At 41.1% G+C, this 204,495-nt stretch overlaps 2 protein-coding genes across 15 annotated transcripts; one reads left to right on the top strand and one right to left on the bottom strand.

The window, feature by feature from the left end:
- The first annotated feature begins 25,166 nt into the window (after positions 1 to 25,166).
- On the top strand, positions 25,167 to 186,057 carry PPP1R9A (protein phosphatase 1 regulatory subunit 9A). 12 transcript variants are annotated; one of them, XM_083822456.1, is made up of 20 exons: positions 25,167 to 25,290; positions 36,624 to 38,302; positions 118,443 to 118,575; positions 119,066 to 119,186; positions 124,537 to 124,641; positions 139,556 to 139,691; positions 147,705 to 147,860; positions 153,220 to 153,273; positions 155,638 to 155,867; positions 157,191 to 157,287; positions 157,400 to 157,571; positions 164,472 to 164,629; positions 165,196 to 165,496; positions 169,636 to 169,723; positions 169,820 to 169,897; positions 173,005 to 173,203; positions 175,803 to 175,922; positions 177,847 to 177,870; positions 179,028 to 179,210; positions 180,203 to 186,057. In XM_083822456.1, the coding sequence occupies exons 2-20, from the start codon at positions 36,848 to 36,850 to the stop codon at positions 180,413 to 180,415; spliced, it is 4,023 nt and encodes a 1,340-aa protein (XP_083678582.1). In that variant the 5' UTR covers positions 25,167 to 25,290; positions 36,624 to 36,847; the 3' UTR covers positions 180,416 to 186,057. The 12 variants fall into 12 exon arrangements, 10 of the variants coding, with proteins under 10 accessions (XP_083678582.1, XP_083678577.1, XP_083678583.1 ...); XM_083822451.1 differs by lacking the exon at positions 25,167 to 25,290 and adding an exon at positions 33,786 to 35,507; XM_083822453.1 differs by lacking the exon at positions 25,167 to 25,290 and adding an exon at positions 35,552 to 35,730.
- LOC310893454 (serum paraoxonase/arylesterase 2) lies at positions 185,848 to 202,697 on the bottom strand. 3 transcript variants are annotated; one of them, XM_083822481.1, is made up of 11 exons: positions 202,281 to 202,697; positions 200,938 to 201,029; positions 199,521 to 199,591; positions 194,943 to 194,998; positions 193,595 to 193,760; positions 192,416 to 192,542; positions 191,420 to 191,620; positions 190,678 to 190,759; positions 190,019 to 190,147; positions 189,048 to 189,216; positions 185,848 to 186,290 (listed from the first exon to the last, which is right to left on the bottom strand). In XM_083822481.1, exons 1-10 carry the CDS (start codon positions 202,656 to 202,658, stop codon positions 189,058 to 189,060), a joined length of 1,461 nt encoding a protein of 486 aa, XP_083678607.1. In that variant the 5' UTR covers positions 202,659 to 202,697; the 3' UTR covers positions 185,848 to 186,290; positions 189,048 to 189,057. The 3 variants fall into 3 exon arrangements, with proteins under 3 accessions (XP_083678607.1, XP_083678609.1, XP_083678608.1); XM_083822482.1 differs by lacking the exon at positions 185,848 to 186,290 and adding an exon at positions 188,086 to 188,401; XM_083822483.1 differs by lacking the exon at positions 200,938 to 201,029 and having other exon boundaries at positions 202,281 to 202,454.
- Between the last annotated feature and the right edge of the window lie 1,798 nt (positions 202,698 to 204,495).

Here is a 204,495-nt window from a genome sequence, read left to right as displayed (position 1 = left end):
AAACGCATCGGCAGCGAAGGCCTACACCTTTCAAAGTTTATCTATTCTACGTGTAAATGCAGTGTGTTTTTTTCTTAAAACAGTGCTGCACCATCATCCCGGAGGAGACGGTCAGGGATCCAAGCCCCGGGCTGCAGCGTGCATTGGGGCTTGCTGCCCCTCTTCCATCGCTGTCCCGCAGCACCGTGACCCCAGTTAAAGGCTGTGCTCCATCTTCTGTTAAAGCCTGTGCTCCATCTTCCATCCCAGGCCTGGCTGTGCTGCGCTGCCTCGTTTTACACAGGCTGCATATGCTCTCTGGGCTACTGATTCCTGACTGCCATCTGATGTCTGTGTTGCAGCCCGAAAGCGATGACAGGATAGCTGTCAGAAAGGGAGCAAAATGCTCCAGTGCAGGAAGAATACTGTCAAATACAGTTCTCTGCAATAGTGATGCTGTATTTTGGGGGTAATTGTATGCATATGTGATACATAACCCCTAGAAGAGACATCACTATGCAAATAGGGCATTTTCTTCTGCAGAGTTACACTCTAGAGCTTCCAGTATTGTATATACAAGACAGTCCCTGTACTAGAACTACATACTGAACTACATCTAGAGCCATGCCTGGTTTTATGTATTATTTAGTTAGTTTGATTAACTCATTACTTAAACTTGCAATGTCTTAGGGCAATTAGAAATGAGAGGGTAGATTTTTTGACATATTGAATGCTTTGTAAACATTTTGCTGTATACGCTAGCACAGGAGCTCTTTTAAATAAGGACAAGATAGCAAGTCTTCTATTATCCATGGAAATGACCTTCCTTCCTTTGTTGTGCATAGAGAATATTGATTTCTCATGGAACTCCCTCAGTATTTCTAGCCTTGAAAGTCAAATGTATTCGCAGAAATAATAATATGCTTTTGAGGTTTGGTAGGGAGGAGTAAAATCTGGCTTACTTGAAATGTATTGAACCTATTGAGCTCTTTAGAAGCAGGGGAATAGAAGATGAGTGTAGAAGACTTCACCCTATCTGGCTCATGAAGGGGAACCGTATGTAGTGAGTGGCTGTTCAATGTAGAAGTTCTGCCTGACATTAAGATGCAAAATGCTTTGGTGTTTTTAGTCAGCCAGCTCATTGTCCCAGATGAAGGATTTTTATTTTTTTTTTCCATTGAGATTTTCTTTCAGAATATATTCACATTTTTCATGTGACTACACAGACATTTATGAGCAGAATTATACTCTTTCATTTACCTCTGTCTAGAAGTACTCTTCTGTTTCATGGCACTTTATACTTTTGAGGAGGCCTCCTTCCAATCCCCTGCTATGTATGATTTTTGGATTCATTTCCTTATGAAAGTGTACAAAGCCATACAGGTGCAGCTGTGCCACAACCATCTGAGATAGCTAGCTCATCCTGTGATGGTAATGTTTAAACTAATGAGAGAGAAAGCTGATAGCTTTCCAACAACAATCTTGATGCTAGTAAAAGGCCTGATTCTTGTAAACACCTGTACTGTCATCACCTTATTAATTACCATTTTCCTTCCAAGTTGTATCATATTGAGATGTTATTCTTATAGATGCTATAAAACTGTCAACATCATAGGTTTTCAATGCAGTAGCAGCAGTGTAGTGTTCATTGTTCCGCCAGTCTGCACGGAAAGAAGGCTACACTCACCTAAAATTGTGGGATACACTGCCCACGAAGAAACATTTATGTGCCATTGATCTGTGAAGAAGCGTGGGCCTGCCTTGTCCCATTGCTTCCTTCGCTGCAGCCCTTGGGTGTGGGTGCATATCTGGGTCTTCTTTTTTAGTCATATCTTGAGGCAGACATTTTGAAGTGTACAGCACTCACCTAGCCCTGCAAGACTTCCCTTGACAGCCCTGAGAAACTCTGGATAATGCTGTGCACTTTTTAAGAATTCTGTCCTTACTCACATTCACAACATGGACAAGACAACATGTTTACATCAGCCACCAACGACTTGATCTTGGTGAAAAATACTCCTTCTGGAAGTATTTCTTTCTCCTTCTACCATAACCTAAAAGACAGGCTGTTATAGAATGAATGGAAAGGGCTGCACTGATGTCCTCCATATATAGTGCATTTCCTTTGGTGAGTAGAAGAGCTGGCTTCTAACACATACTAAAGTACTTTTTAGCTTTTTTTTTTTAATTCCAGAGTATAAATACTTATTTTTTTAATGGATGCAGTAGTCCCAATTACTGTATCCGCATGTGTTCTGCGGGTTTGGTTTGAAGGTTTATTTTCTTCTTCAGACGCAGCAGGCAGTCAACTTCATGCAGGCAGAATACAGCCTAATCCTTTTGCCTCTTTCTCTTTCAGAGCATGGGTGCTTGCAGCTTGATCTTTATAGATACTAAAATCTTGCAAGTGCTTAATGCTTCTGAAGATCAGCCCACCTAAGGGGAAAAAACTGTGTGTGTTTTTTTTGTGGTTTCTTTTTTTTTAAGGCACTGTTGTGGGGAAAAAAATGTATATATAACTTTTATTAAAGATAACAACTAATATACTTGTTATTATGTAAAACAAGAAAGAATAACTAAAATTCTTGTTCCTGTTTGCCATTCCTTGGGAGTTTATAACAACACCTTTCATTACATTCCAAGGATTCTCTTTTCTTTCATCCTTCTGTCTTTATAGTGTTGACTGGAAGCTGTTTGGCACATTGCTATGGCAATTTGTGATTGCAGTAAACAGTTTTTGTGCAGTGTTTAACTGCATTTTATATGCAGCAATGCTACCAGAAACTATATGCAACAACAACAACAACAAAAAATCTTAAAAAATTAGGCTTTTAAGTTAGGCTTAAAAAATTAGACTTTAACGTTATTTGAAATGCAACCCACGGGTGCTTATTAAAACAAAGTACATTATTCAAAATTATCTTCCAGAGTTGAACAGAAGTAGATTTTTATGAACTCTGTTTTTAGCTGATTTAGCCCATGCATTCTATATTTTTTCCTGGAATTTCAAATGTGTAAGAGGAGCACAAAAGACTGAATTCTGTAATGTACTAGTTTTCACTAGAATTTGGCATCTATCTTGGAAAATACCATGTGTTCAAAGAAAGAGGGTTGCATATGTCCAAATATGGAAGTGATAAACAGTAATAATAATAATAAAAAGAAGTTGGAAGAAATTAGACACTCTAAGTTAAAACAGCCCGCAGGCAACTTTTGAGTTCGCTGCACCAGCACGTGTATAGCCAGTAGCCCCGTGTGTCAGTGACTTTGACTTTATTACAGAGATTATAGTTTCATGTGTCCGAATAGTTCTTGTGACTTTTCAGACAAACACTCGGCTGCACCTGCAATATTGGTTCCTGTCAACATTGGAGACCCGTCACTTTGTTTATAGCCACTTTGTTTATATGCCCCACGTTTTTCCACCTCTCCCTCTGCCACAGGGCAGCAGCAAGTGTGGGACAGTGTTGAGATGTTCTTTTCACTTGCGAGAGACTTCCGTTTCAAACGTCACTGTGACTGAGTGCTCGCTGAGGGCATACTTTAGGGATGCTAAGGAATAGTAAGGAATACCTTAGTTTAAAAGAAAAAGCTGTGAACTCTGATTTCTGTCATGTAATTTTTCCTCTGGTCAAAGGTTTTAGGAAGCATATTGGTTCAAAGAATTAATATTCTAGAAGAATTAATATTCTAGAATTAATATTCATATATATATGATATATATCAATAATCTATAATTAATGTTATATATCATAATCATTAATTAATTGATATATATCAATGTTGATATATATCAATAATCTATAATTAATATTCAAAGAATTAATATTCTAGAAAACATAAAAACAGCTAGACAGACTAAGTTTATTTTTTCTCTCCTTGCTCTGTGTTGGGAAAGGCTATGTTTTCTAGAATGTCACAGAAAATAAATACAGTGCATACATTGATGTAACATGGAGGAAAAAATAGTCCAGAACCATTATCTGAAATTCTTTAAATGTCTGTAGTACTCAGATTATGTGGCTACTTAGCCCAGCATTAAGTGTCCCTATAATAATATTTTCCTGTTTTTTCCATGAGCTCTGCTATTCCTAAATCTTTGGTTCTTAAATTTGGCTCAATTTCTTTTAAATTCTGAACAGATCGTTTAGTGTGATGACTAAATTAGTTAAAAATTCTGAAGTGATTCTTCATTGTTCATCAAGTTTTAAGTTATCTACAAAGATTTCTTGTTTCAGCCTTTCTTGCATTTCACATCAAGGCAAACCTCCCCCACCTGAGAAGGTAAGAGTGGGTGTCTCTTCAAAAGCATATGTGAAACACAATTATCAGAGTAAATGGCTGAAAAATGAGAACTTCTAAGTTCTGTTGACATGTGGCTGCCTAAAGCTATGCACCTTTTATGGATAATTTAACTAACAAGGGTCCTCTGTACTTCAGAGGTCCTGCTTGTGGGAATAAGAGATTATTTATACTTTGAATTAACTTTTTTTTTTTTTTTTTTCAGCAGAGCATAGGCCCTGGAGTGTATCTGCATGATGATACGCTCCCCGGATGCATAGAGCTAGCTCAGAAGAAACTATTAGAGAAACAATGACCTAGGTGAGCACAGTGGCAAATGCAAGTGAGTAGATTTTCATGTCCAGCTCTGGCAATAATTTTTTTCTGATTTATGAACATTGCACATACTTTTGAGGGGCTTCATGTGCACTGTTATACATAAGTGAGACGGTGTATGCATGTGACCTTAAATCCTTCATTCTCTTTGATGCAATAAATCAATGCTTCTTTGGAGAAGCAGTTTTTATGTCAAGATAGAGTCTATGAACAAATTGGGAGGTGGAGTAGGATCTCATGCAGGTGCCAAACCTTGGATCTTAGCGTATGGCTTGGATCTGGCTGGGGTATGCAGCATACAGATCCAGCTTTATTATGAACTCTCAGCCCAAAGAGGTGGAAACATGGGCCAACACTGAATGAGGTATAGGTCCTCACATAAGGAGAGTCAACACTCAGAGCTTAGGGCAACAACTTTGAAGAAAGAAATTTAATCATATATCCTAGATGATGAATAGAGGAGTGTGTTGGTTTTGTACCTGGAGTCGGTTCTTGCCAAGAGTGTGGGAGTTGCAGAAACGCCTCAAAGGAACAGAGCAAAAAGCTTGTGACAGATGTGAGTGTTGTGTGCACATTTAAGAAAATGGTTTGATGAAAAATGGAATGTTTGCAGCCTGAAGGCATGAAATTTGAAAGCTATGATTGGAAGAAGGGCCAAGGTTTTTACAGAACAAAGAACAAGTTTTCTTTCTGTTCCAGAACAAGCTTTGCTTGGAGGAACTATGAAATACTTGTATATTTTCTTTTAAATAACTATCGTATGCTCTCCAGTGTTTTTGCGTGAGATGTTACCTTACGTGGATGGAACCAGATCAAACTTGGCAGTTTAAGGGAAACAGTTAAGAAAGACTAAACAAACAAAGAGCGTGTCACAGAGTACAGTAATCAGGTTTGTAGCACTGACAGTGTGGAGGCTGGAAGAGAGGAATGCAGCTGTTGTTCCAGTGCTGTTGAACGCAATTATGTCTAAATTGAGATCCAAAGGCGTGCCTTATCTAAACGTATCTCAACTAGCTTTGAGTAGTGTGGAGTTCATTTCCAGGATCTTAGACTAGTTTTGCGTCTGGTATAGATGTGTTTTCGTGAGATATATATGGACTGACAGCAGCAAACATTAAAATTTGGTTTGCAGAGAATAAGTACCAAGGGAGCCACGTGTGTGTACTTTTCAGGAGAAATGCCACATAAAAACACGATTGTGCTCAGGTGACTCTGTTGTTTAACTCCTACGTCTTCAAATATCGAATGCTTGTATCTTTTGGCAAGTAAGACATACTTTGTTCAGGAGAAGCTTATCCTGTTTTGCTGTGTTGCGGTGTTGTCTGACTAGCAAAGTAAATATCTTTCAGTTGCCAAACATATCAGCTTGTGAAGCGTCATAGTTGATGAGGGGAAAAATGTAACGAGTCATTGGAGTATAGGGTTTCAGGCAGAGAAGTGGAGGACCAGGCAGGTGAAGGCATGTGATCGAAGAAAATAGAAATGAATCTGCAAAGGGGTGGCCTATACAGGTCTTGTCCTTTGCAATCATCAACTTCAATAGGAATTGAGAATTGAGCACTCTGCAAAATTAGATCATTTCAAAATCGGGGGCCCAAATAGTTAATACATTAGGGCTTTTTTCAGGGTTATTCATGGTTCAGGATTTTTACTTGGGCAGGTTTGCTTTCTCTGAGTGAGGTTTTCATAGCTGATCATGGCGAATCATGTGAACACTAAATTAGCTAACATAGACAAAAGGGTGCAGTTATTGCAGTAGACTGCAACTTGTGCTTTTATCTAGCGAATGAGGGCAAGTCCACTGTGAACTGTCCATGCCTGCAGATCTAGGTCTCTTACTGGGGAGGGGTAGAAAAAAGAGGTAATATGTAAGAAGTCCTGTGATCCTCATATTTGGAAGGATTTTGTGCAAATTTTTTGAAAATTTGGCAAAACTTTTCTTAATAGCCAGATTTCTGGATCCAGTCCTATGCATACATGTGGATGACATGTTCTCATTCAGATCTGAAGGACTCAAAATGTATCTTTTCAGCTTCTGCAGAAAGAGAAGAAAGGTGTTTTCTGACTCTTCCAGGTTTGCTCTTGTAATTGTCACATGGAAATGTGCTACAACTTCCTAGCAGCTCACTGTGTTTTGCCTTCATGCACATGCAAAAGTTGTGGATCATTTAAGCATTTTCATATTGTTTTCTAATAGACTCTTGCTGCCTTTTGATTCAAAGTAATTTGCAGGAGATTGTTCGTAAGCATAGCATTATTACAGAACTGTAAGTCAAATTGTGGTCTGTCATTTCCTTAGTTTGTGCACTGCTAGCAAATGTGGATTTTAAATGAGATTGAATTTCATTGTTTGGAAATGTAGCTCTGCACCATAAAATCTTCCATTTGCACATACGAAACAGTTTCTATACCAAACACAGACCATAGACATAAAGCTCCTTGATTTAATCTTATTTTGTTTGGTTGACATTCTGAATATTTAGCATGAGCATGTTTTCACTGTAGAGTAAGGCCTCCATTTCCCACAGCAACTCTGAATTGCTTTGGAGATTTAAATCTTTGTTTGACACATACGTATCTTCTTTTCCCTCTCTAATCTGTTTAGAATGTCTACCTTTAAATCTCTCTGTTTCTTCTTCTTAAATATTTAAAACCAAACCTTAATGTATACATCAAATTTTAAATCAGAAAAGTTTAAAATAATATTCCAAATTGTATGCATGGATTTTCGTCCACGTTTCTTGTTTAACTGTGCATGACAGTGTATGTAATATATTTCTTTGAATGTACTTTACATTGTTTAACATGTTCCTGCAGAAATGGCTTTGTTCTTTTGTGTACAGATTTGCAAAAACTGCGGAACAGTATTTAGACCTTTCTGCTTTTCTGTGTGCTGTCTCTCATGTCATTTCTTGACACTACTCTGGAGTGTTTCTGAGTTTAAATCTTGCTTCTGTGTTACTGGCTAAGTAAGTACCCAGCGTAGGGCAGGCAACGCAACCAGAGTCTGCATCATAAGCACCTCAGCGGGAGTCAGAGCTGGACCATGATGGGCAGCCTCAACGTGCCTTATGGGGTGCTACAGACATGAACATACCTGGTAGTGCTTAAGCCTTCACATTTAATAGATCACAGAACTTGATTCGGGGTTTCTCTCTTTCACTGTACTGCAGAGGCCAGCTCAGATGACTTTTGAACCGACAATAGTATACACGCCTCTTGTTTGTGAAACTCCAAAGGCAGAGGAAAGAAGCAGGGGCTGCTTTTATTCTGCTATGAAATGTTTCACAGACCACACTCTTACACTTCAGCCTGCCTTTCCTGTGGGTGACTATTCCCTCCAGACTGCTTTTAGGAGCTTGTTTTTCTCCTTTGCCCTTTGTCATCCTCTCCCCTCCTTCCTCTCTTAGAGGTAACCGAGCCGTCTCGCCACATCGACATTTCACAGCCAAGACTGGAGTCTCTTAGGCTTGTCACCGTGCTGCCGTCATGAGAAGGAGAGAGACCTTTTAACAGCACTGTGCTAGCTCTGACCTTTCAGTGAGTGCCTGCAGCAAGCAGGCAACTGTGAAAAGATTCTGGCAAGCAGTGCAAGAGGCAGGGTCTGTTCTGCGGATCTGCGTGGTTCCTTGCAGGGGGTGTGCTGCAGATAAATGGGATGCTCTTTAGCCTAGGAGAGCTGTGTCAAGGAACTTACAGGTGCCATTCCTACAAGTGAAGGATGTGATGCACAAAGAGAGCCTGGGTCTGCAATTTGAACTCGCAAGGAGCACTTAATGTTCTTGTTTAAAGGGCAGTAGCTCACTGCAAACAGCTTTTCTCTACCTTACAGTAGTCTAGTCACAGTAGGAGTTCACCCTGGTTTACTGGAAGGGGCCTACTTGATTATTCATCCCCCCCAAAATAGAGAATGTCTTTAGGTTTTTGTTCAGTGACTATTGATGTATATCAAATGGTAGTGTGACATCTGCTGTGTGACAGGAAGTACTGTACCCTGGGCTGTTCATTTCCTCACGCCAAGAAAAGCTATGTTTTTTCTTAGAAGTGATACACGACTGTAGAGGGAACTGAGTATCACATATATCTGTTCTTCTGGTTAGATCGTACCATTGCACAGACAAAAGGGGAGGACTCCTGAGGTGAGATGCAGAAGGATTCTGACTCCCTAGCACAGGTGTGCAGACGGATTACGGGTGTGAGAACACCACCCAGAAGCTGTACGTGCTAGGGGAAGGCAATTCAGGCAAAAAGGAGAAAAAAAAAAAAAAAAAGGTGAGGAAAACTGAGCAGGTTACAAAGTTCAGCTTTTAAAATCTACACAAGAACAGCATTTTCATAAATATATTTGCTTTGTAACTAAGCACAGGGCAACCTTCTTTGGGCAGGGGCACTGTTTTAAGGTAATGTAGTTTTGGGTACCAAGGGAGTTAAATGCCCTGAATGATGTCAGGAGGCGTTAGTATACAAGTTTTGAAGGTCAGCCTGATTCATTTGTATTTTTTCCTTTCTCTGATACATTCCCTTTAATATACATGGTTGCTCTGGTTATTTAGGCCTTTATTGCTTGTGATTTTTGGTAATTGTGAGGTTACCAGGCAGGTAAAGAGATACAAAGGAGAGAGAAGACGTAGAGCTTGGTGAAGGGTAGAAAGCTGAGGATTTAACTAGAGTTGTTTGGGGTGGGGGATCACAGAAAGTGTTTGGGTCTGAGGAGCAAATGAGGAATGTGTTTGCACTTCAATTCTAAGTGGCCTAAAGGAGTGAGCTTAGTGAAGGAAAGTCTCAGATACTTTCTATTTGCCATCATAAAAAACAGCTATATGTTTATTTACAGTACCAAGGGTGACAGTTCTGTTTGTGTTAGAAGTTTTTAACCAGCTGACAAATAATAACTTTGCAAATAAAATAATGAGCTATACACAACCTGCAGAATATTCTGGAACTCAGGGAAAACGATGACAGGAAAAGTTTTCCAAGTTAGTAAATGGAATCCTAAAAATAAGACTGTAAAGAGAGTGGGTACTCTGAAGCAGATCAGTCATTTCTGCAAAGCCCTGGAGTTTGTTACCCAGTCTGGTCACCACATTTGTTAACAGCCATGCATGAGTCCACAGCACATGAAGGTGGAGCAGAGAGCTGCTCAGTGATGTGACTTGGGCAGAGTTTCTCTGCACTGTAAGGCTCCAGACGGAGAGCAGAACTGAAGTATTTTAAACGCCAGTACAGTTACAAAGAAGTGACTCGGTAAGCTGAACAAAGCGCAGGGGCACTTGCAACAGAGCAGGAGAAAACTGCTGCCCTCCGTGTTTTTTAAAGTTTTGGGACCCTTGCCAGCCTTCTGAGTCACGGGAGTTTGGGGACAGTCTCATACAAAGATCGTTTTTCATTATTTGGTAAGACACAATTAGCTTCATTTAAAACTATAAGCTCAGTTATCATACAAGAAGATCAAGTTTTATTTTATTCTGAATACACAATGTTATAGAGGCTAGACCACTTCACATTGTCTATCAGAAGAACAAATTTGAGTGTTTTCTCCATAAAAGTATAGTTACATATAATTCCATGTATATATTCCAAGCCTATAACAGCCCCCAAGTTTGAAAACTATTGCCACCAGGCAAGTTAGCGATTTAAGTCATTTAATCATTAATTAGATGTTTGCTTAGCTTTTGGGGGGAAGAGAGGGAGGATAGTTTGTATTTTTGGAAGGAAGGGAGAGGCAGGGAGTTATTCTGCCTTTAGAAGAATAAATGTCCGATATTCTATGAACTGAAGACATACATGTTCTCAGCAAAGTGTCAGAACATAGACAAAATCTCTGCACGAAAGAGCTGACTGTGTAGGAGGACCTTTATGTAGTAGATCAGCTGCATTAAGCTAGAAATTACAGTATTTAATTCTCCGTGAAGTTCTAATGTGAGCCTGTCACACAGGCTGTGTAGAAAGCTGCGTGATGAAGTTCTTGTTTGGCTCAGGAATATTCAAAAACTGCTTTTCTTGTGTGAAAATGTTCCTAGAAGGACATATGTAGAATAATCATATGCATGGTAGCGATGTGTTTTGGGAAGGAAACCGGAAGTTTGCTGCATGGGAAGCGGTACCAATGCCAGAATGGAGTCGGATTGGAAGTGCCAATGCAATTGGATATAGGATGGAAAGAACAATCAGAAATATCAGAAAGAATAGGATAAACAGAACTGGAAATACTTGCTTGCCAGGATGGAAGAAGCTAGTGAGGTGATTCATGGTTTGTAATAGGGATTGCTTTTATGGAAAAGGTTTACAGCAACTGTGGGAGTACTGAGTAAAAAGCAACAGAGGAGGTAGCAGTAGCTTAGGAACTTTAGAAGAAAGACGATCAGAGCTCAAACAAAGGTTTCAGCCACAGGGAACGAGAGAAGGGACTTATTTTCTGAGGACATATTATTGTAAAGGAGGAATCAACAGGACTTGGCAAAATATTGAGAATGGTGGGAGAGAAGAATGACTACAAAATGATAGATGCGTTGTTCTGACAAACAGGAGGATGCTGGAACTGGAAAAGCACAGAAAGGTGCTTTTTAATGGGGACAACTGCTGTGAGATTATAAACATAGTTGGGTGGTAAGTATAGTTGAACAGAGTACAATATTCCCATTGAAATTGCCAGACTGAAGATCCTGATATTTAAGTAGGTGTGAAATAGCAAATTATGGCTCTTAATTGGCATTTCAGTACCTTTCTCTTTTGTTTCTACCTTGGAGCTAGAAACAAAGAACTTTTAATAATCATGTAACAAGTGTTTGGCCTATATAGGCCAAGTGCACAGTTCTTCTGCAAGCAGAAAGTTTAACAAATTTGCATAAGTGTGACAAGAAAGGCCCTATCTTGCAGTAAGAGCTCACTTACATGATCAAATTACTATTTAGTTAATGAATGCCTGACTTTCAGCGTTGATAGTGTGACTGCTACAGTATGGTTGAGCTTTGTCTTACATCTTTAAATACTGGCATGGGAACGTTCACAGACTAAAGTGGATTCTCTCTCTAAAAGATCCCACACAGGGTTTTATAATTACTAAAGAAACAAAAATGTGGAAAGTACATTCAGTTTTACTTCAGTTGCCTACCCTGAGTTCAACTAGCTACTTTTCATTTTCATATCACCACCTCCTTTCTAATGTCAGTAACTTGAACTCGTCTTAAGACAGTTTAGCCAACTCTTTGGCTTTATGAGTTAATATCAAGAAGAAGAAGAACATAAGTTATATTCCAAAATGAGATTTTTTAGAATAATCTTGAGCAGTGCGCTGCCATCAAAGTTTTAAAATTACACTAAATCTTGAACTGATATTTATGTTTGAAGGCCTGCTTGTTTCCCTGTGTTTATTTAAAAAGGAATTGTAATCTTTTGTATCTACCTACACTTTAGGATCACTAAGTCTATTTAGTGAGTAAAATCATGCTTAGGTATGAGATAAAGCTGCTAAAGCTGAACCTAAATCCTGCCTGCCACAGTTCCTCTCCTTCTCCACCCATTCAAACAACAATGAAGAGGTCTAACCTTTGTCGATGACGCATTTACATTCTCACAAACTTACAAAGCATAGGAAGCTCCAAAAGTAATTCTGCCTTCTTTGGCTAACTGTGGAGATGATGGCTATATTTATCCATAAAGGGGTTTTTGCAATGTTCCTACTGAAATACAAATGCAATTTAAATTTATTTCCAACCCCTGACCAAGATTTTGCACTTCATTAAGAGAGCAAGTGACTCTTTCTTGGCAATCATTACAGATGCTTCTTTTTTCTGAAAGAATAGTATACACTTGTTCTCTCCCTGCATGACTGAATTTCACAACAAAGAAACAAAAAGTTCTCTCTCTAAATCTCTTACTCAGTATTAGCTGCAAATTGTGTAGGACACTGCACAGCCTTGGCTGGTATGTTGAGGAAAAAAAAAATACATTTTTCTCACTATTATTGCGTAGCTTAAGTTATATTGAAAAGCAGGATGTTAATTGCTTGGCTGTATGACTGTTGGAGTCGATTATTTCATATATCACAACAGTCATCCATTATTACTTCTAACAGGCTGTTTCCTTACCCAAACATAAATGCTAATATACTGAATGCCATTTACAGGAGCACTTACTTACCAGAACGACTGGAGTTATTCTAACAGTCCTTTCTGAGTCCTCAGCAGAATTTTAGGTTATTGTGCTACTCCAGTGTGTCCTAAGTTAATAAGCATTTGAATATCTTTTAGGAAAGCCTAAGCCAGATCTTCAGTACGTTTAACTGAAACTTGAACAGCTCAGTTGAGTGGCTTTTTGTGTTTCACAGCAGCTTTGCAGTCTGTGGTGAGAAAAATGCTTGTTTGTTAACACAGGTTCAGTGCACAATGAGAAGTGGATGAAGATAGGAATCTCCTATCAGCTTCTGTGAGGACAGACAGTTAAGTGGTAAAGTATGATCTTATAGCTAAATCCCATGAATGATGGGTTGCTATAAGACATTTAATATTCCTCCCTGCCATTCTTTGGGGAAAAAGAAAAATCCTATGTTACTTTGTCCAGGCTATAGAAACATAAATTTTCAAAGCTAGGTGTTTACTGGTAAGTATATAAATCCATGTCTCCACTAGAGGTTGACTGAGGTTGACTTTTTGCCTAATATCAGCCAGCTAAACGTTAGGTGTCTATGCTCCTTTTCTAGTAAGTGAAAAGAACAGGGCAGTACATGCGAGGCTGAGATAGGTCTCTTGAGATAAGCGAGATGAATGCTTTGCTAATGATGCTTACCTGTCTTTCCATGAGGTCTCTCGCAGTTACATGGCTAAACCTAAGTGAAATGATTATCTTCCATGATGAAAAGCTTCTTGAGCAAGTATCTAAAAATAAAAGTGATAGATAATGTACTTTCTCAAACTTACATCCACTGATCAGTTTTACTACTGTTTGCTGTTACCATAGTATCTAGGCACTCTAGGAATGCATAAAGTGCTTGAGGCTGTTTAAACATAGAACAAAAAGCCAGTCCTAACTCCAAGGGTTTACACCCTAAATATAAAACAAGATGACCAAAAACCACAAAAACACAGGAGAATTAATAAGAACAGTGAGAATGCCTCAGTTAGTAGTAGTCGCAACCCATCAACGACCCAATAATCATCATCAAATTTTGCAGGCATCATAGAAGAAGAGATTTATGGCGTGAACTGAAGGTTAGATAGGACTGTAACTTTGAGAAAGTTTCAAAGGAGTGCCTCCGAGGGGAGAGAGGCATAGAGACATGTGCTTGGAAAGAAAGTATGTGGCCACTGTGAACTGACGGGAATTTCAGACCCTGGTTTAGTGCAAGGTCATCTACAGTAGGTTGCTTAGGTCATGACCAGTTGGGCTTTGAGTACCTGGAAGGATGGAGATTTCAGCCCCTGTGGCCAGCCGGTGTTTGACTACCCTCACAGTCAAAAAGTGTTTTCTTACATTTAAGTGGAATTTCTTGTATTTCAGTTTGTGCCTATGCCTCTTGTCCTGTCACTGGGCACCACTGAAAAAAACCTGCTCCCACCTTCTTCGTATCCTCCCATCACATATTTATACACAGTGATAAGCTCCCACTGAGCCTTCTCTTCTTTGGACTGTACAGTCCCTGCTCTCTCAACCTCTCATCATGACAGATAATCCAACCTGCTGATCTTCATCATGGCACTTTGCTGGAATTGCTCTAGTTTGTCCATGCTAGACTTGTACTGTGGAGCCCAACACTGGGCCCAGCACTCCAGGTGTTTCTCACCAGCGCTGAGCAGAGGGGAAGGATCACATCCCTTGACTTGCTAGCCGTGCTCTTCTTAATGCAGCCTGGGAACATGTTGGCCTTTCTTGCCAACAACTTACATAGTTTGGTCTGATGGAAACTAGAGAACTGTACCAACAGAGTGAATTTAGGGTTTTATTTCAATTTGCTCAGTCACCAACTGTGCCAGGCATACCCACCATACAGGTGTTATTTTCATCACTAATGTGGCGCACATGACTTCTGTGCCATATCTTTAAACAAAAACTTCATTAGTCTCAGTTACAGCTCCTGCTGAAGCTGAGGAGCAGAATTGATTATCGTGATTCTGGAAAGAAGCCTAATTAACTTGCCAGTTGTTGGATCCTGCGCTGGCAAGGGCACTTGTTGGTTCTAGGCTGCCTCTTGTCCCATCTGCTGCACTCTGGATGAGGGACAGTAAGGGTGGCACCTTCTCTGAGAGCGCTGCAAGTTGCACAGCTGGGAGAGGCTGGAGAGCAGGGTGGGATGGGCGGAGGAGGGAGTAAGGGTGGCAGTAGGCCCTCCATGGCAGGAGGGAGATTGGAAGACTCCAGAGTAAGCACTAGGCTGGCTTGCCTCCAAGGTGAGGAAGGGGAGACTTTAAAGGAGCACAGGAATGGACTGGCTGGAGGTTAAAAAGCCTTTCCATATGCTCCCTTCAAAAAGCGGATGATGCAGTATTTACATGTAAGGCACTAGCTGATTTGGGGTCATTCATATTGAGCTGTAGAAGTATTTTGAGTATACCCAGGTTGTGTATGTACTGACGACAAGAAAAGCATGGAAATTTTACCTGAAGTCTGATGCTACTATTGATTAAAACACATGTTTTTCAGTGCAAGTAATTTGCCTGATTAAAAAAAAAAAAAAATTCTTTCACTAAGCTACTGCAGCTTCCTGACCTCATGAAATGGCACTGAGTGGGAGCTACACACTACACACGCAATTCCAAAAGATGGCAACCTTAGGCTTCCAAACTAGGCCCTCTGCTGAGCAGCTCCACAGCTCTTAACTGTACACAGCGGTGAATGTTAGAAACTTCTGGGTTCTCCCAGACGGGTCTTATTTTTATCCATCTCTCCTATTTTCCATATTTTTTTCTACATGTAAAACAGAGTTTATGTGACTCAGTTAGAAAATGGGCAACTTCCCAAATGTATTTGTGTGCCTGAGGGAAGGAGAGGATAGAAAACCTTAGATCTGCTATCTCTGGGCTTCAGTCTGTGACTTCTGTTATTTACAGCAGTGAGGCTCTGCTGTCAATCTGTGCTAAAACGATGTAAATACAAAGGGATGCTGAGGTCTGCTTCTGTGGTGCAGTGATCAAGCAGAGACAGCTCAGTAAAACCAGGAGAAAGGAACTAATTAATTTGATGAAAAACTGTAATATATTTGTTCTTATCTTACTGAATTATTAAGGCTTTATACACACACTCCAGTGGGCTTGTCCCTATCAGTGTTCTTCAAATGGCCATTGGTGCCATTTTGAAACCCTGAATATCTATGGATAGACACACTCTTTCACCTGCACATAGCCTCTTTATATTACATTCATTCTCATGTTTTCAAACATTTGTCTTTTTTCATGCTTATTACTTGTATTCTGATTTGATCTGTGTCCAATTCCTACTTTGTTGTTGTTTTCATTCATGTATTTTATTTTTGAGTAGGTACAGACAGAGACTTCACAGACCATTTCATCAAAAAAATACAGTTATTCTAAAGTGTTTTGTCAAATCATAGATTTGACTGAAATTACATTTACAAAAATAGAAAATTCTGACGCTAAAGTCTAAATTCTATGTTTTTATAACAAATGCTGCTTTTGTATTATAGGATCATTACTCAGTAGAAAATAAAGCATATTGCTTATTTTCCAAAATTCTTGTTTGGAGGCTACAAGCTTTGAAATTCCATCTCGGTTTGGCTTCAAGCCAGATTTTGAAATCTCAGCTTTTGTGAAGCAGAAATGTCTTTCTCCAGGCAGCTCTAGCAGCAGGGTCAAAATCAGAGCCCAACTCAGCTTTATGCCAAAGCTTTTCACTTCTGTTCTCGTTCATCTGCTTCTTCCCCTTCCCAGTTCAGGGATAAAAAATTATATCTAATTTTGGTTGTGTCAGTTCCAAATGATTTTTCCTTTTTTATTGTGCTGCAGCACTGTGGGGGGATAAGTACTGGCCTAGGCTGTTACTGTCTCTCCTTCATGTAGGCAGCAGAACTAGGAGAGAATTTTGAGGGTGGTTCTGCTGCTTTTTGCTTTTGTGTAGAAAGCTTGTGATTTTAGTGTAGCCTGTAGGGATATTTTCCTCCCACAATATTGGTGGGTCAGTCTTTTTAAACCAGTGCTATATTCTAGTCATTTGGTATCATTCCATATTACTCTTTTCTCCTTCATTAGGTTTGCTGTCTGCATAGGGAAGATTTCAGGTTTCTATCCTATCTCTGTCCAGTCAATCCTGTGCCACAGCCCTCATTACTGTAGGGTCTGAGCATCTCGATCTTCAACACATTTATCCTTGCCACCCCTGTGGAACAGAAAGCTTATTTTCCTTCTACTTCTAACAAATGGAAAGCTTAGCTCTGTAGGGGCTGAAGGCTAGATGAAAGAAAGTGTAGAAATGGAAAAAGGGCTACTGTGCATAACTTTCTGGGGTTTGGCACCCTAATTGCCTCTGTTAAGCAGTTGGGGTGACATATGTTGCACATGGGGAAGGGTGATCTGAAAGAGTCGGCGTGCTCGGCAGGAAGCCCCAGTGAGCCAATTAAAGCGATGGGGATGTCTCTGAAATCCTGCCTCCTTCTGCAGCTTTGGCATTTAGCTTTGTGTGGCAAGAGGCGCCTCCTTCCACTGGCACGCCGCCCCTCCTGCTGGTGCACGCAGTGCTCCTTCTCTCAGCTCTGGTCCTCGCTTTTCATCCTTCTGTGTCTTTTTTTAATAAAGGCGAAAAAACCTCTGGTGGTTTCCCTCTTCCTCGCACCGCTCGTACGCGGATCGGTACCTCGAGCACTACACGGAGCGGTTTGTTAGGGCTTGCTGCTCGCGTGGGCAGGCTGAGGTTGCGTCTCCCAGGCCCTGGGGAAGTGCCCAACGGGGAGGCCGGGGCTGGGAGGGAGCGGTGCTGAGGCTGGGTGAGCAGGCCGCGAGGAATGCGGGAGGCCCCGGGGCCGGCGGGAGGATGACTCCTGGCCTGGCTTTCCCAGCAGGGAGGGGTAACTTTTGGACTCCGCTCCCAGCTCTCAGACTTGTTTGTGCATTTTAAGCTCAGCTCCAAGCCCAGTCCAAGCCTAGGGCTGCAACCAGTAGCCTTGTCGTTCAGGTGGCGGCTGTAGCTGCTCGGGGGTAAACACGCTCTCCTCCTCCATGTGTTGTGCTCCCCTCCCAGTGCTCAGCCTACCTTCCAGTCTGGTGTGTAAGCACGTTTTCGAGGCAGGATACAAACCCCTTGCTAAAAAACCTTCAACCTGGTCGCCTCCTGCATTTCCAGTGAGCGTACTAACCAGCAGGATGCTGGGTGAAGATGAGCGCCTGCCACAATTTCTTTCTCTCTGCCTGTGTTTCCAAAGAAAACGTTCACCTCTCCATTTTGTGAAGTGCTCGGGGCTCCTGCTGTAGGTTTTGTTATGTTCGCAGTGCAGGTCTTGTGTTCTTTGGGAGCCTGGGGGTTCGGGGTCTTCAGTTAGAATAGGCAAGTGACACAGCTACCAAGATGCTTCATTTTCTCCTCACACAGAAGCAGATTTTTTCAAAAACTTTTAGGTTTAAATGAGAGGTGCCCCTTGGAGTAAGCACTTGCAGCTGACTGGTGTATGGTTTTGGAATTGCTATACAGTTATGGATGTGTTCAAGGTCTGTGTTGATTGTACCCTTAACTGGCTTGCTTTAACTTCTGTCTGAGCAGGGCTCCACGCTAGTGCCAATTCTATTTCCAAATCCGTTAAAGAAAAAAAAAAGATATAAAATAGTTACTAATCATAATTTTTGTAATACTTTACCTGATAGTCAGGTCTCTGTAACATTGCTCATCATTATAACCACTTCTTTCAATCATCGAGCTTGTTTTAAATCTGCATAACTTCTTTCTACAGAAGATAATTAGATTTAATTTTAAGCATAGGATTTTTTTATTAAGTACTGTCATTATTGAACCTACTGCTTTTCATTCATCAAGGATCAGAATTTAATAGAGCTCTCCTACTTTTTTTTCCTCTGCATTTTTAAATGTAGCCCCTTACCTCTGTCTTCTCTTGAGGATGCTGGGCCACTTCCAACAATTATATATTAATTCTTACTCTGTTAAATTAATTTATAGCACAGGTTCAGTGAAACAAAATCAGGAGAGACTGTAGATGTACCTCTGATGACAGAATTTTACCCATAAAATTAGATATACAGTCTCCCATAAAACATTGTCTATTATTGGACTAATTTCAGCCTAATAGTGTACTTTTTGTTTTACACTGATTACACTGATCCCTGTTCAGAGAAAATGCATTTCCTTATTCCAATATCTATTTTTTCCTTTAAAATCTCAAGAACTAAAAATCAACATGGCAAAATACTCATTTCTTCTTTTTTATTTGGCAAAAATGAAATGAATTGATGATTTGCCATCCAAGGCCTGGACAAAATTTCAAAATGACTTAAGGTTTCCTCCTGCAGAAACTTAATTCTCTCCGTTATTATCGGCATTTCTGCTGTGCACATAGCCCCTCTCAAACTTCACTGGGGATAGTTTCCATGGGAACCAGAGAATGAGAACTGATGAGTCTCGAAACAGTCAAATAATAATCTTGCTTTTTACCAGTGGACAAAGATTTACTTCTCCAGTGTTTAATGGAAGGCACTAGAGCTTATTACGTTTTGAAGGAGAGGAAGGAAAAAAAAAAGGCCTCTGGAAGGGAGCCAAGTGTTCATTGTATACCTGTAGGGTTCATACTAGCTGTAGTGAAAGGGAAAACCAGTATATTCTCCTGTGCTTTTTGATTTCCTGAGCGATAGAAAAGGAAACTCTCTGTTGAATGCAAACATTTGTAGGCCAGGGAAGATGAGGAAGGAGCTGTGGTCACTAGGAGGTGAGCTGACAAGAAGGCTGGGAGGTGTACAGGGCTCCTTCATGAATGCAACACAGCAGAGGCTGCTGAATGGTCCTGCAGAAATCCTGGGAACAGCTTTCCAGGTGCTGGCATTGACTTTTCTCCAGAAGTGAACTGTCCAGGCTTTTGCACAACATCGAGTGCACGTTACCATGACTGAGTATTGGCTGCAGCGAGGGTTGTTCCTTGTGACTGTGATTCCACGGGAGCCGACCCCCTCAAGAGATGGTAGGAAGTGACTAAAGTTACACTGCTTTCCAGTGGGATGCTCTGCTAAGGTGGCCATTACTTGGTTGCCATTGTCCTGAAATACTGAGAAAACCTGTGAAGGATCACAGAGACAAGGACACCAAGTTTTGCTCTTGTGGAGATATAGTACAGAAAGGAAAGAGAAATGTCTGCCCTGTTTAAGATTCGCGATACCTGTCACAGAAGATGACCTCCAAAAGGAAAAGTAAGCAGGTCCCACAAAAAATCCTGTAGCAAAGTTCCAGTTTTCTGTAAATGCTGATACATAGACCAGAACTGTATTCCTTACATAGACCTTTTGGATCAGTACTATGGATTTTTAAACACAATTCAAAACTTGAATTAAAGAAGGGTAAATAGCAAGATATGTTTAAATAATTACATTTTCTTTTAAACTCATTTTTAAATTCTTTACCATCCTCTGATTTTCCGCCATTTTACAGCTTAAGTACTTAACATACACTTTTGTGCAATGATTTGATCTCTACTTCATAAACATAAGGAGAGATAAAAAGAAAAGTGTATACATAGAACATCATTACAGTGTTTCAAAAAAAAAATTTCCCAATTAGTTGAAATGATAGATCCTAAGGGAGAACAGATATTGTTATTTCTGCATTGTATAATATATCAGACATGGACGTGATTAATGATTTAATCCAGTGACTAAATTAAGAAATCCCATTTCTGTCTGTTACCAGTAATTAGTATGTTTTAAACACTGTAGGCAATTACTATATTTAAAAACCAGGACTCAAATTGTAAGTATTTTTTCTTAGCTTGTGGATGGAGCTAAAATAAAATGAGACGCTTGCATTAAAAAAGTGTAAGATGATTTTTCAGTATTTAAGTAGTGTTTTAATGGGCTGTTGAGAGAAAAAAAAAAAGTTGTATTACTAGGAATATCAAGAAATACCAAATGCAGGAGCTGGATGGGGTGGCAGATGAAGTGCAGCTAGGGAATATGGGGTTCTGGTGAAGTGTTACGCTGTGTTGGGGTCATTTTGTTTGGGCACCCTTAGCTATGCCCAGAGACCCTTCAAAAAAGAGGTGTACAGTTTAAAAGTGCAAAGTAGTGCTAATTTTGTTCCTGAATTCTGGTATTGGGTTTTCTGCTCTATGTTTTAACACATCTTCATGTTAAATTACTGCCCAGGACAGGCCTCGTGATCAAAGGTAAACGCAAGTGAAGGGTATTTCCATGTTTTTAATGCCTAGCAGAGTGTATTCACGTATTACTGCTTGACTGAAACAAGTGTTTACCCAGTTCTTAAATCTGCTTCGAGCCCTGTACTAGCCCCAATGTCCAGGAGTGAAGGACATCGCTGAAATTCAGTGTGGCTTGACCAGCTGACCTAACTGAAGCGATGCTGGTGAAGAGTCTGCTCCTTCTCTTTCCTACAGTCTGTAAAACAGGCTTGTGGGTTTTTGTCGTGGATGTGGAGTATGATAATGAGCCACCAGACACTAATATTGGTAGGCTGCTTAACACTCTGTTCCCTAATGTTCTCTGAGCTAGATCCTTAATTGCTGACTGCAGACACTTAGGCAAGATGATTATTAGAGGAGAAACCACAGACTGTTACCGCTGATGAATCATAAATCTCAAGCACTTCGTATTTTTTTGGGAGGTATCGGAGCTGCTGCTTACCTTGAAGGTCCGGGTGGTGCAGTGAGAGAGAATGTAATGATCATCATATAAAAACAGCAGAAATGGTGGTGGTTCCTAAACATCTGATAGGAGATAGAGGAACAAAGGACAGGGCTGATACACTTGACATTTCATCACAGTGTGCCCAAATCAAACAGCGTCGTTTCCTGGGAGATCGAACAATGCTGCGTGCTTATTAATCATGAGAGAAGCTCTCTGCTGTTCTCACAAGTCCTACGAAACCTGTCTAACTCAAGTGGGCGAGGATCAGCCCACCCATGACAAACTGCTGCGGCTTTATCCTACAGACTGTGTATTATCAAAAATGTTATGTCTGCTCTGAACAAAGTGTCCAAGTGTGATAAATGTGGGCAACGCTCCAAGAAAGTGGGCTTGCCTTCATAGGAAAACTGTACTTAAAATCCAACTTTAAGTTGGCTAATTCATTTTAATTAGACTAATCTGCAGACCTGTATGAGACACTCATTTCTTGTAAGTTGCTATCATGCTCACTGAAATAAATATTTTGTGTAGATTAGTGTGCTGCTAAGTTGGTTGAAAATCACATCTGAAATTTACGGTGACTTTCTCTAGTAGCTATGGTTATATCCTGTGGTGTTCTTTGCACCGGACCCTTAGTTCCTGCAGTTTATTGTACAAATGTAGGTGGTTTAGGAAACCTTTCACTGAAGTACCAGGCCATCTTTTTCCCCTTGAGAGCTTTTATTTCTACTAGATTAGAGATGTACTTGGGTAGTCCTGGCTGATTAATGCATGGCTGTATCCATCTTAAATGGCACGTGATATGCCCCACTGCTGGAATTCATCGTATTTTGACACAGTACAAGTCAGAGTTAATGATACAGCTCTTTTCACTGCTGAAAATCTTGGTAAGTGAATACTAATACAAAATTTACTCTTTTGTAAAGTGTTCTATCTCAGTGGAAGGCAAAACTATCACATATGCATTTTTTTCTTATCTATCCAAGGAAATGATGTGTTCTCAGTAAGTAAAATAGGATCTAAGAGTCTTTGAAGAAATACAAGCAACAACTAATTTATAATCATTAAAAATCTGTTTTCTGTGTGCTTGCTGTCTGATATCACACTCGTTTGTCAGTCATCTTTGTTTTACTGTATTTTACTATTTGAACTTCCTTATGAGATGAAAATCTTGCAGGAGCTTTTAAAATGTAAACTAGGTTAGAAAAGGGACTGTACAGAATCTTGCAAGAGTTGTTTAAAAGGAGCTTGTTACCGTGACATTCATGTTAAATGTCAATATGCTGGGGCAAGTTTTTATCTGCAAGACTTACAGTATTCATTTTAAATTAAAAAAGAAAAGAAAAGAAAAAAAAGTCTGATTCCCAGTGAAGGGTAGAGGCATTAAAGTAGAATTATTTTAATTGCCTGGCCAGACAGGTCTGTCAGGGAAGTCTTGCATATTTATGTAGTCTTGTATAAACAAATAATATTTTTATTGTTTATTTAAATGATACAATGTATGCTTTATGTTGTCTCTTCCAGTTTTGCATGCCAAATATATTTTACTCCACGGAAACCTTTGAGACAGCTATTAGAGAATTTAGCAAGAAGTCACTTAATTACCACTAGGTAGTCTTTCACACAAGAGGTCTCTATTTCTGAAAGTCCTTAAATCCATGAAATGTAAACCTTAAAAGTGTAAGTAAGGTAGGTAAGAGGGGAAAAGAGTAGTCTTAGTGTTGACTTCAACTTTTAAAATGGTGGGAAGCAGCTAAAGAATTACAACCCATCTATCATTATTCCAGCTGCTGCTTAAACTATTTCATTTCTTTTTCTGATCTTCTGTAGATCTTATAATGTGTATGACATATCCCAGGATTATTCTAACTGCATAAGCATCCAAAGATACTGTCTGTATCTAAAAAAATATCAGGTCTTCTGCTTATTGTAACACTTCCTGAAGTATCTTCTTTTTAAGGGAAGAAATAAGTCTTAGACCAGAAGATCCTAGAGCAACAGGCAAGGAATTTGTTCAGGAAGAGGAAAATCAGCACCCAAGAAACAAATGTGATTCGTTATGCTGGAAGCATAACCTTCCTCGGGACTGATCCGTTCCTGATTTCACTGAAATTAAAGGCTGTCTTATGTTCGGTTTTTGTAGCAGAGGAGTTAGGCTCACAGAACAGAACTCAGCAGATGCCCTGGTGCAGAATGACTCAAGTGACGCTGACTTAGGCTAGAAGATGATCTAGTCTAATAAGTGGGTTTACATTTTTGTCCTCGGTAACACGGCTGTGACTTACACAGCAGTCTGCTGGGGATTTATACTGTGCTCTTTTCAAGGGGCAAAATGTTCCCACCAGTACTCCCACTCAAGCTCTAGGAAGACTGAGTCTGTGACTGTGTTTTGGGAGACTTGTACCACGCTGACAGGCTTCCTTGACCTCTCAAAACAAAAGCCCCAGAGAAAAATGCTCTGTTGGCTTCCCCTCCTCATCTGCTTTTCCCTCAGTGGCCCTGTGTACCTAACCCTTGTCTGTGTGCATGGGTAAAGAGAAGAGAACAATACCGCAAGCTTAGTTGCCCCTTGTTCAGGCAGGCAAAGCTACAGGCTCTTTGCTGAAGGGCCACGGAGATGACCTTCTCCTTGTTTTCTCTGTATAAACATGGCATCCCGATGTGGGAGGTGCAGAAGCTTTTCTCATGCTGCTCTTTGCTTTGTAGCCCTGTAGAGGAAGACCACTGTGTGTGGGAGGATAGGATGATGCCACAGGGGGGGCTTAGTAGTTAGTTTTCTCCTGTGTGTTTACTATGAGCTGTGATTAGCTCAACTAAGAAGTAGCAGGGAAAAGGGAGAGTTCCTACACCTACCTACTGTGGAGCAGGTTATGCTTTGTTTGTTCATGGGGATTTGGCCACCATTCTCTACCTACGTGGGCACAGTCCTGTGGCAGAACTCCTGGTTTTGGTCTGTATCCATTTCCATTCAGTAAGTTTGAGAAGAGTTAACATTTCACTTAGGGTTCTGGTGGGGATTTCATTGAATTTGTTTGTACAGGCTTGGTTAAACAAAGAAATAAGCACTTGAAAATTAGCACCAGCTCTGTAATTTCCTACTGCTTGCCATTGGCTAAATATACAAAATCAGCTTGCAAACTGTACATAGAAGTAATTGTGACATAGCCCGATATTTCAGACTTCTGTTTTTTAAGAAAATACTGGCTTCCATTAACTTGTTACTTGGTACAGTTTATTTTCCATAGGCTTGAAATAAGAGAATCAATTACACCTAAGTAAGGTGTGTTAAATAAATAAATAAATACAATCCCAATTCCCTTCTCCAAAAGCAGCAAAGAGCAGCCAGTAGTGCATGAGATGTGAACAGTTTCCAAGTTAAGGTGAATCTCTACTTACAGAACATTTTAAGTCAGTGTAGTCTGCGCCAATTACTCTTCAAAAACAATGTCTGTTTTGTGATGAGTTATGGTCTGCTCTCAGAAGATGAAAAGTTAAGCTCTTAATCACACCCAAGATTACCATACTAATTTTAAAAATCTAATTCTCCTTTGTAGCATCTATTTTTCTTCTCCAATTTTGAGTCTTCCATGAAGAACACAGACTGTTCTGTATGTGTCCTCTTTAAAATTTCATGTGCTACAGATGAATCAGTTAGTGAAGAATTCATGACTCATTCCTACAACAAAATTTCATGAACTTCCCCACCTATGTGGCCTGATGATCATACCCCTACTGATTTATCTCCTTGAGAACTTTCTTATTTCTTTAGCAAAAAGTTCTTCATTTTCTTTTTGGTATTGAATGCATGAGGACCTTGTTATTGACTTATTGCTGAAATGGAAGTCATGATCAAACTCAAGATTTCTAGGATTACTTTCTCTGACTACGAGGATAACTGGTATGTATTATGGATCATCATATATTCTGTGGCAAAAGGTATTACAGGTAGTTCTAATCTGAGACAGAGTGTGCATCTCTAACTATTAATAGCAGATACTTGGATATTTTATTTCAAGTTTATGCTTTGCTTTTTTTTTTCTTTTATTTCAAGTTTATACTCATTAAAAATGAAATGGAGAAGGCAATGAGTTAAAGAAAGCTGCCTGCTCAGTGATTTTCATTGAGCACTGGATCAAATTGCTTATATCTACCAAGACAGGGGACGAAAGGGAAAGAGTGGAGGTGGGCAGGAAGTCAGTCTCCTCAAAGTGTAAACTAGCAGAAATCATTCCTTCTTGCAATAAGATGAGTTGAAAGAGCAAAGGTTTTAGTGTAAATTCAGAAAAAAAAAATAAAGGTCCAGGCTTGAGATTCTGAATCCCTAAAATTCCTGCTAACATTGGTTGTCGGGTCATAGACCTCAAGGACAGAAAGGATAAGTGCCATGTATAAATGGAGAAAACAGTAAAAGCTTGTTTACACCCAAACTAAAATGTTTTTCTGAAGCATATCTGTATGAATAGACCCCACAAAAATTAAGGGGGAAAAAAAGTATGATGACTTGTACTTGGTACAAGTAACTTGTACAGCCTGTCTTTTGATCATTACAATGTTTTCTCTTTTGTGGTTCAGGGTAACATAAGATGCATACTGTCCATTGGGGGATGTTTTACTTACCCTTTTACTTACCTGAACCCCAGTTTTACTCAGCATATTAAAAGGAAGGCCCAAGTAGTAACGTACACATTTGTATTTCCTTAAAATATCTCCTCCTTTGCCCCCTCACTATTCAAAATTCCTTCCATTTTGTTCTGTCACCAAGAGGTAGTTCTGCTGGCTATTTAGTGAGTTTGCTATTTCAGCCGTTCTGTTTGTAAGCTGCAGAAAATCTGTTTAAAATAAAACCAAAAAGCATTTAAGAGCAGTAGGAAATGTTTCAGGCAGCAATCTGAAGGCCTGCCTAAAAACAAGTAGCTGACCCTTATGTGTGTATTGCCCATATTTTTACCTTTACAGTAGAGATTTAGAGTTCTAAAATTAGTTTTCAGACAACCCAGTGCTCTCTGCAGTCTGGGAGGTTTGCAGACATTTCCTTTTTGTGTGATGAGGATGGTTTGATATAGTCAGAAATACATTCTGTCTTCTCTTTACCCATCCACAATGTTACTGCATGTCCCATAATTTTTAAACATAATGAATTCAATGAAGCCCTAGAATAATTTGATGACTTAATCTTTCTCCTCTTAAAAAGTAGAATTTAATGTCTTAATACAATGTGAATTTTACAGTAGTTAAGACAGTAGAATTTAATGTCTTCTCTTTGCAATAGAAAAGAATTTTCTTTTTTACTATTTTTTTTCCTGGTAGGTTGTCTCAGTTGTGCTTTTAAACTTAAAGCAGTTAATACACCAGGCCAACCTGGTGTGCCCTATGTTCTGACACTTACCTAATTTTTATAATTAGGATTCCTGAGAATATTACTGTTAACTAATAATCCATCAATGATAATGCTATCATCTGCTATCCAGAGACAAGGGAGAGCAATGAAAACCTGAAAAAAAAAATTCCTAACTCCCTTACTTGGTGCATGCTCCCTCCAGCAGTCCACAAATTCTTAGTCGGGCATCTAGCGGGACTTGGCAGCTTTACAGTTGTGGGAAGTGAAAAATGGTCATAGTTAAACTTATGCCTAGCATCCTCGTATTTTTTTTTTTTTTTTTTACAAAGATAGTAATGTGGTACCCGTTTGCAGGCACGCATCTATGTATAGCTTTAGATGGCCTCTCCAAAGCACTTACAAACTGCTTAGAACATTGTGCATGGGCGAATTGTAGTGCTGGTGAATTTAGGTTTGATCTCAACTCCCACTCTCTCAGCTGCTTCTGAAGACTTGGTGCACTGTGTTCTTTTTCCTTCGCTGAATGGCACTGTGCATTACTAGTAGTAGCACCATGAGTTACTACTACCTCATACTATATTAAATATCTACTTACATTTTTCCTGGCGGTGGAATAACAAAGGAATTTCTTTACCTGATCAGATCAGTCTCTTCACTACCTCTACCTGCTCTTGTAGGGCAGTTGTGCAAAGCTGACTGAGCAGTCTCTCAGACCAGAGGAGTGCTCTTCTCCTCTTCCATTCCAGTAACTTCCCTGTTGTTTGTAGGGTTTTGCCCTTACTCAGTCCTCTGTGCAATCTGGGAGGAGCACTGCAATGAAAGCTAATCATTCCCGCATTGCCTGAGCCTCCTCTTTCCTTTTACGTTCTACAAACTTCTTTCCTTGTTCCGACTACGAGGCAGGCTGGAGCTCTTCAAGTACTAAACAAAACTGTTTACCTACAGCAGGGATTTTTTAAGACTGATTAGGTGGTGCTTCTACCGTATGACCCGCCCCAGCTGGAGATAGATTTCATGCCTGGTAGGAAAGGCAGACACTAGAGAGAATATCCGTGTTCTAGACATAACTGCTGTACAGATGTAAATAAATGTTGTTATTCCTTATCTGAAAGCTCCATTACAACCTAAATAGATGGATAATAAAAAAGGCCAAGTTCTTTTGCTCCTCATGCACTCCTTAACAACTTCTCAAATTCGACACGTTGTTGGCAGTTTTGTACCCATCTGTATTTCCCTTCTGCCTCCACCTCCTCACCATCTATTCCTAAACACTGTGTTTTCTCTTTCACATGGCACAGTATGAAACTAATAGAGACTGCTGGGTAGCAGGTCTGAACTGGCTTCAACCCGTAATCTCATTTTCCTTCCTTCACCCTTCAGTCCAGCCCTCTCTCCTCCCTTCTTCTCAGCCATCTTCTTAGACGACAAGATATTGCCTGGAGATGCTGGTCATTTGTAAGAGATGTATTATATATAGCAATGCCAGCACAATACAGAGGAAAAACAACTTATGTGACCCCATTATAAAGAATTTCACTGTAACTGTTCAAATTACGCAAAACTGTTGCTAAAACAGTTTTAAAATTGCATTCTGTTTCTTCTTGGTTCTGCATCCACTCCCACTCACTCGCTAAAGGCTTCTTGGTGTTGGTGTATTTGCTACTGTTAGCAAATGCACACTCAGGCAGCCTCTTTGAAGTATCTGCTTCTGCTGCCCAGGCAATAGCACATATAAATGCCTTGGTCGAAGCCCTGCTACTCGGTTATTTACTAAGTGATCTTGTTATTGTGCTAACGCACCCATGACTCCATGCCTGAATGAATGAAAATGGTCACCTTTGACAGGGGGCACTTTAGAATAAACAGTGGCCCTCTCAGACTCCAGTGCCATTCACCCGAGCTCTCCAGTCTCTCTGTCATTTCACAGTAAAGTTACAGACGACCAGATCAGACATAATTTGTTTTGTGAAAATGGATGGGCGGGTTGTGCGTAAATATATCTTTCTGTAGTAGCAAGAGTCCTTTTAGCCTCTGTTTTAGACAGACACTTCTCCTTCGGCAGAGCTAGGGGTCCATTGCCTACACCCATTTTGCAGGCTTATCCTAATGCTTGCTGATCCAAATCATGGCTTCTCAAATTCTTCTAGAGATGGGTAATTTCTCTCTGAGAGGTTGTGCACCTGCTTTGTGATTACTAGAAATCTATATTGCACCAATTTAACTATAACTAACCCAGCTTTCCAGAATGCAGCCCTTTTCTTGAAGAAAAAGTAGAACTATTCCAGGTAATAAAAGTTTTCATTTTCCTTCTATCTTGTGTTCCTGCTAGCTTCCACCTACTCAGCATTTCAGCTGATTTTTTCTTAAAGAAGAAAAATCATTTTATCACTGGTCTCACTTTTGTGTTCTCACTGACTCAACGGGGAAATGATAAGAGGTTCCCCATGTCTAGTGATGCACCTTTCCACTTATAATCACACAACTAATGGAACATAACCCTTAAGAGCAAGGAAGAAACCATACTTTTTTTCCACTCCAGGTTGTTTCGCATCAATACATTGAAACACATCTGCCACAAGCCAGGCGTTGCCCCTTTCATCCGATAGGGAGAGCCAAAGAGCTGCTCTTCACTCACCTCGAAAGTCATTATCTAAGATTTATATATATATATATATATATATTAGACACCTGAGAGTTTAATATTAGACCTGCTATTCGGCATGTAGAACTGTGATCTTTCTTTTATCTGTTTTCCTGGTGGCTTTGCTTGTTCAAAGCCGGCTACGTTATAGGAGCTGTTCCTGTGTATTTTTGTCTTGGGCAAAGGCCTAGGTCCTTGAAAAGCTTTTCTCTTCAGACTAATGCAATTGCTTGTTCTGTTTTATAAAATATCGATGTCATCCTATTCCTCTGTAATTCTATTCTGATTAATGTGAGTGTTCCTACCCTTTATTAAAGATGTCATTGTAAATTTGTAGACTTTGATTTGTTAATTCTTGTGTTTTGTGTTTCAACATGATGGCAGTGTTCTCAATTTTCTTTTTAATGGTGTGATGAACTGGTCACCCTTTATGATTTCTCTTTCCCTTTACACAAGTGCTTTATTATTAGCTCACAGCTATTCTTTGTAGGCACTTCTAACTGGTAACTTGAATATCTTTATAGTTTCTTTACAGCAATTGCAGCATAGTAATAGGGCTTCTATGCTTTGGCAAAGAGCACAGCTTTTCCAAAATAACTGACTATTTTTAAGCTGACTTACTTTTGTATAGCCGTATAGAACATAGTAATTAAGTATTGAATGCTCTTGTGCACTAAATTAAACTGATTACCAAATCTAGCTTTGAGGGAGTATTTTCACTGAGGGTGCATTAGTTAGACAGTACCTGTAAGGCAGGGGGAAATGCAATCCAAGTATGCGGCAGGTAACTGAGGTATGGGAAAACTATGTTTTGTTGTACAGTCCAGAAGTAGTAGATTACTGTTCTTAGCTAAACAGCTGTGTTTTTTATTATTATTATTATTTTATTTGTATTTGTTTTAATTACTATTTTTTAAAAGGAAAAAGGTGAGACAGATGCATCTGGAATGCAGCCAGATCAATGTTACCTGGACGGCTTGGGACGGGTTATTTACAATGTGAGCCCCAAACCAGGCATATTCATCAGCTTCAGGGTGGAGCAATCCAGACAAATATTTTTCCTGCTTGCCAATGGATTTCACACTGCGAGGCAGCGCTGTTGTGCTGCATTTTATGAACTCCAGCCTCTGTTTCTCTCTCTGAGAAGTCATCTGTTGCCGTTTCCAGAATGAGAGAAGGCTCCAAAGTACAACTAAATTTGAATGGTCAGTCACTTGGAAAAAATGAAAGCTAAAATTGCCGTCTTTTCTTCCTCATGGCACAAAACATTATCTGATTAGGCAAGGTAATGATTACTGAACTCAGTAATCAGATTTACTTGTGTGTTATATTGTATCAAGTACACTTGTAAGCTCTGAGCATCCGGTATACTTCTCCCTGTCCTCCCAATTTTCCTCTGGCTCACTACGTGCTCTTTCTTTAATAATAATAGGGGATATTTACCACACAAGAAATACTCTGAGATAATGCTTTTGCACAGACTGACAAACCCCATTATTTTCTTTATTCTAGATTCTGTCAAGAAAATTTTTCAAGAGAAAAAGGATTTTATTATAATAAGAAAGTGTGTACCTTAAGAAACAATATTAATCATGAAATTATTATGAGGCTCCCAACAATCTATTATTTCTGCTTCTGATTAATCGACTGTGACACTTATGGAAAACATAACTACCTTATTTAGAATCACAGATACATAGAATCACCAAATGGTTTGGGTTGGAAGGGACCTTAAAGAACACCCAGTTCCAAACCCATGCCATGGGCAGGGACACCTCCCACCAGACCAGGTTGCCCAAAGCCCCATCCAGCCTGGCCTTGAGCACTTCTATGTTGTAAACCAAGAATATGTGAGATGCAAATTTTAGCCATCCTGGTTTGGAACACTTAAAGCACTAACTTTTCCAGCTCTGACTCTTTCTTGCTGATGTTGGTGTGGAGACAGAGTTCTCTATGCCATGTACCTACACATAACACTTGTCTGAAGAATCAAGGTATGTGACAGGTACCATTCACCATACCAAAATAAGTATTTTACTCATTCTGTCAAATAGCTGTTTTCTGGAAAGTTTTCTAATATTTTCTCTACCCAAAGAACCTAACATGAAGTTTTGCCAGGGTTTGGTTTTTAGTAAGCTCCTAACAGACCGAACATGTAGTCTTTGCCGTGAGATCGTGCATTTTCTGCAACTAGCTGGCATCGATCTAGCTAGGCTGGTAACTGATAATTTTCCGTGTTTTGCTAAAAAGTTGCTAAAAATTCAGAGTTCAGTGTTGAGAGCTGGCGTTAGAGCTGCATACCTCAAAACACAGCCCTTTTGACCATTCTTAAGATTTCTAGCTTTTAATATTGACAAAACCACTATTTCAACAATAAGTAGTTGCACTCAGAGTGTAATTCACATCTTTCCCTTCTGAAAATTCCATTTTGTTTTCTAGCCATAACTGTACATTTCTTAAATGGTTTAAATGTGGAATGTTTGAGAATGGACGTGATGGTCTCCTCACTGCAATTGAGAAAAGGCTATTACTAGTCTGAGTTTAGGCCCTCATAATGCTAATATTTGCCTTTCTGGTAAACTGCTAGAATATGCAGTTTTGTTATCATTACCTCTGGTTTTCTTCAGCTCATTCAGAACAAAGTTCTTTTTATTCTTTTTTTGACTCTATTCTTGAGCTTGACATGTTCTGTGTAAAAACAGCACAATCTTCTTGCCAAATTAGTGGTATTAATGAGCTCCCATTTTTAACTATTAATGCCTTCCTATAGAGAAGAATTACACTTAGTGCAGTAACACATTGTAAATGTTTGAAACTAAAGCTTATCGACTCCTTATTACAGCTGTTTGTTGTTTAATTTAGTCTGGTGCTACTCTGGTACAGGGGAACCCTAACTTGAACTTACCTTATCTTCCAAAATGTATATATATTTTGTTCTTTTTCTTTAAAGTAGATTATGTAATAAAAATTCATGTCTGAGTGTTAAAAATAGAACTCAATTCTGCTTATGCTGTGATATGTATAAGGAAGTAAATCCTCCCGTGCAATGGCCTGGTGGGATAGCAGATAGGGGCTTTCTTAGCCAAAGATCAGAGGAGGGAAATAGTTTCCATTTACTCCTGTGAATACAGATATTATCTTTCAGGACTTGAAAGACATTGACAGGAGATGGATGATGGAATGACTTTCTTTTTTTTGCCTGAGCCACATAGAAAAACTTGCATTGCCACTCTGCTGCATGAATAAATTGTTATCTCAAAACCTGAGTAGCTTAGAAGCACCAAAGTGACTCAAAACAACCCATCGATGACATCCAAATAGTCATGTTTGTAAGTAAATATAATTCACACATCTAGAATAAACTGAAGATCAATTATTTTCAGTCTTGGAGGACTGTGTAAAAACTGGTTTAAAAAGATACCGAGTACAATTTGAAGTGATGCTGTCAGGTTAAACAGCTGGGGTCTCTCTTCCTGTCCTATGTGCAAATTCATGATCGTTTGAATGGAGTTGTTACTCTGGCGCAAGTAAAATGACTCTAGCCATTTTCTAGCATATGCAAATACTGAACCGAACAGATTTTAAATTTGCACTGGTTGGGAAGCAGAGGAATTCTGTAACTTCAGTGAAGTTAGTCTGAATTTATACTAACATAAAAGGAGGACCTTGGTCTCTTATCTTCCCCAAAGTATGCTCTGCAGCATTTTAGTGTTCCTCAGGAATTAACAGAAATGTCAGTCATGCTTTAGCAGAGTCTAAAAATACCTTCTACTTAAACGGATTGTCACAGAAATACTGAAAATGTAAAAGGACACACAACTGTGATTTTTATAGTTAGGTGCAAGGCCACGCTCACATGTGAAGAGTCTCTCTTGAAAAGTGATGTTCTAATCAAAACAAAATACAGTTTATTATCCTTGAGACTACGTTAATGCTCTTTAACATAGACACTACGTAAATAAAAGATGGGATTGAAAAACATTTTGTAAGTGATTCGTGTGTGTGAATAGCTTAGATGTCCGTGGCCAGAGTCGGAGCCCCTAAATAAGGTCCAAACTGCCTCTGACTGAGCAGCCAAAATTGCCAGTAGTTTCTACAAGTCTTGGTTGTTGTGATCATGAGGTGGCATTGGTGGAACATGAAATTACTTAAAATAATTTTGCATTAGATTCTGTGTGAAAGCTGGGTAGTGTCTGCTTGAAGTGCTACGCTGTCTACTTACAACACATATAAGAAGAATCAGAATGTAATATATCATCTCTCTCATCATGGAAAGCTTGGGATCTATTGTGTGCTCCTGCTGTGAGCATCAGCAAGTTTCCCTGCCCTCCACCAGAACATAACCTAGAGAGAGTTTACACTATTCTGCCATGAAATAATATGAATGTTTTCTTGGGTACATTGCTAAAAATATTTATTAGGAGGGGAGAAGTGTCCATTTTGTTTGCAAAATTTCTATTATAAAAATCGTTTAAACAATATTTTTGGCTCTGGATACGGTCATGGATATCTTTACATAATTAGGTGCTAATTAGTCTCTTTAAGATTGCTTCAATTATTTCATCTCATTTAGTGTTTGCTTGTGTCACTTTTTTTGCTTGTGAATGTGAATTATAAAACTCTTCAGATACACATCTAGTACATGCTAAGATCTTCAAGCACTCTGCATATTTAGTATAAAATCAGAAAGGAAACAAAATGTTCAAATTTCTGCTGTGTCCCTATTCCTCTTCAAGGAGACTTGAAGTTCTCTGTTCGTCTCTTCAACAGTCAAGCGGCTCTCTTAGTGTTCTTACAGGCTTTCCGCTACAAAATCATACCAACAGAAGGGCCCTGCCGAGATCCTCAGATCTGCGGTACTCGCCGATGGTTTGGCATTTAACAGGGGGTGTCCTGGTTAGCTGAAATAGTTTTCGTCCTGGTGCGGGCAACCTCCCACCGGCCTCCTCACCCCAAGAAGCTGTGAAACCAGCGTTCCCTCATCCTTCTGCCTTGGGATGGGATCTCAGGCGGGCGGCTTTCTGTAACGGCATGTGGAGCTCACAGGCCGCTACCCTCAGGGACTGCCTCCCTCTCCAGGCCTCCTCTCCTCCCTGCCGTGGCGTGGCGATGCTCAGCGGCCCCCAGGGCAGCGGACACCCCCTGGCCTCTGGCCGTGCCCCTCTCCTCGCATCCCAAGTGGAAGCCATGCACCACCCCACGATTAAAAGGTTTGTTGCTTTCCTGTCAATTTAAACGTGCTGGATATCGAGGCCAACATTTTGAGCTGCGCACCCTTGGTGCAAATAAGATTAACCAGAGATCGACACCTGTGAACACTTAAGGGTATAGCCGCCATGTTCAGTCTCGTTAAACTAATGAATTAAGTCTGCAAGGCTATATACCTGATGTCTTCATTTTCAGCCACTGGCACCTTCATTCCGTATGCCTAATAATTATTTTTCACGATTTGCAACGCACATCTCCAGGCCATTTTTTTTTTTTCTGGACGTTTATGCAACTAGTTTTCCAGGCCGTTTTCCTGCAATTAGTTTAATGAACTTTGCTTGGGAGTCGCTATGCGATTACCGGCCGTTCCCTGCTCGGGCTGCCAATTTTACCCGTTGCCTACAGGTTCCGTGGCGGCGGCGCGGGGCCAGCAGGCTGTGGTGCCGCCAGCCCAGAGCGGCGAGCTGTGAGACGCCCGGTCCCCCCCTGTCCCCCTTGTCCCCCCCTGTCCCCCTTGTCCCCCCCCCGTCCCCTCCAGCAGCCCCCGGACGGATCCAGCGGCGGCGGCGGGGCTGCTCAGCGCCGCGCCCGGCTTTGCAGCGGGCGCATTTCTCCTCCGTGTCGGCAGGGTTCAGTGGCTCGTTTCGCACAGCCGGCGAGGGAAGGCGGCTGGCTCTCGAGCCGCACCTCCCGCCTCGCAGGCTTCCCCTCCCCGCCGCGCAGGGACCCCTCGGCCTGCACACCGAGGCTCCGAGCCTCGCCGGCGGCGGCTGAGGCGGAGGGGGGGGGGGGGGGAGGCGAGGGCGGCCGTGCCCGGCCCCGCCGCTCGGCGGTACCCGCCCGGGGCCGGCCCGCAGCGGGAGGGCTGCCGGCCGCCTGCCCGCCTCTCCGCGCCCGGCGGAGCGAACCACTGCGGCTGGCCCGGGAGGTGAGGCACCTGTCAGCGGCCGTGCCGAGCCGAGCCGAGCCGTGCCAGGCGGAGGGGGGCGGGCGGGCGGCTGCGGCGGGGCGCGGCGGCTTCTCCTCCCCCGCTCCGCGGCGGTGCCCCGGCCGCCTGCAATGGCGTTGAGGCGCCGCGGCCGTTGCCGGCTGCTGTCAGCCGCCGTTCTCCGCAGAGCCGCCGGAGGAGGAGGAGCGGGGGCAGCGGCCGGGTAAGGCGGCGGGGGAGCCCCTGGCACCGGGCTTTTGTTCCCCGGGGCCCCCGCCGCAAGGTGCTGCCGCCGCGGGAGGGGAGGGGGTGTGGGTGTCGGGGGGGCTCCGGTGCCGTGCCCTCGGCTGAAGTTGGCTTCCCGCAGCCATCGGCGCGGGGGTGGGCGGCGGGGAAATGGACGGCGAGGAGACGGAGCCCGGCAGGCACCGGGGGGGGGGCTCCGGGAGGCTCCGGGGAGCGGCCCCTGCGAGCCCCCCGGCAGCGGGAGCGGCCCCGACCCCAGCCCCCTTCCTGCGGCTCCTCCTCGGGCCCGTCGAGGGGCAGCTTCGTGCGGCCGGACCTCCGTCCGTCTGCGGGCACTGCGGGCGGGGATGCGAAGTTCGGGTGCAGCTCCCCGGGCCGTTTTTTGGGGAGCAGCCTCTCGGAGCGCCTCGCCTTCGATGGCATTTCTACCATTTCCCTGAGAGAGCTGGGGCCGGCTCGCGGCGCCGCGGGGAAGCAGAGCCGTCGCGTTTGCGCGAATTACTTCGTACCGGTTGATGGCACGTATTGCCATGGTTATTCGTAAGTAACTCAGGCGTTTGGGATTTTTAATTTTTTGGAGGAATTCGGTAACGGAAGTAGCGTTTCCATATTGCCTTAGCTTGTGTGCCCGTGGCTCCGTACTTCTTTGTGAGCCCTCCGCTGCCGAGCGATGCCCCAGCCTGCAAATTTCTCAGCAATCAGCGTGCAGAAGTTTGGGCTGACGAGTCTCCACGTGTTGGTGTAGTGTGAGATTTGTGTTTTTTCCACTTCTTTTGTAAATCTGTCGGATAACTGCAAAGGGAAATCACGGCTTAGATTTAGGGAAGTGCAAGTACGTGACAATTCAGAGAACCCTGCTTTCTATTGCAGGTTGAGTCTGCTGGTGCTCTCCAAAGTCCTCGCTCGTGCTGCCCTGTCGCAACTGGCTGCGTGTGCTTAGATACCTGCCTCCAGAGCTTCTCTCGAGGATGGCCCCGCTGCAGGGCACTGCCTCCTAAGAAAAACCCTTCCCAAGCAGGATCTCGGTTGTAGCAGATGACTGAGAGCGGCACCGCAGAAACTATGTAAGCTGGTTTTGCAGCCCTGAAGTAAACATGATGAAAACGGAGTCTTCAGGAGAGAGATCAACCCTCCGGAGTGCCTCTCCTCACAGGAATGCTTACAGGACTGAGTTCCAGGCACTGAAAAGCACCTTTGACAAACCGAAATCAGATGGAGACCAAAAAACGAAAGAGGAAGGAGAGGCCTCTCAGAGCAGGGGAAGGAAATATGGCTCAAATGTCAATAGGATTAAGAACTTGTTTATGCAGATGGGCATGGAGCCCACTGAGAGTGCTGGAGTTGCCCCCAAAACCAGGGGGAAGGGTGGCCCTCCATCGCCTCAGAGACGAATCAGGCCCAAAGAATTTGTAGAAAAAACAGACGGTTCAATTGTAAAATTAGAATCTTCTGTTTCGGAAAGGATTAGTAGGTTTGATACTATCCATGATGGTCCTTCTTATTCCAAGTTTACCGAAACTCGGAAGATGTTTGAGCGAAACGCTCACGAAATGGGCCACTCCAATCGCTATTCCCCAAAGAAAGAGAAAGCGGCGTCCAACGAGCTTGCGGATGAGTGGTGCAGCTCTAAGTCTCACAGGGGCAGCACCGATTCCCTGGACAGCCTGAGCCCCAGGACAGAGACCGTCTCCCCAACTGTGAGTCAGCTCAGCGCCGTTTTTGAGAACGCTGACGCACACAACGTAATCGTTTTAGAAAAGGCAGAGAACAACGAAGAGTACTCCGTAACTGGTCACTACCCCCTAAACCTCTCCTCCACTGTCGCGAATATCTCCTCCCCTGTTGCAAACCTGGAGGGCTTCAGTCCTCTGAAAGATGCCAGCACGTGGTCTCCGCCAGCCAAACAGGCTGCAGGCCCCATGTCTGTTGAGCACTCTCAGCAGAATAGCACGCCGTCAGCACCGAGACAGAAGGTGTCTACAGGCACTCCGTCAGGTTCAAAAACAACTGAAGAAGTAAAAAAGAATACAGAAGCAAGTGCTGACCTTGTTGAGAGCTCCGTGGTAAGTCAACAGGAGTCGGTACTTGACAGCGAAAGATGTGTGGACAGTTCTGCGAGGAGTAAGTCAAAAACAGAGGCAGAAATTCCATTGCGACCAAAGGAACAGTCAGAACGCGCAGAGGGTATCGCTGATAGACCCGAAGCTGCAGAAGCACCGAGAAATTTAGTTTCAGATTTAGCAACAGATGCTGTTTCAGATGCCACCGAGACCCATTATGATGATGCAAGTGAAAAAGAAGTGCATGAAGATGTGAATAATTTTCAGAGTTCCCATGTGTACATGCACTCTGACTACAATGTGTATAGGGTACGATCGAGGTATAATTCGGACTGGGGAGAGACAGGTACTGAACAGGATGATCAGGATGACAGTGACGAAAATAACTGTTACGAACCTGATATGGAATACTCTGAAATTAATGGATTGCCAGATGAAGATGAAATCCCAGCCAACAGAAAAATACAGTTTAGCCGTGCTCCGATTAAGGTAAACTTTCCTACATTCTTTTCCTGCGGTTTGGTTGATTTTCAGACACAGCTTTATGTGAAGTACGCTTTGACAGTTGAATTTGGCTCTGAAAAGATTGCAGAGGATCTCTTGGTATATGGTTTTATTACAGTCAGCCAGCGAGCATAATCTTAAATGAAGTAAGGAAGCTGAGCTCTGATGAGCTTGTGTCATTTCCTAGGCTACTTGATGGCTGACTGAGCTCACAGAAATTGAGAATGACAGCGAGGCTTACGGACTCTGAGAATTTTAACGTGCACGTTTTGACTTACACGACTGAACTATAATCACACGGCGAAGCACAGAAGGGGGTATTTGGTGGCCTTTGTGCTGGTTGTTGTGTTTTTCTCATCTGAAATTGTGCCTTCTTTAGATCAGATGGCTTTTCTTCAGCTCTCCTCAGATGTTCTTTAAAGTCACTGTGTTTAAACACTGCGTCATGAAATGTAGTGTACTGTTGTAGAGTGGCTCTCCCTCACTGGCAGAGGGCTGTTACTGTCCTTTCTGAATTGCTCTCGTCTTTTCTAGTAGCATCTTCACTCTTTTAAACTTTACTAAACCCTTATTTATGTATATTTAGTATATGTCAGTGCAAGTGAGAGGCTACAGAAAGGTAAAAGTCACTTGGTTAAAATACCTGGCTGGGTTTGTGGCAAAGTTCTTTTTTCTTTCTTTTTAAGTACCTTGAAATTACGGCTAAGAATGTAGACTGTCATGGGTATTTTCAGCTAGGAGGGAATACCTAGCTGTGCTTTGTTATACCAGCATTTGACTACTGAGTCTCAGGGATCTCTTATAGAAGCATTTTATTTCCAAGCGGTGCAAATGGTCTCAAGTGCACAATGCAAAAACAGAGTCATTTTTCCAGAAATGGCTTTTGAAAGAGCCAGATATGGTGGAGTACTTGAAATGTACACATTGTTAAATTTAAAATCTTTGATTCAAACGTAATTTATTGTTATTGTGTGGCTTTATTAATGAAAATTGTTAAATCAGCTAACAAGTATTACTGCTGAACATGAAGGAATGTGATTTGCAAAGTCTGCTTTTACACCATCTGTGGTTTGTGTTAGGGTAAAGTATATATGTTTGCATTTGGAAATCTTAATCTGAATGAATTAACCAGGTTTCCACATTTGTTTATTGGGGGGGGGAGGGGGTGGAAGAAGGTGAATGGCCTTGTGTTCTTGGAGCTTGTAAAATACCATTTTTTACACTGAAACAAAATATTCAGAGCCAAGATAATGGATTTTTTTTGTTGTTGTTGTTAGTATTTTATTCAGGCTTGTGTCATTCACCAAAAATTCAAACAGTGTTTGTGCTCCCTCTGGATTATTCGAGTAATTAAACTAGTCTGTTTTCTTTAAATTTTTTGGAGATGAAGTAGAGAAAACTTGTATTACAAAGGATTATGGAAGTTCCCCCCTCCTTCCCCTTCCCCCTCAGGCTGTCCGAACAGACAAGATGACGTTTCTGCTTCTGAAAAGTTTATCAATCATGCACAGAAAATTGCTTTATAATATTTATCACAGTTCCATAATATAAGAATTCAGAAAGCAACTACACTGATATTATTCTTGAGCTGTTAAGAAATTTTGCTTTTCCTGTTCTGAAAGAGCTAACAGTGGTGTTGCTGCTTTGGTATATTACTGTGGCCTGTCTGAATTATGCTGTCATGCTCAAGTGTTACAAGAATATTCTCTTTTTATTTAGATAAAACACTTTTCTTCTTGAGATCTTCATGTGATGTTTATTTCATGTTATGTGTTATCAAGTGATAATAACAGTCCATCCGGAAAAAGCTCTAAAAGTCATTTGTTGAAGTAATGAAAGAGCCCATTTGTCATGGCTTTTGGAATAGAGCGTTCTTAACGAGCTTACCCAAAGTAAAAGAATCATTTCTTTAATTATTTTAGCATCTTCATTGTAGATAGCAGGAAAACAGAATAAAAGCTGCATTTAGAGAGAAGAGTGTGGAAGAGGTTGGGAGGTCCCCATGCGAGTGCTTTTTGTCCCGGGCGCCGCAGACACGTGCAATCCGCTGGGCACGTGGGGAAAGCAGAAGTGAGACCTCGAGGAAGGCTCGCGCTAAGAGGAAGAAGTGCAGCAGAAGCTGTGGAAAGTGACAAGCTGCTTGCCTAGCCTTCCCCCTCTCCTCCTGCGCTCCGCGACTCCCTTGGCCGCAGCATCACTGCGGGCAGGGACCTGGGGAAGGGCAGCTGGGGAAAACCCTGGGGGTCTTCGGGAGCTTGTGATCCTCTGGGATCCCGCATCGCCTCTTTGACAGCCTTGCTGATTCAGCACACTGCTAGGAGGTCAACACCCACCTTTGATAAGCAGTTTCTGTCCAGCAAATACGTGTCAGTGGTCAGTGCGCTGAGCAAGGGAGACTTGTGTTCTGTCCCCTCTCGCACTTCTGGCATACAAATTTAGCAAACCACTCTCTTCAGCTGCCCAGTGCATGGAAATGATGCTCGCTAGCCAAAGAGACGGTAACTGTGTAAGAATTTTTCCGTTCTTGACAACCTAATGTGTTACTGTGCATAATGTCTTTTGTTAATACTTTTCTTAGAAGTTGTCTTATGCATAGTATAACTGAGAGAGAAGAAAACACAAAGCAACTTAGGAGTATTTTCTAAACTGTTGAAAACCAATTTGCCTTTGTTAAAATAAAGCAATTTGTGCTCAACTACTCTGCTACACAGCGGTATTATAAGTCCAATCCAAACTTGAGATGTTTAGTGCGAATTTCACGGTATTGTTCCTCCTCTCTCCTTCTGCAGGTGAGCTCTGAAATAATTAACAAAATTGGCATTTGAATTTGTATCCTGTGAAATGAGTGGGTAGTGAGTGCCACTCAAGGGTCTCAACAGCATAAACGTCTTTAAATCGGTGATGGTTGAACTATTTTTTTCGAGGGAATTTTCAGGTAGATGTTTAAGAAAGAAATGGGAAGAGCGCTAGGATGGAAGAGCAAGGAGATTCTGTTACCGCTTAGGGGAAGCCTTTTGTCCTTTTAGTGGAGATGCTTTGGACTACGAGAGGTATTGAAATATAGTCAAGAGGACGAACAACTAGCATTTTATTTATCACATTGATCAAGACTGAATTCTGCTTATTGCCTGAGCAGGAAACTTATTTAGAAACTTGCTGTGAAGAGAAGCGCTCAAGCCAGTAACCGTTGACAATTCTGCGCTGTTGGAGCCTGTAATTTCCCTGTCATGGATCCTGTGCTCCATGGGCCGTTTACTCTGCTCTAGGACTGTGCGTTACGGTTGCTGATCTTGTCTGTGTCGGGGTAGGTGGCTGCCCAAGGGTCATGGCAGGCTTGGGGAATTTCTTGGTATTTGGAGTGTCGCATCACTGACGTGAGCGGTTGTGCACCTCCGGGGAGCTTAAGTCAGCTCCACACCAGTCCATTAAAAAAGTCTACAAGGACCCAAGGATTGGTGTTCTTAGTGGGAGTCGGCATGAGTGTGTGCGTTGCTAACATGGTACGTGTGTGTTGATAGTCTGTTGAGTGCTTATGCGGTGATACACTGACCCATCCTCCTGTTTGTTTTTGGTGTCTGCTCAGTGGTATGACTGAAACTCCAAGTGGAAGAGGTGAAAATGATACCTAAGTGTGATGAGAAAAAATACAATCAAATGTGTTTTTTTTTTTTCAGGATGCTTTTCTTTGAAGACAAAAACAGAAATTCTGTGGTTTATTAGTCTTTTGTTGGGTTTTGCAGAGTTGCCTGGGGTTTGGCTCTAAAGAATCACAGAATCATTGAGGTTGGACTTGATGATCGTGGAGATCTCTTCCAGCTATTAACCGAGCACTGCCAAGTCCACCACTAAACCATGTCCCTTAGCACCATATCCACATGTCTTTTAAATACCTCCGGGGATGGTGACTCTACCACTTCCCTGGGCAGCCTGCTCCAATGCCTCACAACCCTTTCAGTAAAGAAATTTTCCCTAATATCCAACCTAAAACTCCCCTGGTGCAACTTGAGGCCATTTTCTCTAGTCCTGTGGCTTCTTGCTTGGGAGAAGAGACTGACTCCCACCTCATTACAGCCTCCTTTCAGGTAGTTGTAGAGAGCAATAAGGTCTCCCTCTTCTCCAGACTAAACAACCCCAGTTCCCTCAGCCACTCCTCACAGGACTTGTGCTCCAGGCCCTTCACCAGCTTCGTAGCCCGTCTCTGGACACAAAATTTGCTGCTTCCCAGACTTTGCAGGCTAATTGAGCAGGTTTGGCCAGCAGTGCACAATTCATTACCTTATCTCTTTCCACACTTTAGCACATGGGAATGTAATAATTGTCCAAATCATAGACCTTTATGAGCCATCCTTCCTCTGTCCTGGATGGGATTAAGGTGTAAGATAAATGCTCACCTTTCTTCCCCCAAGTCTGGTATCTTGGTAGCTGATGGCTACATCTTCAGTTAGTGCCCTCTTTCTGGCACGAGATACGTGTTGAACCATTTAAAGCTGTTTGGAGAAATTGGTCTCTGCTGTTGACCCCCCTTGTGCAAGTTTCTGCTGCTCTGACTTTGTCCTGCCCGGCCGAAGGGCTTGGGGAGGGCAACTTGTGGTGGGACAAGGGGCCTCCCAAGGTGGGAGGGAGGCCAAGAGGAATGGAAGGGATACAGCAGATGTCTCCTCCATGCTAGGGCTAGTTTTATACAAAAGGGTTGTAATCACTTGGGTCTGTGCTTCATAGCTTCTTTCTCTCTTCTGTGGTGCAAGGTGAGTATGGCATTTCAGTTTTCCAGATTGTGTTTTGTTCACATTTTCTTCAGGAATCTGAATTCGTGCTTCTCTCTTTTTTTCAAGTGAGCCTTTGAAGAGGTTTTCCAAGAAGTGCCATGGCCGTAATTTAGTGTAAAGTATAAATGACAGTTGTATTTACTGGAGTTGTCTTGAAATTTCTTAGGAACTATACGCTGTTTTTTTTCTTATTTAAAAATCAGTTGAAGGAGTAAATTTTTCCTATAGCTATTCCCCATTTCTCTCATTAAAACATATTCAGGTTTGTGAATTGTGGTGAAGAATGAGTCTGAAACAGTTTGACACTATAATTACTTTGGAAATCATTACTCTCCAAAATATTATTATTCTTTGTCTAATAAACATCACAATAAGGTATGCTGAAAACATTTTCAAGTTTCAGTGTTGAAAAAGGAAATACTTCTTGGCTGATTCAACATTTAGTATGGTATTTACCCATGGTTGTTACGATGCTGATGAATTGTTTTGGATCAGGAAGTCATACGTCAGAGTTAACCTGTCCACAAGCATTTTACGGTCCCAGGCTCCGGTCTTTCTCATGCTTCTATGCATATTTCAATTAAGTGAATATGGAGGTGAATTTGGATGATCTCCACATCTCCTTCCAGCCTTAGTGAGCCTATGATTCTCTAAATGAAGTAGTCCTGGCATGAGTTAGGGCACTTCTGGGAGGTGGATGTCAAAGACAGCACTTGCAGAAGGATCTGCAGGCTATGTTATATTTAAAATGAGTACAGAATCTGAGAAATTCATCTATTTTTGAGTGGGTTGCTTAAGAATCTTTACAGATAAATAAAGATGTGTAGCTTCCTTCTGAAATCACTGAAAGGGTATTGCTCTTTCCTTAAATTTGCTTCTCCACTCTAGCTCCTGTGTCCATGCTTCGGTTACAGCATTAGGAGAGGAAGGTGGTTTTGGCTGAAGCATGAGACTAGGAATTAAATAGCCTTAGGCTCTGGCGCTGATTTCTCCTGTAATAATGAATAAGTCACTGAACCTTTATGCTGGTATTTGAGCTCTGTAAAATGGACAGCAAGATGTTTAGCAACTCTATTAATCCCCATTTGTAAAGTAGTTTTAGATAATGAGCTATTGTTTGGGTAGCTTGAGCTATGTATATTCTGCCACATAACATGAATTTATGCATTTTTTCAGGCATAGGGAACTCTACAGAGTAGTAATACAATAGGTTGTATTGTATTGTAATCAGAGGTTGTGATGTTAACTTTCATTATTTTTAAAAGTTAACAATTTAAAACTTCTTTGTGCTGGTGGTACAATATAAAGAGCATTTCTGGGACCTGGCTTTATATTTCAATTACACTTGTTATGAAAAATCTTGGCAGAACCTTTATTATTTTTTGTCAGGGAAAGGAACAATAAATATTTTCCTGTAAATACTAAGCATTCAAAGACTGGATGCTCTCAGGTGAAGAACAACAAGGAAGGGATAAGGCATTCCAGCACAAGTTGCTGTTTTAGGTATTAAAAGGTAAGTCTCTCCTACATGGTTATCTCATATGTGAAGTGCATTATTGAGGTGGGGTTGTATGCTTTCACATGGTAACTTCAGGTGCAGACAAGTCTTCTTATATTAAATATTCAGGAAATTATATTGGAATACAGTAAATAGAATAAAGCTATTATTCTAGCACAATATATTGTGGAGAGTTTAATTTCACTACTAGGTCTAGGGACCGGTTATTCCTGGATGCATTGTTCACACACAGTTGCTGAACTAAACACAAATAAGGTTCCTTAGAACTTGGGTTTGTAATCATTGGGACATTCGAGAAGAGCCGTTTGTAGAAACCGAGTTTGCGCTGAGTGGTTGGTTGAATGAATCAGAGGTTTACGTGGTTTAAATTTAAAGGGGTTTCCAATTAAAGGTTTTGTATTTCAGAAATGCAGACTGAGAAGCCATAGGGAAATAGATTGAAATTAGGTGAAACAAAGAGATAAGGGAACTAACGGTGGGGTTCTTGGAACCTCCTTGATTCAGAATTAGAAAAACTGTATTTGGATTTGCATCCCAGGAAAAGGCAGAGTACACGAGCAGAAGAATCATGGACCGTACTAAAAGAAAAGTCAGCCAAGGAGAATATCAGAAGCTAGCCAAGAATTTGCAAGGAGTGGCAAAAGTGGTTGTTCGAAAAAATGAAAGAGAGTTCAGAAGTTTTAAAGGGTGAATAAGATCTTGCCAGAAATCAAGCTGAGTTTGACCTTGTAAAGGAATATAATCCAAGTAGTGGAAAGCTTTTTATCCATTAAATACAAAACAAGACAGGAAGCGGGGCATCATGCAGTAAGCAGGAGGTTATGATTAGAGCTATCATCCCCAGTTTATATTAACGTTTTGCCTTCATTTTTGATGCAGTTGGTCACGTTGAACGTAGGGTCACGATTAAGAGTGAAATAAGTGTGTACGGGGGGAAACTCTGACAGTGGAAATTCTTCGAGTGAAACGAAGATGAAATCTCAAAGTTCCCAGTGCTCAGGTTTGATGGGGGCTGGAAGGAGGAAGTTGTGTTTCAGAAAGTCTTGTAGCAAACATTTCAAAACACACAGAACTAACAGCACTATCAAAATAGAGATGGTAATTTAACTGCAAAAGAGCAAATGCAGCAGCTGTTTTTCAGAACATAGAGTAGTAGAGGTGGATCTGGCAGCTTGAAAATTATTAATCTTTTTTTTTTCTATAGCAAAGCAATAGAAGAAACTTTAAAAAGAATAATTGAAGTCAGGGAGGCAAATGGAAAAATGGAATACATGTGGATGGATTTATGAGAGGTAGCATATGTCAGACTAAATTAGTATCTGCCTTTGATGAGATGGAAGACCTTGTTAAAAATTTCAGTAGTTCTCTTTTCGAAGTGGGAGCATGCTAATGACACTTGCTCATGGCAGCAAGTGGGGAAGCCTACCATTGCATAGAAGGATTGCAGTAAAATACGGGTGACTGGGAAGGCTTGAGTTGTGGAGGTGGATTTATGGGCTAAGAAGTTTCACAGCAAACTCCCTCATTTGTAGGGAGAGAGCTCAGGAGAAAGCCACCCTGCGACTCGTTCGCGCAGAATGACAGCGGCAACCCGCAGCGTAATGCAGCTGTGAGGAAGGGAAATGGCATTCTAGATACGTGAAGCAACATATTTTGGTAGCGGTAGGGAACTTCTGAAAGTCTTTTTATAACTCACTAAGGAGACTTCATCAGGACTGTGCTGAATTTTGCTTCAGACGAGCGAGTTTGCAGCAGAGCTGCAGCAACTCGCTGCTCTTAATCTTTCTTTTTCTTGGTGAGTTCCATCATAAAACAGGGGGCTTAATAAATTTATCTTGCTCACTGAGGGATGGCAAAGTCTTGAAAAAGAGCATAATTGCATCTCTGGTATATTCATAAAGAAAAAGCACCTGAGGGCTAAGTGGCAGCGTTCCCCTTTTAAGGTGGGATTGAGCATTTTCCAAGTAGGATTAAAGCATTGTAATGGCAGGCAATGACACAGACAATTTCCTTCTCTTTTCCTATTCTCCTAATGGGCTATTGTATTGTCTAACAGTGTCTATTAATTCTGTTGGGGGATGGAATTGCCTTCAGTGCTGTTGAATTTGCAGGCCACGAATAATCTGTTAAAAAAGTACCTGCCACTCCTGCAGTTAAACGGTACAAAACGATACCTGTTGTTCTCCGGTGTCCTTCTCATAGGGAAAGTATCCTAGTGAGAGCAGAAGCTAATTTTGCTCACCAGAACTGATTCAGGGGACCTGTCAGCCCGCCCGGGTATTTCCATATGATAAAGTCAGGGTAAGGGGTGAATGTGGAATTTAGCTCTTACGAGAGGTTTGCCTTGTGTTATCACACATGCAGCAGTGCTTTTTAGTCTGTGCACATCTGTAACTTTTTTATGTTCCTCTCTGCAGTTTCCATCTACCTCATTATTCAGTGCATGATCTCAAGGGCATAAGATGCCGGTTCTCGTTGAGAGGATATCTTTTAATATTCTGACTGTGCTGCATGTAGGCCTAGTGCCTTTTAGTTGATAACATTCCTGTATTATGCATTTAGTATTCACATTATTTGTTTAAAGGCAGTGAGCTATAGAGGCTCTTAAAAGTCATACTATCAAATTCCGTCTAAGTCATCTAGATCGTGGCCTCCATGGTAAAAGAACCTCTCAAGGTTTTATCCAGCTTGTAATCACCTTCACATCTTTATAAGTCTGCAGTCATTTTTAAGATTGACATATTCAGATATTGACATATTTCGATTCTCTAGGTATGTGGATTCTGACATATTCAAGTATTCTACTGATAGCTCTGCCTGCCTAGAAGCCAGAGATACCTGTTTGTTAATGTCAGTGTGGGTAATTGTCCAGTAGACTTTATTGTGCATGGACTTCTTAAACAAAATACTTAGAATATTTTAATACTGTATAAGGGCAAACCAGGGAAAAGTCTTGATTCTGGAGATTTTGGGCACTCTAGGGAAAAAAAACAGTAGTTATAAGCTGGTATTTTAGAAATGTGGCAAAGTGTACTAATGAAACCAAGAATGTTTCAGTATGGTGTTGAAGACCATGAGGCTACCAGACCACACAGCTTTTTATTCATCTTTGCCCACCTTTTTCCTTTGGAGTAGTTGCTCAGTTTTATCCCCTCTATTAACCCGGAAAGCTACCTAAAAACTGCCTTCTTGATATTTTGCACATTGCTTTCGTGTCAATATTTAAGATGTGGGGAGGGGGAAATCCCCTTAAACTGAGTTGTAATTTTTTTTTTCTTCTCTCCTTATGGCCAGTAAAGTAGTTTCCAACATTAGTAGCTGTAGGTCCAAAATGACTACCAGAAGTTACTGTCTGTAAGTACCAGTGCGTGACACAGTCATTACCAGTAAGTCTTGACCATTAAAATGGAGAAGACACACATGACCAACGTGATAATCTTGTACTATGAAATGACTGGCTTGGTAGATGAGGGGAGAGCATTGGAGCTTGTCTGCTTTCAATTCAGGAAGGCTTATGACAGAACATCCTTGTGGAGAAGCTGATGAACTGTGGGCTGGGTGAGCAAACAGGAGGTAGGTTGAAAATTGTCAGCATGGAGAAGTTGGCTGATGGGAACCTCATGAAGGGCCAAGATCATCTGCACCTGGGGAGGGAGGAACAACCCCAGTCACCAGGACATGCTGGGGGCTGCCTGGCTGGAGAGCAGCTTTGCAGAAGAGGACCAGGGGGTCCTGGTGGACACCAACCAGTGTGACCTAGTGCCAGCAGGTTGAGGGAGGTGATCCTTCTCCTCAGCTGAGCCTCGGTGAGGCCTCATTGGGTGTGCTGGGCTTCTTAGTGCAAGAGAGACATGGACACACTGCAGAGTCCAATGCAGGGCCGCTCGGATGGTGAATGGGCTGGAGCATCTCACCTTTGAGGAATGGCTAAGAGAGCCAGGACTGTTGAGCCTGGAGAAGAGAAAGCTCAGGGGGATCATCACTCCAGTGTGTAATACCTGAAGTGAGGTGCAAAGAGGATGGAGCCAGGCTCTTTTCATGGTGCCCAGTGACAGAGGCAGTGGGCACAACCTGAAACACAGGAGGTTCCCCTGAGCATCAGGAAGCACGTGTGTGCTGTGTGGGTGACCGAGCACTGGCACAGGTTGCCCAGAGAGGCTGTGGGGTCTGCTCCTTGGAGATCTTCAGAAGCTGCCTGGACGTGGGCTTGGGCAGCCTGCTCTGGGTGGCCAACCCTTGGCCTGTTGCCCAGGGGGTCAGACCAGGTGGCCTCCACAGGTCTCTTCCATCCTCAGCTACCCTGTGGTTAAGGCTTCATTTACATCAGAAAAGTAAGTATGTTCCTGATAGTGACCTCTGGCAAAGGAAGCAGCTGAATTGCATCCAAGATTAATTCTTTAAAGTTTGTCATTTGTAAAATACGGTAAATGACTCCTCATCTATCACATTATGACTTGTCTTGGTGGTGGGACTTGATAGGTCAGGCTGATGGTTGGACTGATGATCTTGAAGGTCTTTTCCAGTCTAGATGATTCTCCGTTTCAGTAAGAATCCATGGTTTTGGAAATCCAAAGGTGATGCAGCAGTTCCTGTATGACTTTCACTGCTTGTAATAGTTACTTTTGTTTAAACATTCATGAATATTTTAACAGGACCTCATTGAATACAGCTTTAATTGTTATCTGTAATTATGTTACCTGTAATTATGGTGGAGTGGGGTCAGATAAATTTCGGGGATGAAGAGGTTTCTTATGTTTTTTCCTTCCTGTAAATGTCATAAACATTTAGGTAGGGAAGTCCTGGCTTGTTTTTTGAGTTGTCTTCAAACTTTATCCCTTCTTTTTCACTGTTGATAATTTGTATTTTAATTGCTAATTAGTCTCACTATTAAATATTGTAGAATTATATGGCAGATGGTGCTTCATTCTAGAACATGGCCACAATATTGAATTTTTCTGGACTTCAAACAATTATGAAGTATCTAGAAGATGCAGCATTTTGCCACTTTACAAAAAAAAGCAAAGGGAAGAACTGCAGCTCTGTTGATTTGACAGCATACAGGATGTCACCTTAGTTGGTGACACAAGTTGGATGACATCCTTGTGCATATATACATGTATTACCCCTAACAGACAGTGGGTTTAGGTTAAGGATTATTCGTAGCCTTTTAGTATTTCCTGTTAACAAGAACTTAGACACAGCAATGTTTCCTGTTTGTCAACCAAAGTAACTGTCTAAAAAAAGGGTTCGAAGATGGGTTTATTTTGTAAATACTTTGGTGTATAGGATGAACAGAATGACCTAAGTTTATAAGTAATATTTAACAATACAAAAAGATTTGGGAAATGTTTAAAAAAGTACTGTTAGTTCAATATTTATGACTTAGAAGAGACATTCGAAAGAACCTGAAGAAAAATAAAACTGTTGATGGGTAATGTTCATTTGCAGCAGAGGCAAAGCCTGCTGACATTTTACACGTGCCAGTAGCCTAAATACGTGTTCCTCTCACTGCCTGTCCCTCAGCTGTGTTAGCTCTGTTGAGAATTAGAGCAAGAATGCTCAGGTGTGGTCATGTACTCAAAAGCTGTGGTTAAATTGGTAAATAATTCTGCTCTGTGCTGTACAGCTTCACTACAATTGCAAAATTACTTAGTAAAATGTATTGAGTTGCTAACGTTTTCGAGTTTACCTACGAAATCCTTCCAATAATGATGGAAAAGGCATTTTGCTAATTTCATCAAGTTCAAGATCTCCCAGTAAGTTGGTATCACTGGACATGACTGATGGCAATTTAGAAAAAAATGTGAGAGATTAGTGGGATTTTTTTTCGAGTTGCATTTTGAATAAAGGGATTAAAACAGAAAGACAGGACTATAGAGTAAATTGTTCTTTATACTTCCGGCTTAAAAGTTGATCTTTTAAAGCAGGTCTCTTGTGCTCATAGATGATTTTTGTTATTTATTTTATTTGCATAGTCCAAAGGAACTTGTGTCTCTCTAAGCTCTGGAGAATGCTTGTTATTAATCCATGCCGTTTACCAGCGCATCAGTAGTCCCGTGGTACAGCACTATCTGAAAAACGAAATTGAACCTTTCTTTACCGCTTTGCCTCAATTGACTTCCTGATGTTATCTGAGCATTGCAGCCTGCTTTTTTTTTTTAAAAAAAAAAAAAGAAAATTTGGTCGCTGGTTGTCTTCTCTTTCTTTCTTTCTTTCTTTTTTCCCCCCCTTCCCTATATTGATTCTGGGTATTTGCCAGGCTGTGGTTATTATTGTTGATGGCCTAAGACATCGTTTCAGTTTTTATTCTCTGTTACCTTGTTTTCCAGGGCTACATACTTGACATTTTGCATTACATTCTTTTTTAACTATCAGTTCATGAATTTTTGTCATTGTTTTACATAGAGCAAAGTCACTGGAAAGACTGAAGAATTTTCCGTGGTGCCTTTTATGTTTTCTCTTACTGAGTTTATTTTGGTAAAGCATTGTCTGTGGATTTCTGTGTGTGATTTCTTTATCTTCTGTTAGTGATATGTGTGTTGTTGTTTTTCCATGGAAGCGGTTGTTAATCAGAAAAGATTCCTGTGTCTGTTTCCATTTTGTTCAGGTTTAAAGTGAAAAAAATATTCTTTTGAATTTTGTAGACTGTATGTCTGTTCTGCCTGTAACAGGTCAGCAGTACCGCATTTTGCATCTGTCTCTGCTCAGCTGCTCAAGGCAGTTCTGGTGTGCTCTCAGGAATGCACTTGAACCGATTAATTAATATTTGCTGATTTATTAACTGGAAGTTACTTTCTTTTGTGGGAGAATGTTCATTAAAATACTGCAGCTTGTATAACTGCTGTGATTTTGTCTCACGCTGTATTTTTTGGAATGACAATACAAATGATCTAGATGAGCATGAAAACATTTATATGTCAGATTTAACTTGCTAAGCTTTGTAAATGCAAAGCAGCTTCATTCATTCTCAGTTTGCTCATGTCCTCATTCACTTTATCTCCTAACTTCACATCGGCATCACACTTTGTTTTACTCAATCATAACACTTTATGTAAATCCTTTCTATGTCTTTATTTTGTTATCATTTTATACCAAGATCCTAATTCATCCTCTTTGTAAGAGATATGGCTCTAAAATATATTTTATATTACCTTAAAGTATATTATCAGGTTTATCTGCATAAAAGTGTTTCAGTGAGTGAGAAACTAATTAGAAAGCAATGGACATAAGAAATACATGGAATTTCCACTTTATTGTTGACTGGGACCCAAGAAGAAGGAGACAAAGGGATGAGGTGAATGGCTTTGTGGCTGGTGCCACGCTCAGGGTTTTGCCCTCTACAACTCTGGGCATGCTGACACCAGGTGAGGCACACCTGAGCAGATGGGGCAAGAGTGTTCTGGACGGTAAGCTGGCTGGCCTCGTTAGCAGAGCTTTAAACGAGATTCAGTGAGGGAAGGCGATGTGCTTCTGAGTGACAGAGAAGAGCCAGGGAACACCAACACTTTAGGAGGCCACAGGGAATTACGTGTGAATTGTCCCAAACAGCCACTAACAGGTTGAGAGCTTGGGGGTAAAAATTAAGGACCCTATCAATCAAGGCACAAGTCTATGGGCCCTGATGACATGCATCCCAGGGTCCCCAGGGAACTGGCTGATGGAGTTGCCAAGCCTCTCTCTATCATATTTGAAAAATCCTGGCAGTCAGGCAAAGTCCCTGGTGACTGGAAAAAGGGAAACATCACTCCCATTTTTAAAAAGGTTAGACAGGAAGACCCAGGGAGCTACAGACTCATGAGCCTCACCTTTGTGCCTGGGAAGATCATGGGATAGATCCTCCTGGAAGCAATGTCAAGGCACATTCAGGACAAGGAGGTGATCCAAGACAGTCAGCGTGGCTCCACCATGAGCAAATTGTGCCTGACCATTCTGGTGGCCTTCTGTGATGGAGTGACTGCATCAGTTGACAATAGAAGACTGACTGATGTCATCTGACTGGACTTCTGTAAGGCCTTTGACACAGTCCCACATGGCATCCTGATCTCTGAATTGGGGAGAGATGGATTTAAAGGGTGGACTCTTTGGTGGATGAGGAATTGCCTGGATGGCCACAGACAGAGGGTTGTGGTCAATGGCTTAATGTCCGTGTGGAGGTTGGTGATGAGTGGTATCCCGTAGGGCTCATATCTAGAGAGGCTCTGTAAATGCTGTTTGTTCTGTGACTGCTCTTCTTCCTCCCACAGATCTTCCTGTCTGATCTCACTCTTCTTTGCTTTTGATAGCTTGCTTCTTTATTGTGTGAGACAACAGTTTAGGTGTGACATAGGTTCCACTGCAGTTTTCCTTAAACCTGGCTTAGCTGTGGCTGACACCCGAGAAGAGAGGAATCATCATCTTCTCTGGTCATTGATGTAGGGATTATTTGCTTCACCTGGTCAGCTTTTATCGGAAGATCTGCTTTTGAAAATACATACCTGTTCACCCAGAAAAGTAAAAATTAAAAGAACACACTTATTTGTGTATGCAGATATTTGACTAGTAAAATGTTGTAGCAATAATTCATCAAAAGGTTTTGAAAGAGAAATTTTTGTCTTAAAAACTGTGTAAATTATTCTTTTATGATAAACATAATGCTCCCAGGGGTGTGGGATTTGCTTTATCTGCAAAAATTTTCACAGTGCAAGGTTAATCTACTAGGAGAGAGTAGTAAAAATGTCTTAAGTATAGGCATGGTGTGATCTGTTATAAGGTATTTTTTGTTCTCTATTTAACAAGGCTGTTACTATAATCATGAAATACTAGATCCGATTCTTTGTCTTTCATTAGCACTGGAATTCCAAGATACAGCTCCTCTTGTTGACTTTCTGAATATGAGCTGTCTTTTAAAGACTGGCTTGGATTACTTAGAAACTGAAGGTCAAAATTTTATCTTTTGCAGCAGAGAAGGATGACTGCCCCCTGATCCCTGTTAGACCTCCTTTTTTATTAAGTGGAAAAAATACAACTGTAGAATAAACTATGTTTAAAATACCTTTCTTTGAATCAGCTGCTTGTGCTAATATCCATATTTGTGCACTTGCTGCAGAACTCAGAGCGTTACCATCAGAAATAAGATATTTTAGGGACTCCCTGATACTGAACAGCACTTTGTCCTGCTTCTGTCATGAATTTGATCAGTAAATTAGCTTATTTATACTGACAGCAGATTTTCAGTAGTTACAGCACTGGCTCTGATTCAGATCACTGAGATCGCATGCAAGAATTTCTGACAGCACATGATGAAGTACCAACCATGGGGACAGCGGGAAGGGGAGGAAATCCTGAATTTATGGTGGCGTTCACTGCTGTGGTGTATCTGAACTAGTGCACCAGCAAACCGTACCATGTGAGATGGGCAGATGACAGTGCTGGAAGCTGACATTACAACACAACTGAGTCATGTGCCAGGTCTTCTGCACCATTTGGTTAGCGTGCAGGGAACAGAAAATAAGGTATGAGCATGCGTTCGTAACAGGGCAACTGTACAGACATGATGATGCCAGTGAAGAAGTGTACAGATACTAGTTTTTCTCTTCTTATGGTAGTGGTGAATAGAGCATGCATCAGGATAACAGCTGCACTACACGCCGTGCTTCCTTTTCTCACAGGTGTGTGACAGCAAGTAAACGCAAAGAAGCAAATGGGAGTGAGCAAAAGTTCGGACCAGAAAAAATTTGGGAGTGGTGTAATAAAGTGAAACATGATGTCAGTGTTAAAAAGCTTGCTAAATTGAGATGATTTATGGGATTTTTTCTTAAAGATGTAAGCGTAATTGCAACCATAAAAGCTCGGAGAGAACCTGTGCATGAATTGCCAGTGCACTTCCCACCTGTGCTAAGAGCATAGCAATGATATAGTCGGGTGCTTTTTAGCTAAGATCATAAGAAGATACACATCATGGATATGGGATTTTTTTTCAGTTTTATTCCAGCAGTGTAGAAGTTTAATGTGGACTTGTCTATAGAACCACTTCAGTGACTTAGCAATACTTCGGTTTTACAGTCCTGCCTTACTGATGCACTGGATCTGCGTTACGAAGGCATTTCAATTTCACATCATAGTTAAGGAAAAATGTATGGGTTTGTCTACAGTCTGCTGTAAGAGAAAGATTTGACAGCTCCTTTGCTGGAAAAGAGTGAACCAAAAAAAGAAAGCCACAGCAAAATACCTCTGATGAAAAAACAAAATCTGAGCATTGTGGGGTGGGCTGGCCTTTACTCTTTGCTCTGATTGTATTCCCAAAGCAGCAAACCCTGGGAATTGCAGTCTGTTTTGCAAGGAGTCTTAAAACACTGTGCTGAGTATGTAGCCTGCTGTCTAATTATACCAAGTACCGGCAAGGTGGTCCCTTCATCTAGTTACAGGAGCAGTGTCAAAAAGAGTCTGCTTCAGGTATATGTCATGGTAACAAAAGGATGAGCTAATGCTTTGCTGGAAGCAGTTTCAGTATCTAGCAGTATTCAAAAAATGTAAAGCTACTTTGAAAAGAAAGCAAATGACTTAAAGTTTCTAGCTTTCAGTACTTTTTATGTATAACTAAAAAAATCCTGTTTTTGGGTGACAGCTTCTAACAAATGCCATCAGCTTCATGAAAGAGAGCGTAGTGCCTCCAGTTGAAAGCAGTTCTTGATGAGATTAATTACTAGTCAGCAAGTCTCCTGTGTGCGATCACATCACAACTCTAAGCTGATCAAGAAGATGCCCGGAAAACCTTTGTTACTGCTTAATGGGGTTTCTTGTTTAGTGATCTTGGAGCGCATATACGTTGTCTCATGAAGGCTGGGAGCTTTTCCAGGTGTGTTGCAAATCTATAATCAATATTTATAAAAACTTTGGCTTGTGCACGCCGTTAATAAAATCAATTGGAAAAAAGATAACTGTCTTTGGAGCAAGTGCCTAGGAAGGGGAGGCACTCAGACCTTACTCTGTCATTTTGCAGGAGGGCTTCTACCTAAACACCATGCTGTAGGTTAAATAGTGTGCTCTTCCATTCTTTCTGTTGAACGTGGGACCAAAGCCACCATCTCTACAGAAAGAATTTGCGGATCCTGGCACTGGAAGGAACATGAAAGATTGTATAGCTTAATATTTAGTCTATTCCCTCTTCAACACCGAGGGCATCTTTTTTTGATCTAAGACTCTCTGAATGACTCCTTAAAATTAAATATATAAGGAGCTAATAGATTAAAAAACGGTTCTTTAACTTAAAGGTAATTGAATATAACTGCCACGTAGTGGTTGAGTGTCACAGCCGCTTGGCCTTTTTTGTAACAGTGTACCACTGCCATCTCTTTCTCTCCTGGGCAGGCTTTCAAAAAGAGAGTCAGGTCTTTCCCTTTCTTTTGATTAAATGTGACGGTCACCTGCCTTCCGGAGAGAATTGCAGGCTTTGATTCCTGAGTAAAGGGAGGCATCTGCTTGCAGCTCTTATTAGGGGTGTAAGCTGGAAGACGCAAAAGAGCGTAGAGAGGATGCAGTACCTGGTACATCGACTCTGGGGCAGGGCCATGGTGATGTTTATGCTTACTTAGTGGAGCAGCATCCCTAAAACAACTTAATTTCCCTTTGGATTTTGTGGGATTTTAAGGGCTGAACTCCAGATTTTTAATTCAGTCAGCACAAAGATGTTGTATTTTGCTTTGACCAGCTAATAAGACCATAAATACTTTACTGTGTATAGTCCCCAGTTAGTGATAACAAACAGTGTTTGTTTCTCAAACCACCACCTCTTCTAGATCCTTTTCCATGCTGTTTTCTTCAAACGCAGTATCAATTGAATCCTGACTCCTTTTTAGGTTGTTTCTCCCATTGTTTTATTTAAAAGTGGTGCCTGGGAGATGAGGAAAAATAATATTAAACTTTACTACTCTAATGCAATTTGAATGTAGGGTGTAATCCCAAGGGAAAAAAAAAAAAGAGAAATAAAACGTCAGTGAATAAAGAAACTCAGATGACTGGGATAGATTTTCTTATTCATGTCTTAAAGCTGCCCAGTTTCTGACATACAGTCAGAGCCTTATTGAGGTATTCACTTTGTGACCAGAATATCTCCTTGTCTGCATAATGAATATAAATCAGCCCCATAGATAATGCAGTAGGGCAAGAAATGGAGGAAGATGAGGTAATTCTCAGTTATGCGGCTGAGATTAGTGGAAGAGATAGGAGTAGAACTGAGAGCTTTGAATTTTAATGCTAAATAAACATGTTAAAATTCAGTTAACTGCTTTTTGGGAATCTTACGATATCAATGAATTGTCAGAAAGAAAATGTGATTTGCAATTACAATGTACAATCACTTATCTGCAGGTAAATCAGGTACAGATGAATTCTGTGGCCAGAGCCAGGGATTGCAGCTGCATCTGTTGAAGTGCTTGCCTCATTGCTGAACCTCTGCTCTGTCCTTCACTGTTTTGATTCAAGAGAACTTCTCTGCAGTCTTCAACACCTCCAAAACATACCTTTCTAATTTTAATAGCTCCCCAGTAAATGTGCAGGCAGGCTTCAGAAATTAAAAAAAGTGGCTAATGTGTACTTTGGACAAAATTGCAGCTCACGTGTAACTCTGGCTGTCAGGAGCGGGTTTATTAGCAATGGTATCTTTGGCAGAACTGAAACTGAAATTACTACGCAGGAGGTAAAAGAAAGCAGATTTAACGTGCACTTTGAGTTCCTAGTGTTTTTATGATAGTGCTGACTTTCTTCACAGCAGCAGTCCAATGTGACTTGATACTTGTTTGAAAATATTAGCTGTCATGGATGTAATTATATGCTTGGCCAATAGAAGTAGGAAACAAATTACAATTCTCAGAATCCGTACTCCTTTGCTTTGTACTACAGTATCAAGCTATGTACAGGAAACAAAAGAGATTTAAGAATTGGGGGAGCATCGTGGGGACTATGTGTATGTATTACTGCAGGCAGCAGTATAAATTTGGTGTACATGAATTAAAATTATGCTAGGCAGGTTGGTACCAAAAGCAGTCTTGTAGCAGTTCAGGGCTCAGTAAGAGACTAATTTACCTTGCCATGTAGTCATATACTTTCTTTTACTTTAAAAGTTACATAAAATAAGCCGAATAAATTCTCCATAGCCTGCCTGTCCAAATGCTGATGGATGGATATAAAATTTACTAATAATTTTATATTCAACAAGCAATTGTGAACACCAGATGATTTTTTCTGCTGAGGAATCAAAGATGCACTTTGTTGTAGTGACACCTTTCTTGCAAATAAATACCAATTTTTTAGAATCATTTATAAGTAAGCTATGTTCTTAGAAGAATCCAGTACAACAGAGAGAAGTAATTACCTTGTAGAATTTATTTGGTGGTTTGGCACATTTTATTTATGGCAATTGAAGGGCATAATTTAGAAGACTTACAATTCAAAGGCAGAATTCCTCTCATGGCTGCATTTAGTATGTAGGATCCTGTTTGGGGCACTAAGTTAAGTGTGTGTTCTTCTCCTTAGACCAGAGACCAAAGCTGGGGCTTGTGTGCAGATTTCCGGTAAGCTTTTTTGAAGAATGCAACATTTAAAGGATCAGGGATTTTTCTCCTGCAGTTGCAGGGGATGACCGATTCATCTCTGTGCCATTCTGTAGAGGCAGCTGTACATTGTTTTACTTCTTTTACAGATGGTGGCTTTTTTTTTTTTCCTGTGGTGTTTTAAGGCATGTTTACACAGCAAGTGCAGTGACTCTTCCTGTGCTAAGCTATGACTGAAAGTGCTGGGAAGCTTGATGCAGAGATGTTGAACTAAGCAAACAAACAAAATCGTTCCATCCCATTGAGAAGCTCTCTGGACCTCCAGTCTGTTAAGAAGTATCATCAAGATCATAAGACCTGCCTTTTTTGCTTTTGTACTGCTCTGTGCCCCAGACTTTGATTTTTTGTTTGTTTGTTTTTGTTTTACTAAATTGTGGGCAGATGTAGAATTGCAGTAAGAGTCCTGCTGTTAGTGAGGCCAAAATTAATGCCTTCCCCCAGTGTGGTGAATTCTCCTTAGCCAAGCTAAAAGGTTTTCTTTTCTCTGTGTGGATAAGTTAAGAAAATGTATTCCTTATTGTGTTCTTTAAGTAGTTTTCAGAGTCATTATATAACCTGGAGGACTTTGTGTTTGAATCTGCTCAAGATATTTTTGCACAAGATATTTATGCCAGGTTATCTTGGTGCTGTATCAAACTTCCTTCTGGTACTGAAAATTAGAAAATTAGCACACGAGATGCATATAACAGCATACAAGAATTTCATGCAATTTAGGGATATTTGCATTGAGTGCAAAGCTTAGCAAAGCTATTTCAGCCTATATTCCTGCAGAAGCACCCTGAATTTTTGCAGTAGGTGATGCTGTTTCTAGGTTGAGAAGCAGCTTAGAGGATTGAGCTCTGAAAAGTATTTCAGATATGAGCTGGTCTTTTCTTTCCCATGTCTTTTCAAAAGCTTTCAGAAATGCTATTCGGAGCACTGAAAAAAAAAAAAGTAACATACTTTCCCACAGTATAGAGTAACAACAGCGAATCCATCACATCTAGTGTGCCATGGTGATGTATTTAAAGCAAATAAAATGAGCTGCCCAAGTAGGCCCTGGCACAATGACAGACTTTGTCCCTCACGTGCCCGCCATTTTGTGCCTTTGGGCCCTGGCTGCGCGTCAGAGTGTTTGCCCCACCATGGCTTTTCCAGAAAGCCCCTCTTCCACCTCTGTGGAAGAAAATGGTCCTTTCATCCCTGTGCTGCCAGTGGAAAGGGTACATACAGGAGGATGGTAGTGCACCGGGAGGAAATTTTCTGACCTCCAGGTGGAGGTGCTTCTCTGGGGTCTCTTCCATAACCCATCTCTGCACAAAGCTTGCTCAGAAAGCACCACGCCGCCACTGGGCATGTTGGGAGGGTGTGTGGGTTTGGGATGAGGGCATCTACATGTATGGCCAATTTATTTTCTTTTTTCTTTTTAGGCACGTTTTTCCTATTTTGGCTGATTATTGCTCTTCACAATTTAATTTCCTCTTTTGCATACACAATCTTTTATTCCAGCTGTGTATGTATGCGTGTCTTCAGTTGAAAACCTTGTCTGCAAACAGATACTGTTTGGTTCAGTTTTTGCCTTGCATTTAAATTGCAGTATGGATATATATTGCAAATTGGTATACGCTGTGCAATTTGTGCATGACGGGAAGCAAACACCTAGAAGGTAGTATCTACAGCCAGCTATTTTTATTTCATTACTCAGTAGTGTTTTAATTTGCTCCAAATGACAGAGGATTTTGGTTTTGTTTTGTTTTGTTTCAGTGTCTGTAAAGCTTGTTCCTTCTAGTTTGTACATTCAATTTAAACATTTGCTGAATCATGGTATCCAAATCCAAAATTGCAATCTTCAAGTACTGTATTTAGTGATACTTAAGCATGCATGTAAGAATTAAACATTTAAATAAGCAAAATGTTTTGCTTTGTTGTTATCTCACTGTATTTCTAAGAATTGCATTGCCTAGAGCTCTAAACCTGGGGAAAAACAAAGAAACATACAAACAAAACAAAACAATCAACCAAACAAAACCAATATCAGGCTTCAGAAGCCCACGTTTGTTGATTTCACTTTCTTTCAGGGGCATTTGTTGCAGAACTTAGCTGTAGACCTCCCAAGGCCTAACGCTCATTCTTCAGCTGTCTTCTCTGTTGTAATACTTTTCAGATTCCCTGTTGCTGCTTGGGTCTGTGTTGCTGGTTTACCCTACCTGATAGCACTGCAGCAAAAACTTCCGAGACGGCTTGGGGTGCACGAGCGCTGAAGCTCGTGCGTCAGTGATTTCATGCTTGTGCTCGTTGTACCGTCCCCGCTGGCTGCATGTCAGATTTTCAGGCACCGTTCATGACCTTGCAGTTTAAACATTAGAAACACTGTTCTAAGTAATCCTATTCTACTTCATGTAAAATAAGTAAATCTCAGGTTTATCTTAGTAGCCACAGTTCAATGACTTCCATTTCCGCATGGTACCTTCCGAATTTTTTGAATTACTTATCACCCTGATGACTTCCCCATGGTTAGTCCAGTTACCTTGGAAACCAGTTTACCCACACATCTAATCTCTGAACTGATGAAATAGTATGTACTGAGTGCAAATCAATTTGAAGCAAGCTTTCTCCTGTCTTAACTGAAGAATGTTAATCTCTTTGTTCCAGATGTATCAGAATTTCAGAGTTTTTTATTAAGTTCAAGTAACACATTGTGCTTATTTTTCATTTTAGCCCTTGAAAACACAGCAGCAAGGGCTAATGTTATTGTATATTTTGAAAAGATATAAATATCTCCGGACTGCAGGCAAAAACAAGCAAACAAAAAAAAAATAATGGAGAGGCACAAAGCTGTACGCTGACGTCGGAGGTTAAATTATGCAGCTGCATAGTGGTAGTTCAGAAACATCTGGTTGCACAGGCGTGGAACAGCTGTTGCGCAGTGTCACCAAGAGGAACTTAAGCACACACATAGTGGTACTGCCCTGGAGCTGGTGGGTAGGATGGGCCATGCATCTCCTCTGTTACCCAATCTAGTGATTTGTGCAGTCCCAGCTTCCTTGGGGTAGACTCTCCTGAGAGTTGTATTTTTCTGGTCTTCAGTGAAACACTAATAAAAAGAACAATAATATATTACTTTTTTTTCCCTTTAGCTTTTCCTTCTTCTTTAATTTTCACTGATCAGTTGCCAATTTTGTGTTCATTTCCATACAATTACAATTTCAATTTTTTACTTACGTAACAAATAAACACTAAAAGTTGACTCCATTTTTTTTTCTGGCACATCACAGAAACACCGATTTTTCTCCCTATCTCCTGGTAGTTTATTCTAATGATATCAGGCTTCATTAAACTATTTTTTTCCGATCTTAACTATAAACATGGAAGTTGAATAATAGTTAGTCTGAAAATCAGAATGGTATTTTATTCTCAATATAAAGCTACTTATCTGTTATTTTTAGTTGCTTTTCTTCAAAATTAAAGTGTTGATAAGAGAAAGCTTTCTGTCTCCCACGAGACTTCACAGTGATATTGTACTTTCTAGGCAGAGCGATCCATGTTTTTGCCTTCTGGTGTATTTGAGATGATGCTTTATGACAGTGTATGTAGCAAAATCGTATATTGTGCATCACAGATGGTTTTTAAATAGTAATTAAGTAATTTTAAGCATATGCTGAATTGTGGTAAAAATTATTTACAGTGGCACAGTAAATAGCTGGTTTACTGTTTTCTCATTCACGTGTTTTTCAGTATGGTCATTTGCTTCTCCCTCTTTCTGACATATTCAGGTCATTGAAACATTTCCTGAGGGTGAACAGAATTCTTATATATGATTGTTAGATATATTTATTCTGGTATTCAGGTAACAAAGTTTCATCCCGAAATCTGGAGTAAGAAGAGTTTCTGGAATTTTCAATAGTATTTTTCTCTGAAAGCTTTATTAAGTTTAAAAACTGCTTAATTGGAAGGAAAAACATTTGAGAGCAGGATTTATGTACTTAGCTAGAAAGTAATGCAGTTTTTCTTGCTTGATTAGTACACTTACAATTACCTACTAAGATTCGAATAATTAGAGACCAAAGATTTGGCAATAGGATTTAAGAGGGATTTTTTACTGGTTGTTAAAGTTCATAAGAAATCTCTTGAAACATTAAGATGTTGTTAGAAAGTGTGCATAGAATCTATTTTCTTACTATTTTCTTCTTATTTTTCCCCTTGCCTCTGGGAAAAAATAAGTGTGTGAATCACATGTGATCTACTTTGTTACTTAGGAAAAAAAATGTATTCCTGAAATGAGAAAAAACATGCTTTAGACTGAAATGAATTCTCAGTTGATGTAAATTTACATAAAAAAGATGTAACTATGTCATTTTTACCTACTGAAGTCCTGATTACAGACATGATATTTTCCAGTGTTTTAAAAACATATAAAATAAGTAAGGCCATGTGGAGTAGTCAGCACGGATTTACAAAGGGGAAGCTATGCTTGACCAACCTGGTAACCGTCCGTGATGGATGAAGTGACTGGCTTGGGAGGTGGGGGGAGAGCAGTGGATTTTGCCTACCTTGACTTCAGTCAGGCTTTCTACACTGTCTTCTGTAACATTTTCACACACAATCCGAATTATGGGCTGGATGAACAGGCAGCGAGGTGGACTGAAAACTGGCTGAAGAACTGGGCTCAGAGGGTGGTGATCAGTGGCATGAAGTCTACCTGGAGGCCAGTAACCAGCAGTGTACCCCAGGGTCGGTACTGGGCCCAGTCCTGTTCAACATCTTCCTCAGTGATCTTGAAGATGGGGCAGCACGTACCTCAGCGAGTCTGCAGATGGCACAAGGCTGGGAGGAGTGTGGATACACCAGAGGGTTGTGCTGCCATCCAGAGAGGCCTGGACAGGCTGGAGAAATGGGCTGGTAGGAACCTCGTGCAGTTCAACCAGGAGAAGTGCAGGGTCCTGCACGTGGGGAAGAACAACCCCAGGCACCAGGACGTGCTGGGGGTGCCAGGCTGTAAAGCAAGTTGGTGCAAAAGGACCTGGGGCCCTGGTAGAGTTGAATATGAATCAGTAGCTGCTGTTTATCTGAACATAAATAAACACTTCTTCAGTATGAGATTGTGTGTGAGCTCTGCCCAGAGAAGTTGTGGAGTCTCCCATGTTGGAGATGTTCGGAAGCTGTCTGGACGTGGTCCTGAGCAAGTGGCTGTAGATGGCTCTGCTTGGGTGGGGGGGTTGGACCAGGTCACCTCCAGAGGTCCCTTCCAACCTCAACCACTCTGTGAAGCTGTGAAACTTGTTTTGAGCGTTCGTGTAAGTTCAATTTAAATAGAAAAAAGAGCAGTTTCATTCCTGCAGGTGCTGTAGAGTTGTAACGCAGGTAGCAAATTGGGTGTGTAGGTCATGTCACTGTTGAAAGCAGAGCAGTCAAGCTAGTGAGAAGTTGCTGGATAGACTTTCTCAAGAGTTGAAGAATATTTTCAGTACTGATGATGACAAAAAAGCAACTGTGGAGATAGTTGTTCCTGTAAAATTTGCAGATATAAACAATACAGAAAAAGAAGAACCAGTAGACTTTGAAGATTGGTGTAATAGATGTGAAGTTAAAATCAGTCAGAAGTGCTGTTATGCGCTTTTGGGTTGATGACTGATACCTCCTGGAAATTCAGGAGAAAGAAGGAAATACCTGTATTCTCTGTCAATGATAGGATTAATATGGTAAGTCTATTGAGGCTATGTGTCTATCTAGCAAGTTTATATTTAAAGGCAGTGTGTGTGAGCATGTGCAAGACAACCAGGGGATAAGGCCCAGCTGGTATGGGTTCATGAAAGGCAAGTCCTGCCTGACCAACCTCATCTCCTTCTATGACCAGGTGACCTGCCTGGTGGATGAGGGAAAGGCTGTTCGTGTAGTTTACCTAGACTTCAGCAAAGCCTTTAACATGGTCTCCCAATAGTATTCTCCCAGAGAAGCTGGCAGCCCATGGCTTAGACAGGTATACTCTTTGCTGGGTTAAAATATGGCTGGAGGGCTGGGCCCAGAGAGTGGTGGTGAACGGAGTGAAATCCAGCTGGTGACCGGTCACCAGTGGTGTTCCCCAGGGTTCAGTGTTGGGGCCCATCCTCTTTAATGTCTTTATTGATGACTTGGATGAGGGAATTGAGTGCACCCTCAGTAAGTTTGCAGACAACACCAAGTTAGGGGGGAACTGTCAATCTGCTGGAGAGTAGGAAGGCCCTGAAGATGGACCTGGACAGGTTGGGTTGATGGGCAGAGGACAATGGGATGAGGTTCAACATGGCTAAGTGCCGCGTCCTGCACTTTGACCACAACAACCCCAAGGCTGGGGACAGAGTGGCTGGAAAGCTGTGCAAAGGAAAAGGATCTGGGGATGCAGGTTGATGCTCGCCTGAACATCAGCTGGCAGTGTTCTTGGGTGGCCAAGAAGGCAAGCGGCATCCTGGCTTGTATCAGAAATAGTGTAGCCAGCAGGACCAGGGAGGTGATCGTCCCCCTGTACTCTGCTCTGGTGAGGCCGCACCTCGAGCAGTGTGTTCAGTTTTGGGCCCCCCCACTACAAGAAGGACATCGAGGCCCTAGAGCATGTCCAGAGAAGGACTACGAAGCTGGTGAAGGGCCTGGAACACAAGTCCTGTGAGGAGCGGCTGAGGGAACTGGGGTTGTTTAGTCTGGAGAAGAGGAGGCCCAGGGGAGACCTCACTGATCTCTACAACTGCCTGAAAGGAAAGTGTGGGGAGCTGGGGGTCGGCCTCTTCTCACAGGTAGCTAGTGATAGGACTAGAGGGAATGGCCTCAAGTTGCACCAGGGGAGGTTTAGATTAGAAATGAGGAGACATTTCTTTGTAGAAAGAGCAGTCAGGCACTGGGATGGGTTGCCCAGGGAGGTGGTGGAGTCACCATCCCTGGGGGTGTTCAAGGAAAGGTTGGACGTGGTGCTTAGGGACATGGCTTAGTGGTTGATATTGGTAGTAGGGGGATGGTTGGACCAGATGATCTTGGAGGGCTTTTCCTACCTTAATGATTCCATGATTCTAAGTGTGTTTTTAGAGATATATGCTGAGGTATTTCTAGTACAGGTAATGAGGGACTGGGAAAAACTAGGCTGAGCAATTGTTTAGAGTTCCAGTGTTTTGCATTAAAGAAACTTGAATATGCACTGAAATGGTCAGGTGGACAGAGCTGACAGTAATGGCATCCAAGAGAGCCATTATGAGAGTGGATTCAGGATGGAAAATAGAGGCCAGTTATTAATACTTGACCAATGGGCCTTGAGTCTTCATATGAGGATAGAAGGCATACAGGTAGTTTTAAGATGGACTCCAGTACGTTTGTGAAAGAGATTATCAAGTACCCTGCAGTAGCAGGGTTTGGTCCAAGAATTAGAAGGGGCCTTCAGGATTATGCCCATATTATAACATCGTAAGTGAAATACCATAGCTTCTTTCTATGTGCTGGATCAAGACAGTGACAGAAGAAATTAATGCTTGCAGATGCATGCTTTTTCACTTCATTTTGGCAGATCTATCACACAAGAGCTATGGATTTTTCTAACGTGTTAGAGCTGACAAACTTGTCAGCTATAAAATGCCACTGATATCGAGCATAGTTCTGTTTGCATAGCTAAACTCATTCTCTATGAAAAACTACAGCAGAGCTATCCTGCTTTCTGTCAGGGGAGTTAATTAAACCAAACTGAGAAACCTGGTACCAGAGACTTCTGATGTGCTTGCACCAGTGGATGCTATCTAAAAGTAGAGGGATAAATCCTGCAGAGGACAGCTAGGCACCTTGCCTTCCTTTGCTGTGTTGTTCACCATGTGCGTTTCTAGGCAAATGCATCGTGAGCCAGCTTTCCATCATGAACAGCTGATTCGCTGTCTTTTCAGGTCACAGGCAGCCTGAATAAGGAGAAAAAGAAATCCTGTTTTACTTATTCATTGGTATTTCATTTTTTTCACATCATCGTGGGTAGAGATGAGTAAGGTACCTCTGAAGTTCATCTAGACAAAATATCTCCATTTTTTATTGAGGTGGTCCCACACAGTCTAGTTTTTTATTCTGACCTCAGGTACAGAGAAATGCATGTTGTTAAACAGTGAGTGCTACCTCACTAGAAGTAGATGCAGTAGAGAAGTCGGTAAAAGCTGATCTGAGGTAGTAACCTTAAGGTTTATAGACAATGACAGTGCAGTCAGCCTAGTCAGTGTAATTAATATCATCCCTCAGGGAGATGTCTGAAACAGCCGAATTGGATTCTAAATGGCCCTGTTTCTTCTTTACCTTGACCGTGAATTTAGCCATAGTTAACTTAGCTAGCTAGCTCAGCTACAGGCATTTACGTTTTGATATCTACAGTTGGTAAAGGAAACTCTGGTGGGCTTCAGAGGTTAACCACTCTGTCTCTGCCTCTAACTCTGGCTATGCTTAAATCAAAGTGCCTTCCTATGTTTTGTTTTAATTATCTCCATGTAAGGGGGTTGCACCTGATTCTGCCTCTTGCAGCTGGTGATAGGTGAATTTGGTTTCCTCATTTTAGGACTCCCTGCACAGAAAAGTTTAATCTTAAAAGTTTTAAGAAGTTCCACTGCCACTTTAGTTTTATTTAATTGTCAGTATTTAATAGCTGATCACCTGGAGTCCTGTGTCCAGTTCTGGGCTCCCCAGTACAAGAGGGACATGGAGCTCCGGGAGCAAGTCCAGCGGAGGGCTACGAAGATGATGAGGGAGGGGGCTGGAGCTTCTGTCATATGAGGAGAGGCTGAGAGAGCTGGGCTTGTTTAGCTTGGAGAAGAGAAGACTGAGAGGGGATCTTATCAATGTGTACAAATACCTAAAGAGAGGGTGTCAAGAGGATGGGGCTGGACTCTTTTCAGTGGTGCCCAGCAACAGGACAAGAGGAAAAGGGCACAAACTGAAGCACAGCAAATTCTGGCTGAATATGAGAGGGCACTTCTTTACTGTGAGGGTGACAGCGCACTGGACAGAGCACTTCCCTAAGTTAAAAGAATGTTAGTGTGCTTCAAAACCACGCTAAAGCAGAGTTGGAGAGTGTTTTATTAGTATGCTCTGTTACATTACCACATACTTGTGTATATTTTTCTCCTCTTTCAAAGCACTGTATGTCTGTATGAGTCATGTACTGAATTATAGGTGGCTCTGAGGGCAGACACAGATTTCCACTCCATGTAGGTAGCACAGGCATTAGAAGAAAATGGAAAAAGATATGTGAAAATACAGAGAAGATTCAATATAAATCATTTCTTCTGTGCTCCAAAAGGCTGCAAATCCTACATATTGAAGGGTAAAACCCATAATACTTTGCTAAGGTAAGACTGGTTACACGAGCTAATGATATGATCAATGTAGAGGCTGTCTGGAATAGTCTGTAAATTGCTGGTAGGTTTGTAAAGCATCCAGATTGTGTTTCTTCAACTGTGTCTTCTGGTGGATGTCAGATTTTTCTGATAAAGCATTACCTTTGCTTATTGATAATCAGTGCTATTTTTAAAAAATGGAGCATTATTCTCAAAAGAGTGAATCATCTTGGAAGTCCATGTTTTGAAGTCTGTTGATCTACTTTTAGACAGTAACAAACACAATTATTCACTGTGTTTTAAAGAATGAGCAGTTCTGCGCTGTGAACTTGGCTTAATTATATTTTTTATGAAACGATCATGTATTTGGTCAAAAATATCTCCTTGTTTTGGAAAATGATGACTACATCCCCAAAATAAAATAATCTGCAATTACTTAGTTTTAGTGAAAATAGTATATAGCTGAAAAGAACTGTTGGGGAGAAATTGAAACATTTAGTTGTGATTTAAAATATCAGAATATTGTATTTGTTCCAGTTAAAAGTATTTTGAATCAAATTGGCTTTAAATCAGCTTTTTTAATGCCTCAAGGGAGCTTAGGTGCTTCATGTCTTTGTCTTCCCTTATGGGGTAGGCTATGCAGGTGGCCGGTACGTAGTCACGGCTGCGAAGTGATTCCTAGTTTGGTTATAGTGAATCAGCAAGTGGGAAGACCAAGTGTCATAGGACATCATATTCAGCCAAGAAGTACTAAATTGCACATTAAGTTTTTTTAATTGTTAATTTGAATTATTATATGTAGGTAAAAATCAGTATCTTAGAGCTACATTTGATATAATCATCACTATGGCAATTTTGCTATCCTTTCTGTTTGCCGGTGCTCAAAATTTGAACGCTCCAAGAGTCAAAAATGTTCTTTTGTTGAGCTTTGTTGCTTCACTATGGTTAAAGTGAGCTTGCTCTGGACTGGCTACTTTGATTTCAGGGCACTGGGAAGCCTAAGTGTTTAACACAAACTTGGACAAATCTCTTTTAGGAGACCTGAATGGTCTGTCCTTACCTTGTGGCTTTGAATGCAACCTCAGAAACCCTCAACATGCAGTGTGTACCAACAAGGCTGTGCATCAGCGGTCAGTGCCTCCAGGACCTTTCAGTGTAAGGAGGTCTGGAGCAGATCATCTTCCTGCCTTTCTGTGTTCATCCTGCCTATGTACAAAAAAAAAAAGTCCTGTCTCCCACCATCTTATTTCTTTCCTGTTCACATTGCCAATTCCATAAATTCAGGAGTTGTTAAAACACTGGTTTGGGTTGGATTCTTAATTTCTGTTGGAAATAAAGTTCGCAAAATTTCTTTGTGTTGCACTAACATAAAAGATCAACAGCCCTGGCAGAAATGACTCCATAAAAAAGGTGTGTGGTGTTCTTCCTGTTGTAATTGTAGTTGCAGCAATTCAAACATGAACTTGTCATTGCTCCAAGTGTTTTGTTCCCAGGCCTCTGGGGACAGAAGTAATCTTTTTAGCTGTGGACTCTGCTCTCAAATTCAGGTGTCAGCCTGGGAACAGTCCTTCATTCATCTTGTTACGTTGCATCTCTGAGCTGACTGTAACCTGCTCTTCTCATACTGTAATTTTCATTCTTTGTTCAGGCATTTCACAATAACTTTTCCTAAAAAATTATCTCATTAATTTTAGTAAATAAGACCTGTTCCACTTGGCTACCTGCACCATGGGTTGTATTAAATAAACAATTAGATTCACAAGCCATTTAATAACAAAAAAAATAATTGCACTCTCTCTTAATTCCATAGCCCAAACAATCTGGTGTTTTCTTTAGCAGCAGTGAAGGAGAAGCAGCATGAATCTCCAGAAAGACACTACATTTGCTGTGTAGTAGATTGTAATGGTTTTGTCAATGAATTGCTTCAAAGCTGAGGATTCATAAACATCATAATGTCTGCAGATTATTTTACATCTCTGCAGTTACTTGAGAGGAACATTTTCCTCTGCAGCAAATGGAAATTCTAGCCTCAACGTTTTGCATTATTGTCATTTTGCTAGTTTAAGCTTTTGTTTGGATCCTTTTACTGATGGATTAAGCTAGCAGCTGCTCTTTGATCACAGCATCTATGCCCTTTATTTTGACTTGAAATTTCAAAATGCGCAGTTCGTGAAAGGTCTGAGCAAATGGATTTCTTTTGTTTGTCTTGTTCAAAAGAAAGCAGTTTGAAGACTATTAAGGATATTACTGTGCTACCGTCGATGCTGGTGCAGTTTAGGATGCATCATTGTTTTCCACTATCAGTACACGGATGCAGAAAAGTGACGAGAAGTATTACTGCCTGAGAGAAATCATTATTTAGTTGTCCATTAATGAAAGGGATTTGGAGTAATTTTGCTAGCTGAAATGCCAGTATAGATCGGTCTGATCCGTAGCTAAGAGTGGCAGGAGATAAAGGCAAGTTGCAATGATGACGTCCTTTTGATACTGACAGAAGAAACAAGAAGAAAAAGGAAAATAGCAGCCATCTACAGACCAGAGAGTCCAGCAGGCAGTGAAAATGAAGAGTTTGTAGGCCAACTGTTATAGTTATAACCATACGTGCTGTTACTTTGATGGGTTTTATTGTTCTGGACTTGCATCCTGCATGGATACAGTTTGTGGTTACCTGAATTTGCACCAAAAAAAGCAAACATAAGCAAGCTTGCTCACTGCCGCTTGAGTTACAGAAGACGCAAGTCACTAGCTTTTAGAATAAATATTACAGTTCTACCTACATGTCAACATTTACAATTTTAAATTTGTTCATTCCTGGGTTTTGTTTTATTTGCAATCATCGCCAAAAAGATCACAAAAGATTGTGAGTGTTGGAGCCCTGTGGCAGGAGACCAGGGCTCTGCTGAAGGCAAGCGTGCATTGAGAGTGACTCAGTGACTCTCTCCCCTTTCCTCCCTCCCCTCTTTCCCAAAGCTCTCTTGTCTTAGTGCTTGTACTGTAGTGCTGTAGGCAGAGGAACTATTCCTAGTCCATCTGGCAGTGACTGAATCCCGCTTGTCCTTAAACAAACTTGAAGAGGATGCTGCCAATGACTTCTTCATCCTTTCTTTCCCCAGGCCTAAAGGCTGTGACAATAGAAATTTTTATTCCTTTTGTATAATGCCAAGCATTATCGTTAACAATGGTTTGGCTTTTAGGCAACCGTCTGACACCTACGGCAGGCAGAGCTGGCGAAGACCCAGGGTACCCAAGAGCTTATGGGGATGAAGTAGTGGTGATTGTGGTTTGCCCGCTGTGACTGTAAACCAGGTGTTTGGTCCCTTTCTGCTTCTGTTCAGAGGTCTCCTGGGTGGTCGCTTTAAACTCTTTACTAGCTGTCCAGCATATTCTGCTCGTGTTGCTTCGAATTATTTTATCAAAATTGTCATTGATGAGTAGAAATTTCCTTCCTTGTTTCCTTCCTTGCTTCTGTTGAGAGCCGATCCTGGAATTGTGGTGAGGAGAAGGAAAACTGAGCTCTGCTGCCCGGGCACAGCCTGCAGTGAAGATTCAAGTCCTCCCTCCCCGCTCCTAACCCTGGTGCCAGTTCAGGTCAGATCCCGCCTGCCTTTACTGACTCGCCACAGTTTTCTGAGTGCAAACATCACTCTTGGCAAATGACAGAATGGTTAGGAGTATCAGACAAAATAAGTGACGCTTCGCTGCAATAATATAAATGACCTAAATACCCAGTTTTAGTGGAGTCTTTTTGTGTGTTAAAATAGATCTTTGTAGAGTATAAATTGCACGCAGAGTAGAAATGTCACCATAATAAAATATCCAACAACCTTTCAAGGAGCCCTATTAATCGAAAGTATTCCCAAATAAGTGTAAAACCATTTGTATTATTAATTTGTTGAGGGTTGGTAGCATGTTGCCTGTGTGACCCCTTTGGAAGAACGTTGTTTTTCATCTTTTCAACATGCTGGCACATCCCCAAGGCGATGAAAAATCGAGTCTGTGGATGTGGAAACGATGTGCATTTCAAAGTGCTGCTTTTTTCCCTACATTTTCTTTTAAGCTAATTTACCCTTTCTTTTTTTTTTTTTTATTTCCAAGACATTGTTTGTTTTGCATTGTTCCTAAAATTGGATAGCAATTAGATCTCCTAACTTTAAATGTTTCAGATTTAACATTTTTCCCTTGCAAAAGCACTGCCGTGCTTTGCAGAGATGTTGAGCACCCACCTCTCCTGCTGATTTCCAGGGGAGCGGTAAATGTTCAGTTGAGATGAAAATAGTGCTCAAGACATCTCAAGCCGAAGGACTTAGAAGCAGCTGCTCCCCAAACCACAGGCTGCTTTTGAAAATACAGTCCTGCATTTGAAGTGTATTTCTGTGTTAATTTCCCCCATGGTGGTTTGATTCTGACCCTTCTTTGCTGATGGGAGGTGGGTTGGGATGGGAGCTGCCCCCCAGGCAGGGCTGCACCGAGCACGAGGAGGAGGACGGGAGGGCAGACGAAGGCCCAGGCCCAGCACCAGAGGCTGTAAGGTTGTGCTTCAGCATCACACTTGGTGACCGCCTGCCCTCTCGCTACTCCCTGGCGGTGTCTGCTCACACTGACTCAGCACAGAGGGTTTTTAATATTCATCTTGCATCCAGCAGAGAGGAGTATAACGATCCTCCATTTAAGGTACCTTATTTTAATATTAAGGTGCCTAGAGGTGAGAGAGGCTCAGATTTGAAGCAGCCTTGGAATTCGTAGTGAGATCTACCAATTACCCGCCCTGTGTATATCAGGAACACTTGAACAAAGTAATTTTACACGAGAGCAATTAAAGCGCTGAGCTCCCTTGGCTGATTGACTCTGTCAGTGCAAACCAGTCTTTATTGAGCGCTGCAGTGCGTTAAAAAGTGCAAAGGAATGGCACTGCTTTAAATCCCACTCTGTGCTGCTGCAGCATGCCTACACGAGATGTTCCTGTGAGGTAGCTGCTTTGTTACCAAAAGAGAGTTTCAGTAACGGAGACGGAGCCTCACCTGTCTCCAGTGAAGGTAAGCAGCTACCCTCCAGGTTGTTCGTTCTGCTTCTGAACAATTCTTACTACGTTTTCAATAATTAATTGTGCAGAAGAGCTACTGAGCAAGAGCATACATTTGCACATGTAGTTACTTTAGTACTTAAATAATACATTCAGGTGCCATTTGAAATAAAACAAATGTTAAGTGCTGAAAAGAGAAGGGGAAAAATAGGAGCATCCCAAATGTAGAGCTCAGAAACATGAGGTTAGGGATCAGGGTCATGGCAGGGCAGTTGGCCCAACACGTTAGACTTTCTTCCTGCTTGAAGCTGCAGTGGAGAGGCGATAACATGACCAGCACAGCATCATCACCGTTTTCCCTGCAGAGCATTGCTGGGTCATAAATAAAATGCTGAGCATCTGTAAATATTCAAATAACGGGATCTTTATTCACTAAAAATATTTTTTCAAAAAGATTCTGATAGATTTTTTTTCAATTTTTACTTCTTTTTATTTTTTTGGAATTAAATTTTCTATTCTAATGATTAATACATACCTCTCAACTTGCATTCCAAACCTCCCTTGATGCTTATTTAAGCTCAGATCGTATGGAAATTTCTATATCTCATTACTTGTATGGAGTCATACGTGTGCCACTCTAATGGGATTTTTAATTCACGTTTCCTCCAGCGCTGCTCAGCCAACCATAATACTACAGAGAAATGTTCTGTCTTGAGGAGGGGAGTAAAATTTATGGAAATAACATTGATATCTGAGGACTGCTCTTGAAGGTCGTCTCTGCCTCCACCTACCCTCCGTTTGTTGCAGCGACGGGGCTGTGTGTGCATGAAAAGAGGGTGAACCTCCACCATGGCAGCGTTCCGCGGTGCATGCTATTTAACGGGCCGTGTCTGACCGTTTTAAAGGCATGCTGAGCTGCATTACTGAAACTACAGGTCCCAGCTAACAATTATGCAAGTTAATTGCTCTTTCCTCAGTTGTGAAGGGCTTATATAAGGGTTTCTTTTTAAAACATGTATAATTGCCTCGAAGAAATAACTGCTGTTATTTGCAGAACACTTTGTATAATAGAAGTCAAAGCAAGGATCTACCCCGAAGCTTGCTCGCTCAGAAGTGTTTTAGCCCAGATCCCCTGAAGCCAAGTCTGAGGGCCGTGTTCATCTCCACTTTGAACTGAGTTGCACGACTTTGAATTTGTGCAGGGTCAGAGCCTGGGTTTTTCTTGGGATGGATCACAGAATCATCTAGGCTGGAAGGGACCTCCAAGATCACCTAGTCCAGCCTCAAACAGATCCTGCCACACAAGCAGCTTGCCCTATCGCCTGCCTACCCTGCAATGCTCGGTGTCATTGCACCGATGCTCTGGAGTGGCAAGCGAAGTGCTGTGACCATTCAGCACGTCATTTTTGGTGCAGCTGCGGTCAGCGGGATGCCCAGCATTCGGGGTACGATGCCGGCGGTACTCATCCCATGCCCAAATAGCTGCAGCACCAGTGAGGCCATGGTTGGTTTTTAAAGAAATAGTGCTGTCGATATTTTTAGCCATTAATCTTCAACCGAAAATAGTATTATGTCTGTAGGGCAGTTGGGAATATTCTGAATCCAGAGTAACTGGGAAAATTTACAACATGGCTGCTGGGAAACATATATTTTAATATAACACAAGTGGTTTAAAATACAGTTGTTTCCGGGCTCAGTTTTGGAAATGTAAAGTGGTTAAAAAAAAGCCACTAAATTCAGCACAAAAGCAGTAATTATATTCCCTTTGGAGCCAAGCTGGTGTGTAACACAGCTCCTTTTGACTTTTACTATCTGTGGGTTTTAATGTAGGCGGAAAACTTGCCACAAAATGATAATCGGATAGTACTCGACATTTCTAAAAAATGTTTTTTTTCCCACCAGATTTGCAGCCTACACAGTAAAGTTATGCACTTGTATCATGAGAAAATGTAATTTAGGAAAGCAGGAGCTCACTGAATATAGAGTCTCAAATGGCAGAAGGGAATACAATTTCAGTATTAGGCTTTTATAAAAGGAAAAATGTTTATTAAAACTGTTGCAACCTCTAATTCATGCAGTTATGTCTTGAATGTTTGCAGATTCCCATAAAACAGAATGTGCTATGTGGATGCATTTTTCAGTACAAAGCAGTAGGTAGCAAATTTATAAGATAAAGCAGGATTGAAGTTAAAGCTTTTCTGATCTATATAGAGAAAGGTCCTTTTTACAACCACTGGTAATAAATAAGATCTGAAGTAGGCAGCAGTACAAAAAAGGCATAATAGTACTAGCATGAAGAAAAGTGTCTTTACTCCCCTTCCTTTAACTGTAGCGACTAGTGCTAAAATATTTAAAAAATGTAAAACAAAAGAGAAGAATACAATTTAGAGGAATCCGTTTGTATTTAAATGTGAGATCTTAAAATATAAAAGGAGGGTTTGTTTGTTTGTTTTGGTTTTAAATTGCAGTATTTTAGAACGAGTCTTTAGGACTTCTTATTGTGGAGTATTCAGCTGTTTTGAGTTCATTTTTACACGTGTTTAGTTCACTTTCACCTTCAAATTCTGTATCTTAACTGTATGTGTCAAAACCAGTTGTTTTTATTAAACTTGAGACTGGCTCTTCTGTTGACAGTGAGCTGAGGATACGCTTACTCATCGCGCAAAATAAATACGTTTTCTTTGACCACTGTAAAATTTTTACTATATATTATCAATGAGGAGCTTATGATGATAATTGCTGAACTTGCATGCTTTTACAGACCCAGTTTAAGGATACCTTTGCTTCAGTAGGCCAGAACCCATGCAAGCTGTCTCCATGGAATAAATAATTCTTGAATTAGGAGTGGATGTGAATCAAATAATGGCTCTAAAGTGTTGTATTGTGATTCAGTTACTTGATGGAATTGAAAACAATTGCTCTGACTTTGAGGAGTGGGGTGTGTAACTGCAGCTTGCTCCTGTGTCGCAGCCTTTTCTCAGGGGTAAGATGGAGCAAAAGCTCACGAAATTAACTGTTTGCTGTAAAAACTTAAGTTTAATCCACATTTTTTCTGGAGGAAATGCTGTAAGATGTGAATACATAGACGCAAGTTTTGTGTGGCTGTAATTGTGATTTAGCAAGTAACATGTACCATGTAAAACGCCAGCTCTCATAACTCAAAGTGCAGTGACGGCAGTGTTTTTTCCAGTCTCAGCAAAGATATCGCGGATTTACATTAACAGAAAATGAATGCACCTGCTGCTCCTGCCTGTAGTACGTTTTGGTCAAGTCTTGCATGAACTCAGCTCCCAGAGGCTGCAAAAAAGAGCAGAATAGAAATAAACTTCTACAATGTTCTTGACTTTGGCTTGAGAACTTGATTTAACATGTTTCTTTAAGACTTGTATACACATGTATGTATATTGAATTTCTTAAGGTTTATTTGTAGTTTAGAGCCCTTCAAATAGAACGAGTTCATTTGACGGTAAGATTTCTGCTTCACTGAGAGCATTTTGTTCTTTCTGGGTATCTTGCTGAATTGCTTGCAATAATTTTTCAGTCTTCAGTGACTGAATGCATATTGCGTCATATTTGAAGTGCCCCCTATAGCTAACAGCTTGTTCATTTTCTTTGATTTATTTGGGACTGCGTTGTTATCAGCATCTTGATAAGTGGTGCGTACAAGAGCTGTAAGGCTGTGTTTCCTGTCCTGAACCTCCGCTAGGCTCAAGATCCGAGACAAGCTTTACGACAGGTTGGTGGCAGCCCTTGATGCTAGCAGCAGCAGCCATCCTTCGCCAGAAGTGGCAGCAGGCAAACTACTTGCACTTGCTGCTTCGTCTCAGAGAGATGTTAAAGAGGGCAGGCCTAGAAGAGACAACCTCTGGGAAAACATGGAAGAAAAGTAGAAGTGTGTTCACTGTGTCCAAGTCCAAAGTTATTATCTCTTTGTTGCAGCTTAGCAGGAGGAAGTAACTCACCGTACTAAAACCGGTTCAGCTTCTTTAAACTGCAGTAGATCAGGACCTTCAAAGAGAACTGACTGTTGGATATTGCAGTTTATCCCCTCATAAAGTCATGCAGCTTTCTGAGGTGTTGATCTCTGAGCATGCGATTGTGTAATGACCGGTTTGAATGTGAAGGAAATGGAGACACGCAGCCAAGGGAGAAAGAGGACAGCATCTTGTGGGTGCAGCCTGCAAGTTTCAGCAGAGCTTCATCAAATTGCAGCAGATCTTCATCGAGCCCATCCCAAAACATCCCCCAAGCTTTAGGTTCATTCATCCACAGCACCTGGAGGGAGGTTGCTGCCTTTGTTTGTTAGTGCTGCATTTTGTTTGCTAATTAAACAGCTGCTAAGTTGTGAAGAAGGATTACTTCTCTATCAGGGAAGACTTTATTTGAGACTTGATGAAGAACTCATTGTGAGAAGTTCTTCGTGGAGTTTGTTGACAAAAATAGCAAAAAACAGCAAAGTTTTAATATATATTTTACTTGCAATAAAGATATTATGATACATTGTGGTTTTTTAAAAAAATAAGTAGCCCTAAACCAAACTCTCAGTTAAAAAGAATAAGGTGTTTGCAAGCAATGACCAGAAGGTTTTGCCTATCTTGGTCACTGTGATTTTCAGGAGAGTTTTAAGCAAATAAAAAAAAGCAAGGACTACATAGAATGCAAAGAAAATTTCTACGGTAGAGTGCAGCGATCCATTGTTTTTAAGATTTTCCAAGTATTTTTGAGAGTGATAATTTAGAGAAATTAAATTCAGTGTACGGTGCTCTTTAACCCTTTGGGAAATGGTCCTTTTCAAATATTTCTTCTAATAATATAAAATGCTAAAAATAGATCTGGTTACATATTTTTGTCCGAAGTAGCTTTTTCATTTTGAAGTGAAAGTTTGGTATATTCTGCTCTTTCTCTAGGAAAGTTTCAGATGTTCTTCTAGAACACTTCTAGAATACTTGGAGTGACTCTTAATATGAATCAGATGTATTTCCCTGGCTTTTGTTATGTGTCTGCTTCTTTATACCTCCAGGTAGATACTGTGGTGACATACTGCTATCCTGATCTTGATACCTTAATTGGTTTAAAGGAAAAATACTTTAAATGCTGTGGATGGCACAGTGGTAAGCAGAAAAACTTCTTCACTTCTTGGTTTTTAGTCCAAATCAGGACTAACGTGACACCAGTTTTCCCATATACTCGTTGCAAGGTGTGCAATGCTTTTCTAATCCTTCCTGGGATGCAGCAAATCTGCATCTGCTCAGCCGGGTGGCTGCGTTCAGGTGATGCAGTGCCAGAATTGAGTGAACGTACCAGTGATCAGCTGTCCCCTCTGAGGTGATGAAAGTTCTTGTGTTGTCCAGTATGTTTTACGTGAGGATGGAGAAGTAAGCACAGCCCATGTCAGAGTATTAGGGGAAAGTAGTACTGGAATCCTTAGCAGGTAAGAGGAGTTTGTTGCAGCAGAACTTCCAGGAATTATAGGGAATGGTACATTTCAATAAATTACTACTATGTATTCAGAAAATGAAAAGCTAAATAACTCTTAGAGGCCACGTGAAAGCATACTGCATGAGACAGGAAGTTTTCTTCATTAGTGTTGGAAGACCTTAATGGGAATGCTAAGGGTTGCATTGAGAAATTCAGCATGGAAAGCATGTACGTGCTCATGCACACACACGGTTGTGTATTGCACATAAATACCTGGAGGCATCGGAGAGCTAAGTGTGTGTACAAACATTTATTGAAGCATTAAGTGAAATTTATTTTTAGGTAAGAGAACCATCTGATGGCATCCTTTGGGCAAATGTATCTGCTATTAGGGACAATATACAGCTTATGCTTTAAAACAGCTGAAAAAAATCTGATAAAGGGACCTTTCCAGAATCTCTTTGTAGCTTTTACAGAATTCTCTCCGTTAAACTCGAGGCTGTATATTTACTGTTTTTATGTTATTCAACCATGACGCATACCGTATGAAAAGCTCCTGACCGTTTTGTCCTTAATGACTTTGCAATGGAGAGAAAATGTCTTTGGGCAAGCCCAATAATTATTGTTGTTTAAATAATGTGACCTTGCTTAAATTAAATGTTCTCTCTATAATTCTGGCAAATAATTACATTTACCACAAGGTAATTGTTATTTCTTTTGGGGGAAGGGTGAACAGAAGGATGTTCCTTTTCCCTCGATTTCTGTTAACTTTCAGCAGAAAAGCTGATCGTGTGGAGGAAAATATATCCATTTTTATTAATGATATATATTTTGAAATGTGAGTCTTGTATTTTGCATAGCAAATAACGTGTCTGTGATTGTCAGCAAAGACAAGAATAGTTATATGAAGCATTGTGCTTTTTCTCTCTATTTTCTAATTCCAAGCAAGTTTGCTTTTAAAAGGATCAGAAGCGCCTTACTGGTGGTAAGAGCAATGGCACCGTTGGCAGTTGAAGAACTGCTCTCATATGATGCTCCTGTGTAAAACCAGCACGTAAGGTCCAAACAGGATTTGGAAAAAAATGGACCTTGAAAATACAGTCAAAACATGTGAAAAAACCTTGCTGAAAGGCTCAGATGCTGTGAGAATTTAACCTTGATGTTGATGCTGTAGTTTATATCGGAGTTTTCCATTTTAAGCTGTGTCCAGGAGCTATTAATTCAGCTCTGAGAACTTGCTTCAAGCTGCAATTTTTAATGCAGTATAGCAAAATGGAAAACCATCAGAAATTGTATCATCTGCTTTTGAGTTCCAGGAATCTTAGAAAAGCCGCTGAGATCGGTAAATCTATCAAGGTCTGGTTGAAACTCTGTAGAATCAGTCATTAAATGGATTTCATCTCAGTCCTATTAGAAGTGAACAGATGCAAAATATTTTTAACTAAAAATTAGGTAATATATTTGTTAAGATTTCAGCTAAATCTTTGGAGCAGATGCCACACCACAGAAAATTTATTCCAAGGGCAAAGTGTGAGACACCGCAGTGCTTGTTCAGCGTGTTCTGAAAGGAAAAAAGTAGGAAGGAGCAATTACCTTTTAATCATTTGTCCAAGAGTCCATGTAAACTCTTCCAGTGTGCTCTGACAATGGGTTGGAAGAGTCTTGGTGGTTGTTAAGACCTCATCTGGATATGAATTGTTGTCTCCTATGATCGCTTTGTAATTGAGACTTTGAAGCCCCCTTTTAGCTTTTCCTGAATAAATTCCTGGCAGATCACTTGTCATACAGACCTGTGAGTTTTGGAGGAGCAGGCGTTAATCAGAATGTTCTTCTTTTTTTTTTTTTTCCTTAAACAAAAAGAATGATTTTGCTTAGAATCATATTCTACATCAGTGCTTTTCATTCTGAGCAGATTTCCACTTGCTGTAGTTGTGATTTTATGCAGTGATGTGCTCTTCATCCTGCTCTGAATTATTGACAGTATAGTTTGACTCTCCCCTCTTGGCCTTTTGGAAGAAATAGGGACGTATCCAACACGCGTTGTCTAGAAACCACTCATCTTGGTTACAGGCTCTACTAGGCACTTGTAGTCCCTTCTCCTGGGGGCGTGCGTTTGGATCGATGCTCCTCCTCACTAGGTTTCTGCTCTGAGTCATGGGGTGGAGGTGCTGCTCCCATTGTTTCAAGAGGAAAGCTAGCTTGCTAACCTGGAATTACGTGGCATAAACACTCTCCCTTGTAATGTCATGTAAGGAGAATGGGAAAATGTAGGGCAAAGGAGAGGATTGTGGAGGACTTCAGCAGGGTGACTGGTGGAGGATTACAGACAGTAAGTGTCATTCCAACGAAAGAAATGAGAGAAGACACTGGCAGAAGAGAATCAAAGCAGTTTTCATGAGTGCCTCGCTTTCTGTGGGTCCTGTCACACACACATCTGAAAACTTTACAGGAACCTTAGGTGCAACTTTATCTGTCAAAAGAAGTCAGTAGGAACACTAGGTCACAGCTGGGATTTTGGAAAGACCTGCTGAGTTGAATATGCAGTTGTTTTTAAACATCATCGTTAAGCAGCCAGAAATTAATACTTTCCAAAGGGATTTATGTTATGACTAAAGGTGAAGGGGATAACCTGTGCTTGAACTCAGTAATTTAACTTAATGCTGCAGTGTTCTCTCTTGACTTGGATTTCGGAAGGTGTTGATTGTATCAAGTCACATAACTCAGTTTAACATTGTTTCTCTGAATCCTGTTTACACAGGGGCTTGGATAAATCTGTCATCTCCACATTATCATTATATTTTTCAGAAATCAGGTACCGTGCTGACACATGCATACAGTTCCTGCTGCAGCGCGGACTCTGAGGGTTAGTCTGTGCTATAAAAAGTATTCATCACGAATTGCAGAAAGAGCAGTTCTTTGGATGGAGATAAGGCGTCCCAGGAGGAGCCAGGAGCTCCGGAGGTACGACGTGGGTTGCTCTTGCTGACCTGTGGTTTCAGTCCACCGTCGCTGGGCTTGGGCTGCGTGCTTTTACCTCCAGCACAGGGCCGAGTCACAGGGCTAATCTGGATTACAAAGCCTCTCTCTCTCAAAAAAAAAAAAAAAAGAAAAAAAAAGGAGTTATCTATTGCAGACTCTTAGAGATCAGTTTACCTGGCAAAAAGACACAGATTTGTGATCTCTCAAGCTTTCAGGTGGCACTTAACATCCAGAGCACAACTGCAGAACTCAGGTGGTGTTCCTGCTCTATCTGCCGGAAACACACAGTATCAGATGCTGCTGATACGAAAATCACAGTCCCTTTTCAGGAAATCTGACTCTGTGTCGTCCCAGGCCAACAAATGCTATTTAAAGCACAAGCAGACAGGAAAGGAAAAAATAAAAGGCTGCAGAAATGAAAGGAAATATCCTGAGTTAAAAGCAAAATTAGCAAACTTTAAGCTTGCTCCTGTAAAATGGTGATTTTTCCAGCTGCGCTAGCGTACATTCCATGCAGAAGTTTCTTTGGATTGGTTTCTGCAGATGGTTTCTTCCCTGTGAGATAGTTCTGCAGCTTTACATTTTTGTGTTAAGTCCCCAAAATGTAGAAGAGATGTTAATAGAAAAACCCAGTTGTTAAGGTAATTCCCCTCTGTAGAATTTCCTTCTCTCTAACCAAGCCCATTCTGCCTCAGGTTGGCTGTGGCTTTCATTGTTTTCTTTTTAAGCTTTACATGAGACCTGTGGATTTACCAAAACTACTAGGAAAGAGGAATGCTGCGTGTCTCTGTTGATGTTATCTGTACGGAGAGTCCTGTTTTGTTTTGCTTTTCTGAAACAACTCCTACTTTTCCAAAACATCAGAGCAAGCCAAATGCAGGCTGCGCAGGAAGCGTAATAAAATAGTTTCTCTTTGTTACCGATGTGATTGCCTGCAGTAAATTGTCACAGGTTTTCTGAGTTGCTTTTGAAATGAAGTTTGCCTGATCAGGAAGGTGCTTACACATGAGCATGAAGTTTCAGTGTACTGTGGAGCAATTAGCTTGTGGAAAAATGGCTTCAAGAACAGCAGCACAGGTCATAGCACACTGCTTTTGTGTACACATTAAGGAAGAGCAATCAAATACATGCAAAATTCATTTAATCTTTTCAAATTAGCAAAAGAAACCAAACCCAACCTTGTGTCTGCTTTGGGAAAATAGAGCTCGTGCACAGCCAAAAACAAATATATAAGATCTTGTAGGTAAATTGTATGGGAAGTAAATCCCCCAAGATAGTTAATTATTTTATACTGGAAATTGATTTTCTAAATTAGCCTTCAAGTGTGTTGTTGTTAGTTCGTGGACATAAAGAGAGTTAGGAGATTTGCCTGCACCAAAGTACACACAGCGTAGAATTGTAATTAATTTAGGAGTGGACTTAAGCAGCACCCCAAACCGGTGTGTTAATTAAAACACCTGAAAAACAAAGGCCATTTCAGTGAGTATTTTTGTAGTTTTGCTTCTGAGCGTCTACAGTGCTGCTGTGACTGCTGTAATCTAGTGGCAGCTGTCACAAAGAATGAGTGATCATTTTTCTTTGTTCAGTATTTATAGCATGCAAGTTGCCTGGTTGTACTCCTGTTTATGGGTTGCGCTTGCCTTCCTGCCAGAGGTTTAGTGGCATCTTTTGTTTCGGTAATGAAATCTTGGTCTTTCACTTTCTACACCTAACTTTGTACTCATACTGATGGGTTGGTCACCTTATTATCTCCTTCGATACAAGCAGAGTTCATTGTTAAGGATTTCGAGGGGTCTTTTCTGTTTTGCTTCCTTCTGTTGTGTGCTATACTTCCTTGTTCTTTTTTTATCTCCCTTACGAGAACAGTTACATCCCTTATCCTTCCCTGGCATGTATTTCTGGTTTTGTGATTTTTTTTAATGGCTGACAATAGAAGGAAAGAAAATGCGGGGCGTGTAACCTAAACCAGCTGACCCTTGAGGATTTCTGGAGCACTCGTAGTTATACAAACTGGGGCTACTTCTATACGTTTTAATATGCCTGGCACCTACGTAGTGGGATGCTTACTGTGTGTTTGTACTGGCTTGAAACAACAGAGGTTTAGGAGGGTGAGGTAGAGGGAGCAGTGAGCAGAGTGAGGACGCTTCTCAGCTGCTTGAAGGTTACGATGTTCAGCAGAGTCACTCGGCTTTGATAAGCTGGAGCATTCTGCTGAGCTACTGAGCTGCTTAGGGAAAATCAGAGCCAGTAAAGGAACTGTGAGGGAACAAAAATAGCCCTTTTCCTGAGCTCACATGTTACTGATCATGGAAAGCCCTTGGTGGCGGTGTCATGGATCCTGCTGGAGTGCACGGGGTGGGCAGGGTCACCACCTGGATACAGGCTTTTGGTAAAAACAGACACATGAAAACCATCATTTTAAATGCTTTTTTTCCCTTTCAACCTCATGCTTTGTTGCTGCTGCTGAGATCGAACACCACATTTATGCAGACCTCCGTTTTAAAAACCTGTTCCCCATTGGAATATGGATAGGGCTGGTCAGGACCTGGGGAGCTGAAGCCCAGGTCCATCCTCAGGACATCATTCTCCAGTAGTTGTCTAATTTGGAATAAGTAGATTGAAAAAAAAAAAAAAGCAGAAATGAAGCAACCTCTCTGCTGCTGGCGAGTCTTCCATGGACTTGGAACGGAAGGTGGACTGAATTCTTATCTGAGGAGAAAATGTGCTTTACAGGTGTTTTATCTGTCTGTTTTCCACAATTCTCTTTCCTAAGGAGTTTTGGTGTCTCCTGGGGCCAGCAGCCCTTCATCTTCCACAGCCTTCCTGCCCAGGAGCGTGGGCTCTGCGCTCCCTCAGGGTCTTGCTGGGGGCGAGCAGGGTTTTGAAGAGTAGATGTCCTGATACGTGAAATGGACTGTAGTGCATGTGGGAAGTGTTCAGTAAAGTGTTGCTGTCATTTTGGGTACGTGTTGTGTAAAGTAAAAGCAATACCCTTATTTTTGTTGCACATTGCTCTTGTTATTCTGAAAGCCGCAACTAGCTATTGTTTTGGATTTGATTGCAATGTGATTTCTCCATTTAAAATACCTTGAGTGCTGTTTACTTCCGGACTTTTAGTGTTAATTCTTATGTGCAGAGCTAGCTATTGTCCCTTAAGAAGAGGAAATGAGAGCATGCAGGCTCTTCTTGCCTTCCAGATGTTCAAACAATCATAGAAGAGCCGCTTGTCAGCTTGACATAGCACCATGGCACCTCAGACTGCTCGAGCAGGCAGGATCTTTGCATCTGGGCAAACATCCTAGAAGTCCCTATTAATTGCATTGACTTCTTGTTGCCATTATTAACGACTTTCTGCTTCTTACGGCACAAACTTGGTGCAAATGGGTCTGGCATAGCTATCAGAGAAGCAGTGATTTCCTCAAACCCAAGTTTCACGACGTCAGGCTTGCAGTTGTGCTTCAGCATTCATTTACATATTTCTTGGTGCTGTGATAGCTGCTTTTATTTTGTCGTGTGCTGTTTAGTTGCAAATCAGCTAGATGTTTTATTTCTGTCCGTGCTTAATTATGACTGTATTCAGTTTAGATGAATTCATCATTTAGATGGTAGCTCCTGTGGCAAGTACTGAGCCAAGCGTGTTGGGGTTCTGCTGAGGCCAGCCAGGGAAGTTCTGCCGCTGTGACGTACACGACGGCTGTCTCATCGGCTTCGTTTCTGACCAAAGCTTGCCGTGTATCAGAGGTGTTCAGTGTTTTAATGGGAACTATCAGGAGGTTTAATTGAATAAACACCCAGGTGGCATGCCAAGATAGAAATTAAGTTGGAAGCCACTAGTTCACCATAATCCTTTTGTATTTTTATTTTTTTGGCATTGTTACTTTTTTGGTCAGACTTGCTTCTCTTAAAACAAGAGTCCTGGGCTTCCCTAAATGTCACTTCTTGAACCGAAATCAGGGTAACAATACTACAGCTACAGGAAGGGGAATGACAATTATCCTGCAGTGAGTTGCCATTTTCAGATGTTAAAGCATTTTTGGGAAAATACAGCCTTAGGATGACATTTCTCAAGCTTCTTCTAATGCTAGAGATTATCTATTTGGGATTGAATTTAGAATAAATGAATTTAGTATTTTAAGAGCATTATGGCAATTCCAAACATTGTCATTTTCTTTAATTACTTAAATTTAACTATTTAGATTTAAAAGAATGTAGGTACTTAACTCAGCTTGCAGCGAGCATTTGTTATCCACAGCCTTTAAATTCTCTTCCAGACACTCTTTCATACTGATGTGGACATCAGAATGCATATAAAATTATATGTTTGAGTAAATGAAAATTTATTGTATTTGCTTTCCCCAGTAGGTTTCAGATGTGATTTTAAAATGTAATTTTAAAAGTTTGGTGAAGAAAACATTTATAAACAGAAAAAGAACAAAGAATTTCTGTGTTCTTTTTAACAATAACCACCTCACATCTGTGCAGGGAGCCTACGTTAACAACCCCTCCCAAAAAGCAAGGCAATGGTTAAGTATTAACATTGCATACGTATGCCCTTGCTTGTTTTCTTGTGGATTTCTTGTGGTTGGGATAAAGTCTTGTAACACAACAAGGTCCTTGCTTACCTCTCTCTCTGTGGTAGAGACTTCTGTGATGTGTTTCTCATGGTTATCTAAGAGCTTTCCTAACCATAGACTGAATCATCTAATTCTCAAGTGCATGAAATGGAGAACAAGAAATCACCATCATATTTGTCTTGTATTACTGAAAACGTGTTTTTTATGGCTTGTCTCTTTTAATAAGGACATCATATTTGCTTGGGAATTTCTTTTCAGTTTTGATACCCAGTAAGATTTTTCATGTAAGCTCGCTTTTGTCCTCCCAGGCGAGTTCCTGAAGCCCTTCTCAACTCTTTCAGTCAGCAGTGGCCTGGCAGTCAGCACAGACTTGGGTGAAGGAGAGGGAGTTCAAAGAACAGCTATTAATCTCTTTAATGAATAAAATCCTTTGTAAGCAGCATAACATTTTGAAAGGGAGCAAGTTCCTGCATACTCAACAGATCTGATTACCATGTGACAATTACAGTGGACTATTGTGGAGGGTGAAGAGGCCTTTAGAGACACAGAAGTATCTAATAATGTGCTGGAAGTCAGCTTTAGTTTATTGGCAATATTTGATTCAAGGTTAGGTTTTATGGCACATCTTCCTTCTGCATATGATCAGCTTTTGTTTTATCTTACAGTGCTAGCCTTTCTGAAGGTTAATTGCATTTGGTTTGACTTCTTGTCCGACCCATCCCTTTTTATTAAAAGAAGACTTGAGTAGATTTTGGTATCTCTTTGTTTCCTTTAAATGGCAGTGGCCTATTTGATGTCTGCAGACATCATTTCTCTGCAAAGCTGTACCTGTCCTGTGAGACTAAGCAGGGCTTGCACTTAGGCACAAGCTCTGGCATGCTGTGCTTTTAAATTGTTAGCATTAGTTGTTATTTACCAACATAGATACAGCCTGTAATCTGGTCCCTTTGGGAGTACCAGCTGTACTGGGATCACGGCAGTCCCTGGTGGCACCTCTGGTCATCAGCCTATGTTTGCAGTGTTTTGGGAGAGCTGAGGGGTAGGGAAAGGGGAATGAGCTCCATGCATCTGGCCCAGAAAAGGGTACGGATGGAAAAGGATGCCAAAAAACTCTGTTGAGAGAGTTGTCTTCAAGAAGGAGCGTTCATTTATCTCATTGTGAAGCGGCAATGAACTGATGCTGTTCTCAACTCAAAGGTCCCCTGTCCCATTGCTGAGTGTGTCTAAATCCTTTCCCAGCAGCCTTTCGTTTAGACCAGAGGGGGCCTTCCCAGATCTCTTCCCCTCTCTGCCTTCTGTCTCCCAGCCTTGCCTCCAGCAGCGTGGTTGTGCAGGAGCACAGCACTGGACAGGCTGCAGCTTCAGCCTCTGCTTCACCAAGCAAACCTTCACTAGTTCCACATCAGGTAGCCGTGAGTACATCCAGATTTTACAAGAGGCAGGAATTTTTAAAAACTGAGGTAGACTGATCTGCTGCTCTCAGGTCCTTTTGTTAGAGGTGGGTTGTCCTGGTTGCTCTTCCGAATGTAAAACACTCATGGTCAGCACTGTCACCACCGGGCTAAACGGCACTGCTGGGACTGGTGCTGAGACTGGTCTGACCTGCGACGTGGTGAGAAGCTCATATTGTCTTGCAAATCTGCTCTTGCTCTTCTGTTACTACTTCGGCAACAAGAAAACACCATTATAAGTATAAAGGATTTTGAGTAAAATCTGGAGCTTCCAGTGAGGGAACAGAATCCTAATTACAGTCCCAGAAGTACCACCAGGCTTTGGGTTAGCGCCTGGACGAGTGCTCAGAAGATCTGAACAAGCAACTATGAAGAAGTGTGACCTCAGTGATTTACCTTTCTTAGTGTCTGTATAGGATGGTAGATACTTCTTTCCATAATGAAAGAGATAAATTTTATTCTTCTGAAATTAACTTTAGGCAGACAATAAACTTTGACTTCCTTCTTTGCACAATGTATTTGAAAGAGGTACTTTTTATAGCTTAGCAAAAATATCTAGGAACGCTACAAATGGGAGAACTGACGGCTTCTGTACGAGGACACGGTTCTTTTAAGAGCCAAAGCCTTTGTGCTCTCTCTGCTAGTTTCGGAAGGAGCGGGTGGAACACAAGGGGAGGTTTTGCTCTGAGAGCCAGCAGGTGAAAAGGCTTTGGTGCTTTGAGGGGCTCAGGGGAGCTGCGCCTGAAGGTGTATGAGCATTTAACCAGTATGTGCAATGCAGAGAAGTTTTCCTGCTGAATTAAATGCAGCTGTTTGAAAGGATGCCTTAGCTCGTTTCTCAACATGCTAAGCAGAGAGGCCTGTCTGCAAGAGGCGGGTATCTTCTAGGAACAATCTTTACGTTACCAATAAGAGATTCAAGAAACAATTCTCAGTCTATTTTAGAAGATGCCATTCAGTGTTTTGTTGTCTCTCGATTCCATGTCCAATTTTTATTTTATAATTTTAACTTTCCTTTCTATGTCTCTGTTTATCCCACTACCCAGTGTGACTACCTTGTTCAGTTGAGATAGGGTATTGCTAACATCTTGGTTTGCTACTGAACAGTTTTCTGAATAATCCAGTGGAACAGTCTGAAGCTCATGTTTTTCTCCTCTGCTTCTTGTAGAAATTGCATCAATGGTGATGCAAAAGAAATGTTTTTGGAAACAGATTAAAATTTTATGTGAAGCTCTTGACCCCCCAGTGTTTCTGACGTCAAACTGTGATGGTGGTTGTCGGCAGTAATGGCATTTCAGAAAGCACGGTGTTTATGCAAGCAGTGATAATGTAAAACGCACCTTAGGAGACTGCAGAAAGATAAGAAAAAACACATCATGCACAACCTGAGATATTGCTGTTTTCCTAAACAGGGAAGAGAGGAGAGAGAGAATATCTGCACTGTATGATTAAGAATAATAGTGTCCTGAATTTTTGTCCCTGATAGGATGCATGAAATACCCTTATATAAAACAGACCATGAATAAATGAGGGAGACTCCTTTCCATTTATTTCCAAAAGTTGAACTATAATCTGAATAACTTCTTAGTTGAACTTGCCATGAAGAAATAGTGCCAATTAATTAATAATTCTAATGAATTACTTGTGTTTAATAAAGGAAGGCAAAGCAAACAATACCATTAGTCACTTACTTCTATTCAGCTTTTGGTCTTTAATATTCTTGCAGTCTAGTCATCTGTTAATCTTTAGGAGAGTGCCTCACAAAGAGATTAGCCACATCTTTCTTACTTCTGTTTTTGGATTACAGATCATTTGCAATCTTTAGATTCCTGTGCATAGGGACTTGCAATGAGAACTGCGTGGAGTCACAGTATTTAATACTGAACTTGAAGAGTGAACCAAATTGCTAAGCCACTTAGGTACTCAACAGGTGAGGGAGACTAGGTTAAGCCTTTCCTGATATATCAGCCCTTCACTGACCACATACTGGACCTACGGCAGGGTCTGTTTATTGTTTATTGTCTGAGTAGATCACAGTAACCCACAGGATACAAATATAAATTCTTCAAGCACTGATGTAATCAGTCTTCTGTATTTTTTTTAAATGCAAGACTTTTTTCCACTTTTTTCATTGCCAGTTTTAGTTAAATAATTATACTAATCTCTAAAATTAGTAGATTTTCCTCCCAGCAATATCTATGCAGTAATTAAAAAGTAGTCCAAATACTGCTTTCTTCGTAGGCTTCCTAGCAAAAAGAACAATACAAAAGCAAAATTCACGCTCTCCAGCAAGGCTTGTAGAAAAATTGAAGATTTTTGTAGGCAGTTCTATTTCTGTCTCCTTGAAGTTAAAGCTGGGGAGCTGAATTTTTATGCAGACTTCAGGTGTTTTAGAAATAAATAATCTTTTCTTGTACAGGGTTGCATGCTGTTGAGTTGTTCTTGACTCGAGTTTCATGGACTACATATCCCCTACAGGGTGCCATTTTAAAATAGCTAATAGAGTACATTTCTGTGATTACAAATACATCATTATTATTTATATGAAATTAAAGCCATAGTATCACAGTAAAGGATTGTCTGACAGAGCTCACAGGTGGAAAAAATGTGGGTGAAATATGAAATTCCTTAACTAATTGATGAGTTCCACTCATCCCAGAATGAAATGTTGTTGATAGGTGGGCGTTTGTAGGGGCTTTAGGACATACTCTTTTATCGTTGAATACAGCGTGAGAACTATGCATGGTAATTGACACAGGTAGTGGGAAGAGAAAATAAATCACCCGAAGTATGAGGTTTCTGAAATGAGAAGTAATAATAACATTTACTTGCATGAGAAAGTGCCAGAGAGAACTGTGTCGCGCTGTGCAGATATTTCCATGCTTCCCCTCACTGCAGCCCGTCACAAACGCTCACCCTTTCTCCTCACAAAAGGACTTCCCGCGTCCAAGGCACAAAATTGTTTTTCCAGTTGCACCAGACTGATATTTACAGCCTGGCTGCCTGGTTTCCCTCACAAGTCGGGGAGCTGTGTATCTAAATCCGTCTGATGGCTGGCACATCTCTAAGAGGGAAGGCCGGCGCTGGGCAGTCAAAAATAGCACCGCTGGAGAGAAGTCACCGTCAGCGAGTGGGCCAAAAGGCACACGTGTGGTGTGAGGAAGCGGAGCAGATGGTTGACCCCTGGGGCTGACTCCATCAGCCAGGTTTCAGAGGAAGGAGGCAGGGCCATGGAGAGGCCTTGTGGCAGGTAATGGCCAGGCGCAACATGTGGCACTTCACTCTTAGGAAACGCTTCAGAAGAGGTTTTAAAGCTTTTATTTGACGATTTATCTCAATCTTGACTGCCGGTGCGCTGCTAAATGTAATTACCTGATGTGTAAACACTGAATTTTGCTGTGTTCATCTGCAGAAGCACGGACTGGTTGGACTTGTAAAGAAGGGCCTGGGGACCTCTCCTCCCCCTGGCGCAGAGCAGATGAGGCCGGCTCAGGGCTGTGCCCAGGCAAGCCTTGAGTCTCCCCAAAGACCAGGGGACTCCCCAGCCTTTTTGAGCAACCTTCTCCCACGTCTGAGCATCCTCATGGAGACGTATCTTCCCTGCCTTCTGCTAGGAATTTCCCACATCCAGGCTTGCGACCCCAGCCAAGGGGCCTCCAGCGCTGCTCTCGGCCTGCCAGCTGCCATGAGTTCTCTGTGCTGCAGAATTCACACCGCCTACAGACCGACTTGAGTCAGCCAACGCCAATTTTAGCATCAATTTAAAATTTCCATGATATTCTCTTTCCAGGAATGATTTGTAGCAGATTTGAGGGTCCACTACGCTGGGACTGCTGTGTGTTCGCTTGGCATGCTGGTTGGGGTGGTCTGTCCTGGTTTCTCCATGGAGATTCTGGGAGACTCTTCAAGCGATCACTTTTCAAGTAAAAGCAACCAAACCACAGAAAATCCACTGAGGAGAAATACAACACCCTTTATTTTAGATACATTACTGACTTACTCGTGTTTTATCCAAATTTTCCTTCGCTGTGAAAGTTGTATTTTATATATGTCATGCTTTTTAAAAATTATATTAATATAGGCATTTAATATTCTAATAGGAAAACATCAATATAGAAATGTTAAATATTTATATACAATATGTTAATATGTAAAATAAAAACAAAAATATAAATCAACATCAATACTGAAATAATTTTATTATAGATTAATATAATCTATATTATATTTATACGTGTTTGTTAGGCATTTTATTACAAAACTTCGTTTCTGGAGGGGGAAGGTTGTCTTTCTAAATTTAACATGTTCAGTATGGTTTTCCTTCTTTCACTTAATAACTATGCTACCTTGTGGATTTTAATATGAGAGCTAACTGCTGAACATAAAATCACAGTCAAGAATTGGTAGATGCCATGAAACACTGGCAGTTTATTGTAGGGTCCTCACTGGTGAGCAAAGGTGAACTGCTGGTATTTTTAATGTGCCAAATAAATTAGTCAGTGTATTAGGAAATAATGGGATTACCTCGTGTTTGATGCCCTGGAAAAGGATACAGATACTGCAGCTTTAACCTAATCTTGCAGTCCTCTCTACTTCAGTAAAAATGTGTTTGTGGGTTTGATCCAATGTTTTACTCTAGAGAAGTATGTTGAGGGATGGATAACCAGACTTCTAAATACTTTTCCCATATGAATGCTAAATAAATCTCCTATCCGTAACAGGAAACGTTGAAGTCATTTTTCTGTAATGTATACATGTGTAATTATTTTTTGAAAAATGTCTCTCTTAAAAGATAGAGAAAAAATGCAGTGCGATGATGTTGGAAGTATATCTTGAAGAATGCTTTCATTAATAGAGTTCATCTCAGTATTCAGTTTGCTGTACAGATACATGATGCATTTTAACTAAGGGATAACAGTCACTGTTGTGTTTTTTTTTTGCGTGTTTTCTGAAATGTCTTCAGTAAACAGTGGGAGTAAAAGGCTCAATATGAGGGCTGTTCGCTGGTCAGCATTTATGCTTTTGCTGTCTGAGCAACATTTGGGAATTAGTTTCGACTTGTCACTGTAAAAGTACTATTGTCCAATTAGCTGACAAATTAAGTTTGTTTCACCTTTAATATAGAAATACAGATATAATAAATTATACAAGTACAGTGACTTAAATGATGATCTTGTAAAATAATTTTGTATTTGTTTTTGATAATTGGTACTATTCATATTTGCCATACAGGTTTTTATATGCAACATGCCTACATAGCAGGGTGAGTAAATGCAAAATAACAAAGTAAAGGAATACGTGATTTAAAACACAAGATTTGGTTCTCAGGGTTCTCTATGATATTCTCTAGATATTTAATTAAGGGATTATCTGGCTAACCAAAGAAAATGGAAAACATCTGTGTTAAAGTGCAGAAAATGTGTATCTTGTGCTTCCTAAATGTTTAATGTTAAAAAATAAGAAAGAAAAATAGGAAAGACAAGGAAATGTTCTTGTGTCGGACGCTAAAGGGGGAAACCATATGCTTCCTTACAAAAGAGTAACTTTTTCCCCTTACATACTTATAAAGGAAAAGAGCAGCGGCATACCCTTATTTTGTTGTTCTTTGGTATAAAAATACAGAAAATAATTTTGAATTAAAAATTGCTGATAGGTGGCATGTGTCGTCCATCCTGGTCCCTTTGTGTGTTTGGGTCAGGAAGCAGGACAGGGTGAAAAGGAATTAGTCAAAATCTCTGTGCTATTCCTGTTTGTATACAAACAATTTTGCTTTCGCCTGACGTTAGATGCCTTTAACCTCATCTTTGCCTTTTATGTACTAGTAATTGAGAAACATGACGTTTGCAGGCAGGACTAGACTTACTGTCTCACTGAGAAGCCTGATTATACTTGAAGGACGATGTTCCCTAAAACGAAATAAACAGGTATATATTACCTCCGGGATAGCTTAGATGCCTTAACAGGTGAAGAACCACTGGAAGAGCCTCAGGATGTTCCAATTCAGCACATGATGCCTGTGATTCCTCCATAGGAACAATCTTTAATGCAGGGTGGTAGGCATTTGCAAACCACTGGATAGTAGCCTGATATTGACTGTTGAAATGAATTGGAAATATCTCTGTGACTTGTTTGGAAGGCAGCTCTGAGTGCCTTTAAACTTGCCATGACGTTAATGGATTTACAGGGGGTGAAGCTTGTTTCAGTGTGCTTGTATTAGTCCAGTGGTATGAGAGTAGTTTGGGTGGGGATGGTGGTGGTTTGAATCCCTCCTTACACTCTCAATATTATACTGGGACTCCTTTCTGTATTACATCTAGCTACTGAGAGCCCCAAGGGCCATTGCTAGTAGCTCCAAAATAGCAGTGGTTCAGTCACATATCTGTTTCTAGTCTTTTTTCATCCATTTCTGCTTATCTGTCAGTTTCCGTACAGATCAAGGGTCTGATGAGACCCTCTGGAAATCACTCTTGACCACTTCAGCTAAGCCTGGAGCTATTTGATTCCTGATTTTGACCAGTCAGTTTGAGCAGTTTCTCTCAGCACACGTATTTTCTGACTTAAATATGCACAACCAACAATTTGCTTGTAATTTAAGTTTGTATTTTGGCTGTTCGTGCTAATTAATTCTTTTACTGTGTGGTTTTAATGTTCCCTGCTTCTGGACACCTTACCTACACCCTGCGTTTTCAATTTTTCTGCATTTCTTTGGAGGAATTCGGAGAAAAAGGCAAAGACGTGTTCATGTTGCACAATCTTTTTGTAGAACAAGACTGTTCTACAAAAAGTCTGTAGAACAAAATAGGGTATTAGGTGATTTAGTTTATTTTTGTGCATGTTTGTATATAGTTTAAGCAGCAGTTCAGTTACCTCAGAACATAGCAAACAGGTATCTTCAAGTATCCCAATGTGCCTTGGTAGCTTCCAAAATCCCTTGTCTCTGCAGCCTGTGTTTCTTCAGTTGTCTTTCTGTTGGAAGAACATTTTAGGCAGTTTACACAAGAACTTCTGTAGCAGGAGTGCATGGCACTTTTCAGAATATTTTGTTTTCATATTCAAAAATATTTCATATTTTTCAACTATATTCTCATGGAAATATCTTTCTAGGGCTTTCTGATCTCCTTTTCCCTATTTCAGTACTTGCAGTCATGGGCTTGCGAGGGAAAGGAGATTGCCAGACTATTGATATCCCAACTGCAAGCAAACTTGTAATATATATATATAATTTTTCTGAAAATAATTTGTCTGAAGAAAGGAATATTTTAAAACACTGATGTTTAAAATGCTAAAGATGAGCCTTCAGTTTACAAAGCTAAGGGTGTAATTCCTTATTCCACTAGACTGTGTTTGACCAGCAACCACATCACAGGCTTTAAGAAGTCATGTTCTTATCAAGAAGTACTGGTGTATTTCTCGTTTTTGGGAAAACACACTATCACATGTCATTTGTTTTCTCTTAATTTCACAGCAGAACTAGTAAGTGGCTGTCATACACAAAAAAAGTGGTTTGGCTTCTTACCCAGGTCTGCCAGCCTGCCTGCCTGCCTGTGCATCCTGTGGGTTACTGACCACGTCGTGGTCCTCTGTGGGATCATTGCATGCTTCTCTCTGGAAGGGAAAGATATTTGGAGTTTATCAGCTGATATAAAACAGCATCTAAAATGTAGCGGCAGGGGAAGACTCCAGATGCACGTCTTCACCACAAGGACTGAAGGGAGAGGGGCTGAAATCACAAAAAGTTACATACTTCAATCTGCCCTAAATGACAGAACTCATATGTTTTCTTCCTTCAGTTCTGCTTCCATTCACTGCGCAACTTTCAGACTCACAAGACCTTACAGGATCAAGAATACATGCCAATGGTGCTTACTGTTTGTTAGGTTGACTGGTGAAATACTTTGTCTCCTCTGTTACTGGATGGAAGTGAGGAAGTAGTAATAAAATGAAATATGATGGGGCCGCATTTTTTGAAATAAAAGAAAATTAACGAATGCATGTACATATATATATATGTATTTTCCTAGAGTTTAGCCCTCAGCTAAATGGGAAATAATTATATAACTTTCACAATAGCTGCTTACTAATAATATAATGAGAATATACATTAATAATATGCATTAAATTAATTAGATTATACAATTGTCATATACTAATACATTAATTACATTAATAATAGACTATGTATAATAATTGGTATTGTGATAGCTATTATTATGTTATAATTATCCTAACATAGTTTATATGAAAACCTCTTTATTAATAAGAATTTAATGGTGGTACACACTGTCAAATACACAAAACTCAAAGACATGCTCTGTCATGAGTTGTCTTTATACCTGTATCATTTTATTGCAGATGTTTTGTAGAACTGGTGAGCATCTACTTTTTGAGTTTACTGGCAATATTGAGACAAAGGGTAAAAATACAAGGTTTGGTCTGTTCTCAGCTTCCTCTTTTCACCTCTTTCCCAAACTTAACTTAAAATATGTCTGTTTAAAATGTGAATTTTGGGCAATTAAAATAATTTTGAATAGTGCAGTGTTAACAGTAGTATTTAAAACTTTTGCATTAGGCTGCATCCTTTCTGACAGCCATTTTCACCCTATATGAAGATGTTTCTACATACACCCTCACCTGTTAAATCCTACAAATAATTTCAAGGAGCAATATGATATTATATAATGAATTCGCTATGTTTTGAATATTAGAAGTATGTTTATGTGATGTAAATGCAATACAGATTTTTTAAAAATTGCTGAATGTCTCATGAGAGAGACGATGGCTTTTTAGATGTACAAAGTGGCTATCATAAGTTAGAGAAAAAAGTGTGTTTTGGGAAAATGTTTTTAATAAGGTCTTTTTAATGGATGGCTAGAGAAAACAATAAATACGTTCATGTAGCATATAATTTGATATTTGGACAGTTATAAATATCTATTTTGAAATATTACTCTACCGGCAGGTTATTGGGCAGTTTTTTTTTTTCGTTTGTTTGTTTTGTTTTTAATATCTCATTCTAAATTGAGTTCTTCTGGCCTTATTGTAGAGAAAATCAATATCAGTTTGGTCTCATCCGTGATATGAACATATAATGAAATATAGTTTTGCCCAGTTCAGTTCAGTTACAGATAGAGGACCGGTAAGGATATGATCAATTCTTCATCTGCATTCATCTCATCCTCTAGGAAAATAAAGTAATTTATGTAACGTTCAGGTCAGAACTTGATGCTGATCGTTTCATTGCAGAGGAATGTGATTAAGATATAACGTGTAGCTGCTCTAGCGCTGGAACTTGTCTTCACAGATCAAACAGCCAGGTGATAGTTAGGCAGGATGAGCCCTTACGCCCATCTTCCGCTTGGAACCTAGCTGTCCGGACAGTGTCATTCATGCACTTGGCTGTTCAAAAAGGTATTTCAGATATGGCAAATGTGATGGATTACTGGTATTCTATTACATGCCTCACATTGCTATTTAAACATTTTTATTTCACAGCGTAAAACTTCGACAGTCATGAAATGAGAGAATATTTTAGGTTAACAGAGCTCCTCAGAGAGCAGTATTTGCCTTTTGCCACTGATTTGATTAAATATAATGAATTCGTTTGCTCAGTGGGTAAAGGCGCCCAGAAATGTTGCAGTTGTTCCTCGGACATGAAGGAGATGAAGCCTTCCCTCCCGTCCTGCAGACGCTGCTGAGATGAGCGTCCGGGGACCATCGCTTTCATTGCCCTGCTCGCAGCTGGCAGCACCCTGGGGTGCTGCGGGTCCCCAGCCGAGCAGGACAGGAGTCCCTGGGCCGTGCGTAAAAATAAAATAAGTATTTTGGAAATTACATTTATATATTACTTTTCTAAACTGCTTGTTTTTATTTAAACAATACTGTTTGGATCTAGAATACAGAGTGCCATTGATAACCCTGTAACTTTGCATCAAGACATTTTTGTATCTTCCAGCCTCATTCTGTTCTCAGGTTTTCGATCCGCCAGACAGAAGTTAGTCAGAAATATACTGTTTTTCTCCTGTTCCATTTCTCTTAGATGTACTTCTAAATCTCACCGAAAAAAACCCCACTGCTGTGCCTCTTTTGAAGTTGTGATTTTGGTTTTCAGATCATGTGCTTCATGCAGAAAATTGTGCCGCTGCAGCCCCTCTGGTGAAAAATCCCAGCTGCAGAAGTAATTTTTTTCTTTTCTCTGATACTGTGCACAAGCTGCACACATACCTTCAGCCTTGTTGTTAGCCTGTGCCCAGGTGCTCGTTGAGTAGATGAACTGGATCTTTCCTCTCTGTCATTTGCGGCACTGTCAGGAGGAGTTTGGATGCCATGCGGAGCATTTCACAAAAGGCACATCACAAAACTGCTGGGGCACCGCATCCCACCTGGAGACCCAAACTGCAGGCAAAAAAAAAAAAAAAAGTTCAAAATGCAATGAAAAGCCTGCAGCACGACTTTGCTTAAGGGGCCATTACAAGAAAGCATTTTGTTCCGGAGTGGATTAAATTTTCTTCTTTAAAAATGTAATTTAAGACCTTATTGAAAGCAGACAGAAGTGAGTGAGCCCATGGAGAGTGGTGCCTCCTCTTGCTTTATTGCCAGCTGTGAGGTTGGCAATTCCTCTTTCTGCTTTGTTGGTTCAACTGAAGGTAACACAAACAGTTTGGTGTGTATTTTATTTCACCTTGTCAGTAATAGGTTAGAAAGTAGTAAAATGCTTGCTTGCTTTTACTACTTTGCATCACACAGTTTTTCATAACCATCACTTGGGAAAACTTCTTCCAGTCTCAGGCTGTTTCTAGCACTTAGGATGGATGGTACGCTGCGGCTGTCCTGCATGTGCTGCTTTAATTCCAGAGGGCAAGATTTAGCCTGCTTTGTGCCCAGGAGTAGGCTCGTGGCTTTGTGTTTCACAACCATGAAGGCTTGATGAGCCCCCTGAGGGGTTTCAGCCATAGTGGAGGGGCGATTTCTCCATCCTTGGATTGCAGGTGGTCTGTTAGGCAAGAGCAGTGCTGCTTTGGTAGAGGTGCTTATCAGGTAGCAGTAGTCTCCTCCTGGTTCCCTGCAAAAGTCCCTAGTTAATCAAGCCTTTGATTTTTGAAAGGCAAAGCGGCAGTTTTTAAATTATTAATGCTGCTCAGTGGAAGGGTTTTTTTCCTGATCTCTTTTGGCAGAAGTCAGTATAAGTCATAAGACTTGGGTAGAGCAATTACAAAGCTTGAGTTTGAAGAACCACTCTTGTATCTAAAATTTGGTTTGTGTGCACATGATAAAACCCATTTTGTGCATGTATTTTTCAAGCATCTGTCCTTGAAAAAGCTCAGAGAGATCTTCTGGGTTAATAAAATAAAAGTTCTTTCCTAAACAGAGGCAAGATGGCTTTTCCGTAAATCTCCTGCTTCTTAGCTCACCCTAACAGCATAAAGACGTAAAAATTACAGTTTGCATTTTTATTGTGCCTTCTTTATCGAGTTATGACATTTATCATAAATAAACTTAAGCTTCGGGCATGGAAGATAGCGTATCTTCACCATTTGAAAGCTTGAATTTGATGCAGATTAGGACAGCTGCCCTTCTGGTAAGATAGGTGGGCTTTCAACATAAACGTGGGTAAAGGAAGATTACTTTAATAGTACTTCTAGAAGGTCTGCTCAATCAAATAAAATATTTTTTAAAACTCGAGTTGAAGGAATGTCTTGTACCTTTCATGAGAAATAGGCATAAACATGCATGATATGTTCAAGTTGGTTTTAATTCAAAGTACCGGCACCCAGGTTTCAGTAACTGCTGTTGTTATAAAACTCCCAGTTCTCTGCATCATTTTCTGCAACAACCTCATGTTGTTGATGTTCCCTGTGGCAGCAAAACCATTCGGCCATTTAGATTAAAATGTTATTTGGAAAGTTAAGTAAAATGATAAATGCCCTGCACTCCCCTGTGTTGCAGTTGCAATTTAAAACTTGACTGCCTTTCTCTTCTCCAATATTTTCTGCACTCTTCTTTTTTATTGTAGCTTCTTGAGCTTATGGTGCCTTTTGCAGTGGAGGTGTTCATGCTTCTGGAGATTTTTGAGTTCCGAAGAGGCAATATTTTGTGTTTTATTTTTTAAAAAACTGGAGGGAACCTATCTTAAATTTTCAGAGTCCTTCTCTCCAAACTGTGTGACATAACCTTGTGACCTGCACAACCTGTGTGTGGCTGATCATGTTGGTCTTGAGCAGTGTGTACGTTTGGATGAATTTTTACTTTTGGCAAACCCTTCTATCATTTGCCTGTCAAATAATTTGTGCAAACATTTCTTCCCTTCGAGACTAAAGTGATTGATAGGTACCTTAAAGGAGGCTGTAGAGAGGTGGGGGTTGGTCTGTTCTCCCACGTGCCTGGTGACAGGACGAGGGGGAATGGGCTAAAGTTGCGCCAGGGGAGGTTTAGGTTGGATGTTAGGAAGAACTTCTTTACTGAAAGGGTTATTAAGCATTGGAATGGGCTGCCCAGGGAGGTGGTGGAGTCACCATCCCTGGAGGTCTTTAAAAGACGTTTAGATGTAGCCCTTAGTGATACGGTTTCGTGTAGGACTTGTTAGTGTTAGGGCAGAGGTTGGACTCGGTGATCTTAGAGGTCTCTTCCAACCTAGACGATTCTGTGATAGCATCCTTTTAAACACTGTGGCTTCTGTTCTTATTTAACTGCAAGGAATAGAAAGCTAAAACTCAAGCTGATTTATAGACAGAACTGTAGCTGTGGTTATTCAGTTTGTTAGTGCAACAGAAAAGCCTTTTTTAAAATAATCATATTATGCTACATTGTCAAATACTTTGTTTGCAAGCAAGTGGTGCTCTTTTGTTGTCTTAGAATTTCAGAGTGTTTAATCAATAACAGTAAGGTTAAAATTCAAGATTTCAAGATAAAAGTTTTACCAGCTTGGCAGACTATTTCAATGTCCAACCACATCTTTATTTTCCCACACTACCTTGTCTCTAACTCTCTCTTCCAAAACAGTGGCTTTATTCACAATTGTATTTTTAGGGGTAAAAAGCATCCAGGAGTTGCATACGCTTTGTACCGGTTGTCTCTGTCACGTGCAGTCTGCCACTGAATGCTAATTTCATTGCCTTTGGTTTTCTTGAGCTAGTAGTGACTTTTGTTCCTAATATCAAAGGACTTGCAAAGATTGTTTTACATTGTTTTCTATTTTTGCTTATATTTGATCTACAAAAGTTAAATCAAGTATATTTTGATCCCCCAAAAAATGAGCCTTTCAGCACTGATAGGTATTCTTAAAACTGTAACTATAAGAGAGCGTTGTAAAAGATATGCTCCTAAAAGCATGGACAAGGACACACACATTTTTTTACTTGGAGATTCTTAAAAATTGCTGAGGTTATATGTTACCTGTTTAAATGTAGGTTATCTGTTTAAATGTACGTTAGCAAAGTTTTGTAAGTTTAGTTCTCTGAATTCCTCTGGTTCATCCTCAGATAATAGTTTAGGCAACAATCACATCTTTTCTTTTTTTTTTTTTTTCTTTTTAGATGATAAAAACCAGTTAACTTAAAAATATTTCAGTGTCATAATTTTTTAGAGATCTTTGTTTATTTTCTCTTTATTCATTGTCATAGGTTGGGGTAACTTAAAATCCTGCTAAGATTATTGCAAGGCTTACTGTACTGGGTTTATAGCCTGTCATACACAGATTATATCCATTTTAATTTGTTGTCTGGCATGTGTCCAGCTTCCACTAAACGCTGTCTGCTTTACTTTAAAGAGAAATGTGCAGCTGTTTGCAACCAGAATGCAGTTACTGTGAGTACCAGCAGTACCAGCTGTATGTGCAATAACTGGCCTACCCTCCGGTGAACGTCTCTGCTTCATTCCCCGCGCTGGCGTAATGGGGAGAGGCTCTGCCAAAGCTTTTACAGTTCTTCGTTTCTGCGAACGATAAGCAGAGCTTTATCCTCCTCCACTTGGGCAAATCTGGACAGAAGGCTACACCGTGTATTTTACTTCCCCTCCCTAGCATGAAATACTTGTCTTGAGCTTTGGTTATTTCTGTCTGAAGCAAGTCAAGAAGTTGAGCCTGGAAATCGGGAAGCTCGGAGCAGTTAAGTCAGCTACAAAGACCCAGGAGTTTTTTGGCTGTACATCCACTTCCGTGGCTGCCTTTGCTGCTTGCGGGTGGCAGGGGCAGCTGTGGGCTCACGTCACGCCCGTGTCTGTCTTCGTGTCCAGCGGTGGATGGGTGCGGACACGGTGCCCCACCTGCTGCTCTGCCCACCTGTCTCCGTGTGTGCTGGGTCCATGCAGACGTGCACGGGGAGGTGCGTGGCCAAGCCCAGAACAGTAAAGCAATGTGTTCCTGCAGGGGGAAAAACAACAACAACAGCAACAACAAATGAATACCAAAATGCTTTACAAGACCAAACCAAAGCAAAATGCAAATGCGTGACAGGAGCATGGCAGGAGTCAGAACTCTTTCCTCTCCCACCAGGTATCGGTGGAGAAGGTTCATGTTCACCCTTCTGCACAAGGAGCTGGTGTCAATGGGGCCAGCAAAGTCTTCTGCTTTGTTTTATCGAGTTACAGCAGTAACAGCCCTGTAAAGCAGCATGAGAGCCTTTCCTCTCTGTCTTCGGTGGAAAAAATGGAGAGCTGTACGGAAAGCTTTGGTGCTGGCAGCCTGGGTTCCGTGTAGCTCCACAAAGATTTTGTAAGGATGGACAGCACTAGGTGCTGTGCTTTGCATTTGGCTCTCCAGCGTTTCAAATCCACCACAAATTGATAGGTAGGAAACATCTATAAAATCAGAATTCATGCAGAAAATTTGAACACGAGTAAAATTGTGTAAATACTTAATGCAAGTAAAATTCATTGTAGATTCATTGTAGTTTCTATGCTCATTTTGTTTCTTTCACAGTATAAGGGGTAGAGTAAAAAACAATCGTAGAATAGACACATATCTCTTCCTCGTGGGGTTGATAAAGTCAATTTTGGTATTGATTTCAAGGGAACAGTGTCAGATTTTGTGCTGATGTTGTAGCAAACGATGAAGTTGAAAAATGTCCAAAACCAGTTTTGAATCAAGTCACTTTAAATGTATTTATTCTGAATCCCCACTTTGCGGCATTATTGCTGCAGTCTCATCCAGAGCTAGCCTTAGTTATTAATACCAGCTTATCCCTGTGATCCTTCCTTCTCTTTGTCTATTCATTCGGCTCTACTGTATGCACACATTTGCAACCTTCTGTTTCTTGCTCAGCTAATGCCATTTTTTAAATTGCACTTACAGCTGGCCTGTTTGAACCAGTTTCGTGGTCAGATCAGGGAACCCCTGTTCTTGGCTTCTGTCAGTCTCTCTTACCCTGCGTACAACATTAGGAGGGAGGCATTAGGGAGAATAAACTCCTCTGGAAATACAAACTGTCCGATTTTGGAAGCATTGGAGTGATTAACTGTAATACAATACACTTGGTCGGAATGCTTAATGGATAAACATTCTCCTGCTTACTCCAGGCACTTTTTACATCTTACTAGGATGCAATTCATTGTGCTAAACAGTGTGAATGTGAAACTATCATTAGAAGAAATGCAGTCAGCCAAAATGAATTCTTCCTGCAGGTGCAATTAATGGATTGGTAAATCCATGATGTGAAGTAGCAATCTGGCACCGAGACTGCTGCCTTGCACTTTACATTGGAAGGATGTTTACAAAATACAGCAAACCTTTTGCTGCGTTACAGAAGCTTTTCCTTTAATCCTCTTAGCTTCCGCCTGTTTGTCCATTTTTATATACAAGCAACGGCATTAACAGGATGAACGGCTGGTTTTTGGTGGGAGTGGATGCAACACACCTACCAAATGAATTCAACACTGCAATAATTGCTCTTGTTTATGTTGTTGCATGGTAAAGTTAACATGAATATAGCAATAGTGTAGAAAAGGCTTTCTATTCTTTAGAATCGCGAGCATTTTAGTCAATGTGCAAAAATACATGCTTGTAGTAGAAAGTAAATACCCTCAGTAACATGCTACCTTCAGCTGGGGGATTACCTTTACCCTGTACAGAAGGGTGGTGGAAGGGCTGCCTAATACCTAGTGTCATACTTAAGCCATGTTTCAGCTCTTAAGCCCCGTATTTAAGTAATGAGTAGTCTCTGTGCTGGCACTGTGCAAAGGAAGAGTATATCACATCTTTGAGTTTTTCTTACTAAATTATAACAGAATTTCCCACATCCTTTTTACACTGTGGGAATATCTTTATGTTGCTAAGCCATTCATTAAGAATTCATTAAGTAAGAATTTCAAATAAAAAATAGCCAAGCATTTCTGTATTTTTTATTTTTATATGAATGTACTTATCGTGGTGGTGAGACAATGTTAGAGATTCAGGAGGGCTTCCACCAAAGGGCGTCATGCATATGCACTTGCTTCTTGTGCCTTGGCCTGAAGCCCTTGTGGTTGATGGTGCTGGAGAGCCTCCTTGCTGGGTTGGTCATTCAGGCTTTGCTGCATCTGCAGCAGTATCAATTAGTACCAAGTGCACTATCAGGTAAAAATGAGGCAATGTATAAGGGAAAGTCATAAAACCTTCTGGGTAGTTGTACCTTTGCACCTCTAAAAAGCAGAACAGGTGCGGATCTATATTGAGAAACTTGGACACCAAGTCAGACAGTTTCCACCTAACTCTTTTCTTCCACCTCTGCTCTCTTCTTTGCTTTAAAGGGGTAGACAGCACTGTGTATTAATACCATTGTGTTCATTCTTGTTCAGTTTATAAAGTATGTCATAATTTCACAATAAAACTAGGATTGGATGAATTGCCTCTGTATAATTTATTCAGAAAATCTTCAAATGTAATGTGCACGATCACTTTTTTGCATAGTTTTTATTCTTCAAATTATTTTCCTAACAGTTCTGAAATGTGTAAATGAACAAAATGAATTGCTTGTCAAATTTTATTTCTGTAGATTTATTTTTGGCAAATATGTAGATTACAAAATTTATCTCTTCTGATGAGGTTCATTTTAGCAAGAATTAAGAATGTTTTATGAATATTCAATATTTTGTTTCAGCTGTTTGCCTCTGGGAACATTAGTGGCATTTGTACTCTGCATGTGGATGCCTTGACTTCTAGACTGAGGGAGCGAGTGGTTGCTGGCAGAAGAAATACTGAAGTGTTGATTCATGGTGACATTGCTACTGTATGGCAGGCTGTACTAATTGGTACCAGAAACAGTATTTACTCTTGGCCAGGTCGTGTGTCGCACTCACGAAGGCTGAAGAAAAATAGCACCCTCAGTTACGATGTAAATTGGCAGTGATGCGAGGATCTGGAAGAAATACCGCAGCAGATTCAGGAATAAATGTTTAGCAAAAGAAATTGTAGCTTTGTTTCATGCTCTCCTGTCCTTTGAACTCGTTCAGATGCTAAAGGTCTGGCTCACAGGCTGTGTCGTAGGGCTGTATTGTATTGTAATTAATTTGTCAAACTCAGTTCACTACAAATGTTTTCTTTTGCATGCTTATTTTCACATTCAGAAATACAATGAGTTCTTGAACATGCTAGTTTGTTACCTTGGCAATAGAAGGGCATGCCAAAGGAGTGATAAAATATATCTGCTGTTGCATTTGAAATGAATTTTGTTCTTAAATATTCTGATATTTACTGATATTGTAATATATTTTTAAATATAGCATAGCTATAGATACATGCTTGGAACTGCTTCTTCACTTCACTGCAGAGGGATTCTCAAGGCCTAGACAAATGTTCTTTCTTTGCCCCAAAACTGGAGTGGACTTACAGTCAGCCAAAGCAGCTGAGGTTTTCAGGTACCAGGCTGCTACAGGCAGTAACTTGCCAAATTCATGTACCTAGATCTGTCTAGGATCTGTGGAGGAGGTCTGGCAAGAGAGGATTTCTGAGGAACCCTGAGCTTTATGGAAGTGTAGTGCAGTGAAGCTCATCTCTGGGCATGTGATTGTCAAGCTACATGAGAGAAAATTAGAATTTTTTTTCCCTTAATTTTTTCTTCTCTATTTCTAAACTGTGGATTACTAATAAAAATAGGCAGTGGAAGATTTAAACAATTGCAATGTAAATGTTTGTCAGTGACTTTCAGTAATACAAAATAGACTTTAAAAAAGGCATGGTGAGGACAAAGGAAGGAATTACATATGAAGCATACCTGTGAAGTACACAAAACTTAAAAAGCCTCCATGGGATTCATATATAATGGTTAAGATGCTTGGGAGTCACCTCATTCATCATTTCTTCATCCCATTGTACTGTTGCTTCCAATTCTCTGCATTATAAAAAAAATAGCAAGCTGCCCAAGAAGATTTAGATCTAAAATCTGCAAAACTCATCAAGCACAATTCAGTGAAAATCATTCAGCGTGTACCATTAACATTGGAGAAAAACAGGATGGTGTTGGAATTTCCCATTTGTAGTAATGGTAATGACAGAAAAATAGTGAGGGAAATAGAAAGAAAGGGAAATAGAAAGGGAAAAAAAATAAAAAAGCTCATTGCATTATAATCACTTAGTGTATGCAAAAAAGAAAATGAATGTTCAAATATGAATATTGAGATGTCTTTGTCAGCTGAAAGTTTCAGGGCACCGTGCTGTTTCACTCAGTTATGAAGACAAAACTGAGACACAGCAGCCTTAATAGCTGTGAAAGTTGTGGATTCCCCGAGAGCAGCGTTTTAGTAGCAGAGATCTTGCAAAGCCTGAGCAGGGTGAGCCTTTCCGAACAAGCAAGCTCCGTCCCTCAGTCTGCCTTTCAGCAAAAGATAAGTGTAATAATCTTCAGATACTACCTAGAGTTGCATACTGAAAGCACAGGAAATGAGTTTAAAATGAAAAAAAGAGCAGAGAGATGTTATAAAACATTGTGTGTTGAAGTAATTCAGTATTTGCCATCGAGGGAACTGGTTTTGGGGGGATCAGGGGCTGTTGCCATGGGGAAATACCTGGAGGTTTTCCAACATTGCTTTACAGCCATATTTGCCTGCAACACTCTAAAGGCCATAATTTGCTGCCTGCGTGGAAAAGAACAAAATGATTTATGTCTTCTGTGTTTCTCATGGCGTGTGTGCTGTCCCAGAAGTTGGGTGGGGTGGGACTGCTGCTTGCCCGGGGGGCGCCCCCTGAGGGACCAGGCCAAGCCCTCTGCAAGGCCTCACCCTGACCGGAGCCAGGTCTCCGCCTCACAGGTCTCTGTGCTCTAGATCAAGGTGGCAAACAGGGGTACGGGAATGGATAAGGAAGACTAGGCTGCTCAGATCAGCTTTGTGTTTTTTATAGCTTGTTAAGTATTTAAGTATTAATTTGGTTTCAAAGGACCCGATCTTGTTCTCAAGTCCCCGAAACCCCCGGGAAGACTGTTGGTGCAGGGCTGCAGTCCCAGCTGTTCTCAGCGGGCTTTTGACCAACCCTGAATGGATGCAGCATGGGAAAGTTCCCATTCTGCCACTGCAAAGTTTGTCCCCGTTAAAATTACAGCCTCCAGGAAGTTTCCTTTCAGCAGGAGTTTGCATTCAGTGGACACAGGTGGAGTAGCTCACTCTTGAGCTGCAGGGCACCCTCTTTCTGCCATTCTCAGCCTCTGTTTCTGAACTGCCCTCACCAGGAGCTGTGGGGCAGGCTGCATCTCGGCTGCTTTTGTTCTGTAAGATCATTTGTTCAAGTATTGTTCTGGCTCTCTTTGCTTTGCAGGGATCTCATGTTCCAAAGTCTCTGAAAAAGAGGAATGTTGCTTGGCAATGACCATGAGGGTAATTAGCAGAGGGCTGGATGTTATCTCCGTCAGGGTCAGCAATCCACACTGTTGTGGAAGAAAGAGGCTGAGGCTTTGAAAAATACACTTTAATAAAAAACACAGGTGAAGTCGGAGGGGTATCTGTGCCCCCCCCCTCCCGTACAGGAGGCAGCAGTGCTGTTAACCCAGGCTCATTAATGGAGTGAAACAAGAATTGGTACCTAGAGAGCAATACTTCCACACAACTTCTGTTTCGTAAGGATTGAACAGATTTTTTTTCTTGACTCGGTGTTTTCAGAAAGGAACGAGTCCCTTCAAGCATGAGGAAAACTCACCCTAAGAAAAGAGAGTTCTTTATCTCCACAATGATCATCCTTATAGTAGCACACACAACATAGAATATTTACATCTGAAAGGCTATTTATTACTTTAAAAATTTAACTTACCTTTAATGAGCAGAGTTGTATAGCAGTGATGTGAAAATATTTTCAGGTGATCTTTATCTCCTTTGTCATATAATATTCATCTCTAATGGCACAATATAAACCTAAGGGTGATCAGGAACATTTTTTAGGTTTATTCTATATTATTATTCTGTAAGATTAGATCTGTATTAACTTTGGTGTTACTCTTCAGCACCAGTGCTTATTTTTACCTCCTAATTATTCTGACCTATCTTAATTAAGAGTAACAGCATTAAGTTTTCACATGGGGCACACATCTAATTTCCAACAGCAACAACTTTGTATTTTTCTGCTCTGTGGACAAATAGTTATGTAAATTGTAATAAAACTATTACATCAGCAACAAAACTAGTGCAAAATGGATAAGTAATAATTAGTAGGGTAGATAACCTCTCTGAATCTAGAAAATTACTTAATAAAAACAGATTGAAAAAAAAAAACGCACACTTTGAACTGAGCCTCAAGTAGCAGTATGGGATAGGATGAAAATCCTATTTGAACGTAGAAAATTTGTGATTACAGAGAAGCAGAAATCTGAAAATTTGTCCTACTATTTACTGTAAAGGTGCCAAGAAGGCCACATTTTTATACCAATATGTCAAAGTTGAGCTACATGGAGTTTTTATTGCATTCTATCAGAGAAAAAGGTGGGGCTGAGAAAGCAGTTGATACCTTTCACACAACGTGATCTTGGAGATAAGGACCGTTACTAGAAAAAGTAAGAGGTTTTGGTATTTATACTTGAAACAGAAAGAATATGTTAAAATATGTTTAGATTACTTTCTTAATTAGAAAACAAATTAACTGAAAATGAAGAGAATAAATAGGCTTAATGAGATTTGCCTTCTATTTTATAATAGTTTAATTTTATGAATTACAGTAGAAATGGAAAATACTGGCTTCATGGCATAGCAGGTGTTAATATATTTTTATTCAATACTGTAATTCTGTGAAGTAATTTTGACATTTTTGAGTATATAATTTAGTAGTTACTGCTGATTTTAGGTTAGCGCTTGTATTTAGTAAAGCTCGACACGCTATGGATTTGGCCTGAAAATATAGCCAAACATAATCTTTTTAGAGAATATTGCAATTAAGATGTTATAAAGTACATTAAGAGGGGATAGGAAACAGATTTGTTGGGAGTGAGAGTTGTTTGTGCAGGGATGCAGACCCAGGACAGCTGTTCCATGCTGGCAGGACAGGCACCAGTGGTACCACTGCTCTCCCCTCCTCGGGGTGTTGCGATGTGTGCCTTGGCAGCTGTGCCTTCAGCAGGGCCAGAGATTCATCCTGTGTATGTTTCTGATCCTCTCCCCAAGTGGAGTTTCTTTTCTGGAATTTGGATGCACAGTCACGTATCGGCAGCACATCCTGTTTTTCTCTGGTACACAAATATTGATGGATATTACTGAAGAAGAGAAGCCATTAGGGAGCAGTATTCCCACCTCTTGGATTAGCCACTGTAAGAGCATTACCTCAAACAAGTCATGCCTTTATTAAAAACCAGGACATCTTATGTATTAAAGATACAGAATGAAAATTACGTTAAAGCCAGTTTTAAATATCCCAACTCAGGTCATTTAATAACTTGAAGACAAGACCTGGCAGCCTGTACTTCATAAGTATGCGAGGCTGCAGGAACAGAAGGAGGAAAAAAAGATTTTGAAGAATGGTTTGCTGAAAACATAAAACCTCAAAACTCTGGAATAGGAAGCTTGCTAGAAAATTGGTAAAGCCAAATGACTGCCAAGATGCTACAGGACTGCTCAGAGAAGCTACTTGCCCTGACAGGAAAGCTAATGGATGTTTTGCGATGCCATTCACAATTATGAAAAGTCCCTGCATTGAGATGTTTCTAAGTAGAGAAATCATCTCAAAGTTTGGTAGAAGAAATTGTATACTATTGACAAAATGAATAGTAATAAACCACTAGAAATAAATTATATTTACCCAAGAATTGCAATTGAATTCCGCTATGAAATTACCAGAGTATTAAGTACAGAGCGAAATGTACTGCTTTGCCTCAGTACCAGAGGACAGGAAGGCAGCAAGATAATACTGGTTTAAAAAAACAAGACTCCAGTGGAAGACAGAAAACCACAGATTGCTAGTTTATATACCGGGCAAATTGGTAGAAAGAGTTCTATAATAAAAATTATTGGAAACATGCACAGACTGTGTAATCATTTCATAGGGAGAAGGCTTGCCTCACAATTTCATTACAGTACTGCAAAGGCTTTAGCGGGACAGAAGGTAAGCGAGATCTGGCTGGTACTCTGATATTTTTCAAAAAGATGTTCACTGCATCTTCATTACTCTGAAGAAAATTAAACTGTCACCGGATTAAGTGAAAGGTCGTTGCCTGACGTAGTAACAGGTTAAAAGAGAAGAAGAAAGAGTAGGACAGGTTGTCACTTTTCATAATGAAGTAGGGTTACCAGTGGAGTGTCACCGTGATCGAGTTGTTTCAGTCTGTCTGGGCAAGCGGTGAACAAAACTTGGTCACAAATTTGATGATGATGATCAATGTAGGAGAAGTCAAATCTCACTGAAGACTTGCAGAAGAATATGACAGTGAAATCAAATCTGTCTATACTGGAGCATTAAGTGTCATGTCAATAAATATCATGTAATGCAGTTGGTGTAGTAAAAAGAGCTCTATTTATCTGCTCTGATGGGCTGTTACCTAACTGCTAACTCTTACGAAAGAGATTTGAAGTTATGCTGGAGTTCAGAGCAGGTGTACACACAGGACTTAGGAGTGATCAGAAAGGTGTAAAATGTTAGGAAGTGCTGCAGTCCTAAAATCTAGCTAAGAGGAGACCTGGTGAGGAACGGATTTGGCCATAATTCAGGTAGCCAAAGTACAAGGGGTAATGGCCATAAAATGGGTCAGAGGAAGTTCCGCACCAACATGCGAAGGAACTTCTTCATAGTACGGGTGACAGAGCACTGGAACAGGCTGCCCAGGGAGGTTGTGGAGTCTCCTTCTCTGGAGATATTCAAGGCCCATCTGGACACCTACCTGGGCAGCCTGCTCTAGGGAACCTGCTTTGGCAGGGGGGTTGGACCCGATGATCTCTTGAGGTCCCTTCCAGCCCCTTCGATTCTGTGATTCTATAAGCAGCTGTGATTCTACATATTTGACAGATTTCCATCCAACCATACATGGTACAAATGTTTTAAATATCACTGTGTGAGAGCTTAAAAATGCTCAGGTAAGGGATTTGGAGTGGAAGAGCTATTCCCTGCACTGCTCTACATTGATGCATTCTTCATGGAAGGACTCAAGTGCTTTAGCTGGGTTATTTTTAGTCCCTGCCGTCCCTTTGAGCTGATGCAGTTGGACCTCTTGATCTAACCCTAGCAAATGCAGTAATGAGGTCAGAGAGAATGAGCACCCTTTCCTCGCTGATAGCAGGAGATGATCCATCAGCACCACCAAAACAAATCCAATTCCGTGATTAGGCCTGAAACTGCCTTGTGTAAAATTGAAGAAACTAGTTCGAGTGAAATGAGCTCAAAAATGAAGTCTGGCTGGCTGTCTGGCCGTTCATACTAGGAAGGAAAACCCCAGGTATGTCAGAGGCGTGACGGATGCCAAGTGATTAGTGGGTGCATTGAGATGCCTGTGTCCCCGTGGGCAGGGTCGAGCACATTTTGGGGTCAGTGTCAGGCGGGTGCTTCTGCCCATGGGCTGGCCGTATGCAGCACGTGCTGCTGCGGACGGGGGAGTGAAGCTGCATGGATGCCTGCTGAGATGTGGTGGCAGTGCTGCCAGGCGGTGCCACAGCTGGTTTTTACTAGGCATGGTCTTCAGGAGCGTGCAAACAGCCAGAAGACTTGGTAGTGAGTGCTAGTTGGCTAAAAGAGTATCTGGAGATAATATTTTCCAGCTTTGCATCCAAAACTTAAATAGTTTGATCGTGCGTGGCAGCAGTCGCTCCTGGCGCTCTGTCATGTGTAAGAAGAGGTCTTTGTGGGATTGAACAGTCTGGGGCCCAGATACTTTTAGGATTTCAGGGGCTAAAATATTCTGTACAGTTCTTTCTGCCAGAGTTTCAGGCAGCCTAGAACAGATCTTTCTCCTACAGAGCTTTCTGAGGGGAAGCCCAGACTTGATTTTGCTGTTAGACTATCAGTTTCTGTCAATATTGCAACTGTCTAATTCCCATCTGTGTCTCATCCCTGCAATTGCTTCTTGGGAAGATTCATCTCCTCGGTGCTTCCCCGCCGAAGCGTGTGTGACAGCTGATGCCCACGCAGGCTTCAGGGGAGCGCAAAGCCAGGAGGGTTGGAGGGAGCCTCTGGCGGCTCCTTCTCACTGACTCACTCCTTTTTGCTTTAACAAAGGGAAAACATCACAGGAAAAAGGCTCTTTGAAAGAAAAGCAAAGAGAAATCACCCATTTCGGACATTGTCGGAGCTTGCTCTCCACTCTGAAGTTATACTGAAGGGAGACTTTCAAGCAGTAGATAATGAATGGTCAAACTGTGTTTTTTTTTCTCTTATTTAGCTTCCTAAGCACAGCAGAAGGGGTTGTCCTCAGCGCTTCATCTACCTCCTGCCTTTGCAGTGTGCAGCACAGGAACACTCCTCCGAACTGCTTGTGCTTGGAGTGCAGCATAGCAGATCAGCGCCATGGCCATAAACACGTCTGATTCCTCGAACGACACTTGCTCTTCCTCACTTCCCTCCCCACAAGAGAATTTTTCGTCCTTAGTGGAGGAAGCCCAGCAGTCCAGTTTAGTATATTCTTAAAATAAGAGCTGAGAGTAAAATGACTGAAATAGCTTGCAACAAACCTGGAAACATAGCTGTTCTCCTCACGGGTGCTAGGGAGGTGCCATTACCTGCTTTTGGAGACTTAAAGACCTGAGAAAGTATTGAAGGTGTCATCCACAGCTTGTACTGTTTTTTTTCTGAATGTCCTTTGTCAAAATGGTGTAATTAATGTCTCCTCATTTGTATTCTTGCTACCAGTCAAAACAGAACTTGTCTGTGCAATCACTGAAACGAGACAGTCTGAAACTCCAGCTGTAGCTATAATTAAATTAACAATAATGCTTCTTGTACAGAATATTTATGATTTTCATCCATGTCTGCATTAAAGACAACTTCAGAGTTTTCATCTTTTCCCAAAGTTAATGGGGTGTACGTGGCAGAACCAGCAGAAGGAAATTGTTATTGCTGTCATCGTAATGAAGGTTGACAGAGGATGCATCCGTAGCATCAGGCTGCTTAGTTCTCTTTAGTGTTTGTACCTTTCAGTTTTCTCCCAATTTTAGTGCAGGGCAAGCAAGTTTATTCACCTGGGGGAGAAAATGGGTGATGCAAAGGGTTGGAGTTTGTGCTCGTAAGATCTGCACTCCCCAAATACGGACACTGTGCCAAGTTTTGTTCCCTCCATGTGAGAGTCCTCTGTCATTATCTCCACAGCACTTAGGCCCTTTTATACGCTGCCACAAAATACATAGCACATCCTGGGGATACGTTATTAAAAGATAAACTACAAGGCATTTTTGTAATTATTCACCTTCCTGCGTTGGATGTTTGCACGTAATGTTGTATACCAAAAAGAACACCTGATCCTTCTCAGGGCTTCTTGCCAGGATGAGGAGGGAGATGATTTATTTGTGTGCTGCTGCTTATGCAAGGAAGATAGGGAACAAAGGTGTGCCAAATTTTTCAAGCTTTAAAAATAGCACACAAGGAGGTTCATAATTATCGCTATGCTGGAGCTTGTTCTGTGTACTAAAGCACGAAAGCGATGAGCATCAGGTGTTTCTCTGGGAAGGCACATTCATTTTCTTGATGCTGTGTGACTGCTGTAGCAGCAACCATGGCTCCATACAAGACCCATCAAACCAAAATGTGACCTGTGGAAAAATGAGAGGATTTCGGATCATCCCTTGCTTTTTATACCTGCCTGAAAATCTCAGTTCTGCACAGTGAGGCAGGAGGTGCCTCCTGTTAGGTGTCTTTGGTTGTTCTTGCCCAAGGACGGTGATGAAAGGAAAAGAGGAGGTGGTTACGTTGTTGTGCAGGTTTGAGGAGAGGCTTCAGCATTATTTACTGTGCATAAAGGCCATACCAGTCTCTAGCTGGCGGGTGCCATTCTCTGCTCCCTGACAACTCTGCATCAACCAGAGAATACTTTTGAAGATTAACCGATGATGGCAAGCTCAGCTTGTTGGTGGCCAGCAGCAGCACATACCCTAGCAGCAGCGATAGGTTTGGGAGCACAGGTCGTAATGACTGGTCCATTGCCTAGCATCACTTTAAAAATGGCCTCTTACAAAACAGGTAGACAGAACCTTTACCTTGAAGTTTTAGAAATAAGAAAATGTTGGCGAAAAGCAGCAATTCCTTGTTCTTACGTGGCATTGTTACAGTGAGGTAGTGGCTGTGACAACTACTCCCTGTCCCAGAACTGATGCCTGAGGCATGACCTACTGGCAATGCCCACTGGAAGTGTCCTGTGCCATTTTCTGCTGTGCTGCTTTCCCGTGCGTGGTGATCCAGCTGACTGGGTTGGATCTTAGGTGCTGTTTCTAATTTCTGGACAGAGGCACGAGGAGTAGGCATTATCACAGCAACAGCAAGGGTGGGTGGAAGGCATGTTTTCATAGCAGGCATTACACAGTGGTCACCAGCATATGTTGGCAGTTGCCCCTGAGCTGGAATGACCTGGTGTGATCACAAGCCGTGCGCAAGAGAGACTGTTTGCGAGTGTGTCGGAGACTTGTGTGACTGCAGAGGTGGTAGAACAGCTGCTGCAAAGAGGTACTACAGCCCATCAACACGCAGCTCACGCACAGCTCCTTCCCTTCAGCAGGCACTAGTCCCTGGGTAAAAAGCACGGACAGCCAGGCAGGCATCAGAGCCTGGGCCAGGGATCAGGTCTTACTCCTTGGCACAACATGCCAAGACAGTATAAACGTATCCAGGGCATACTCTGTCTGTTTGGGACTTTGTTAACACACGAGATGAGTCAGTTTTTATGTTGCAGGGTTTACAGTATATGACACTAATAACATGGTTAACATAGCACTGAGCTGGCTAGTTGGGAGGACAGCACATGTGGTTCTTCGTAGCTCATCTCCTTTCTTACTTCCTTAAAATTTGTTACTACCTCCTGATTACTGCCAGCATATTTCTGTAAAGATTCTTGCTACTGAGAACTGCAAGAAAATGCTCCAAAATCGGTTTCCGATATAACTTCTCCTTTTCCCCAGACAAATCGGTTTCCAACTGCTGTTGCATTTTCCTGGTCTTATTCATTAAAATGAGTGCTGGCTCCAGAATGTTTTTCTTTTTCTGAATTAGGATCTGCAACATGTATTGTTACAGTTAGTGATGTGTCTTCTAGACTGTGCTCTATCTCTGCTCTTGGAAAGAAAACTAAGTGGTCACGTATGTGTATGTGTGCTTTCACTGGCAATGCCACCCAGGGTGCCCGTCAGTAATATTTGCTTCTTGGATCATACAGTTGTTTTTTTTTGTTGTTGTTTTGGTGCCAGATGACTTGTTGATGACCCTTTCTCTTTCACATTAGCAAAGACAGAAGTATGTTCTGTTAACAGTTGTGTTTGGGTGAGCCAGTCAGTTCTCCAGGGCTTGTTGGTCTTGACATACACGTTTAGCCTGAGTATCGGTTAGCTTGTCGCCGTCGGTGGGTTTTGATCTCCTGTGCTTATCAGTGTTTTTGTAAATTCTTGTAAATGTCAAAGATAAATTCCATGAAAACTTGCTTTTTCTAAATACTCAGAGGTGCAAACACAGATTAAGATGTTGTATTGAGTACTCCTGAAAAAGAGCTTTCTTTAAGTAACAGCTCAGTAGACTTTCCTGAAGTGGTACTTAACCAGTGTGAGGGCAAAACCAGCTCTGGTAAATCAAGGGGATAGGAGAGTTGCTGTAAATCTGCAACCCCATGCATGCTCTAGGAAATACAGTGGTGACAGACTTGGTGAAGTAGGCCTACTTAAGCTAAGCATACTTTGTGGGGGAAAAACCATAACTTTTATATTTTTAGCAAACTGAAGTCTTGACTGACAGTTCTCATGTCTGTACGAACAAGCGGTTCGTTACTATGGGGGATAGACCGTCACAAAGAAGAAATTTCCAACCACGAATTTCCTTTTCTTAGTTTTAATACCTGTAGATTCATTTAATAGAATCAGTCAACCATTAAATGTGATCGTGCAAAATGAAGTAAATGACATAATATAATTTCCTCTTTCTTCCTGTAAAAACACATGTTGAGGGCAATGGGCAAGGTCGTATGACCAATACACAAAATATGGTGAGTTAATGCCAGATAGGAAACACAGACTCTTTTACCTTGATGCTATCAGTGATCCTACAGCCTCATTTTGAATGCTTAGATAAGAAAACAGATAAGAGTGGCATGTTGTATTTAAAGACAATGGTAACAGTATTCACCACCAGTACTATCTTTAATTCACTTCTCGTGTACAAATACAAATATTCCACAGAAGTAAGCAAGATCCTATAAGCCATGGTTTTTGTCTAATCTGGTTCAATAAAGATCATCCCAAACAAGAGGTCAAGATATGATTTGAGGCTTTAAAAGAAAATTATCCTGAAGCATATCCAGTCTCTTTGCAACAAATCTGAAGCTGCTGCTGAAATATACTAATGGCGGTCATTGAACAAAAGGAAACAAGTGGGGCCAGTTAACATGATGAAAATGAATCGAGAAATAAACATACTCATTTTGTGATAAAATCTTTCCCCATACCTCACCCTCATCTAATCTTTGTGTTCTGCAAGCAATACTTACCTGCCTCTCTTGCCATCCTTCATCAGCTGGTGACTGTATCTCCATTTCCCTTGATATCATCCATCTTTGTTCTACAGTTGAAACACGCGTTTCTCTCTCTTATCACGTTGATAAATTAGACAATCCAAGCTAAACCCACAGCAGTACTTTTTAACCTGTACTTGGCTTTTGTGACTCTGCTGCATTTCAGACCTAGGGGCTTTGTGGTCAAACCATAGCTCACTAAAGTTTTAATTGGGTATAGCTTCACCGTTTGATCCTTATACTGATTGTCAGTGTAAATAAGACTGGATTTGGACCCCGTAGTGCTAACAGTCACCTCTAGAAGTACTTCACCAAGAAGTTGAGGTGCCGGGGAGTAGGCTTTTGATCTAGTCTTGTGTCAGGGAAGAGACCTGTGCCATGAACAGGATGCCTTTTTGTCCTGTACCTACTTCTTTTTCACTACATATGGGCTACATACATTAGATCTGTGGGTTGCTTTCTAGCTTGCCATTGCCTACGTAGAAAAACATGTTCATGATTTTTCCTCTCTTCAAGTGTTCAGACCCACAGAGAAGCAGCAAGCAGCAATATGTAACGTGAAGAATGCTTTGCCTTGTGTAAAAGAGGTCTCTGAAAAACAGAGAGCAACAAAAGACTCCTCAGAATTCCTCTGTCAGGCTGTTAAGTGCACAGGGAAGCCTCTGTTCTGTTTCTCCATTTCAACTGGCGGTGCAAACGCTGAGTGGGGCTAACAGGAGCTGCAGGTAACGCATCAGTCATGGCCTTCACAGAGCACGGGATGCGGATGCAGTCGGTGCGTCCCCAAACAGAAGTCTAGGGAAAGGCTTGAAAGCAGCAGTACACAGCATTTAGTGCGTGACTTGTTTTCCTTATCTTTTAGATATATTTGTGAAGGCTTCTTAGGATCATTATTTATTTAAAACAGATTTTTTCTTGCATCAATATTGCTAAAAAACAATACAAGATATATTTGTGGGTTCTTGTAAAACATTCGTCATGTCAGTTTTCTTGGAAGAGGCAATTTGTTAAACGTTTCCCATTGATGTAAAGCACAGGAATTAAAATTTCCATAGAGTACAAATATATTTTCTGCTTCAACAACAACTTTTTGTAAATCTGGAGTTTTTTTGCAGCTGTTTTGTGTTAGCCATAACACAAATGCTATATTTGTGGTAGTGTAGAATAGTTTTTTGTACTGCAACATTAATATGTTCACTATTTAAAAGAACTTAATGTGCAGTAAGTTGCTACAACAGCTTTTCGATGAGAACTTTATTGCATGAGACAGTTGTATCAGTACTTGCATGTGGTTGCTTCCTATGTTTCCCAAGAGTATTTGTAAGGTTTCCTTGGCACTGCTATTAGTTTATAGGTGATGGAGGGTCTGCCAAGAAAACCTGGCACAGATTTATCTACCTTCTCTGGGCCAGTCCGTTTCCCCCAGTGAAGGAATATCATCCCTGTTTCTTCTTTTCACTTGGCTTGTCGCTTAGATGGAAAGCAGGATTATTTTTAAAACATTTGTTTTCTCTAAGTATGAAGTGCATCCATCTGGTTTCAGAAATGGAGTCAGTTGCTCACAGCCTCTGTTGACAAACGGCTGGATAGGAGAGACACAGACTCTGGGGTCAGTAGCAATGTAATCTACTGTCATTTTTTTTCTAAATTCACTTTTATTGTCATTATCATTGAAAGGGACTCAAAAGAAACCTTCAGAGTTGTTTCACATGATTAATCATGATGTTTACCTCTGTTTTTTCTAGACTGCCGTCTGAGGTATCGTATCTCTTACTATCTGTCTGTATTCACTTATCTGCATTTAACAGCAACAGATTAAACACCAGTCTTTGTTCTTGAAATAGGTACCTAGTTTGTATTGAAAGTCCATTGCTGTCTTTGACGAGCGGAAGTGGCAGGTGAGCCTCAGGAGGAAAGGAGCTCAGCTCCTGGCATGGCTGTGGGCAGCAAGCTGGTGTCCTGGCTCCGTAGGCAGCTGTTGAGTAGCCTCTAAGTGCAGCTATATGCAAAAAAAAAAAGGCTTCCTGCCACCTTCTGAAGAGCTGTGTAGCTATACACCTTTTTACACTGTGAGAGTAACTGTGATAGAGCTAAACGTGGCTACGTAATAGAATCTTCTGTAGGGTGCCTGAGAAGAGGAAAGAGGAGATATGGAAAATTGTTTTTCTTTCTCTGACTTAACAAACATGATACAGTGTGGGACTGAAATTCAGTAAAATTATTACTACTAATAATGAGTATTCTTTCATTATTGCCAAATGTGGGCAGTTAAGTGAATTAGGTTGGCAAACTCTGGCATCTGAACTATGAAAACAAGCTTTAGAAGCCTTTTTTTTTTAAGCCTTTAAAAAAGCCTTTTCAAACTCTGCAACATCACAGGACAAAAGCAATAGCTATTTTCATAAATTGGCACTTTTTCTGGAGTAGATAGTTGAGTGATTTTTGGTCTGTTTCCACAGGTTTTCAATACATATTCCAATGAAGACTATGACAGAAGAAATGATGAAGTTGACCCAGTAGCTGCATCAGCTGAATATGAACTTGAGAAGCGTGTGGAAAAGCTGGAGCTCTTCCCAGTTGAACTAGAAAAAGGTATGTAGTCTGAGCGTCCCTTCCTGTTCATGTGAAACGTATCTACAGGTCTGAGGAAGTCCACTCATGCTTACACAGCCTATCCTGAACGTCCATGAATCCATTTTAATCACCTGGACTTTTTGGAGTTCAAGATTTTTTTAATAAGGAATTAAAGAAGCAGTTAACAAACATGCAATTCTTTATTTTCTTAAGAAAATTGTTTCGTGTCACTCCCCTAACACATGATGGCACACAGTGGTTTATGTGATGTTTTTGTTCTCCACTGGGAGAATAAAAATCTTGATTGTTGTTCTAAGCTCCTCATAAGGCAAAGGCAATATTTTTGTGTGCAATTAATACAATAGAATAACAAGACTTTGAAAGGGAATCAAAAGGAATTAACATTGTTTACATGGAAAACCAAGAACCAAAACATAAATGTTTACCTACCAGGTAACTATATAAATCAAATGTAAGAAGTTTCTGCCTTTGCTTGCCTTTTTCACAGATGAAGATGGACTTGGCATAAGCATTATTGGAATGGGAGTCGGAGCAGATGCAGGCCTTGAAAAACTGGGAATATTCGTCAAAACAGTAACAGAAGGTGGGGCAGCAGAAAGAGATGGCAGGTAAACTAGATTCAATATTTGGAAACTTTCCCGGCAATAATTATTATGTGTTATGGTTTTCTTCAGAAAGAGTTGTTAGTTTAATGTATATCATGATAACTGAAAGCTGTAAAATTCTGAGACTTTATTGGTATGGTTCAAATACCTGAAGTAATATATGAAAAGACACTAGTTTGGTGCAAAATTTAAATGGTTAAAGGAGAACAGATTTGCCAAGGATGTGTGTTTGTGACTGCCTGAAAAGCAAGATGCTTTAATGTGAATAAAGCTGGAGATTCCAAATTGTACATTACTTTTGAAGATAGGTTAGTTTTCAAAGGTTTTGAGGTCCCACATTCTTTTGGCTTCAAACCAGCTTTAAATAATCAGTACTTATGAAAAAGAGTTCTGCTCAACATGTGACTAGGAAAATAATTTGGTGTTTCTGAGCTATTAACTTTTATTAAATGCACCTCCCTTTCAAGCTTACTAACATAGATTGCTACTTTGTATTTCTAAATATGCATGCTTCTCCAAAGTTCAGTTTTCACCCCTGCAGCACTGAAACTGCATTACTTGATTGCAATAGAAAGCTGCACCATAAATCTTGCCCATTAAAGGAATGGGTTGGGTTTTGTAGTCTTCTACGATGCCGATGCTCATTGAAAACCTGTCTGCTTGTAGAATTGTTTACTTGGTATGTGCAGTTCAAATAATTTCTTTTGAACATACAGTATTTCTTACCATATGGGGTAGAGTTGTCTCTGTATTACACAGTACCTGCCACAAGCAGGCCATAATTTCTCATTAGAAGTTAGAAAAGCACTTTACTATGTAATCATTTAATGATAAAAGGTATTCTTAAACATCTTCCAATCCATATAATTCATTGTTTTATTCCTTTGCAAATTTGCATACAATTAAAATATTACTTATCTGATATATTATTATGCATTCTCTACTTATATAAAAACAGACTCATATAATGTTTAGTAATAGTAGTTATAAGTAATACTAACCACAATTACAGGTAAAAAGAGTAAGAATAAACTCTAAATTATATGCTGTCTTCTAAAAACTATATTGCAATAATACTTTCCTTACTGATGAATACCTGTTAACTTTTCATCCCGTGCAAAGTATGGAAGTGGTATGTATTACCCATTCTGTGTACTTAAAATGCCAGCCAGAAGGTTGTTCTGCTGTGGAAGCCCTACACAAATTAAATCAGAAGACTCTACCTGTCAGGGGTTTGCAGAGTTTAATAACATTGCTCTGAAACTATTAAAGCATAGCCTTTTCCAGACTGGGCTTGCAGGTGTCTTAACAGATTTTGGCAATAAGACTCCAGCTTGAAGGCCAAGTACTGATTTATCACAGGTTTAAAAAATCAGGAGAGGAAGTAGAGAAGCTGACACCTCAGGATGTCATAAATTCATTCATTACTTTAAATTTAAGTGAAAGTTTTTCTGAAAGGTATGCTCAAGCTCAGCCAAAAGGTATTAAGCTCACTACTGGCATTGTGTGTGAAAATCTATGGTTAAAAATCAGAGTAGCTCACACCTGGTCTGTGATGATCTGTATTATTCACATTATTCACATGTTTGAGTGGGCTGCAGAAGTTAATGTTCAATTACAAGGCTCTTCTTTCATTACCCTAGACGGCTTCTGAAAGGAGCTTGTCAGCTGAGAAAAAAAAAATATATGTTTCTTAGGCTATTCTAATATTTGTGTTGGTTTTCAACTGGCTGAATGTTCAGTCAGCTGAGAAATAGAGCTCTTATTTTCCTTGAGAGCCTGACTGATCATTCACTTGAGAAGGGGATATGTAATCCTCTCAGTCAGGAGCAGCCGGTGCTGTAATAAAGTGCATCAACTGTAAAGGGTCCTGTTAACTTCATCTTCGTGAAAAGCCCAGTTAATCATTAACACTGATAGCAAATCAAAGTCTCCAAACAGGAAATGAAACTGTATTTCAGTGGTTGGATCAGATACTCTGAATAATTGAAGAGCAATCGTCAAGCAGCCTCTCTGAAGCTATCATTTTAAGTATTATGATAAATTGCAATAAATGGCAATACATAAATTATTATTATTAAAATAAATTGCAATAAATAAATTACAGTAAATGGCCTTAAGTTGCACCAGGGGAAGTTTAGGTCGGATATTAGAAAGAATTTCTTCACTGAAAGGGTTGTGAGGCATTGGAGCAGGCTGCCCAGGGAAGTGGTTGAGTCACCATCCCTGGGGGTATTAAAAAGACGCGTCAGCGTGGTGCTTAGGGACGTGGCTTAGTGGTAGACTTGGCAGTGCTAGGTTAGAGGTTGGACTAGATGATCTTAGAGGTCTTTTCCAATTAAACTGGTTGTATGATTCTATGATTCTAATATTTGTAGTATAATTCCCATCGTTTATTGCAAGACCCATCAAATCATGATAGAAAGTACTTGGAGACCCGAAATCTGTACAAAAGGGTTTCTCAATACTCGAGAAGCACAGGCTTGATTCAAGTTGGTAAAAACAAACAGGCAGTAAGTATGTAGTTGTCATATTAAAAGGCATTTTGTGGCAGTCTTTAACCAGGGAGTCTTTAACTTTGGGATAAATCCGAATGGAAACACATTAATAAGTGTGATTATTAATAGTGTGTAAAATAGAAAATCAGTCATTAGAGCAAAGAAGAAAAATAAAATCTTGGCTAATTTGATAGCTTTTTCTTTCAAGTGAACATGGTGATGAGTCATTTCAGAGTATTTTGAGAACATAAAGAACAACTGTTTTGAAACATTGCATAGTTACTAACTTGAAAAATACTCTGAACTTTGCTTCTGCACAGGTTACGTTTTTCAGTTCATCACACAGAGCAATAGTTAGGCAAGTATTTATTTGACTTTAGTTGGTTCACTTCTATAGTTGCTGGTTTACTGAAGTGCTGCTTTACATAGGCAGAGATTTAAGTCATGGTCATTAGAAAATAATTATCAGAAAAACTACCAATTTCATTAGTGATAAAAGCAGTTAAACCTTTATAATTGAGGCTTTGCCAAGCTGAGTCTAATTCTTCTTTCATGTTGGATTTGAGAGACAGAAGAAGCCTAGAGCTCCAGGTGGAGGGGGCTGTAAAGGGGCTTTCCAACAAAAAAGGGGGAGGCTCCTCAGGGAATAGGGCTGTGAGAAGATTTTGGTTAGAGGGTGGCTTGGGTGGCTTGTTTGGTGCTCCGCCTGCGGTGTAGGTTAAGGCTGGGTTTGGGTACAGGGGAAGTCTGGAGCTGCACTGCGAGGGGGCCGGAGGGGGGCTGCCCGCAGCAGAGGGAAACTACCAGGAGAGCGTGGCTGTGAGAGTGATTTAGTCAGGGCAGTGCAGCAACTGCATGGCAACAGACAGGGAACTTCTTTTTGAATTAAACATAATTATATAATTTGAATGCTAATTATGTTAATTGTATGTTGTGTGATATATATGCATGCTTATGTATAATTAAAATATGTGTATGTATCAAAAGAGAGGTTCGGAAGACCATGGTCATAAAAATAAGAGCTGGAAATGAATTTAGGAGCTGTACAGGCAAGAAAGGAGAAACAAAATATGAAAGACAAATGGAATCAGTCAAATGCAGTCTATGGACAAAGCTGCAGACAACGGTTCTCTAGGATGACATTTCCTCACCTGAAATAGCGTGCTGTGTATCTGTGTGAACAGTACTAGCATTGCATAGTGAAGTTTGTAAAGTGAAGTTTGTAAAGTTTTGGAGCTGAACTGCCGTTACAAAGGAATCTATTCTTCCACCATTTAGTTTTCAGCCAAGAAGGTGACAGCTTCCCCCTCAGTAGGCACCAGCTTCTTAAACTTCCTTTCCTAGAACACCTGCTGCCATCTGACTGCTCCTCGTGTTTGCTAAATTACAGTAAAAATATTAATTTTTACAGTATCCAAGTACAATAGATACCAATGTAACAGGTGTATTTATTAAACGCTTCACACACAAAAAAAAATAATTGAGATTTAAATGCCTGATGTGATTTTCAAGATAGGAGTTTCTTATGTACAGAAGGGAGAACCGTCCTGGAACACAGTGACATTCTGTGTTGTGAGGCTGCCAAAGAATAAAACCTGTAATTCTTATTCATCAGCAGAGTCCCAAGAACTGAAGACACTGCTTGAACACATGTACAACTGCAAAGCAGCGGCTCAGACTTTACGGTGAAATATGTTCCCCAAGTCAAAATGCTTCAGCCTCTTTCAAGGCCTCTGCTATGAAAATGTGTCTTTGAAAAGAAATCTTATCACTAAGATCTCCTAAGAAATTAAATAGCTTTATTTAGTTAGTTTCGTATAATTTAAAGTGAAATTTTTCAAAGCTGTTTCTTGATTGCTTTATAAACCATATTGTTTGGATCAGTAACATCCGTGTAAGTACTTGAAAATTGCTCACTTTGACTAGTTCTGGATGCTTTTTCTTTTTTTTCTTTTTTTTTTTCATTTTTGAAGCAGTAGGAGTTTGTGTATCTCTAGAGGACAGTTTAGTATAGTAGTCCTCCTTCCAAATATTTGTAATCCAGATGATTCTTATGCCAGCTCTAGGGACTTCAGAGCTATGCCTGTTTCAGATAAAGCAGCGCTTTTTATATTCCTCCTAACTTTTCCTGCAGCGAACAGTGTATCAACTGTAAATTGGTATTTGGTTTCACACAGATAGTCCTTGTTAAAACACCCCTAGATCTTATTGTTGTGTGCTCCATGATCGCTCTTATATTGGGAATTCATCTTTTTGAAGCAAGTTAGATGAAATATTTTAAGAGAGTAGGTCACAATTAAGTCTGATGCACAAGCTCTTTTCTCTACAGATGAGCAGGTTGTTTTAGTTAAATACCACATTTTTTTCCATTAGCGTGAAATACCAGAGCTATGTCTTATGCTGTTTTTCAAGATTGGCTTCGGAAAGAATGATATAAGAACTGTTCAAGTATCTCATTTAATTTAAGTCATATGACAAATGCAAGAATTTGTATCGCTGTATTTATATACAGGGAAAATGACTGGATGATTGATGCAGTTAATTGTAGTGGTAACTTTGAACCTGGATTTATGATATGTGCAAGGGCAGACAGATACATTCTTCATTGCTCCCTTGCTAATGTTTCCTAGTACTTGCCAATATTATGTTGGAAGGCACAGTCTCAATTCAGGGAAGAAAGTCTTTTGATTTGCGTGTGTGATATTTACCTCAGTCATTTTATGAATGACTTTTGTGTTTAAAGTCTTTGTTTAAAATCTAATTAAAAAAAAAAAAAAAAGATCTGTGTGCTAAGTTTTGCTGAGAATTCACCAGGAACTCCGTAACTTATTTATATATTTGTTTTTCCTCTGAAGGATCCAAGTGAATGACCAAATTGTGGAAGTTGACGGCATCAGTTTGGTTGGTGTTACACAAAATTTTGCTGCAACTGTTCTTAGAAACACCAAAGGAAAAGTCAGGTGAGTATTTTAGAAGTAAGAAGTGGTGACTGAGTGCTTGAGATTACCTGGTTTCTCTAATAGGAGAGTCGGTCTATCTTGGTAGAAGCAGAGGTTTTTGTCCCCTCTCTGCTGGCCACACTACTGCCCCAGGGCTGGAGGAGTAAGGTAGTGACCCACCAGGGCTCCCCAGTGCAGGAAGAAGGGCACTGGGCACTGTAGCGTTGAGAGTACTGACTTGATTTACAGCCCAGTATTCTTTCACTGAGTTCCTCGTGTCCCTACACCATCTCTGGGAGTCTGACTGTCTGATCCTAGGCTGTGGTTAATTGAAAGGCATCACCACAAGTATCTGTAAAATACTTAGTAGCCTAGAAAATCAATGTAAATATGACTGTGAAGTGTTTGTAAATGAATAAGAACAGTGTTTCCTGAGAAATGAACTGTTTTGCCATTTAAAAACATATTCTGTCACATAGCTTTTCTGCTTAATAGCTTGTTAATTTCAGCAAACATTTAACTCTACAAAATAATTCCAGGATTATCTTTGGCATATTGCAAAGCAGCAACCATTCTGTAGGCACCCTTCAGTTTGCTCTCCAAATCCTCTCTAGTGAGTACAGCTGAATCATTTAATTGATGAGTTTGGGGCTGACTTCTTTTGAACCATGACTAAACTACTGGATGTAAGATGTGCAGTCCCCCCCAGCCAGTGATGTTAAATGCAGGTTTCTACAGAAACCCCATGTCTGTTCCGGCACAGCATTAAGGAATAATACTGGACTGTGGATTCTGCAAAGTGTTGTGGGAGTGGTTGATCAAGGTTTTTTTTATAAAAGAGATTATTTAGGAAAAAAAAAATTTTGCAAATTATAGCATAATTACAGGTGAATATATTTTTGTGTAACATTTAGGGTTGTAGCTACATGGGTCATATTTCTGTGAAGACACACATGCTGTGAGTGTTCCTACCAAGTTGACTGTAAAAATGAGTATCAACTTTATTAGGTTTCTGCAGAGCTGGGACGTCTGAACATAAAATCCTTATGACAGAGAATAATGTCTTCTGTGTTTCAGTACGCAAAGCAAATGTTACATGTATTTTCTGTTTGATGTTTTAACTCAAAAAAAGAACAAAAAGAAAAAGGTAAGTACTCACATAATCAGCTCGGTCTGTGAAATTATTATTGAATAAGTTACAGAATAGAATACTTGCTTCTATGGAAAAATAATGGGTTTGGAGGAAGGAAGAAAAGTGAAGTGATTTTCACACAGAATGCTCCCAGAATCTTCTCATGGTGTATAAATTACAGTCAGACTGGTTGTAATCTAGAGCCTTTTGTCATAAAATAACGTGCTGCAAAAAGTGTTTCTCGATTGCTGTTGAGCTCACATTGTCAAGAATACTAGGTAGGTATCCTGTGTGCAAGGATCGCTGGTTTCTGACAGGTCTCATTTATCCAGGAGAGATGTGTGAGCTTCTGTATTTTCCTCATAAGTAAGCTTAAGATACTGTATTTTCACAGGAAAAATGACAACATGCATTCGTATCACAACCACATTTAAAAAAATATATCACTTTAATATTAAATTTAAAGTAAAAATTATACTTAAATATTATTAAATAAAATAGATGTGTAAGGATCTGTGTGCATACTGGCATGCTGTCTGGTTAGCAGCCTCTTACTAATATATACATAATTAGGGGAAAGAAATGGTTAGAGTGTGGTGCAACTGCCTCTATTTTTGCTTCATTTAAAACTTAATGGGGAAAAAAAAAAAAAAAGATTACTCTTCTGTTTTACACAGACTGGCTGAGAAATGCATGCTTTTTTTCCTGGTTTCCTATAAACTGGGAGTGAGACTTGATGATGTTGCTAAGCATTGTGTGGCATCAGCGTCCTGCCCAGGTTCTGGTCAGATCCTGATGGCCATGCTGTCAGATGCTCTGCTGACAGTAATGGACCGTGTTGATTTTTAGCTGTTCAAAATTAGAAATGGTTCCAGAAAGCGTTTATTTTTGGAGACAGAGATTTCAGGATGTTTTGATGGTTTTGTTTTTACCGTAGGTTTAAACGTTTACTTGTTAAGTAAGCTAGAGCTAATATTGATGAATTTAGATATGAAAGGAAATAATGCATTTATGTCTTGCTGACTGATTTCCTTTCATGTATGATACCAGGGCTCTGCCTGCTATGTGTTTTGTGGAGAATGGTTGTTTTCTGTCAGATCCTCTTTCCCAGGTACACCTGTGGTAGAGCTGAGATGGAAAAATCCTTGGTGTCCACTCTGTTCGAACTGGAACCCTGGGAGCAATACAAGAGGGTCTTTTGGGCAGGTTCCCTCACACACCCCCAGCCATTAGGTGCTGCCTGCTGGAAGTGTGAAGAGCAGTGCTAGTGGCCTCTGAGTGCAGTCTTTCCCTTGGCAGCTGCCATTAATAATCCATGTCAGTGGGGGAGGCAGGAGTACTGGAAAAGGTTGTTTGCATCTCTGGAGAAGAAGAGAGGAATGACTTGCTGTATAAATACCTGCTGGCTTTCCTGATGTGGGTGTCCCCTCTGAAGTACAAGTGGATAGGCAACATACACTCACACACCCAACCCAGTCCAAGACAAGGCAGCTTCATGAATCCGTCCCTTACAGGAGAATTTGCACACGTACTTACCTCACCTGTGCTATTCAGCGGCGTCAGTTCAGTGAGTTTCATGGAATTGCTTTAATAAGCATAGTTATTTTAGTGATCATCGCATAAATGTGTGTGCCTTTCTTCTGCCTGGTATCCTGCACACACACAGATCGGTGTGCGTTTCTCTGGCATCACCTTCTGCTTGTAAACCATAGCATTACGTATACGCAGTTGTGTTCTCCTGAATCTAGTCAAAGTGCATGCTAGTTTTTGTAGTGAGGGTTATTACATGGGATCAGCTGCAAGGAAAGGACATTCATGAACGGAATGACGTTAAAGCCACTTCTTAATTTTTTACAATAAATGCAGTCAATATCTCTTCAGGAAGCCTGCATAATGCCAATACTGAGTGATTTATTTTTCTCCTTTGAGCCTTCTGAACATTTTGAATTATCCTGACAGTGGAAGTCATTGACCTAGAATAGATTTTGCAATGTATCTGCCAGAAAAATGTATCCAAACTGTCCGTAGCTGACATAGTAAGGAATCTGTGAAAATGAAGACATGACTTTTACCTTTTGAACTGTTCTAGTTGAGGGGGAGGGGGAAAACGAGCAAATATAAGCATCTATTATTATCTCGTCCAGTGTTTCGAGCGCCGAACTATTTGGAAGAGTTATCATACCATAATAGAAGATAACCAATTTGGCTTCTCTAATAACAAATTCATTTACTCTTTCTTACAGTGTTTTATAGGGAGATAATCAGCACCCACCAGATGGAGTCTGGTAACCTATGAGACGAAGGAAGGAGAGGGAATTCTTCCATAATCCCAGCTGGCAATCAGCTTCTGTCTTTAGGGCTAAGAATTAGTATCCCCGTGACTCTAATCTGGCAAATGCAACTATGAATGCTATTTTAATTCATGTAAATATCAAGTTTTCTTTGTAATTTTGCTTAACTGTTTAGTTTACTAATATCTTTGATTGTGTAAAGGAGGAATTTTCTTTTGAAATTTGTTTTGTTTTTCTATTTCATTGAGTGTCGCCCCTTCTCTAATAGGGTTCATGGAACAGTCAGAGGGCAGCACCAGACTAATGTGACTAATTGGTCAGTGCGTCTTCTGACCCATTTAGGACCTAATCCATCAACACGAAGTTTGCAAGTGGTGCCTCCTTTCGTGAAATATAGGGTAAGGAGGCAACTTGACAGTGGGAATCCTATCCTGTCATGGAGCTTCTCCAGCTTATTTTGTGTCCTAGCTTGCTGTTCCCTCATGGACTGTGGTGCTGAGTAGCAGACCTGAAGTTCTTTGAAGTTGCTTGGGTGATCTTGAGCCTGGGTGGCCTCACTCATCCCCCCATTCGTTCTTCATCATAATACAAGGATGCCAGGGACCCTAATGTCCATATCAGAGAAAGTAACTTCACAGGGGAAGTTGTATGTCTCCAGGGATTTTTATTTTTTTCTTCAACACACCCACAAGAGAGAAAAGTTAGTTCTTTCACAAAGAAAACTTCAGCTTTTTATTATATGTACCTAGTCTCAGTCTTTCCTAGTAAAAAAGTGTTTTTTTTCAGTAGGGTGTGAAAAATGAAGGAACAATTACTGGTGGTTGGGGAGGGGGGTGACTTCACTTTGCAGCCTCACCAAAGACAAAGATTCATGCCTTTGCAGATGTGGGAAGAACAGGGTCCCAGGAAAGGAGGTCAGGGTGCCAGAAAGTCTTACTGGGTTGATAAGAAAAAAGGGGATCGTATGAGAGTGATTCTTCTGACAATCCCAATCCTTCATATGCTGCTTGTATGTTTTTATCATTACTGCTTTCCTCTGAAGGTTTCTGTTAAGAGATTTAAGCAAATTCAGTGTCTTTTTAGAGAGGCAAATTTTAAATTCCGTGTCCTCCTTTCCATATCCTGTCTTCTGAATGCGACTAAGCATTTTCTCAGCTTCCCAAACTGTTGCTAGGCACTGAGCGGTTGCTCTCATGGTGCTTTCCTAGTCAGCTCCTGAGTTTTCAGGGAACCCCACAGAACCTGGGTAAAACCTGTAACATTTCTCCTGATAGGCACCACCTTGAAGTTAATTGTATTAATTGTAACCCAGCAGTGAATTTAACAACTCTTGTTTAATTAAACTCCTCTGAAATGCCTCAAAATCTTCCTATGTTAAGAAACTAAATAATTAGTTAGCAAATTTTGCTGTGTTGCTGTTTAATTAATCTTCTAGATCATTGAAGAAGAGGTTCCAACAATAGCAGTCAAACCCTGAGGCTCTCTACTATTAATTATTCTCTGTTCTCATGAAGAATCATTTATTACCATTTTGTGCCTTTTTCTATCTGGACAGTTTTAATTCAAAGTAAGACTTTGTCTCAACCCATATTCCCCGTTCATAGCCTAATTTCTTTATCTCTTACTGTAGAGCAAATGGAATCTGAAATGCAAGAATGAAGATTTTACTTTTTTAGATAGCTCTTACACAGGGAGCAGTTAAAGGGCAGAAAGTTAAAATATTCACTTCTTAATTAATACAAACTTGATAAATCATTTATTCTTTCTTCAGCCTATTCCTCCCCCAACATTGAACCTATTTCCTTCTGGAAAATATACTGTCTCAGAAAACAGTAATTTGCATGCCTGTTGTTACTTTTGTTTAACATCATAACATCTGGAAAGGTAATTTAAATAGTTGTGTCTTTGCAAGCAATCAGACAGTATAGAGGACAGATGAAGTCAACAGCAGGATCTAGCCAACAGCCGTCTACCCCCGTGGGGAATGATATTTGCTCACGGTAACCGTGAACAGCATTGCTTTATTTCTGTGATCCTTTCCCTAGATAATCATCTTTTCTTTTTTCAGTGCGCCCGCCTGTGCAGATTTTCTTTTGTGCTTTCTTAATTTCTCTGCCTTCGCTCTTGTCCCGTGAAACAACTGTGTCCTTTAAACGTTTGCTGGCGTTCTCCATACTCCATGCAGATCCATGCTGCAGAAGACAGAGGAGAGATTTCTGTTTCTTTCCAGTCCCGGGTAATGAGACAGCAGCCAAAAGCAAAAGATGCTACCTCTGTGTCTGAATCAGAGAGCTAGATTAAATTGTCTTTTTTTTTTTTTTCTGGCTGGAGGTGATGTTTTTGTTCTTCCTTTTCTTGCCATTATCTGTTTCCTTGAATCCAAGTACCAGAGCCGAGGAGAGAGAAAGAAGGAAAGAAAAGTCCTTTGCTCTGCGGTGCTGCTTGTCGTGTTGGGACTTTATAAAGAGCTGCTTAAGAAGCCATTTGTGCTTGGTGGATGTTCTGATTCTTGAGCAGATTGTTAAGTTTTTGATAAACCTGAATCAGGGTCACAGTAGAAACTTAATTTGTGGTGCCTCGTACCAAAACAATGTGAATTTCTCCTGTTGATTCTGGTATGGTATTACAAAAAGATTACATCATATAAAACCTATCAGGACTGGTAACCATTCTCCAAGACTACTAGGCATAGCATGCTGAACCTAACGTGAAAAATTATTCATGAGCACTGTGAACCCTTAGCACTGGGGAGGTAAGACTGCGCTCATCAGTGCTTTGCTGGATGTTCAGCAGTGCTGTTTGTATTTCTTGGCTGTGCCTGTTCGAGTAGGTGCAGCGTGCCTCAGACTGCCCGTGGGCGCTGAAGCCAGCTGGCACCAGAGTGCTCTGTGTTCACACTGTTCAGCGTTTTTACCTTGCAGAGCAGAGTGGCCACATCCAAACCGTCTGTTGGAAACATCCAAGCTAACTCCTAGCCTGTGCTACCTCCTGGACTGTCGGAGTCTTATTTGGTAGAGTACTAGTTAACTTGGGCCAAATAGTTCCAGAGACCGTTTCAGTGATTTAACAGTGTAGATGACCAATTACTAGTGCTTGGGAGCCCTTCCTGGCACTGTTAAATTTACTGGCATAAGCATAGTCCCTGTGTCCTGAGATCTAGCTAGTTTGAATTTTATGGCAAGTTACTTACTGGAATATTTGCACATTTGGACAGGATATTCTATGTTTAAGCATGACATATAAATACATCTTCATGCTAACATTTTAGCTGAGATATAAACTATTTTGCTAGGTATCTAGGGCATTGTTTTTAAAATGCATGTAACATGAAATAATAAGATTTAGTTGGGCTGGATTTCATAAGGAGTGGGTTTTCTTTTCCTTTGCTGCAAAAAGGAACAACTTGACAGGTTTTGAATCACTTTATCCTCAAGTCAGTTGAATCTAAACATAGTAACATACCACTGCAACCAAAATGCCACCATAAATGTTTGTTAAGCTAATGTCTTTCATCCTTCTAAGTGAAATATGTTTTGCTGTGGAAGTTGCTGGCAAGTTTTGGTGCACCTTGATAAACGTGATAGCGCATTGTGACAGCTGGGCAGAAATACCCAACATTCATCCTTGTAGGAAAACTCAGCAAGCCACAAAGATGGTGCTATAAGAGCATTTAGCTGCACCGGGACTGTGCTGTGAGTGTGGTTCAGCTTGGCTAGAATATGGATCATGTAATTACCTAGACTGTGGACGTGGTCCTAACTCGGCAGCTTACTTCTGACCCATGTGCAGTTACTTCCTGGATTGGCTTCCCACAGATACCAGCAAGGGTAAGGATGAGGGATGGCAGATCTCACCTCAAACTGCAGTCTAGTTGTAGAAACATTCCCAGGTGGGAGTTGCACCCTTTGAACAGAGTTGGCATACGTGCTTCACTTGCATTCAGGAACATTAAAGCATAGACTTACAAGTTTGTTTCTTTGAGGAGGCTGTTCCTGTAAGGCTTGTGTAGTGCTATAGTGGATGCTGATTAAATGATTATCATGTATACAAGAAAAACTATTTTACAAGTATTGTGTTGGGAAACTGTCAAACTGGCTGGAGGAGATGGAAGAGAGCGCTCCCTGGCAGCGCTCTCAGAAGTGCAGGGTGGTGTAAGGACCAGAACCTGGAGAGGTGCCGAAAGATTGAATCCATTGGCTAATTTTGAAGTGGTTCTGGATAAACCTAATGTGTCAGTGAGGCCCTGGCTTAGAATTTCTAGGGGAAATAATTAATCTAAGTGCATTAATATTGCTGTTTTTTTTACATGACTTTCTAATCGTCTGACTCTAATACCCGTTTAGTGTTGATAGGAGCATAGTTTATCAGGGGCTCGTATCCAAGATGCTCTGGAGAAACTCCTGAGCCTTTTCTGGCCCTTAAGCTGTTAGTTTGCTGCTCTTCCACCAGCACCACTCATACTGCTGAAGAAGACCCTGAATATGTCACAAGGCTCTGGAGACGTGATTTCAGAGGTTATGGTTAGAGACTTACATAGGACTTACACTACTCCAGCATCTACCACAAGGGCAGCATGGTTGGGTGCAGTTAATCCAGGATACTTGTGCAGTATATTAAAACCAACTTCTTGAAACAAGTGTTCAATGGGACAACTGAGGTGAGCAGTGTGCTAAATCTGTTACACACAAATAGGAAAGCACTCTTGAGTTCTTCAGTGAAGGTTGATGGCAGCTTTAGCAGGATGAACTATGAAATAGTGGAGTTTAAAAAGTGGAAAGGAATGAAGACTAATATTAGAGTGACAACTATGGACTTCAGGTGAGCAATTTTTGTCTTGTTCAGGGATCTGTTTGGCAGGATCCTGTGGGACACTGCCCTGAAGGGTAAAAGAGCCCAAGAGACCTGCTTGATCTTTGAGGACACCTCCTTGGACCATAAAAGTAATGCAGTAGCTTTGAGCAAGTGTGACAGAAGAGCATGGATGAACAGGGAACTGCTGTCTCAGCTAAGGTTCAAAACAAAGTTCACAGAAAGTGGAGACAGGGGTAAGCTACCTGAGAAGAGTGTAGCTGTGTTGCCGAGCATGTAGGAACAGAATTAGAAACGTGGAAGTTCAGCCAGAGTTGAAACTAGTGGAGAATGTGAAGGGCGACAAGACGGGTTTCAAGCAACAGAAGAAGGAAACCGTGGATGCAGAAAAGTTGGAGATAAATTTGTGATTGCTTTGCCTCAGTTTTTCCACTGACTGACTCTATGGATGAGGGGAGAGCAGTAGATTTTAAGTTGGCTTTAGCGAGGCTTTTGGCATGATCTCCTTAAGTATCCTTCTATCTGATGAAATTGGGACTGGAGAGTGTCTGTAAGATGAGTGGAAAGTCGACTGGACTTCTGGTCCCAGAGTGTTAGAGGGTTATTTATGGACAGTATTATAAAGCCCAACTGGCAGACAGTTACTTTTAGCATTCCTTCAGGGATGAATACCGGGGTCAGTACTATTTAATACCTTTATTAATGACCTGGACATTCTTGCAGGGCCATTTTCATGTTTCCTGCAAGGGTTCATATGTGGCTCTCCATACCTTTAGCGTCTGCTGCCCATGCACCATATACCAGATTAGTCACCGAGTGCTGTGGCAGTTGATCAGTCGTTGTGAGTACGGTTATGCAAGTGAAATCAGTAATCCGTTGTTCAATTTAAATACTTGATAATTAAAGTTAATTCAAAATTAAGCAAAGTTAGTAAAATAATATTTCAACAACAACAACAGCAAGTGGCAGCACATACTGCACGCACATCTCATTCCCGGCTCATCACTGTTACACGTTACCTACAGCGCATGCCATGGCCACACCAAGTCATGTTCCCATGCACCCGTCCCGAGTGCTGACTGGGCAAAAGGACCCCCAGCTGGGTGAAATGACTGATAACTTCGGGTGCTGCTGTCCATCATCAAATCTGGGGTACAGCACATAGCTTACTTCATCCTGGCTGTGGGGTCAAGGATGGAGGCTATGGAGTTTCTGCACAGCAGTTGAGCTCTCTGGCAGCTGTTTCTCCAGGCTCTGTGGAGGATATTCACCAAAGTTCTCTCTTCTGTGCTGGCTTTTCATGTCAACATCCTGTTCTGGGCATTGTGTGGGTTGCTGCATCAGATGTTTCTTACATGATCTTGGGTGACTTCATTCAGTCGTTGCCCCTTTCACCTCCCGATGATGGTTACTTCCTCATGTTACTTTGGGTGCTGATCTCCAGGCAGAGTTGTTCGCTTGCTTGTGCTCGTTTCGAGGCACTGCCATCGCTAATCTCCAGGCAAACCTTGTTTACTTCCTTCTGCCGTTCGCCCTCAGTTCCCCTTTGTTCCAGCTAACAGCTTTACAGGTTGCTGTACGTGTGCTTGTCTCTGATGCAAGGGCAGGCTGCGTGGACTGGCAGACGTAAGACAGAAAGGCTCTTAGGAGTTTGCAGGTGTTAAGAAACTGGGGAGAGTGGTCAGTAGGCTAATGGGCAGAGCTGCTGTACAGAGGGGCCTGTGCAGGCTGGAGCAGTGAGATGGCAGAAACCTTACCAAGTCCAGCAAAGGCAAAGGAGGCAAAGGCCCTGCACCTGGAGCAGAACAGGCCCGCACATCACTGTGAGCTGGGGCTGGCGAGCTGGGGAGCAGCTGCGCTGAAAAAGCCCTGTGAAGAGGAGGAAAGAGCTTCTTCAGTCCGAAGAAAAGCAGGATGGGATGTCAGGGATCTTCCTGCTGCCTCAGCTACCTTGTGGGAGGTAGAAAGGGTGAACCCAGAGCCTTTGTACTCTGTGCAGGGACCAGAAGTTGCAGCAAGGGAAATTCTGACTCCATATTATCCAAAAATAAAAAGCACTATGAGGTAACTCAAACGCTGGGACCGGTTGCCCAACGTGACTGCAGAATTTTTCCATCCTTGGATTCAAAAGTGCTCCAGACTGACTGGCTGAGATGGCCCTGCTTTGAGCTGGGGGAGGCTGGGGAGGCCCAGAGCTCCCATAGAACCCAAATTATTCGGTGACTCAAAGATCCTGAATGATTCTAAAGTTTCAGATCATTTTATTTGAACAGTTGTAATTGCACCTCATAGTTTGTGAATTCCTGATGTCCGGTCTGTGACCTCTGTGTCCCAGGCTGCCATCTTGTGAAAAAGTGACGAGTTCCAGCTTGCACTGCTGAAACTAAATAAAACTGCCTTCTTACAGGGTTCATACCACTTTTAGCTCTTTGGATTAATTATATGGTTATTATCGTAATGGAAGCAGCCAGGGTAGGTAATTAAAGACATCTTGAAGTAAATTAGATAAATGGTAGCAGAAGCAGCTTTGTGCTTTAAAGCTCAGAGGGAAGCCATTTTTTAAACCAGTCTTCAAAAAATCTGTAAAAATTTCCCCAAATTCAATGAAATTTACTAAGCATTTTTTATTGACCAAACTATATTTTAGGAAGGGTTAGAAGATAAAATGTCATTGTGAATCCTGTTGCAGTAAAAACCTGTTCTTTATTTCTTAAAGTGAATCTGTTTTATTCTTAATTAATTAATTTTTGTTGTATTTAAGGAATCCAAGCTAAATTATTTTTAATTGAGCACATAATGCTTGAAGTATTTTTAGGAGAAATCATTCACTGAGAATAAGTCACTAAAAATCCATGCTATAGAGCTTCAGGTTTGTGTCACAGAGTTGGTGGCTCTACACATTTTCCAGTATGAAAGTACTTAGCAAAATGGAAATGTTATTTAACTAAATTAATTCTTACAACGATGTTTCTGTTTCCCATGGTTGGTTTTATATATATATATATGTATGTGTGTATATATATACACACTTGTTATTTCAAGAAGCACAGGTCTGCAGCTCCTTATTTAATAAAAGCTGGAAATATGCAGAAAGCCATATACTGGGTTTGCTTTAAAATCATTACATCCTGACTGGATTGCAGGAGATGTTGGTGTTGCTGCCACTTTCAGTAGAATGTTTTTCTTAACCACCAATACTACATTTTAATTTTCAGTTTCTCCAGATTTTGTATTCTTTAGGTTTTCTTATTTTTGAAATAGAGTCAAATACTAATTATGTTCCTAGCCTTATCCCTGTTTATCTTAACACCACAACCACAGAGAATATTTCACAGCTGGTAATTCAGCTATACCATGTGCAACTGTGAGTATCAAGGTCAGCTTATGCCCTGCTTCTCAGTGTCGTTCCCTCCTCTCTTCCAGTTTTGTGGGCATCAGAAATAATCAGTAATGGTCTGAGATTTAGCATAGTTGTGGCTTGTAGTACAGCTTTGCAGATTTGCTGGGTTTTATTTTGCATTTCCTGGCTTTAATAATTAAGGGGAATATTGTCATGATGAGGTTTAAAGGTTTGAAAACCCTCATTTGTCTCATATCCAGAAACATAACCAGCTTCTTAAAGACATTATTGCTGATAGAATTTATAGGTCTTTGTTATAATACTTGTGGCCCTTGAGACTAATTAATCAAGTCTGAAATGCATGTGCTTAATTTTGGTGAGGCAGAGTGATGGGAAATACATAATTAGCCACTTCGCTGAATTGTGCATATTATGGTTCAGTGACTAATTTTCTGGTCAGTGAATCACAACCTTATGTCTCTTTTGCATACTTAAGCACTTCAGATTATGATAGTTGTATTTAAAGCCATTCTGGGCTTAAAGATCTAATTCATGCTTAGCATTTTAATAACTGCTTCTCCTTCTAGGAGAAGGATATTTATTCTTCTCTCTTTCATTTACAAATTTATGGGTTATTTTAGTTGTAGGTTAAACATCATTATAATATATAGTATAGTTTTATTAAGTAATATATGGTTTAGTATTATTAAGGTCATGGAATGTAACACGTCAAAAGATTTGGTTTTGTATGTAAAAAATGTAATTGTTTGCAACATTATATTCCATTTCACAAGTTTGCAATCCTGTACCTAGAACTCACATCAATCACAGATTGAATGCTTCTAAATATTTATTTTCAAACACTTCAGAAACGTTTCACTTTAAAGCAATAAATTGTAGGAAAATGAAAGATTCCTTGCATATTTCTGTTTTGGAAAGCATTTGCTGTATATTTTGTCATTGCTTTGAGGCTTTTATTCGTGTGTCATCTAACAGCTTCAAGTGTCATTGAGGAACTTCATTCTGACATATGATTCAAGTCTTGAAAATCTCCATGAACTGTGTATGTCTTTGGGATGAGAAAAAAAATAATTAAATTTAACATTTTTATTTCTTACCTGAACTTCCTTGTCTGTATGAAAATATTATTGCAATACAGTCTGCAGCGTCAAAACCATTCCTAATTTGCAAATGGAGTTCAGCTGGAAACCAGAAAAAATTCCTTTTCTAGTGTAAAAACTCCGAAGTCTTCATGAATTAATCCCAAATCATCAGGAGTTATCAAACTTCAGTTCCATTATATATTGTCTGTTCTAGGGATTCAGTGTACAAAATGATTGTGTGAAGTATTTTGAGTATCTTATTTTCCAAGGGAGGTGAAGTTACCAGGCAGAGGGCAGGAGGGAATATTATATTTACATCACTTTTTGTAGTTCCATAATTTACCACATCTGTGATCTCCTTCGTGTGTTTACAAACATGCTATCTCTACTGTGTACAAATAATACACTCATGTATAACCTTGCTTAAGATGCTTATTTAAAGTAGAAGTTATTTTTCTATATTCTCTTTTAGTTTCTTTTTACATAGAAGAGAGAAATACATGGCAAATACGGGTTGAATCCTTTTTTTACTGCGTGTAGTAATATTGAAAGTTCATTGTTCCTCCCATTTGAGACTGAAAGCGTGGCTGTTTTAGTCTTTGTAATACTTGGCTGTAAAATTAAAATTCAGAGGGAACAGGATCCGACTATGAGTCAGTGTGCAGAACAGATGAAGAACAGAGGCCATGAAGAAACATTCTTTTTCTTTCAGCCCCAGGTCTTTATCATTGCTGTCATGTTTTGTAATTGTAGCATGTGAGTGCCAGACTGTGATCTGCTGTGATCAAGATTAAAATGGTGATGTTATTTACTTCATTTTTTTTTTCTGTTTTTTTGCTCGACTTTTTATTAATGTTTTTTAACTAAGACACTTCCTTGCAAATTATTTTCAGAGCACCTTGTGTCATTTCAAATAGAGTCACTCATTCTCACCTTTTTTATCCTTTTGGAAGTAATTATTGACTTGCGTATTTTGATGATGTTGAAATATTCTCCATGTTGTGTTCCTTTCTATAGTGCCTGACTTCATAGAGTCTGACAAATCATTTGGCATACAAAATGGATTCAGGTTCATCCACTCACAGGAACATGTGCATGGATGCCAAATCCCAAATGACATTAACAGCAAGAGGCATTACTAATCAAAATCATTTTCTTAACACGGGGTATAATGCATACTTCTACCTCTCGTTCCAATAATAAATTAAATATATCATTTTGAGCCAGATGTTGTGGAAACAAATAGTTTATCATATGCATTATGTCACTTGATTATGCTTTTCAGCTCTGCATAATACCTCTTTCATCTGTAATTGCCTAATTGTCTTTCTAGCCTGCTAAGAAAACACTCCTTGAACTTGACGTTTTAAAATCGTGCTTTTGTTCAGTATTTTACAGTGTTAGTACCATATCATGTATTTTTATAATTAATACTACAGGTGGCAAAATACCTAACTATGGTTATGCCATTGTGCTTAAAAAAGGGTTACAATCAAAGCCAACTCTGAATTTCAGTTGTGGAAAGTAAAACTGAGAAGCAGAATTGTAAGTCTCAGCCAAGAAAGAGGTAACTTTCAATGTCTTTTGTGAAGCCAAGGAAATACACTTCCAGCGTTCAGCGATAGCTCGCAGTGGAGAAAAATGCTCCCTAGCAACAGAAGTTCATGAAATAAAAGCTTTAAATTCAGTTTAAAGTTAGGGAAACAGTATCTGTCGGGTTTAAAAATGTGGGAATAGATTCTCTGTTATAGACCGCAGAAAGGCAAATAGAAAAGCTCAGAAATGTCTTGTATGAGAAGATGGAGAAAGAAGTTACCGTAGCACACGTTCCTTCCGCTACGAGCTGTCAGAAGTTTGTCCGTGCTGGTACTGTGCCTCTGCACTGCCATAGGCCTCCGAGAAATGTGCTGCTCTTAGGGGACTGGAAGAGCTGATACTCTTTTAAAAAAATTGCCTTGCGCTAGGTCTGTATCTGTGAAGTTCAACCTCAGTAAATCTTTTCTACTGAAATTTGGAGTGAATGCTTTACTGGTCACTGTCACTTTTGTTTTTTCATCCTATAAATACTGTGATGGTCTGATCACTCAGTGTCCGGCACGCGGTGCCCTTCTGGCAAACAGAGTTCACAGAGCACGTTTAAAGCAATCACAGCCATGGATTTGTGAAGAAAAAGGCCACTCCCTAGACTAAACACAGGTAAAAATCAAGAACTTTGGTAAAACAATAGGAGTAATCATTTTTTCAATATTGTTTTGTATAGGTTCGTAATTGGACGAGAAAAACCAGGACAAGTGAGTGAGGTTGCACAGCTGATCAGCCAAACTCTAGAACAAGAACGCCGCCAGAGAGAGCTCCTGGAACAGCATTATGCACAATATGATGCAGATGATGATGAGGTAACTCGCTTTCTAGTGTTTCATTATGCAGTGGTTTTTAATGTTCTGTTTTCTATTTTCCTGGTTTCTGCTTTTTAATTGTCACTCAGAGGTCAACTGTGCACCCGTCAATCACCCCTGCTGCTGAGTTTTAGGGTTTGGCAGTCAATCTGATTTGAAGAACAAAGTTACTGCAAAGCTTTTCAGCATGGATTTAGAAGATTTCTTTTGTTCCATAAAAGCACATATCAAATTGGTTGATGCTTCTGTAATCATTGCTCTTCTGAAGGTGCCTGCTTTGTTTGAAATCAGGGAATAAAGCTGATCTGCTTGTGCATGTTTTGAAACCTTTTTTGTGTGTGTGAAAACTGGTAAAAGTCACCTTCTAACTTCTACAGGGTTGGGAAAGATTTAGACCTTTCATTTTTTCCTAGAATAATTAATGTTCTTCTTTATTCAGAACATTAAGAAATGTTCTGAAAATTCCCAGTAAGACTTCTCCTTCCATGCACTGTTTATTGTTTCTGTGTGAACAGCTATTCCGCAGGATGGAGAATTAATCTACCTTGTCTGAAGCATTTATTGATCTTCATGATTAGTGCCTGATGTTCCAATACAAAGGTTCTGAAGCTTTCAGCTTTATTCAGTTATTTTTCATAAATTCTTCCAGCTCTCTTAAAATTCCCAGTATGCCTGAGTGTCAAGATACTTAGAAAGATTAATGAGAGATCTTTTTCAGAGACGACTATGCTACCCCTAAATTTGCTGCTAGGTTAAGTTAGGGTAAAAAGCAGTTGGTGTAACAAATCACTTCCACATAGCCCAAGCATACCACCTTCTTTTCACATGATCTGGAACAATATTATTTGAAATCTCAGACTCCATGTATTACTGAGTTTTTGCCCAGGCCTAAGTTTTTTGTTGTTGTTGTTGTTTGTTTTGTTTTGGTTTGGTTTTGTTTTTTCTTTTATTTGGAGAAGGAGAAGATAGAGAAGGGGAGATAGGATAGGGAGTTTATGCGATGCATTTATTTCAGTTTAGTATTCTTTCACGTCCTGAGACAAGGCTTCTAAACAGTGAAGTAGGAGGAAAATACTCTGAAGTAAAATAAGGATGTGCTTGGATGAGGGTATTTTGAAACACACTGTTAAACTAGCTATAGGTCAGAAATAAAAAAGAGACAATTCCCTCTAGCCTTTGGAAAATGAGACTTCTCACAACTCATCACAGCATGCCATTGACATCAGGGTTTGAAGACCCATGACGTCGTTTTTGTCTTAAACGTAGTCTGGTGGCTTTTCTGTTGGCAGGAGAGATGTTTCCTAAATATCTGATGTACACATAGAGGGATTTGTAGCTGAAGGCAGACCTACATGGGTAGTTGATGGGTTAAGCCTTTTACACAGTGAACACATCTACCTGCAAAAATCTCAAAGGTTTGGTTTGCTGGCCCTCATGCTCCAGGCAAATGTCAGAACTCAGCATCTGACAATAAAGAAAACATTGTTAAATCTGTGTAGATCAATACTGATTGTGGTAGTACCTCAGCCTTCAGTAGGTATTGTTGCTGTGTTGATGCTAACAGTGACACTTTCATACATGTGACCATGCAAAGGTTTCTCAGCACAGCAGTGAAACAGGACAGGAGTAACTAGGTATCATCACTTCCTGTGATGTGTCTTGTTGTCCTTCATGCAATTCAGCAACTAAAAACTCTTAAGGTCCATTCCCCACATAAATTTTTAACACAAAAAATGTTAAATGCAAGACGTGTTTTCTATTCATAGAGAAATGAAGGTAGTACAAATAATTAACAGGCTTAAAGGCATCATTTTCTTATTATAGCACTACACAGGGGGTGATGGCCACATCTGTGACTATGATGTGTATGTTTATGCAGTGCAAATGGGACTTCTATGCAGTATGTGAGGGAAGGGGGAGGAAGAAAGCAAAAGACATCTACTGCGGGAGATCCAGCGTGTCATCAAAAATCTCTTCTGGTAGGAGAAGGAATTAGGCTTCAGAACGAATGAAGGAGTGTGTCAGTTCTCAAAAACAAACAACACTGGGATCACCAAAGTTTACTACCCATTTCCCACATGATGGTGTATGGGAGATGGGTGGCAAGCCTTGTTCTCAGAATAGATGGATTTAGCGTAGTTGCTGAAGTATGCAGTGGGGCATGTTTCCCTTCTTAATTAACAGTATTATAAAGAAGCAGATTGTATTGGGAACCTGCAGCAGTCCTCAATGTTTGTGTCAAAATGTGTCACTTTTTTTGTCACCTGACTGTGCCTTGCAAGTAAACTCATGTAACTTGCAACCAGGCAATTATCACAATGGAAGTAGTAATGTGCTCTAATGCACATTAAACACAGTACAAAGACATTTTTGGTCACCACAAGCACTTCTGCTCTATTTGCTATTGAATATGAACATCAGCACTTGAGCTTACCTTACTCTGCTAGGGCAAATGCAGCTGTATGTCAGACTCCACTGCCAGCCTTGCATTTTTTGGCTCTGGTAAGCAAGGCATCTTTGGGGCAAGAAAATATTGGTTTACAATGTCTGAATGAATATGCATACACAAATGTACCAAAAAACTTAACCTTTCAAGTCTATTTGCGCACAGTGATAGTGGTTCTGACTGTATGAAGCTCAGGAAAATGTGGATTATCAGTGTAAGATGTGACATGTCGAGATAGATGACAAAGAATTATACAAGAGTTGCTCAGTCTCAGAGCTATGAAACCATTCCATTCATTTTCATACAGTTCTTAAAATGTGGTAGCATGGATCTCCAACTACAACACTACATAAATACACAAGAAAATGATCATTATCAACCCTCCATTGCAGCTGTCAAACTCTGAGCCTCAAAGACTTTACCTCAAAGACAGCAATAGCTTATCAGGTTTCCTGAGCAGGAAATCAGCAATCTGGGTTTGAGTCCTAGAGTCACTACAGATGACTGTGTTTTTTAAAGTTGTGAGCTGATCAAATCACAGGAAGAGAGCATGTTCCAGGCACGTTCAGGTCCTGCTATCTTGCTGTGTCACCAACTGTCTGGCATTCCTCTGTTTTGAGGGTTAATAGTCTTCATAGTAGCCCAAGCATCATCTAATTATTCTAGAAGGATCGGAGTTCTCTAATACAGCAGCAATACTGAAAAAATTTTGACTTCTGTCAACCAGCATGCATTGGATTTCAGTCAGATGCTAAATTAGAAAGATACCTGTTTGCCTGCTGTAATTTCTCATTCACTTTGCAGGAATGTTGCATGTCAGTTATTTGGTGGGGAAGATTCATGCTAATACACTGTGTTTCCAAAAGAAACATCATGTACTGTAAAAGTAATGTGAACCCTGAAGAGTCCTGCATATACTTCAGAATCTGTTGTTAAAATGAGCTGCATATTGTCACAGCTTGTAAGATGCTTTCAAATGCTGCATCATTCACGTCTTTGCAAGCAAAGTCAAGAAACTTGTGCAGAAGTGGCAAACACTTTCCAAAAAAGAAAAGGTATGTTCAGTGGGATCCATGCAAAGACAAGCAGGATAAATGTGCAGCAGCTCACAATTTGTTGGTATGTTCCTATGAGCGAAGCAGAACCAGCAGCATCAGTAATTTCTCATGTACTGCTTAGGTCTGACAGTGCTAGCAGTACATGCAGTAAATGGCATTTCCCTCTGAGCTGCTGATAGCTCAAATATTGGATAGTATGTCATTTCAGGTGCCGCCTCTAGGTAGCCTGCTGCAAACTACTCATCACCAGTTCCTCTGGCTTCCTAAAATCCCACATCGTTCTAATTTGTTGTATGCTGTCAGAAAACAAGACCTGAAGGCTTTCAAATAGGCACTGTCATTGTATTACCTACCTAGCATGCTAAATAAAACCTGAATCTGTATCCTTGACTGAAACCTCTTGACTTTGCTGTGTTAACACAGTGTTCTGGGCACGCTGTAGTCAAATTATGACATTTCTTGGAATTTTAGTTTGAACATGATACCATCTTCTTTGTGTTCAACACGGAAAGACAAAAGTCACATGAAGCAGATGACCTGCTGCCCTGAAGTGATGCAGGATGTGAAATTATCATCATATTGCCAAATTCTGTTCACACTGGCCATGGACAAGTAGTTATAGGGCATCTTTGAAACAACATCTTGATGTATAATTTTAATGACAATAATAGTCATTTGAGTACTTTTACATTTTTAATTCTTATTTATCAAGATATTCTGAGAGGAAAGCAACATTAAAACCATTGAAGAATATCACAAAACAGGCAAAAAGAAGAATGGTGCAATGTGCTTGAATGTATTAAATGTAGAAAATACATTTGCGAGACAAGGCCTCTCAGAGTGCAATTTTTCCATCATTAATATGAATTACTTCTGTAAAAGCAATGATTGATACGGTAGCATTATATAGCTCTTCTGAAAGAATTTAGTATAAACTCTCAGCAATATCAAATGAAGAGGTGGGTTCGAGTTATTTTTATAGTTCTTCAAATGGCATTCCCTGACTGTGGAGAGTTTCTATACAACATTTAGCTTGATGCACCCTTTGTTATGGTGATTTGGGAAGGTCTGTCTGCCTTTTCTTGGCTGGTGCTGCTGCTCCTTTGTGCTTGCAAGGGCTCAGCCTGTTTCAAGAATTTACAACACAGTTAAACAATGTGAATAATGTATTTTCCCCTTTAAAGTGGGAAATGCAGTTCATGTTCATAAAGATAATTTCATGCTGCTTGCTGTGACAGTGTATAGCAAAATTAAATGGCTAGGAGCAGAAGCTACTCCTGCAGATGGGGAAACCTTGAGGCCTACGTACAATAAATAGACTTCTGCTCACCTGTTTTCCATGGATGAATTTTGCTCACCCGTAGAGACTAAAGAGACTGAGGTTTTGGTTCAAGAGCACGTGAGTTTTCATTAGCAATTGTACAACAAATATCATTGTCAACTACAAAAACAAAATGAATTGTGAGGAACCTCAAGCAGTTGCTGTTCCCTTTGTTATTTTGGAGTTAAGTAACTTTTGTCTGTGTCTGGCTGCTTTTGTAAAACACTAAATTTCTCACTCTAGCTTACTGGCAGTGGGTCTGAACAAACTTTTAGTAGGTTCATGTCAGGTAAAAGCGAGTATTCGTTTAGGGAAAGTATGTTTTTTGTAGTTTACAACTTCTATTTCTTTAAAGCACGCATCGGTTCTTTTGAACCTGTTATTTGTGCTTCCTGTGATTGTAAGATGGGAACAGCTTTTGAAGACAAGAGCAGAAGTCCCATTTATTTCTGTGCTCTCTAATGTGTTTGTGTCATCCCGCTGTCTTGTTTACTCCACCAAATTGCAGAGTTTGGCTTTGATTACTACTTTTTATATTAATTGAAGCAAAAATGACTGTGCCCATCAACACTCAGTCTGTACAGCAAGATTTTCCTTTGTATTCATTCTAATGTGCCTGATGTCTGTCTCCAAACACTGTGGCTCCTGAGACCAGTAGAATATTGCCTGTTCTTGAAGTTTTCCCCAGTATAACTTAGTCCATTTTAAGTGTTCTTTTCTTCTTTTTCTGTGAAATATTTCTTTTTAGTTTAAGTCTGTGGAGACATCAGTTTTAACTAAACTCATTTGTTTTATTCTTTTACTAAAAATGGTAAATATACGTAAGATTTTGCATGAAATTAATATATTGCTTTAGAAAGCGCACATAGCTGAGCCAGGATGCCTCCTCTCTGCATGCTTCAGAGATTTCCTTGCCCCTGCAGATGGACCTGCCAAGATGCTTTGTTGTTGTTTGTTTGTTTGTTGGTTTTCTTGGAGAAATGATAGTTGCATATCACCTTATACACTTTTCAGGGACAGTGACTGCAAAATTGACAGTACATGAGTTAAGCTAGTATTTTGTCCCCACAGTAACTCATTTAATTGAAGTTTCACAGAGATTTTAGAATTGTTCTGCTCCTCGCCCCCCTGGTAGTGTGTGAAAGTGGTGTTGCATGTTCTTGGAAAAAACAAGGAAAATTAACTGTGTAATTTTATGTTTAGACAGAAACTGCGTAAACCATGGGGGATTAAGAGAAAACAGAAGTTATTACAAGCATAGCGTAACTGAAGATTTTGTGTGTGTGTATGAGATTTAGATAGAATGATAAATATAATTTCAAAGGTTGTTTAGCTGTAGTGCTAACATGCCTGAAAACTCCAGAATGAGGTGGATTGTATTCTTTGTTTTTGTCTTAAATAAGGAAAAAGAAGTAAAAACATCTGCTAACATTGTGGGGTTTTTTGAAGACTACTGAGATTCTTAGTACATGTAAAATACATAAAATAAATGGTTAGTGTATATTCAATCGCAGAATATATATCCACTTATGTATAAAGGCCGAGACAACTCTCCTAAGAAATTGCTCACTGTATCAGTGACATATTTAAAGTATAGCCGGGTCATACATGTTAGTGGTTTGCCTTCTGTATGGTAGTTGTTTTAACACTTACTTTACCAAATCATTCTGTATTTTCCATGTGCTTTGCGTTTATTTTTTTTAACTTCAGCAGTTTAAAAAATATATATATATTGATCTTTCATGTGCCATTTATCCAAAAAGTGGTGATGTTTATATTTGCAAGTGTATCACCATGTTCTAAGATGCGTACACACATCTCTTTTATTTGTGTTTGCAGATGCACTTGTGCATCTACACTCATTGTGCTTGCATGCACAAGTTTTTAAATGACAGATTTACAGAAGCTTAAATGACAGCTGGGAAGCTAAATTAAGGTAGGAAGTTGAGATTTGAACTGTTCGAACGTCTGACTTCTTGCCTCTTGAAGAGTTGTTTTGACAAAAATGGCATTAATAGATAATTTGAGCATTACTGGGAATAAAGTTCTGATACTAGTATTATTTACCTTCACATCAGGAGCTGAAAGGGCATGAAGAAACACTTGTGTAATTCTGTCAAAACCTCAGTGTTATAAGCATTACTATATTAACCTATGAAGGACTGCACCCTTTCTCCCACCCTTCCTTTTCCATGTGCTTATTTACTCCTGTGCTTTATAAATCCAGATGTAGCCCCAAAGGAAGCGTTTGCTTTAGAATGTGTTTGTACACACTTGCATAGCCAGCAGACTATTTGTGGTTTGTGTGCAATGCACTGCGGCTTACAGAGGGAGCCCCACTGCAGCAGAGAGGTATCCAGCCACATTAGGTACAGGAAGAGATGAGTACAGGTGTATGTGTGAAAGATTGTCTAGGCAACTTGGGTTTTAATATTGCAAGCTTTTCTCTTCAATATTATTGTTTTTGTCTAATCTGGAGATACTGATTGTGGGTTATGATTTTTTTAGTTTTGTTTTGTCAGCAAATTGTTCACATCTCATGGTTTACTAGCCCAAGAGACACTCACATTTCCTGTTTAAAACTACCTAAAGCAGCTCCTTGCTCAGAGTGAAAATTTTGCAAACTTTAACTTGTCTCTAAACTTGTCTCTGACACTTGGTTTCTTTTTTCTGCTGTTGTCTTTTTGTGTGGGTGTCACTTTCATATCTTGAATTTGTTTATAAAGAACAAACCAATGGATTTTCAAATTCAGTGTGGAATATCACTGGAGAATTTCTACCTCCAGATGGCTTAAGGAAGGCCAGTCAAAATTGTGTCCATCTTATTTGGCTTCCATTTCTGTTTGGAAAAGATTCCTTGTTAAGTTTGAAATGAATTGGGAGAGGTCTTCCTATGAAAAAAGAAAGCTTCATCTGTAAAAGGATGAAAACTGTATAGCCAGTAACTCTGGCCCCTAGAAATCTATAGTGCTTAAGATACTCTTTTCTCCTCTCTCTTAATGTTCTGAAATACTACTGTGGAGTTATATTTTATCTGGTAGAATTTATAACTGCTTGCATTATAGCTAAACAAAAATACAACCTTTCTTGTATGCAGTATGCTGTATTTGCCCACAAGTTTTATTAGTCTTTGAATAGTCTGCCTAATAAGATGATAACTGGAATTTCTTAAATGCTATAAAATTAAGACAGGGGAATATGCTACAGATGAAGAAGATGAAGACATGGGACCTGTCCTTCCAGGAGGTGACATGGCTATTGAAGTGTTTGATCTTCCTGAAAATGATGATATGTTCTCCCCCAGTGATGTGGACACAAGCAAGCTAGCTCACAAGTTCAAAGAGGTAAGTTATAGATCAGAAAATATTTCTGAAATGTCTTACTGGAATTAGATTTCTAACAATCCCACTGCTCAGTGCTTGGTATTTCTCTTGAATACTAGAATTGATTTCTAGCTGTTTGTATAGTTGGTACTTTTGAAGGGCTGAAAAAGTTCTGCTTAAAAGAAGTAGAACTGTTTTTCTGTTTGTTTTTTTTGTTTTGTTTTTTAACATCAGTTTTCAATGACTGTTGTTTTGATGGAGGATAATTTATAATTTAATTTTCAGCACAAAAAGTTATTCTACCTCAGCACTTAGTTTGCATTTTTTGACCAGGAAGACAAAGTGTAAGTTAATTCATTACCAGCAAGTTGCTGTTTTATTCTTTCTTTTTTCTTTTATTTATTTATTTATTTATGTTTTGGGTAAGATTCCAATCAAAAGTAATCATGAAAATCAAATAATGAATATTAGATTTCAGTGAAAATGCAGCACTCTTCATAGTTCCTGTACCATTATGCAGCACTCATCAATGTACTCAGTGTTATATATTTAGTTACGTGTTTAAAAAGACAGGGGAAGCAGACCTGTTTCAAGTTGGCACTTTACCAAACCTCTGCGGTTGTAGAGTTTGTGTAGCATCCACTGGCACTAACGGAAGCTTTTATCGGTGATGGTTATCACAGCCACCGAGCTCGTGTAGCATACCAAAGTTCTGAGAAACATTTCTTCCGTATTTTAGGTTGTGCTTTTGATGTGGTTTATTGCTGAACTTTCCTGAATTCTGATGCAAATAAAGACATGAAACAGGTGGATTTATCCAAACCCAGAGTAATAAAGACAATAAATGACAATAAAGAACATTTTTCTTTCTAAATGCACTGAAGATGGAAGGGCTGTAAGTAGCCAGAATGTCATAGGAGATTTGGACAGCAGAAGCTTTCTGGGCCCAGACAGAAGCTTGAAAAGAGAGAGGCTCACTTTTTTTTCTTCTCCCCGTCCTCTCTTCTTCCTTTCCTTCCACTCAAAACCAGTGTTTTATGAAGTGTAATGTGTATTTTTACTAGTCTCCAGTGAGAGTAATATGTAAAAAGTAATCAATCACTGAGCAACCAGACTTTCCTTTTTCTGGTACTACTCTGTTCACCTTCTGGGTGCTTACTGTTTTTGATCATTGTTTCCTGAAAGTTTTTTAGGTTAGTTACCTGATAATTTTCTCACTCCATACTTCAAAGTCCAGGCAAATTAGCAGAACAGTTGACTTCATTTTCTAATACTTTGCATCGTGCATAATGATTTTCTCAATGTGGTGGTAAGATGCTGCCATTCTGCCAGTGCCAGTGCAACAAGGCTATGGAAAGCAAAAGTGCTGTGATGGACAAGACACTGACCTTTGAATAATTTAACTGTACGACTCTGCATGAAAACATTTTCCATCAACTTGGGCTATTGAGGTACTTGAGCATGTCCAAACTGATATGCAGCTATCTGTAGACCGGTCTGGCTTAATGGCCTTAAAATGCAGATGTAGGGAATTAAATTCGGACTAAGGGACTCTGGAATCCTCCAGATTAAGTGCGGATAAGAGCCTGAGAAGAAAACATTAAATGTTCCTGCGTAAGAGTGGACTCTTTTTCACTAACCCACACAGTTATCGCTGTTAGGAGCATGCCACTTTTGTTTTGCTGATTGTATTTAACAGTACACAGCTGCATTTTGTTGGCTCTTGCAGAGTGCGTGCATGTATTTTTCTTGGTATTTGCCCTGAATTTCTTCAACACTAGAGGACTTGTTCACGATCACACTGCACAAGCCCACACAGTGTTTTCTGGAATTGTATTTAAAGAATAACTGTTCTTTCTTGTTCTTACTGTGGAGATTAATGAAAGTATTAAACAAGTAGGTTGGACATAATCTTTAAACGTAATAGTTTGACCTAATTAGTTGAATTCAGTATTTGCAAAGAAAAATATGCTCAAATACTTTGAAAATGCTTAGCTTTTGGAATGGAAGTCAGAATAGAGGTGGGCATTCCTGGGTGAATCACCCTACTTCGGCGTGTCTTGTTTTCCTGGCTGTAAAACAGAAAAAATGAGACTGATTGTCCTTAACTTCTTTTATAGAAAGAGCTAGAAGCTTTATTTTAGCTGTGATGGTTAAAGAAGGACAAGATCTGTAGGGAGAAGGGACATCTTATGTAAGAATCAGATGTTATATTTCACACATCGTAATGAAATCTATAGAAAAGAGATTATTATATGCAAATTATTTATAATATATCATATATATAACATTATTACATGCAATGACTATACAAAATAATTTATGTATATTATTTGTATATTATTTGTTTCTATTGGGTACTATCATTCCCATTGTACTCCAGGTATTTAACATTTACTAGCTTTTCATCACATTCTACCTTTCACAGTTGTGGATGAATACATTCTACCTTTCACAGTCGTGGATGAATTCAATCTATTTTCTTTCAATATATTAAAAAAAGTTGTGTTGTTTTGATGATGAAAATATTTTTTTTAAAAAAAGTTGTATTGTTTTGATGTGATGAAAATAGCTTTTCATCACATTCTACCTCTTGCAGTCTTAGATGAATTCAAGATATTCTCTTTCAGTATATTAAAAAAAGTTGTATTGTTTTAAAGAAAATCAGCTTTTAAGACATCTTTGAAATTTAATTTGCCAAAAATTATTCAAAATATCTTTTGTTAAAATGAAGCCTTCACAGATTTATATTGACTTAGGAAACAAAAATGCAAAATAATATCTGTCAAGAATTTGTCTGGCTTTATATAGGAATAAAGTATATTTGTTGTCCTGTTAGAAAACTTGCGTCAATATTTTTAACTGTGGAGTCCAAATTTGCTTGTCAAATCATTCACCTTGCCCATTGTTCAGTCTAACCCATAAATGTGTTAGTATTTCTCATATATTTTGCAGGCATAATTAGTTGTCCACCTTATACATTTGTCTGTTTGACAGGAAAGTGTCTTTTTTCTTCTGCCTCAGCGGGATCTGCTGTACCATGTACAGATTCAATGATCCAACTGGGTGCTCAGTATTCATTTTTTTTAACTTAATAACAGAGAGTGTAAAAATAACTGCTAAAACCATCTGTACCTGAGCAGATTGCCATTTATGCAACAATTTGGAGTTTATTTGTATGTCATAATAAGCTGTATAAATGCTGCTTACTGGTTTGTGGGATTTTTAGAGATGGGGATGGATTATGAGCAGGTAGCCTAAGGCTTTGAGTCTTGGCCTTTTGATTTCATTATTAACTGTGCAAAGGGCAAAGTCTATCTTGTCCATCCTTCCCCTGATTTTACCTCACTCCAAAACAATGAGGTTTTGAATGTGAGGTTCAGTGACCTGAACTAAGCAAAGGTCTGGGCATTATATAAACACCATAACATTTTGAGATTGTTCTTTCGTAATTTTTTGTCGTTGCTTTTCACTACCAACAGAAATTGAAAAATTAGAAAAATGAGTTATCAATGTCTCTGCAAGTTACAGAGCAGAGGTTGGCTTGAGTGAGCTCAAAAATTGCAAGTAAACTCTTGCACCAGAGCATTCATAATACTTTTTAGTGCAAAGTCAGGAGGTCAATTTAAGTAACAGCTGACAACCCTAGGGACTAGAAGTGCTCACATTCTCCTCTGGAGACATCAAGAAATGACCGGTGGAAGGAGAAGATTTCTGAACCGTTCTTCAGGTGGAACCAGTTGCATGAGTGCCTCCTTTATTCCTCCCATAATAAATTCAGTAATGCTCCAGCAGCAGGGACTTGGCTTATCCACTAGATCAGCTGAGGCTGATTTGCAAACCAAACTGTCTGACAGCATGTGTGTCCTGTGCTGCCGCAAGAAGTGGGTTCAAGAGGTGCCCTGAAAATGGAACTTCAAAAGCAGCTAGGCCTGTCTCAAGGATGCTTGTACCAATCAGCTCCGTGATAACTCCTGCTATTTCGAAAATTATTCCTCTTCTCCAAAAGAACTTCTCTTTTGAACCGTTTGTACCTTCTTTTATTTATTTTTTTAATAACAGCCTGGCCTTTGAGAAAGTAACCACTGCTTCGTAAGAGGTGATACTTTGTGATTCAGTGCAAGTCCCTCACACGCACCAGTAGCTCAACATAAACTGTTCCGAAAGGCTTCCTTTAGTCTTGTAAGAGTAGTAACCACCGTGTAAAACATGCTTTTCCGTAACTATTCCTGGTATTCATAAATAATGAACTAAGGTTTCGTCTTCCCTGCAGTGTTAGCTCAAGCTAAATTCGGGTTTTGCCCGTGCCCTTGCTCCTCACCCGACAACACACAAGTCACTGGTTCACATTAAACAGCGCTTTAGATGTAGGGTTTGGGGGCCTGCCAGCAGTTTGTCAGCATCGCGTGCCTTAAGCAGTAAAGCAGCAGGGATTCGGGTGCAGGCCGCTGTCGGACACGTGCATGTATATGATCATTTCCGTTGGGATCGTGGTTACACTTTGGAAGCTGTGCTTCAGTTTCTACTTCAGAGTATTCCTGGAACAGGCAAATATTAATCCTCTGGGGTGAAACTAAACTCAAAGATGTTTCGGGGGGAGCAGACTGATGTAGGTTAATCCAAAAGAAATCCCCTGGAAAGCGTGCAGCTGGGTGCCAGGTCCTCAGCACCCACCATTTCCCTGCACAGATCCCCTGTTATTGTGGCACGGTGCTTGGCAATGTAAATACAACCTTTAGCACAATGCCGGGGCTGTTAATCTACTTGCAGTCATTTTGTGTGCTTGTATGCTGTTTCCTGTTTTTTTTTACTGCTTCCCAGTGTAACTGCTCTCACTTGAAATTAGCTAGCTTGAGCGGAGTAACTCAAGTTAATGGTGGGGAAGGATAGCATCAATTTACCTTTTTTCTTGCGTGGAGCAAACATGTGGAGTCATCCCCTCAAGGTTTTCCGATTCCCTTAGTTGTTAAATCACTTATTCCTGTATTTGCTCTTTTGTAATATGCCTGCTTTAATCAGTATCGAGGGACTTTCTGACAGCACTGGGACGTATTTCACATTCACATCAGAGGAGAGCAAAGCCCAGCAGGATAACATCTTTTTTCTTTTTTTTTTTTTTTAAGCAGAAGACATTTGGTTTTGCTAAACAGATTGGATGTTCTGATTTGAAATTATGAGTGGTTAGATGGCATCCTATCTTTAATTAGATTGCACAGTCTGAGTCATTTTGCAAGCTAGACATTTTAATTTACAATCTACTGCACTGCAGCACTCTTCAAGGCCTTCTGCTGTGTAATAAGGTATTCAACTTGCAGCACAGGCTTTAAAAATACTGGAGTACTCTGTGACTTCACTTGTTTATTTTATATTTCAATTTTAGTTGCAAATCAAACATGCAGTTACAGAAGCTGAAATTCAGAAGCTGAAGACGAAGGTAAGAATCAATATGCAGTTAATACACGCTGATTTTTTTCCTCTCATGCAAAATCAGATCTGAAGACATGTATCTTTATGTGGGTGGAGAAATCAACGTCCTTATTAAAGGCAGATTAAGAAACACAGTGGCTCAGCTAAATCTTGTCTTGCTGTATATTCTCTATTCAAAGTTTCAAGTAAAATCTTAAGTGCTGCTATTAAGAGAAACTGCCAACTTGTGTAGCTTCAATTAAACATACATTTTAAGGAATATCATAATGACTAAATAGCAGATTTCTAGCTTTACAATTCTAATGCATTTTCTCAGGTTTTTAGATTATATTTGGATTGAATATTCAAGCCTAAGTTAGTAGATTTTTTATTTATTAGTGATGTTAAGATATCCTGTTTATGTTAGTTTCCTTTTTTCGACATTTAAAAAAATATTTAAAGGTTTTAAATTTAAAATATTTTTTATATACCGAAGAAAAAGAGCTGTTTCTTACTGTTGCAGTTCTCTTTAATAGATGTTCTAGATGTTCTTACCAGCTTAACAGAAAACATCTCACAATTGGTTGCTGGTTATTAGATTGAATTTGCAATAGCAATAAAAAGAAATTGTATTTTTGTATTAGGATAAGCTTTATGGGAAGTCAACTGATAATTCTGTTGTTGAGTAAAATTAGGTTTTATAATAACATCCTTCTTTTTCAGTTTGAGTACACTATAAAGGAAATAAAAGGAAGACAAAGAGAAAATTGTACTTCAGAAAAATATTTTAGATGATTATTTCTTTCTAGCAACCATTTGCACTCACCATGCATTTTGCATAGCGTTTATCAAATTTGCATTAAGTATTGTTAAAATCAAATTCTGAATGCAACCATTTTCTGTAATAACAATTTCGGTTGTACTATTTCAGTTCAAAAAGTCAAAAATCTTTTCTCCTGTCTACTTTCCAGTTCCAATCTAACAATTGGAGCTGCTTGGTCAATCCCTTGGGATTGTGCCAAGCCCCACTGACTTCATGGCGTGGGTGTAAACATTCATCTGTGCAAATCCATTTGCAAGATTAGGGTTAATACATCTTTTTGTGTTGGACTTCTTTCTTTACATGGTGTTTTGAATAGAGCCAAAGAAAATGTGGCTAGTTTATGTGTGTGTTACTACTAAAATTGCAAACAACCTATTCTGGTTTTGTGTGCATCGTCCGTGATGCGAGCAGAACTGCCTAGAGCAAATGAAGCAGTTTTGATAAGTAAACAGGGATGTGTAAGACAGGGTTTCCTTCCATAAATTCTGGGAGCAAAAATACCCTACCCTGAACCCTAACCTTATTTGGTGCCAAAAGCTGAAACTTGCAACTAGTTTTTGGAAATTAAGAAACCTAACTACAACCAAAAAAATAACAACAACAAAAAAAAAAACATTACACAGGCACTAAAGGTTATTATAAATTCAGCAGTAAAATTCAGGCTTCTTTGAGGTCACTTGGAAAAAGACACTGGACTTCACTTGCCAAATAGTGGACGTAGCAGTGGAACCACACTGATCAGAAAGTTAAACAGTTCTGATATGTCTGGCAGAATTCGCACGTTTAAGAGCAGGAATCTGCAACAGCAAGGATATGTTTTCCTTTTAAGATTAGCTCCTTACAACGTGGTAAGCAAGTTTAAAGAAAACAAGAGTAATATAACAGGTTCTCTTTGTCCTCATAATAATTGTGGCGTAGTTTCAGTGTTAGATGCAAAACTCAATGCCTGCTTAAACAGAAAATAATCCTAGGTTATGACCTGATGTTAAATTTTCTATTCTACTTCCAGCCTCTTTTGTTTGGCTTTCTAGACTAAGCAAGATTATGATATGAAAAAAGGCATTGTAAGATTTCAATAGAATCTCTAATTTGGGGGAAAAAGCAGATAGATTAGACACAATTGTGTTTTTTTGCTGTTGTTTTCCAAATGGTTCTTAAATATGGAATTCCTCCTCAAATATGAAGTTTTACCCATCTTACGAAAGGGTATGAAAGCTTTCTGACACCTAAGCAAGATACACAGAGCAAAATTCATTAGCAGTGCTGTCTGATTGACCCTGCAGTTTACATAAATACTCCACTATTGACGTTTTAAAATGTGTTAGTATATCTCAGAGAATCAATGAGGCTGCACTGTAAAACAGAGAAAAGGTTCTACTTCATTTTATGAGAAAGAATAACGTATGTATCAGTGTATGTATTAGTCTTGAAATGCTCTTTTTTCTGCTGGCATATTACTTTTATAGTTAATCAGTGATTTTCATTATTCCTGTTGTTTGAACTCATCCTAATCTATTAGGCTGCACTTTGCACCCTTTTACTGACTGGCATCTATACTGTTTTGTTCAGCTGCAGGCAGCTGAGAATGAGAAGGTGAGGTGGGAACTGGAGAAGACGCAGCTGCAGCAGAACATTGAGGAGAATAAGGAGAGGATGATGAAATTAGAGAGTTACTGGATTGAGGCACAAACCCTGTGTCACACAGTGAATGAGCACCTCAAGGAGACGCAAAGCCAGTATCAGGCTCTGGAGAAGAAATATAACAAGGCAAAGAAATTAATCAAGGATTTTCAGCAAAAGTAAGCAGCTACGCCAGGCTCAGCAAATGAATTAGTGGCCAGATAGGAAACATGTATATGATATATTTTGATATATGAAACCAACCCACTATTGAATTCCTGTAAGCTAAACAACATTTTTCACTTTTATATCATGAAAACCACAAGTTCTTCATTGAAAACAAAAATGTTAGTATTATTCAAGTATTAGTTTAGTATTGCTGAAAAATATAACTATAACTAAATAAAGATTTATTCTGTTTTATTCCACATTGGAATGTTTCAGGATTAGTACATAACTAAATGTGGTTGCAAATAACCAAGAGTAATCATAGTAGAGCATTTGATTAGAAATGTTTGCTGCAATTTATAGGGACATATCAGCTGGATTCACTCCTGCTTTGTACTAATGTAAAATGCAAAAGCAATTTGTTTTGTTACATTTTCCATCTTATTTTTCTTCCTCTTGTAGATGCCAGGATTATTTGAGCTGTTGAGCTAGCTGATGGTTACCTGCCCCTTTCTGTTTCATATGGTCCCTTTCCCTGATGGCTAGCAAGAATAATAACATCTTACATTTCTATTATGGTTTCCATTCACCAAACATTCTTTTGTGCAGCATTTTTTAATTAATGCTGAAATGTGGTCATTTTAAAAAGAAAACTCAAAAATGTACAGCAATGTCAAGTGAAAACTGGAAGTGTAGAAGTAAATATCCTGTCCCATTAAAAAAATATATATATATTCAAAATGTCATTACCCATATTGGACTTTTGTGACTGTTCCAGAACTAACTGGTATGTCGTGTGCTTTTTATCATAAGTGCCTTAGATTTTCAAAGTAAAAGGAAGTAGGAAAAATAGATAGATAGAGCTTGTATAGCTTTTCTGTTGCTATTCCACTTTATATTAGTAAAAGATGTAGTCCGTTGTTTTTAACTATCTTAGGCTCCTAAAAACACCTAACAGATTTCCTTAAAACTTACTAGAAAATTAAATTTGTAGCTGAAAACTTGTGGCTGTCATTTCACTGAAAAAGTACAGACATACTCTCATAAAACAGAGATTCTATCCCATTTCCCACAGCAGAATGGAGACTTTTACTTTTTAAATTTCTGTATTTTCACATAACATATTGATGTAGAATGATAAATAATTGTTTACATTTTGTCCTAATTGCAGTTTCATACTTATTTTTAGGTTAATAGTAAAATATTTGTTAAGGACAGAATTTTCTGATGCGTAGTCTAACATATAGTACACCAGAACACCTTATTTTCTGTTTGAATCTGATTGCTTTTTGATGACAGCAAATACGTCTTTTTCTTTTTTTTTTTTCCCTAAGAGAACTTGACTTCATCAAACGCCAGGAAGCTGAACGAAAGAAAATAGAAGATTTGGAGAAAGCACATCTTGCAGAGGTTCAAGGCTTACAAGCTCGTGTGAGTATTATTTACTCATTGGTTTGGTGAATGAGACAATTTTGTCTGATAATACAGAAAAAAACCTAGATGAGTGTGTGCTATAGGTAAAAATGTGTTGAATTTCTTTCAGATACGAGACTTGGAATCAGAAGTTTTCAGGCTACTGAAGCAAAACGGGAGCCAGGTTAACAATAACAACAACATATTTGAAAGGCAGACGTCTTTTGGAGAAGTTTCTAGAGGAGATCCAGTGGAAAATCTAGATACTAAGCAAGTGTCCTGTCTGGATGGTTTAAGTCAAGGTTTGTTTGAACCAACCCATTACTCTTGTAATGTGTACATAAATAGTATGGTTATCATTTAGGATTTAAAGGAAACACTAACACAGGAATGCTGTTGTTATTCCAGAGTTCACCAAATAATGACAATAGAGAGTTCCAGAATAACTATACAATGAATATTCATTAAGAAATGGAAGTGACTGGCATGTGCTAATAAAGACCATTGTTGATTTCATAAAGCTTAAATGAATTTTCAGTGAGATGCCATCAACATGTAGGTTCAATTCCACGATTTCTGTTGTGTTAATAAAATAGGAGAAAATTGTGCTTTCTTGCATTCCTAAACTCATCCTTAATTACCCAATCACCAAAGATCAAACAAGAACGAAGTTACCAGAATTAAAAAAACAAGCTTAAATTTAGTATTTTGAATGTATCTCTGTAAGGTTCTGATCCCACCTTGGTAGTAACATCAAAAGCAGCTGTGTAGGTAGAGCTCACCATTTCTCAGGATGGAGCCCTTTGTGAACAAAATGCAAAATCTTTCCTGGTTCGTTCATTAAAATAATAGCAGTCTATAGCACAGCCTGATTTACAGCATAAGATTTGTTAGACTTTGTTCTACATTATCGAAGAGCCAAAACAACTTATGGTAATGGTAAGATGTGGATAGGTGCTATGATTCTGTGATTCTATTGGCAGGGTAACTGTAACCTTTACTTGTTTTGCCTAAATTGTTATTTTTTCAGACTGTGCCAGTAAAAATACACACATAACTTTCATAGCTTTAGTTAGAGTTTTAAGTTCTGTAACTGCAAGTGTTTCCTTACTGTTGAGGTATATGCAGAATTGAAGCCAATGTTAGATTCACAGCATTGGAATGAAATTGTTTGGTGCAGGAGCAATAGTTACTGTGTAGTTAGTGACAGTGTGAAATCAGGTGCTGGGGTTATGACAAGGGAGCACCAGAGTTCATTCCTAGAAATATTTTCATTTTCAATAATCTATAATATCATTTATTTTTCTGGTGAAGAAAAATGCATTGCACTACCAATTAAGTTGATTTCTAGCAATCCCAGGGGTGTTTTATTAAAATTGCTATTTTAGCAGTTAGTTCATGTGTGGAGTAGCAAATTGAGTATTGCTCTGCAGACAAAACAATATGAATTATATTTTAACATAATATATGTACATAAAAAAGGGCTTGTCATTCTGAAACAGTATTTGTGTGATACACAGACCTTGTGGAATTGGTTTCCACAAATCTCCACATAGCTTTTTCTTTGTAGCAAGTGTTTATTATCCTGAAGTCTCTGAAGTTCAGGAAAGCACTCAGGGTGACAAGTCTGTATTTCTGCATAGAGACTCAGTAAGCATTACAAGTAGATCGCATCAGGGAAGGAAAGTGTGTTTTGTTTACCTGCCTCCCAGAAATCATGTTTACATTTTTAGCAGTGTCAGCACACATCCACGGCTCAGGAGCTGAAATGCGTTCTCAGACATCCTCTTCAATATGTACCTTGTGCGGTTCAGTGGAATGTTCTGTTTCACTAAGACTGCAAAATTAAATTCTGATAAGACTTTTTATTGTTTGTATACAATTTGAAAGGAATTTCTACATGTAAAAAAAATCAAAAAGCATCTTTATAAAGTATTAAAATTCTATGTCAGTACTTCCTAATCAAATTTTTAATCAATATATTTTCATGAAAATTTTCTATTTCTAAGAGCTGCAATTTTTCACTGGGACAAAATTCCCCTGGGAAAATGTTAACCAGTGTTTAGTGAGAGCTAGAACGGGCAATCTGTGAATTTAAAACTGCCCAAATTTAACCACCTGAATACAAAAACAAATTCTTTGATAGAAAAAACAGATAGTCATCAATGATATTCTGAAAGTAGAAAAGCCATAGTTAGATCATAGATTCCAGGCTGAATTTGTGTTTTTAATAAGAGAAAAAGGACTTCTTTAGAATAAAGAGATCTCTAAGCATGCTGTAGCACTCTTTGACTTCCTTATATTTTTGCCAGTAAGTTCTATATCAGAGTGTCTGAAGTCTGTGTTGGTCTGTAAGGCAGTTATGCTTAGCATTTACAGACAGAGCCTATATCTTCACGTTTTTCCCGTTTAAGCCTTTAAGAAAAGGACTTGTCATTGTCTGGCAATATGTGTAACAACTAATCACCCCATGCATTCTTGCAGAGGAGCTATCGAGGGCAGGAGGAGGAGCCCATGATGTCTCTGGAGGTTGATCAGGATTCCCTGAGTGCACAGTGTGTTGTGCGTCTTTGTGACATTGATACAAGCACTGCCGTCTCTTTTCTAGTTTTTATTCACAGAATATAATGCACACTTCTTGTTCGGCCCCAGCTTGAGGTTTGTAGGATGAGACTGCATGTGCGCAGCCACATCCTGTCATTTTTACCCTGAAGCTTGCAGCTAGGCCTTCCATAAAAATCAGCTCATGTAAAAATACATATTTCAGGTGTCCTGTTAATTAAAACGATACAAGCACATGTCATTTTTCACTTCAGTGTGAACCGAGGTGTCTGTTATATTCTTGTGTTGTAATACATGTGGGTCTAGCCAACAGATGTGCTTGCCTGCCATGCCCGCAGGAGCACGGCTGTCCCTGCCCGTAGGTGGTCTGGCCGTGGGGACACCGCGTCAGACAGCCTGGCTCCTCGGGCTGTAACATAACCTGATAGTGAGGGGCTTCCAGTAACATCAGTGGAAGCTACAGAGAGAAATCAGAACTGTTACAGCCCAGAGTCCTTTGTTTTGCATTGGAATACCAGAAGCCTGCAGGTTGTGTTTCTTTTACAAATATTTGATTTGTTCTGAGAGTACAGAAAAGCTGATGAAGTCTTCAGTTCTAGTGGTCACAAGCTGTGTCCACGGCAGAGAATCAAGCTATTCACAGATGATCTGGAAGGAGCCAAGGATTTGAAATCTGGACAGTTCAGTGTCGACACCAGCTTGGACAGTCCTTGCTGATCTCTGTCCAAATGCCCCTTTGAGCTGCTTCGATGGTTGTGCTGAGTGTCCTGGGATGCTCAGGGATGCATCAGTTCACAGAAGGAGGTTTTGAAATCTATCAGCCTGTATAATGGAAACACAGTGGGAGGACATTTTCCCACTCCACAGTGGTACTGAAATAATGCAGAGGGAAGCCCTTTGCGGTGGAGGGGTTCAAGGCCCGCTGAAAGAAAGTCCAGTTAGAGTGTTTCTGTGAGCAATGTCGACCCTGTTATAACTTTCCTCTGAGATATTTATCGTGCTGCCAAGTGTGCTAGAAGATTCTTAGGAAAATGCCCTTCCTGATGCTTTTGAACAATTTTTTTTGCAGCAGGCTGAACCAAGGTTAAGTTGAGAGCTGGCCCTGAGAGCTCGCAGCCCGGCCCTGGCATGGAGGGAGCAGCAACCTCCAGGCCCAGGGGGTGATTCGCTTAAACAAGGCCAACGTGACCACTTAGTTAAATAAGTGTTCGCAGTACCACGTTGATGGTTTGCATAATTTGAGCAATGAACAGAATGAATGGATGGGAGCGTGTGCACCTGAAAGAAAAAATGACCTGAGAAGGTCAAATCGTGACAATAGACAGGTATCCTATCAAATAACGTCAGAAACATAATTTTACACAAATTTCTAGTTTCATCTGTATCTAGAGTTTAACTCAACACAAAGAAAAAAAGCGAGACTGCTGGAAATCTTGCAGTGCTTTAAGACGACATTGATCTGCAAAAAGAAGTGAGTTTTGAATGAGTCTTACTCTTCAGCTATGTAATGGACTTTACTAAGTCAGTCTGTGGCTCTGATTTCAAGAGACAGTTTGAGCTAAACTGACAGCTCATCACTGTTGAAACGGGAGACCCCACACCATCCCTTTGTCTGACCACATGGTTCTGCCTCATCCAATGTCCTGCTCTAGCACTAGGACACCTGGTGCACTCATTCGATTCACCAAAACAACAGAAAACTGACTTACGAAGGGAAGAAGTTGGAGTGTCAGACTAAAATCGGGTAGTTTCTTCTGGTTCACGCGTTTCAGTCAGCCTGCAGAGGAGCTGTGGTCCAAATCCTCTGAAGGGCTGGAGGGGTGTCACTGAGAGCTAGGGGCTGTGGCCACAGAAGGGAGAGGAAGAACTCTCCATTTTGGTGGCGGTGGTAAGTCACCAAGCTCTTTCCACCCACGGCTGAATCATATTCTCTGAGAATGAGGGTCACAATGCCATGGAAAGCAGTGGGAAATTTTCTGCTTTATGAAAGTTGGTGGATTCAGCAAGGCTAAGATGTCTCTGTTTAAAGCTAAATTTCTTTGTTTAAAGCAAAGATGTCAGTAAGATCGGCTGCTAATTAATTAGTGTGTTAGGAATGCAGTACTTAGACAACTAAATTAGCGTAACGGATTCTGATTTGATTTGTACTTTGAGGATTGCCAAACAGAAAAGAAGGTTGAAACCATAAATTATCTATTTCTTGTCTGGCATAAAATGTGAAAAAAAAATGTTTTGCCTTATTGCGGCCTTATAAAATGTTAAATTTGCTGAAATACTCAGATTTCATTTGAATAGATGATTGATAGCTAAGCAAACAGCAGTTATGTCAGCTCTATTTGTAGAGGCAAGTCATAGATGAAGTGTTTAGTATACTTTCCTCACAAGGCATTCTTGACTGGGGCGACTTTGAAACTAGGCAGATGAGTTGGCTTCTTGGTTCCATTTTTTATATGAAATATTTCTCCAATTTTCATGCATCACATAATGGTGTTAGAGCAGCAGATGAAAGGGGAAATATGTAATACTACTTTGTCTTCAAAACTGATGAAACAGAATTTCTTGTTTTTTTCCAGCAGAAAGTTAGATATATGAAGACAACAGGGAGTAGGTGTGAGAGTGACAGTGTCCAGCTCTTTTATGATGATATATAAAAATAACGCAGCTTTGGATTTCCTTTGCATTTTGATCTTTTAAAGTAAATGTGGTAGATAGAATACAACATCTACACAAACCCCAGCTGTTCAGAAAGCACAGCAACTCAGTAGAGGTTAAGAAACGGGATTGTAGAGCACATCTCCCAGCTTTCACACAGGTCCTCTGATGACTGTCTTGTTAATTTTTGTTAGGATAATTACTGTTTGTTGTAAATCTCTCAGAGGGTTTTGAGCTATTAGATCAGCATAATAACAGTAATAACAGACCTAACAGTCCATGTCCTGCTGAACACAATATAGTTGTTTGTCTAGTTGATCAGGTAGAAACTGAGTCCCTTCTGTCACGTACGCATACAGCACATGGCCTTCCCATTCCTGTCTTGAATGGCTATAACTCAGGGTGCCTTTCATGGATCTCCCGGGTGGATTAATTCCATTCCATTTTGACTGTCATGATAAACTTTATTGAACATCTCTGGCAGTTGCCTGCAGTGAAAATTTATTTCAGCTCTCTGGGGTCTTTCTGCAAAGCTGTAACGCTACCTCGCTAATGATTTTGCCAAAATATGTTGCTGTTGGAAGGTTGGAAACAGAGAACTACAGTACATGGTGATAATCATGATAATAATTGTGGCCTCTAGACTCCCACTAAGGAAAGGAGCCTGTCCAAGTATTTTCTGATGTGATCTTAGAGCAAGTGAGGCAAGGCTGTATTTGTGTCAGGTGGCTCGTATTAATTGGTTTGTATTAGGGACCATGAGGCATGGTGCTGACAGCAACGTTTTACTTAAGTTTAGCTAAGTTCGCTTAAGTTTTTGGAGTTTGAAGGAACTCTGAATAAAGCAAAGAAGGATCTGCAAGAGGAGATGATAGTGCTGAGGACAGAGCAATAAGGGAGGAAATAACAAATGAGATTGCCAGTACTAATAAAAAGGTGGTTTTGCTTGCAGAAGGGTTTGAGCAAACAATTGGGCACCTTATTTGCATTGTCACATATAACTTTGCACAATGCATTACCTCAGCATCCAGAAGAGGATGAGATTTCTCTCTGCTGTCCCCCCCTGTGAGGGATATTGTGACAGAGCAAGCAAGTTGTTTCACTGTCCAAAGGTCCAAAGGAATGAGTTTAGTACTTGTTTCATAATCCTGAAAAAGGCTGCTTGTAAATCAATCCAATTCCAAATGGTTATCTGATTATTTGGATATTAGATGTATCGCGCTTTGTGTGCTACTGACTGCAGACATTGCTCGTCTATAATTTGCACATATTGTACAAGGCTATTTGGGGGGCACTTGGTACAGGAGAGAGCAAGTCATGTTCTTCAAATTTGTCAGCCATTCTGGTTATGATAACATGTAGAGCAGCCTGAGGATTGCTCTGGATATTTCTTTTGTAATTCAACAAGCAGCCTGCAAAACTGGTGAAGTTATAAGGGAAACGCTTAGTGAGGCAGCTGTCGAAGGAAGTGGCGGTCCAGTATGTCCTCTGGGTGGCTCAGAAAGGCAGGACTGGGAATAAATGAATTGGCCCACTAGGTCTCAACCGATATATTCATCCAGATGCTGGAAAATGTCTGTTGAACAGTAGTGATGTGAGGATTGCTTTGCTTAAAGCTGTGAGTGGGGAGCACTCTGTAGACCAAGCGCATGCAAGTATGTCTGGGGGAGTACAGTGGCCCTGCTCTCTGGGCTAGTGCAGCTGTGCTTAACAACTACATTGTTTTGCTGTGGTCCCACGTAACAGTGGGAATAACCTATTGAATTTTAAATTCTGCAGTTGATTCATTGTGATGCAGCTACTAGATCTGGATCTGTCTGGTTTAGGTTTAGGTTTCTGCATGTCCATTAGCAATTCCAAAAATACACATGTGAGTAAAACATGCAAAGTGCATGTGTTAGCAATTGCAGGTCATATCTTAGGAGAAACTAGTTTAATTCCAAAAGATATATATTTTACAAACAGCTTTAAATCATATTCTCATACAGATTTCAATGAAGCAGTGCCAGAAACAGAGAGACTGGACTCCAAAGCTCTGAAAACTCGAGCTCAGCTTTCCGTGAAGAACAAGCGTCAGAGGCCAACGAGAACAAGGCTCTATGACAGCATCAGTTCAACTGATGGAGAGGACAGTCTTGAACGAAAGGTGAGAAGGACTCTGCCCTCTCTCTCAGGCTTCCTCTGGAATGCTAGATTGCCCCTGTAAGTCTTTTCATCCTCTGTCTTTGTCCTTGCATTGTAGCACAGGCAGTATGCATTCCTCTGTGGCCAGTTCGTTATGAATGCCCTTGAGTGATGTGTGAGTCCAGTCTCCTTTGAGTCAGCACACCTGGGTTTTTTGGTTGTTTTTTTCTGTTTTTAACAGGAGTCCTGGCCTTCCTGATTTATGAGTGCTTTATAATGCAAAGTGGGTTCTTTAATTTACGCAGGAGGTGGAAGGAACTTAAGTCCTACATTTCTCTGTTTGTTAATTTGTTAACACAATTGATATGATATTTACTCATTGTTTTATCTGCTTCTGACTTCTGCCTGAAAGCAAATATCAATAAACACTATGTGGTATTAAAAGGTAATGAATGACATGAATTGCTAAAGTGTTTCTTACAAATAGAAGAATAAATAATGAATAAAAGAAGTGCATGTTCAAAGTAAACCTTGCTCTGATTGGTTACTAAATGGTATAACCTGCTTTATAATCTCTTATACCAACAGCCGTCAAACAGTTACAGTAGTCCCATGCACATTTCAAAATCACCACTGCCCATATGTATGAGAGCATCCTCACCAGCATCAGATTCTGGTGCTTCCTCCCTCTCCCCAGTGGCTAGCAGTGCAGCAATCTCACTTGACAACCTAACTGAAAACCAAGAAGAAGGACAGCAGCACAAAGGAGGTGTCCTCTCCCTGTATGCTCGGGGACACACTCCACTTTCCTCTCCTTCAAAATCTGGGCACAGCTCTGAAGCATCTCCTTTGCGTCACCCATCTGGCAGGAATGTTTTACAAGATAAAGGTATTATTATTTTTTACAATAAATTGGTGCATCAGTTTGCTCACTTACATCTAATTTATGAACTTCTATTGTGTAGTACAACCATAGCAACTAGAAGGCCAACTTCTCATAACTTCTTTTGTTTACCTGGAAGTCAGAAAATTGCAGTTGACCTCATATGATGGTATAAGAAAAGGACAAAGTTAAAATGAGTTCAGGAACAGCTATCTTTCTTCTTTTTTTTTTTTTTTTCTTTCTTAGAACTCTGAAAAAGATATGGGGAAGTTGCCTTTAAGAAAATCTTCTCTATTTTTTTTCAAAACATAAAATTATTGGGCCTCAGGACATCTTTGTGTTAGAAACAGGATTAACATATTGTACTTATTTGAATGATGTGATTTTGGCACTGCTAGATGCTTTTTTTGGAGGGTCAGAAAGAGTGTAAAGCAAGAGTAACAGATTGTAGCTTTTAATTGCAGAGAGGCAACAGACTCTAGATTAAACAAGAGGTCAGTGGCTGGGGACTCTGCATTTATAGAAAGAAAAGGAGTGATTTGTTAGAAAAGTTGGCCACATTGTTATTTATTTCATTCAGATTCTTTGAATGTAAACTGGATGAAACACAACGCAATCATACCTAGTTGAGGTCCATTTCTCAAATACTTGTTTATTCAATGCATTAGCAATACAATATTGCACAGGACTCTGAGCCCTCTGTTTCAGATGTCTTGCAAAGTCAGAATTAGCAATTTACACCACATTAGTATTCTTGCCTATGCACATTGCATTCTCTAACTGTAACATCAGCTAAAATACGTGATAAAATTGTTTATGAGTAAGAACTGCAGGAATAGGCCTGGATAGGTTCAGAATAGTCTTTGACTAAGTGGAATTAACTGAAAAGAACAACCTGATGAGGATTTTTGTTTGTCCGTGTAAATGAAAAGACTTGCCATTCATCTACAACCTATGTTTTCTTCATCATCATACAGGGCTCTCATACCAATTCTTTAAAGACAGATTAATGGAGTTTTGACTAACTTAGAATAGGTTAATATATGCTGGAGTTTTTAGATTGGATCTGAAATGGTTAGTCTAATTGTATAGTTGCTAATTGTATACTTCTTCATGAATCAGGGTTAAATTCCGAGCCTGAATTTTGCAAGTGAAAAATAAGGGTGTGAACATAAGAACATGACTTTCCTGACTCCTCATCATAAGCATGCGATTACTCTATCAATGGGGTCATAACTCCTGCATTTACATCTGATGTATAAAAAATATCTTGATAAAAATTTGGTGGAGACTAGCCTTATAGTGTAAGGAATAGGGTATTATATTCCACCTGGTGTGTTGCTTTTTCCTTCCCAATTTAGGTTTGAAAAATAACCCATGTCTAAATAAGGAAGGATATCATGCCTTCCCCACTGCGATCATTACATAAACAACCAGTGCTTTTGGGTGTATCCAGATTCTAATGAGTACTGCACCCAGATTCTAATGGGTATGTGAAAACTAAAGCAGAGTAATTTTCTTTCAAATTAAAAAAAAAAAAAAGTCACTTAATAAGTTCTACAAACAATATCCTAAAGCGGTTGTTTTGCAACAAGTGTTGTAGTGTTGCTGTTTTCATTGATTATTAATTGGGCTGTCAAACTCTAACATTGCAGAAAATGAAAAGAGTCATTGTATTTGTTCTGTGTGTTTAGCTAGTTTGGTTTTTTTTCAGAGATAGAAAGAGAACACATGCATGTCCACTGATTAATCTCTGATTAGCAAATGTGAGCTTTAGCAAGCTCACACTTTTTTTTTTCTTATGAGATCTTGAATGTTGTAGACAAGCTGAAATGTCAGGAGATCACTTTTGTTGCAAAATGGTGAAAATCTTGCTTCTTTGTCTTTTAAGCACGACTTTTTCATGTACAAGTGCGACTGATTCTTTTTTCTTCACTTCTGCTTGCTTTGTGCAACCTTGTTTGACAAGGCAGCGGAGGTGACTGCTGTGGGTAATCCTCTGCTGATGTGAGGCTGACTTCAGCTGTGTTGCGACCTTGAGACAAGAAGTTAGGGCTAGGCTCCGTTCACATCCATCATCTGCAGATCACTTACACCAGCTCTCGGAGGCCAAAAGTGATAGATTAAATGGCTTGTGTGTGATTTATGCTGAGGAACCAGCTCTCTGCCACCCTCTCTGAAGAACTTGAAGGAGTCAGGGAAGATGCGCCCTTCCAGGGTGGTCAAATGTCCCTCCTGCCCAGGCCCTGCGGTCTTGCTCCGTGGCCTCTGCCACGAGTCAAGCAGCATGTATGTACCTCCACATATGCAAGCTCCTGTAGGTTTAAACCTCTGCTGAAGCTATTACAGGGGCCTAGCTGATCCACCTTCCCCTATATCTCACAGCCGGCATGAATGCTTTTCCCAGCAAATCCTCACAATTCAAAGCGCTCCAGCTGGGCCAAGCTGTGTGTGAGTGGGAGCAGAGTGATGTAAAAGCCTGACAGGAGCTGGCTGTAGCTGGTAGCTGCTACGTGTCCCTGCCAAGCTCTACAGAATATTTCCTCTGCTACGGAAGCAAAACCTCCAGTTACTAAATGTTTTTATTATCTGCCCGCCACTAAAGCGGGGCATCTTATAGTTTCATTTACTTTCATTAAGATGTTTCACCAAAAGCCCACCACCCCCCAGCTCCCAAACCCCGCTTGGCTGTGAATACAGAGTGTGAAAAGAGACGTTGTGATCTTTTATTCTTGAAAGTGGCAATTTCGACAGTGATAAAATGAAAAGTATACGTTGAAGGTGAAAGAGGAACCACGAGCAGATCTTTGAGGAGAAAAGAGAGCAGTGTGCACAGCGTAGAGGTAGTGCAAAGTACTCCTTGCCTAAGGTTCTCCACACCGGCCGTGGGGTGGGTTTCTTCTCAAGAGACATTGTCCTTTTGTCATTTTGTATTACTCTGTTGGTTTTTTTCCTCATGGGGAGCTTTTATTTGTTGACTTTTTTGACATTAGGTTACTTGTCAGTTGTTCTTGAGTGCTTTTGTTAACATAAGGTAACATTTGTTAGTAGAAATAGTATGGCCTTTGGAGCATGGATGTCTCAAGAGGCTTGTTTTCCTGCTTTTTCCATAATGATTTATGAGTCACTTGCACATTGGATTTTTTACTTGAATGAAAACTTAGCCAAATATTATCCACAAAGCAACATACACTGCCATGTGGTATTTTGGGCTAATTCTGAGGGCTTAATTTCTGTCAGCCTCCTTAGGAGAAATCCACAAACCTAGCAGTGGTTTTGGTTAAAAGCCACTGTAAATCTGAGGTCGCGTTGTAAAGTCACCAAATTGCAAGTGACACAAATAACTGACCTTCATTTGCTCCCTCTAGAAGATTTGGGAGCACTCTTTGTGTTTAAGAATCACAGAAACTGTGTCTGATTTTTTCAGCTGCTGCGTGTTTTAGCTGCCATGTAGATTTCACAGGGTGTTTTGCATAGTTAGAGTCATTGTTTTTACTTTATGGGCACTGCAGTGTGTTTCCTCTTTAGGTTTTAACAGTTTGTGTAGAAACCATCAGAAATTGGTAGAGGTCTTAGGGCAAATTTATTGACTAAAATACTTTTAATTTAATTTTTATTTTTTTATTAATAGAAATGGTTGGATTTCAAGTTAAATACTCATTTTAGCTGAGTAGTTAACAGATAACTATCACCTAGCTTGTCCATCATAAGAAGTACCCTCTGCTTCAAAGTTCAAGAAAGGATTTCAGCAATCATTTTTGAAGTAGAGAGCACATACCACATGATTTCTGTAAAAGGTGAACTGCTGAGTTCAAAAATGGATTCGCTGTAACATTTACCTGTAAATCCCTTTTGTTGTCTTACTGTGTATTCATTAAAGCTCAAACAAATTAACTTTTTTCATTTTCTTTGATTAAAATAAGATTTCTTCATGTGTATTTTCAAGTTGTGAAACTATTAATCTGTTTGTATTCCTTTTCACACCGTCTTCTTAAAAATGAGAAGAATGCACATATTTAAATTGTGTACATGTATCTAATTACGAACAGATACACAAACTGTTCTGGATGGATGGAAAGTGGAATAGCTATCAGTAGCAATTAAAAATAATAATGTACATTCTCCCATGTACGAATGTGTCCTAGATGGTGCCACATGTGCCCAGGCAGCAAGATCAACTCTCCCTACTATAGGGCATGCAGAAAAACTAAAGCGAAAACTTGCAGATCTTGGGTAAGCATTTTGTTACTTAAAATATACTTTTTAATGAAAGGAATGAAAGTAAAATTTGAAAAAAACATTTCCTAATGTTTTCTAATATTGTTGTAGGGCTCCCTTGAGAAGGAGTTCAAACAAGGGCAAGAAGCGGAAAGAGAAAGAAGCTGTTAGGGTGACCTGTGGCAGTAGGTATGGGTCAAAGATGGAGTATGCAAGAAATGGTATGCCAGAAACACTGGGAAAACCTAATCATCCTGGCAGTTGGGAGTGTTAACAGTCCTACTGCCCTCAGATAATATGTTTTAAACTTTGAGGCAACCTTCTGAGCTTACAAACCTAGATTTCTTAACTAAGAGAAGACTAACCAATAATCTAAAAACACTTGGAGGCTTGCATCACTTCTGCCATTGCATCCACTGATGGGATTTGCAGAAATATGTTATTAGAGCTGGCCTGCAAGATACATACACACTCAGAATAAGTTAATAATACCATTGATTCAGAAATCTTAACAATTCCACATGTTTTTTGGAAAAAGCCCCCAGAGTGAGGATGAGCAGCAGATATTCACTACAGCTTCACTGCACCCACTTCAGGAATGCTTTCAGAAGAGTTTGTTTCTGAAGGTAAACATCATAAGTTGAAAATAGATAGCAAAAATGCTGACTGCATTGGCCATGTCACCAACTCTCAGGCAAGGAATTGTGAGATCTGATGAGACCACATCATTGGCATTCAGACTCTGAATGAATAAATAAATGAACATTCAATGGCAGGAAGAAATCTTTTCTGCAAAAGCTAGTGTGGATTTTTACTGAAGGCCTCTCCTTGTATACTGATGAGTCTGACACAGTCCCAGACAAAGGGGGTGGTACCTGGTTCCAGGTATGAGAGGCAAGCATTCAGTTAAGTGTTGGGAATGCTAAGCAACCATAATGCATTCTGAAAGTCCCAAGGACACAGCAACTCAAAAACTCTCTGAACAGGAAATAATGCAAAAGAAAACCTACATGGTAGAAGAGCTAGCTAAAGAAAGCAGAGTTCAAATGCTACTCAGAAAATGTATGCAGTTGAAAATCAGTATGTAACAGTTTGTGGAGTTTTGCTGACAGTCTAACACATGGAGACCCAGTGACAAGTCTCCATAAAATCAGAGAAGCAGAAGAAACATTAGACTCCGGAGTTACCCCTTAGGCACGCTGTACTGAATTGTCAATGCTCTAACGCAGCATATATCCGTGTTCTGCACGGATCTGGCAGGATCTTCAGAGAACTTCCAGCAGTCAGCACCTCTACGCGAGTGTCAGAAAAGCTGTTGTAGTCGAAATTCCACTGGCATAAGTGCTTGCAGTGTGCCCTGCAGTTAATGCTCATTATTTCCTTAGTGGAAGAGAGGAAAAGAGAGATTTGTTAAACCAAATTCTCTGCACCTGTGCATAGCTGCAAGGCAGCTAGTGCCTTTAGCAGGGCATTAAGCACCGGGTAGCATTTAAATATCAAACACAGCGTGGGAGAAAGGAATATACACTTGTTTGTAGGAAGCACACCCCACAGAACCTGGTGTGTTCCTAATGCCAACACGGTATGTTACAGATGCTTGTGAGATCCAATAGTTATCTTCCTTGGAGGAAGCAGATCTCAGCATAAGATGATCAGTTGCTTATTAGACCATCTGATAAATCAGTTATTTGTATTGTTTGTTACTGAATATTTCTGAGTTTGGATGCAGTTACCAAAAACAAAGTTTAATACTGCTTTCAAACTCAAAATTTGTAAGCATTTATAATCCTCACTGTGCATCTGTAAGCTGAAATGTTATTATTTCAGTGTAACTTTTTAAACACCAGTTGTCACTTGCTTTGTTAGTAACTCCACAGAATTTGCCTGAGAAAAATGTGAGGATGTTTTCTTTACATTCCAAAGCTGCATAAGATCTTTGAAAGAAGGAAAATGATCAAAAGACAGCATCCTGTTACAATTATTTATGTCCATTAGAGCAACTGACTGACATAGGATTAATCGTGCTGTCAGATGTATGTTGCAAGCATTATTTTGCCATTGCCAAAAAATAGCACTCAAAACGTGTAGAAGAAAATCCTGAATTATTTCCTAAGACTACCACTGATGTTAAATATATAAAAAAATCTCCTATTTAAGCAGAAAGTATATAGTCCCCATTCTGGCGCTAGGTGATTGAGGCAACATCATTGGTTTTTCCTTTCCTTTTTCGAGCAATATCTGAGCATGAGGAGGGAGCACGGGACTGTGTCAGACATATCTACCTTTATAAAGCAAAAGGGGGAGAGGGTTCTTGTTCTGCTTCGCTGCCTGGGGGCCTTCTGACAACCTCCATTTCATCCATACAGAGAAGAGGTTTCACAATACACAGAGCTAGGGATTATGTTCATCATGATTTAGAAGCTGTCCAGAAGGTAGAAGCTGAGGGGAGATTTATATGATTGCAGTTTGCTGGTGGCTGCTAAGGGCAGTACAAATTTCAAGCTCTGAAGCAGGCTTAGTTAACATTAATATATAACTTGATATAGTTAATATGAGAACATGACATATGCATAAGTTCTTTGATGTAGGCACTTTGAACAGATATCTTTAATTTGCATACTATGTTGTTGACATGATATAAATATTTATAAAATGCCAATAATTCAGGCATTTTATTTCATAACTGATACCTTTGCTTTGATCACATTATCCCTTGTAATATTTGTTAGTACAAAGAGACAAGCTACCAATATTACATAGGTTTTTCTATTAGTATTTTGAATATGTAATAATTTTGAAATCAAGATCTCTATCAGCATTTAGGTGTTGTAACCAAGGTACATCTATGTAGTGGATACAGGCACACCTGGTTCGTTCTGCCTGTTGTCCAAATCTAAGCCAGACCTGTCTGGGAACCAGAGCCTGCTTGGGACAGTGCTCTCTGATCTATTTAATCGTGCTGAGATACCACCAGGGCTTGGAAAAGCACCAGCACAACGCGTGGCTTCTTGACTAGAGGTGGTTCACAACAAAACACAGGTCTTTTGGGTTGGCATCTGTCCCATTTGCTGGATACATGTTATCTGAGAGAGCTTGAGTTAGAAAAAGAATCAGAACACACTTTTTTCTTCTTTTGTCAAAAGAGAGATTTCAAGAATGCCATTACCAGCTGCATGCCCCTCTGGTGATTAGTCACAGTTACGTGGAATGTCACTCTTTTTACAATTAACTACCTCTGTAGCATTTTTTCGTATTTGCTACTCTAACACAAATTCCTGCTCCTTTCTCTTAAACAGGAACACCAGAGAGATGCTGCAGAAATCAGCAAACACTAAATCTTTATCAGAGCGATCCTCCTCTCTCCCACACTGTGTACCATTCACATGGTATGGAGAGAGTGGCAAGGGATCCAATTCTTCCAGCAACCTGCCATCACCTACCAGCTCAACCGAACCTTCCTCTGAAAATATAAGTCCAGCTAAAAAAGGGTCAAAGGTAGAAAATAAAAACTACCTTATTCCCACTGTGTTGAGTGGCATAATTGGCTTCATGTTTCTGGAAAAAGAACAGGCCAATATGTTAGTACTACAATAAACAGTGCATGGTGTTCATTGTACGGTAAAAGTTCATCTGAGCAGAGCATCTCCATCATTGTACCATTCCACATTCTGCCTTTTTACTCTGTCTTTCTCTTAATGTACATTAATTCAGTAAACTAACTGTGGTGTGCTGTACTGTAACAAAAACAAGTGGTGCCAGTGGAAATTAGCATTTGGATCCACTGAACAAATGCTAGATTTGTGTATTCAATTGTAGATATTTTCTGCATTCTTCAGGACTGATTGTGGGAATACCTACCCATTTTTAATGTATTCAAATGAGATGTTTGCAAGTGAAGAAATGTTGTATGCTGTCAGTCATTTGCCTTTTTCTCCCCCAATAATGAAATCTGCTTGTCATGCATGCTGGATGTTGGATTTAATTCTATATATGAAGATGCTTGAACTACAAATACGAACCATTGCAATTTAATACATCTGTGTTATTCCCTTCTATGTGCATGAATATTTCAGCATGATAACTCATTAAATAACCCTTAGTTCTAGTACTATACTTAGCTTTTTCGTGTTTATTTTCACTTCTGGAAAATATTTCTCTGCCTGTATTCTCTTAACTTGTAGCAATTTACTTTTTATATCGATCTGGTAGGAAGAAACAGATGTGGTTCTCAACTGTATATACAGGAATTTGAATCAGAAATCTAATTTCTCTGACTGCTGCAGAGGCATGCATATGCACGTACCTAATAGCTGTTTCCACGGGTATTTCTTTTTCTTTTGGTGCCATAAGCTTGTGATACCTTACTTCTGCTGTGCACAAAGCCACGCGAGGTCACAGTTGTGGTTGTGCCGTATGGAAGGGAAAGCAGCACAAGGTTGGCCCATGCAAGTCAGATTGACAGAGAAGACCATGGATGAAGTCTCAAGATAAAAAAAAATAATAATAATAATAATCAGCTACCTGGTTTCTTTTTAAAAGAAAGCTGAGGATTAGACGTGTAAATCCTGTTTGTGCTGTTAAACAAACATGTAAAAATAATTTTCAATTTGGGAAAAAAGTACCCTTTTACAGTTACTGTGAGGCTGTGAAGGTTGTTGTGTTCAGTTTTTCTTCATCCTGCTCTCTCATTATTATTACTAGCAGGCCTTGGCTATCTTGTGTTTTTCCCACAGACAATTAAAAAGACTAAAACTCATCGTAGAAGTGAAACACAAAATAGAGTTAAAAGAAAAATCAGAGTACTTAAAAGGGAAAAAAAAATGTTCTTCACACAACAGGAGTTAGAGTTGTTGAACTCCTGGCCTAAGAGTGCTGTGGGGGCTAAAAGATTTTCTTGTCTACTGCAAAGAAACAGGAAAAGCAGGACATTAATTCTAAAAGTAAGCGTGAGAAAACTGAACAGGAAAGCTTTTTGGTGTTCTGTGTTAAGGTTACAAGTTCTTAAATTAACAGTATCTATGCTGTTATTTAGGATTTAAAGCACAGCATGATACCACTAATTCAGATGGATTTCCAGCAAAACTGAAGAGGATCAACACTTGGTGTTTTGGAAGGCTTGTTTTTTCAGATAAAATAGGTCAAATGTCTTTTGGGGGGGATAAAAGAATACATTTTTAGTTGTTCTTTTTAGTTTTGACGTTTGGATCGATTCTTTTAAAACTGAATGTCAAAGATAAATCAAGTTTGATACTCATTTAGGTGATAGGGTAGAAATTAGAGGTCTCAAAAGAGAATAGAGGTCTGTATCATCAACCGTATATTTGATGTAAATGGAATATTACGTTGTCTTTTTTTTTTAGATTTTGGTGTGGTTTTTTTTATGGTTCCCAAATCAAGCTTTCCCAGTCTAACATGTTAATTTTTGTATTCTTCTGATGGTAATTTTGCTGCATTCCTGAAAAAATGTGCACACTTTTGATATTCTTTGGTGTTTGTTATTCTTAAGAAAAAAATGTTTTATGGTTATTATTTCAGTCAATAACATTCAATACAATATCTGAAGATCTCTTTTATTTTCAATTTATTTTTTTTTCTAAAGGTATAGGCAAAGAGGGAAGAATCAGAAATGGGTTCACAGAATATTCTCATTGCTCTTTCAATAGCAGTTTTCACTTCTCTCTGCTAATTAATCCTGTCCTATTCTTTGTACTACTGCGTGCACTATGCTTGTCCTAAATATTTGGAGGACAGCAAAATGCTATCGATTAACCGGCAGAAGCAATAATACAGCTCCATGATGACAGACAGTATCTTAAGAGGAAGTCTATAAATTCTTTCAGGCCGCTTTACTGCTCACTGAGACATTAAGCTGGCAAAGATGTCTCTTGAAATACACAGTGGCAAAAATATAGTGTATTCTATAAGTCATTAACAATACAAAAGATTAGGCTTCCTCACGTGTATTGTTACTATTTTGGTACATAATTGATATCACTCCTGACCTGTGCCAACCTGGAAGACAGAAAGCCAATTTCCCTTTTAGCTACACATTTGAGATTGTTTGGTCATTCTAACTCATCTTTTTTCTCTACAGAATTTCACATTCAACGATGATTTCAGCCCCAGCAGCACAAGTTCAGCTGATCTGAGTGGTTTAGGAGCAGAGCCTAAAACCCCAGGTTTCTCACACTCCTTAGCACTGTCATCGGATGAGGTATGTTGATGAAATTGTTTAAGATGGGAAATAGTCATTTTCTTTCTCCTGTGGCATTTTTCTTGATAATTACTCAAATAATGAAGGGACGTTTTGAGGCAGTAGAAGGGAAGAGAAGGAAATGGATCTTGGTTTTTAGATTATATATTTTGTTGCTGTTGTTCATATAACGATTATTTTAAATGAAGGTCCTATGGTATTATCATAGGATTGTTATGCAGTATTGTAAAATGCAGTTGGTTTCCTAAGAGGTGTTCTATCCTCACATATTTCAATACACTTTTCCTACGTTCTGAATATGTATATGCAGACCTATATGTACATGCACTAAAAAAGACATAGTTGAGGCAGTTTTGAGATAGTAAAGATACAGTATAACTGGATAAATGTGGTTGAAGTGTATGGTACCTTCACCTAGACTATTTTTTACCCTCATACATTAAAATAATGATGACCTGTACATGCAGCTATTGTGTATTCCTGTACCTGACTGTGTATATAGTGATTAGAATGTGTATGTGTTAATCCAGTTTGCCTTCTCTTTGTGCTTGCTCTGCACATACACAGTGGATTTGAGCTCAGTTCATCAAACTAGATGTTTGAACAGTGATGATGTGAAAAAGCATTCCTAACCCCATAAATTGGTAACAGAATTGAATGGAATATAATATACTGAAAACACGTTTCCGTGATTCTATTTTTTTATCTCAATTGTCAGTGAAGCTGTGCAATTTGACAGTAGCTGACAATGTGTCCTGTGGACTTGAGAAGCCTGTGCTTTTGTTCTCTTATAAACACTCATTACAATCTTAATATTTCTCACTTGAGATTTAAACCAGGGATTTTTCTAGAGAGGAGGAACTTTAAGCAACTGTGGCTTTTTGTTTTTCCTTAATGACGGTAGTTAAGTTTGTGCTATTACTGCTGGCATGCTTTGCATAGGTTTAAAGAATGAAAGCCATTCCCTGCCAACATCATTTGCCAAAATGGAAGTCTGCAAGACCAACCATTGTTTAGAGGTTACTTACTGCAGATAATAAAGGGCAACAATTTTAAAGAATCATAGGAGAGTGGTAGACAGGAATCTGTATATTCTTTGAATTACTGAAGACAGCAAAAAGATCATTAATGCTTTGTTTAGTGTTGATACTATCTTGATAATACAATTCATTCTTTTATCATTTTTCCTTCGAGTTATATTATGTATTTGATTGTGATAATGCCCTGTTCCCAGTAGCGCTGAATTAAAAATTGGAGAATGCTTTCAGTTGGCTTGTTCGATTTTCTACTTGGACACTTCTAAAATTCCAAGTCCGAACAGGTCTATAAAAACAAATGTGTTTTCTCCATCCTCTGCAGCGTCCCAAGCTGCAGCCTGTGAATAAGGCAGCAAGGTCAGCGAGAGCTGCAGGGGAAACCTGTGCAGCCGCCCTGGCAGGGATTAGGCTGCCGTTGCTCTTGAACCCGCTGTAGGGCATTGCTGAGAGCACTCCTTCGCTCAGGCTTCTGGGGCAGATCTGACATAATTATCTGAAGGAGACAAAACAACTAAAGGAGAGGGTAGGGAGGGAACCCTGGGCCTGTGGTTTGTTGTCCTCTCACTAAGGAGTTTTTGCTCTTGCAATCGGAGCCATCAGGCAAGGTCCCATTGATTCCAGTGTGTCAAGACCAGGAGCGCAAGGGGTTTCACGGGCACAATCTCAGGCTTAGCTGCCAAACCATGTGTGTGCTGAGCTTTCAACATAATCTCTCTGCTTCTGGAAATAATTTTGTTTTAAAGAAATCTCTTTGTTTTTTTGACTAGCCATATCTGTTTGCAAATCTTGGTGCTGCCCTTGCCCAAACTTTTACATGCTGTTACATGTTCTGTATTTTGTTTCTATAATGCTTTTCTTTCCCATTTCTTTGTTGCTCCCTCACTCAGAGCCTGGATATGATTGATGATGAGGTGAGATACCAGTGTGCTGTTGTGGTGAACTGTGTGACCATCGCGTGGCAATGTGTCGTCTCATTTACGGATTTGCATTTCTTGTTTTACCGTGTCGTGTGGCAAAGCCCCTCATTCGAGCACAACACGCAGTTGTCACTGCCTCTTCTCGCGTCGTCTTCAGTTCCTCTCTCCTCTCAAGGCCATGGCAAAGTGCAGTTTTTGTGTGTGTTGGAAGGGGGAGGAGGGTCTGTGTCAGAGCACATCCACCAGGCCAAGCAGCAGCAGCACCACTGAGCTTCTGCTGGCTACACGAGAAGGAAAAGATAGAGCTTAAACGCTCATTTTCCTGTCCCTGTGAAATGAGTGGCCAGAAGCTGAAAGAGCTCCAGCATCGTCTAACCCGGTGGAAAAGCTGTAGGAGCAGGAGGCAGCTGCTGCAGCCCGGAGCAGCTGCTTTGCTGACCGGAGCTTGAACAGAGCAGCTTTTGTCTCAGGCCCCACCATCATACCCTGGGGGGAAGAAAGTGGCGGAGGGGGGACATGGGGGGGCTAAAGCAGCTGAAGCCCCACCTGCCCCTCCTGGTGCCGTGTCCGTGCTCTCCTCTGCAGCACAGACAGGGCTGTGGGATTGCTGTGTGTTCCTTACCGCTCCTCTGTGTCATCCCATAGTCCTCCACGGGTAGCATCGGTCTCGCTGGCTGTTCGGTGTCACCGCTTTGAACTTTAGACTGGTTTTCTGAGTTTTTTTTTTTTTTTCCCCTGAATTTCCTGTTTCATAGCTTAAACACAACGTAAAGATCGGTGAATGTGCCCAGGAAGTGGAATGCAGAATTCACTGCATCTGGTAGAAAGATCGTAATTTGGGGAATAAAAGTCTTGAGATGGCGTAGGAGCGTACCTGTTTTAAATTGTGCCACCTGGCCATTTCAGTCCCTGCTTGTGTTAAAGGGAATGCCAGTTCCTTTTTCTTGTTCTATTTATAAATAAAAAACTTTTTAGGTACCACGCATCAATTCTGGTGTCTGGCTAGATACAGATGTAACACAGTGGCGTGAAATTGTTATTATAGCAGTATAAAGATAGCACAGGCACCTCTGCCGGCGGCTTGTACAGAAGAATGCTGTCTCTGGTCGGCGTTTCCCTCTTAATAATAACGCAGCATGTTTTTGTCACAGATCCTGGATGACGGACAGTCTCCAAAACACAGTCAGTGCCAGAACCGGGCTGTTCAGGAGTGGAGCGTGCAGCAGGTTTCCCACTGGTTAATGAGCCTCAACCTTGAACAGTACGTGTCTGAATTCAGTGCCCAAAACATTAACGGGGAGCATCTTCTTCAGCTGGATGGGAGTAAGCTCAAGGTAACTGCCTGACTGGACTTAAGAAGTAACTGTATTATTTATTGTCACTGGAGATCATCTTAAAGGAAGCAAGAATTCAGAGAAAAGGAAGAATCCAGAAAGCAGAGGACCCTTGTCCGTGGAGTGGTGATAGACTAGAATAATAAACAGGGAGTAGAAAGCCGCAGCAGCACTTGGAGAAATTCTCATGTGCACGTAGGTTCGGAAGCTCCAGAAACAGGGGGCATTTGCTGTGTGAAAACTCTGGGTGCACGCGATGTACCCATATTTGCATGCACAACTCATATAGTAGCACGTGTAAGTGGTATTTGCATGCATGTATTTCTCATCCAGCTCTCTTCTACAAAAAGGTGATTCAGAGAAGATTGTGAATAGAAATGCATCAGGAGTAGCAACTGTGACGTGGATTACTGTGATACTGGAGGCTGGGTACCAATCGTACTGTCTTAGAACTAAATACAGTTTTGATGTATAAAGTATGCATTGGGTCTTGTAGTGAAAATACGAGCTTGGTGTTGTCAAAAATGACTATGGGAAGGAGTTGTGGGAGGCTTAGCATATCTGAAAGTCAAAGTTTGGTGTTTCTGAAATTTCACTAACTCTAGGGTTTTTAAAAGACAGCAAGTGAGCTTCTGACTAAGACACAGCTGTGGGAATTGGGAAGTCTTGTTCTGTGTAGATTTCGATGACTTCAGGCAACCACTTTAATGTTTCTTTGTCTTGTTTGATCAAAGAAATGAGTATAACAGAATTTTGGTTACAATGAGACCTAATTCTTTAATATTGTAGAAGTGGAAAGCGTGGAAAGTAGTACAGGTGTAAAATGTTATTACTTTCACTTCAGTAATGTATCTGACTATACCTCAAGTTTGCTTAATTGTGATATTCTTCTACCTGAGAAGAGTTGTTATTGTTAGAATATGATAAATTTAATGAGAGATTAAACAGTATGAAAATCTCTTTCTTTTTTAATTTTGTTTTCCCCATCTCAGGCTCTTGGTATGACATCTTCCCAGGACAGAGCAATCATTAAAAAAAAGCTAAAGGAAATGAAAGCATCCCTGGAGAAGGCTCGCAAAGCTCAAGAGAAAATGGAAAAGCAAAGGGAAAAGCTTCGGAAGAAGGAGCAAGAGCAACTGCAGAGGAAATCGAAGAAAACAGACAAGTGTTCATCAGATGCAACAGAGGGCACTAATGAGCAGTGATGAGCAGAAGTGCTGCTGAGTTAGTGATGTGGAGGCACTTCGGGGGAAGAGAAACTCATATCCACTCTGTTGCCCCTTCAGCTTTCTTGCATTCATGACATGAGTGTGTACAGAGAAATGGGGCTATAAATAGGACGACTAGGGAACTTTATATCGTGTAGTTTTATTTTCCCGCATATCCAGCTCACGCTCGTTGTTGTTGCCATGTTAAACAGTCCCAGCCCCTCGGTTCGTTTTGTTGTTGTTGACAACTAACAGATTTCATATTTGTGTGGCGGTGTTTCCTTCCAAGCTACTCTTTTCTATCGAGCTCTGTGTGTTTGGTCACTTCAATAACCAGCATGATGCTGAGGAGCATGGTCCACTGCTTCCCCTCTTCTGAACAGGATGGCCAGTCAAAGCAACCAGTGAACGCTTATTCAGCTGGGTAAAAGGAGTCGTTCTCTGCCTGATAGGAGCTGACCTAACTTTCTAACTGGAACTTCAGCTTCTCTGCCGGGTTTTGATACTCAGTTCCGTCTACTGGAGTAAGTTTCATCTTGCATCAGTACCTTGAAGCGACACTGCTCCGGATACACAACTGTTCAGTGACTTCTTAATATACACTGGAGATAAAGACAGAAGAGTTGACATCCCCCCTGGGTAAAAGACGGGAGGTGAAACTCTTTCTGTTAACTGTACAATAGTTAATCCAGGAAGGAGGCAAAGCCTTAAATGATTATGTGGGTTTACACAGAAATCTGAGGATAACATTTATCCTTTAGGTATCTGAGCAAGGATGAATTTCTAACTAGAGCACAGCATATAGATCTGTATAAATTTCTTTGTGCTCCCAGTGTGTAGGCAACTTTCTTATAGCACACTCCGCTTTCTTTTTCATGTATTTTGAACAGGAAACTGGGCTTATTTTGTTTTGTTTTGTATTTTTTTCCAAGAAAAACACCACATCTTCAGATGCATTCTCCAATAAGTATTGGAAGTGTAAGTTTTGTGCTGTGCTGTTATGAAGCTGTCATTGGAAACATTATCAGAGTCTGCTAAAGACTTTCAGTTTTTACAGAAGTGCACTTTAAGAAGAGGAAGAAGAGGGATTCTGGCTAAAATTAAATTCTGTACATTGCTGTTAAGATCAATGCTGCCCTGGAGGTGAAGGTTACTAAATCCAAAGCTGCCATGTATTAACTATTTTGATTGATGTGTTTAAAGAATATCCCTAACAAAACAAGAATTTTGAAGCGTAGGCTGTAGAATATTTGGATGGTTTAACAGTGGTCTTGTTGCATATGTCAGAGGTTTCTATTATCCCTGTCTGTGAGTCCATTGGCGAAGCCTGCTGAGTAGTTTTGGCTATGACAGAAGCAGTGGATAATGTTACTGCCTCTTAAGAGCAGTATTAAAATATTCAGTATTTCTTGAAAGGAATGGAAAGACAACCAGCAAATATCTACAACAAGAAGCTGAAGGTGTTACATTACTGCTTTTAGTCAAAGCTAACTATGCAGCAGCGTCTGTATTTGAAAAACATCACTTTCCTTTTGTGCATCCTGCGAGTTGCAGTCTCCATCTAGTTAGTCATGTTAACATGTGAATTGTTTAAGACGTTGATGCACAGTTACAAATTTGAACGTAACAATTGCCAGCCTAAAAAATGCCAACATTGAACTCTTTGGAAGAAAATGTTTGTTTAGTTTGGCTTGGCTTCTCTTCTGCTCTGTACTTTATGGCATTCAGATCTGTGTCTGTCGAGTTCTGTGAAGCTCAGATTTGAAACAGTTGGGGTGCAATGTTTAGAGTTAAATGTCTTTGATCGTAACAATTTCTTTGATGTGTAAAATGCTCTGTCAGCTGACAGAGCCTAGTTCATTCAAAACTAATGCACAACAGATCTATTTAGTCTTAGCTTTATTTTTCCTTCCAAATCCAATTTCTACAACTTTCTGATGTATGCTCTATTCAAATACAAAAATGAAATTACCTTAAGAAATACTTCATAATATTTCTAAAGGCTTGTGATATTTTTCTTGAGATAGACCACTGGCAAAAAAAATACACCTGCTAACAAGAATTCCGCATTGAAATGAATCTTTCTGCACTCTTCGTTGGAGAAAAAATATACAGATGTTTAATAGCCTCATAAAACTCACATTCTGTTATTTTAGGAGGTTTTGAATTTACATTCAAGAGAAGTTATCTGGAAGAAACTGGAAATTTAATATTTTAAATACAATGTTGATAAAATGCATTCGATGATTTTAAATTATGTTTACATTATAATGTTTAAGTGGTTGTATGCAGTACTCTATGGTGGTGTTCCTGTTCTGTGTTCTCTGTTTTCCTAGGAACCTGAGCAGACTGCTCGGCATATACATGGAGTTTTCCTTCTTGCTGCTTAGAACAATTTCTCATTAATTTCTTTGTAAATCAAGCTCTTATTCTGCAGAATAACTAATTCGACTTAAGTCCTTTAAGTATCCGGTGGGTTTTATTGCTATGTGTAATTTTACTTTGTTAGTCTCTGATTAAAAAAAAAAAAATCTAACTTAAAAAGCAGTAGCTTTAATTTAAAATAAAACCATAAAATGCATATTGATCAACACATAAAAACCAAAAGAAACCAAGCAATGTCAAGAGTTTGTTCCTCTTTCTGTGATAACAGAGATTTATGTGGTTCCTTTTACTAAGTATGTTAACATTTTGGGGACATACAGAAATGTCACCAGATTACAGACATAAAGACCGGTGCAGCAGTTTGAAACTTTTATTCCTGTTCTCTAGGATCTTTAAAGTTGCGTTGCATTTCCTCCCCTTGTGTTGTGTAATGACATACACGAAGCAGAAGATGAGGATGTCTCATCATTGTCAGCTTAATTTCCTGTAAACCAGTGCTAAGTCAGCCTAATGGTTTGTGTGTGTGGGTATTAAGAAGAGACAAATGCCCCACGCTAAATGACTGGAAAGAGTTTTTCTTTGGGTTCACCTGCAGATGTAACTGTAGCCTACTTTTGCCCGTTTATTTCTGGAGTTAAAGCTGTTCTGGATGGGCTGGCTACAGAGTGCTGTGCAGGCGGCTCGCGTTAGCCGTGTCCCTGTGTCAGCTGCCCAGCGGGGCGACGCAGCTGCCTGGAGAAGTCGGCTTCTGCACGGTGGGGCCACCTCCGTGAGCGCTGGCTGTGCTTACCCTGCTGCACCCTGCCAGTCCGTGGACATGCAGGTACCGAGCCTGGCAGGGAGCAGGCACAGCCCGCAGTGCAGAAGGGAGTTAGCTGGACGTGGAGCTTTGGAAAGGAGAAATAGGAGATGCAACAAGGCAGGGCGCCTTATTCCTGAAGTCCTGCGCTGAGGCTCAGGAGAGCACGGTGGCTCTTTGCTGTATCCAGATCTCCCGGACATACTGGTGTCACTTGCTGCCAGCTAGTTTTTCCTACGTGGGGTGCCTGCAGCCATCTGCTGTGAGTTAAAACTCCCAATTAGGTGTCCGTTTGCCTGGGCAGATCAGGACCAGGAGGTGAGGAAGGAGCCCAGGCTGTTCCATTTGCATTTCCCCCGTCTGAGCAGGACCGGTGGTGCTTGCTGTGAGCAGAGCCTGTTCTAGGTCACAGGCTAAAATCTCATAGTGGAACAAAACCAGCACTAAAAAGCTGGGTTTTAGAAGAATTACTGAGCAGCTTGCCTCTGAGGCTTGCCAGTCCTCCATTCTCATTGACGTTCAGAGGTGCTTGACACCCAGTACCAGGATACTTCATCTGCATCACTTCCATCAGCGCCTCCTGGCCTCCTGAGCTGCTCCCCCTTCACCTTCTGGCTCACATGCCAGCAAGCAAGAAGTGGGCGATGTTGCACAGCAATTTTGGAGAGTTAATTCTGTTCTATGCAAAGCCAGGGAAAGAAATGCCACTTCTTACTAGTGCAGAAGCCAGTTGTACAGTAGGAAGGCGAAGGATCCTTACTTAGTTGTGCATGGCCAAGAAGTGCCGTGTATAGCCAAGAAGCGCCACTGTAGGCACCATCTCAACATGGAAAACCAAAAGGGTTTGCGCATAGATGTAGCTCCTTAAAGACCCTGCAGTGCTGCCCGTACTGTTTATCAGTGCTGAAATTTAAGGGAAGCTTGCAGGAATGAAGTCATGTGTTAATTGTTTAGCCGTGTGTTTACAAAGGAAAAGCAAAACCCGATCTGGCTCTTTTTAGGTGTGGCCACTTCCCCTGCGGTATCATCAAACCCAGTGGCGGAGGGGCTGGACCCTTTCAGTTGTATTTCCCTCATCCCACGCTCTCCCTCACTTCAAAACCTCAGGAAACCTGTGCCGTGGGCCAAAACACTGAAAATAAATAAATAAATAAACGTTTGAAAGAAGCAGGCACATGCTTAATTAACTTGTAAGTCCTTAGCAGTTGAGTTGGGCAAAGTGCACAGAGGAGTTGAACGGTTCAGGTTCAGTCTCGTTTTGGTAGTGGCTGAAAATAAGGAAATGAATTGGTCTTTCTGGAAATGAAACATTCGGGTTGTTTGTGGCTTGATTTCTCCTGAAATAGGTGCACGTGGGTTTGTGTGTGTAGGCGCACAGGTCTGGCCATCGCTACCCATGCAGCCCCTTCACCAACAGCTGGGAGCTGTGGGGCTGGGGGGGATGCGGAGGAGTGAAGCCCTCGCCCTGATCTTCCCTTGTGTTTTTCGTAGGGTCTCCAGTAGTTAGCAGATGGCGAGATTTTGGAGTTCTGTTAAAACCATCCCCATGGCGCTCCTCTGGAGGTCTTCCTGTTTGTTGGCCTTGGGGTGGTTTTGTGGTGAGGGGGAGCTTGGCAGGACTGATGTGTCCGCATTACTATTCTGGGAACAAAAACCCATCTTCATATTTTCTACACCTGACTTTGGTTTCTGTTGGCGCGCTTTCAGCAGCTCGTTTCTGAGCAGGGCAGTGCGTGACACCCAACGTGACGTACCCAGGCATCGCAGTTGACGGCGGGATTGCAGAGTCCCTTTCGTTAACCTCCTCTGCCTGTCTTACTGTAGCTTCTCCACCTGTAGGACTGTGATTTTTTTGAAGCTGTGACGCCATCACCGTGACACCGAGCCCTCCAATCCCTCATTACAAAGCGCGCTTCCTGTTGCAAGGGGCGGTGGGACCGGTGCTTCTGCCGCAGGCGTTAAGCAATGGTTTGACAGAGGTGGGTCTAAAATGCACTGTGCTCACTGTAAAAATTGGCTTCTTACGTTGTTTCTTTTTCTACAGTCGAAGAGGTGGTTGCGCTTCAGATTTTTTCCTTTTTCTGTTGTTTTTTAAAGAGGTTAAATGTATATGAAGTGCATGTTGATCCTGAACTTTTTGTTTGTACATCTTGGTGTCTAATCATCTGCATGAAAGACGCAGTAGTGCCATGTCTGAGCTTGTTCCCTTGTGCTTGGTTAATAAGAACTTCTATAGATTGTTGAGTTTTCCCCGAAACGATTTTCTTTAATATTTAGTTATTTGGAGACATCAAAACAAAACATCATGGTGGCCCTTTGTTTTCTTACAGTTTAAATACAAACAACAAAGCCTTGTGGTTTGAAGTTAATTTGTTAGTGTAAATAAATTTCTTGCCAATGAGTATTATTGTTGTTAGACAACGAATGCAATAAAATGAGAAATCCTGAATCTTTATTAGAATTTGTTCCGAGTCCTCACTTTCCTGCCCAGTTGTTGGTTGTTTCGGAAGACACAATAAGTGGTAAGCACGGGAGGGCAGCTGCTGCTGCACGCGCCGGGTTCGCAGCAGGGGGAGCCTTGCCCCACTTGCTCCTTCCTCCCTTCTGGTCGCTGCCGAAGATTGCTTTAATCCCAGCTCCTGGCCAGAGGGCCGTGATTCCCAGGCATCAGGTTGGATCATGTACAGTCTGTAATTATGTTAAAGGAGGGTAAAAAAATAGGGTAAGGAAAGATAATGGCGTTTTTATCTGAATATGCAGATGAAATGTACAGCCAGTCTTGCCGCAGGTTGGTGTACAAATCGGCTGCCTTCACACTGATGCTGGCCGATGTTTGTCTTTAAAACTGCGTTAGTTTTGGTTTATTGAACATGTTACTCTCAAGTGTAGCTTAGCGGTAATGGATGTTCTGCATAGTCAAAGTACAGTTCACCTGCTGGACATGGTAACAAGCCTGTATTTTTATTTATTCTGTTTTAGTAAAGCATTAAATTAGGAGGGCACTGACTGTCCGATTTGTCTGGTGACTACAGCCCCTAGGATTTACATCTGGCCGAATCTAGGCCAAGTACTCGGCCCTTAATCTGGATGGGAAGCCTCCTAACCCAGCCTGGGTTTCCCCGTGGCTGAATCACAAACGTTTCCTTCTGCCGATACGGCCACCACCTGCAGGAAGATAAAAGCATCCCCAACCCATAAACCAGATGAACTTAGTTAAAATAGGTACATTACAGCATTGAGGCTCTAAGTCCAAAACTTGCGTGTAAAATGTGTCTGCCCAGCAGCATCCCGAGCCTGCAGCCATCACGCCTGTGTCCTGGTAGTTGGTACAGGTTGTCACTGATACCTGCAGGCTGGCTTCTGAAATGCCTGGGTTAGGGTTAGGGGTAGGGTTGTTGGTTTTAGGCTTAGGCTTAGGGTTACGGTTAGGGTTAGCATAAATGTAGTCCCAAAACAGTGCCTAGTCGGTGTTTCGGCTCTGTTACCACCGCTTTGAACTTGAGAACAAATAGTGACACAAACAAAGCAATCATTTCACAGAGCTAGCTCAAGATGTTGATGGCTAATCACTAGAGAGTCAATAGCCCAGCCCCTCTTTATTGTGAGCCCTTCCTTCAGATCAGTCCCGCTGCTTTGCTCCGGGAACACCGTGTGTTCCTCAGCCGCAGGTCCCTGCAGGAAAGCACGCCGCTTCCCAGGGAAATTGAAAATATCCTGCGGGGAGAGAAATGGCTAAGGAAGGAGCAGCAAAGGCAGAGCTGCGGTAAATGACATCGCTGAGCACGTGGTGCTGTTGGCTGGTGCTAAAGCCGAGTCCTGCAAAGAATGAGACAAAAGTCGTCCTCATCTGGGGCCAGTTCTGTGCAGTGGAGGGGCACTTGATCAGCCTTCTGCACGCTGTGGCGAGCAAACAACTTGAAACCCTGCTGCAGCTGGACCAGCCCCCAGTTACCGAAGCCTCCCAGGCAGACGGCAGCCCCTGGGCAGCGCTCAGCTCCCCGGGTTAGGGCTGGACCTTGCTGGAGAGGAGCTGCGGGCACAGTCTGTGCGCCGAGCGACTCACGCAGCGCTGTGCCCAAGAGGGGAGGGCGTCCTGCTGCGTCCTGACAGCCCGAAGCGCCCGTCACCACCTCTAGCCACCACCAGGCCCCTGCAGCACCCGCTGGGCAGGGCTGCTGCGGGTGGGACCCTGCGTGTGGGACGCAGAGCGCCTCGTAGGCACAGCTCCCTGCGCCGGCAGTGCCGGGCAGCACAGGGGCAAGCCCAGCAGCTGCAAACAGGTGTCCTTCACAAGGCAGCAGCAGCGATCAGAGGTGGGACAAGGAGCTGCAGGAGCTGCTCGGTGTGCGAGGCCAGCCGCGCTAAGGCAAGCAGAGCTCGCTCAGGGGCAGGCAGGCAAGCGGTGGTTCAGATGGCGGCTTCGCCAGGACCGGCGTCCCGCAGTGCGCGCTGCAAAGCACGGGACTGATTGCCAGCTGCAGAGGACGCTTAACTCTGTTTATTGAAAACGACGACCAACCACCACCACCCTCAAAACATCAGCGGATGGAAACCCAGCTAGGTCCTTTAGCAGGGCAGAGTACAGTGCTGTTGGTAAGTGCCGACGGGTGACTGTGGAGTGGGTGCCCAGCCGTGCTGAACTCCGCTCCGCACCGCCTGCAGCTCGGCACAGGACAGGCACAAACCAAGCCTGGTGGCAGTCACTGTGGCAAAGCGCCCGCGAAGGCTCCCTGTGCTGTGACAGACAATGACAGCTAATGTGCTTTTCACTGGAGGTCTTTGGGACTTGTTTCCTGCTCCTTAAGAAAAAAACAGTCTTCTTTAAGCTCCCTCTGGAAGGCTCAGTAAGAAACCACTCCAGAGCGATGCCCCCTCTTTTCTCAACAGGATTAAGACTCATGAAAGTGAAGTAATGTTAGGAAATGGTTTAAAAGGGGAAGAGGGAAGAAGTGAGCCTAAAATATCATTTATTCTCCTTCCACTGATTTCTGAAGTGTTAGGGAAAGCCCGGATCAGGAAGGCTTAGAGAAAGAACCCCTAGCACAGTCCCTAGGAAAGGCCAGGGTCAGTGACAAGAAAGCACACCAGACTGGTCGTTAGTAATTCTCATTAACAAAACCAATTTTCTCAGACAAAGCCCAGAAATCCAGTCGCAACAGACAACTCGAAGTCTGACGGTTTCAGTCATTTGTCATCTGAATTTGAACTTCTGCTTTACCCTTTGTTACTGTCGTGAGGTACTCCACTCTAAAGAGAAGCTGGTTTCTCACCTTCAGTTCCATTTCCTTTACCGCTACGTAAAACTCTCCTTCTGGAGAGGAAGGCTACAATGCATTTCCATGGCTCTGGTTAACGTTTATTGGCACAGTCTCATCCTTAGGAAATCTAGCACAAACTAGGTGAGTTCACAAGGAATTAAATCCTTCCCCCTGTGACAGCTCTTACCCGGGACCAGCTATAGCTCACAGTACAGGGCTCTGTGGAAGACGGTGCCGATGAGCAGCTTCCCATCGTGGATGGATGCCACCGAGCTGCCCTGCAGCACGGAGCCATCGTCGGCGTACACGCGCGTCACCGCCGGCTCCTCCGAGAGGATGTTCTGGATGCGCAGGACCTGCCGGAGGAGGGGGACACGTCTACTGAGAGTGCTGCGGGTAGAAATCCCCCCCGAGGGCAGAGGGAACATCCGGACGTTAACTTAAATAAATCAGCTGGATCAGCTGCTGCGTACGGCAGCAGTTTCACCCTGTGACAGGGCCACGGGTTCTTTTTCCAGACAGAGTAAACAACTGCCCTCTACCCTAAATCTACTGCTACCGAACGGGGTAATTTTGACAAGTGTCTTACAGGGAGCATCAGACAGCTCTAAAACCGAACGTCCGGCCAGCAGCACCTGCAAGCCCTGCCGCTAGCGCTCCGCTGGCAGGGCCTCGCTGGTTGCAGAGGGGAGAAGGACTGCAGTGGGAAGAAGGACTGCAGTGTCACCTGCTGATGAGCAGCACTTGCACAGACAAATCATTCCAGAGAGAACGCTTCTGGCCCTGCTTTGCGCTCAGTCAGTGCTTTCCTTTGGCAAAGAGGTGCTGGCTCAGTAATTAACACAGTTCATCAAAACCCGATTGCGCCACCACAGCTGCACAGAAAGCAGCCTAAGGAGTCCGGACTGACTGAACTGCTAAGTGGAAATTATTCTGTTGTCCCAAAAGGGTCTGAATCGATGTTTGTAAACTGAGGGAGTGCTGCTCAGGTTTCCCTTGTGAGAGCAGAAGCTCTCAGCTGGGAGCCAGCGTCATCTTTGCCTTCACAGAGGCCGGCCAGGCACTGTTTCTATGTTAAGTTAAACCAGGATGATATGGACATTGCCACTTTCTGGCACAGACATAGCCCAGAGACCAGTGACATCTCCCAAAAGGCACCTCAGAGGCAGGAAGATTTTCTGGGTCGTTGTAGAAGAGCTTCATCCCATTGGGATGACATCCTGTCCAGATGTCCCCAGTGTCAGGGTCGACAGACAAGTTATCGACGAGCGTGTCCAGCTGCAGGGTCTATCCGACACAGAGAGAAAACAAGAGAGACACTAAATCTATCAGAAGTTCTGGATGCAAAGTATAAGCCTGTCTTATTTTCAGTCATTATCAATAGGCTTATCCACGACTCTCACTGCACACAACCTAGGTTGATTTCTTTTCATTCTCTCCTCCCCTTGGGCCGTCTCCCCCCACCCAGTGTGCTTTATCCCCTCCTCCGAGCTGGGAGCCTGCTTGCTGCTCTGAGCTTTCCCCTTCAGCTGCCTTCAAGCCATTCTGATGTTGGTTTTATTTGTGCTTGGTGGATTCACCCACGCTGCCCAAGGCAGCCTTTCGCCATGGCTCTAGCAGCACTCCAGGATCCCTCCCTGCTGCTGGTGGGACCTGCTGGTGAAGACCTGCAGCTCTGCAGCGGGGCACCAGCCCGCGGCAGGAGCTGTTCCAGCTCAGAACTTCACACGTGAGCAGGTTGAGAGGTGAAGCCTCACGGGGACTAATCTGTCTGAAACCTGCACGTAGCTCTTTTTTTGGGAACAGCCGCACCTTACCTTCACATGGGTTAAATTCCAATTAGCATGCTTTTCCATAACATGGACTTTATGATCTAATATATCTGCAACATAGATGTACCTTCAAAAGAAAGCACCTCTTAGCAATGTGCACGAGTAAGCAGACCCCCAAAAACAGTCACTTCCTCACGTGTAAACCCAGCTCCTCCTGCAGGGAATGCCAGCTCACAGTCCTCGCATAGTAACAGAAATTTCAAGCAGGCCAGAGTGCACTGAACCAAAGCCAGCCTGCTGAGACACTAATGTAGCTTCACACTGTGCCAATTCTTCCATCATGACACTGAAGCAGGCCTGGGTTTGTCATATCCCCAGATCTATTTTTTTCTTACATTTTTTAAATTTAAGGCCACCTGTCTGAGCCACACGACTGGCTAACACAGGGTACAAACTTCAGGACTGTAGAGCATTCCTCGCTTTCAGAAATTCCGCCCCATTGATCCTTGCAAGCAATATGCACAAACTTCTGTATCAGCTGGTTAAAATGGAACAGCTTTTGCTCCAATTGTACACAAACCACCACGCACAGCAGGAAACACTGCGTGCAGTTAAAGACATTTGACTTCTGTTCTACAAACCCTTTGCATCGCTTATCTTTTACAGGTAGCACCTTGCCTTGTATGAGCCAGCTTAGCCACTGACCGCAGAGGTCCTGTGTGCCCAGAGTAGGATTTCAGGATTCTTGTGTCTGATTGAACAAAATCTGAGGCAAGGAGAAACTTACTTTTTATCAGGAGAAATGTTAATTCCGTTGGCTGAATAAAACCCAGCTGCTACTTCTTTAACTTCTTTTGGACTGTAGTAAACAACATTCGACCAGGTTAAACCCAAGTACATCTCCAAGAACATCAAGATGAAGTCGGAGAAGTAGTGATCGTTGGTAGCATAGAAGCTGTCTGGCCCCACAGCCACTATATCATTCACACTGAAAAAAAGAGAGAGAGAAAATGAGAAAATGAAAGGGAAAAGGGAAAAGGGAAAAGGGAAAAGGGAAAAGGGAAAAGGGAAAAGGGAAAAGGGAAAAGGGAAAAGGGAAAAGGGAAAGGGGAAAAGGAAAGGGAAAGGGAAAGGGAAAGGGAAAGGGAAAGGGAAAGGGAAAGGGAAAGGGAAAACGTCCAAAACTATGCAGTGCTGAAACCTGACCAGGATGGTAGGACATAAACTGGAGATCTGGCTACCTGTCTACAAGCCCACAGAATTTTTTCTCTCTCTTGATTACATTCAGCTGGAAACCAGAAAAAAACAGTAGGAATTGTGACAACTTTATCTTTCAGGCTACCTTTATCTTACAGTCATTTTGCATTAGTGCAGAGCAAGAAAATTCTGTACGCAAAAAGAAATGAAAAAAGAAATAGCTAAAAGTATGCTTATTTTTACAACACCGCAAATTCAGAATAATAGAGTATCTGAAGATTCATATCTGCAATCAGCTGAGACCGGGTTACATGAGAGATGAAGTGAGTGCCAAACCAAGCTAATTCACTGGCATCAGTCGCAGTGGAGCTTACGAGTGATTTAGTGGTACAACTATTAAAAATCTCATTATAGAAGAGACTGGCGGAACACAGTTTTTAATGGTAGGGATAACAAGTAATCAATAAGAGAAAGCAGAAAGCTGATTAAAGAGAAAATGTTTCGTATTAATAATACTCTAAAACCAAAATCATCCTACATCGGATTTTACTGTTCTTCTGGGGGAAGACTGTATTTGGCTCCATACCTTGTCAGAAGGTCATGTCGAATGGTTTTCAGATGTACAAGAGAATTGTCATCTTCTACAAATTTAAACACTTCTACTGTGCTCTTCTGGTGTGGGTGATTCACAACAAAGAGGTACACGGTGTCGTCTTAAAAGAAGGAAATGGAAAAAGGATGAATTTCACTAGATCTCTGCAACACTAGTATGGAACACTTTGGGTTTGGTTTTGGTGCACTTCCCCCCAGCTCTTCAGAAGCAGAATGACGAGTAACAAAGCAATACAGGATGCCACAGCAACCGGATCCAGATCTCCAGCTACCCTTTGACTGGGCTCACCCTACGGAGCACTGCCATATAAAGTAGATTTTTACTATTTTTACCAAGGGAGAAATTAAGTAAGGGCACCATCTCCGTGCCCAGGCCACTGGGTTTTGCAATCTGATGCCCTACAGCGACTGCTTATATGAAATAGCCACAGCTTGCTGGGAAGGAGGGCTGGAACCCTAGCAAATTTGGGCGCTTTGGTTTATCCACCTCACCTGAGAAAGCTGCCCTCAAGCCTTGTCTTGTACTCCCTGTAAAGCTGCAGTCCCTCTGCAGGTGAGACCCTAAATTATCTGCCAACCAATTTCTCCAGTAGCGCTTCTTGTAAAGGGTACCTGCCTTTGTATGCAGGTGAAGCTGCAGGAATGAGTCTCTTTCTCTTAGCATTTGCAGGACTTCTAATTGTCTTGCTCAAAGCCTCAGTGAAAGGACAGGGGAGAAAGAGAGGACGGAGAGCATAAGGGATCTTCTAGTGGTGGCCATGGCCTGTCACTGCAGAGCACTCGCTGCCTCTTGTCTGCTCACTGCTAGTCAGTGAAGCATGTGTCTCCTGAAAGCCCTTGAACCCGAGGGTGAGACAGATGTAAACTGGCAAAGTAAATCTCGTGTGGCTTACAACTCTTGAAACATCTCTCGTGTTTTCTTCCCTTTCAATATACAGGGCAGCTTTCTGTCTCAGACAGGCTGAGACTGCATGCAAAGGCAGTTTGCAGCCGACCTCTAGAAAAGAACCCCAAGAGACCAAATGCCTGAAAACCTTTTTCTCCCCCACCAAGTGCACGCAGGCTATTGGGACTACAATGCAAGACCCCAAAGGGATTCCCGTTGCTCTTTAGGCTGAGATTTAATACCACCTCAGGTCAGAGCTCTCTTTACCTTTGTCTATGTAAGTACTGATCCCATGAGGGTTAAAGGATGCCAGGTCAAACCCACGGCTGATTCTCAGTTCAACTGCTCTGGGCTTCTCTTCATTCAAATCCATCAAAAATATTTCACCTGGTCTGTCTGGTGCGAAGCTCTTTAATCCTGGGTATTTCAAACCCTGTAAAATCAAAATATAAGAAATCATTTTTGGATGACAAGTACGAGGAGCACCGCAAGGCTGAAAACACTGGAGGCTTGCTTGGGCTTGCAAGCGTGCATCAGCCTTGCCTTCTGCTCTACCCCACCGTGCCGCAATGCAGGGAGAGGGGCAGGCTCTGCTCCCCCCGTGCACCCTGAAGTCACAGGGCCAAGGGAGCCACGCTGCTGGGGACAGGGCACCAGCTTCTACCCTGTGGTGGCACCCATCCCAGGCGGGACAGCCTTCCCCCCGCCACTCCTCCCAGCTCCCTGCATCCTCCTGCCACCACCGAGGTGCCACCAGCCCCACCACGGTGCCCACAGGCTGCACAGAGCATCCCTGCCAGACCCCGAGCGTCCCCGTCAGCCAGCACCGAGCACAGCACCGGGGTCAGGGACAGGAATGGGACTGCCGCACCCAGGAGACACCAAGACATCCCCCGGGCCGTCATCCGACCTCAAACCCACTCTGGGGCAGCACGCTTCCTCCAGGCTCTCCCTGTGTTTCAGACCACTTCCAGAACTGACACACCGGGGGACAAACTGGAAGTCCAGCGCAGCCAAACGCATCCAGCAGAAACAAACGAAAGCCACGGTGAGCGGCAGTTCTGTGGCAGCTCACAATTTCTGCCATGAATTTTGCAACGATACTGTTCTCTGTGTGTCCCCAGAGCACATAAATCCAAAAAATAAAAACAAAAACAGCTTTTGTTTTAGAAAATAATCCCTGGGCCTCCTGATTCTGAAGAAAAGCTTGAGAAACTATAGCCTAGAGGCTAAAAGAAACAATCAGGAACAACAAAATCAGCACACAAAATCTGTGTTTCGTGTGGGTTTTTTTAAGATGATAGGGAGCCGACACACCTTTTCAACAAGGGAGAGGTTGACGTTTCAACATTTCAAGCAAGCAGCATGAAAGAAATTCAGGGTTACACAAGTGCAGTGGGATACCCGCTTGAGAGCCGCCACCAGCACTTCTGTGTTGAGAAATGCACTTGCTCAAGCAGAAGGAAACGCTGGGGAAGCCGACTCAGGACCGGGCTGTTCCCAAGGAGCCAGCCAGGGGGGCAGAAAAGGAGCCCGTGCTGCGGGTTTCACCTCTGCCCTCTGCAGACAGCGATGCAGGCCAGCCCCTGCGCAGAGAGGGAGCGCGGGCACTTACGGAGCTGATGAAAGCCAGTCCGTTAGGAAGGATGTCGATGTCTTCCGAGCCCCTTTCTGCAAGAAAGAGATAAAACAGCTTAACAATTCTCCGCTGGAAAAAAAAAATACAACTCCCATTTAGCGCAATCCCAGCTCACACGAATGCCGCTTTCTGGTACGGCTGCACAACAGATAAAGCTCAGCGGAAAAATTCAGCAGGGTGTTGAAAGCAAGAGCAGCGCTCCTGGTCAGGCGACAGCCCCGGGGTCACCACCTCTCCCCAGAGGCTTTGGGGTGCCCCCAGCGCCGCAGCCCCCGGGCAATGTGGGACGTTCAGCCCTGCAGCGAGCGCTTGGTGCAGGTTTCAGACGGAGGGGCTGTCGGGCAGGGCTGCGGGAATCCCTCGGCCCCCGTGCTCACACCAGGCAACCCAGGGAATTCTGCACGCCGATTCTTGCGGCTGGGCTGGGACACTTCGTTAAGACGAACAGCCAAATATTTAGTTAAAGCTCTCGACTGGCAGAGAACCCGCTCTATCTTTAACAGCTAAGGACTTGAATAGGCAGACCGCATTTTTAACTGTGGGTAATCACTTCCAATATCGCCAGTTCCTGCAGCCCCTGCAATATTTATCCCTGCTATAAAAAAAACATAAAATAAAAGCCCTTCAGTAAGAGCACTAAAGCAATTTCAGGCTTTGATCAAGTGCTCTCCACAGAGCTTTCGTCTGACTCAGGAGTACGTTTACCATCCCATCCTTTCAGCGCTCCCCAGCAAATCAGCAGCACAAGCAGAGCTCCCGACGAGCTGTGCTCCAGGGGCCAGCTGCACCCCGTGGGTCACACCATCACATCACGCCCTCCCCTGCCTCACGTTATCACGACACACCGGGGCCATCCCAGCCTGGGGACTTCCCAAGCCACGTCCTGCAGTCCTGCAGGGGCTGCCTGCAGCGGAGCCACGGAGGGCTGCTGACACGGACTTTGGAGCTCTGTTGCTCCAGGGAGCGAAGAGCTTGGTTGTATGCAAGTCCTAATTGTCCCAGCAGTAATCCGGCCAGGCTGCAATTTACCCAGGGAGGAACCGGATCCCCGAACTCACCCGTCCAGGCAAGTGCCAGAAGCACCCTCCTCCCTGGGGAGACGGTGTCACGACTTCCCCTGGAGGGACAAGGGATGGGGACAGCCTCATGACCCCCCCCGCGCCACCCACTGCACTGACAAGCTGAACATCGCTGCCTTCTTAAGAGCAAAAGGTCCCGAGCCACGCTGTGCGGGGAGCCAGCCCATCTCCCCACCTCCCGGCTGTTCCTGAATTTCGACTGGGCTGGGAGGCAGCGGGCACAGAGATGTTCAGAGCCTGCATTTCCCAACCAAAATCTGAATGTTCAGCTCTACTGACGTGCTGGTTTAAGCAACAAGCTCCTTTTCTTTGCCCCAGCTCTTGGGCTCCACAAGCCTGGACCCGTTTATAAAACGGGGCTGGTGGCAATTCCCCACTTGCTGGGATTGCTGCAAGGATAACGTGGATAAACGTCAAGAGGCTCGTGGTGACAGGAGCTAGACAGACAGCGTTTGCTGGCAGACCACGCTGGTGAGCGGGCAAATAGCGTGAGGTGTAATTTATTTCCTCTGAACGAGATGCAGCCAAGCACGGAGACAAGAGAGCTCACTGGCAGCGGGTGGTTAAAAAGCACAAATTTGGGACGGGAGAGGAGCGAAGCGAGAGCACTGCCCCGCTGCTTAGGAATTGCAGAAGCACTCACTGCCGCCTAGAAACTGCAGAGCAAAGCAAATTCGGGGCACTCCTGGGCTCCTGGCGCCTGTGGCAGAGGCGAGCAGGGTTGGAAAAGCAGGAAAAAGCTCACTCAGCAGCATCCTGCAGGAGCTGGAGAGGGAGACAGAGCTGCGGGGACCCTGGGGGGACGTGATGGGAGGGTCTGCCCTCACTGGCACCTGTGGAAGAAGGGAGAGGAACTGACCTGTTAGGTGTCCAAAACAGCTGAAGTTTGGGCAACGCAGTGCCCAGCTGTGCCACGCCGAGGGCTTGTCCACCAGAATATCAGAAGAGGCAGGGTTGTGTTTTTTTTTTAAATCAAGATACCAAGAAAAGTTGCTGTCTATCCTAGAAGCATGATTTAGTCTGTTCTTTATTTTATCGTAGTACGCGGTGTTCTGCTGATGCATCTAACAAAAAAAATGAGTTTTGTGTCCCAAAGGAAGCAGACAGCATGCCTGTATCCCAGGCATCTTTCCAAAATGCAAGTTTCTCCAGCAGTTTATGCAGTCACTTCTTGAACTTCAGGAATTACTTCAGGGCATATGGTTAGCTTATTATAAACCAGCAACATGATTAGACACCCATAAAATTCAGAAGACAGTGTTTATTCAACAAATCTATCCCTTTCTGCCTATTTGTGAATGAGATTAAGGATAAGCTACATTTTTTTTTGTTTCTTTGCTCAATGTTTGCATCTTTGCTTATATTGCACAATATTTGAAAAGCAGAACAGATTGAAGTCTTTAAAAAGAGAGAGAGAGCAGGATGAAGTTGTGCAGAAATAAAAGGGTCCACTAGCGAATTTTTCCATTTACTCCAGGTTTGCTTCCTTTACTACTGACACATCGCTTTCCAAGCCATTGCAACAGACTGCACCAGATGCCTGTGCTTCCATGTACACGGTGGATAGCCGAAGATTGTTTTGCTCAGAGCTGACCCAGCCCATTACCTATGTCCCACTTAAGAGGCTACGAGGACTATTTTAAAGATTAAAATAAAGACAGACTGTTTGGTCAAGAGTATCTTAGAATTTTAAAGGACAAAGGCCCAGGAGGACCAAGATGCACAGGTACAAAGACATCTCAAACAAAGCCACCCACGTGAGCAAACGTACAGATCTGGGGAAAAGCCCTGGCTTGAACAGCGCTACCTGTGCAGCACCTTGACGCTAGGGCTCCTCGGTCTCCCCGAGAAGTTTAGCCCTCCCAGTCACATGAAACGAATCTCAGAAGACATTTGCATGGACATGCAAACTTTTAAATCTGCAGCAACCCTTTGTTGTTTCCGTTTCCGCCACACTGGACCTGCCGAGCGAGCTTCGCTGTTTGATTTTTCTGAAGAGCAGCAAATGACAGAGCGGAGCCGAGGCGAGGCGCACGGCTCCGTGTGAAGGGCCGGTGTTTTAGGAGCCCGTGGAGAAGCAGAAATGAAGCCCTGTAAATTGATCTGCTGCAGCCTCCAAGGAGAGCTGGGTTCTCAGAACTCACCTAATCCCCATGTAAATGTCAGGCACCAAAAATGAGATATTGTTTGGAAATTAAACAAAACTACGGCTGCGATTTCCAGCTCTCTCTCCTTCCTCAAGCGAGCAAGCATTTTGCAAAGGTCTTGTAAAACAGAGATAGTGATGTGCTTAAAATAATTACTCAGAAGTGATGTACACACAAATCATCATCAAACAAGCACTATCCCGAGTCTTGTTTGAGTAAGTTACAGCTCAGTCTTGAAGACTTGGAAAGTTTTTTTCAATTGCAATTTCTAATGACTTCTTCTGCACATAACCCCAGGCGAAGGAACTCTGTAGACACTCATTCATTGCAGTAATGTGACTTTACAAAGATGTTCCTGACGTGAGGAAGAAGCAAGATTGACGAAATCACCACAGTGACTCAGCAAGCTGAAAGGTGAGGCTCTTAAGTCTCGTCCAAAGACTTTATTACCCATGCAAAATCCATGCAAATTTCAACAGAACATAAGACATCTCTGAAAATACCACGGAAGGGGGAAAAAGAAGCCATTAAGGCTCTATTACGTTTAAAAAGTAGAATCTGGGGGAAAGGGAGATGGATGACATGTTTAAAGCTATCAGTTTTATACTCGGGTTATACGAACGGAAGAAGGAAAAAAAAGTTAGAAACATTCCCATGTGTTAAGCACGTGACCTAAAGTACAAAGTCAACATTTCAGCTGCTCTGTTGAACCTCTTCGCAAACCAGACTAAGACGACAAATATGACCCCTTGGTCTCTGAAACCACACAGCTACTTCGTGCGACTGCGCTGAACTCCGTCTGCCGTTTGCACTGTCCTATCCTAAACGTCCCCAAAATGAGGAGCTGAGCCAGAGGCCCCTGGCTGGCATGGAGCAGGCGGGCAGCTCCTTCACCACATGCCTGGGGAGTTGTCTGAAGGCTTCCACCCTCGCAGCATGGCCTGCCTTAGAGCTGTCACCAGCTGACAGCCACCTGAAGGCACCTGCCCCACCAGCCAGCACACCCTCATCCGAATGCCAAATAAACTCAGTGACTTAGCAAAGGAGCCACGTGTGCAAGGTACTTGTTATCTAAAAAATAAAATTAAAAAAAAAAAAAAAAGGAACAGAAGCTTTAAATACCGATGACAAAAAGCAGGATGCCAAACAAACTAGTTTTTCAGTATAATTTTCTCCCTGTGTCTTCTCCCTACCCTGAAAGCCCAAGCAGCAAAGTATGTCTGAAAGTCAAATGCGCTTTCAGGATCAGGCTGAGAAGCTGGCTCTAACAACCTGTTTCAGAATAAGACCAGACAAAAGCAGTGGACTCGGTGGTTTTGAATACATACCAATCCCTTTTATGAGCTGGCAATTCGGGAGGGTTACAGGGTCGATTTCCCGTGCAGCATTGAGTCTGTTCCTGCAAGAGAAAAGAGCAGGTTGACAGCACACAGCCACTTCTAAAAAAAGTAACACTCCTTGTGTGTCTTTAGTTTATTGCCTGCCATATCTCAGCGATGAATCAGATGTAAATTACTGAATAAGCAAAACCCAGACCTGACAACAACAATTGCTCCAAACCACCACAGTGGTTACAGACTTCCAGAGATTAAATGATTCTCCTAAACTGAGTATCTCCAGGAGCTTGACCCACTTCAGGAGTTTCACAAGCTTTCATGAGCTTGTGCCACCCACCACAGCTAAAATGACAAAATAATTCGAGGGTCTGCCACGCTTTCTTCAGGTTTCAGCCACCTAAGCCTAGCAGCAGCCTGCAGTCAGGCCCAGCGTTTCCGATGGGGAGAGGGCAACCTTCTACCCCAACCTCCAGCTACATCTGGTGGCCAGGCCACCAGCAGCTACTCGCTCCATTTCTTATTCTACATCCAAAAGCAGCAACAGTGTTGTTACAAGGCAGGACTGCTCATGTCCTAACAAGTGGGACTTGGGAGTAGGCCTTTTAGGATTTATTTCCCTGTCCCTTCATCTTAAAAAGCTTTTAGACTAACATCTAATAATGCATCCTTCTTTGCACGCGCACTGTGCGGTCCTGTTGAGGACGTACTTGCTCCAAGCACAGGACACTCTGAATGCAAAGATCCCACAGCAAAATCTAGCCACGCTTGCCCCCGGTGTCCCCTGCAGAGCCGTGCCCTGGCTTGGGCCGATCACGCCCAGCGTCTGCACTGCTGCTTGCCTGGGACTTCTCCCTTTCCCATTTGCAGGAGTTTTCCCCAAGCGGTCTGCGAGCCCCGCAGCGCCAAAAGCACAGCAGGAACCCAGCCAGCAGCCCGGCAGAGATGATGATATCCCGACGGCATTCCCAGGGAAACACTTTGTGAACTGGAATGAGAGTAATTCAAAAGGACACTGGTCACAAGCCTACAGCACATACAGAGGCTTTTTCAAACTGCGTCAGTTTATCTAGCTCCGGCAGCCTTGGCTACTGAGCCAGATGGCCTAGATAGCTAGCTGGCCTTCCAAAAACACATCGGACGTGCAGACTGGGGGGGGATGCAGCTTCAAGAAAAGCAGGAGCTCTGCCAGCTGGTGCCACCCCAGTGCTTGGCACCTCTCCCCACCCGCTTCATTGTTCCAGCTTCAGTCCTCCGCCTCCTGTCCCGCTTTGTGAGACGCACACAGCAGGCATTCCCCCTCCTTGAGCAGCGCCCTCTTACATATTCAAAGACCTCTCTCTCTTTCACTTCTCTTCTCTAGACTCAGCAGTCCCAGAACTTTCCTTTTCCTGACAGGACTGAAAATCACCTCCAACTGTTGGTTTTGCTCCCAGTCCTCTTCGAACCACCAGCACCTTTCTGGAAGCACGCTGCTGTTTCGAGCAGTACGCAAGCTGAGGGCTGTATCAGTACAGAGCGTTATGAAATGATAACGTTGTGTACATATATGAACAACAGATACTGGTCATATAGATATCGTTCATATATAAACAATCCATATATGCCTGTATATACATACACATAGGAACACTGTGTTCATGTATATATGAACAATGTCATACATGTATATTCTTCTGAGGAAACCAGTAATACAGTATAATTCACACTCGGATTTCATAGATTTGATAAGGGCTTTCTTCAGGGAAGAATTAGCAACTCCAAATTGTCAATAGGAGAATCTGTGTCACTTCAGTCAGTAACACACAAGAATTTCTTTTCCACTGAGCAAGTCTTACTCAAGACCATTTCGCAGCTATCAGCAACATAACAGATGCATAAACAACCCCGATTTAAGAAGAATTAGGTCTGTAGGACTTGTAACAGTTCTTCAAGCCTTATCTTTTGAGCATTTCAGGGATTTTTGTGTCCTACTATGCAGACACAATATACCCACCTCTCACGAAGAGCAAAAGGGCTTTGCTGGATTCCTGCCTTCTGGGTGGGGGTGGGTAGCAGGGAGGCCAGGAGAATTTGGGACTAACAGCTCTCCTCTTGAGGCTGTGTCTCCACGATTGCAGGGCACGCCGCTATCAGAAGCCGCACGCTGCCCAGCTCCCTGCCCGCCCGACGGCTGCTGCTCTGCCGCAGCCTGCTGAAAACACCACTTGCAGGAAAACCCACAGAGCGCCACAGACGCTGGGGGACCCTGCTTTTAACAGGATACCTGGCTTTACCAGATTCCCGATACGGCATTTGTTCTTGGGACTGGGAGAGGGGCATCCCCACGGTCACTGCATGTCGCCAGCAGTCGTGGACTCAGCGCAAGGTGCACACACACCTGTGCCTGGGGGGGGGGTCCTGTGTTTTGGGGGTCTGGCTGCAGGCAGTGCACACCTCCTTCTGCAATTAGCTGCAATTACCGCAGGCGTATGGCTCAGAGAGCCGGAGGGCATAGCAGCATAGATACAATGGGTTGGAAGGGACCTCCAAGATCATCCAACTCCAACCTGAGGACCACAGAGGTCCGCAGAGGTCAGAGGAGACCTCACCCACACAGGGGCTGTGTCAACCAGAGGAAAATAACCCAAGAGCTCCCCTCAGCCCCGCTCCCGGTGCCACCGGCGGCCGCGGCAGCCGTGCCCCCGCTGAGGGGCCGTGCCCGGCGGCCCGCAGCTCCCCGGGCCGCCCCCCGCCCCCCCGCCGGGCCCTCACCGAAAGGCCAGCAGCCGCTCCGCCGCCAGGGCTGCCGCCATCCCGACGAGAGCCACCGCCAGCAGCTTCCCCATGGCCGCTCCCCGAGCCGCGAGCCCCGAGCCCCGAGCCCCGGCCGGCTCCCGCCCCGCTCCGCTCCGCTCCGCCCCGGGCCGGGCCGGGCCGGGCCTGGCCGCCCCGCTCCGCCCCGGGCCGCCCCTCGGAGCACGGCGCTGCCCCGGGCGCCGGGGTGGTGCTGGTGGCGTGCCTCTGCCCTCGGGCCTCACGGGGGTCCGTGAGCACCCACGTCCCGTCTTCCCCCCTAAAGTGACCCCACGTCCCAGTTTCCCCCAAAGGGTGACCCCACGTCCCAGTTTCCCCCAAAAAGGGTGATCCCATGTCACAGTTTCCCCCCAAAAGCGACCCCACGTCCCAGTTTCCCCCAAAGGGTGATGCTCGCCCCACTCCCACCAGCAGCTTTCTCCCCTTGCTCTCCTCTGGGATCCCCACGCAGCAGGCTGCTCTTGCAGCGTTTTGGGGGTGCGCACCTTGCAGGGCCGCTGCCCTCCCTCAGCAGCTCTTTCCCTTTTCCTTTACCCTTTGCCTTCTCCATGGTCACGTGTAACTTTTGGAAATATAAACATATATGTTCAAAAATATAAAAATGTAAGATCACAAAACATATTGTGACTAATTTGGAACATATTGTTCAATAGAGCAAAAAGGCTTACAGAAGAATGCTTCTGTATTTCAGCCTGCTGCAGCACCACTTTGTTGGCATCTTATTTTTCATTTATTTATTTACACCACAGCTAAATTTGAAAGAGCACATATTACTTACTGCCTGTGTCCCACTTTTGGCCCCAAGTGGGTGCCATTCATCTGAAAAAATGTGGATATCAACAGCGGAGATGAAGAGTAGACATCAGAGTTGGTCATAAGGTGCCAAGTGTAGCCCTACTGTGTCAGACCAAGGGTTTGTCTGGCTTGACAGCCAGCAGCAGCTGTAGCCAGGGGCTTATGGAAACATAAATTGGCAAGTTGGATTAATCCCCCAAGTCTCTTTCCCAGCTTCTAATTATTTTCAGCTCAGTTTGATGAGCTTTACCTGTTTAGTAACTCTCACTAGATGTCTTTCAAGTAGTTCCCTGTCTCCTCTTGAAGTGAGTAGTGCTTTTATCACATCCTTGCTAATATCACACCACCTAGGTAGTCTGTATAGTCAGGGCAGGAAAACAGTTACATGGAGGTAGCAATTCATATGAAAGGAGTATAAAACAGATTGCGACGTCTTCCCTAAAAAGTGGCCATTTCTCTGCGTTCATTAGACGAGGAGCCTTCAGTCACTAATCCAAGCACAAAAACTGCTCTCTAGATGCCTGACAGTAGGTGGACTGAATCTCTCTTGAAGTCTCTCCCCATCAAGTCCCTCTTGACTGAAAGAAGAGCCTGGCTGTCTCGGCAGCTTACCGCCAGCTTACCTCCTCAGCGTAACCCCCGCCAGCCCGCGATCTGCCCCTCAGCACTGTCAGCCTCCAAGCATCCCCCTCCCCAGCACCCCTTGGCTGGCCGAGCAGCTGCGGCAATGCTACAAAACCCCTGCTGCTCACCCCCCGCCGCTCTTCGGTCTGTTACGATTTCTCGAGCTCTTTGCCTTTGGGGAATGCAGGAGAGACCTGGGAGTGATCTCCCGCTGTGTAGAATGATGGCTAAAAGCTGAAATGAGTTGTGTGCACATAATCAGCTATAGAGTTCATGTCAGGGGAAAATGTAACAAGCTGGGGAGCGGAGGGAGTGAGCAGAGCAGGGAGATGGGATGTCTTCTTCTGATTTAATCACTTAGACTCTTCTAGAGACAAGGAAAGCGGAGAGGCCCCCTGTAAATATGTTGGGGGGGATTCATTTCGTGTGGAGAACCAGGTGAGTAGCACTCCATAGATGCCTAGTCTTCCTCTCTATCTCTGCTCACAGCAGTAGGACGGTAGACAGCTCACTGAGTAAACAAAAGGTAACAGTCACATGGTTAAAGGTAAAGGAAATCATTTCTACTAAAACCTTTGGAAACCTTAAATGTCTCACTTATGGAAGATATGCCCTTTATGCCTGCTTCTCTATCAAGTATCATCTTTTTTGAGAGATAAGATACAGAAGCTGTGTCCACACAGATTTGGATTTCACAACAAACTATTTCAAAATGCATCAGGTTTGAAGCACTAATGAAACACAATGTGTGTTA

The sequence above is a fragment of the Anser anser genome (genome assembly GCF_964211835.1).
Source record: "Anser anser genome assembly, chromosome: 2".
NCBI classification, from domain to species: Eukaryota; Metazoa; Chordata; class Aves; order Anseriformes; family Anatidae; genus Anser; species Anser anser.
This window is presented reverse-complemented; position numbering and strand designations above follow the sequence as displayed.

Coding starts and splice junctions, on each gene's coding strand:
- LOC310893454 (XM_083822481.1), bottom strand. CDS start 202,658: ATGGGATCACCCTTTTTGGGGGAAACTGGGACGTGGGGTCACCCTTTG. Junction 199,592..200,937: donor AGCAAAACCAACAGTTGGAG/GTGATTTTCAGT, acceptor TTTCTCTTGCAG/GAACAGACTCAATGCTGCAC. Junction 193,761..194,942: donor GACTGGCTTTCATCAGCTCC/GTAAGTGCCCGC, acceptor TTGATTTTACAG/GGTTTGAAATACCCAGGATT.
- PPP1R9A (XM_083822456.1), top strand. CDS start 36,848: ATGATGAAAACGGAGTCTTCAGGAGAGAGATCAACCCTCCGGAGTGCC. Junction 118,576..119,065: donor CCCAGTTGAACTAGAAAAAG/GTATGTAGTCTG, acceptor CCTTTTTCACAG/ATGAAGATGGACTTGGCATA. Junction 169,724..169,819: donor CGAAAACTTGCAGATCTTGG/GTAAGCATTTTG, acceptor ATATTGTTGTAG/GGCTCCCTTGAGAAGGAGTT.